The sequence below is a fragment of the Mangifera indica genome, chromosome 16, assembly GCF_011075055.1.
Source record: "Mangifera indica cultivar Alphonso chromosome 16, CATAS_Mindica_2.1, whole genome shotgun sequence".
Taxonomy (NCBI): domain Eukaryota; kingdom Viridiplantae; phylum Streptophyta; class Magnoliopsida; order Sapindales; family Anacardiaceae; genus Mangifera; species Mangifera indica.
Window position 1 is genome coordinate 12,098,058 of NC_058152.1, and position 288,358 is coordinate 12,386,415.

At 32.4% G+C, this 288,358-nt stretch overlaps 22 protein-coding genes, 10 long non-coding RNA genes and 5 pseudogenes across 63 annotated transcripts in view; 6 read left to right on the forward strand and 31 right to left on the reverse strand.

Moving 5' to 3' along the window:
• Positions 1 to 2,292, reverse strand: part of LOC123198973 (disease resistance protein RPV1-like) — a 3,781-nt gene extending 1,489 nt beyond the window's left edge. Inside the window, exons 1-2 of the mRNA XM_044613775.1 lie at positions 1,612 to 2,292; positions 1 to 1,040 (exon numbers count right to left, since the gene is read on the reverse strand). The exon at positions 1 to 1,040 is cut by the window's left edge and continues 41 nt beyond it. Of these exons, the coding sequence (XP_044469710.1) occupies positions 1 to 1,040; positions 1,612 to 2,129 (1,558 nt within the window). The 5' untranslated portion in view covers positions 2,130 to 2,292. The remainder of the gene's footprint in view (positions 1,041 to 1,611) is intronic.
• Positions 2,293 to 18,232: 15,940 nt separating this feature from the next.
• LOC123198974 lies at positions 18,233 to 25,214 on the reverse strand (annotated as a pseudogene).
• Positions 25,215 to 30,877: 5,663 nt separating this feature from the next.
• Positions 30,878 to 37,187, forward strand: LOC123199235. 27 transcript variants are annotated; one of them, XR_006498245.1, is made up of 11 exons: positions 30,881 to 31,444; positions 31,564 to 31,666; positions 31,855 to 31,920; positions 32,003 to 33,051; positions 33,157 to 33,246; positions 33,641 to 35,178; positions 35,253 to 35,332; positions 35,437 to 35,527; positions 35,628 to 36,235; positions 36,312 to 36,403; positions 36,805 to 37,183. XR_006498245.1 is itself a non-coding variant. In XM_044614165.1 (9 exons), the coding sequence occupies exons 4-9, from the start codon at positions 32,813 to 32,815 to the stop codon at positions 35,647 to 35,649; spliced, it is 351 nt and encodes a 116-aa protein (XP_044470100.1). In that variant the 5' UTR covers positions 30,955 to 31,444; positions 31,564 to 31,666; positions 31,855 to 31,920; positions 32,003 to 32,812; the 3' UTR covers positions 35,650 to 35,999. The 27 variants fall into 27 exon arrangements, 2 of the variants coding, with proteins under 2 accessions (XP_044470100.1, XP_044470101.1); XR_006498241.1 differs by having other exon boundaries at positions 30,882 to 31,444; positions 33,149 to 33,246; XR_006498246.1 differs by having other exon boundaries at positions 30,882 to 31,444; positions 32,003 to 32,962; positions 33,149 to 33,246.
• Positions 37,188 to 38,436: 1,249 nt separating this feature from the next.
• LOC123199237 lies at positions 38,437 to 41,169 on the reverse strand. Its single transcript, XM_044614168.1, has 3 exons — positions 40,613 to 41,169; positions 40,160 to 40,322; positions 38,437 to 38,545 (listed from the first exon to the last, which is right to left on the reverse strand). Exons 1-3 carry the CDS (start codon positions 40,678 to 40,680, stop codon positions 38,444 to 38,446), a joined length of 333 nt encoding a protein of 110 aa, XP_044470103.1. The 5' UTR covers positions 40,681 to 41,169; the 3' UTR covers positions 38,437 to 38,443.
• Positions 41,170 to 48,425: 7,256 nt separating this feature from the next.
• On the reverse strand, positions 48,426 to 52,664 carry LOC123198976 (disease resistance protein RPV1-like). The gene is made up of 7 exons (XM_044613776.1): positions 52,180 to 52,664; positions 52,007 to 52,068; positions 50,449 to 51,473; positions 50,085 to 50,197; positions 49,826 to 50,006; positions 48,679 to 49,701; positions 48,426 to 48,458 (listed from the first exon to the last, which is right to left on the reverse strand). The coding sequence occupies exons 1-7, from the start codon at positions 52,662 to 52,664 to the stop codon at positions 48,426 to 48,428; spliced, it is 2,922 nt and encodes a 973-aa protein (XP_044469711.1).
• A 9,839-nt stretch (positions 52,665 to 62,503) lies between these two features.
• On the reverse strand, positions 62,504 to 63,051 carry LOC123199252. Its single transcript, XR_006498291.1, has 3 exons — positions 62,984 to 63,051; positions 62,718 to 62,866; positions 62,504 to 62,630 (listed from the first exon to the last, which is right to left on the reverse strand). It is a non-coding gene; the product is annotated as an uncharacterized LOC123199252 (long non-coding RNA).
• A 558-nt stretch (positions 63,052 to 63,609) lies between these two features.
• LOC123198977 (disease resistance-like protein DSC1) lies at positions 63,610 to 69,070 on the reverse strand. Its single transcript, XM_044613777.1, has 4 exons — positions 68,204 to 69,070; positions 67,648 to 67,941; positions 66,516 to 67,547; positions 63,610 to 64,137 (listed from the first exon to the last, which is right to left on the reverse strand). Exons 1-4 carry the CDS (start codon positions 69,068 to 69,070, stop codon positions 63,610 to 63,612), a joined length of 2,721 nt encoding a protein of 906 aa, XP_044469712.1.
• Positions 69,071 to 69,747: 677 nt separating this feature from the next.
• On the reverse strand, positions 69,748 to 70,453 carry LOC123199233 (TMV resistance protein N-like). The gene has a single exon (XM_044614163.1). The coding sequence runs from the start codon at positions 70,426 to 70,428 to the stop codon at positions 69,931 to 69,933; it is 498 nt and encodes a 165-aa protein (XP_044470098.1). The 5' UTR covers positions 70,429 to 70,453; the 3' UTR covers positions 69,748 to 69,930.
• Positions 70,454 to 71,013: 560 nt separating this feature from the next.
• Positions 71,014 to 72,867, reverse strand: LOC123199269. Its single transcript, XR_006498309.1, has 2 exons — positions 72,492 to 72,867; positions 71,014 to 72,326 (listed from the first exon to the last, which is right to left on the reverse strand). It is a non-coding gene; the product is annotated as an uncharacterized LOC123199269 (long non-coding RNA).
• A 1,313-nt stretch (positions 72,868 to 74,180) lies between these two features.
• LOC123199267 lies at positions 74,181 to 96,917 on the reverse strand. Of its 2 annotated transcripts, none has more exons than XR_006498306.1 (3): positions 96,829 to 96,917; positions 74,983 to 75,173; positions 74,181 to 74,365 (listed from the first exon to the last, which is right to left on the reverse strand). It is a non-coding gene; the product is annotated as an uncharacterized LOC123199267 (long non-coding RNA). The 2 variants fall into 2 exon arrangements; XR_006498307.1 differs by lacking the exon at positions 96,829 to 96,917 and adding an exon at positions 75,789 to 75,840.
• On the forward strand, positions 77,470 to 78,026 carry LOC123199262. 2 transcript variants are annotated; one of them, XR_006498301.1, is made up of 2 exons: positions 77,470 to 77,659; positions 77,745 to 78,026. It is a non-coding gene; the product is annotated as an uncharacterized LOC123199262 (long non-coding RNA). The 2 variants fall into 2 exon arrangements; XR_006498300.1 differs by having other exon boundaries at positions 77,628 to 77,659; positions 77,757 to 78,026.
• On the reverse strand, positions 83,780 to 91,083 carry LOC123199225 (disease resistance-like protein DSC1). The gene is made up of 5 exons (XM_044614158.1): positions 91,057 to 91,083; positions 88,784 to 90,420; positions 87,635 to 88,669; positions 84,335 to 84,579; positions 83,780 to 84,243 (listed from the first exon to the last, which is right to left on the reverse strand). The coding sequence occupies exons 2-4, from the start codon at positions 88,994 to 88,996 to the stop codon at positions 84,547 to 84,549; spliced, it is 1,281 nt and encodes a 426-aa protein (XP_044470093.1). The 5' UTR covers positions 88,997 to 90,420; positions 91,057 to 91,083; the 3' UTR covers positions 83,780 to 84,243; positions 84,335 to 84,546.
• Positions 96,918 to 101,935: 5,018 nt separating the features above from the next.
• Positions 101,936 to 106,226, reverse strand: LOC123198978 (TMV resistance protein N-like). Its single transcript, XM_044613778.1, has 2 exons — positions 105,526 to 106,226; positions 101,936 to 102,875 (listed from the first exon to the last, which is right to left on the reverse strand). Exons 1-2 carry the CDS (start codon positions 106,224 to 106,226, stop codon positions 102,866 to 102,868), a joined length of 711 nt encoding a protein of 236 aa, XP_044469713.1. The 3' UTR covers positions 101,936 to 102,865.
• Positions 106,227 to 109,347: 3,121 nt separating this feature from the next.
• On the reverse strand, positions 109,348 to 111,008 carry LOC123199266. The gene is made up of 2 exons (XR_006498305.1): positions 110,945 to 111,008; positions 109,348 to 109,449 (listed from the first exon to the last, which is right to left on the reverse strand). It is a non-coding gene; the product is annotated as an uncharacterized LOC123199266 (long non-coding RNA).
• Positions 111,009 to 112,098: 1,090 nt separating this feature from the next.
• On the forward strand, positions 112,099 to 112,520 carry LOC123199271. Its single transcript, XR_006498311.1, has 2 exons — positions 112,099 to 112,206; positions 112,281 to 112,520. It is a non-coding gene; the product is annotated as an uncharacterized LOC123199271 (long non-coding RNA).
• A 3,901-nt stretch (positions 112,521 to 116,421) lies between these two features.
• Positions 116,422 to 117,112, reverse strand: LOC123199249. Its single transcript, XR_006498288.1, has 3 exons — positions 117,041 to 117,112; positions 116,775 to 116,923; positions 116,422 to 116,687 (listed from the first exon to the last, which is right to left on the reverse strand). It is a non-coding gene; the product is annotated as an uncharacterized LOC123199249 (long non-coding RNA).
• A 3,582-nt stretch (positions 117,113 to 120,694) lies between these two features.
• LOC123198979 (disease resistance protein RPV1-like) lies at positions 120,695 to 123,971 on the reverse strand. Its single transcript, XM_044613780.1, has 4 exons — positions 123,490 to 123,971; positions 121,727 to 122,807; positions 121,333 to 121,464; positions 120,695 to 121,075 (listed from the first exon to the last, which is right to left on the reverse strand). The coding sequence occupies exons 1-4, from the start codon at positions 123,969 to 123,971 to the stop codon at positions 120,695 to 120,697; spliced, it is 2,076 nt and encodes a 691-aa protein (XP_044469715.1).
• Positions 123,972 to 136,208: 12,237 nt separating this feature from the next.
• LOC123198980 (TMV resistance protein N-like) lies at positions 136,209 to 136,752 on the reverse strand. Its single transcript, XM_044613781.1, has one exon. It carries the CDS (start codon positions 136,731 to 136,733, stop codon positions 136,209 to 136,211), a length of 525 nt encoding a protein of 174 aa, XP_044469716.1. The 5' UTR covers positions 136,734 to 136,752.
• Positions 136,753 to 142,562: 5,810 nt separating this feature from the next.
• On the reverse strand, positions 142,563 to 148,062 carry LOC123198981 (disease resistance protein RPV1-like). The gene is made up of 6 exons (XM_044613782.1): positions 147,578 to 148,062; positions 146,223 to 147,303; positions 145,601 to 145,972; positions 145,095 to 145,486; positions 142,748 to 142,820; positions 142,563 to 142,604 (listed from the first exon to the last, which is right to left on the reverse strand). Exons 1-6 carry the CDS (start codon positions 148,060 to 148,062, stop codon positions 142,563 to 142,565), a joined length of 2,445 nt encoding a protein of 814 aa, XP_044469717.1.
• An 8,587-nt stretch (positions 148,063 to 156,649) lies between these two features.
• LOC123199220 (lupeol synthase-like) lies at positions 156,650 to 161,620 on the reverse strand. Of its 3 annotated transcripts, none has more exons than XM_044614148.1 (16): positions 161,562 to 161,620; positions 160,857 to 161,061; positions 160,466 to 160,648; positions 160,076 to 160,165; positions 159,688 to 159,970; positions 159,430 to 159,596; positions 159,158 to 159,346; positions 158,953 to 159,066; positions 158,731 to 158,850; positions 158,412 to 158,633; positions 158,084 to 158,140; positions 157,908 to 157,954; positions 157,674 to 157,817; positions 157,410 to 157,587; positions 157,241 to 157,321; positions 156,650 to 157,135 (listed from the first exon to the last, which is right to left on the reverse strand). In XM_044614148.1, the coding sequence occupies exons 2-16, from the start codon at positions 161,049 to 161,051 to the stop codon at positions 156,941 to 156,943; spliced, it is 2,265 nt and encodes a 754-aa protein (XP_044470083.1). In that variant the 5' UTR covers positions 161,052 to 161,061; positions 161,562 to 161,620; the 3' UTR covers positions 156,650 to 156,940. The 3 variants fall into 3 exon arrangements, with proteins under 3 accessions (XP_044470083.1, XP_044470084.1, XP_044470082.1); XM_044614149.1 differs by having other exon boundaries at positions 160,857 to 161,075; positions 161,562 to 161,615; XM_044614147.1 differs by lacking the exon at positions 161,562 to 161,620 and having other exon boundaries at positions 160,857 to 161,175.
• Positions 161,621 to 163,006: 1,386 nt separating this feature from the next.
• On the reverse strand, positions 163,007 to 164,592 carry LOC123198982 (annotated as a pseudogene).
• An 8,589-nt stretch (positions 164,593 to 173,181) lies between these two features.
• Positions 173,182 to 189,297, forward strand: LOC123199214 (disease resistance protein RPP2B-like). Its single transcript, XM_044614130.1, has 7 exons — positions 173,182 to 173,857; positions 174,248 to 175,331; positions 175,571 to 175,942; positions 176,060 to 177,091; positions 179,404 to 180,062; positions 188,539 to 188,615; positions 188,744 to 189,297. Exons 1-6 carry the CDS (start codon positions 173,373 to 173,375, stop codon positions 188,576 to 188,578), a joined length of 3,672 nt encoding a protein of 1,223 aa, XP_044470065.1. The 5' UTR covers positions 173,182 to 173,372; the 3' UTR covers positions 188,579 to 188,615; positions 188,744 to 189,297.
• Positions 189,298 to 193,098: 3,801 nt separating this feature from the next.
• Positions 193,099 to 194,202, reverse strand: LOC123199258. The gene is made up of 2 exons (XR_006498297.1): positions 193,681 to 194,202; positions 193,099 to 193,600 (listed from the first exon to the last, which is right to left on the reverse strand). It is a non-coding gene; the product is annotated as an uncharacterized LOC123199258 (long non-coding RNA).
• An 11-nt stretch (positions 194,203 to 194,213) lies between these two features.
• LOC123198983 lies at positions 194,214 to 195,189 on the reverse strand (annotated as a pseudogene).
• Positions 195,190 to 202,703: 7,514 nt separating this feature from the next.
• LOC123198984 (TMV resistance protein N-like) lies at positions 202,704 to 205,928 on the reverse strand. Its single transcript, XM_044613783.1, has 2 exons — positions 205,444 to 205,928; positions 202,704 to 202,849 (listed from the first exon to the last, which is right to left on the reverse strand). Exons 1-2 carry the CDS (start codon positions 205,926 to 205,928, stop codon positions 202,804 to 202,806), a joined length of 531 nt encoding a protein of 176 aa, XP_044469718.1. The 3' UTR covers positions 202,704 to 202,803.
• Positions 205,929 to 210,046: 4,118 nt separating this feature from the next.
• Positions 210,047 to 210,702, forward strand: LOC123199273. Its single transcript, XR_006498313.1, has 2 exons — positions 210,047 to 210,151; positions 210,271 to 210,702. It is a non-coding gene; the product is annotated as an uncharacterized LOC123199273 (long non-coding RNA).
• Positions 210,703 to 215,526: 4,824 nt separating this feature from the next.
• On the reverse strand, positions 215,527 to 216,511 carry LOC123199255. Its single transcript, XR_006498294.1, has 3 exons — positions 216,300 to 216,511; positions 216,033 to 216,182; positions 215,527 to 215,945 (listed from the first exon to the last, which is right to left on the reverse strand). It is a non-coding gene; the product is annotated as an uncharacterized LOC123199255 (long non-coding RNA).
• A 4,645-nt stretch (positions 216,512 to 221,156) lies between these two features.
• On the reverse strand, positions 221,157 to 223,813 carry LOC123199231 (TMV resistance protein N-like). Of its 2 annotated transcripts, none has more exons than XR_006498234.1 (2): positions 221,556 to 221,605; positions 221,157 to 221,293 (listed from the first exon to the last, which is right to left on the reverse strand). XR_006498234.1 is itself a non-coding variant. In XM_044614161.1 (2 exons), the coding sequence occupies exons 1-2, from the start codon at positions 223,796 to 223,798 to the stop codon at positions 221,248 to 221,250; spliced, it is 537 nt and encodes a 178-aa protein (XP_044470096.1). In that variant the 5' UTR covers positions 223,799 to 223,813; the 3' UTR covers positions 221,159 to 221,247. The 2 variants fall into 2 exon arrangements, 1 of the variants encoding a protein (XP_044470096.1); XM_044614161.1 differs by lacking the exon at positions 221,556 to 221,605 and adding an exon at positions 223,308 to 223,813 and having other exon boundaries at positions 221,159 to 221,293.
• An 8,589-nt stretch (positions 223,814 to 232,402) lies between these two features.
• On the reverse strand, positions 232,403 to 235,125 carry LOC123198985 (FRIGIDA-like protein 3). Its single transcript, XM_044613784.1, has 4 exons — positions 235,000 to 235,125; positions 233,115 to 233,185; positions 232,616 to 232,791; positions 232,403 to 232,528 (listed from the first exon to the last, which is right to left on the reverse strand). The coding sequence occupies exons 2-4, from the start codon at positions 233,119 to 233,121 to the stop codon at positions 232,403 to 232,405; spliced, it is 309 nt and encodes a 102-aa protein (XP_044469719.1). The 5' UTR covers positions 233,122 to 233,185; positions 235,000 to 235,125.
• Positions 235,126 to 237,205: 2,080 nt separating this feature from the next.
• On the reverse strand, positions 237,206 to 241,078 carry LOC123198986 (disease resistance protein RPP2B-like). The gene is made up of 4 exons (XM_044613786.1): positions 240,855 to 241,078; positions 240,211 to 240,603; positions 239,071 to 240,111; positions 237,206 to 237,670 (listed from the first exon to the last, which is right to left on the reverse strand). The coding sequence occupies exons 1-4, from the start codon at positions 240,975 to 240,977 to the stop codon at positions 237,206 to 237,208; spliced, it is 2,022 nt and encodes a 673-aa protein (XP_044469721.1). The 5' UTR covers positions 240,978 to 241,078.
• A 3-nt stretch (positions 241,079 to 241,081) lies between these two features.
• On the reverse strand, positions 241,082 to 243,194 carry LOC123198987 (disease resistance protein RPV1-like; the record flags this gene model as incomplete). The annotated part of the gene is made up of 2 exons (XM_044613787.1): positions 242,511 to 243,194; positions 241,082 to 241,934 (listed from the first exon to the last, which is right to left on the reverse strand). Coding segments are annotated over exons 1-2 (1,377 nt in total), but the record flags the coding sequence as incomplete, so codon positions are not given.
• Positions 243,195 to 249,201: 6,007 nt separating this feature from the next.
• LOC123198988 (TMV resistance protein N-like) lies at positions 249,202 to 249,761 on the reverse strand. The gene has a single exon (XM_044613788.1). It carries the CDS (start codon positions 249,759 to 249,761, stop codon positions 249,237 to 249,239), a length of 525 nt encoding a protein of 174 aa, XP_044469723.1. The 3' UTR covers positions 249,202 to 249,236.
• Positions 249,762 to 251,326: 1,565 nt separating this feature from the next.
• Positions 251,327 to 254,176, reverse strand: LOC123199229 (annotated as a pseudogene).
• Positions 254,177 to 255,027: 851 nt separating this feature from the next.
• On the reverse strand, positions 255,028 to 260,561 carry LOC123198989 (disease resistance protein RPV1-like). Its single transcript, XM_044613789.1, has 6 exons — positions 260,077 to 260,561; positions 258,724 to 259,804; positions 258,102 to 258,473; positions 257,599 to 257,990; positions 255,249 to 255,321; positions 255,028 to 255,105 (listed from the first exon to the last, which is right to left on the reverse strand). Exons 1-6 carry the CDS (start codon positions 260,559 to 260,561, stop codon positions 255,028 to 255,030), a joined length of 2,481 nt encoding a protein of 826 aa, XP_044469724.1.
• Positions 260,562 to 268,863: 8,302 nt separating this feature from the next.
• On the reverse strand, positions 268,864 to 272,534 carry LOC123199240 (annotated as a pseudogene).
• Positions 272,535 to 274,006: 1,472 nt separating this feature from the next.
• LOC123198990 (transcription factor TGA4-like) lies at positions 274,007 to 274,856 on the reverse strand. Its single transcript, XM_044613790.1, has 2 exons — positions 274,740 to 274,856; positions 274,007 to 274,300 (listed from the first exon to the last, which is right to left on the reverse strand). Exons 1-2 carry the CDS (start codon positions 274,854 to 274,856, stop codon positions 274,007 to 274,009), a joined length of 411 nt encoding a protein of 136 aa, XP_044469725.1.
• Positions 274,857 to 284,240: 9,384 nt separating this feature from the next.
• Positions 284,241 to 288,198, forward strand: LOC123198991 (disease resistance protein RUN1-like). Its single transcript, XM_044613791.1, has 4 exons — positions 284,241 to 284,847; positions 285,230 to 286,415; positions 286,625 to 287,026; positions 287,140 to 288,198. The coding sequence occupies exons 1-4, from the start codon at positions 284,360 to 284,362 to the stop codon at positions 288,196 to 288,198; spliced, it is 3,135 nt and encodes a 1,044-aa protein (XP_044469726.1). The 5' UTR covers positions 284,241 to 284,359.
• The last annotated feature ends 160 nt before the right edge of the window (positions 288,199 to 288,358 follow it).

Genomic DNA, 288,358 nt, shown 5'->3' on the forward strand with positions numbered 1-288,358 from the left:
ACAACCGACTACGTTTGCCAGGATTATAAATTGATTCTTGCTGAACAATTTCTCTACCCATTTCTTTAAGTAAATCATGCATTGTTATGGTGTCATATGAAGTAGTTATGAGACACCTTTCAATGAGAACATTTATATAAATATGAGCGTCTAAGTCACGAGTATTCAAGATTGCTTCTACAATATCTCTTTTATACCCTTTAAAGTAACATACAATATCCAAAAATACACACTTCTGTTTATCATCTAGTCCTTCGTAACTTATTTTTAATACCTTTTGGACATCCCCATGAGGACTTGTTTTCAAGTTTTCTAGTGTACTTTTCCATTCTCTCTCCGTCCTCTCGAATAGAAAGGAACCTAAGACTTCAAGAGCTAATGGAAGACCTTTAGCATAATCTACTACTTTAGATGATAGCTCGATATAATATTCTGTTGGAGAGTTTCCTTTAAGGGCATATAGGTCAAAAAGTTGAAAAGCATCATCAGGAGATAACTTTATCATCTCATGAATGTGATCCACTTCACAATTTCTTAGCACATGTTTATCCCTTGACGTTATAATGATTCGACTGTATGAATCCAACTCACCAAAAATTGCCATTAAACATTGCATTTGATTTAAATTCGTTACATCATCAAATACAATAAGAACTTTTTTTCTGCTAATAAGACTTCTTCTTGTGAAGGTGAATCTATGATTGGGATGTTCATCCCCTAAAACTGTAGAACTCAGTTTTTGGCATAAGTCATTTAATCCCCCACTTTTTTCTGATTCTTCTCTAATATTTGAAATGAAGTAAGATTCTTCAAATTGTTTAGAGATTTTTTTAAATATAGCATCAGCAAGAGTAGTTTTTCCTATGCCCCCGATGCCCCAAATTCCTAGCTTGCAAACACCCTTTGAACATAATAAATTTTCAATCTCTTCGATTGATGACTCTAGTCCAACTAGGTATTTGGAAGGAATAATTGAAGAGTTGTAAACCAATTTCTTCCATACATCGTTGACAAGATCTTTTATCAGCGTTGCCTCATTCCTAAAAGTAAAAAATAAATAATTAAATGATATGATACTAAAATTAAATGACTAAAAACGAAATAAAGAAATATAACATAATCATTGAATAAAAATTTTTAAAATGTAAGATTGGCATGACAAAGAACTGCATCATGACATGAACTCAAGTTCATTTCTCAGTGGCACAAAATTTTTGATTCAAATATAATTTGATCATCACTTTCTAAATCCTAAAAACCTATAAAACTTATCAATGCTAAAATTCAATTCAATTCTCGGAAAAAATGAAATAATCAGTAAGAATGTATTCAATAATATATCATATTTAGATAGTAATTAGCTGTCATTCAAAAAGGTAAAACTGACCGTTCGTCTCAATTGATAGTGTTTGTGTTAAGTCTTTCTGTGTTTCGGGTCAAAAGACACACAACAAGAACCCAACCAAAATTAGCATAGTATAAAATATAATATCAAACTTCTAATTGATTATTATTTTGACCATCTGACTCTGTTTCCAGTAAATCTGGAAAAGATAATAAAAATAGAAAACAGATGGAACTGCTGTGTGTAAGATTATTCCATTAAATTACCTAGAGTTCTTTGAATCATAACCAGAAATGCTGGCTGCATCCCCCAAAGCAGTCCTCCATCTCTGCAACATTTCTGAATCATCCATAAAACGCTTTTCAAGCTCAGCAAATGCTTTCCCAAAATCCCCAGTTTGATTCCTGACATCAGATGGATCTACTTGATAGAAGATTGGTATTACGATCTGATCATACGTGTTCTTACATTTAACAATCTCTTCAAGTTCTTTGAGACACCATCTGGAGGAAGCGTAACCTTTAGAGAAAATGATAACCGAGATCTTTGAATGTTCAATTGCCCTCAAAAGAGAGGGAGAAATTTCTTCTCCTCTATTAAGCTTATCATCAATGAAAGTTTTAATCTTTTTCTGACAAAAGGCTTCATACAGATGGCTGGTAATGTTTGTTCGGGTGTCCACACCATGGAAACTAAGGAAAACCTCATACTCTAGTTTAGGAGTAATGGAAGAAGAAGAAGAGGAAGCCATTAACTGCTGCAAGTGATGAGAGGTACTTCGCATAAACAAGGAAGGCTAAACTAAAACATCAGCTAATTGAGTAATTGAACTATATTCCAATATATCTAAGTCTTTTTCATCTCTTTTCCGGGAAGATGGTCTGCCTTTTTCTTCTTTGCTTTATCTGGTTTCCAGGAACATGCCCTGTCTTTCGTCCTTTTGACTTGGACTTTTAGACCTGTGAACATTACGCTACCCTTTGATTTCAAGCAAGTTGCCTTGCCTTTTTGCTTTTTACTGTTTTTCGGGCCCACCTAAGTTTTAAAGAAATGATACATTTTTATCCATAAGTTTTAAAAAGCATAAATTTTCACTCATCACCCATTTTTATTAATAATCTGTTAAGTTTTTTTTTTAAATGGTTATTTTATTTTTTTATTAAAATTACAAAATTACTATAATTTATTAATAATCTTAATAAATTACAATGTATCCCATAAACTTATGAAAAAGGAAAATAAAAAAAATAAGAGAGAAAGTTAAAAATAAAGAGAATAGGAGGAAAAATTTTATCAGTATTTTGAAATAAATTTACATACAATATATAGTCATTCTCCAATCAATCATAATGACTAAATCGTTATTAACATTTATTGGTATTTCACGATCAAATATCTTTTTATACTCTAAAAACAGAAAATTTTGTAAAACATATAATTTTACATAACAACATATGGAGTATAAAGACAGATGTGACAATATTATATGAATACCTCAAAAACATAAACTCTAAATATATACTTTTAAAGACTAAGTCCTTATCAACATACACCAATACAGTGACTAAAACATAACCTAATTGAGTAATTGAACTACATTCCATAATATTTGAATCTTTTTCATTTCTTTTCCAGGAAGATGGCCTGCCTTTCTCTTTTTTGTTTTATCTGCTTTCCCGGAAGATGCTCTGTCTTTCGTCTTTTTCACATGGACTTTTTGACCCGTGAGCATTACGCTGCTTTTTGATTCCCACATGCATTATATTTCCGAGCAAGTTACCTTGCCTTTTTCTTTTTTCGCTAAATGCCCAAGTTTTAAAGAAATACTCTTTTAGTCCTTTAAGTTTTAAAAAACTAAAGTCTCATCTGTCATTCATTTCTGATAGTAATCTGCTAAGTTTTCTTTGAAATAATTGTTTTACATTCTCATTAAAATTACAAAATTATTATCAACACTTAATATAGAAGTCAAACTACTAATATATTATTAACAATTTAAAAATTTACCTCTTAGACTCTTATAAAATATTAAAACTTTAACTAATTTTAAAATATTATATTTTCATTTTTAAAACTATTAAAGAACATAATAATGATTTTATTGCTCCTTCACTTGAGGTAATTCTCTAGCAGAAATAGATGTCGAATGAAAATTCATTTTTTTGTAATATACAATGTGAAAATATAGTTTCAACCAACCTTGGGTGGAAATTTATTGTCTGTATACGTATACTTGTAGCTCATCATGTTTTTAAAATCTTTCTTAGAAAATTAATAAAGATAACAAAGCTTAGATAGATTCAATTATCACTTTATTTTTTTGATAGATCAAAAGGTTTTTATTAAAATAATTAAAGTTGTTATCCCAAAAATAATATTAGAAAAATTATATTTAAGTTAATAATTAGAAATTTTGAATAATCAAAATTTTCTTTTGAAGGACTTCTTAAAAAGAATAATTTACGTTATTGAGGTATCTATGAAATTAGTAAATACTTATCCTTTGTATATTAAATAAAATATCTCTATCACACTCAATTTCAAAAGAAACTTATTTGATCAATTGACATAAAATATGCAGTCATTTTCCCATTAATTACAATGACTAAATTTTTGTTAACATACATCAGTATTCTTTAAATGCCATTTATTGCCTTCCCATCACAATTTGACACGTGTCCCTTTTTAAATGCCAGATATTGACGTTGCATATTTTTAGCAAGTCTACTTTCGTGCACCCCTTAATTTCAAAAATTACATTAAAGTCCTGTAATTTTGAAAATACTGAGTACCCCTTTACTCTCATCTAAATTAACTAAAGTTTACTATTTTTTATGCATATAATTTTTTCTTTTTTAGACTATATAAATTAAGTAGAACACAATTATACGGACAAATCTTTGGTTACCAAAAAAAAAAACTCAATTTAATACAAAACTTATTATTATCTCTTATCTTAATAACCTTAGATTTACAAATATTTTTTAATCCAACATTTCATTTAAAATTCAATCAACAAGAAATATGATTATTAATTGACAAAAATTATTTATTTTGTAAAAAATAATAGATTTTGTATAGATAAAAAATTTAGATATAAAGAATTTTATAAATACAACCACGTAAATATTCATCATAAATTTTAGAGTTGAATTTTTTTTTTATAAAACGTATATTTGTTGATTGTATGTGTATAATTCCTAAACTATTTATTAATATAGATTAACTTTAATAAAAATATAAAATTTATTAAATTATTATTATTAATACTTTTAGAATTTGGATTATAAAAGCATAAACCATGAGGAAAAAGTTGAGGGGTTTCAATTAAATTTTTAAAACATAGGTGAATAAAAGAAAATATGATGATGAGGTGGCGGTGATGTCATTCATTTCTAGCCAAAGACTTTTGATCCGCCGCAGGATTTTTTGTATTAACTAACTTGACCACCCCATCAAATAGATGCATTACAACTCTATTCAAGTTTCATTACAACTCTTAATGATAAATTTAGTTAGGAGTATGATTTAAACCTCGATGACTTAAACATGTTTAAGTTATCGAGCTGAATAAATTCAAAATTAAATTAAATTAATCATATTAAGCTGCAATTTATTTACCAGGGCAAATAGATTTGATTATTATGTTGATGTTACAATAACATCAACATAAATAAAATCCTTTTAAAAATTTTTATTATATTATATTAAGGGAAATTTTAGAAAATGGCCAAAATGCCCTCCGATTAAGCAAAAAATACCCAAAATTACTATTTTCAAGTCAAAATGCCCAAAATTACTGTTCCAAAAAAAAATGACTATGAATTTTTTTAATACCAAAACTACCCTTCTCCTCATATTTATATAACTCTCCCACTTACTATGGGGTTTTAATGTAATTTTAGATAACTATGAGGAGTTTTTGGATATTTTACATTATAAAGGCATTTTGATATTTATTTATTTATTTCAAACTTTTTATAAAATATCAAAATTACCCTTCCCTTCATTTATATAACTCCCCTCACTCATTATGGGGGTGAAAATAATTTTAGATAAATATGGGGGGTTTTTGGATATTTTACATTGTAAAGGCATTTTTATATTTATTTATTTATTTCAAACTTTTTCTAAAATATCAAAATTACCCTTCCCCTCATCTATATAAACCCTCCTCACTCATTTTATTTACACACACTTCTCATATCACTCAAACACTCACTCTCACTTTCATTTTTTTTCAACATCAATTAGTAGGGATTCGTTCGGATGGAAGAAGTTCGTATTTTTATATTCGACTCGAAAAAATACTATTCATCAAAAAAGGTATTTATGTCAATCTTAGTCTAAAACTTAATTTCATTTGTTAAGTTTAGTTTTTATGTCATAATATAGGGGTTAAATATAATACTTCACAAGTATAGGGGGTTAAATGTAATTTAAGATAAATATGGGGGGTTTTTAGATATTTTACATTATAAAGACATTTTCATATTTATTTATTTAATTACTTTTTCTAAAATGTCAAAATTACCCTTCCTCTCATCTATATAAACCCTTTTCATTCCCTTTATTTACACACACTTCTCATATCACTCAAACACTCACTCTTACTTTCATTTTTTTTCAACATCAATTAGTAGGGATTCGTTCGGACGGAAGAAGTTCGTATTTTTGTATTCGACTCGAAAAAACACTATTCATCAAAAAAAGTATTTATGTCAATCTTAGTCTAAAATTTAATTTCATTTGTTAAGTTTAGTTTTTATGTCATAATATAGGGGTTAAATGTAATACTTCACAAGTATAGGGGGTTAAATGTAATTTAAGATAAATATGGGGGGTTTTTAGATATTTTACATTATAAAGACATTTTCATATTTATTTATTTAATTACTTTTTCTAAAATGTCAAAATTACCCTTCCTCTTATCTATATAAACCCTTTTCATTCCCTTTATTTACACACACTTCTTATATCACTCAAACACTCACTTTCACTTTCATTTTTTTTCAACATCAATTAGTAGGGATTCGTTCGGACGGAAGAAGTTCGTATTTTTGTATTCGACTCGAAAAAACACTATTCATCAAAAAAAGTATTTATGTCAATCTTAGTCTAAAACTTAATTTCATTTGTTAAGTTTAGTTTTTATGCTATAATATGGGGGTTAAATACAATGCTTCACAAGTATAGGGGGTTAAATGTAATTTAGGATAAATATGGGGGGTTTTTAGATATTTTACATTATAAAGACATTTTCATATTTATTTATTTAATTACTTTTTCTAAAATGTCAAAATTACCCTTCCTCTTATCTATATAAACCCTCTTCATTCCCTTTATTTACACACACTTCTCATATCACTCAAACACTCACTCTCACTTTCATTTTTTTTTCAACATCAATTAGTAGGGATTCATTCGGACGAAAGAAGTTCGTATTTCTGTATTCAATTCGAAAAAACACTATTCATCAAAAAAGGTATTTATGTCAATCTTAGTCTAAAACTTAATTTCATTTGTTAAGTTTAGTTTTTATGTCATAATATGGGGGTTAAATGCAATGCTTCACAAGTGTAGGGGTTAAATGTAATTTAGGATAAATATGTGGGGTTTTTAGATATTTGACATTATAAAGACATTTTCATATTTATTTATTTAATTACTTTTTCTAAAATGTCAAATGAAATGTTATTAAAATTAGGGCGTATTTTCATATTAAACATGGTAGGCGCATTATAATTGAAATTATAGGTTTTTTCGAGTTTCACTCCTTTAGGATATATCAATTCACATTTTTCAGATATTTACAGAATTTTTCGATTGTTGCCATACTAGGGTATTTCAACTTTTAGATTCTGAATTTTAGTTCCGTTTTTTCGAATTTCATCCCTTTAGGATATATCGATTCGTATTTTTAAGATTTCTGAAGAATTTTTCGATTGATGTTATTCTAAGGTATTTCAACTTTTAGAATTCAAATTTCAATTCTTTTTTTTTTAATTTCACCGTTTTAGGATATATCAACTTGTATTTTTCAGATTTTTAAAGAATTGTTCGATTATTACCATTCTAGGGTATTTCAACTTTTAGAATTTGAATTTTAGTTCTGTTTTTTTGAATTTTATCGTTTTAAGATATATCCACTAGTATTTTTCAGATTTTTGAAGAAATTTTTTATTATTGACATTTTAAAGCATTTCAAAGTATAGAATTTGAATATCTATTTCAAAGTATAGATATTATAAAAACGTTTTAAATAGAACATTACAAACAGATAGATGCATTTTGAGGGGTAAAATAACATACGAAAGTGTTATATAAATTGTTATATAAATTGTCAAATAATTATAGGGGGATAAATAAATTATTAGAAAAATATTAGGATTTTTTTTTAATTATTAATAATTGTACGATTGTTTTTCATAGTTATTATTGATTTTTTTATTATAAATGAATAATTATCTTCAAAAACTGGTCATTGCAGGATTCATAATTAAAATGGATGGTTATGCATTAGTTCGTTATCAGGGAGAATGGATTCAAGGTCGTAATAACACAATGAAATATGTTGGAGGAGCCAAACAATTGATTAAAATCCCTTATGGAACAACATTCGAGGGATTTATTGAGCTTTTGACGGAGTCTTGCAGTATTGATCCAATGAAAAACTACATTCAAGTATCAATGAAGCCAAGAAAAATTGAGCTCGACGGCCCTATCCAGATCCAAAATGATGAAGATGTTCAGGGTCTTCTTGATATGTCCCAGTACTTTCAGGAATGTATTCCTGTATTTGTTACATGTACCCCAATTGAAGGGCAAGAGGATGAAGATGAAGATGAAGATGAAAACGAAAGTAGTTGGGTCAAAAAAGAATATGATTTGGAAAAGTTGATTGATTTTAGTAATGACCCGTTGTATATTGCAAACTCATAGGCTCATGGAGAAAAAGATATAGTTCCCTATTGGAGTGACTTTGATGGAAATGATATGCCCGACATTCCTTCAGAAGATGTAGAGCCTGAGTATATAACATCAGTTACCGAGGGTATGGATAGTTTACAGCTTGAAGATCCTATTTCAGGTGGTGGAAATTATTCTGGGCCATTTTTTGACAATGTCCCCACTGATCCATTTAGGTGGCTTCCTGATTTTCCTCCACAACCATCAACATCATCAGGTAGTTCCAGATCGATCCGAGAGGAGCATGGTGTCAAGATAGGGGATATTTTTCATAATAAAGTCCAATTGAAAGACGCTATGAAGCAATTCGCCTTACTGAAAGGATTTCAATTTGATGTCAAAAAGTCTGACAAGAAACGGTGGGAAATTAAGTGCACGGTCGAAAATTGTAAGTGGTATATACATGCAACCAAGTCCACTGTTGGTGATGTGTGGGGTATCAACTCTATGAATCCTACCCACACATGTTTAGTTGATCAAATCTTGCCACATCACAAACAAGCTGGTGCCCGAGCTTTAGGTCAATTAATGAGATCAAAGTTTGTGATGATTGATCGAATTTATCGGCCTAAAGAAATAATTGTTGACATCGCCGACCGATATAAAATTGATATTTCCTACTCACAGGCTTGGCGGGCAAGAAATTGGGCTATCAATTCATTGAGGGGTTCACCGGAGGAATCTTTTATGTTGTTACCAGATTATTGTTACAATTTACAACGTACTAATCCGGGCACCGTTACTGCTATTGAAACAGATGATGAGCATCGATTTACAAATTTTTTCATGGCGTTAGGATGTTCCGTTCGTGCGTTTAGTCAATATCTTCGCCCCGTTATTTGCATTGACGCTGCTTTCCTTAAAGGTCGATATCTGGGGCATTTATTTATTGCAGTGGCTCTTGATGGTAATAATCAAATATACCCTATTGGTTTTGGTGTCGGCAAAAAAGAAGATCACGACACGTGGTGTTGGTTTCTTATAAGAATTAAAGAATGCATCCCTGACCTCTCTGAGCTTGCAATAATCTCCGATCGACATCATGCTATCTACTCGGCAATGGCTGAAGTATTTCCAGATGTCCACCATGGATGTTGTTGTCATCACCTTTTGTGTAACATGCGGGCAAAGTATAAACGAGACTCAAAGGTATATTGTAAACAAGTAATTAAATTTATAACAGTTTATCATTTTCAAACATTTTGCTTACAATGAGTTTTCATATTTTTTACCATCTTACAGGTCGCGGGGGCATATTGGAAAGCCGCTAAATCATACACAGAGTCTGAATTTGGTTCGATGATGCAATCCATTGACTCAATGAACCCTCAAGCTGGAGCTTATCTACGGGATGTCGGCTTTCACCGTTGGAGTAGAGCGTACTTTCCAGGATATCGATACAATATCATGACCACAAATATTGCCGAGTCATTTAATGCCCTTGTCAGACACGCTCGGGGCCTACCTATAACCATGCTTTTAGAGTTTATTCGTGGTATCATGCAACGATGGTTTTACGAGAGGAGAACCCTGCAAGTAAGTATCAAATTGATCTTAATTAAAAGTTGTCTCATATACTTTTTTCAACTTTGTTAATCATATTACCAAATGTATTCTTAATATTTTTTCTGAATTATAGGTGAATGTCATAACTTCCTCACCCCTTGGGCAGAAGAGAAGATCAGCAATCACCTTTCAAAGTCTGCAAGTCTGGAAGTTCGACCGATTACACCTACTCGGTATCAGGTTGTTGGATTTGGTGGATTCATGGGTATTGTGGACTTTGGTGACATGTCTTGCACGTGTAGAAAGTTTCAGCTTTCACGTATTCCGTGCAAGCATGCCATTGCCGTTGCATGACATATGAGACTCACGAATGTGCACGTCTGGGTTCATCCATTCTTCCGCACCGATATTTACCGTGCAATATATCAGGAACCGATCAATCCTCTTGGAAATCAATCTGATTGGTTACACTCACCAGAGGAAAGAGTTATATTGCCCCCCGTCCTTGATAGTCATCGTGCAGGTCGTCCATCAAACAGAAATCGACGTCCCTCTCAAGGAGAAATAGTTACACCGAGGATTTGTAGTCGTTGCCATGAACCGGGGCACACACGAAACCACTGTAAATCCCCAGCACCGGTCCCAAGCTTCGCCCCACAGCATTCCTCTACAAAAGGCAAAGGAACGAGATCTTGACATGTTTATACTCAATTCTGTTTGTTATATGATTCTTCATTGTGGAACTGATATGTAACCGATGTACTTTTATTATTGTTTCAAACGTGTAATTGTATTGTCATTTGATGTAATAAATTTAGTGTTTCTTATGAGTTATTTCAGTATTACTGGATTTCTTCTATTTGTTTTTTTTATGTTTTTACATGTTTGAGTAATCATACGTTTTTATTATTTTTTCATGTCAAGATGATTTAAAAAATTGAAATCAAATACAAAACATATCCATATATAACCACAGATAAAGTATATCATACACATAGAGGTAGACGACTAGACAATGAATATATACATATAAACATAGGAAGAACGATAAATATACATCCATGTGCTACTCGATACAGTGAAAGTACAACTGCGTCGCTAATCGTCGACGCATAGAGGTAGACGACTCTCGGGGGAAAACGTAGCTCTGTGACAACGCCAAACACTCAAAAAATCGTAACATAAACACGCCACAGTCACCGGAGCCTACCCCCTGCTGAGGGACATCCGACGCTCGATGCAAAGTGAAAGGATCACGTCGTGGAGTCATCCTCGAAGCAGTCCAAAAACTCGTCGCCTCTAATAATGCGGGAATAAAGGTCATGTATGGTCGCATGCGCTGCTCCAGAGTCCCTATATTCCCTGAAAATGAAACCTCTGAATCGTACACCGTAATTGACCACTCACGGAAATCTATAACTCCGGTGACCCAATGTGCGTTCCCGAAGTTTATAGGGATGAAAACCTATAAACAATGAGACATTTTAGTTACTTATCGTTGTCGTTATGTTCTTGAATGTAATAGAAATATATATAAACTATACCTGATTGACTAGCCCCCATGGTTTGTATAACAATCCCGGGGTGTACGCTGCATCAACCATCCTCGTGAAGAGCCCCGAAAACTCAAACTCGCCAATCGGGGTGGTCTGCCAACTCTGCCAGGCCATCTCAATATGGCCTCCGAAGAATGTGTGGGCAGTCGTCCAACGCTGTGAGATAGTCGACTGGTGATCGTCCTGCTGCCGACGTAATAAAGCCAAAAAGGAATCCACATGCTAAAATGGTATAAATAAGTTCACGTGTTAGTTATTAATAAATATATCTAGCTTTTTACCAAATTAAATAGTATGAACAACTCACATCGTCGGTCAACCACTCGCGTAACTCTACAACAAGCCTCCAGAAGCTGTCTTTCGTCTTTGATCCTATGAAGTACACATCATGTGTGTCAGAAGGCGCAGCTCTGGTATACCATGTGAGGAAAGATTCCTCACGGTCTGCCGCAGAGGATGGAATCGTGGGGAGTTACCGTTTCGCCCTCCCTCTGAGTGGATTTGTATACCGGGTGCGAACCAGTGGACCCTTCCGGATAATTCGACCATGTGCGGTACGAACCAACTGCATGTTACAAAAAACTATTAATTCATTATTTCATTCAACAAAAACATACACATTATTCGATTTATGTTACCTTCTGTACGTATGCGGGAGGAGGTTTAACCGGAGAATGCTGACTGACGGTAAAGTCAATATCGCGTGCTCCATCGACAGACTGCATAATTATATATTCAAACATCTTAGTGACATATATTTAACAATTATATTTATTTAGTAATTATAATTGACAAACCTCAATATGAACGGTCTCATAAACATCCTCCTGGACGTCCTCCTCCTGTGAACTGATATCCACAAGCTTTTTGGTCGAGCTCGGGATATCAGCAAGTAACCAGAGTCGCTCATCCTGAAAAAGAGACAAAACATCATTTAAAAAAATATATAATATTAAAGACAAAATGATCAATGATATTTCTTAAATCCCCATAACCTGAACTTCCGAGGAAGGTGTCCGGAGATAACCCTCGATCGATGATATGTCAATGTGGAGTCCCTATATATATGAAAAAGAAAAAACGGTTAATGATATTTAATATAAAATATCATATGAACAATAATTTTCATACCTCCAGTGGATGATCTAAAACGATAGGAGATCCGATCGGTAAACCCTCCTCATGACGAAGACCCTATACAAATATATATCATGAATTAATCGATAACAAAATAGTATTAAAAATTAAGTTATAATGATAAGTGACATACCTCAGATCGGATCGGTGAAGTCACCGAAGGGTCAACCGGTGCCCCATCCTGTCAATGACCCTAAGATAATAGTAATATTAAATCTATTTAGTGACATTTTATATATAACGATATTATAATATAATAACAACATTGGACATTGGACATTAAATATAAATTTGAATTATATTCGTACCTCATGTGACTGATGGGATGGTATTGCGGTATCAATGGGGGAGGTCATCCCAATAACGTCGTCCCTCTCCTGTACGAATGGTTCGAATAGTTGTCAGAATAATAACACTAAACGCATTTTATATAAGTAATAAATTAGAAGTAGTTTTACAACCTCAACGACTGGGGCTGGATATGTACGCGTGACGATATCCTCTAAACGAGTCATACGATCCTCTAATCGAGTCATCTGGGAATAGATATCGTCACGTAATCGAGTCATCTACGAAGAGATATCGTCGCGAAAACTCAATATCTCACGTAAAATCGTAGCACCCCAGTGCGCTAATGTAGTATCTGATGTAGAAATACTGGGTGATACGAAATGGGGACACTGCTCGGTGGCGTGATAGGTAGTGCAGTCCTCCACACTAGGATGCTCGTCCACGCTAGGGTGCTCCTCCACTCTAGGATGGTCTGTCGTCCGTGGGCTCTGAACAACAGGGGAACATACATGCTGCTCGATAACAGGAGGCTGAATAGGCTCCTCATGTGCCTCAGAAGTCTCTACGGGTACATCAGAATGTCTCGAGGATGGAGGAGCCCCGTCTGCAGTCGCGGTCGGGGTCGAAGAAGATAAGGAGGAATCAGCATCTAGTAAACCGGTGTACTCACGAATCTCAGCGTACCACGGTAAACCCTCCTCGATGACTGATGGACGAAGAGGGAATGTGACATCCTCCTAATGATGAAGATATATAAGTCAAAATAATTGTAATATATAATGAATTAATCGACTTATTAATTTACTAGTACATACCGGATCACCAGTGAAAATACGACCGATATGAGTCCAAACAGGGACGTCTCGCGTACGCCACCTCAACATCCGTGGGGACACATAAAGATCGACAAGGTCAATCCACTTGTGTAACGTCTCTAGAGTCTCATATATCCAATACTGCAATATAATCATTTACGATGTAAATAAATCAATTTATATTTTTGTCAATTAATATATATAAATAATAATATAAAACTTACCTGAAATGCGAAAGAAAATCCATAAAGGTCGTATTTACGGATTTCCTGCATACGTCCGGAACAGACTCTCTCACTCGCCTGTGACATAGAATCGTATGTCATCTGCCAAACAACGACGCCCCAAGGGTAGGAATTAAACCCGTCCAAATGATCAACTAACTGTAAGTACTCCGTGGACACCTTCTTTCGTCGATCATTCCCCAACAAAACCATGTGTAGAATATACAACAAGGCGAGCTTGACAGCGTCAATATCGTCATCCCCCCATGGCCTCGACAAGAAAACACGCTCAATGTCGTGATACTGCACCTTCGGACAACCGCGAAAGTACGTAGATCTGATCCTATGTCCGGAGGAGCGAGGAATATATGAAGAAACATCAGTCCGACGGCTAAACGAAAGCCCTGTCACCAACGCAAACTCAAACGGGCTAAACCTCACATCGCCCCGCTAATCCTAAACCAAAACTCATCTCTGGCAAAGGGTGGATGTAACTGTCGTAGTAGAAATGCATGAACTAATATCCCGCAAAATTTTGTTTTGGGTAAACGAAGGAATGACCCGAAACATGTCCTCTCAAATAGTCGCAGCTGACGCGGGGTCAATGTAGAAGAAATCCGAGATAATGCAGTACGCTGTGCATGAGATATCGCATCTGCCCGGAAGTGTCTGGACTTGTCGGGAATGCGTAGCTCGCTGTCAACTCGTCTTCTTTTGCGAGAAATATCCTGTAACAATCACGTAAAAATTGTTAGACTTTCATATAAATAAATATGTAAACAAATGTAGTAATGAAAAAAATATAAAAAGATGAGAAATATCAAATAATTAAAATGAAAATAACAAAACTTAAGTAATAAGAATAGAAATTCGAATTCTATACAATGAAATACCTTAAAGTGACGATAATCGAAAAATGGTTCGAAAATCTTGAAAAGACGAATCAATATACCCTAAAATGATGAAATTCGAAAAAACGGAACTAAAATTCAAATTCTATATGTTGAAATACCTTAAAGTGACGATAATAAGAAAATGATTCGGAAATCTTGAAAATACGAATCGATATATCCTAAAATGGTGAAATTCAAAAAAACAGAACTGAAATTCGAATTCTATACGTTGAAAAACCTTAAAATGACGATACTCGAAAAATCTTTCAAAAATCTTGATAATACGAATCGATATATCCTAAAATGGTGAAATTCAGAAAAATAGAATTGAAATTCGAATTATATACGTTGAAATACCTTAAAGTGAAGATACTCAGAAAATCGTTCGGAGATCTTGAAAATATGAATCGATATATCCTAAAATGGTGAAATTGGGAAAAACGGAACTAAAATTCAAATTCTATACGTTGAAATACCTTAGAGTGAAGATACTCAGAAAATCGTTCGGAGATCTTGAAAATACGAATCGATATATCCTAAAATGGTGAAATTCAGAAAAACGGAACTAAAATTCAAATTCTATACGTTGAAATACCTTAGAGTGACAATACTAAGAAAATCGATCGGAGATTTTGAAAATACGAATCGATATATCCTAAAATGGTTAAATTTGAAAAAACGGAACTGAAATTTGAATTATATACGTTGAAATACCTTAAAGTGACGATACTCAGAAAATCGTTCAGAAATCTTGAAAATACGAATCGATATATCCTAAAATGGTGAAATTTGAAAAAACGGAACTGAGATTCGAATTCTATATGTTGAAATACCTAAAAGTGACGATATTCGAAAAATCATTCGGAGATCTTGAAAATACGAATCGATATAACCTAAAATGCTGAAATTCAAAAAAACGAAACTGAATTTCGAATTCTATACGTTGAAATACCTTAAAGTGAGGATACTCAGAAAATGGTTCGAAAATCTTGAAAATACGAATCGATATATCCTAAAATGGTGAAATTCGAAAAAACAGAACTGAAATTCGAATTCTATATGTTGAAATACCTTAAAGTGACGATATTCAGAAAATAGTTCGCAGATCTTGAAAATACGAATTGATATACCCTAAAATGGTGAAATTCGAAAAAACGGAACTGAAATTCGAATTCTATACGTTGAAATACCTAAAAGTGACGATATTCGGAAAATCATTCGGAGATCTTGAAAATACGAATTGATATACCCTAAAATGGTGAAATTCGAAAAAACGAAACTGAAATTCGAATTCTATACGTTGAAATACCTAAAAGTGACGATACTCAGAAAATGGTTCGGGAATCGTGAAAATATGAATTGATATATCCTAAAATGGTGAAATTCGAAAAACGGAAATGAAATTCGAAAAACGGAAATGAAATTCGAATTCTATACGTTGAAATACCTAAAAGTGACGATACTCGGGAAATCGTTCGGAGATCGTGAAAATACGAATCGATATATCCTAAAATGGTGAAATTCGAAAAAACGGAACTGAAATTCGAATTCTATACGTTGAAATACCTAAAAGTGACGATACTCGGGAAATCGTTCGGAGATCGTGAAAATACGATTCGATATATCCTAAAATAGTGAAATTCGAAAAAACGGGACTAAAATTCGAATTCTATACGTTGAAATACCTATGAATGTCGCTAACTGAAAAATCATTTGAAAAATTGAAAAAAACGAATTGATATATCCTATAAACGAAAAAATCAAAATATTAAGTTTAAATTACGTCGTTACATCGTAAGTTGTGTCAAAAAGCACCAAAATTCGAAAACTCGAATTTGAAATTTGAAAAATAGATATAGAAAAACCTAAAACAGAAAAAACGGATATAAAATTCGAAAACTACACGATCAGAAACCGTAGATAAGAAAATTCTCAATTTAACCCCTCATGAAAATTCTTTAATCAAAAAGTCCACTGTTATATGACAAATTTCCTAAAACCCCCTGTGTTGTAACGAAACTAATCCGGCTCCCCAAGGTTTTAAAAAACCAACTTCAGCCCCAACTAAACAAGGAAAATTCGCTGCCGTGGGAAAACTCGTGCTGCCGTGGGAAATGCCGTTCCCACGGCAGACTGCCGATTCATTTGGCAGCGATTTTCGACCCAATTTTGGTTGTTTTGACCTCCAATTTTCACATACATCAAAGGTAAACATTGTATAACATCAAAGCCCTCAATCAATTCAACCAAAACAACCAAAAATCGAAAGATTTTAACCATTATTCAAACGTAAACCCTAACATTTCAAAACCAAAATTCTCAATCAAATCTCAATTATTTCAGCAATAACTTGATCCAAACAAGATTACGGGAGATATACTAACCTTCTTTGCCATTTGCGGTTGCCGGGAAGCTTCAAAATCGACGGAAATGAGATTGTCGTAGGAGGTGGAATGCTTTTGGAATTTTCGTGGAAATGTACGCAACTTGCCGTGGGAGGAAATGAAATTTTGCTGTGCTTATAAGGGGGGCAGTTTCGTAATTGCGCTTTTCCCACACCAACTTGTGAAATATCATAAAAACCCGACGTGGGATAAATATTTCCCCGAAAACCCAATGTTTTAAAAAAGCCATTTCACACCCCCAAAAACCCATTGTCCATTTAGCTGCCGTGGGAGAATTCTCTTGCCGTGGGAAACTTCGTTCCCACGGCAAGACGGCCAATCCATTCGGCAGCATTTTCTGCCAATTTTTGGTCGTTTCGACCTCCGATTTTCACATAAATCAAATCTACACATTTTATAACATAAAACCCCTCAATCAATTCAACGAAAACAACCAAAAATCGAAACATTTTAAGCATTATTCAACCCGTAAACCCTAAAATTTCAAACCTAAAATTCTCAGTTAAATCTCAATAATATCAGCAATAACTTGATCCAAAGAAGATTACGGGAGATATACTAACCTTATTTGCCATTTTCGGTTGCCGGAACGAAAGAAAATCGACGGAAATGACGTTCACCGTGGGATTGCCGTGGGAGGTGGGAAACTTTGGAATATTCTCGCCGTTGTACAGTGATAATTTGTTAACTTTATATATGGGGGTATTTTTGTCATTTCACAAAACATGGGCATTTTTGCTTAAACCTAAATTTTTTGGGCAATTTCGCTTTGACCCCTTTAATTTTGTCTATTTTTAATAATTTCCCTTATATTAATGTTATCAATTCACTCATTCGATACCAATCTATCTACATTGGAGAAAGTACCTAAATAATTATTGATTTATTTTTATTCTTATTTATTAACAACATAAATACGCAATCAAGTATCTATTAATACTCCAAGAATGCAAGATCTTGTAAAATAACAACATATGGCATACAAAGACTGTTCTCTTGTAAAAATTTACATGACAACATTGCAGCGGCACCCTAAAAACATAAGCCTTAAATATGTTCTTTAAAAGATGATAAAAATGAACATCATGCATCAGAAATTGATTTAATTTCAAACATAACTTTGTCCAGGTAAAAAGACTATTTATATTTACAATTTCTCCAGACGCTTGCAGCTGCTTCAAAAATGTCGGCAGTTTAAAGCATGCAGATTATGTTTATAATAGCAATGTCCAGAGGTACCTCTGATCGGGAAACAAAGTTCCGACAATGATGATCTTCCAGAGATTTTGAGCTTGTTGATTTTTTCGGGTATAAGATTACGCAGGCTCACGAGGACGGGTTGCCCAAATTGAACTCAAAGCTCTAAGACGTTGGAAGTACTCTCCTACCGCAAGCAAGCCTCAAGCTGCCTGGCGAGTCGTTAGGATACGAGACATCTGCTGTAATGTTTCTTGGCGAAGATGATCAGCCTGTTCAGGCCAGAGCTTATGAAGTTGGTAACTTGTCAAGATGTTCCTGGTAAAAACTAACATAGACCAGATTGTATGAACCCAAAATTGAAAGAACCATGCTATGCTAAGATCCATATTAGACTCTGTAACCCCACTTAAGTTTTGCAGAAATATGAAGCACTCAAGGAAAAATCAACTATGCTTTTTTAGAATATCACGAAAATGATATTTCCTATGAATCATGACTGCAAAAAATAACCTAAATAATGAATTCAATGCCAAGAAGGTGGTTTAAAATTGGTGTGATTTGTCTGGCATCACGGGCTTGCAGAATTTCAGCCAAAATAATAACTCAATCATTACCTAGTTATTTCCCATAACAGCTGCATGGTGCTTTTAATGAGCAGTTGGAAGTAGAAGAAAACTTCAATTTCACAGATGAATGCAAATTTAACTCGCTATAAAGTTTCTCAATTTAAATCAGATGTGCCGATAAAGAACTAATTGATAGGTCCGAAAATGGATTACAGAAAGATATCGCAAGTTAAGATAGCATGCAAATAGAAACATCAGCTCTGCTTTGGAAGAATCCAGAATAAAGCCATACTTGATCAGGCAATGATGTGGATTCTTACCTGGTTCACAAAGCAAACTAGAGCTTCCAACTTCTCCATTGCAGCAGGTATCCTTGGGATGTAACCTCCTTCTACCAGTTGACCAGCAGCCACAGTTTCAGAAAGAGTCGACTGCAATTTCTCCATGCCTTGAGTCAGAGCATCTTCCGCTTGCTGACATGAATGTCTTAGATTATTGACTTCCATATTTTGTGACTCAGTCAAGGTGTCAGGATGAGGACCGAGAACCTATTATCAATGTCAGCTTATGAATCAGCGTTATTCTACCTGTGGTGAAAGACCTTTTATAACAATTCAGTTAAGAAGAATGTGAGCAAGCAACATTTAAGTGTGTGTCCAAAGCTACGGTTTCTCCTTTTATTATCCATTCTACCTTTAATGCAGCAAATTATTTCACTTTATTAAATAAATTGAAATATGAATCACCTTAAGAAGCTAAGAAGGGCGAAATCCTCCTACCCAAAAGAAAAAACGTTCGGCTGCTGTCTTCCACATGCCAGACATTATATAGAAAACATCGGCTTTTGCAGCAGTGGATTTCATGCGGAAAAGTTCAAAATAGTGGCTCAAGCCACCCTCCACTAGTATGTGAAGCTCCAAATCACTAATATGGGCCTGCAAAGCAGACCTCAGTTCAACCCAGTGTCCATACTCCATCTCAAATGCAGCAACAAATGCAGCAATTCCTGCACAAATCTCAGTGAGGACTTTTTGTTGAATGCAAGAAGATGAAATCAACAAAAAGTCGTGGTTTATAAGCAACGTGAACTACAGGAAATCAAATTTCAAAGAACAGATTCAAGACATCAGAGATTATATACATAGCTTCATAACACAACATCATTTTTTATGGAGGTGTGAAGTTTGCAAAGTTCTGGAAACTTGAGCTTATGGATGGCTGGAATCTATTGCCAGGAAGATTTTTGAGACATTGATTTATAGACACCTTTGAAAGGACTTCAGTGCGGATGAAGAAGTTATGGAGTCTTTCTTATGTACTTTTTGCAAGCACTTGAAATGTGAGATCTAAGTCTCATATCTTACACTTAAGATCTGAACATATCATCATGCTCTACAACTTTGGTGCATTACCACCCAAGTCACAAAATTGCAACTGAGAGACATGATAATTACTTTGATACCAAATAACATAAACTTTAGGAGAGTCACCCCTCAAACACTAGCTATTGAAATCGGAAAGCCCAAAGTTATACAAATCTCACACTAGAAGCCTACACTTTCCAATGTAAGATTCAAGTCTCATATTTTACATTTTGGATCCTAACACAAAACTATGCAAATATTGAGGAATCATACTTTAAAGGGAACACGATTAAACAATAAATAGCAGGAGCATACCATCGGTGGTGTTAGTGGTGGTATGCTAGTAGTAACAAAATTCCACAAACACTCTTATTATCATGCATAAACTCCTAGCCTGAGATTTAGATACCAAAACAAGCAAATAGAGACATGCAATTTCAAGAAATAGCAATGTTTGTGAGCAAGGACGTCAAAACAAGTTATTCAACAATACTTTGACAAACCTGGGTTTACAGGTCCACAGAACCCCATGTGAGAACCTTCTACTCCACCCTTATATACAAACCCTGCAGTGTAGCATCCGTTGTTTTGAATATTTGAATGTAAGTAGGAAATAGGTGGGAAAGGGTTTCTAGTGTCATAATACCAGCTAAGTGAGAAATAAAAATAGTAAATCTTCTTTATGTCTGTTGTCTCGCTCGCTCAAGCTCTTGTTCCAATTTAACCAACTTTAATATACTAGATTCTAGCTGTTGAACATAGGCCTGCAAAAAAAAAAAAAAAAATTCAATTTAAAATCCCAAACCACTTGTTGCATGTTTGGGTATGTGTTTCAAATCAGGCCTCATAATACCTTTTTCTGCAACTGGCTTTTACGAACAACCTCACGGTTTTGTGCTGAGATGCCTTTGTGTCTGTAAAAGTTTGTAACAAAAAACAAAAAGAAAAAAACTCACTTCATGTTAGGGGAATATCATTAAATCTACTTTAAAACCATCTACAAAATTAGCAATAAACTATGGTTAAAATTGGTCAATTATGAGGCTGCAAGCACAAAATACACTAAAGTCACAGGTAGTACATAGTACATTAAGTAATTTATGTGCCAATCCTTGGCTTTGTGTAGATATAGACTATTTGAGTAATTTCTAAGTCAAGGATGGAAAAGAGGATCAATTTGAAAATAGTTGTTATAAAAGAAAGCCGGAGAAAACAATAGAATAGTATATGCTAGCATTAGCAAAATACAAATATACTAGAACACAGAGCTATGACCAAAAGTCCTCACAAACTAATGCAAAAACTACCTAAATAGATGCTTTAAAAGACTAAATCTTTATTAACATACATCAGCACAATAACTAAAACATCACCGAATTCAGTAACTGAACTATATTCCACAATATCTAAGCCTTTCTTTTTCTTTTCCAGGAAGATGGCCTCCCTTTTTCTTTTTTGCACTATCTGTTTTCCCGGAAGACGCTCTGCTTTCGTCTTTTTCACACGGACCTTTTGACCCGTGAACATTACGCTTACCTTTTGATTTCCACATGCATTTTATTTTCAAGCAAGTTGCCTTTCCTTTTCCCTTTTTACTGTTTTTGGCCAAATCACTGTCTCCCACTAAAGTTTTAAAGAAACGCCAAGTTTCCATCTTTTTAATTTTAAAAAGCTAAATTCCCACTTGTCATCCATTCTGTCAATGAATTTGTCAAGTTTTCTTTAAAATAGTTATTTTATCCTTTTATTAAATTACAAAATTGTTATTTAACACTTAATATAAATATCAAACAACTATTATATTGTTATCTATTTAAAAATTTACACTTAAAATCCTAAACTATTTAAGGCATATTAAATTTTTTCAATTTCAAAAACATTTTGAACTTTTTTAAAATTAAAAAAAACTTAAAATTTTTATTAACACCTCTAACATTTTAAAAATTACAATATATTCCATAAACTTATAACGGGGGAAAATAAAAAAAAATAAATAAAAAAGAATAAGAGGGGAACAAATTATTTCATTTATCAATTAAATTGAAATATGATTCGCCTGAGAAGCTCATAAGGGCGAAATCCTCTTATCCAAAAGAAAAACCATTCACCTGCTGTCTTCCACATGTCAGACATTACAAGAAAAACATCCGCTTTTGCAACAGTAGATTTCATGCGGATAAGTTCAAAATAGCATGCTCCACTAGTACGTGAAGCTCTGTATCACTAATGTAGTCCTGCAAAGTAGACCTCAGTTCACAAACCTCAGTAAGGACTTTTTGTTGAATGCAAGAAGATGAAATGGCAATAAGTAGTGTTCTATGAGCAACAGAAACTACTGGAAATCAAATCTCAACGAACAGATTAAGCACATCAGAGCTCATAAATATAGCTGCATAACACTACATCACTTTTCATGGAGGTGTAAAGTTTGCAAAGCGTTGGAAACTTGTGATTCTGGACGGCTGGAATCTATTGCCAGGAATATTTTTGAGACATTGATATATGGACAGCATCGAAATGACTTCAGTGCGGATGAAGAAGGGATATATTTTTTCTTATGTACTTAAAATGATGGTGGAAAAAACAAAACTATGAAAATATCAAGGGAATAATGCTTTGAAGGGAACACGATTGTACAGTAAATATCAGGAGCATACCATGAGTGGTGGTGGTGGTAAGCTGGTAGTAACAAAATTCCACAAACAGTTATATTATCATGCATACACTCTTGGCTCCGAGATTTAGATACCAAAATATGCAATTTCAAGAAACAGCAATGTTTGAGTGCTAGAACTTATGTATGACTCCTACAGAAAGAATAACCAAAGGAATAAAATGTTCCCAAGACACATGGCAGCAAGGTAAAGGGGGCAGATGGCAAACTCTCAGTCGCATACACCACCAAAAATAGGGAGAACATGTGGCAAGCAAGAAGAGAGCTTGGCTGTTAGGAGACATAAAAGCAGTGGAGAGGAGGGAGAAAATCATCAATGATTTTACAACAAAAATTGGGAAAATTAGGGAACAGTTGCAGGCCTCTCGAAAGCCTTGCGAATTTGTTATCTTTTAGGTTATGAATTGGGTATTTGACAGACATTTTCAATTTCCAAAAAATGAGATCCAGTTTGTATTGAACTAATATTGTTTGTCTCCATAGTATCTCAACGCAAGTTTACAATTCCAGTATTTCTTCTCACTCACGACATCATTTTGTTGACTTGAGATTGGTTTGATTGTTGATTTGTGCTGCTGTGTTAATTGCTTCACTGGAGACTGTGGTGTTGTTGCTGGAGTGTGAGAACTGCAGGAGGAGAAAGCTTGTGTTCAGCAGAAGAAGCTGCTAGAAATTGCTGAGGAAAGCACTTGTGACAGAAGGCTGTGGAACTGCAGAGGAAGGTGAGGAAAGTTGCTGTGAAGAAGAAAACCCAGGTCCCTATGAGGACATCAAAACTAGAAGTTATTCAAGAATAATTTGACAAACCTGAGTTTAGGTCCAGAAAACCCCGTCTGAGAACCTTCTACTCCACCACCTATATACAAGCCCTGCAGTGTAGCATTCGTTGTTTAAAAAATTTTAAGAGTAATGTTACATACACAAACAAATTGTATAAATTTATTCATACAATTTAATGGGTTAGCATTTTATTGAGTGATTTTAAAGTAATAAAAAAAGTAAACAATCACATTATCCAATTACAAACTATCATCTCAATTTGTACAAATAAATTTATATAATTTGTTTGTACACATAGTTTTATTCATGTAAATCTTCTTTATACCTGTTGTTTAGCTCGCTCAAGCATATGCTCCAACTAAACCAACTTTAATATACTAGATTCTAGTTGCTGAAAATGCACCTGCAAAACAACCACAAATTAAATTTAAAATCCCAAACCACTTGTTGCATGTTTGCGAATCTGTTTCAAAGCAGGCCTCTTGTACCTTTTTCTGTAATTGGCTTTTACGAGCAGCCTCACCGTTTCATGAGAGACGTTTTTGTACCTGCAGGAGTTTGTAACCAAAAATTAAAAAAAAAAAAGAACAAAGACTCACTTCATGTTGAAGGGAATATCATTTGACCTATCTAAAAACCATATACAAAATTAGCAACAACCTATGGATTAAATTGGCCAATTGTGAGACTACAAGTACTGAATGCACTAAGTCAAAGGTAGTGCATAGTACATTAAATAATCTATGTGCCAATTCTTGGCTTTGTGCAAATATAGACTATTTGAGTAACTTTTATGTCGAGGATGGAGAAATGGATCGATTTGAAAATAGTTATTATTCTAGAAAGCTAGAGAAAACAGCGGAATACTATATGCTAACATTAGCAAAATACAAATATACCAGATCACAGAGCTATGACCAAAAGTCCTCATGAACTACTTTTGAAAAGTGTAATATTTCAAAGTTTCAGCCAACTAGGCAAACATAAAGCAACAATAATTTCAAAGAAACTAGGATCAAAGACTAAGTCAGCCATAAACAGAAGATGCAGATAAACATGTGCAATAGCAAACCTGAACTAGAAAAATACAGCAGGGAAAACTGGCGGAAGAGAACATGGAGGAGAAAAACAGTTTGGATTGTCCTAGTTTTCAATGGGAATCTTTTAACAGATATGCACCCAATACAAATAATAATCATATATATTATAATCAGAGTTAACAAAACACAATCAAACTCACCTTATCCAAAAGTTTTGCTTGCTACTTGTTCATACTTGTTAGGAGGGAGGAATGTTCCATGTGATGTATTTTCTGTTGAAAAGTTGAACAGAGGAATGATTTGGACTGGGAATGCAAATAATGTGTCTTCTACTATCAGACCGAGTAAATGTCAATAGTTTGCACCTGAGTGTCTTGTTTTGTATCCACCTCCATGATCATAGGCATTGATGTATTTGGATTGCCATTACTTTTAAAGTTTTCCCCCATGTGCCAAGTTAATGAATCATCTCATAAATTCCAAATCTACTTGGGGTCACAAACTAGTGGATGGAGAATTCATGCCCTTCGAACTTATGATGGGATGCAGCTCCATTAGCTTTACACATAAACACAGTTACAACATATAAGCATGAAAACACGAAGATGCAAAATTGATATAAAGGGTATCAGAGTTTGGGGTTTAAATTAGAACTAAAACAAAATCAGGCTAACAGGATATCAAATTGACTGAGCTCCAGTGCATAACAACCAAAGTCACGGAAACCTTAGAAACTTGCTCTACTTACACAATAGCAACAGAGTCTAATAGTTCAGTTCTGACATAATTTGATGCAGATGAAATCAACAGAAGACGAATCTTTAAGAAGGATGCAAAAGTAGAAAAGCAGATGCGGTATGTAGCAGTCTAATTATACAAATCCAGCGATGAAAGTCCAATATCACAAGTAGAGAATGAAAAAGACTTTAATTTAAATGCAAAAGCAACAAGAACAAGATATTGGTTTTCCATATCTTGGTCTTCATGCTCATGATTAGAATCAGGCAGCCACTAACATCTAAAATCAAAACAGAGGAATTCTAAGACTAATTTTCTTTCATGATAACTAACATGCACATCACCAGTTACTTCAAGTAACAACTCGATAACGGGTGCTTCTTTTTCCATTAATGAGCAGTTGATGCCAAACGGCAGGATAACAACTTCTGTTAAACTACCTCCCACCGCAAGCTTGAACCAGATACTAAATCAGATACAGTCTTCTCCATTCGATCTTTCATGCTTCACATATAAATCATATATTAGAAACCAAAGGGAAAAAATTTAGAGAAAACCAAAGGCAACAATTAAATGAATATGAGAAGTCACTGAAAATAGATCAATGAGTTAAAATATCTATGTAGAAGAAAGATGCTTACAATCGTAGGCCTATCCATAGCTTGTATATTCCTAAATGAGGAGACCATCTATCTAAAATTTCATAGGATTTCGTAAAATTCCCCCGTTGCTCAAGCTCATCGCAGCAGTTTAGACAGCACTTCAAACAATAATCAGCAGAGCAATTTACAATATTCAATCTCTTGTCTCTGTCCACTCTTGCTTCTCTTCTCAAATCATCACCATTGGCATACAACAAAGTCACTCCACATGTTTGATCAAAATATTATGATTTGACATTCATTAACTAAGTAACAATTAAACCTTCTCAAATAATAGAAGATTTTCACAAGATTTTTTCATCAAGTCAATTGTTAAATTCGTCATGAATTATTTAATAGTAAATTTTTAAAGACCTTATTAACACATTAATACATATCATCAAATCCAGACTACAACTTGATTAAAAAGGTAAATGGCATTGTTGCTTCTATTTTTATTTTGTCCTATATTCCCTTCTTTTTCTAAATATCCAAGAGGGAAGGGAATATTTGCATCTACATTCCCACCCCAATACACATACAAGTGAGAGTTCACCATGTCTTGACCATAGTAGTGGACCCAAAGATAAAATTTAGCAGGATCAAAGTTGAATAAAAACAAAATATAAGGGGTCAATAAAAAAATAATGAAATCTAATAAATGTTAGATAAAATTTTAGGAGCTATATTGATATCCCCTCTCTCTATATATATATTAACAAATGCTAACATAATGTATGAAGTACATGTGATAATAAATTGTAGTTTGAATCTAGGACCTTTTAAATGGTTTAAAAACTCACTATAGCATAATTAAGTATCAAAAGTAAACAGAATATAGTAAATATCTTATAAAATCTTAAAGCCTAAACTACATGACACCACCATTTGATCACCGAATTGGATTAACACTTGATCGATTGCACCTTCTTTGTAGTATGCAAACTCCACGCTGCCATCATTGTGCATGCTCTCTCCCACGAGACTGCAGCGAGAACTCAACCAGAAAACAGCGCACTGAATAGCATCAAGGTGTGCTTCAACATCTACATAGCATAGACAGAAAGTTAGCCAGTAATTCAGAAGGCAAGTTAGAGAGTAATTCAGAAGGCGACATTGACTAAATGCATCAGCCATCGTTTTACCATATAAAAGAGGGACATGGGGACATAAAGGGAATCTTATCAACCAGTTCTGACCTAATATAATGAACTCATGGACTTTGTACTTCCATCAGATTTTCTTTGAGAAGACAGTCTTCAGGTTTCAATGGTGCAGCAATTTGTGAATCACATAAAGTAGTCTGTAAAATACAATGAATAATTCCATCAATAATAACGACAATACCAATAACAACACAACCTTATGCTATTTCTACATGTGACAAATTGAAAGACAAAAGATCATTTTCAATAGATTATGAGTTGGGATCACTGGATAACCATTGTCTTTAAAAAAAAATAAAAAATAAAAATCCTAATCATGTGAAGTTTATTAATATGTGGAGTTATGTACAAAATCCTGAAAAACCAATTGAAACATATAAGACATCTTTCATGCTTAAAAACTGAATGGGTTGTTAATAGCATCAAACCTCAGTCTCCATGTGCCTTATTGACCGGGCCTATTGGGCTTACTGTTGGAGAAGCTTCTTACTTCTCCCCATTGTTTGTGCCTCGGTTGTGTGAGATTCTCCTTCTTTGTTGGAAGTCTGTTCCGGCCTGTCTGCTCCGTCAGTGTGATTGCTCTGTATTCCAACCGATGTTGCAGGTGGTTTTGTCATGTTCTGCTTGTTGTATTCCTCTGGTTGTGCTAGTAAAGTATCCATAGAAATTGATATAGTTGGGAGGGTTGTACATGAATGTGATTCTTTCTTTTCTTTATACATATCCTTACTTAAAAAAAAGTGAGAAATTGACTTTTTCAAATTTAAAAGAGTAGAAATCTGTTAACCTTGAGTGGGAAAACAAAATTTTTGTTTTAGAAAACTTGACTTCTTATATTTCCATTACATATGAATTGGCATTTTAGTAGTCTTTTCAGCTTTTAATTCATACTTTTGTAGATATGGAACCTGTTTTTAGATTCTAATTTAAAGGTCAAACTAATTAACTACTGCAACATCATGCTCTGATCTAAGTCCATCAAGTGTGTGATTGATAAGCTCCTTCTCATAATTCTTCACTTTAATTGCATATGCTCACTAACACAAAGATTATCTTTCTTAGTACTCTAAATCATATTCCTAATAAGCAACATTTGCAGTCTAGGCTCAACCATAAACTCACTTTCTAAATTATTCCATGTTTTAAAAGCAAATTTACAACTGAAAATTACACTAAACATATTTTTTGAAATTCAACTCAAAACCCACATAACTATCAATTTATCAACATGTTTCCATATACTATACTCAAGATTTGACTTCTCAATCAAAGATGAATTTGAACCTGAATTATTATCCCTAACTTGGGTAAATTGTGTTGGATATGAAATTAGTCCAGTGAGATGCTAGCTTCTTAAGATCATGCACATCTACTACAAACATCACTTGTAGAGGTCTTGACTAGCTTCAACTTTTTTGAGGGGTGTTTGGTTGGGGTTCATAAAGATTACTCTGGTAGTCTTTTATTACTCATGATAATGTGTTAGTTAATATAAAAAATAATCTGATTACCACCTCCACCTTAGATTTTAAAAGATTATCAAAATAATCTTGATTTTATAATAACTATATTTTTATTTATTAAATTTTTTAGGATAAAAATAATCTCATTATTAATTAATATAACAAATAACATGAAAAATATTTTAAAATAATTATATCCAAGGGTATTCAAGTAAAATAATATACTAGTATTATTTTATTATCTCTAATCAAACATAATAATTATTCATAGTTATCTATTTTTACTAAATTTTATCAAACATAATAATAATTTATATCTCATAATCTTTAAGATAATTTATCTTTAAAATAAATTTTTAATTTTGATAATAAAACATTACTCAAATCAAATGCTCCTTTAAAGTTAAGTTAAAATAGTTAGCTCGCAATGACGACTGAAGATATAAATTTGATCTTACAGGTTGATAAACTAGCAAAATCTAGTGATAATAGATCAACTGAATAAAAGAATTTCTATATTGAGTATGATAAAATCCAGCAGACTAAGTTTACATGCAGTAAAGAAATTCGTTGTTGATTGTCTTAAGAAAGGTGCCTTAGACAACAAGAAGTGCCAAGGAGTTGTTTACTTATGTTAGATGTGTCAAATATATGTCAAAATTGTAGTTGCTCATTTGATGAGTGATATGATTGGGATAAAAGATTCTTCTCTTTATCATCTCCAAATTGCCATTATAAGCAGCACTATTTATGCGAAGATAAAATAACATCATTTTGTTAAAAAAAATTTTAAAACAAATCAATTTGGTTTCATTCCCACCTAAATCGGATTATAAGTTGTAAATTATTTATTTTAAATCAAACCATTCTTCAACCCAAATCTAATCAAACTTTAATTTTTGAACGATTCGGTTTAAACCATTTTTTATACACTCCTAAGACCAATCACTACAAGCTTGTAAGATTTTTAGTGAAAATTTTAAAAGGTATGTCATTAAAAGTATAAATATGTTTAATTTTAATGAGAATATAAATAATTGATTGTTAAAATCATAAAAATAGTACTTAGAACAATTAAATATTTATTTTCTCATCATTTTTTTCATTATCAAAATATTTTGATTGAATCATTAAACAAAATAATATTTATAATTGTCATTATCCTTTCATAGTATCATTAAACATAACGATACTTACAACTATTAATATCTTTCGGGAGCATCATTAAATATAATGATAATTTATTCATATTATTACTACCCTTGGGTGTGATAATACTATGGGTATGAATATTTCTAAAATGAGCATTATTAAAAATAATGATACTCAGATTATCATAATAAAGTTATATTTGATTCTTTTGTTATGATTCTATAATTCCAAAGATATTTACCTTAGACATTAATCAATTTATACAAACAAATTAAAAAATGTTATTTATAAATGAATCATTGCACAAATATCATTTATACAACAAAACGGTCGTTGAACGCCTATTCAAAATGGGCCTATGGGACTAAAAGCCCCGGGCCTTGACCACACATAAAGAAAATTGCTGCCATTTCCATAACATATAATTCTGAAATTTGTTAAGAATATATTTATTTTCGGTGTAGCCCATCACCTGCCTGCTCTATTACTTTAAAACATGAAAGTATATAATATGTATTATATGATATAATACAATATAACTAAAAAATAATATTTATAATAAGGTATATTAAATTCATACGATACAATAAACATATTATATGATATGATATATATTACAAATACAAAGTGATATACATTTTTTAAGAAAATAATGATATAATAAAATTATATATAAAAATTTTTAAATTTTAAAGATGTTTTAAAAAATAATAACATGTTAATTATAATTTATTATATATTTTTTTAAAAAGATATTACACGACATAATACACTCCAAAAGCAAAACACAATGCCAAAGATTCTTCAAAGAAATTAAATTAATTTTTTTTTTATAGTGGTGAAAAGGAAAGAAATTAATTAACTTAAATTACTCAAAATTGAAGTGCTCAAAATTTATCATTGACTTAATTTTCAATTCACAACACATCATAACTTAATTCTTTATTTATTATGCTTTTTTGATTTGTTTTTTGTTCTTGAAAATCTTGATTCCTAACTCTATAATTCCAAATTATTTAGTACATAAATTTAGTACATAACTCTATAATTCTTTCTCTCCTTTTCGCATCTCTTTCTTCCCTTCCGTTCTGTACTCTCATCCGTTTCGTTTCTTTTCAGCTTAAAACCGACCTTTGTTATGGAGATCTCAGGTACACGCTTTACTGCTCAAAAAAGGTAAGCACTTAACCAATGATTACGTTATTGAGAGAAGAAGATCATAACCAAATCAACATCTTGATATAGATGTTGAAGAAATAAGGAAACAAGCACAACTCCGATGGTTTAAAGCAGCTGAAATTCTTGAAATATTTGTCAACTATAAAAGCCTCAGATCTACTTATCTCCGATGGTTCAAAGGCACATGTATCGGATGATTGAAGAGTGAGAGTTATTTTTGGTTATTTGGAAGTAAATTTTGAAGGAAACTGCATTTTTTTCTGTTTTTACTACTACCTGATTGAACACTTGCTCCAGAGGCCCTTAAGACATAGCTCTTTTTCACTACCGAGAAGACAAGGTTAGCTCATATCTTTCTACTTTTGTGCTTCGTCAGTTCGTCTGTTGTCATCTAGATCTGCTTCTTTATTTCATGCCCTTCTTCAATTGTAATTGTCACATTATTTCTGAAAATATCAGGAAGCTAGAAAATATTGCAAAGGCTCCAAGGAGAGAAGACGAACAAAGTAACAGCTCGATCTTCCCACGAAACTGGAAAAAATATACCCATTCTGGGTTTCAGGTTCGGTTTCTTACAACTCTATTTTATTTACAAGTAATCAGTTGATTAGTTTGCTTTGATTTGTTAAAGTCTGTGCTTTCTGGAGATGGAATGCCAGGTTACAAATCTGAGTTTAAATCGGTTGATTAGTTTGCTTTTATTATTAAAAATGTGCAAGTTAATACATCTTTTGCTTTTTTCTGTTGAAGAAAATGGCTTGCTGGATTATCATAACGACTGTGAAGATGAGTCTTGTTGCAGTGTATTCTTTACAGGTATTCAATTGAACAGCTTTCTCTAATTTGTTAAGATGTGTGCTCGTCAATATTAATGTTGCTTCTTCTCTTCTTGTTCTAGGAGATGGCATGCAAGATTATAATAATGACTTTGAAATCAGCCTTTTCCCCATGTATTTGGGAATGATTTCCTCCTAAACCTAAGGACACCTAGTAGCCCTTGTGAATTGCCGGAGTTTATAAGTATCATTGCTAACAAATGTTTATTAACAGATAAAATTAATTGAGCATGCTAGAGAAATTAATTTTACAAGTTTGCATTTGAATTTTTCTGGGCGCACTTGAAAAATGACTCCAAATAAAACTCTGTACCAACGAAGTGATCGGTACCCCCCTGGATTTGCTCTTCGACCATCTCGATGTAAACTTCTCTCATTTAATTTCGTTTCATCACAATTCTCCTTTCATTTATGACACTTTTTGCCTCTCATCTTTCCCTTTTTGGTGCTTTGGCTCAACCGTGTCAGGGAGGCACAAGCCTTTCAGAAAACTAACGGTTAGTTAACGACTCATTTAGTAAAATCCAACGGCTTAGAATCGATGTTAGTGTGCTTTCTCTATAAAAGATAAATGGTGGTTATTGCGTTTCACCAGGATTGCCACATCAGAGTCAAAGGAGTATAAATTCAAATGTAATCGAAACTTAGGACCTTTTTGCCATTCTATCAATAAAATAAGAGGTTATACAGTATTTCAGTTCATTCTTTTTCTCTCTATACACTTAGGGTTCCTATTTTTCTCTTCAATTTTTTTTTTTTCAATCAGTCTACACTGTTTTCATTTTTTCACCAAATTTTAGTATAATTACACTTTCCAATAAACAGAATACTCTGTTTTTGCAAGCATTTGTTTCATCTTTAACACCTTTCTTATGGCACTTTCAGGTAGATGCTTTCTGGTTGAACAGAGAAAGTACTTATGAATGAGTTCACAATTTGAATTGTTTTACTGATATGAATGATGTTGCAGATTGTTTGAATGACGCGGGTGTTGAAGAAATCGTGAAAGAAGCGCAACACAGGTGATTGAGTGTAGTTGAAATGTGCAAAATATTTGAAAACCATGAAAAGCTTCAAATACTTGCCTCTCAACCACAACGAAGGCCTCCAAGTATTGTTTCATTTGAGATTTTATTTTTCTAACCTTTTTATGGATGTAATTTGGCTAAGTTACATTAATTGCAAGTGGCTCCTTTTTTGTCATTAAGCTGCGAAGGCTTTGGGAGTTTAGGAAGGATGACCATGTGTGGAGTAAAAAGAAAAAGAAAGATGCAAAGACGGTACATGAGTTTATTAAAATTTCAAGGTTCGTGCAATAATTTGATGTGGATTTTATATTCAATGTTGTCTATCAGTTTCATCAATTAACAAGAGTGAAATTTTACAAGTTAACATGGTTGAGATGTTGAGTTGCTTGTATGTTTATTTAGAAATAAATGAAAATTTGCGAAGGCGTATTTATCTAATGATTGAAAAGTAAGAAACCATTGTCTCTTCCTCAAAGATTCTTGGGGTTTATTCAGATGATATGAGTCTTATGACAACTTCTCAAAAGATATTGTTTTTTAATTTTTAATTTTTGGATCTTTTGTTAAATAAATTTGTTTAAGTGCAAGTGCCCACTTTGTTAACTAATGTCTTCAAATAAACAATTCATAAAAATATGTATGCTTATTGTTGCGGCAATTTGATTTGTCCAGGGTTTTTTGGCTTTTTCTTTGGTTCATTTGGAAGTGCATGCTTAAGGTTGATATAATTTCATTTTTCCACTTTTATTTCGAAGGGTTGACTTTTGTTATTGATTTCCTACCAAGTTAATTGAACACCACCGATGCAGGAAACATGAAGGCATAGTACTTCTTCACTAAAGGGAAGACAAGAGGACAACATTAGATCACATCATATCCTTTAATTATTGTGTATAAAGTCATATTTTGAGTCTTACTTTTTTATATATATTTTTTCTAATACAAACAAGAAAATCCAAAAAATCATAAATACGACAAGAATACAACCAAAGTAATCATTTAATCTTTCCAAGAAGTTAGAAAAGTTGTACCTCTTAATTGTAAGTGTGATATAATTTTAATGAGTATTTTAATATTTATTTAATTTTGTGTTGTTTCATTTTTATTATGGATCCTACAGATAATTTTGGTAACGCTATAATTAAAAGTTTTCATAAAAGATATAAAAACTTGTTGTCTTAGAGTTGTCTTAACAATTATATAACTGAAATTTCATTGGAAGAGGTAACAAAAAATCTGTTTTTATAAAGGTTTCTTTTCCACACAAGTTCTTGTATTGATTCCAGAGGTTTTTTTTTTTTTTTCGAATTGAAAAAATGCATTGCTATCCTAAAGGTGGTTATCCCTAAACCCTAAACAAAAAATCTATTTTTTATAGGTTTCTTTCCAACACAAGTCTTGCATTGATTCTAGAGTTTTTTTTTCTTTTTTTGAATTGAAACAATCTATTGCTATCCTAAAGGTGTTTATTCAAAATTTCATTGCATAATTTTGCAGAAGCTTCAATTATGACTCAAGAAACTTGATACAGGTGAAGGTGAGCTTATAGTTTTAGCTGTAGAAGTGATACATTTTGCAGTTGCATTTGGTTATACTCTAACAAAAATAGATTTAAATTTAAGTAATGAGAATGAATTTTCAACTTTTTATTGGGCAGCAAAGTATGAGAGGTAAAACTCTTCAAGTTACTTTACTTTTGTGGGTGGCACCAATTATGTCCCCAATGAAGGGTTGTAAATTCATTCTCATCATTTGAGTTTATATCTATTTTTGGTGCACTAATTATAATCTGTAAGGCTAGAGTATGTATCACTTTTACATTTAACACCGTAAGTCTACCTTCATCTTCACCAAGTTTCTTGAGCCACAAATGAAACTTTTAAAATTTAATCAATTTTAGATAAACACTTTTAGGGTAACAGTGGATTGTTTTAATAAAAAAAAAATATATTTAATCAATACAAGAACTTATGTTGGGGAGAAACTTACGTAAACTGTTATACTTGAGGGGTATAACTTTTCTAGCTTCTTGGGAAGATTGAGAGATTACTTTGGTGGTCTTCTTGTCGTGTTTATGATTTATCTAGTTCCTATTTTTTTTTTTTAAAAAATAATAAATCAAAGAGTAAGACTCAAATATGGCCTTGTACACAACAATTGAAAGATGCAATGTGATCTAAAATACACATTGATGAAACATGTTTAAAATGGTAAAATACGACAAACATGTATTATACACATAAAAAATGCATATTTACTAACTAGCTCAAATTTGATGGTTTAGTGCAGCTGAAATAGGCGAAATATTTACCAACTATAGAAGCCTCGATATAATTATCTCTCAACAACCAGAAACACCTACAAGTATTGTTTCATTTAGAACCTTGTTTCTTCCAACTTTTTGACCCATGCAATTAATTGTTGCATTGATTTCTAATTCCGGGTGGCTTATTTTTTATGATACCTAGTCAAACTCTTAGAAAGTTTAAGAAGGACGGACACGTGTGGAGCAAAAAGAAGGATGGAAAGACTATTCAGGAGTCTCATGTCAACCTCAAGGTTATTGCATAATTTGATTGAAAGAGATTTCAAAATGCATAGAAGTTCTTCTCTGTAAATTTATTGATGTGGTACTAATTGCTAAAGTTTGTTCATGCAGGCCCACAGAAGAAAGACCCTGAAGAAATCCAGATGCAGCCAGGGGAGAAAGTGGACCTGGGATGTATATGTCAGCAGCTTTAAATAATGACACACGACCTAAGACTGGGATGGAAATAGAGGCGGTTATGAGAATTAAAATGGGAGTGGGAGAGCATTGCTGTGTAGAAAGAATCATGTAGACAAATTTGTATTGAGAGTTTATTTTTGTGGGGAGTACTGGCCTCTTAGCCAGCTTAGTATTTTCATCTTCATATTGGAGAGTGTTTTTTCTTAAGCAGTTTCCAGTTTATTCCTATTGACAGCATTGTAATGAAATGAATTGAGGAGTGATTGAATATTACATTGATAAATGAAAAACATTTTCTGATAACATTCTGTGCTGCCCCCTATTTTTTTACTATTACATTGCTTCATTTTGGTAGGTTGATGCTGTGAAATTGAAATTTGCTTGCTGGAGTAGTGATTCTGTTGTGCACTTTTTGATTGTGCTCTTGGGTGGTGGAGGAGAAAGGGTCTGAAGTGTTGGAACAAGGCTGAGTAGAGAGACTTAAGATCAATTTAAGTTGGAGAGAGACTGTAGAAATTGCAGCAGCTGCCTTTTCACTGGTAAAACAATCAACGTTCGCATCATTTGTATTCAATAGTTTCAGTTTTGCTGATCGATAATTTTGAGTACTTTCAGGTGTGCAGCGTTTAGATGTTGGAGTGCTTGTATTGTATGTCCACAGACAAGAAATGAAAATTTTCAGACACCCGTCTATTGGTGATTAACAGGTGAGAATATATGCTCTCACAGATTCTTTGGGTTTATCCAGATTTTGTTCAGAAGTGCTTCTTTCACTGAATATTTCTTTTTTTCAAATCTTTTCTCTAATAATAGATTTGCTTAGGTGCCCCATTGAATTAAAAAAAAAGAGTAAGTTTTTTAAAATTCATTTTTCAGGCTTTGACTGGCATTAGAGATCACTCTTCGCAGTCACCACTTTCTGAGAACGTGGTTGTATGCTCTGTAAATGCTGATTGCTCTGACAGTCTGATTTGTTCCTTATGCTTTTCAGCTATTTTTGTTGATTTGGAAGTAAATGCTTGAGCATAATATGATATCCATTTCCCCTTTCATTTTGAGGAAACTGCATTTTTTCTGTTTTTGACTGTAACTTAATTGAATACTACAGCTGCTGAGGGCCTTCAGACATAGCTCTTTTTCACCGCTGAGAAGACGAGGTTAGCTCATGTCTTTCTATTTTTGTGCTTCGTCTGTTCTCATCTAAATCTGCTTCTTTATTTCATGCCCTTCAATTCTAATTGTCACATTGTTTCTGAGAATGTGAGGAAGCCAGGAAATATTGCAAACATGGTAAGAAGTCCACCAGAGTGATAACTCAATCTTTCCAAGAAACTGGAAAAACAATACCCATTTAGAGGGTTTTAGGTTCTTGTTCTTATAACTTTGTTTACAAGTAATAAGTTGATTAGCTTGCTTGGACTAGTTAAAATCTGTGCTTTCTGTTCCAGGAGATGGAACAGAAAGCATAAAATAATTGGCCTCTTATCAACCACTAAACATAAATAACTCCAAATTAACAACATAATTTGTAAAAAATAATTAGCACGTGTGATCTAGTCATGAAACCGAGCCATAAGAATGGGACAACATTAATTTTTATTTGTAAAAAATATATATATATATATATATATATATTAATCATAAGATTTTGTGATTTTTGTTTCATCAGGGAATTTTTAACTAATTAATTAGCTGAGTGAGATGGGCGTTTGTCACAGGAGTGAGGAAACCATTTAGTTTCGCTGTGATTAGAACATTAATTAAGTTTGTACTATATTAGTTAACCCATTATTAGCAAGGTGATTGGTAGATAATCAATTCAATTAGGAGTAGTTGTTTTCGGTAATAATGTTATATTTGCTTCATAATTTTAATTAAAAATTAACTATTAGGTCATATACAAGACGGAAGGCATATATGTAGTCAATTTTGTTAAACGGTGCAGAGCGATTCAGGTGAGAGTAAAATGGTGCAGATCAAGATGTAGAGAAAAACATTTAGAGTCAACTGTGAGACTCTTGAGAATATTTAAAAAAAAATAAAATTTATCTTTGACAATGACAAAGACACATTTTATAAGAAGAGAGGAATAAGGAATAAATTCTCTGCATATGTACTAAAAGTTGCATTCAAATCTTGCATTTGATAACTACATATATGGCTGGTTTTGAGACTGCACCGTAAGAAGTTACATTAACTCTATCATCTTGGGGATAAAACATATTCTTCCATCATTTGGTTGCTGAGCAAAAACAGGCTGGCCAGGAACTTGATAATCATGAGCGTTTGAACCAGCCTGAGGATACCCTGTCAGAGGAAAAGTTACATTTCGCTCGAGTCGTTAAGTAAATTATAAACACATCAGAAAACAGGCAGAACATTCCTACCGAGAGCTGCCTTGCCACTGTGAGAACGAAATCCACAGTATCCTCAGTTTGCTCTTTGTTTCTTGCACTTCTTATCAGATAACTCTCCAGTTGTTCAACCCTTTTCTGAAGTGGATCAAGAGGATAGTCAGCTTCAAGCCCGTACTCTTTGACACCACTAACTACAGCTTTCAAAGCAGCAAGTTCCTGAGCATTTACATCAATCTGTATTGAAAAGAAAATTCTCATTCAGCATTTAGTTACAAAGATATTTCCAAGCATCACTCATTATGCTTAAGTATGAAAATTAACCTGTGCACTAGTAGCTCCACCCGAACTCACGCCCTTTCCCTGTGAGTTTCTCCTTGAATTCTTATGTCTTCAAGTGGGGAAAAGGGGGAAAGCTTTCAGTAAGCTGCAAGGCATCAATGAAATGTACGGCATTGATTTGTTTCCCACTGTTAACCAAGGACTCAACAACCCCTGCACAGAGAGTAACGCTAGATGATTAGCAAATTTCAAATCAAATTATTTCTCCAAGCTATGCCAAGCACCAAGGGATATAATACCTATCTGTAATAACACCAAATTAATTACAAGCTTACACCAAATTAATTACTAGTTAATTTCTGTCTACATAGCATAGACAGAAAGTTAGCGAGTAGTTCAGAAGGCAACATTGACTAAACGCATTAGCCATTGTTTTATCATATGAAAGAGGGACGTGGGGACATAAAGGGAATCTTATCAATCAGTTCAGACCTAATATAATGAGCTCATGGACTTTGTACTTCCATCAGAGTTTCTCTAAGAAGACAATCTTCAGGTTTCAATGGTGCAGCAATTTGTGAATCACATAAAGTAGTCTGTAAAATACAATGAATACTTCCATCAATAATAACGATAATACCAATAACAGCATAGCCTTATGCTATTTCAACATGTGACAAATTGAAAGACAAAAGATCATTTTCAATAGGTTATGAGTTGGGATCACTGTATAACCATTCTCTTTGAAAAATAAAATAAAATAAAAATCCTAATCATGTGAAGTTTATTAATATGTGGAGTTATATACAAAATCTTGATAAACCAATTGAAACATATAGGACATCTTTCATGCTTAAAATATAAATTATATATTTGAAACAAAAGGGAAATAATTTAGAAATAACCATAGGCAACAATTAAAAGATACCTTACAACAATATTTAGCATGTAAAACATGAAAAAAAATATATTATAGATAAAAGAGTTAAATAAATATGAGAAGTCATTGAAAAGAGTTGAAAGAAGTTTTGCAAGTTAAAATCTCACTAAATAAATAAATTAAATTCAATGTTTGAGTCCAGTTACCATGTAGCAGAAATATTTAGGCTGCCACATTTTTTGAGGGCATAACCGTGAGAAAGATGTTTATGAGTTACTAGTATGTGTTAAGGCCATAAAACCATAGAAAACAAGGCTTCTGATCTGATTGAATAACCTCAGCCTCAAACGCTTTTGATTCAAATAAACAACCAAAGGAAATGACCTCTCCTTAACAGTCAGATAAATCCAACTCGGAAAATTTTAAGTTTTTAATAGTCTTGTAATGATACAACAACTCACAAGCCTTCTAAAAACTCTACAAAAGATTCATTACTTTTAAAGCCAAACCATTTTGGAATTTTATAAGCCAAACCATTATAAAAAATTATGATGTTTTTCATTTGCCTTACTTTAGGTTATATTTTAACTTAAAACTAGTGATTCCTATAATTGTTCCTTGCCAGGCATTGATTTTACTAGGCCTATTCATATAGCTACCAAATTCATTCATTCACTTATCCTCAAGGCTTTAAAAATGGGTCAGATTCAGCAAATTTATGTACTAAAAATTTGGAATTTTGCAGAACGGAATCAAGACTAACAAGAACCAAAAACCAGTCAAAACTACAAAATAAATAAATAATTAATAAGGCAATATAGAGTTTTATATATATATGTATATCACATGCATTAATATGATGTGTTTATGAAAAGGAAATCAGTTGTGAATTGAATTTAACTCAATGATAAATTAATCTATGAAAAAAAAAAAATTTTAAGACATACCTGCGCAGAGGGTCTGGATGAGCAAAGACCATGTTTGCTATGGATATCTGTCATCAAGAACCATAGCATCCCCGCCAATATCCATCCCACCATTTCATAATGAGAATGAACACCACTGCTTGAACTCCTCTCAGCAACCTGTCTCTTGTAAAAATATTGTACCCTGTCATGGTAACAATTGCAGTCCAGATTGCATTTTACAGGTGGATACATGCTTTATAAGTCAAGCTCGAATTTGGGATCCTTGTGAAAATAAACATCAACTCCAAGTTCCAGTCAATTACATAACCAAAAATTTCTAATATATTTTTACTCATTTACCTTGAAAGCTACACATTAGGTATTCAGTATATAGCATGAATTAGACACCTAATTATGTCAATAAATACCAAAGAGTCTTTTGCTCCCCTTCACATGAAGATGGCAAAATGATAAAATTAAATTAAAAATAACCTGATGTCTGCTGTACTGCTCACAAGTAGCACAGGGGACATAGGTAATAGTACTCCTAGTTTCAACATTAATAGCAAATTGTTGAGGTGGTGTAACGAACCAGAGGCGCGTAGTATAATACCTTCAACACCAAATCACCACAAATGCAAACAAAAATTCACTTTGAAACAAGAGATTAAGGACAAATCTACATAAAGAGACAAAAAAATTCAAACCTGTTGAGAAGTAAATCGTCGTAGAGTTGCATACGAGAGCTAGCGTGCGACCTGGATGTGAATCTCTGAAGGTGACGACAACAATTCAAAAAGCTGCTCCTCAAAATATTAGGAGGGAATTGGTAGAGCAACAATACCATGGCAAGATGGGTGACACCGACTAGGAGATTGACAGTCGGAGTGACAGGAGTTGGTTGGAGGAGATATAAGAAGAGAAAAATGGTGGCGGCAATGTGAGTGTGAGTAGATGCCCAAGCCATTTTCTAGGAGGGTCAGGGCGATTCAAGTGAGAGTAAAACGGTACGGATAAAGATGTAGAGAAAAGAATTTGGAGAGTGAGCTCTGAGAATATTCTCTCATCATTCCTTTAAGAGAGTGAGAGATGTCAAGTGTTAGTTTGAAGGGAATGGTGAAATGTTCAAGCAATAGATTATAAGGTTAAAAATTTAATATACCTAAGGTTTAGTTGATTGCCCATTTTTACCCACTAATTGTGAAAAATCTAAATCCACATGGTAAATTATTTATTATTCCTTTTTAATATAAAAACAAAAATATCTCATTAATTCCTATAATTTAAATTAAAAATTCATGCTATGTAATTATGAAATTAAATGTACAAAAGTACCCCTTATGTAAAAATTGTAATTTAAACATAATTAAAAATAATTTACCAATGTAATTTTTCTATTTAGTATTATAGTTTCTTAAATATATTACAAATATTTTTAGTGGTTGAACCCATTTCAGTTTCACCGTTTGAAACTGGAACCAATATAAATTCCTTTAGTGGTTGAACTTTGCCTTGATAATTGAACAAAGAAATCCTTGGTTAAGAAGTACTTTTGTGATCTAATTTAGATGTGCTTTCAGTTCTAACATAAATTACATACTGAACACTCAAACAAAATGAAAAACACAGTGAAACAACTGCAATCTCCCTAAAACAACACTTATAAACTTAAAATTCTCATCATAATTCAATACTCCCTCAATCTCGTCAACTCAAAAGAATGGTTCGCTTTGAGGTTGCAGTTGTTGATATGGCATAAAGTTTGATCCCTTCTGCAAGCTTTTCATCTTAGTCACCAATAGGGCTGGACCTTGAGTTTGATTCAAATTTATTTACTTCGAATATGAACCGAGTTTGAGTTAAGAGGTTTAACTTGTTTTAAAATCGAGCCGAACTTGAACTATAGATAGTTAAGTTCAGTTTGGCTCACGAGCTGGATAGATGGTTCGATTCGATTCGAACTTGACTTATGGCTTGATTCTAACTACGTTAAATAATTGTTAAACGACGTCGTTTTATCAATAAGCCACGAATTCAAACCATGAATTTGAGTCACATATCCAAGCCATAAATTCATGTCAAACTCAAATCAAACTATTTTCATTTGAACTGAACTCAAACCGCCCTTAATATTGGTTCGACGAATTTGAGCCGAACTATTTTTCACTCTAATTGAACTCGAGCCAAAGAGTGTTCGGGTTCAGCTCGGTTCGTATCCACCCCTAGTCACCAACATGGAGGAAAAGGAAAGGAATACTAAAACAACTGATAGCTCACTTTCTACCAATATATAACATTCTATATATGACATGAAATAGGATACCAGGACAGATAGAAGACTGTATGTAAAATGAAAGAATCACGGTAGAGCCAGAATGTTGGAGGTCAATCATCACAAGGATGGTTATGGAAGGGAATGCAACAGACTTCGGACAAGTATTAGAACAGACAAATCTATGCAGAATGCTCGTTTCAAAATGCTCAGAAACATGACAAATAATTTGCAGAATTGCATGTTATTAACTGTTAAAAATTCCCTTTTTTGGAAACTATCAAGCTCTGGCTTTTAGACAATTGAAATTTATACATCACTAGCTGCCAAATTTGTATGAAAGCAACGCAAGAATGAAAGAAGATGGTACTGCAAAAGAATTTGAGATCTTGAGTGATGAAAAACTGAGAATTTTAATTCCTGCATTATTTTAAAAAGGATGATCTACTAAGGACATGAAACACAGAAAACTATTGACAGTAACAACATCCAAAGCTACTAAAGCTATCTCCACAACTAACAACTTAAGGAAAATCAATTCTTCTGTAATTGATGATATTCGTACCAGAAAACATTTGTAGCACCTTGAACGAGAGCAGACAAATATCGCAGGAGTACTTCATTGTTAATTTGAACTCAAATAGTGCAGAAAAGATACAGCTCAACACATAGGAGCATCAAGGGAATGGAACAAGTTGCAATCATCCGTGAAAATCTTAATTGACCAAATAGGTAATTAGTATTTTTAACAGGACAATATACTACCCACTCTTTTGTTTATGCAAAGAATCCATAGAACTAATAAACGATAACAAAACCTCGTATGGACATTTATCTAAACCACTAGGCAAATAAAATTCGTGATACAACAAATAAGCCCCTGCAATAAATTTAGCACTATAACAACCATATTATGTATTGTTAAATATACAAATAAACAAGACAAAACCCAACAGGGTCATAATCATAAGTATATGAAATAAATGTAGAACAGGTCCAAACATTATAATGAATGACTGCACACTAGAAGTGCAAATCCAAAAAAGTAAAGGAAAGAAAAGGAAGAGAACTAAAAAGATGATCTTTCAACCAATTTGTCTGTCAATTGAAAGGCTACTAAATCATATATAAATAAAAAGAATATTCATTATAGCCATTCACTGAGGAGCAATGGAGATCGTACCAAAACAAAATCATTGAAAAGGTAATAACTTAGCACATCAACGGGAGAGTTCATCTCAATCAAGGTAAAAAAAGTCATACCAAAGTCTGATGAAGACAAACAGTTTGATGCACTAACGATTTGAAGACAAGTTATGGAGAGTTCACTAAGATTTCAAGTGTCAGAGAGGAGACGAGTTGAGACGTTAGAGAGGAAACGAGTAGTGATGCCGGAGAGGAGACAAGTTTGAATGTCGGAGAGCCGACGACTTTGGAGTGCAAAGGAGATGATATATGTATTTTAGGGTTTTTGACATGGGAATGTATTTAAAATTTTCAAAATTAACTGGTGGGAACTAATAATTGACTAACACTTGGGTAGTATAAAGTCTTTTGGCAAAAAATTTATTAAGGGCATATAAAAATTTACGCCAAAGGACTATTTACCACTCAAGTTTTAATGTAAAGGCAAATATATATTTATAAGATTTTGAAAAACTCAAATATTCTCCTATTGGCTAACTTCTATAATAATATTATGTTGGAGGTAGAGGTAAAATCATTATTTTACTAATAATATTAAAAAAAATATAAAATTTCACTAAATTTTACAAACTAACAACTTCACTCTTGCTTAAAGTTTTCTAATTTTCAAAAGTAACAGTCACCCTCCCAACCTAGGGTTTATTTTCTTCCTCTCTCTGGCCACCAACAAAGAAGCTTTCAACCCATGAAATGCTAGCCACCAGATCTTCATCTTTTTGACGAGAAGAAGACTTGATGAATCATTGATTCATTCAAAATTGACGAAGATGCATCTTTGTTGACTCTTCTTCACACCGAAGAGATGAAGATCTAGTGGCCGACATTTTGTAGGTTGAAAGCGTTGTTGCTAGTGGTAGGAGATGGTGGTCGAAGAGGGAAATAAAATAAACCCTAGGTTAGGGAGGGGGGGGGGGGGGGAGAATATTGCTTTTAAAAGTTAGAAAACTTTAGACAAGGTAAAGTTGTTAGTTTTTAAAATTTAAGGGAAAATATAATGAACTTTACATTTTTTTAATAATATTGATAAAATTATCATTTTACCCTTATTTTTAATAGAAAATTTTAACAGAAGTTACTCCATGGGTGGGTATTTGGATTTTTCAAACCCCGCATGTGTATTTGGCTTTGTGTTAAAACTGAGGTGGGAAATAGTCCTTTGGCCAAAAATTTATTTACATCTTTTTTTCTGTAAATAAAATTATTTATACTTATTTTGACTACATAAATAAATACATTTATATGTATCATCATGTGATAGAGTGATTTTGAATTAAAGATAAAATAATATCTTTAATTAAAGATTATATACATAAATTTATACCCATTTGAGTATTTTATGAGTACCCATAATATTGCGTAAATAACATTTTACCACCAAGGGTTTGTTGTATAGACACTTTTTTACTCTTAATTAGCATAAAAAACACTTGTCCTAAAATAACAGTATTCTATCATACTCAAATGTTTTAGACATAACAATTTAAACTTTAAAAAAGTTTAAAAACTTATAAATTAATTTTTGAATTATATTCTGCTCAATTTTTTGAGATTGGAACATTATTTTTGAAATTATTGGGACATAATGTATTTTAAAATTTTCCAAAAAACTCAAAACTTTTTATCAATTTCTAATAACCCTCAAAAAATTAAAGAACCCTTTATATTTTTAGAAATCACAATTTATCTTATAATATATAATTATTCGGTGAAGACACTTTTATCATAAAAAGAGAGAAATGAGAATTGAGGGTGAAAATACGGAAAAATAATATGTTTCTTATATAATTTAAATATTTTGGTTGCTGGGCAAAAACAGGCTGGCTAGGAACTTGATGATCATAGGAGTTTGGACCAGCCAGAGGATATCTCTCAGGCATTCCTCCATATGTTGCCCTGTCAAATTGCTCGCAAGTGCACGACACATCAGAAAACAGGCAGAACAAGCTTATGAGGAGCTGTCTTGCCACTTTGAGAAAGAAATCCACGGTATCCTCAGTTTGCTCATTGTTTCTTGGAGTGTTGACCCCTTTTCTTGTCAGACTTCGACCTCTCCAGTTGTTCAATCCTTTTCTGAAGTGGATCAAGAGGATAGTCAGGTTCAACCTTGTACTCTTGGACACAACTAACTACAGTTTTCAAAGTTGCGAGTTCCTGTGCATTTACATCAATCTGTATTGAAAAGAAAATTCTCATTTAGCATTTAGCTACAAAGGAATTTCCAAGCATCACTCACTTATTATGCTTTAGTATGAAAATTAACCTGTGCACTAGTATCTCCACCCGAACTCACACCTTTTCCTTGTGAGTTTCTCTTTCAATTCTTTAAGTATGTCTTCAAGAGGGGAACAGGGGCAAAGCTTTCAGTAAGCTGGAAGGCATGAATGAAATGTACGGCATCAATTTGTTTTCCGCTGTTAACCGAGGACTCAACAAACCCTGTACAGAGAGTGAGGCTAGATGATTAGCAAATTTCACATCAAATTATTTCTCCAAGTTATGCCAAGTAGCAATGGATATAACACCTAACTAATTACTCGTTAATAGCAAGCTTACGGTAGTATCGAAGAGCAACCAATACCCTTTCATAGCCTAGAGAACCAAATAGCAGCAAACCATATCTGTAACCATATAACACCTAATTAATTAGTAGTTAGTAACATAATCCAATTCCAGGCAAGAAAATCCAGAGAATATTAAAATGACAGTCTAGGGAATTTGTGTCCACAAGCCTAGTTGCCAGCCTGAGATAAACCCAACCTGAAAACACACTGAATAACATTTAAAAAAAGAGGCACTTCAACATTGTGTAATAGAGAACTACAGAGCATAGACCATGACCGTAAATTGCAGAAAGTTAGCCAAATAGTTCAGAAGGTACCATGAAGTTTTTCCTTGAAACTATTAAACTACTATAAAGAACACCATAGGAAAAAAGTTCCAAGATTAGGCATATCGTGAAGATTAGGCAAACAAGAAGCCCTAGAAATGGAGTAAATTTCCTCTGGAAGCTTTATTAAATTTGCACAACCATCACTCATCCCTTTACCATATGAGAAAGGGACATGGGGACATAAAGGGTATCTCATCAACATGTTCTGACCTAATATTACAAGCTCGGGGATTTTGTACTTACATTACCTTTTCTGCAACAACATTTCAACCTTCAACTTTCAATCGCTTATGAGGTCTTTCATCATTTTTGTCCACTCTTGCATCTTTTCTCCAATCATCATTTTTGTGATACAATAAAGTTACTCCACATTTTTTCACTGGGCTTCGAACCATACTATTCTTAGTTGTCTGTTCAACGAAGAACTCTACACCACCCTGGCTATTCAAATTGAGTGGAGGAAATTTCCCAGGCATCTCAGTGCAATTATAAGTTATGAATATATGATTTGATTCAATAACGTTCTCACCTTCGGGAGACCCAGGCCAAAATTTTAATGAGTCCACTAACGTATCATGGGAAATAATCTCTCCATTAATAATCAGGTGAAATCCAACTTGGAAATATCTAGGTTTTTGATAGTCTTGTAATGATACAACAGCACACAAAACGAAACCAAATAAGTTATCATTAACCCAATCTTCTGGAAACTTTATAAAAGATCTATCACTTTTTATGTCAAACCACTCCGAAATTTCGCATCCAGGGTAATAAATGTTCATCGGATGCCAAAAACCAATGATATTCTGCATGTACAATAGTAGTCCATTCAATACTATATGTTTTAATAATATATCGTAAGAAACTTCATATTCATAAATTAGCAGTCCGAGTAAGATTTTCAGATAGAAAATATTTTGATTAAAGAATTATCAACTTTGTCTTAGATTAAGACAATATAGTATTTCATTATATCAAATAAAAATAATTAAATATATTAATTATTTAGTTAACAATAGTAAATTTATATGTATAAGAATGTTATATAATAAGAAAGCTATATTTTAAATGTAATTCTGTATAATATAATTTAAAGTTAAGATATGATGAAAATATAAATTTAATAGCATGTTGAGAATAAAAGTGTGAGAACTACAAATTGATGGATCTGTTTATAATTGTGAATAATATTGCAGTGTTAGAATAGTTTTCATAAATTGATGGACATGTCTATGTTTCTCAAAACAAATGGTGGTTTTTGGTTAATAATGTAAAATGGTGAGTTTCAAACAAAACATATTGTTCCATAATAAAGAATAGCGAGTTATAAAAAAGGTAGAAGTTTTACTTAGACTTTCAATTCTCTTTTTTATTCTTTATTTTTTGTTTTCTCTTTCGTCAAAACCTGCATTCTTCTTTCATCAAATTTCTTCAATGTTTGTTTTGGATAGTTTAATTCAATATAATCTTTAATTAAACTTAATTCAAAATCACTCTATCACAAGATGATAGATTATGTATGTGTCCAATACTATACTCAATATTGAGTATATATATTTTTATTGTTTTGTAATTACTCTTACAAATACTTCTCCCTTAAAATTTTTATATACACAAGAAGTCAATTAATTTTTTTTTGAGATTATATTGAATTAAATTATCCATTAGTTTCATAACTCAGTATCATTAGGTGTGTGTTATCTGAAAAATTCTATCAAAATGATGAAAACAAAGGGAGTTATGTTTAAGGGGAGATGTTTAGAATGAAGGTGACTCAACTAATGAAGTTATGTTTAAAGGGAGATGCTGAAGATAAAGGGAGTTACAAATTCCCTTTAAATTATTAAGTATATTATTATGAAATTCGAGTTTAATTATTATACATTATAAATAATAATCCTACCTTATCGTATTCAATCTAATATAATTTTAAACACTTATTGCAATCCAATACATCGTTCCAAATGCTCCTAAAAAATCACAAATAGGCAAGACACTATAAGGGTAGGGTTATTTGTTAAGTTTATATAAATTAAAATTTTAATCCACACGTCTTTTACTTTTAAAATGAAATATGTATACTCAAATTTTGAATGGGATATTAAAAGTTATAAAGTTTGAAGATTCAGAATTTATAAAGAATGAATTGGCATCATAAGAAAACAGAAAAAGTGAGAGAGATAGACTTACTTGACGGTGATTGTATGCTGCACTTCTCTCAATATTCAACAAGAAAGCATCTGTCATCTCTAATTTTAATTTGAAACAATTAGCGAAGTCGATTATGTCAATAAAAGAATCCGTACATAGGAATAAACTTGATATTGATTCAAGAGATACGCAATTCTCTGCAATAATTTTTTGTAGACTTCTTGGAAGCTCTGGTAAGTATTTAAGCCTTTGGCAATTGCTTAAAATAAGCGTTGCCAGCTTAGGCAGGTCTTTGATGCTCTCTGGTAGCGTCTCCAAATTGTTTTGGGCTATATCTAAATGTTGCAGTGAGAGTAATTGGTCAATACTGCTGGGTAACACTTCGATGCAACAATTAATCAGGCATAGCTCTGCCATTCTTTGGAAGACAGATAAATCGACGAGTGGGATACCCGATCGCTTCCGCATCTTACAGCTTCTCAAATATAATATCTCAAGGTTGATCAAACTTGTCATACATGTCGGTATTTCTGCAAAAGAAATTTTCCCCAGTTCCAGTTCCTCTAGAGTTTGTAAATTTCCCATTTCATTAGGCAATCTGTCAAGTTTGGAACAACCCAAGAGACAAACATATTTAAGGGATTTCAACTCACAAATACTATCTGGTAATCTCTCAAGCTTTGAACATTTTCTAAGACTCAATCTTACTAGTCTAAATAAATGCCCTATTGATGGGAATTCTTTAATGGCAGTTCCATCTAGATATAACCCTTCAATTGTATCAGGGAGATGTTGAACTGTTTCGAGATTTGAGCAATTGGAGAGATAAACTTCCCGAAGAGATTGGCAATTATCACTAATTGAAAGATTTGTCAAGCTTTTGCATCCTTCTAGATATAGGAAAACAAGTTTACGGAGATTATGGATAGATGAAAAACTCTCAAGCAAACTTGTACAATCATTAAGATTCAAGCTCTCAAGATTTGGCATAAGTGACAAATCTGGTATTCTGCGTAGATGTTTTGAGTAACTGAGGTTAACATATTTCAAATTAACAAGATCCTGTCAAAAAAAGAAAAAATAATAAAATTAAATGAAGTAAAACTAGAAACATAACTAACTTACAAAAAAATTACAATTTAAAGCATACAAAAAAAAAAAAAGCAATATAAAAGTTAACAAATACCTGGTTACCAGTCCAAAGTTTTTCAACTGTGCTATTAGGCATGTAAAGTGCAACAAGGTTCTCTGGATTAAACTTTGGCGGCAATGATTTGCTAGGATATCCATGAAAGCAAAAATACCTTAGCTCAGAGAAATCAGACTTAAGATTCTCAAAACCATGCACTTTCTTTCCATCCTTGGAGCTATTTCTTTTAAAGAATCTCAAGATACGGTGCAACGCAGAGGAACCAGATTCAGGCACCTTCTTTCCATGTTCAGACCCAGAAATTTTCAAGAATCGTAGGTTTGGCATTTTGTTAAAAGCTTCAGGATTTAAATGCAGCTCTTCTACTTCAGACATATCCAAGCATATGCTTCGAATTGCTCTAGTTCCCTGGTAATCACAAGCATATTGGTGAAAAGTCAATTTGAAATTGCTTAATTACATAAATTCTTAGGTAATTTACTCTCAAATATATTTCTTTTCAGAAAATGTAAATAAAAAAAATAATAGATGTGTCATTACTACCCTATACCAAATAATTTAATTCCCAATTATAACTGAAAATAAATATTCTGCTAGCAAATATTTTATTATAATTTATGTATAAAATAGAAATATAAAATTAGTGTTTTGACTCTTACCGTATTATTCTTCAATACTGAAAATATATCCTCACGATCCCACAAATGACAACGTCCACCAGGATTATTAATTGATTCTTGCCGAACAATTTCTCTACCCATTTCTTCAAGTAAATCATGCATTGTTATAGTGTCATACGAAGTAGTTATGAGAGACCTTTCAATGAGAACATTTATATGAATATGAGCGTCTACGTTACGAGCATTCAAGATTGCTTCTACAAGATCTCTTTTATACCCTTTAAAAAAACATGCAATATCCAAAAATACACACTTCTTTTTATCATCTAATCCTTCGTAACTTATTTTTAACACTTTTTGGACATCCACAGGAGGACTTGTTTTCAAGTTTTCTAGGGCACTTTCCCATTCTCTCTTCGTCCTAGTAAATAGAAAGGAACCTAAAACTTCAAGAGGTAATGGAAGACCTTCAGTATAATCTACTACTTCAAATGATAGCTTGATATAATCTTTTGTTGGAGGGTTTCCTCTAAAGGCATGTAGGACAAAAAGTTTAAAAGAATCAACAAGAGATAACTTTGTCATCTCATGAATGTGATCCACTTCACAATTTCTCAGCACATGTTTGTCCCTTGACGTTATAATGATTCGACTGTATGAATCCAACTCACCAAAAACTGCCATTAAACATTGTATTTGATTTAAATTCGTTATATCATCAAATACAATAAGAACTTTTTTTCTGCTAATAAGACTTCTTCTTGTGAAGGTGAATCTATGATTGGGATGTTCATCCCCTAAAACTGCAGAACTCAGTTTTTGGCATAAGTCATTTAATCCCCCGCTTTTTTCTGATTCTTCTCTAATATTTGGAATGAAGTAAGATTCTTCAAACTGTTTAGAAATTTTTTTAAATATAGCATCAGCAAGAGTAGTTTTTCCTATGCCCCCGATGCCCCAAATTCCTAACTTGCAAACACCCTTTGAACATAATAAATTTTCAATCTCTTCGATTGATGACTCTAATCCAACTAGGTACTTGGAAGTAATAACTGAGTTATAATCTAATTTTTTCAATACATCATTGACAAGATCTTTTACCAGCGTTGCCTCATTCCCAAAAATAAAAAATAAATAATTAAATAATATGATTCTAAAATTAAATGATTAAAAACGAAATAAAGAAATATAACATAATCATTGAATAAAAATTTTTAAAATGTAAGATTGGCATGATGAAGAACTGCGTCGTGACATGAACTCAAGTTCATTTCTCAATGGCACAAAATTTGAGATTCAAATATAATTTGATCATCACTTTCCATATCCTAAAAACTGGTAAAACTTATCAATGCTAAAATTCAATTCAGTTCTCGGAAAAAATAAAATAATCAGTAATTATGTATTCAATGATATATCATATTTATATAGTAACTAGCTGTCATCCAAAAAAGTAAAATTGACCATTCATATTAATGAATAGTGTTTGTATTAAGTCTTTATGTGCTTTGGGCCAGAAGACACACAACATGAACCCAACCCAAATTAGCATAATATAAAATATAATGTCAAACTTCCAATTGATTATTTTTTTGACCATCTGAATCTGTCCTCAGTAAATCTGGAAAAGATAATAAAAATAGAAAACATATGGAACTGCTGTATGTAAGATTATTACATAAAAATTGGTAAGTTGTAGCTTTAAAGTACTTACCAAAAAAATAAAAAAGATTATTACATAAAAAACTTGATAAAAAAATTTACAGTTACCTAGAGTTCTTTGAATGATAACCAGATATGTTGGCTGCATCCCTCAAAGCAGTCCTCCATCTCTGCAACATCTCTGAATCATCCATAAAACGCTTTTCAAGCTCAGCAAATGCTTTCCCAAAATCCCCAGTTTGATTCCTGACATCAGATGGATCTACGTCATAGAAGACTGGTATTACGATCTGATCATACGTGTTCTTACATTTAACAATCTCCTCAAGTTCTTTGAGACACCATCTGGAGGGAGCGTAGCCTTTAGAGAAAATGATAACCGAGATCTTTGAATGTTTAATTGCCTTCAAAAGAGATGGAGAAATTTCTTCTCCCCTGACAAGGCTATCATCAATGAAAGTTTTAATCTTTTTCTGACAAAAGGCTTCATATAGATGGCTGGTTATGTTTACTCGGGTGTCCGCACCACGGAAACTAAGGAAAACCTCATATTCTAGTTTAGGAGAAATGGAAGAAGAAGAAGAGGAAGCCATTAACATCAATTGATAAGAGGCACTTTGCATTAACAGAGAGGGTTAAACTAAATCATCAAATAATTAAGTAATTGACTTTATATTCCACCATCACTAAGTCTTTTAGCATTAAAAAAAATTGGCCGGCCGAAAATTTATAAACAATCAGTGATATAAGCCTATTCATTTAGGTGAGGGTCCTTAAAAATTCAATTTGTCAGTCCCTTCTCCACCCACCGGGTAACCATCTTCCGCCGCTACCGGCCTGTAAATATTCATATTTAAAAATTAAGTCATATATGGGTTTGTGCATATTTGAGATTAAATTTTCAAACATTTTAACTTAAAACTGTTGATCCCTATAATTGTTCCTTGCCAGGCATGGATTTTACTATGCCTATTCATATAGCTACCAAATTCATTCATCGGCTTATCCTCTAGGCCAAGGCTTCAAAAAATGGGTTAATTGGGACTGTTTATCTGTTAAGGATTTGTTTTGTTTTGTTGTTCTGTTAATTAAATTGGCATCACTTATCGGGAAGATGCCATACCATTTCATTTTCTTCCTTTCATCTCTTTTTCCCAGAAAGTGACCTGCCTTTTCCCTATCTGACGTTCCTTACTTGGCCATACACGTTAGGTTTGATTGTCAACACTAATTACAATATTCTGATCATCAACTTTACTTCCAGCCAATATCTCAATCATATATGGGTTAGTTGAGATTATATTTTAAAGTATTAGGTATGACTGTACATTAATTTAATATTAGGATCTTTATCTTCATATAAAAAAAAAAACTGTAGAATTTTAAAACTTTCTCTCAATGATATATGGGTTAAGTGAGAGTAAATTATTAAGAATGATTAGGACAATCTGAAAGTTGACGATGGAAATTAGAGCTATTATTAAGTAAAAAGCTTAGATATTTGATGGTATCTTGAATAATTTGGAATGATGAATAGAAGAATCTATCTGTAGACATGTTGAATACAATTTCTCAGCAACATCATATTGATCCATGGCCAAAAACATATCACTTTGTTAGTTTTTTTTTTTTATTGACAAAGAAATTTCTTTTGAAAAACCTATGTTTGTACACAACATAAATATTACACAATAAAACAAGATGCAGAAACAAAGACCTCAATATATCTAAGCTACCAACAGTAGCAAAACCCGTGTAAAAACTGTACCTGACGAGCAATCCCTCGAAATCACCCTTCTCAAACTCACTCTCTGCTCCCTTCCTCAACGCAAGTGCCTCCAAGCTCTTATCACCAAACCCACTAATTCCATACAGCTCCATCATCACCTGAGTAGCTTTTGTTGTTGATCACAGTGTCCGACCATAACTCCACCGGGCAAAGCCATGAGGTTGGGCCTAGACCCAAACCCTGAGAGTCTCGAAGTTGGTGCAAACTCTGACTCTTTTCACTTCACTTTGACTTTGATTATATAAATAAATGGTCTTTCATACAAACCGTGTAAAAACATGTTAAAGAAAGAAGGCGAAGAAGAAGACAATAAAATTACATTAACAACAAAAACCAGAGGAAGACGGAAGAATCGGGAAAGTAATCGAGAAATGAGACTTGAAGGTGACCGGAAAATGAAATTTGGGGGTGCTAATACCTGGAAACTATGCTGTATTGTCTCTTATTATTTAAAAAAAAAAGGGTTACCTTATGTTGCCTTCCTAACTACTCGGCTAACTTCCTGAAATTTACATTCATGCTCTATGCTCTGTAGTTTTCTCAAAGAAAGATTGGTACTTTCATTGATGATGAAAACATCAAAGGAGATCCAATTTTTCTTCTCTTTTGAGCGAAAATGAAGAGTCAAAGATCTAGGTTATTGTTTTCTTAAAAGGGTCTGCTTCTTCAAGATGGTTTCTCGAATAACTTGTAAAGATTCTTGAATGCAAGAAGAATCCATCGGATGTAATTGGCGACATTGGTAGTGATTGCGTAGGATCAACAGATAGCATGTAGAGAACTTTTAACTATGCATTTACATTGGGTTCATAAATATTCTCATGAGCATCTAACAAAGAAAAAAGTGCAGCACAATCATCCGCGGAAGCAGCAGCAGCTGCAAATACAACAAATCAACAATTGTATTAGTAGTTCAACAATTGTATTAAATTCTTATCCAATAATTAGTTTTTCATATCATTAACCAAAAGCAATATTAATGTCTAATATTTCTGTGCATATAAACAAAGATAAACATCTCAAGAAATGCCGAAATTTGAATTTTTTGGAAAACAGCTGTACTGGAAAATAATCTGTTTTCTTTTTAGGCAATATTATACGTACATATTTTTTATATACAATTTAGATAGATAAATAATATGTTATCATATGATTTTGTTTTAATTAAAAATCATCAAATCACATAATGACACATCATTTATATATAAAAATTCTATATACATAATTAAATAACTATCAACCCTCTTTTCTTTCCTTTTCAATATATGTACTTGAAGTTAACAATTGCAACCCTCAAGTTTCACTTTAACCAACCTTTTTGTTTCTTTAAGTGTTATTAAATTGACAGTTGAATCCCTGAGTGAATTATCTTGACACTAATGTAGGGACCAAAATGTCATTAAAAATTTTCATGACTGAAAGAAAAATCCAAACCTAACCTTAGGGATGAAATTGTCATTTTCACTGCAAAGGGCTGCGTTAGGAACTGTGGCCTTAGCCTCTTCCTCTTCGACAACTTGTAATTATTTTTTCTTGTGTTAAAATCCAGAAAACACAGATGTGTTTTTGCATTTTTGAAATATGTCAAATATGAGACGGTATTGATAATTTAAAAGAAATATGAAACGTATTTATGAAAGAAAAAACACATTTCATATGTTAAAAAAAGAGAACATAAATCGTTCCCAATTTACATGGTCACAATTACTCTCCGTTTCTGGCATCTCAACTCCTCACTGTCTTTGGCATCTTAACTCGTCACAGTCTCCAACATCTAACTTCTAACTGTCTCCAGTGTCTTGAAGTCTTGACGAACTCCTCTTCGACTCATTAGTTCTTTAATGATATATTTGGCTTGATCAATGCATCAACAACGTGAACTCCCCTCCTTTCTGGCGTCTCAAAATCTCGGCAAAGTCTAAAACAACTGTCTTTATTAGTGTAACTAATTTGGTGCACTATTCTTCATATTTGATTTAGAATCTAAGTAATATCTGGATAAGTAAAGAGAAATTCTTTAAAACAGTCTTGTTCTTAGGTTTGTATGCATATACATATACATACATACATACATACATACATATATATATATATATATATATATATATATATATATATATATATATTTAAAATAAAGCTTAAAATATTTTATTATAATAAATTGGTATTTATAAGAAAAAAGACTTTATATTTTTAATATATAGAAAATTTTCACATTTCTGTTCCTATTTTTTTTTAGAAAACATGCTTCTCCATTTGCGCTTTTGTTTGTACTACATGGGTTAAAATTGAAACTCCACCTTTCCTCTTTTTTTTTTCTGATTTTTTTTTTCGGACGAGTAAAACTCCACCTTTCTTCTTTCAAGCGCATCCTCCTTATTTTAACAGTGCAACCTCCATTGATCCTTCAAAACACAAAAAATATTTTTATGTGATTAATTAATAAGTTAAATATGCTTCATTTATATTTAGTGCACATTTGACACAGCAGAAGAATGAGCAACAACCTATAATAAGGGTTAGACACATTTTCGCATGTCTTTCTTGCTTTCCACAACCCATTCACTATATGCACATGACCCCAGTTTTGTACTCTCATCCGTTTCATTTCTTTTCAGCTTTAAACCAACCTTTGTTATGGAGATTTCAGGTACATACTTTACTACTCAACAAAGTAAGCACTTAACCAATGAGTTACATTATTGAGAAGAAGATCATCACCAAATCAACATCTTGATATAGATGTTGAAGAAATACAGAAACAAGCACAATTCCGATAGATATAAATATAGATATCGAAACTCATATTATACAAAACTACAAAACCCATATTACACATTAAGGACCAATCTCCCAAACACCATAGACAATTTTGATACCATATCGTAATATATATTATTGACCTATAAATATGAAGATTGAAACTCATATTATATAAAACTAATTAGCTTGTGTTAAAATTCAATCTTTCACACTTATATACCATTTACTTATACTGTATTTGTTAGATATGAGACTTTAGTCTCCAACAATTCAGGTAGTTTTCTTTATGATATATAACCCATCAAACTCTCATAAAGTACATAAAGGATGGACATGCATGCGTGGAGCAAAAAGAAGGATGGAAAGACAATTCAGGAATCTCATATCAACTTGACTGAAGTTCTTTCAATATGCATAAAAGTTCATCTCTGGAAATTTATAGTAACAATTCTGAATTCTTTCAGGTGGGCAGCGCTAAGATATTGAAGTGCTGTATGTCCATGGTTCAAAGTCGCATCTAACAAATGATTGAAGGGTGAGAATTATAGTCTCCAAGATTCTGAGAATGCTATGTATGATTTAATTTGTAGTGTCCTTTATTAGAATTTTACCAAGTCTTATTTGTAAAAGACAAATCAAGTGAGGGTCCTTTTTATTTCTTTTAAAGTTGAACGGAAGCGTTAAGTGGGTGTTAAATAGAGCAGCAAAATATCTTGTCACTACCATTGTTATTCACTCAATGAAAACAATTCTCTCTGGATTTTTCTGTAACCTCTCTCTCTCTCCTCTTCCTTTTCTTGTTCTGTAGATCTAGGGCTTCTGCTAAGTATTCTTGTTTTTCATTCAAGTTTCGTTTCTTGAGTTGATTCTTGACACTTATCAGCTATTTTTGTTGATTTGGAAGTACATTTTGAAGGAAACTACTTTTTTCGTTTCTGTTTTGACTACTACCTAATTGAGCACTTGCTCCAGAGGCCCTTAAGACATAGCTCTTTTTCACTACCGAGAAGAAAAGGTTAGCTCATATCTTTCTACTTTTGTGCTTCGTCAGTTCGTCTGTTGTCATCTAAATCTGCTTCTTTATTCCATGCCCTTCTTCAATTCTCATTGACACATTATTTCTGAAAATATCAGAAATATTGCAAAGGCAGCAAGAAGACTAACAGCTCAATCTTCCCAAGAAACTGGAAAAACTATACCATTTTGGTTATCAGGTACGGTTTCTTATAACTCTATTTTATTTACAAGTAATCGGTTGATTAGTTTGCTTTTATTTGTTAAAATCTGTGCTTTCTGGAGATGGAATGCCAGGCTGCAAATCTGAGTTAAAAATCAGCCTTTCTCCCAAGAGACTAAGAATGATTTCCTCCCTAATCCTCGCACACCTGGTTGCTATTATGAATTGCAGGATTTGAAGAAGTCTATGGAACAGTCTTTAGAGGTGAAGCATGATGATTTTTAGCTATTAAATGTTTCCTATCATCAGAAACTGTACTTTTCTTTGTATTTCTATAGGAAACTGCCCTTTAAATCAATCTCATTCTTTGTATACTTATTATCTTCAATCATCTTCTTCCAACTTTTGCATTTCGCACCATATACTAATACGATGAGATAATAATTTTTTATTTTTTTGAAATTATTAGAGATAATAAAAATCTTAAATGAGGGAGTGAAAATTCGAGGGAGCTTCTTGCCAGTTGCTTTGATAAATATCAAGATCGCATGATTTCTCAAAAAATCCAGATTGGTAGATAAAGAATTATTAATGAAGCTTGTTCCACCAGCCATTTTTATTGGTATCTGTTAAATAATGTGGCTTACATTCGAAGGGTTTGTATAATTTACAGTATTGTATTGTTATTTTTGTAATTTTCACTATGAAAGGAGGACATTATTGTATTTTGGATAACTCTGGTGATCAAAAACCCTTGACAACGTATAGATTTTACTAGAATTCCGTGGACGCAAGAACATTGACAAACCACGTAAATTTGTGTCAGATGTGAAAAATGACTCCACATAAAACTCTATACCAACTTTCATATATTTCTTCCGGAAATCTCTCAACGAAGTGATCAATACCCACTTGGATTTGCTCTTCGACCAACTCGATGTAAACTTCTCTCATTTCATTTCGTTTCATCACAATTCTACTTTCATTTATCGTGTCTCTTCTTTCCTTTTTTTTATCTTCTGAGAATGTAGTAAAACAAGTAAGAAGGTTGGTGCTTTGGCTAGACGGCGTTAGAGGAGGCACAAGCTTCGCAGCGGCAAACTAACAGTTAGTTAACGACTCATTTAGTAAAATCCAACGGCTTAGAGTCAATTGTAGTGGGTTTTCTCTTTTAAAGATCAATGGTGGTTATTGCATTTCACCAGGATTGCTACAGCAGACACAAAGGAGTATAAATTCAAATGTAATTCTAGCAATGTACAGTATTTCAGTTCATTCCTTTTCTCTCTATAAAGTTAGATTCCTTTTTTGCTCTTCAATTTTCCTCAATTGACCTACACTGTTTTCATTTTTACACCAAATTTTAGTGTCATTACACTTTGTAATAAACAGAGTACTCTGTTTCTGCAACCATTTGTTTCATCTTTAACACCTTTCTTATGGCACTTTCAGCTAGACGCTTTCTGGTTGAACAGAGCAAGTACTTAAGAATAAGTTCACAATTTGAATTGTCTTACTGATATGAATGACGTTGCAGATTGTTTGAATAACGCGGATGTTGAAGAAATCGTGAAAGAAAGGCAAAACAGGTGGTTGAATGCAGTTGAAATATGCAAAATATTTGAAAACCATGAAAAGCTTCAAATACTTGCTTCTCAACCACAACGAAGGTCTCCAAAAGTATTGTTTCATCTGGGATTTTATTTTTCTAACCTTTTTATGGATGGAATTTGGCTAAGTTACATTAATTACAGGTGGCTCCTTTTTCGTCATTAAGCTGCAGAGGCTTTGAGAGTTTAGGAAGGATGACCACGCGTGGAGTGAAAAGAAAAAAAAAAAGATGCAAAGTCGGTCCTGGAATTTATTAAAATTTCAAGGTTGGTGGAATAATTTGTATTTACAACGAGTGAAATTTTACAGGTTAACACAGATGAGATGTTGAATTGTTTGTATGTTTATTGAGAAGATAAAACATGTGGATATAAGAAGTTACTGGAATCATAGTGGCATTTCTGGTATAGTATGTCAATGACACATTACTTATCGAAAACGATATACTGAATTTGCAAATGATAAAGACTTAATCAACCAAGCGTATTTCTATGAATTAACGAGTGAAATTTTACAGGTTGATATGTGCTTGATAAGTCAGGTTCGAATTTAGGATCCTCGTGAAAATAAACGTCAACCTTCAGTTCCAGTCAAGCTCTGGCTTTTAGACAATTGAATTTTATACATCACTAGCTGCCTAATTCGTATGAAAGCAATGCGAGAATGAAAGAAGATGGTACCGAAAAAGAATTTGAGATTTGAGTGATGAAAAACTGAGAATTTTAGTTTCTGCATTATTTTAAAAACCATGATCTACTAAAGACATGAAACACAGAAAACTATTGACAGTAACAACATGCAAAGCTACTAAAGCCATCTCCACAACTAACAACTTAAGGAAAATCTATTCTTCTGTAATTGATGATATTCGTACCAGAAAACATTTGCAGGACCTTGAACAAGAGCAGATGAGTATCGCAGGGCTAATTCATTGTTAATTTGAACTTCAAATAGTGCAGCAAAGATACAACAATACAGCTCAACAAATAGGAGCATCAAGGCAAGGAAACAAGATGCAATCATCTGTGAAAATCTTTTGTTTATGCAAAGAATCCATAGAACTAATAAACGATAACAAAACCTCATATGGACAACAAAGAAGCCCCAGCAATAAACTTTAACACTGTAACAACCATATAATGTATTGTTAAATATACAAAAAAACAAGACAGAACCCAACAGAGTCATAATCATAAAAATATTAAATAAATGTAGAACAAGTCTAGACATTACAATGAATGACTGCACACTAGAAGCGTAGATCCAAAAAAGTAAAGGAAAGAAAAGGAAGAGAACAGAAAAGATGATCTTTCAACCAATTTGTTTGTCAATTGAAAGGCTGCTAAATCATATATCAATAAAAAGAATATTCGTTACAGCCATTCACTAAGGAGCAATGGAGATTGCACCAAAACAAAAGCATTGAAAAGGTAACAACTTAGCACATCAACGGGGAGAGTTCATCTCAATCAGGGAAAAAAAAATCATACCAAAGTCTGATGAAGATAAACAGTTCGATGCACTAACGATTTGAAGACAAGTTATAGACAGTTCGTCGAGATTTTGAGTGCCAAAGAGGAGACAAGTTTGAATGGCATAGAGCCCACCACTTTCTGACGCCAAACTGCAGAGGAGATGATACATACACATATACATATATATATGTATATATATATACATATACATATATATGTATATATATATATACATATATTTATATATATAAGTTCGAGTGACGTAGAGCCCACGACTTTCTGACACCAGACTGCGAAGGAGTTGACACACACACATACACACACATATATATATATTAGGGTTTTTGACTTGGGATTATATTTGAATTTTTCAAAATTAATGGACGAAAACTAATAATTGAATAAACCTTTTTGGCAAAAAATTGATTTAAAGTAGTACTATATACATAATTTTATACACAAATAATGATATGTCATTATATGATTAAACAGTTCAAAATTAAAAATAAAAAACACTTAATCATATAGTGACATATCATTATTTGTGCATAAAAATTATATATATATAGTATTATTAATTTATTAATGACATATAAAAATTTATTAACTACACATTTTCACATCAATAAAACCATTTGTACTTATTTTAATTACATAAATAGATACATTTATTATTATCATATAATTAAGTATTTAAATGAGTACCTATAATATTGTGTTCACAAATTAATCTTTGAATTGCATTCTGTTCAATTCTTTGGTGTTGTAACATTATTTTTGAAGCTATTGGAGCATATCGTATTTATAAAATTTTCAAAAGACTCAAAACTTTTTATGAATTTCAAATAACCCTCTAAAAATTAGAAAAACCCTTTATATTTTAAAAAATTACAATTTATTCTATAATATACAATTATACGACAAAGATAATTTTATTATAAAAAAGGGAAATAAGGAATGAGAGCGAAAATACGGAGAAATATTATGTTTTCTTATATAATTTAAATATTTAAAGTGTTATTTTTAATTTTTTGTTAATATAGTGTTATGTGATATTTTGAAAAATAAAATAATAGAGATAAAAGAACAATTTCACTTTTTAATTATGTTATTTCAATAAAGAAGTTTAATTTTGGACAAGAAAATATTGTTTATATATGATTTTGGATGAAGAAATGTTATTTATGTCAGTTAGGGCTGAAGAAGTGTTTTACAGCCAAACATGGGTGGGAAATGTAATTCACTCACAAACAATTTCTCTGCACATTCACTAACGTTGCACACAAATCTTAGATTTGATAACTACATCTTGAGGATAAAAGCATATTCTTTGACCGTTTGGTTGCTGAACAAAAACAGGGTGGCTAGGAACTTGATAATCATAAGAGTTTGGACCAGCCAGAGGATATCTCTCAGGCATTCCTCCATATGCTGCCCTGTCAAAGAAAATGTTGCGCTTTGCTCGCAAGTGCACAACACATCAGAAAACAGGCAGAACAAGCCTACGAGGAACTGCCTTGCCACTGTGAGAAAGAAATCCACGGTATTCTCCTTTTGCTCTTTGTTTCTTGAAGTTTTGACTTCTACCAAAATCTCCACCCCTTTTCTTATCAGATTTCGACCTCTCCAGTTGTTCAATCCTTCTCTGAAATGGATCAAGAGGATAGTCAGGTTCAAGCCTGTACTCTTGGACACAACTAACTACAGCTTTCAAAGCCGCAGGTTCCTGTGCATTTACATCAATCTGTATTGAAAAGAAAATTCTCATTGAGCATTTAGTTACAAAGGAATTTCCAAGCATCACTCATTATGCTTTAGTATGAAAATTAACCTGTCACTAGTATCTCTACCCGAACTCACACCCTTTCCCTGTGAGTTTCTCCTTCAATTCTTTAAGTATGTCTTCAGGAGGGGAACAGGGGGAAAGCTTTCAGTAAGCTGGAAGGCATGAATGAAATGTACGGCATCAATTTGTTTCCCCTGTACAGAGAGTGAGGCTGGATGATTAGCAAATTTCACATCAAATTATTTCTCCAAGTTATGCCAAGCAGCAATGGATATAACACCTAATTAATTACTAGTTAATAGCAAGCTTACAGCAGTACCGAAGAGCAACCAATACCCTTTCATAGCCTAGAGAACCAAATAGCAGCAAAACATATCTATAACCATACAACGCCTAATTAAGTAGTAGTTAGTAACATAATCCAATTTCAGGCAAGAAAATCCAGAGAATATTAAAATGACAGTCAAGGGAATTTGTGTCCACACGCTTAGTTGCCAATCTGAGATAAAGCCAACCTGACAACACACTGAATAACATTTAAAAAAAGAGGCACTTCAACATTCTGTAATAGAGAACTATAAAGCATAGACCACGAATGTAAATTGCAGAAAGTTAGCCAAATAGTTCAAAGGCAACATGAAGTAAAGTTTACCCTGAAACTATTAAACTACTATGCAGTAAGCCACATCATCTGTAAAGAATACCATAGGAAAAAGTTCCAAGATTAGGCATATCGTGAAGATTAGGTAAACAAGAAGCCCTAGAAATGGAGTAAATTTCCTCTGGAAGCTTTATTAAATTTTCACAACCATCAGTCATCCCTTTACCATATGAGAAAGGGACATGGGGACATAATAGGGATCTTATCGACATGTTCTGACCTAATATTATAAGCTCAGGGATTTTGTACTTACATTACCTTTTTTGTAACAACATTTCAACCTTCAAGTTTCAATCGCTTATGAGATCTTTCATCATTTTTGTCCACTTTTACATCTCTTCTCAAATCATCATTTTTGGCATATAACAAAGTCACTCCACATTTTTTCACCTGGCTTTGAACCTCACCATTCTTAGTTGCATGTTCAACAAAGAACTCAACACCACCTTGGCTATCCAAATTGAGTGTAGGAAATTGCTCGAACATCTGAAGGTACTGATAACCTATGAGTACATGATCTGATTCAATAATGTCCTCTTCTTCAAGAAACTTAAGCCAAAAATGGAATGAGTGAACCAAATAACTAGAAAAAATCATCTCTCCATTAACAATCAGGTTAAATCCAACATTTTGTTGATAGTCTTGTAATGATACAACAACATATAAAACGAAACCAGTTAAGTTATCATTGACCCAACCTTCTGAAAACTTTATAAAAGATTCATTACTTTTTAAGTCAAACCACTTTGGAATTCCGCCTCTAGGGTAAACAATGTTCCCCACTTGCTCAGCCCAAATGATATCCTGCATGTACATTAGTGGTATATTTAATACTATATATTTTAATATTATGTCATAAGAAACTCTATATTCATAAATCAATAGTCCAAGTAAGATTTTCAGATAGAAAATATTTTGATTAAAGAATTATAACTTTGTCTTAGATTAAGACTGCATAGTATTTCATTTTACCAAATAAAACTAATTAAATATATTAACTATTTAGTTAACAATAGTAAATTTATATGGATATAAATATTATACAATAAGAAAGGTATATTTTAAATGTAATTATGTATAATATAATTTAAAGTTAAGATATGATGAGAATAGTAAATTTAATAGTATGGTGAGAATAAAAGTGTGAGAACTACAAATTAGTGGATTTACTTATAATTGTGAAGAATATTGTGGTGTTAGAATAGTTTTCATAAATTGATGGACATGTGTGTTTCTAAAAAAAATGGTGGTTTTTGGTTAATAATGTAAAATAGTGAGTTTCAACCAAAACAGATCTTTTCATAATAAAAGATAGAGAGTTATGAAAAAAGTAGAAGTTTCACTTACGCTTTCAATTCCCTTTCCTATTCTTGATTTTTTTGTTTTCTCTTTCATCAAAACCTGCATTCTTCTTTCATCAAATTTGTTCAATGTTTGTTATGGATAGTTTAATTCAATATAATCTTTAATCCAAAATTACTCTATCACAATATAACAAATTTGTGAGCTGTTGACTTAAACTTATTGGGTTTTTAGTAATTTAGCAGAGTTTTGGGGAGATTTTAGACATTATACATGAGAAGGGCAGTAGAGTCATTTTTTGGAAATCTGTTTTAATTAAAACAGATTATAAAACCATTTTTTTTGGCTTTAGACGTATCTGGAAGCTCTCTTCTCTTTTTCCTTTGTTCTCTCTGCTAGGGTTATAGGAAATGCATCAATCCACTATATTTTCATAGATCTAGCTGTCTAAACACTTGAGTTAGTGTACAAGGTTGCTGTGGTGCTCGAGTTTAGGAAGGATTCGAGTTGGCAAGGCTAGATTCGTTTCCGTTTGTGTTTGTAATACTAGATTGGCTTCTGAATTTGTAAGTTGTACTATTTTTCTTGCTAATTAGTGGATTTGCTAGAGGATTCTTGTGCCTTGGATGTAGGGTTCTAATCTTTTGAACCCGAACCAAGTAAATATTGGTGTGTTGATTTGTGTATGGTTTATTATATGATTCTTGTGTAATTCTAGACTGAAATTGATCCGAAACTCTTATTAATATTCAAACTCGATAAAATAAAACATTAACAAAATTATTTATATGTCAAATAGTAAACTCATTATTGAGTATATATACTTTTTTGGTCATTGCCCTTACAAATACTTCTCCCTTAAAATTTTTATATGCACGAGAAGTCAATTAATCTTTTTTTGAGATTATATTGGATTAAATTGTCCACTAGTTTCATAACTCAGTATCATTAGATGTGTGTTGACTAAAAAATTCCATCAAGATGATGAAAATAAAGAGAGTTATGTTTAAGGGGAGATGCTGAAGAGAAAGAAAGTTATGTTCAAGGAGAGATGTTGACAATAAAAGTATGAGAAGTGCAAAGTGATGAATTAGTTTGTAATAGTACTTAAGTGTTTGAATTGCAAAGCGGTGAATTTGTTTGTAATGGTACTTAAGTGTTAGAATTACAAAGTGGTGTATTTAATTGTGATTAAATCAAATCGGTGAGTTTTATTCAAAACTCATTGTTTCATTATAGCACAAACAAGAAGAAGAAAACCTAGCCACGGTATTCAAGCATCAATCTATCTTCATTCTAAATAATCTCTAGTTTCTTTTCCAGGTTTCAATTAAAAAAATCAAAAAGAGATGGATTGCCAACATGTCAATCAAATCTTCTATATAAATCCTAGTTGTTGTATGCTTAGATGTTGATGATCAATTAGAAAAACAAAAATTCTCTTTTTTTATCTTTTCTCACTTAGCCTACTTGATTTTGCACAGTAAATATTATAAATTCCCTTTAAATAATTTAGTATATTATTATGAAATTTGAATTTAATTATTATATATTATATATAAATATAATAGTTTTAGCCAAATCATTTTCAATTTAATACAACTTTAAAAACTTAGTGCAATCCAATACAAAGTACCAAATGCACCCAAAAAATCTCAAGTAGGCAAGACACTACAAGGATAGGGCTATTTGTTAAGTTTATATAAATTAAAATTTTAATCCACACATCTTTTATTTTTACAATGAAATATGTATACTGGTATTTAATTTTTAACTCTTTTGAATAGGACATTAAAAGTTATAAAGTTTGAAGATTCAAAATTTATAGAAAATGAATTGACATCATAAGAAAACAGAAAAAGTAAGCAAGATAGACTTACTTCATGGTGATGCCACACATCTGCATTTCTCTCAATATTCACGAGAGCATCTGTCATATCTAATTTTAGTTTGAAACAATTGTGGAACCAAACATCCGCATTACAAGTCGAAATACCTAGGAATGAAGCTGGTAAACTTGATATTGATTCAAGATATACGCAATTCATTGCCATCATTGTCTCTAACCTGCTTGGAAGCTCTGGTAAGTATTTAAGCCTTTGGCAATTGCTTAAATAAAGAAATTTCAGGTTAGAGAGGTCTTTGATGCTCTCTGGTAGCGTCTCCAAATTGTTTTGGCCAAGAATTAAATATTTAAGTGAGAGTAATTGGCCAATATTGCTGGGTAACACTTCGATGCAACAATCAACCAGGTTTAGCCTTATCGTTCTTTCGAAGACAGATAAATCAAAGAGTGGGAAATTCGATTGCTTTTGCATCTTACATCTTGTCAAAGACAATGCCCACAGGTTGATCAAACTTGTCATAAATGTTGGTATTTCTGCAAAAGAAATTTCATCCAGTTCCAGTTCCCTCAGAGTTTGTAAATTTCTCATGTCATTAGGCAATCCGTCAAGTTTGGAACAACCCGAGAGATAAAAAGATTTAAGACATTTCAACTTATGAATACTATCTAGTAATCTCTCAAGCCTTGAACATTTTCTAAGACTCAATGTTACTAGTCTAAATAAATGCCCTATTGATGGGAATTCTTTAATAGTAGTTCCATCTAGATATAATTCTTCAACTGTATTAGGGAAATATGAAACTTCTTTGAGATTTGAGCAATTAGAGAGATTAACTACTCGAAGAGATTGGCAATTAGAACTAATTTGAAGATTATCAAAGCTTTTGCATCCTTGTAGATTCAGGATAACAAGTTTATGGAGATTACGGATAGATGAGAAACTCTCAAGCAAATTTATATAATATTCAAGCTTCAAGCTCTCAAGATTTGACATAAGTGATAAATCTGGTATACTGCATAGACGTTTAGAGTGACCGACGTCAATATGTTTCAAATTAACAAGTTTCTGTCACAAAAAAAAAAATAAATAAATGAATTGAAACAACATAAATAGCATACATATATTTACAATTTAAAGCAAAATATATATAGAAGTTAACATATACCTGGTTGCTAGTCCAAAGTTGTTTAAGTTCACTATTACGTAAGGAAAGTGCAACAAGGTTCTTTGGATTAAAATTTGGTGGCAAAGATTTGTCAGAATATCCATGCCAGCGAAAGTACCTTAGCTCAGAGAAATCAGACTCAAGTTTCTCAAAACCATGCACCTTCTTTCCATGTTCGAACTCATAAATTTTCAAGAATCTTAGGTTTTGCATGTTGTTGAAAGCTTTAGGATTTAAATGCAACTCTTCTACTTCAAACATATCCAAGCATATACTTCGAATTGTTCTAGTTCCCTGGAAATCACAAGCATATTGGTGAAAAGTCAATTTGAAATTGCTTAATTACATCAATTCTTAAGTAATTTACTCTCAAATATATTTCTTTCTCAAATTTCCTTTCAGAATTTGTAAATAAAATAATAATAGTTGTGTCATTGCTACCCTATACCAAATAATTTAGTTCCCAATGATAACTGGAAATGAATATTTAGCTAACTAATATTTTATTATATGTATGTACAAAATAGAAATAAAACATAAGTGTTCTAGCTCTTACCATATTATACTTCAATACTAAAAAGATTGCATCAGGATCCCACAACCGACCATGTTTATCAAGATCATCAATTGATTCTTGCCGAACAATTTCCTTACCCATTTTTTCAAGTAAATCATGCATTATTATGGTGTCAAATGATGTAGTTATGGGACACCTTTCAATGAGAAGATGTATAGAAATATGAGAGTCAAAGTCACGAGCATTTAGGATTGCTTCTATGAGATCTCTTTTATATCCTTTAAAGAAACATGCAATATCTAAAAATACAACCTTCTCTTTATCATTTAATCTGTCATAACTTATTTTTAACACCTTATGGACATCCACATGTAGACTTGTTCTTAAGTTTTTTAGTGCGCTTTCCCATTCTCTCTTCGTTCTCTTGAACAGAAAAGAACCAAGAACTTTAAGAGCTAGTGGAACACCTTTAGTATAAGCTACTACTATAGATGATAACTCGTTATAATCTTCTGTTGGAGGGTTTCCTTTAAAGGCATGTAAAGCAAAAAGTTGAAGAGCATTATGAGAAGATAACCCTATCATCTCATGAATGTGATCCACTTCATAATTCCTTAGCACATGTTTATCCCTTGTCGTTATAATGATTCGACTATCTGAATTGAAGTTGCCAAAAACTCTCATTAAACATTTTATTTGTTCTAACTTCGTTACATCATCAAACACAATGAAAACTTTTTTTCTGTTAAAGAAACTTTTTCTTCTGAAGGTGAATCCATGATTGAGATGTTCATCCCCTAAAATTGCAGAACTCAATTTTTGGCATAAGTCATTTAATCCTTTGCTTTTCTCTGATTCTTTTCTAACATTCAAAATGAAGTAAGACGCTTCAAACTGTTTAGACATTTTTTCAAATATAGCACCAGCAAGAGTAGTTTTTCCTATGCCCCCGATACCTCAAATTCCTAACTTGCAAACACTTTTTAAACATAATAAATTTTCAATCTCTTTAATTGATGACTCTAGTCCAACTAGCTCCTTGGAAAGAACAACTGAGGAGTTGTAATCCAATTTCTTCTATACATCATTGACAACATCTTTTACCATTGTTGCCTCATTCCTAAAAATAAAAAATAAACAATTAAATAATATGATACTAAAATTAAATGACTAAAAATGAAATAAATAAATATAACATAATTTTAATTCTTTTCTGTTTATTTTCACTGTTCATTAAATAAAAATTTTTAAAATGTAAGATTGGCATAATGAAGAACTGCATCATGACATGAATTCAAGTTCATTTCTCAGTGGCACAGAATTTTAGATTCAAATATAATTTGATCATCACTTTCCATGTCCTAAAAACTTGTAAAACTTATCAAAGCTAAAATTCAATTCTCAGAAAAAATGAAATAATCATTAAGTATGTATTTAATGACATATCATATTTAGGTAGTAATTAGCTGTCATTCAAAAAAGTAAAACTGATAATTCGTATTAATGGAAAGTGTTTGTGTTAAGTCTTTTTGTGTTTTGGGCTAGAAGACACACAACAAGAACCCAACCCAAATTAGCATAGTATAAAATATAAGGTCAAACTTCCAATTGATTATTATTTTGACCAGTAAATCTGTCTCCAGTAAAATATAAGGAACTGTTGTATGTAAGATTATTACATAAAAATTGGTAATTTGTAGCTTCAAATTACTTACCAAAAAAAAAAAAAGATTATTACATAAAAACATTGACAAAAAAATTTACAGTTACCTAGAGTTCGTTGAATCATAACCAGATAGGTTGGCCGCATCCCTCAAAGCAGTCCTCCATCTCTGCAACATCTCTGAATCATCCTTAAAACGCTTTTCAAGCTCAGCAAATGCTTTCCCAAAATCCCCAGTTTGATTCCTCACATCAGATGGATCTACTTCATAGAAGACTGGTATTACGATCTGATCATACGTGTTCTTGCATTTAACTATCTCTTCAAGTTCTCTGAGACACCATCTTGAGGAAGCATACCCTTTAGAAAAAATGATAACTGAAATATTTGAATGTTCAATTGCCTTCAAAAGAGATATAGAAATTTCTTCTCCTCTAACAAGGCTATCATCAATGAAAGTTTTAATCTTTTTTTGACAAAAGGCTTCATAAAGATGGCTGGTAATGTTTTGTCGGGTGTCCACACCACGGAAACTAAGGAAAACCTCATACTCTATTTTAGGAGTAATGGAAGAAGAAGAAGAAGAAGAAGAGGAAGCCATTAAGTGCAAGTGAAGAGAGACACTTCGCATAAACAAAGAAGGGTAAACTAAAACATCACCAAATTGAGCAGTTGAACTATATTCCACAATATCTAAGTCTTTTCAATTAAAAATTTTGATACAACTTGAACGAACCTGAAATAAGCCAACCCTATATGAACTCGGTCAAGCTACTCGTCAAGTTTTTCAATTAAAAATTTTGATACAAAACAACATCGTTTTGACCAATATGTATTAAAACAACGTCGTTTTAATAATGAAAAAAGAGCCGAGCCAAGCCAAGCCAAATTCAAGCTCGAACTCGAGATCAACTATATGTAAACATAGCCGAGCTTGAGCTTGATTCGGTTCAAATCCAACCCTAAAATTAATACTAATTTTCAATCCAAAAAGTGAAAAAAAAATCCTAGAGCTAAACAAAAACAAAAACAAGGATATTGAAATGGTAGTTTCGTGCCCTCAAAAAGCTAGTTTGAGTTAAAAAAAAAAATAAAATTTCAAGTATGAAAATAAAGATTTAAATCTTTTGAATGATATTTTAAATTAAACTTTTTATTTAAAATATAGTAATTATAAGATCGGTCATTGACTCGAAATTTTACCTTTTTTTTATGGTTAAATATTTTATGTTACAAATTCTTCCAAAAACAGTCCCAATACGTCCTGAACTCATCCCCAAGGAGGATAGCCAATAATACACTGCCAAAACATAATAAAAGCCCAGCCAACAAGGAAGAGTCCAATCAAGACTCAAAGAGAAGATGAAACATATGCCAAGGAATTACTACACATTATAGCATTCAAACAAACATGCACCAAGGCTATAGAAACGTTGCATCCCAAAGAAACTCACGGAGCCCATCAACTCAACAAATTAATCCAAGGCCCAGGAGCCACGCTGTTGGAAAATTGAGGCTGAGGCCGAATGACTTGGACAGCTTCCACTAACTAAGACAACAAATAAATAGCTGCCACAGAAACAAGCAAAAGAGATGCCAAGGCAGATCCTCAGGCAGCAGGGAAATGCATAACACCTGGAAAGAAATCCATACCACAGCGGCAACCAAGGAGGCAGAGAGCTCAGATGCATATCCGCACTCCAGCAGCACCAGACAAGAAACCAGCATCAGCCTGCAAAAGAAACAGTATAGCAGCAGAGAGCGGACTACTGGCTCCAAACTCGAATGTAGCACTCCAGGCGAACAACTGAGAACAACCAGCACAGCAATGAACACTACAAAGCACATCAGGAGGAAATGCGGGTGCCAACACTGGGAAGCAGACGTAATGGACAAAAGCAAAATAAGGAAATGACAAAAGCACCGGCCGAATCAATTGACAATCCAAACTCAATGAATTCTGACGCTCTACGAGAGACAAAACTCAGCTTGCTTGATCATACAACAAACCAGTATCCAAAGATCCTCATAGACTGAAGGAAAAGCCTGCAGGAAGAATTCAAGCCAACCAGACCAGCAAAGACTGAAGGTCCATGAGCACCAGAAGCATGCGTCAACTGCAAGGAAACCAAGCAGCAGACCAGGAGAAATTTTTGAGGGCACCAAACCAAGCCACAGCTGGGGAAAAGGGAGGCCAGGAGAACAACAGCAGAAGGAGCAGGGGAATGAACGGCAAAAACAGGGGAAGCAGAGAAAACTGATGCAAAAGCTTCTGATCAGAATTTAGAAGCAAACACAAGCACCAGGAAACAGGAGATTCAAGCTCCAGAATACAGTAGCGAAAAGGCAGCTTTCGAAAGCCACCAGGAAAGAGCAGAAGAGAAAATCCCAGCAGCAGAGTTGAGGCAATGGAGAGGGGAAAAGCTATCAATATTGGCCACTGCAACCAGCACCAAAGCCTACATAATAGGACTCAACTAAAGATCAAAAAGAGGGAACCTACAAAAGAAAACACTGTTAGCAAAAAGGGCTGCCACCTCCAAAGAGGAGAAGCCTTAGCATTTGAAGGTGAAAGATGCAGTTAAGGAGGTTCCAACTCCTAGCAATGGCTTTATTGACATTAGTAGGCGAAAAATTTGAGAGGTCAGGCCCTTTGCCTCTTACCAGTCTTTTGAGCCTTTCCACAATTCTATCTTTGGGCTGCAGAAGATTAGAGAAAATCCTGTTGTTTCTTTCCTTCCAAATGGCATAAATAGTAGGCCCAGGCTTAACTTGCCCATCAAGAATTTTAACTGACTTCCTTCCAATCCAAAGAAATTTCATCAATAAAGGAGTTCTAGTTTTGCCCATTGTAACTCAAGAAACTTTTCCTCAAAATGGTCTTCTAGATATAGTTGTTGTATTCACATCCGAAGAAAATGTGGTTTATATCCTCATCATAATGATTACATAACATGCATTTAGCATTATTTGTGAGTCCAAGTTTGACAAGTTTGTCTCTAGTCGTGAGTCTTTGCATAATTGCCAACCAGAGGATAATGGCTTGTCTAGGAATGTGCTTTTTGTGACATACAAGGTCAGCCCACTTAACCTCTCTTTTCTTACTCCTGAACTCATTCCAAACCGACTTCATAGAAAACTGACCATTGGACGATGGCAACCATGCAATAGAATCTAAGCCATCTCTAGGATTATTCATCAATGCCCCTTGATCTCTGAAAGTGCATTAGAGTCCGCAGCCGACCATTTCCAAGAGTTAATAGTCAACCATTTCCAAGAGTTGTCATTCACAATCTCCATAACTCTCACCTCCCTATTAGTACCAAAGTCATCAGTGCCCCTTGATTGGTCTTTCTCTATACTTCTCCAAGAGTCATATGGGTGCTAATTGTCTATCCAAAAGAAGGTATTCTTCCCTTTTCCAATTTTATATTTGATTTTGTCTTTCAGCTCCTTTTTTATTTTGATTAACTTCCACCGCCACAGGCTATCATTGGTTGGAGTGATCAATTTGGTCTCAAAAAAAAAAAGTGCAATTTAAACAAGATTTTCTTATTAAAAAAACTGGTTATTTTGAAATGATTTAACTCGAAATTTTAAAATTACAAAATTTTAAAATTTCAAAAACCACTTTGAACCTTTTTTAAGGTTAAAAGAAACCCAAAAATTTTTATTAACACCTCTAGTATTTTTAAAATTACAATTACTGTCAAAACTTTAGAAAAGGGAAAATAGAAAAAATAAGAGGAAAAGAAAAATAAAAAGAATAAGAGGGAAAGGAGAAAACAGAAAAAAATAGAAAAATCTATATAAAATGATTTTCATTTATTTAATCTAACGAAATTCACTAACGAAAGTAGATGGCAAATGAAAATTGACTTTTTTAAAATTAAAGGGTCAGAACTATCATTCAACAAACCTTGGGGGGAAAATAGTCTTTTGACCTTGTCTTTCATTCTTTACGGCCGGACAAAAGATAGACAGGCCTAAATTTTATGAACTCTCAGGCAACAATCTTCAAGGGTTAGATGGGATTAACTTTAATTGAATAATTCATAAGACTATTGCCTTATAAAAATTTACATGACAACATTGCAAAGGTATCTCGAAAACATAAACCCTAAATATATGCTTTAAAATATCATAAAAATGAATATCATGCATCAAAAATTGATTTAATTATAAACTTAACTTCGTCCCGGTTAAAAGACTATATTTACAATTTCCCTTGATGCTTGTGGCTGCTTCAAAAATGTCAGCAATTTAAAGTATGCAAATTATGTGTATAACAACAATGTCCAGAGGTACCTCTAATCAGGAAATGAAATTTGAGCAGTGATGATCTTCCAAAGAGTTTGAGCTTGTTGATTTTTTCTGGTATACGATTAGGCAGTGTCACGAGGATGGGTGGCCCAAATTGAACTAAAAGCTCCAAGGCGTTAGAAGTACTCTCCTAGTGCAAGCAAGCCTCGAGCAACCTGGCAAGTTGTTAGGATACAAGACATCTGCTGTAGTGTTTCTTGTCCAAAATAATCAGCCTGTTCGGGCAAGAGCTTATAAATTTGGTAACATGTCAAGACGTTCCAAGCAAAAACTAACATGTATCAAATCGTATGAACCCGAAATTTAAAGAACCATTTTATGCTAAGATCAGTATATTACTTTCTACCAATCATATCACTTTTGCTAACAGAAACCAATCAGTGGTCTGGTTGCCGATCATGAAATCTTATTCAGAGAATATCCATATTTGACTATGTAGCCATACTTAACTTTGCTGAAAAGCAAAGCACCGAAGGAAAAATCAACTACAGTTTTTTAGTACATCACGAAATGATATTTCCTACAAATCATGACTGCAATAAATCACAGAAATAATGAATTCAACGCCAAGAAGATGGTCTAAAGGGAAAGGGATGAGAAAATAGGTGTGATTTGTTGGGCATCACAGGCATGCATTCGAGCTGCATAGTGCTTAAATAAATGTTAGAAGCAGAAGAAAACTTCAATTTCACAGATGAACGCAAATTCAACTAGCTAGAAAGTTTCTCAACTTAAATCAGATGTGCTGATAAAGAACTAATTGACTGGTCAGAAAACGCATTACAGAAAGATATTGAAAGTTAAGATCAGCAGCAAGACCTCAGATTCTTACCTGGTTCAAAAAGCTGACTAGAGCTTCCAACTTCTCCATTGCAGTAGGTATCTTTGGGATGCAACCTCCTTATACCAGTTGACCTGCAGCAACAGTTTCAGCAAGAGTCGACTGCAATTTCTCCATGCCTTGAGTCAGAGCATCTTCCGCTTGCTGACATGACTGTCTTAGATTATTAACTTCTATATTTTCTGAATCGATCAAGATGTCAAGATCAGGAACGAAAACCAATTATCAATGACAGCTTATGAATCAACGTTATTCTACCTGTGGTGAAAGACCTAGAGGGTGAGGTTATTGAATCAGATCATATATTCGTAGGTTATGATTACAGTAACATGTTATTCAAATTGCTTACACTCAATTTGAATAGCCAGGGTGAAATAGTTTTCTTTGTTGAACATGCAACTGAGAATGGAAGGATTCTAGGCCAAGTGAAAAAATGTGAAGTGACTTTGTTGTACCCTAAAGATGATGATTTGAGAAGAGATGCAAGAATGGACAGAGACAAGAGATTGAATACTATAAATTGCTCTATTGATGACTGTTTGAGTTGTTGTATAAATTGCTGCTGGAAACATGACAAAATGGACAATTTTCTGCCATCATTCAAAATTTTAGATAGATGGTCCCCTCATTCAAAAATATATAAGCAATGGATGAGAGAAGAACAGTAAGTTGGATTGAATTAAATGTCCAAAAGTTAAAAAATATATGTATATATATTTTATCAAGCTTATGTTTTTCATGGTTCTTATGACCTCAACACATATACTACTACCTACTAAGCATCTTTGACTTCTCACCTGTGCACAGTAACCTTAGCAGAGGAAGCATACCGAGAGCAAGAGAGGGTTGTGCACAGTAAACTGTTAGGGATTGAGCTAGCGAAAATTACTTATCTGCCCCTCATGCTTAAATGACAAAAACACCCTTACTAACTTTGCCAAATTACCATTATGCCCTTAGTTCAACTTTAAGCCACCAATACAAAATAACAGTTTGTATATATAGTATCACTCTAAAAGAATAAGCCCACTGAATAATCAATTTTAATACAAAACTGAAATTGGTTGGCGAATCAAAGGTTAAAAACTCTAGAGTTGAAACTAAAGACTTGTGTAAGGGTTGTTGTGTTGGGAAACATTTACATAGTAAAGAAAACTATAACACAATGAAATAGTAAACAAATTTTAACATTAACAATATTCACCTGTAAACATAAACCAAGATCAAAAAATTGGGCTACAATATGTTTTCAAAGGTAAAAAAGGTGTGTGGAATAAACTTACTCACATTTGACAGCTCTTTCTCTTTGAAGTGAATTTAAGAAGTCTTTTGTTATTTGACCAAGAGTAAGATAGAACCAAGTTATCTGCACGGAGCAGTCAGACTAGTTAGAAGGAAAAAGAGGACTCGTGTTTTTAGAACACATTGGATAAGTAAGTATTTTGACCGAGTTTCGATATATGTTAATAATTCACCAAAAACTTAGTCCATGCGGGATAAAGATGTCTATATAAACACAATAAAAGGGTCATTTTAAATGATAGAATAACTATTCCAGTAATAATATAGTTGTACTAGTTATATATCAATTGGATAACAAACAGTCACTTCTGATGGTGTAATGTATATTCCAGTAACACAAGTTGTTCACATTTAGGGGCGTTTGATTAAAGTATTAAAAAATTTACTTAATAATCTATATTTTATTATTTATACTATTTTATTTGGTTTGTCAAGTAATAAAAAATTTTGATAATTTTCTATTATCAATGATAATATAGTATATAATATAAGGAGTAATCTGATTATCATCGTCATTTTACGTATTAAAAGATTATTGAAGTAATCTTAATTTTATTATAATTATATCCTTACTTATTAATTTTTTAATATAAAAATATCTTCATTTTCAATTAATATAACAACAAATATAAAAAATATTTTAGATTAATTATACCAAAAGTCAATAAAATAATCTTTTATTATTCTTTTAGGGTACACTCCCAGGGCTTTTTATTAGTGTACTGGGAGTGCTCTGCAGGATTTAATTGTTGTGTCCTATATTGAAATTTTACCAAGTCTTATTTGTAAGAAACAAATCATGTTAGGGTCCTTTAGAATTCTTTAAAATTTGGAACGGGCTATTGAAACTAACACCTACCGGAGCAAAATATCTTGTAGTGTTATTATTAATTCAATAAAAGCATCTCTCTGGATTTCTCTGGAACCTCTCTCTCTCCTTTTCCCTTTCTTGGTGTGTAGATTTAGGGTTTCCGCCAAGTTTTCTTGTTTTTCCTTGAAGTTTCGTTTCTTGAGCTGAGTCTTGGCACTTTTCAGCTATTTTTGTTGATTTGGAAGTGCTTTTTGAAGGAAACTACTTTTTTTAATCTGTTTTGACTACTATCTAATTGAACACTTGCTCCGGAGGCCTTTAAGACATAGCTCTTTTTCACAACCGAGAAGGCAAGGTTAGCTCATATCTTTCTACTTTTGTGCTTCGTCAGTTCGTCTGTTGTCATCTAAATCTCCTTCTTTATTCTATGCCCTTCTTCAATTCTCATTGTCACATTATTTCTGAAAATATCAGAAATATTGCAAAGGCAGCAGGAAGACTAACAGCTCAATCTTCCCAAGATACTGGAAAAACTATACCCATTTTTGATATCAGGTACGGTTTCTTATAACTCTATTTTATTTACAAGTAATCAGTTGATTGGTTTGCTTTGATTTTTTAAAATCTGTGCTTTCTGGAGATGGAATGCCAGGTTACAAATCTGAGTTTAAAAATCAGCCTTTCTCCCAAGAGACTAAGAATGATTTCCTCCCTAATCCTGGCACACCTGGTTGCTATTATGAATTGCAGGAGTTGAAGAAATCTATGGAACAGTTTTCAGAGTTAAAGCATGATAATTTTTAGCTATTAAATGTTCTCTATCATCAGAAACTGTACCTGTTAACCTAAAACTTTTCTCTGTATTACTATAGGAAACTGCCCTTTAAATCAATCTCATTTTTTGTATACTTATTATCTTCAATCATCTTCTTCCTACTTTTGCATTTCGCACCATATACTAATACAATGTCAATCTTAAATTTTTTCTTTTTTGAAATTATTAGAGGTAATAAAAATCTTAAATGAGGGAGTGAAACTTCGAGGGAGCTTCTTGCCAGTTGCTTTGATAAATATCAAGATCGCATAATTTCTCAAAAAAAGATAAAGAATTATTAATGAAGCTTGATTCGCCAGCCATTTTTATTAGTATCTGTTAAATAATGTGGTTTATATTCAACGGGTTTGTATAATTCACAGTATTGTATTGTCATCTTTGTAATTTTTATTATGGAATGAGGACATTATTGTATTTTGGATGACTTTGGTGATCAAAAACCCTATATAATGAATAGATTTTACTACAATTCCGAGGACGTGTGCTCGTCCTCGAAATTTTTATTGTATTGTCATTTTTGTAATTTTTATTATGGAATGAGGACAGTGAGTCTTGTTGCAATATATTGTTCACAGGTATTCAATTGAACAATTTTCAGAGGTGAGGCATGATAAGTATCATTGCTAACAAATGTTTTTTAACAGATGAAATTAATTGAGCATGCTAGAGAAATTAATTTTACAAGTTGGCGTTTGAATTTTTCTGGGTGTACTTGAAAAATGACTCCACATAAAACTCTGTACCAACTTTCATATCTTTCTTCTGGAAATCTCTGAACGAAGTGATCGGTACCCCCTTGGATTTGCTCTTCGACCATCTCAATGTAAACGTCTCTCATTTCATTTCATCACAATTCTCTTATCATTTATGACACTTTCCGCTTGTCTTCTTTCCTTTTTTCTCTTTTCATTTATGACACTTTTTGCCTTTCTTCTTTCCTTTTATGTTGAGAATGTAGTCAAACTAGTAGGTTGTTGCTTTGGCTTAACTGTGTTAGAGGAGGCACGAGCCTTTCAACAGAAAACTAACGGTTAGTTAACGACTCATTTAGTAAATTCCAACGGCTTAGAATCAATGTTAGTGTGTTTTCTCTATAAAAGATAAATGGTGGTTATTGCATTTCACCAGGATTGCCACATCAGACACAAAGGAGCATAAATTCAAATGTAATTCAAGAAACGAAACATTTTGCCATTCTTATAATAAACTTAGGGTTCCTTTTGTGCTCTTCAATTTTTTTCAATCAATCTACACTGTTTTCGTTTTTTCAACAAATTTTAGTATCATTACACTTTGTAATAAACAGAGTATTCTGCTTCTGCAACCATTTGTTTCATCTTGAACACCTTTCTTATGGCACTTTCAGCTAGACGCTTTCTGGTTGAACAGAGCAAGTACTTATGAATGAGTTCACAATTTGAATTGTCTTACTGATATGAATGACCTTGCAGATTGTTTTATTAAAAAGAAAAAGAAAGATGCAAAGTTGGTCCAGGAATTTATTAAAATTTTAAAGGTTCCTGCAATAATTTGAATTAACAACGAGTGAAATTTTTCAGGTTAACATAGATGAGATGTTGAATTGTTTTTATGTTTATTTAGAAGATAAAACATGTGGATACAAGAAGTTACTGGAATCATAATGACATTTCTGGTATAGTATGTCAATGACACATTACTTATCAAAAAAGATATACTAAATTTGCAAATGATAAAGACTTAATCATCCTTGTATTAAGATTTATCATGACCAAAAGTTTCTAGCATATTTTAACTCATTTACCTTGAATGCTGCACATTAGGCATTCAATATATAGCATGAATTAGACACCTAATTATGTCAATAAATACCAAAGACTCTTTTCCTCCTCTTTTCACATGAAGATGGCAAATGATAAAATTGAATTAAAAATAACCTGATGCCCGCCACATTGCTCACAAGTAACACAGGGGCTTAGGTAATAGCACTCCTAGTTTCAACAACAAGAGCAAATTGTTGAGGTGGTGTACTGATCCAGAGGCCCTTAGTATAATACCAAATCACCACAAATTCAAACAAAAATTCACTTTGAAACAAGAGATCAAGGACAAATCTATATATAGGGACAAAAAAAATTCAAACCTGATGAGAAGTAGATCATCATAGGAACGTTGGGATGCGAACTGGATGTGAATCTCTAAAGACGACGATGACAATTTGAAAAGCTGCTTCTCAAGATATTTAGGAGCGAATTGGTAGGGTGACAATACCACGACAGGATGGGTGACACGACAAGAGTTGGTTGGAGGAGATATAAGAAGAGAAAAGTGTTGCCAGCAATGTGAGTGTGAGTAGGTGCCCAAGCCATTTGCTAGGAGAGCTAGGGCAATTCAAGCGAGAGCAAAACAGTGTGGATCAAGATATAGAGAAAAAGATTTGGAGAGTGAGCTCTGAGACTCTTTGAAGATATTCACTCATTATTCCTTTAGGAGAGTGTCAGCTGTCAAGTGTTAGTTTGAAGGGAATGGTGAAATGTTCAATCAATAGATTAAGGGATTAAAAATTTAGGCCAAAACACCTGATCAAAAGAGCGGTTCGCTTGGAGTTGCAGTTGTTGATATAGCATCAAGTTTGATCCCTTCTGCAAGCTTTTCATCTTAGTTTCCAACATGTATGAAAAGGGAAGGAATACTAAAACAACTGATAGCTCTGTTTCTACCAATATATAACATTCTATATATGACATGAAATAGGATACCAAAACAGATAGAAGACTGTATGTAAAATGAAAGAATCACCGTAGAGCCAGAATGTTGGAGGTCAATCATCACAAGGATGGTTATGGAAGGGAATGCAACAGACTTCAGACAAGTACAAGAACAGACAAAGCTATCCAGCATGCTCATTTCAAAATTCTCAGAAACATGACAAATAATTTTCAGAATTGCAAGTTATTAACTGTTAAAAATTCCGTTTTTTGGAAACTGTCAAGCTCTGGCTTTTAGACAATTGAATTTTATACATCACTAGCTGCCTAATTCGTATGAAAGCAATGTGAGAATGAAAGAAGATGGTACTGAAAAAGAATTTGTGATCTTGAGTGATGAAAAACTGAGAATTTTAATTTCTGCATTATTTTAAAAAGCATGATCTACTAAAGACATGAAACACAGAAAACTATTGACAGTAACAACATCCAAAGCTACTAAAGCCATCTCCACAACTAACAACTTAAGGAAAATCAATTCTTCTGTGATTGATGATATTCGAACCAGAAAACATTTGTAGCACCTTGAACAAGAGCAGATATAAAGCTCAACAAATATGAGCATCCAGGGAGTGGAACAAGTTGCAATCATCCGTGAAAATCTTAATTGACCAAATAGGTAATTAGTATTTTTAACAGGACAATATACTACCCACTTTTTGTTTATGCAAAGAATCCATAGTACTAATAAATGATAACAAAACCTCATATGGACATTCATCTAAACCACTTGGCAAATAAAAATCATGATACAACAAAGAAGCCCCAGCAATAAACTTTAACACTATAACAACCATATTATGCATTGTTAAATATATAAATAAACAAGACAGAACCCAACCGAATCATAATCATAAGTATATGAAATAAATGTAGAACAAGTCTAGACATTACAATGAATGACTGCACACTAGAAGCGCAAATCCAAATAAGTAAAGGAAAGAAAAGGAAGAGAACAGAAAAGATGATCTTTCAACTAATTTCTCTGTCAATTGAAAGGCTGCTAAATCATATATCAATAAAAAGAATATTCATTACAGCCATTCACTAAGGAGCAACGAAGATGGCACCAAAACACAAGCATTGAAAAGGTAATAACTTAGCACATCAATGGGAGAGTTCGTCTCAGTCAGGGAAGAAAAAATCATACCAAAGTCTGATGAAAACAAACAATTCGATGCACTAACGATATGGAGACAAGCAATAGAGAGTTCGCCAAGATTTCGAGTGCCAAAGAGGAGATGAGTTGAGAAGCTAGAGAGGAGACAAATAGAGACGCCCGAGAGGATATGAGTTTGAATGCTGGAAAGTCGACGACTGTCTGATGCGGGACTGCAGAGGAGATGATATACATATTAGAATTTTTGACTTGAACATATATTTGGATTTTTCAAAATTAACTGCGGGAATTCAATATTCGACTAAACATTGGGTAGTATTAAGTCTTTAGGCAAAAAATTTATTAAGGACATATAAAAATTTAGGCCAAAGCATTATTTCCCACATAAGTTTTAATACAAAGGCAAATATACATTTGCAGAAATTGGAAAACTCAAATACTCATCCATTGGTTAACTTTTGTCAAAATTTTCTATTAGAGTTAAGAGAAATCATTATTTTACTAATAATATTAAAAAAATATATAAAATTGAATATATTTTCCCCGACAGGTTTTAAAAACTAACCACTTTACTCTTTTAAAACTTTTCTAATTTTTAAAAGTAACGTCCCCCACCCCCCCCTCCCCACAACGTAGGTTTATTTTCTTCCCCTCTTTGGCATTGACGATCAACCCACGAAACGTTAGCCACTAGATCTTCATCTTTTTTATGAGAAGAAGACCCGATGAATCATTAATTCCTTTGGAATCGACGAAGATGCACCTTCATTGACTCTTCTTCACATCGAAGAGATGAAGATCTAGTGGCTAACATTTCATAGGTTGAAAGCCTTGTCGCTAGTGTTCAGAGATGGTAGCCAGAGTGAGAAAGAAAATAAACCCTAGGTTTGGAGGAGGGGAGAATGTTACTTTTGAAAGTTAGAAAACTTTAGATATAAGGTGAAGTTGTTAGTTTTTAAAACTTAGGGGAAAAATATAATGAATCTTATATTTTTTTAATATTATTGTTAAAATAATAATTTTATCTTTGTTTTTAATAAAAAAATTTAACAGAAGTTAGCCTATGGATGAGTATTTAGGTTTTTCAAACTCCGTAGGTGTGTATTTGCCTTTATGTTAAAACTTGGGTGGGAAATAATCATTTGGCCAAAAATTTATTAACTAAACCATTTTCACGTCAATAAAATTATTTGTACTCATTATAACTACATAAATAAATGCATTTATAAGTGTTATCATATGATTGAATAATTTTAAATCAAAAATAAAATAATGTCTAATGATGTAATTACATATATAAATTTATATCCATTTGAGGATTTAAAATGATTACTTATAATATTGCGAAAACAACATTTTATCACCCGACATTTGTTGTACGACACTTTTTTACCCCTAATTAGCTTAAAAAACACTTTTCCTAAAGCAACAATATTTGATTAGACTCAAATATTTTAAATATGACAATTTAAACTTCAAAAAAGTTTAAAAACTCAAAATTAATCCCTGAATTGTATTCTTTTCAATTCTTTGAGATTATAACATTATTTTTGAAACTATTGGGACATAATGTATTTTAAAATTTTCCAAAAGACTCAAAACTTTTTATGAATTTCTAATAACACTCAAAAAATTGAAAACCCTTTATATTTTCAGAAATTACAGTTTATCTTATAATATACAATTATCCAATAAAGACACTTTTGTTATAAAAAGAGAGAAAAAAAAGGAATGAGAGTGAAAAAACAGAGAAATAATATGTTTTTTATATAATTTAAATATTTAGAGTGTTGTTTTTAATTTTTTGTTAATATAGTGCTGTATGACCTTTTGATAAATAAAACAGTAGAAATAAAATGACAATTTCACATTTTAATTATGTTGTTTCAATAAAAGAGTTTAATTTTGGGTTAAAAAATAAGATTTTGGATGATGAAATCTTATTTATGTCAATTAGGGGTGAGAAAATGTCATTCATTCACAAATAAATTCTCTGCACATTCACTAAGGCTGCACAGAAATCTTGCATTTGATAACAACATCCTGGGGATAAAAGCATAGCTGAGCAAAAACAGCCTGGCTAGGAACCACCCAGAGGATATCTCCAAGGCATTCCTCCATATGCTGCCCTGTCAAAGAAAATGTTGAGTTTTGCTCGCAAGTGCACGAAACATCAGAAAACAGGCAGAACAAGCCTATGAGGAGCTGCCTTGCCACTGTGAGAAAGAAATCCACGGTATCCTCAGTTTGCTCTTTGTTTCCTGGAGTGTTGACGTCTGCCAAAATGCATACCCCTTTTCTGATCAGATTTCGACCTCTCCAGTTGTTCAATCCTTTTCTGAAGCGGATCAAGAGGATAGTCAGGTTCAAGCCTGTACTCTTGGACACAACTAACTACAGCTTTCAAAGCAGCAAGTTCCTGTGCATTTACATCAATCTGTATTGAAAAGAAATTTCTCATTTAGCATTTAGCTACAAAGGAATTTCCAAGCATCTCTCACTCATTATGCTTTAGTATGAAAATTAACCTGTGCACTAGTATCCCCACCCGAACTCACACCATTTCCCCGTGAGTTTCTCCTTCAATTCTTCAAGTATGTCTTCAAGAGGGGAACAGAGGGAAAGCTTTCAGCAAGCTGGAAGGCATGAATGAAATGTACGGCATCAATTTGTTTCCCGCTGTTAGCTGAGGACTCAACAACCCCCTGTACAGAGAGTGAGGCTAGATGACTAGCAAATTTCACATCAAACCATTTCTCCAAGTTATGCCAAGCTGCAATGGATATAACACCTAATTAATTACTAGTTAATAGCAAGCTTTCAGCGGTTTCGAAGAGCAATCAATACCCTTTCATAGCCTAGAGAACCAAATAGCAGCAAAACATATCTGTAACCATATAACACCTAATTAAATAGTAGTTAGTAACACAACCCAATTCCAGGCAAGAAAATACAAAGAATATTAAAATGACAGTCAAGGGAATTTGTGTCCACACGCCTAGTTGGCAGCCTGTGATAAAGCCAACCTGACAACACACTGAATAACATTTTAAAAAAGAGGCACTTCAACATTCTGTAATAGAGAACTATAAAGCATAGACCACGAATGTAAATTGCAGAAAGTTAACCAAATATTTCAGAAGGCAACATGAAGTAAAGTTTACTTGAAACTATTAAACTACCATGCAGTAAGCCACATCTTCTGCAAAGAATACCATTGGAAAAAGTTCCAAGATTAGGCATATCGTGAAGATTAGGTAAACAAGAAGCCCTAGAAATGGAGTAAATTTCCTCTGGAAGCTTTATTAAATTTGCACAACCATCAGTCATCCCTTTACCATATGAGAAAGGGACATGGGGACATAATGGGGATCTTATTAGCATGCTCTGACTTAATATTATAAGCTCAGGGATTATGTACTTACATTACCTTTACTGTAACAACATTTCAATCTTCAAGTTTCAATCGCTTATGAGATCTTTCATCATTTTGGTCCACTCTTGCATCCCTTCTCAAATCATCATTTTTGGCATACAACAAAGTCATTCCACATTTTTTCACTTGGCTTCGAACCTTACCAGTCTCAGTTGCTTGTTCAATGAAGAACTCAACACCAACTTGGTTATTCAAATTGAATTTTTGAAATTTTATGAACATTCCAATGTACACATAACCTATGACTACATGATCTGATTTAATAACGTTCTCTCCTTCAAGAAACTTAAGCCAAGAATGGAATAACTGAATCAAATATTTAGAATAAGTCTCCTTTCCATTAACAATCAAGTGAAATCCAATATTTTGTTTATAGTCTTGTGATGGTACAACAACACAAAAAACGAAACCAATTAAGTTATCATTGACCCAACCTTCTGGAAACTTTATAAAAGATTCATTATTTTTTAAGTCAAACCACTTTGGAATTTCACCTCCAGGGTAAACAATGTTCCCCACTCGCTCATACCATAAGTTATCCTGCATATACATTTGCAGTCCATTTAATACTGTATATTTTAATATTATGTCGTAAGAAACTTTATATTCATAAATCAATAGTCCAAGTAAGATTTTCAGATAGAAAATATTTTGATTAAGGAATTATCAACTTCGTCTTAGTTAAGACTACCTAGTATTTCATTTTATCAAATAAAAATAATTAAATATATTAATTATTTAGTTAACAATAGTAAATTTATATGTATAAAAATATTATACAATAAGAAAGCTATATTTTAAATGTAATTCTGTATAATATAATTTAAAGTTAAGATATAATGAGAATAGTAAATTTAATAGCATGTTGAGAATAAAAGTATGAGAACTACAAATTGGTGGATCTGTTTATAATTGTGAAGAATATTGTGGTGTTAGAATAGTTTTCATAAATTGATGGACATGTCTTATGTTTCTAAAAAAAAAAATTGCAGTTTTTGGTTAGTAATGTAAAATAGTGAGTTTCGACCAAAATAGACCGTTCCATAATAAAAAATAGAGAGTTATAAAAAAAGTAGAAATTTCATTTATGCTTTCAATTCCCTTTCCTAGTCTTGACTTTTTGTTTTCTCTTTCATCAAAACTTGCATTCTTCTTTCATCAAATTTGTTCAATGTCTATTTTGAATAGTTTAATTTAATATAATCTTTAATTCAAAATCACTCTATCATAAGATAATAGAGTATCTATATGTCTAATAGTATACTCATTATTGGGCATATATAATTTTATTGTTTTGTCATTACCCTTGCAAATACTTCTCCCTTAAAATTTTTATATACACAAGAAGCCAATTAATCTTTTCTTGAGATTATATTGAATTAAACTTTCCACTAATTTCATAACTAAGTATCATTAGGTGTGTATTGTCTAAAAAATTCCATCAAGATGATGAAAATAAAGAGAGTTATGTTTAAGGAGAGATGTTGAGAATAAAGGTGAGTCAACTATTGAAGTTATGTTTAAGGGGAGATGCTAAAGAGAAAGAGAGTTATGTTCAAGGAGAGATGTTGACAATAAAAGTATGAGAAGTGCAAAGTGATGAATTAGTTTGTAATAGTACTTAAGTGTTTGAATTGCAAAGTGGTGAATTTGTTTGTAATGGTACTTAAGTGTCAGAATTACAAAGTGGTGTATTTAATTGCAATTAAATCAAATCGGTGAGTTTTATTCAAAACTCATTGTTTCATTACAGCATAAACAGGAAGAAGAAAACCTAGTCATGTTGTTCAAGCATCGACCTATCTTCATTCCAAATAATTTCTAGTTTCTTTTCTAGGTTTCAATCAAAAAAATCAAAGAGAGATGGATTGCCAACATGTCAATCAAATCTTCTATATAAATCCTAGTTGTTGTATGCTTAGATGTTGATGATCAATTTAAAAAAAAAAAATTCTCTCATTTTGTCTTTTCTCACTTAGCCTACTTGATTTTGCATAGTAAATATTATAAATTCCCTTTAAATAATTTAGTATATTATTATGAAATTTGAACATAATTATTATATATTATATATAAATTTAATAGTTTCACCCAAATCATTTTCAATTTAATAAAACTTTAAAAACTTAGTGCAATCCAATACAACGTACCAAATACATCCAAAAAATCTCAAGTAGGCAAGACACCACAAGAATAGGGCTATTTGTTAAGTTTATATAAATTAAAATTTTAATTCACATGTTTTTATTTTTACAATGAAATATGTATACTAATATTTAATTTTTAACTCTTTTGAATGGGACATTAAAAGTTATAAATTTGAAGATTCAAAATTTATAGAAAATGAATTGACATCATAAGAAAACAGAAAAAATGAGAGAGATAGACTTACTTCATGGTGATACCACACATTTGCATTTCTCTCAATATTCAGGAGAGCATCTTTCATATCTAATTTTAGTTTGAAACAATTGTGGAGCCAGGCATTCCCATAACAAATTGAATAATTACCTAGGAATGAAGCTGGTAAACTTGATATTGATTCAAGATTTATGCAATTCACCGCAATCAGTTCGATTAACCTGCTTGGAAGCTCTGGTAAGTATTTAAGCCTCTGGCAATTGCTTAAATCAAGAAAGATCAGGTTAGAGAGGTCTTTGATGCTCTCTGGTAGTGTCTCCAAATTGTTTTGGCCAAGATTTAAATATTTAAGTGAGAATAATTGGCCAATATTGTTGGGTAACACTTCAATGCAACAATCAACCAAGATTAGGTCACTCATTCTTTGGAAGACAGATAAATCCATGAGTGGGATACCCGATCGCTTTTGCGTCTTACATCTTGTTAAAGATAATGTCTCCAGGTTGATCAAACTTGTCATAAATGTTGATATTTCTGCAAAAGAAATTTCTTCCAGTTCTAGTACCTCCAGAGTTTGTAAATTTCCCATGTCATTAGGCAATCTGTCAAGTTTGGAACAACCCGAGAGATAAAGAGATTTAAGAGATTTCAACTCACGAATACTATCTGGTAATCTCTCAAGCTTTGAACATTTTCTAAGACTCAATGTTACTAGTCTAAATAAATGCCCTATTGATGAGAATTCTTTAATAGCAGTTCCATCTAAATATAACACTTCAACTGTACTAGGGAGATATGAAACTTCTTTGAGATTTGAGCAATTAGAGAGAATAACTACTTGAAGAGATTGGCAATTAGAACTAATTGGAAGATTATCAAAGCCTTTGCATCCTTGTAGACATAGGATAACAAGTTTATGGAGATTATCGATAGATGAGAAACTCTCAAGCAAATTTGTACAATCTCCAAGCTCTAAGCACTCAAGATTTGGCATAAGTGATAAATCTGGTATACTATATAGATACTTAGAGTGATTGAGATCAATATGTTTCAAATTAACAAGAACCTGCCAGAAAAAGAAAAAATAATAAAATTAAATGAAGTAAAGCTAGAAACACATCTAACAAAAAATTATAATTTAAAGTGTACAAAAAAGAGCAATATAAAAGTTAATAAATACCTGGTCACCAGTCCAAAGTTGTCTAACATTGCTATCAGGTATGTAAAGTGCAACAAGGTTCTTTGGATTAAAATTTGGTGGCAATGATTTGTCAGAATATCCATGCCAGCAAAAGTACCTTAGCTCAGAGAAATCAGACTCAAGTTTCTCAAAACCATGCACCTTCTTTTCATGTTCGAACTCATAAATTTCCAAGAATCTTAGGTTTTGCATCTTGTTGAAAGCTTTAGGATTTAAATGCAACGCTTTTACTTTGAACGTATGAAAGCATATACTTCGAATTGCTCTAGTTCCCTGGAAATCACAAGCATATTGGTGAAAAGTCAATTTGAAATTGCTTAATTACATCAATTCTTAAGTAATTTACTCTCAAATATATTTCTTTCTCAAATTTCTTTTCAGAATATGTAAATAAAATAATAATAGTTGTGTCATTGCTACCCTATACCAAATAATTTAGTTCCCAATGATAACTGGAAATGAATATTCTGCTAACTAATATTTTATTATATGTATGTATAAAATAGAAATAAAAAATAAGTGTTCTGGCTTTTACCATATTATACTTCAACACTGAAAAGATTGCATCGGGATCCCACAATCGACTACGTTTGCCAGGATCATCAATTGATTCTTGCTGAACAATTTTTCTACCCATTTCTTCAAGTAAATCATGCATTATTATGGTGTTAGATGATGTAGTTATGAGACACCTTTCAATGAGAACATTTATACAAATATGAGAGTCAAAGTCACAAGCATTCAAGATTGCTTCTATGAGATCTCTTTTAAATCCTTTAAAGAAACATGCAATATCTAAAAATACAACCTTGTCTTTATCATTTAATCCATCATAACTTATTTTTAACACCTTGTGGACATCTACATGAAGACTTGTTCTTAAGTTTTTCAGTACACTTTCCCATTCTCTCTTCGTCCTCTTGAATAAAAAGGAACCTAGAACTTTAAGAGCTAGTGGAACACCCTTAACATAAGCTACTACTATAGATGATAGCTCGTTATAATCTTCAATTGGAGTGTTTTGTCGAAAGGCATTTAGGGCAAAAAGTTGAAGAGCATTATCAAAACATAACCCTTTCATTTCATGAATGTGATCCACTTCACAATTTCTTAGCACATGTTTATCCCTTGTTGTTAAAATGATTTGACTATTTGAATCCAAGTCGTCAAAAACTCCCATTAAACATTCTATTTGTACTAACTTTGTTACATCATCAAACACAATAAGAACTTTTTTTCTGCTAATAAGACTTTTTCTTCTAAAGGTGAATCCATGATTGAGATGTTCATCCTCTAAAATTGCAGAACTCAATTTTTGGCATAAGTCATTTAATCCCCCGTTTTTCTCTAATTCTTCTCTAATATTCAAAATGAAGTAAGATGCTTCAAACTGTTTAGAGATTTTTTCAAATATAGCACTAGCAAGAGTAGTTTTTCCTATGCCCCCGATGCCCCAAATTCCTAGCTTCCAAACACCCTTTGAACATAATAAATTTTCAATCTTCTCAATTGATGACTCTAGTCCAATTAGGTTCTTGGTAAGAATAAATGAGGAGTTGTAATCCAATTTCCTCCATATATCATTGACAATATCCTTTACCAACACTGCCTCATTCCTAAAAATAAAAAATAAATAATTAAATAATATGATACTAAACTTAAATGACTGAAAACCAAATAAAGAAATATAACATAATTTTAGTTCTTTTCTGTTTCTTTTGACTGTTCATTGAATAAAAATTTTTAAAACGCAAGATTGGCATGATGAAGAACTGCGTCATGACATGAACTAAACTTCATTTCTCAGTGGCACAATATTTTGGATTCCAATATAATTTGATCATCACTTTCCATGTCCTAAAAACTTGTAAAACTTATCAGTAAGTATATATTCAATGATATATCATATTTAGATAGTAATTAGCTGTCATCCAAAAAAGTAAAACTGACGGTTCATATTAATGGATTGTGTTTGTATTAAGTTTTTCTGTGTTTTGGGCAAGAAGACACACAACAAGAACCCAACCCAAATTAGCATACTATAAAAAACAATGTCAAACTTCCAATTGATTATTATTTTGACCATCTAATCTGTCTCCAGCAAATCTGGAAAAGATAATAAAAACAGAAAATATAAGGAACTGCCGTATGTAAGATTATTACATAAAAATTGGTAATTTGTAGCTTACAAAATGCTTACCAAAAACAAAAGATTATTACATAAAAACATTGACAAAAAAATTTACAGTTACCTAGAGTTCTTTGAATCATAACCAGATAATTGGCCGCATCCCTCAAAGCAGTCCTCCATCTCTGCAACATCTCTGAATCATCCATAAAACGCTTTTCAAGCTCAGCAAATGCTTTCCCAAAATCCCCAGTTTGATTCCTCACATCAGATGGATCTACTTCATAGAAGACCGGTATTATGATCTGATCATAAGTGTTCTTACATTTAACAATCTCTTCAAGTTCTCTGAGACACCATCTTGAGGAAGCATACCCTTTAGAAAAAATGATAACCGAGATCTTTGAATGTTCAATTGCCTTCAAAAGAGATATAGAAATTTCTTCTCCTCTAACTAGGCTATCATCAATGAAAGTTCTAATCTTTTTTTGACAAAAGGCTTCATACAGATGGCTGGTAATGTTTTGTCGGGTGTCCACACCACGGAAACTAAGAAAAACCTCATACTCTAGTTTAGGAGTAATGGATGAAGAAGACGAAGAAGAAGAGGAAGCCATAAAGTGCAAGTGAAGAGAGGCACTTCGCATAAACAAACAAGGGTAAACTAAAACATCACCTAATTGAGCAATTGAACTATATTCCACAATATCTACGTCTTTTTCATCTCTTTTCCCAGGAAGATGGCCTGCCTTTTTATTCGTTTAATTATATGGTAATATATTATTGTTTGAACATAAGTTTGCGTTTACTTTTTATACACATAATTTTATTAATATTAAATATTAAAATATTTAACTATTTTCGCCAATGAAAATTTAGACCATTTGTTAAGCTCAATAGTCTCCCTCCATTGAAGTTAAGACTATTAGTTAAGACTATTAGTTTAGAGTAGCATGTTAACAGGACCATCAAAATCTCCATTGCGGTCAAGTCATGGCATCAAAATCTCTTTGTATTTTTTCTTCCGAAGAAATTGGAAAATTAAATATGAAAATGACAACATTAAATTCCCTCCATTTCTAATTTTGCTGCTCTCAGCAGTTGAAAATTTGATTTCGTTTTAATATTTTTTGTGGGAATTAGTCTGCATGAATTAATTTTATTTTTTTACTTTATCTGGATTTGGAAAAAAATTTTCTTGATATCCTTTTTAAGATCGTTAAAGCATTTCAGGAATTTCCCTGCAATTCTTTGTGTATTTGGCAAATTTTGATTTTAGTTTTTCAATATTTGAATCGTGAATTCAGTTGTGGAAATCCAGACCACAAACTATCGAATTGTGCCTTTTGTTTCTAATTAATTAATTAATTTTGTTTCTAATTAACAATTCTTTATTTACAATATAATGATTATAGAATCGAGTATTGACTCAAAATTTTATTTTATTTTTTTTACAGGTAAATATTTTATATTACAAAATCTTCCAAAAACAGTCCCAATACATCCTGAACTCATCCCCAAGGAGGATAGCCAATAATACACTGCCAAAACATAATAAAAGCCCAGACAACAAGGAAGAGTCCTATCAAGACTCAAAGAGAACATGAAGCATATGCTAAGGAATTACAACACATTATAGCATCCAAACAACCATGCACCAAGGCTATACAAACATTGCATCCCAAAGAAACTCACGGAGCCCATCAACTCAATAAATTAATCCAAGGCCCGGGAACCACACTGTTGGAAAATTGGGGCTGAGGCCGAATGACTTGGACAGCTTCCACAAACTAAGACAACAAATAAATAGCTGCCACAGAAACAAGCAAAAGAGATGCCAAGGCAGATCCTCGGGCACCAGGGAAATGCATTACACCTGGAAAGAAATCCATACCACAGCAGCAAGCAAGGACGCAGAGAGTTCGGATGCATTTCCGGACTCCAGCAGCACCAGACAAGAAACCAGCATCAGCCTGCAAAAGAAACGGTATAGCAGCAGAGAGCGGACTACTGGCTCCAAACTCGAATGTAGCACTGCAGGCCAACAACTGAGAACAACCAGCACAGCAACCGGAGCACTACAAAGCACATCAGGAGGAAATGCAGGTGCCAACACTGGGAAGCAGACGTAATAGACAAAAGCAAAATCAGGAGATGACAGGAGCACCGGCTGAATCAATTGACAATCCGAACTCAATGAATTCGGACGCTCTACTCGGAGAGACAAAACTCAGCTTGCTTGATCATACAACAAACCAGCATCCAAAGATCCTCATAGAAGGACTACAGCTCAGGAATTTCAGACCAGAACCCATCAACGGAGGATAATTAAGCCCAAACCGGAGGACCATATCATCATGTAGCAATCCAGGAGCAAAAATTTGAAGATGCAAGAAAAGCCAGCGGGAAGAATTCAAGCCAACCAGACCAGCAAAGACCGAAGGTCCATGATGACCAGAAGCATGCCTCAACTGCATGGAAACCAAGTAGCAGACCACGAGAAATTTTTGAGGGCGCGAAACCAAGCCACAGCCGGGGAAAAGGGAGGCCAGGAGAACAACAGCAGGAGAAGCAGGGGAATGAACGGCAAAAACAGGGGAAGCACAGAAAACTGATGCAAAAGCTTCTGATCAGAATTTAGAAGCAAACACAAGCACCAGGAAACAGGAGATTCAAGCTCCAGAAGACAGTAGCGAAAAGGCAGGTTTCAAAAGCCACCAGGAAAGAGCAGAAGAGAAAATCCCAGCAGCAGAGTTGAGGCAATGGAGAGGGGAAAAGCTATCAATATTTACCACTGCAACCAGCACCAAAGCCTACAGAATAGGACTCGACTAAAGATCAGAAAGAGGGAACCTACAAAAGAACATACTGTTTGCAAAAAGGGCTGCCACCTCCAAAGAGGAGAAGCCTTAGCATTTGAAGGTTAAAGATGCAGTTGAGGAGGTTCCAATTCCTAGCAATGGCTTTATTGACATTAGTAGGCGAAAAATTTGAGAGGTCAGCCCCTTTGCCTCTTACCAGTCTTCTGAGCCTTTCCACAATTCTATCTTTGAGCTGCAGAAGATTGGAGAAAATCCTGTTGTTTCTTTCCTTCCAAATGGCATAAATAGTAGCCCCAGGCTTAACTTGCCCATGAAGAATTTTAACTGACCTCCTTCCAATCCAAAGAAATTTCGTCAATAAAGGAGTTCTAGTTTTGCCCATTATAACTCAAGAAACTTTTCCTCAAAATGGTCTTCCAAATATAGTTGTTGTATTCACATCTGAAGAAAATGTGGTTTATATCCTCATCATAATGATTACATAACACGCATTTAGCATTATTTGTGAGTCCAAGTTTGACAAATTTGTCTCTAGTCATGAGTCTTTGCTTAATTGCCAACAAGAGGATAATAGCTTGTCTAGGAATGTGTTTTTTGTGACATACAAGGTCAGCCCACTTAACCTCTCTTTTCTTACTCCTGAACTCATTCCAAATCGACTTCATAGAAAACTGACCATTGGATGACGGCAACCATGCGATAGAATCTAAGCCATCTCTAGGATTATTCATCAATGCCCCTTGATCTCTGAAAGTGCATTAGAGTCCGCAGCTGACCATTTCCAAGAGTTGTCATTCACAATCTCCATAACTTTCACCTCCCTACTAATACCCGAGTCATCAATGCCCCTTGATTGGTCTTTCTCTATACTTCTCCAAGAGAGGGTCATATGGGTGCTAATTGTTTATCCAAAAAAAAGTATTCTTCCCTTTTCCAATTTTATATTTGATTTTGTCTCAACTTATATTTTATTTTGATTAAATTCAACCACCACAGACTATCATTGGTTGGAGTGGTCAGTTTGGTCTCAAAAAAAAAAAAAGTTCAATTTAAATAAGATTTTCTTATTAAAAAAACTGGTTATTTTGAAATGATTCAACTTGAAATTTTAAAATTTCAAAAACCACTTTGAACTTTTTTTAAGGTTAAAAGAAACCTAAAAATTTTTATTAACACCTCTAGTATTTTTAAAATTACAATTACTCTCAAAACTTTTGGAAAGGGAAAATAGAAAAAATAAGAGGAAAAGAAAAATAAAAAGAATAAGAGGGAAAGGAGAAAATAGAAAAAAAAGAAAAATGTATATAAAATGATTTTCATTTATTTCACCTAATGAAATTCACTAACAGAAGTAGATGGCAAGTGAACATTGGCTCTTTTAAATTTAAAAGATCAGAACATCATTTTGACAAACCTTGGGGGGAAAATAGTCTATTAACCTTGTCTTTCATTCTTTATGGCCATGACAAAAGATAGACGGCCTAAATTTTATGAACTCTCAATAATAATAAACAAGGGTTAGATGAGATTAACTTTAATTGAATAATTCATAAGACTGTTGCCTTGTAAAAATTTACATGACAACATTGCAAAGGTACCTTGAAAACATAAACCTTAAATATATGCTTTAAAAGATCATAAAAATGAACATCATGCATCAAAAATTGATTTAACTACAAACTTAACTTCGTCCCGGTTAAAAGACTATATTCACAATTTCCCTAATGCTTGTGGCTGCTTCAAAAATGTCAGCAATTTAAAGTTTGCAAATTATGTTTATAACAACAATGTCCAGAGGTACCTCTAATCAGGAAACGAAGTTTGAGCAGTGATGATCTTCCAAAGAGTTTGAGCTTGTTAATATTTTCTGGTATAAGATTAGGCAGTGTCACGAGGATGGGTGGCCCAAATTGAACTAAAAGCTCCAAGGCCTTGGAAGTACTCTCCTAGTGCAAGCAAGCCTCGAGCAACCTGGCAAGTTGTTAGGATACAAGACATCTGCTGTAGTGTTTCTTGTCCAAAATAATCAGCCTGTTCGGACAAGAGCTTATAAATTTGATAACATGTCAAGACGTTCCAAGTACAAACTAACATGTATCAAATCGTATGAATCCGAAATTTAAAGAACCATGTTATGCTAAGATCAGTATATTACTTTCTGCCAATCATATCATTTTTGCTAACAGAAACCGATTAGTGGTCTGGTTGCCGGTCATGAAATCTTATTCAGAGAAACTATCAACAGTAGAGAATGTCCATATTTGACTATGTAGCCATACTTAAGTTTGCAGAAAAGCAAAGCACTGAAGGAAAAATCAACTACGGTTTTTTAGCTCATCACGAAATGATATTTCCTACAAATCATGACTGCAATAAATCGCCAAAATAATGAATTCAAAGCGAAGAAGATGGTCTAAAAGGAAAGGGATGAGAAAATAGGTGTGATTTGTCTGGCATCACAGGTATGCATTCGATCTGCATAGTGCTTAAACAAATGTTAGAAGCAGAAGAAAACTTCAATTTCACAGATAAATGGAAATTCAACTCGCTAGAAAGTTTCTCAACTTAAATTAGATGTGCTGATAAAGAACTAATTAACTGGTCAGAAAACGCATTACAGAAAGATATTGAAAGTTAAGATCGGCAGCAATACCCGGATTCTTACCTAGTTCAAAAAGCTGACCAGAGCTTCCAACTTCTCCATTGCAGTAGGTATCTTTGGGATGCAACCTCCTTATACCAACAGTTTCAGCAAGAGTCGACTGCAATTTCTCCTTGCCTTGAGTCAGAGCATCTTCCACTTGCTGAGATGACTGTCTTAGATTATTAACTTCTATCTTTCCTGAATCGATCAAGGTGTCAAGATCAGGAACGAAAGCCAATTATCAATGTCAGCTTATGAATCGACGTTATTCTACCTGTGGTGAAAGACCTAAAGCGTGAGGTTATTGAATCAGATCATGTATTCGTAGGTTATGATTACAGTAACATGTTATTCAAATTGCTTGCACTCAATTTGAATAGCCAGGGTGGAATAGTTTTCTTTGTTGAACATGCAACTAAGAATTGAATACTATAAATTGCTCTGTTGATGACTGTTTGAGGTGTTGTATAAATTGCTGCTGGAAACATGACAAAATGGACAATTTTCTGCCAACATTCAAAATTTTAGATAGACGGGCCCCTCATTTAGAAATATACAAGCAATGGATGAGAGAAGAACAGTAAGTTGGATTGAATTAAATGTCCCAAAAGTTTAAAAAAAAAACATATATATTTTATCAAGCTCAAGTTTTTCATGGTTCGTATGACCTCAACACATATACTACTACCTACTAAGCATCTTTGACTTCTCACCTGTGCACAGTAACCTTAGCAGAGGAAGCAGACCGAGAGCAAGAGAAAAAGGGTTGGGTAATTTGTTTCTGCAATATGCAATGCTGGGAAGAAGAATAGCAAATGTATTGAGGGATTAAGCTAGCAAAAATTACTTATCTGCCCCTCATGCTTAAATGACAAAAAACCCTTACTAACTTTGCCAAATTACCATTATACCCTCGGTTCAAGTTTAAGCCACAAGTACAAAATAACAGTTTGTATATGTAGTATCACTCTAAAAGAATTAACCCACTGAAAAATCAATTTTAATACAAAACAGAAATTGGTTGGCGAATCAAAGATTAAAAACTCTAGAGTTGAAACTAAAGACTTGTGTAAGGGTTGTTGTGTTGGGAAGCATTTACGTGATAAAAAAAACTATAACACAATGAAACAGTAAACAAAATTTTAACATTAACGATATTCACCCGTAAACATAAACCAAGATCAAAAAATTGGGTTACAATATGTATTGAAAGGTAAAGAAGGTGTGTCTTCTCGGTATAGATCTTTTTTACTACCGAGAAGACAAGGTTAGCTCATATCTTTCTACTTTTGTGCATCGTCAGTTCATCTGTTGTCATCTAAATCTGCTTCTTTATTCCATGCTCTTCTTCAATTCTCATTGTCACATTATTTCTGAAAATATCAGAAATATTGCAAAGGCAGCAAGAAGACTAACAGCTCAATCTTCCCAAGAAACTGGAAAAACTATACCCATTTTGGATATCAGGTACGGTTTCTTATAACTCTATTTGATTTACAAGTAATCAATTGATTAGTTTGCTTTGTTTTGTTAAAATCTGTGCTTTCTGGAGATGGAATGCCAGGTTACAAATCTGAGTTTAAAAATCAGCCTTCTTCCAAGAGACTAAGAATGATTTCCTCCCTCATCCTGGCACACCTAGTAGCCCTTGTGAATTGCTGTAGTTGATGAAGTCTATGGAACAATTTTCAGAGTTGAGGCATGATAAGTATCATTGCTACCAAATGTTTATTAACAGATGAAATTAATTGAGCATGCTAGAGAAATTAATTTTACAAGTTTGCATTTGAATTTTTCTGGGTGTACTTGAAAAATGACTCCACATAAAATTCTGTACCAACTTTCGTATCTTTCTTCCGGAAATCTCTCAACGAAGTGATCGGTACCCCGCTGGATTTGCTCTTCGACCACCTCAATGTAAACTTCTCTCATTTCATTTCATCACAGTCCTCTTATCATATATGACACTTTTTGCCTCTCTCATTAGAATCAATGTTAGTGTGCTTTCTCTATAAAAGATAAATGGTGGTTATTGCATTTCGCCAGGATTGTGACATCAGACACAAAGGAGTATAAATTCAAATGTAATTCAAGCAATGTAACTTTTTGCCATTCTATTAATAAAATAAGAGGTTATATAGTATTTCAGTTCTCTTTATAAACTTAGGGTTCCTTTTTTGCTCTTCCATTTTTTTTTTTTTCAATCAATCAACCCTGTTTTCATTTTTTCACCAAATTTTAGTATCATAACACTTTCCGATAAACAGAGTACTCTGTTTTTGCAACCATTTGTTTCATCTTTAACACCTTTCTTATGGCACTTTCAAGTAGATGCTTTCTGATTGAACGGAGAAAGTACTAATGAATGAGTTCACAATTTAAATTGTTTTACTGATATGAATGACGTTGCAGATTGTTTGAATGACGCGGGTGTTGAAGAAATTGTGAAAGAAGCGCAACATAGGTGATTGAATGTAATTGAAATATGTAAAATATTTGAAAACCATGAAAAGCTTCAAATACTTGCCTCTCAACCACAACGAAGGCCTCCAAGTATTGTTTCATTTGGGATTTTATTTTTCTAACCTTTTTATGGATGTAATTTGGCTAAGTTGCATTAATTGCAAGTGGCTTCTTTTTTGTCATTAAGCTGCAAAGGCTTTGAGAGTTTAGGAAGGATGACCACGTGTGGTGTAAAAAGAAAAAGAAAGATGCAAAGATGGTACATGAGTTTATTAAAATTTCAAGGTTCGTGCAATAATTTGATTTAGATTTTATATTCAATGTTGTCTATCTGTTTCATCAATTAACAAGAGTGAAATTTTACAACATAGTTGAGATGTTGAATTGCTTGTATGTTTATTTAGAAACAAATGAAAATTTGCAAAGGCGTATGTATCTAATGATTGAAAAGTAAGAAACAATTGTCTCCTCCTCAAAGATTCTTGGGGTTTATTCAGATGATATGAGTCTTATGACAACTTCTCAGAAGATATTGTTTTTTAATTTTTAATTTTTGTATCTTTTGTTAAATAAATTTGTTTAAGTGCAAGTGCCTGCTTTGTTAACTAATGTCTTCAAATAAAAAATTCATAAAAATAAGTATGCTTACTGTTGCTGCAATTTGATTTGTCCATGGTTTTTTGGCTTTTTCTTTGGTTCTTTTGGAAGTGCATGCTTAAGGTTGATATAATTTCATTTTTCCACTTTTATTTTGAAGGGTTGATTTTTGTTATTGATTTCCTACCAAGTTAATTGAATACCATTGATGCAGGGAACATGTAGGCATAGTACTTCTTCACTAAAGGGAAGACAAGAGGACAACTTTAGATCACATCATATCTTTTAATTATTGCGTATAGAGTCATGTTTTGAGTCTTACTCTTTTATATATATTTTTTCTAATATAAACAAGAAAACCCAAAAAATCATAAACATGACAAGAAAACAACCAAAGTAACCACTTAATCTTCCCAATGAAGTTAGAAATTTCATTGGAAGAGGTAACAAAAAATCTGTTTTTATATAGGTTTCTTTCCCACATAAGTTCTTGTATTGATTCCAGAGGTTTTTTTTTTCTTTTGAATTGAAACAATCCATTGCTACCCTAAAGGTGCTTATCCCTTAGCCCTAAACAAAAAATCTGTTTTTTATAGGTTTCTTTTCAACACAAGTTTTTGTATTGTTCTTAGAGTTTTTTTTTTCTTTTTTTGAATTGAAACAATCCATTGCTACCCTAAAGGTGTTTATCCAAAATTTCGTTGCATAATTTTGCAGAAGCTTCAATTATGATTCAAGAAACTTTTGGTATAGGTGAAGGTTGGTTTACAATTTTAGATGTAGAAGTGATACACTTTGCAGTTGCACTTGGTTATATTTTGATTTTTTAAGACATATTTGGTGCAGCAAAAATATATATAAATTTAAGTAATGAGAATGAATTTTCAACTTTTTATTGGGCTACAAAATATAAGAGGTAAAACTCTTCAGGTTACTTTACCTTTGTGGGTGGCGCCAAATATGTGGTAAGAGTTTTACCTTCAATATTTTCCTGCCCGATGAAGGGCTGTAAATCCATTTTCATCATTTGAGTTTATATCTATTTTTGATGCATCAATTATGACTTGTAAGGCTAGAGTTACCCAAGAGTAACTGTAACATGTATCATTTCTCCATTTAACACCATAAGTCTACCTCCATTTTCACCAAGTTTTTTGAGTCATAAATGAAACTTCTAAAATTATGCAGCAGAATTTTGGATAAACACTTTTAGAGTAACAGGAGTAACAATGGATTGTTTTAATTCCAAAAATAAAAAAAACTTTTAATCAATACAAGAACTTATGTTAAAGAGAAACTTATGTAAACTTTTATACTTGAGGGGTCTAACTTTTCTAGCTTCTTGAGAAGATTGAGGGGTTACTTTGGTAACCCTCTTGTTGTGTTTATGATTTATCTACTTCCTGATTTTTTTTCAAAAAAATAAATAAATAAAAGAGTAAGACTTAAATATAGTCTTGTACACAACAATTGAAAGATACGATGTGATCTAAAATACACATTGATGAAACATGTTTAAAATGGTAAAATACGACAAACATGTATTATACACATAAAATGCATATTTACTAACCAGCTCAAATTTGATGGTTTAGTGCAGCTGAAATAGGTGAAATATTTGCCAACTATAAAAGCCTCGATATACTTATCTCTCAACAACCAGAAACACCTACAAGTATTGTTTCATTTAGAACCTTGTTTCTTCCAACTTTTTGACCCATGCAATTCATTGTTGCATTGATTTCTAATTCCCAGTGGTTTATTTTTTTATGATACCTCGTCAAACTCTTAGAAGGTTTAAGAAGGATGGACACGTGTGGAGCAAAAAGAAGGATGGAAAGACCATTCAGGAATCTCATGTCAACCTCAAGGTTATTGCATAATTTGATTGAAAGAGATTTCAAAATGCATAGAAGTTCATCTCTGTAAATTTGTTGATATGGTACTAATTGCTAAAGTTTATTCATGCAGGCCCAAAGAAGAGAAACCCTGAAGAAATCCAGATGCAGCAAAGGGAGAAAATGGACCTGGGATGTACATGTCAGCAGCTCTAAATAATGACACAATACCTAAGACTGGGATGGAAATAGGGGCGGTTATGAGAATTAAAATGGGAGTGGGAGAGCATTGCTGTGTAGAAAGAATCATGTAGAAAAATTTGTATTGAGAGTTTATTTTTCGGGGGAGTACTGGCCTCTCATATTAGCTAGCTTAGTATTTTCATCTTCGTATTGGAGTGTGTTTTTTCTGAAGTAGTTTCCAGTTTATTCCTATTGACAGCATTGTAATGAAATGAATTGAGGAGTGATTGAATATTACATTGATAAATGAAAGAAACATTTTCTGATAGCATTCTGTACTGCCCCCTATTTTTCTGCTATTACATTGCTTCATTTTGGTAGGTTGATGCTGTGAAATTGAAATTTGCTTGCTGGAGTAGTGGTTCTGTTGTGCACTTGTTGATTGTGCTCTTGGGTGGTGGAGGAGAAATGGTCTGAAGTGTTGGAACAAGGCTGAGTAGAGAGACTTAAGATTAACTTAAGTTGGAGAGAGACTGTAGAAATTGCAGCAGCTGCCTTTTCACTGGTAAAACAACCAACGTTAGCATCATTTGTATTCAATAGTTTCAGTTTTGCTGATCAATAATTTTGAGTTCTTTCAGGTGTGCAGCGTTGAGATGTTGGAGTGCTTGTATTGTATGTCCACGGACAAAGAAATGAAAATTTTCAGACACCTGTCTGTTGGTGATTAACAGGTGAGAATATATGCTCTCACAGATTCTCTGGGTTTATCCAGATTTTGTTCAGAAGTGCTTCTTTCACTGAATTTAAAAATAAAAAAAATCTCTTCTCTAATAATAGATTCGCATAGGTGCCCCATTGAATTAAAAAATAAAAGAAAAAAAGAGTAAGTTTTTTAAAATTCATTTTTCAGGTTTTGACCGGCATTAGAGATCGCTCTTCTCAGTCACCAGTTTCTGAGAATGTGGTTGTATGCTCTGTAAATGCTGATTGCTTTGACAGTCTGATTTGTTCCTTATGCTTTTCAGCTATTTTTGTTGATTTGGAAGTAAATGCTTGAGCTTAATATGATATCCATTTCCCCTTCATTTTGAAGGAAACTGCATTTTTTCTGTTTTTGACTGTAACCTAATTGAATACTCCAGCTGCAGAGGGCCTTCAGACATAGCTCTTTTTCACCACTGAGAAGACAAGGTTAGCTCATATCTTTCTATTTTTGTGCTTCGTCTGTTCTCATCTAAATCTGCTTCTTTATTTCATGCCCTTCTTCAATTCTAATTGTCACATTATTTCTGAGAATGTGAGGAAGCCAGGAAATATTGCAAACACGGTAAGGCATCAATGAAATGTACGGCATTGATTTGTTTCCCACTGTTAACCAAGGACTCAACAACCCCTGTACAGAGAGTGCGGCTAGATGATTAGCAAATTTCACATCAAATTATTTCTCCAAGCTATGCCAAGCAGCAAGGGATATAATACCTATCTGTAATAACACCAAATTAATTACTAGTTAATTGCAAGCTTACACCAATTTAATTACTAGTTAATTTCTATCAACATAGCATAGACAGAAAGTTAGCGAGTAGTTCAGGAGGCAACATTAACTAAATGCATTAGCCATCGTTTTACCATATGAAAGAGGGACATAAAGGGAATCTTATCAACCAGTTCGGACCTAATATAATGAGCTCATGGACTTTGTACTTACATCAGATTTTCTCTAAATAGACAATCTTCAGGTCTCAATGGTGCAGCAATTTGTGAATCACATAAAGTAGTCTGTAAAATACAATGCATACTACCATCAACAATAACGATAATACCAATAACAGCATAGCCTTACGCTATTTCTACATGTGACAAATTGAAAGACAAAGATCATTTTCTATAGGTTATGAGTTGGGATCACTGTATAACTATTCTGTTAAAAAAAATGAAAAATAAAAATCCTAATCATGTGAAGTTTATTAATATGTGGAGTTATATACAAAATCTTGATAAACCAATTGAAACATATAGGACATCTTTCATGCTTAAAATATAAATTATATATTTGAAACAAAAGGGAAATAATTTAGAAATAACCATAGGCAACAATTAAAAGATACCTTACAAACAATGTTTAGCATGTAAAACATAAAAAAATATATATATATTATTATAGATAAAAGAGTTAAATAAACATGAGAAGTCATTGAAAAGAGTTGAAAGAAGGTTTGCAAGTTAAAATCTCACTAAATAAATAAATTAAATTCAATGTTTGAGTCCAGTTACCATGTAGCAGAAATATTTAGGCAGCCACCATTTTTGAGGGCATAACCTTGAGAAAGATGTTTACGAGTTATTAGTATGTGTTAAGGCTATAAAAACCATAGAAAACAGGGCTTCTAATCTGATTGAATAATCTTAGCCTCAAACCCTTTTGATTCAAATAAACGGCCAAAGGAAATGACCTCTCCTTAACAGTCAGATAAATCCAATTTGGAAAATTTGAAGTTCTTAATAATCTTCCAATGATACAACAACATACAAAATGAAACCAATTAAGTTACCATTGAACTAGCCTTCTAGAAACTCTACAATTCATCACTCAACCTTCTCTTTATCATTTAATCCATCATAACTTAGTTTTAACATCTTGTGGACATCCACATGAAGACTTGTTCTTAAGTTTTTTAGTGCACTTTCCCATTCTCTCTTCGTCCTCTTGAATAGAAAGGAACCAAGAACTTTAAGAGCTAGTGGAACACCGTCAGCGTAAGCTACTATACTAGATGATAACTCGACATAATCCTCTATTATAGTGTTTCCTCTAAAGGCATATAGTGCAAAAAGTTGAAGAGCATTATCAAAACATAACCCTTTCATTTCATGAATGTGATCTACTTCACAACTTCTTAGCACATGTTTATCCCTTGTTGTTATAATGATACGACTATTTGAATCCAAGTCATCAAAAACTCTCATTAAACATTCTATTTGTTCTAACTTCGTTACATCATCAAACACAATAAGAACTTTTTTTCTGCTCATCAGACTTTTTCTTCTAAAGGTGAATCCATGATTGAGATGTTCATCCCCTAAAATTGCAGAGCTCAATTTTTGGCATAAGTCATTTAATCCCCCGCTTTTCTCTGATTCTTCTCTAATATTCAGAATGAAGTAAGATGCTTCAAAACTGTTTAGAGATTTTTTCAAATATAGCACTAGCAAAAGTAGTTTTTCCTATGCCCCCAATGCCCCAAATTCCTAGTTTGCAAACACCGTTTGAACATAATAAATTTTCAATCTCTTCAATTGATGACTCTAGTCCAACTAGCTTCTTGGTAAGAATAAATGAGGAGTTGTAATCCAGTTTCCTCCATATATCATTGACAATGTCTTTTACCAACGCTGCCTCATTCCTAAAAATAAAAAATAAAAAATTAAATAATATGATACTAAAATTAAATGATTGAATAAAGAAATATAACGTAATTTTAGTTCTTTTATGTTTCTTTTGACTGTTCATTGAATAAAAATTTTTAAAACGTAAGATTGGCATGATGAAGAACTGCATCATGACATGAACTAAACTTCATTTCTCAGTGGCACAAAATTTTGGATTCAAATATAATTTGATCATCACTTTCCATGTCCTAAAAACTTGTAAAACTTTTCAATGCTGAAATTCAATTCAATTCAATTCTCCAAAAAAAATAAATAATCAGTAAGTATATATTCAATGATATATCATATTTAGATAGTAATTAGCTGTCATCCAAAAAAGTAAAGCTGACGGTTCATATTAACGGATTGTGTTTGTATTAAGTTTTTCTGTGTTTTGGGCAAGAAGACACACAACAAGAACCCAATCGATTATTATTTTGACCATCTGATTCTGTTCCCAGTAAATCTGGAAAAGATAATAAAAATAGAAAATACATGGAACTGCTGTATGTAAGATTATTACATAAAAATTGGTAATTTGTAGCTTCAAAGTACTTACCAAAAAAAAGAAAAGATTATTACGTAAAAACATTGATAAAAAAATTTACAGTTACCTGGAGTTCTTTGAATGAAAACCAGAAAGGTTGGCTGCATCCCTCAAAGCAGTCCTCCATCTCTGCAACATCTCTGAATCATCCATAAAACGCTTTTCAAGCTCAGCAAATGCTTTCCCCAAATCCCCAGTTTGATTCCTGACATCAGATGGATCTACTTGATAGAAGACTGGTATTACGATCTGATCATATGTGGTCTTACATTTAACAATCTCTTCAAGTTCTCTGAGACACCATCTTGAGGAAGCATACCCTTTAGAAAAAATGATAACCGAGATCTTTGAATGTTCAATTGCCTTTAAAAGAGATATAGAAATTTCTTCTCCTCTAACTAGGCTATCATCAATGAAAGTTCTAATCTTTTTTTGACAAAAGGCTTCATAAAGATGGCTGGTAATGTTTTGTCGGGTGTCCACACCATGGAAACTAAGGAAAACCTCATACTCTATTTTAGGAGTAATGGATGAAGAAGAAGAGGAAGCCATTAAGTGCAAGTGAAGAGAGGCACTTCGCATAAACAAAGAAGGGTAAACTAAAACATCACCTAATTGAGCAGTTGAACTATATTCCACAATCTCTAAGTCTTTTTCATCTCTTTTTCTAGGAAGATGGCCTGCCTTTTTCTTCTTTGCCTCATCTGTTTTCTCAGAAGATGCCCTGTCTTTCGTCTTTTGGACTTGGACTTTTTGCCCCGTGAACATTAGGATGCCTTGTGATTTCTACTTGTATTTTATTTTCAAGCAAGCTGTCTTAACATTTTCTATTTTATTATTTATCTGCCAAATGATTATTTTAAAATATTAACATGTAATTGTGTATTATTTTATTTTTAATTTAAAATTATTTAATTATATAATAATATATTATTATTTAAAACATAATTTTGTACTTATCATTTATATATATATAATTATATTAATATTAAATATTAAAATATTTTACTATTTTCACAAATAAAGTTTAGACTACTAGTTTAGACTAGCAGTTTAACAGGACCATCAAAATCTCCATCGCAGTCAAGTCATGGCCACTGTGGGAACTTCCCCAATACCTAACAAGGGACACCCCACGATTTTGGCAACAGCTACAGGATTTCTTGTGGGCTTCTCTTTGTATTTTTTTTCTTCCGAGTAAATTAGAAAATTAAATATGAAAATGACAACATTAAATTCCCTCCATTTCTAATTTTGCCACTCTTACCAGTTGAAAGAAATTTTAATATTCAACACCGGAACACTACAAAGCACATCAGGAGAAAATGCAGGTGCCAACACTGGGAAGCAGACGAAATGGACAAAAGCAAAATCAGTAAATGACAGAAGCACCGGCCGAATCAATTGACAATCCGAACTCAATGAATTCTGACGCTCTACTCGGAGAGACAAAACTCAGCTTGCTTGATCATACAACAAACCAGCATCCAAAGATCCTCATAGAAGGACTACAGCTCAGAAATTTCAGACCAGACCCCATCAACAGAGGATAATTAAGCCCAAACCAGAGGACCATATCATCATGTAGCGATCCAGGAGCAAAAATTTGAAGATGCAAGAAAAGCATGCAGGAAGAATTCAAGCCAACCAGACCAGCAAAGACTGAAGGTCCATGAGGACCAGAAGCATGCCTCAACCGCAAGGAAACCAAGCAGCAGACCAGGAGAAATTTTTGAGGGCGCCAAACCAAGCCACAGCTGGGGAAAAGGGAGGCCAGGAGAACAACAGCAGGAGAAGCAGGGGAATGAACGGCCAAAACAGGGGAAGCACAGAAAACTGCTGCGAAAGCTTCTGATCAGAATTTAGAAGCAAATACAAGCACCAGGAAACAGGAGATTCAAGCTCCAGAAGACAGAAGCGAAAAGGCAGGTTTCGAGAGCCACCAGGAAAGAGCAGAAAAGAAAATCCCAGCAGCAGAGTTGAGGCAATGGAGAGGGGAAAAGCTATCAATATTGACCACTGCAGCCGGCACCAAACCAACAGAATAGGACTCGACTAAAGATCAGGAAGAGGGAACCTACAAAAGAACACACTGTTAGCAAAAAGGGCTGCCACCTCCAAAGAGGAGAAGCCTAAGCATTTGAAGGTGAAAGATGCAGTTGAGGAGGTTCCAATTCCTAGCAATGGCTTTATTGACATTAGTAGGCGAAAAATTTAAGAGGTCAGCCCCTTTGCCTCTTACCAGTCTTCTGAGCCTTTCCTTGGGCTGCAGAAGATTAGAGAAAATCCTGTTGTTTCTTTCCTTCCAAATGGCATAAATACTAGCCCCAGGCTTAACTTGCCCATCAAGAATTTTAACTGACTTCCTTCCAATCCGAAGAAATTTCATCAATAAAGGAGTTCTAGTTTTGCCCATTATAAATCAAGAAACTTTTCCTCAAAATGGTCTTCCAGATATAGTTGTTGTATTCACATCCGAAGAAAATGTGGTTTATATCCTCTTCATAATGACTACATAACACGCATTTAGCATTATTTGTGAGTCCAAGTTTGACAAGTTTGTCTCTAGTCATGAGTCTTTGCTTAATTGCCAACCAGAGGATAATAGCTTGTCTAGGAATTTGTTTTTTGTGATATACAAGGTCAGCCCAGTTAGCCTCTCTTTTCTTACTCCTGAACTCATTCTAAACCGACTACGTAGAAAACTGACCATTGGACGACGGCAACCATGTGATAGAATCTAAGCCATCTCTAGGATTATTCATCAATGCCCCTTGATCTCTGCAAGTGCATTAGAGTCCACAGCTGACCATTTCCAAGAGTTGTCATTTACAATCTCCATAACTTTCACCTCCCTACTAATACCCGAGTCATCAATGCCCCTTGATTGGTCTTTCTCTATACTTCTCCAAGAGAGGGTCATACGGGTGCTAATTGTCTATCTAAAAGAAGGTATTCTTTGCATTTCCAATTTTATATTTGATTTTGTCTCTCAGCTCATTTTTTATTTTGATTAACTTCCACCACGACAAACTGTCATTGGTTGGATTGGTCAATTTGGTCTCAAAAAAAAAAGTCCAATTTAAATAAGATTTCCTTATTAAAAAATTTAGTTATTTTGAATTGATTGAACTAAAAATTTTAAAATTTTAAAATTTAAAAAACCACTTTGAACTTTTTTTAAGGTTAAAAGAAACCCAAAAATTTTTATTAACACCTCTAGTATTTTTAAAATTACAATTACTCTCAAAACTTTTGAAAAGGGAAAACAAAAAAAATAAGAGGAAAAGAAAAATAAAAAGAATAAGAGGGAAAGGAGAAAATTGGAAAAATATATAAAATGATTTTCATTTATTTCACTTAACAAAATCCACTAACAGAAGTAGATGGTGGATGAAAATTGACTTTTCTAAATTTAAAGGGTCAAAACATTATTTTGACAAACCTTGGGGGGGGGGGGGGGGTGGGAGGAATAGTCTTTTGACCTTGTCCTTCATTCTTTATGGCCATAACAAAAGATAGGTGGCCTAGATTTTATGAACTCTCAATAATAATCTTCAAAGGTTAGATGAGATTAACTTTAAATTGAATAATTCATACAACAGTTGCCGTGTAAAAATTTGCATGACAACATTGCAAAGGTACCTCAAAAACATAAACCCTAAATATATGTTTTAAAAGATCATAAAAATAAACATCATGCATCAAAAATTGATTTAATTACAAACTTAACTTCGTCTAGGTTAAAAGACTATATTTACAATTTCCCTATATGCTTGTGGCTGCTTCAAAAATGTCAGCAATTTAAAGTATGCAAATTATGTTTATAACAACAATGTCCAGAGGTACCTCTAATCAGGAAAGGAGTTTGAGCTTGTTGATTTTTTCCGGTATAAGATTAGGCAGTGTCATGAGGATGGGTGGCCCAAATTGAACTAAAAGCTCCAAGGCGTTGGAAGTACTCTCCTAGTGCAAGCAAGCCTCGAGCAACCTGGCAAGTTATTAGGATACAAGACATCTGCTGTAATGTTTCTTGTCCAAAAGAATCAGCCTGTTCGGGCAAGAGCTTATAAATTTGGTAACATGTCAATACGTTCCAAGTAAAAACTAACATGTATCAAATCGTATGAACCCGGAATTTAAAGAACCATGTTATGCTAAGATCAGTATATTACTTTCTACCAATCATATCATTTTTGCTAACAGAAACCGATTAGTGGTCTGGTTGCCGATCATGAAATCTTATTCAGAGAAACTATCAGCAGTAGAGAATATATATATTTGACTTTGTAGCCATACTTAAGTTTGCAGAAAAGCAAAGCACTGAAGGAAAAATCAACTACGGTTTTTTAGTACATCACGAAAATGATATTTCCTACAAATCATGACTGCAATAAATCACCAAAATAATGAATTCAACGCCAAGAAGATGGTCTAAAAGGAAAGGGATGAGAAAATAGGTGTGATTTGTCGGGCATCACAGGCATGCATTCGAGCAGCATAGTGCTTAAATAAATCTTAGAAGCAGAAGAAAACTTCAATTTCACAGATGAATGCAAATTCAACTCGCTAGAAAGTTTCTCAACTTAAATCAGATGTGCTGATAAAAAACTAATTAACTGGTCAGAAAAACCATTACAGAAAGATATTGAAAGTTAAGATCGGCAGTAATACCCCGATTCTTACCTAGTTCAAAAAGCTGACTAGAGCTTCCAACTTCTCCATTGCAGTAGGTATCTTTGGGATGCAACCTCCTTCTACCAGTTGACCTGCAGCAACAGTTTCAGCAAGAGTCGACTGCAATTTCTCCATGCCTTGAGTCAGAGCATCTTCCGCTTGCTGACATGACTGTCTTAGATTATTAACTTCTATATTTTCTGAATCGATCAAGGTGTCAAGATCAGGAACGAAATCCAATTATCAATGACAGCTTATGAATCAACGTTATTCTACCTGTGGTGAAAGACCTAGAGGGTGAGGTTATTGAATCAGATCATATATTCGTAGGTTATGATTACAATAACATGTTATTCAAATTGCTTACACTCAATTTGAATAGCCAGGGTGAAATAGTTTTCTTTGTTGAACATGCAACTAAGAATGGAAGGATCCTAAGCCAAGTGAAAAAATGTGGAGTGACTTTGTTGTACCCTAAAGATGATGATTTGAGAAGAGATGCAAGAATGGACAGAGACAAGAGATTGAATACTATAAATTGCTCTGTTGATGACTGTTTGAGTTGTTGTATAAATTGCTGCTGAAAACATGACAAAATGGACAATTTTCTGCCATCATTCAAAATTTTAGATAGATGGTCCCCTCATTCAGAAATATACAAGCAATGGATGAGAGAAGAACAGTAAGTTGGATTGAATTAAACGTCCAAAAGTGAAGAACAGAAATATATTTTATGACCTCATGTTTTTCATGGTTCTTATGACCTCAACACATACACTACTACCAACTAGGCATCTTTGACTTCTCACCTGTACACAGTAACCTTAGCAGAGGAAGCAGACCGAGAGCAAGAGAGGATTGGCTAATTTGTTTCTGTAATATGCATTGCCGGGAAGAAGAGTAGCCAATATATTTAGGGATTGAGCTAGGAAAAATTATTTATCTGCCCTCATGCTTAAATGACAAAAACACCCTTACGAACTTTGCCAAATTACCGTTATACCCTTAATTCATGTTTAACCCACAAATACAAAATAACAATTTGTATTTGTAGTATCACTCTAAAAGAATAAATCCACTGAGTAATCAATTTAAATACAAAACAGAAATTGGTCGACAAATCAAAGATTAAAAACTCTAGAGTTGAAACATTCACATAGTAAAAAAAACTATAACACAATGAAATAATAAACAAAATTTTAACATTAACGATATTCACCCGTGAACATAAACCAATGAAACTCTGGATTTCCTCTTTGACCATCTCAATGTAAACTTCTCTCATTTCATTTCATCACAATTCCCTTATCATTTATGACACTTTTCGCTTCTCTTCTTTCCTTTTTTCTATTAAGAATGTAGTAAAACAAGTAAGAAGGTTGGTGCTTTGGCTTAACGGTGTTAGAGGAGGTACAAGCCTTTCAGCAGCAAACTAACGGTTAGTTAACGACTCATTCAGTAAAATCCAACGGCTTAGAATCAATGTTTATGTGCTTTCTCTATAGAAGATAAATGGTGGTTATTGCATTTCACCAGGATTGTTACATCAGGCACAAAGGAGTATAAATTCAAATGTAATTCAAGCAATGTAAGTTTTCGCCATTCTATTAATAAAATAAGAGGTTATACAGTATTTCAGTTCATTCCTTTTCTCTCTATAAACTTAGGTTCCTTTTTTGCTCTACAATTTTCTTCAATTGACCAACACTGTTTTCATTTGTTCACCAAATTTTAGTGTCATTATACTTTGTAATAAAGTGTCATTATACTTTGTAATAAACAGAGTACTCTGTTTTTGCAACCATTTGTTTCATCTTTAACACCTTTCTTATGGCACTTTCAGCTAGGTGCTTTCTGGTTGAACGGAGCAAGCACTTATGAATGAGTTCACAATTTGAATTGTTTTCCTGATATGAATGTTGTTGCAGATTGTTTGAATGACGCAGATGTTGAAGAAATCGTGAAAGAAGGGCAAAACAAGTGGTTGAATACAGTTGAAATATGCAAAATATTTGAAAACCATGAAAAGCTTCAAATACTTGCTTCTCAACCACAATCAAGGTCTCCAAAAGTATTGTTTCATCTGGGATTTTATTTTTCTAACCTTTTTATGGATGGAATTTGGGTAAGTTACATTAATTACAGGTGGCTCCTTTTTCGTCATTAAGCTGCAGAGGCTTTGAGAGTTTAGGAAGGATGACCACACGTGGAGTAAAAAGGAAAAAAAAATAGATGCAAAGTCGATCCGGGAATTTATTAAAATTTCAAGGTTCTTGCAATAATTTGAATTAACAACGAGTGAAATTTTACAGGTTAACATAGATGAGATGTTGAATTGTTTGTATGTTTATTTAGAAGATAAAACATGTGGATATAAGAAGTTACCGGAATCATAGTGGCATTTCTGGTATAGTATGTCAATGACACATTACTTATCGAAAATGATATACTGAATTTGCAAATGATAAAGACTTAATCATCCAAGCATATTTTTATGAATGACTTGGGAAAAGTAGCATATCTGTATCCTTGTATTAAGATTTATTATGATAGATTGCATAAGTTGCTTGGCCAAAGTAATGCACACGTGGACATGGTGCTAAAGATATTCAACATTCAAGAATCCAAGAAAATTGTTTTTTTCTATTTCTAGCATATTTTAACTCATTTACCTTGAATGCTGCACATTAGGTATTCAGTATATAGCATGAATTAGACACCTAATTATGTCAATAAATACCAAAGATTTTTCAGTATATAGCATGAATCCAGGCGCGTGTAGTATAATACCTTCAACACCAAATCACCACAAATTCAAACAGAAATTCACTTTGAAACAAGAGATTAAGGACAAATCTATATAAAGAGACAAATAAAAATTCAAACCTGTTGAGAAGTAGATCGTTGTAAAGTTGCATATGAGTGATAGGGTGTGAATTGGATGTGAATCTCTAAAGATGACGATGACAATTCGAAAAGTTGCTTCTCAAGATATTAGGAGGGAATTGGTAGAGTGACAATACCATGGGGAGATGGGTGACACTGTGCATGAGATTGGCAGTTGGAGTGCAAGAGTTGGTTGGAGGGGATGTAAGAAGAGAAAAATGGTGCCAGCAATGTGAGTGTAAGTAGGTGCCCAAGCCATTTGTTAGGAGGGCTAAGGCGATTCAAGCAAGAGTAAAACGGTGCAGGTCAAGATGTAGAGAAAATGATTTTGGGAGTAAGCTGTGAGACTCTTGAGGATTTTCTCTCATCATTCCTTTAATAGAGTGACAAATGTCAAGTCTTAATTTGAAAGGAATGGTCAAATGTTCAAACAATAGATTATGGGGTTAAAAATTTAGGCCAAAACACCTAATCCCACCAAAGGTTTAGTTAATTTCCAATTTTTACCCACTAATTTTGAAAAATCTAAATCCACATGGTAAATTATTTATTATTCCTTTTTAATATAATAACAAAAATATCTCATAAATTGCTATAATTTAAATTAAGAATTCATGCTATGTAATTATGAAATTAAATATACAAAAACACCCTTTATATAAAATTGTAATTAATTAAAAATAATTTACCAATATAATTTTTTGATTTACCAAATATAAGATGGAAGATTGAATGTAAAATGAAAGAATCACAGTTGAGCCAGAATGTTGGAAGTCAATCATCACAAGGATAGTTATGGAAGGGAATGCAACAGACTTCAGACAAGTATAAGAACAGACAAAAGCTATGCAAAATATTCTTTCAAAAAGCTCAGAAACATGACAAATAATTTTCAGAGTTGCATGTTATTAACTGTTAAAAATTCCGTTTTTTGGAAACTGTCAAACTCTGGCTTTTAGACAATTGAAATTTATGCATCAATAGCTGCCTATTCCTATGAAAGCAATGCGAGAATGAAAGAAGATGGCACTGAAAAAGAATTTGAGATCTTGAGTGATGAAAAACTGAGAATTTTAATTTCTGCATTATTTAAAAAGCATGATCTACTAAAGACATGAAACACAGAAAACTATTGACAGTAACAACATGCAAAGCTACTAAAGCCATCTCCACAACTAACAACTTAAGGAAAATCTATTCTTCTGTAATTGATGATATTCGTACCAGAAAACATTTGCAGGACCTTGAACAAGAGCAGATGAGTATCGCAGGGCTAATTCATTGTTAATTTGAACTTCAAATAGTTCAGCAAAGATACAACAATACAGCTCAACAAATAGGAGCATCAAGGCAAGGGAACAAGATGCAATCATCCGTAAAAATCTTAATTGACCAAATAGGTAATTAGTATTTTTAACAGGACAGTATACCACCCACTCTTTTGTTTATACAAAGAATCCATAGAATTAATAAACGATAACAAAACCTTATATGGACAACAAAGAAGCCCCAACAATAAACTTTAACACTATAACAATCATATAATGTATTGTTAAGTATACAAAAAAACAAGATAGAACCCAACAGAGTTATAATCATAAGAATATTAAATAAATGTAGAACAAGTCCAGACATTACAATGAATGACTGCACTCTAGAAGCGCAGATCCAAAAAAGTAAAGGAAAGAAAAGAAAGTGAACAGAAAAGATGATCTTTCAACCAATTTGTCTGTCAATTGAAAGACTGCTAAATCATATATCAATAAAAAGAATATTCGTTACAACCATTCACTAAGGAGCAATGGAGATTGCACCAAAAAATAAGCATTGAAAAGGTAATAACTTAGCACATCAACGGGAGAGTTTGTCTCAATCAGGGAAAAAAAATTCATATCATAGTCTGATGAAGACAAACAGTTCGATGAACTAACGATTTGAAGACAAGTTATGGAGAGTTCGCCGAGATTTTGAGTGCCAGAGAGGAGACAAGTTTGAATGACATAAAGCCCAGAACTTTCTGACGCCAGACTGTGGAGAAGATGATATATATATATATATATGTTAGGGTTTTTGACTTGGAAATATATTTGAATTTTTCAAAATTAACGGACGGAAACTATTAATTGAATAAACCTTTTTGGCAAAAAATTGATTTAAAGTAGTATTATATACATAATTTTATACATAAATAATGATATGTCATTATATGATGAGACAGATCAAAATTAAAGATAAAAAATACTCAATCATATAGTAACACAACATTATTTGTGCATAAAAGTTATATATATAATATTATTAATTTATTAACGACATATAAAAATTTATTAACTACACATTTTCAAATCAATAAAACTATTTGTACTCATTTTAATTACATAAATATATACATCTATTGTTATCATATAATTAAATAATTTTAAATTAATAATAAAATAATATCTAATTATATGATTACACATAAAAATTTGTTCTCATTTGAGTATTTAAATGAGTATTTATAATTTTGTGTAAATAACATTTTACGACCTAAAGTTTGTTGTACAACACTTTTCTACTCCCAACTAACATAAAAAACGTTTTTCCTAAAATAACGGTATTCTATCATATTTAAATATTTTAAATATAACAATTTAACTCTTAAAAAAAGTTTTAAAACCCACAAATTAATCTCTGAATTGTATTCTGTTCAATTCTTTGGGATTGTAACACTATTTTTGAAGCTATTGGGGCGTATCAAATTTAAAAAATTTCCAAAAGACTCAAAACTTTTTATTAATTTTAAATAACCCCCTAAAAAATTAAAAAACCCTTTATATTTTCAAAAATTACAATTTATTCTATAATATACAATTATACGACAAAGACAATTTCATTATAAAAAAGAGAAATAAGGAATGAGGATGAAAATACAGAGAAATATTATGTTTTCTTATATAATTTAAATATTTAAAGTGCTATTTTTAATTTTTTGTTAATATAGTGTTGTATGATATTTTGAAAAATAAAATAATAGGGATAAAAGAACAATTTCACTTTTTAATTATGTTGTTTCAATAAGGAAGCTTAATTTTGGATAAGAAAATATTATTTATATATGATTTTGGATGAAGAAATGTTATTTATGTCTGTTAGGGGTGAAAAAATGTTTTACAGCCAAACATGGGTGGGAAAATGTCATTCACTCACAAATAAAGGTTGCACACAAATCTTACATTTGATAACTACATCTTGGGGATAAATGCATATTCTTTGATCATTTGGTTGCTGAACCAAAACAGGGTGGCTAGGAACTTGATAATCATAAGTGTTTGGACCAGCCAGAGGATATCACTCAGGCATTCTTCCATATGCTGCCCTGTCAAAGAAAATGTTGCGTTTTGCTCGCAAGCTTACAACACATCAGAAAACAGGCAGAACAAGCCTACGAGGAGCTGCCTTGCCACTGTGAGAAAGAAATCCACGGTATCCTCAGTTTGCTCTTTGTTTCTTGAAGTTTTGACTTCTACCAAAATCTCCACCCCTTTTCTTATCAGATTTCGACCTCTCCATTTGTTCAATCCTTCTCTGAAGTGGATCAAGAGGATAGTCAGGTTCAAGCCTGTACTCTTGGACACAACTAACTACAGCTTTCAAAGCAGCAGGTTCCTGTGCATTTACATCAATCTGTATTGAAAAGAAAATTCTCATTGAGCATTTAGTTACAAAGGAATTTCCAAGCATCATTCATTATGCTTTAGTATGAAAATTAACCTGTCACTAGTATCTCTACCCGAACTCACACCCTTTCCCTGAGAGTTTCTCCTTCAATTCTTGAAGTATGTCTTCAAGAGGGGAACAGGGGGAAAGCTTTCAGTAAGCTGGAAGGCATGAATGAAATGTACGGCATCAATTTGTTTCCCCTGTACAGAGAGTGAGGCTAGATGATTAGCAAACTTCACATCAAATTATTTCTCCAAGTTATGCCAAGCAGCAATGGATATAACACCTAATTACTTACTAGTTAATAGCAAGCTTACAGCAGTATCGAAGAGCAACCAATACCCTTTCATAGCCTAGAGAACCAAATAGCAGCAAAACATATCTGTAACCATACAACACCTAATTAAATAGTACTTAGTAACACAATCCAATTCCAGGCAAGAAAATACAAAGAATATTAAAATGACAGTCAAGGGAATTTGTGTCCACACGCCTAGTTGGCAGCCTGTGATAAAGCCAACCTGACAACACACTGAATAACATTTTAAAAAAGAGGCACTTCAACATTCTGTAATAGAGAACTACAGAGCATAGACCACGAATGTAAATTGCAGAGAGTCAGCCAAATAGTTCAGAAGGCAACATGAAGTAAGCTTTACCTTGAAACTATTAAACTACTATGCAGTAAGCCACATCTTCTGCAAAGAATATCATAGGAAAAAGTTCCAAGATTAGGCATATTGTGAAGATTAGGTAAACAAGAAGCCCTAGAAATGGAGTAAATTTCCTCTGGAAGCTTTATTAAATTTTCACAACCATCAGTCATCCTTTTACCATATGAGAAAGGGATATGGGGACATAATGGGGATCTTATTGACATGTTCTGACCTAATATTATAAGCTCAGGGATTTTGTACTTACATTACCTTTTCTGTAACAACATTTCAACTTTCAAGTTTCAATCGCTTATGAGATCTTTCATCATTTTTGTCCACTTTGGCATCTCTTCTCAAATCATTATTTTTGGCATATAACAAAGTCACTCCACATTTTTTCACCTGGCTTCGAACCTCACCATTGTTAGTTGCATGTTCAACAAAGAACTCAACACCACCTTGGCTATTCAAACTGAGTGTAGGAAATTGCTCGAACATCTGAAGGTACTGATAACCTATGACTACATGATTTGATTCAATAACGTCCTCTTCTTCAAGAAACTTAAGCCAAAAATGGAATGAGTGAATCAAATAACAAGAAAAAATCATCTCTCCATTAACAATCAGGTTAAATCCAACATTTTGTTGATAGTCTTGTAATGATACAACAACACATAAAACGAAACCAATTAAGTTATCATTGACCCAACCTTCTGGAAACTTTATAAAAGATTCATTACTTTTTAAATCAAACCACTTTGGAATTTTGCCTCCAGGGTAAACAATGTTCCCCACTTGCTCAGCCCAAATGATATCCTGCATGTACATTAGTGGTCTATTTAATATTATATATTTTAATATTATGTCGTAAGAAACTCTATATTCATAAATCAACAATCCAAGTAAGATTTTCAAATAGAAAATATTTTGATTAAAGAATTATCAACTTTGTCTTAGATTAAGACGACATAGTATTTCATTTTATCAAATAAAACAAATTAAATATATTAACTATTTAGTTAACAATAGTAAATTTATATGTATAAAAATATTATACAATTAGAAAGGTATATTTTAAATGTAATTCTGTATAATATAATTTAAAGTTAAGATATGATGAAAATAGTAAATTTAATAGTATGGTGAGAATAAAAGTATGAGAACTACAAATTAGTGGATTTACTTATAATTGTGAAGAATATTGTGGTGTTAGAATAGTTTTCATAAATTGATGAACATGTTTTATGTTTCTAAAAAAAATGGTGGTTTTTGGTTAATAATGTAAAATAGTGAGTTTCAACCAAAACAGATCATTCCATAATAAAAGATAGAGAGTTATGAAAAAATAGAAGTTTCACTTACGCTTTCAATTCCCTTTCCTATTCTTGATTTTGTTTTCACTTTCATCAAAACCTGCATTCTTCTTTCATCAAATTTATTCAATGTTTGTTATGGATAGTTTAATTCAATATAGTCTTTAATTCAAAATTACTCTATCACAATATAACAAATTATTTATATGTCAAATAGTAAACTCATTATTGAGTATATATACTTTTATTGTTTTGTCATTACCCTTACAAATACTTCTCCGTTAAAATATTTATATGCACGAGAAGCCAATTAATCTTTTTTTGAGATTATATTGAATTAAACTGTCTACTAGTTTCATAACTCAGTATCATTAGGTGTGTATTGACTGAACAATTCCATTAAGATGATGAAAATAAAGAGAGTTATGTTTAAGGGGAGATGTTGAGAATAAAGGTGAGTCAACTATTGAAGTTATGTTTAAGGGGAGATGCTGAAGAGAAAGAGAGTTATGTTCAAGGAGAGATGTTGACAATAAAAGTATGAGAAGTGCAAAGTGATGGATTAGTTTGTAATAGTACATAAGTGTTTGAATTGCAAAGTGGTGAATTTGTTAGTAATAGTACTTAAGTGTTAGAATTACAAAGTGGTGTATTTAATTGTGATTAAATCAAATCGGTGAGTTTTATTCAAAACTCATTGTTTCATTAGAGCACAAACAGGAAGAAGAAAACCTAGCCATGTTATTCAAGCATCGATCAATCTTCATTCCAAATAATCTCTAGTTTCTTTTCTAGGTTTCAATTAAAAAAATCAAAGAGAGATGGATTGCCAACATGTCAGTCAAATCTTCTATATAAATCCTAGTTGTTGTATGCTTAGATGTTGATGATCAATTAAAAAAAAAAAATTCTCTCTTTTTATCTTTTCTCACTTAGCCTACTTGATTTTGCATAGTAAATATTATAAATTCCCTTTAAATAATTTAGTATATTATTATGAAATTTGAATTTAATTATTATATATTATATATAAATATAATAGTTTTAGCCAAATCATTTTCAATTTAATACAACTTTAAAAACTTAGTGCAATCCAATACAACGTACCAAATGCACCCAAAAAACCTCCAGTAGGCAAGACACTACAGGGATAGGGCTATTTGTTAAGTTTATATAAATTAAAATTTTAATCCACACATCTTTTATTCTTACAATGAAATATGTATACTGATATTTAATTTTTAACTCTTTTGAATAGGACATTAAAAGTTATAAAGTTTGAAGATTCAAAATTTATAGAAAATGAATTGACATCATAAGAAAATAGAAAAAGTGAGCAAGATAGACTTACTTTATGGTGATGCCACACATCTGCATTTCTCTCAATATTCAGGAGAGCATCTGTCATATTTAATTTTAGTTTGAAACAATTGTGGAACCAGACATCTGCATTACAAGTCGAAATACCTAAGAATGAAGCTGGTAAACTTGATATTGATTCAAGATATACGCAACTCATTGCCATCATTGTCTCTAACCTACTTGGAAGCTCTGGTAAGTATTTAAGCCTCTGGCAATTGCTTAAATTAAGAAATTTCAGGTTAGAGAGGTCTTTGATGCTCTCTGGTAGCGTCTCCAAATTGTTTTGGCCAAGAATTAAATATTCAAGTGAGAGTAATTGGCCAATATTGTTGGGTAACACTTCGATGCAACAATCAACCAGGTTTAGCTTTGTCATTCTTTGAAAGACAGATAAATCAAAGAGTGGGAAATTTGATTGCTTCTGCATCTTACATCTTGTCAAAGACAATGCCCACAAGTTGATCAAACTTGTCATAAATGTTGGTATTTCTGCAAAAGAAATTTCATCCAGTTCCAATTCCCTCAGAGTTTGTAAATTTCTCATGTCACTAGGCAATCCGTCAAGTTTGGAACAACCCGAGAGATAAAAAGATTTAAGGGATTTCAACACACGAATACTATCCAGTAATCTCTCAAGCCTTTAACATTTTCTAAGACTCAATGTTACTAGTCTAAATAAATGCCCTATTGATGGAAATTCTTTAATGACAGTTCCATCTAGATATAATTCATCAACTGTATTAGGGAGATATAAAACTTCTTTGAGATTTGAGCAATTAGAGAGATTAACAACTCGAAGAGATTGACAATTAGAACTAATTGGAAGATTATCAAAGCTTTTGCATCCTTGTAGATTCAGGATAACAAGTTTATGGAGATTACAGATAGATGAGAAACTCTCAAGCAAATTTGTATAATCTTCAAGCTTCAAGCTCTCAAGATTTGGCATAAGTGATAAATCTGGTATACTACATAGACGTTTAGAGTGACTGATGTCAATATGTTTCAAATTAACAAATTTCTGTCACAAAAAAAAAAAAAAAGAATTGAAACAACATAAATAGCATACTTATATTTACAATTTAAAGCAAAATATATATAGAAGTTAACATATACTTGGTTGCTAGTCTAAAGTTGTTTAAGTTCGCTATTACGCAAAGAAAGTGCAACAAGGTTCTTTGGATTAAAATTTGGTGGCAATGATTTGTCAGAATATCCATGCCAGCAAAAGTACCTTAGCTAAGAGAAATCAGACTCAAGTTTCTCAAAACCATGCACCTTCTTTCCATGTTTGAACTCATAAATTTTCAAGAATCTTAGGTTTTGCATGTTGTTGAAAGCTTTAGGATTTAAATGCAACTCTTCTACTTCAAACATATCCAAGCATATACTTCGAATTGCTCTAGCTCTCTAGAAATCACAAGCATATTGGTGAAAAGTCAATTTGAAATTACTTAATTACATAAATTCTTAAGTAATTTACTCTCAAATATATTTCTTTCTCAAATTTCTTTTTAGAATTTGTAAATAAAATAATAATAGTTGTGTCATTGCTGCCCTATACCAAATAATTTAGTTTCCAATGATAACTGGAAATGAATATTTAGCTAACTAATATTTTATTATATGTATGTATAAAATAGAAATAAAAAATAAGTGTTCTAGCTCTTACCATATTATACTTCAATACTAAAAAGATTGCATTAGGATCCCACAACCGACTATGTTTACCAGGATCATCAATTGATTCTTGCCGAACAATTTCCCTACCCATTTCTACAAGTAAATCATGCATTGTTATGGTGTCAAATGATGTAGTTATGAGACACCTTTCAATGAGAAGATGTATAGAAATATGAGAGTCAAAGTCACGAGCATTTAGGATTGCTTCTATGAGATCTCTTTTATATCCTTTAAAGAAACATGCAATATCTAAAAATGCAGCCTTCTCTTTATCATTTAATCTGTCATAACTTATTTTTAACACCTTGTGGACATCCACATAAAGACTTGTTCTTAAGTTTTTTAGTGCACTTTCCCATTCTCTCTTCGTCCTCTTGAATAGAAAGGAACCAAGAACTTTAAGAGCTAGTGGAACACATTTAGTATAAGCTACTACTATAGATGATAACTCGTTATAATCTTCTGTTGGAGGGTTTCCTTTAAAGGCATGTAAGGCAAAAAGTTGAAGAGCATTATGAGAAGATAACCTTGTCATCTCATGAATGTGATCCACTTCATAATTCCTTAGCACATGTTTATCCTTTGTCGTTATAATGATTCGACTATCTGAATCGAAGTTGCCAAAAACTCCCATTAAACATTTTATTTGTTCTAACTTCTTTACATCATCAAACACAATGAGAACTTTTCTTCTGCTAATGAAACTTTTTCTTCTAAAGGTGAATCCATGATTGAGATGTTCATCCCCTAAAATTGCAGAACTCAATTTTTGGCATAAGTCATTTAATCCTTTGTTTTTCTTTGATTCTTCTCTAATATTCAAAATGAAGTAAGACGCTTTAAACTGTTGAAAGATTTTTCCAAATATAGCACCAGCAAGAGTAGTTTTTTCTATGCCCCCGATACCCCAAATTCCTAGCTTGCAAACACTTTTTGAACATAATAAATTTTCAATCTCTTTAATTGATGACTCTAGTCCAACTAGGTCCTTGGAAGGAACAACTGAGGAGTTGTAATCCAATTTCCTCCATACATCATTGACAACATCTTTTACCAGCGTTGCCTCATTCCTGAAAATAAAAAATAAACAATTAAATAATATGATACTAAAATAAAATGACTAAAAATGAAATAAATAAATATAACATAATTTTAATTCTTTTCTATTTCTTTTGACTTTCATTGAATAAAAATTTTTAAAATGTAAGGTTAGCATGATGAAGAACTGCGTCATGACATGAACTCAAGTTCATTTCTCAGTGGCACACAATTTTAGATTCAAATATAATTATCATCACTTTCCATGTCCTAAAAACTTGTAAAACTTATCAATGCTAAAATTCAATTCAATTCTCGGAAAAAATGAAATAATCAGTAAGTATGTATTCAATGATATATCATATTTATATAGTAATTAGTTGTTATCCAAAAAAGTAAAACTGACAGTTTGTATTAATAGATAGTGTTTGTGTTAAGTCTTTCTGTGTTTTGGGGGTAGAAAGCACACAACAAGAACCTAACCCAAATTAACATAGTATAAAATATAAGGTCAAACTTCCAATTGATTATTATATTGACCATCTAAATCTGTCTCCAGTAAATCTGGAAAAGATAATAAAAACAGAAAAAATAAGGAACTGCTGCATGTAAGATTATTACATGAAAATTGGTAATTTGTAGCTTCAAAGTACTTACCAAAAAAAAAAAAAAAGATTATTACATAAAAACATTAACAAAAAAATTTACAGTTACCTAGAGTTCTTTGAATCATAACCAGATAGGTTGGCTGCATCCCTCAAAGCAGTCCTCCATCTCTGCAACATCTCTGAATCACTCATAAAACGCTTTTCAAGCTCAGCAAATGCTTTCCCAAAATCCCCAATTTGATTCCTGACATCAGATGGATCTACGTCATAGAAGACTGGTATTACGATCTGATCATGCGTGTTCTTACATTTAATAATCTCCTCAAGTTCTTTGGGACACCAACTGGAGGAAGCGTAGCCTTTAGAGAAAATGATAACCGAGATCTTCGAATGTTCAATTGCCTTCAGAAGAGAGGGAGAAATTTCTTCTCCTCTATTAAGCTTATCATCAATGAAAGTTTTGATATTTTTCTGACGAAAGGCTTCATCTAGATGGCTGGTAAAGTTTCGTGGGGTGTCCTCACAGCGGAAACTAAGGAAAACCTCATGCTCTAGTTCAGGAGTAATGGAAGAAGAAGAGGAAGCCATTAACTTCAAGTGATGAGAGGCACTTTGCTTTAACAAAGAGAGTTAAACAAAATCATCAAGACATTAAAAAAAGATTGGCCGGCTAAGTCTGAGTATTAACAAAGACATTAAAAAAAGATTGGCCGGCGAAAATTAACTGGGTAAAACAGACCTCATCAGCATATAATAGCAACGACACTTTCGTCTCTTATCGGGAAGATGCCCTACCTTATAATTTTCTTTCTTTCATCTCTTTTCCCTATCTGACATTACTTATTTGGCCATATGCACTAGTTTTGATTGTCAACACTAATTACAATATTCTGATCTTCATCACCAACTTTGCTTCTATCGAAATAAAAAAGCCCTATCTTAGGTTTTGTTTTAACTTAGAACCATTGATCGCTATCATTGTTTTTGTCAGGCGTTGATTTTACTAGACCTATTCATATATATACCAGATTCATTCTGAAACAAATGCAGATATACACTTCTGCACTAAAATGCCACAGATAAACTCACAATATTAAACTTTTCTCTGAGTAGATTAAATCTACTAGCTCATATAGGTCTTGCAAAGATGTCAGTTTCTGATATTATGTTGGTAATTACTGGACTGACAACATTTGTGCTGCAACTTGTCTTACATAAAGAACATCCAACTCAATATGTTTAGTCCTGTTATGAAATTCATGAGTGCAATTTTTTTTTTTCCCGTTAAGTAAAATGAGTGCCTTTTCGATTTGGCTATCACACAACATTTTGCTTTCTCAAATTTTCCATATTCACCTCTGAAAATAAGCCTTTAAACCATGTCAGTTCAGTGTCTACTACTAGGCTTAATGCCCATACTCTGATTCTGTAGAGGACAATGCTATTACCTTCTGTTTCTTGAAACTCCAAGACAACAAATTATTCATATTATTTACAAGATATGTGCGGTAGCCACTAGTCGATTTCCTATCATCAGCATTCCCTGCCCAAACCAAGGTATCCGTGTATGCCTTTTTGGCAATCAAAATGTATGCTTTAAACCAATGATTTTAAAACTGAACCAGACTGGCCGGTTCAACTAATTGAACTAGAAACCGGCCCCAAGTCCAATTCGGTTAACTTGAAAAAGCTGTTTATTCATTGACTTGGTCAAATCCAATCAAAACTAGGTTTGATCAGATAAACCAGTCAAAATCAGGTTTGACTACAATTTAGAGTATTTTTTTAAATTTTAATTATTTTTAAGTAATTTGATTATTTTTTATTAGACTGGATGAATTTCTAAAGGTTTATAAGGAAAAATAAATTTAAAAATAAAATAAAAAAGAAAAAAAAGTATCATATATCTATTGAAATGTCGTCTATAGGCAATAATTTGTAAAATTATTTTTTTCTATATAATGAGATTGAGACTTTTTTTATTTTAATTGTTTCATTGAAATCAAATGAATAATTGTTATTCTTTAAAAAAGATATGTTCTAATATCCATATGTGTAAATATTATGATTGATTTTATTTTTTACAAATTTTTAAACAAAATCTATTCATTATAATTTAATAATAAGTCGAACCATGAACTAGTAAGACAACCAATTCGATTATCGATTTGGTTTTAAAAACATCGCTTTAAACATTAAGCCAAATTGAGGAGTTCCCTTTATATACCTAAAAAGCTTTTTAGCTGACTGCCATTTATGTCCGGAGCTTTTAATGTGTCCTTGTCACCTTGTGAACATTATGCCTAGAGCCTTGAATGTTAATCAAATATTCGATTATTTATTTACTCGTTTCTTCGATAAAAACATATTACAGTTCGTAAAATTTCAGTCATTCTAATGACGAGTTTACACCAACGGAAATGACGAGTTATATTATGACAAGAATATAAAAAGATACAGCAAAAACAGACAAGTTTTTAAAGTGGTTCAATTAGAAATACGAAAAACTTATATTCACGATCACCATTGTAACATTATGAGTAATGTACATAAAAAATTGTATTACAAGTTTACAATGCAAAAATACTAATTGAGTACTTGAAGTGTTTTTTATTTCATCTTTCTATGACTAAGAATTTATACGAATAGAGTTTGTGGCTTGAGAAATGATTCAATTGTGATTATTGAAACTGCAAGAAATGATTCTAATATAATTAGGAAGAAATTTGAAAGAGCTTTAGATTTTGTAAAATGGGATTTAATTCTGACTGGGTATCAGAAATAATAAAATATATTTTTAAATTTTCAAAGATAAAAGGAGATGTATTATAATAATGAATATTAAAAGTTAGGTTTTTATTATGGTATAAATTATTTGTTTTACCCTTATATCTAATAAAAAACATCAACTAATATAATTTATAAATAAGTATTTAAATTTTCAAAATTTAATTAACCAAGTTTTAACAATTCACCTTGGGCGGGAAAAAGTCTGATGGCCTATTTTAGTATAAAAACTAGGCCAAACGACTATTTCCCCAAACGACTATTTCCCACCCAAGGTTTGATGTTTTTTTAAGTTTCCACTCTTTAACTATGGAAACACCAAGCACCCACCCATGACTGGTTAAATTTAACGAAACCCTAACTCCTGAAAATTTAGTCTCATTTTCCCCCTTAAAAGTTTAAAAAGTAACATTTTTTCCCTAAGCTAAGTTTGAAAAGATCACATTTCCCCCCCTAGGGTTTATTTCCAAACCCTTTCACTTTCTCCGACGCCATCGCCGGCCGTCTTCCCCTTCCGACTGTTTCTCTTCCACCGACGACCCCCCTCAACTCCACCCCAACCCATTCAACGCAGAGAGAAGTCGTTTGGAAAGAGAAATCGTCTGGGAAGACGATCGTCTTCCCAGACGACGATGACGACTGGGATTCGTCTTCCCCGACAAAGTTCTTCATCTTCCACGGCTTCTCCGACTCCGATCGGGCATCCAAATGGGAGGAAAAAGATCGCTGGAAGGAGAGGATGCTTCGAGAGGGAGAGGCCGTCGGCAATGGAGCCAGAGATATCGTCGAAGATTTCAAAACGAAACCCTAGGGTGAAACTACGATTTTTTAAAACTTAGGTTGGGGGAAAATTTTAGTTTTTAAAGTTTAGGGGGGCAAAATTAGATTCTATTTTAGTTTATTTTTAATATTATAGAGAAAATGATGATTTTACCCTTACCACCATTAGGGTTTTGTTTAATTTAACCGGTCATAGGTGGGTATTTAGTGTTTCCATAGTTAAAGGATGGAAACTTGAGAAAACATCAAACCTTGGGTGGGAAATAGTCGTTTGGCCTAAAAACTAGATGGGTTGTTAATAGCATCTAACCTCAGTTTCCACGTACCATATTGACTAGGCCTATCAGGCTTATTGTTGGCCCACCCAACTCCTTCACCATACTATATATATTTTAATCACACAACAAAACTAGTCTTCACTCTTTATTGTTTTTCAACTTTGGTGGTTGTTTCTTCTTCCCCGCCTTCTCCTTCAAGTCCCTTTCATTTCTTTCTGAATAATTTTTTTATTTTTCAGTTTATTTTTAATTTCATCAAATTATTAATTGCTTTATAATCATGGATCCATGACTTCTTTTGATTTCTTCAATTTTTTATTCACTATCAATGTTTGGTATAGCGCTTACGTTATAGTTGTCATTCTTGCTTCGTTTCATATTTTACATTCTCTCTATTTTTAAATATTGCAAACCTATTACTTCAGTAGCTTCCACAGTAAAAAGTTGGTTTTTGTTGATTTGTTTTTTCATCAAAAAGTAGAATTTAGGGGTTTTTTGTTGTTGATTAAACCTGAGGGGATGTAAATGAAATTTACTAAGTTCTTAATATTTGTTTTATTTGGTGTCAATGTACTTAGAAAATTTTATGATGATTTTGTCTTTATCAACGACAAGATTGAAAAGGAGATAGTCGTTAGAGACAAGGAGAAAAAAATCCTAAAACAGAAATGGTCACTTCTCAAACCTTTGATGAGAGAAAATTGTTAGATTTTTAAACATAGGAGAGAAATGTGATAAATTTTTAGTTTTTTAAATATTTTTTAATTAAATAACATTTTTATCCTTAACCACAACAGTAAATTTTAATATAATAGTAAATATTTGAGTTTTTAAAAGTTAACAGATAAAAGTTTAAGGTTTCACCAAATCTTGGGTGGGAAGAAGTCTTTTGGTCTTTTGTAAATAATTCACATTTTGAATAAAGTATAATATATATTTTTGTCCTTTTCGTATTGGCCAAATGTTTGTCCCACCCAACATTTGATGAAATGACATTATCACTCTTTAAATTTGAAAAAATCAAATTTTCATCCATTTGTAAAAATCACTAGTAAAAAAATATTTATTTCATTTTATTCAAATATTATAATTAATAACATTTTGTCTTTAAGGTTTGAAATATTACAATAACACCTTACCGAATTGAAGTGAAAAGTCTTGTGGAGGTGCAAATTTTTTTTTTTAACTTACTTTAGGTAAATGAATATTTTCCTTATTTTGTTTTAAAATTATCGTATTAACCCCTTATTTAAAAACAATACTAAAATCTCAATAATTTGTAATATAATATTGAAATCTCTAAGTTATTGTATTATATTCAGTCCCTTTGAATTATAATTATTATTTTAAACTATTGAAAGATATATTAAAATTTTTAAAATTTCAAAAATACTCTAAACTTTTTTCATATTTTAAAAGCTGTTCTTAAAAAAATTTTAACATCCCTAAAATTTTTCAAAAATTATAGTTTGTCATCAAACATATGATTACATGTCATTAACATTCATATTTATATTTGCATTAAATTTTTTTTTTTATTTTTACTTGCAATTAATAAAAATTAGCACACCAAATTTTTTAATAAAACTTTAGGGACAAAATGTTGTTTAGCTTGAGAGAAATTTTGTCGTTTCAACAGCTTTACAAAATATATATATATATATATATATAACAGTTTTGTCCCCATGAGAGCTTGGGCAAGCTTGATGTTTTATTGGCGTTGATGGTGGAAGAGCAGTCCACAACAGAAGCTTTGAAGGAGGTTCAAGTTTGTTTTGGGCAGTAATCCTTGTACCTCCTTGGTTGTCTTGTAGCGTTTGTCAGAGTTGCTTTGGTTGTGAAGCTTCTTACTTCTCTCTATTGTTTTGTGCCTCGGTTGTGTGAGATTCTCCTTCTTTCTTGGAAGTCTGTTCTTGCCTGTCTGCTCCGTCAGTGTGGTTGCTCTGTGTTCCAACCAATGTTGCAAGTTGTTTTGTTGTGTTCTGCTTGCTGTATTCCCTGGTTCTGCTAGTAAAGTATCTATAGAAATTGATATAATTGGGAGGGTTGTACATGAATGTGATTCTTTCTTTTCTTGTACATATTCTTTCTTAAAAAGTGAGAAATTGACTTTTTCAAATTTAAAGAGTAGAAATCGGTTAAATCATCTAACCTATCATATTTGGGATTTAGATTTTAACACAAAATTGCATATGGAAATCAACCATTAACATATTTGGTTATTTTTGGTTCAAAGGCACATGCATCGGATGATTAAAGGGTGAGAGTTATTTTTGGTTATTTGGAAGTACATTTTGAAGGAAACTACATTTTTTTCTGTTTTTACAACTACCTGATTGAACACTTGCTCCAGAGGCCCTTAAGACATAGCTCTTTTTCACTACCGAGAAGACAAGGTTAGCTCATATCTTTCTCCTTTTGTGCTTCGTCAGTTCGTCTGTTGTCATCTAAACCTGCTTCTTTATTTCATGCCCTTCTTCAGTTCTCATTGTCACATTATTTCTGAAAATATCAGGAAGCTAGGAAATATTGCAAAGGCAGCGAGAAGAGAAGACGAACAAAGTAACAGCTCAGTCTTCCCACGAAACTGGAAAAAACTATACCCATTCTGGGTTTCAGGTTCGGTTTCTTACAACTCTATTTTATTTACAAGCAATTAGTTGATTAGTTTGCTTTGATTTGTTAAAATCTGTGCTTTCTGAGATGGAATGCCAGGTTACAAATCTGAGTTTAAATCGGTTGATTAGTTTGCTTTCATTATTAAAAATGTGCAAGTTAATAAATCTTTTGCTTTTTTTCTGTTGAAGAAAATGGCTTGTTAGATTATCATAACGACTGTGAAGATGAGTCTTGTTGCAGTATACTCTTTGCAGGTATTCAATTGAACCACTTTCTCTAATTTGTTAAGATGTGTGCTCGTCAATATTAATGTTGCTTCTTCTCTTCTTGTTCTAGGAGATGGCATGCAAGATTATAATAATGACTTTGAAATCAGCCTTTTCCCCATGTATTTGGGAATGATTTCCTCTCAAACCTGTGTACATAATAAACAATTTTCAGATGATTTCCTCCCCATGTATTTGAAATCAGCCCTCGTGAATTGCTGGAGTTGATGAAGCCTATGGAACAATTTTCAGAGGTGAGGCATGGTAAGTATCATTTGCTAACAAATGTTTATTATCAGATGAAATCAATTGAGCATGCTAGAGAAATTAATTTTACAAGTGTGCATTTGAATTTTTCTGGGCACACTTGAAAATTATTCCACATAAAACCCTATACCAACTTTCATATCTTTCTTGCGGAAATCTGTCAACGAAGTGATCAATACCCACTTGGATTTGCTCTTCGACCAACTCGATATAAACTTCTCTCATATAAACTTTGACCAACGGGCAATATACACTACACTTTAATCAGTTATTAATAGAGCAATTTGTAGAACTCAATCTCATATCTTTGTCCACTCTTGCATCTCTTCTCAAATCATCATTTTTGGCATACAACAAAGTCACTCCACATTTTTTCACTTGGCTTCGAACCATACCATTCTTAGTTGCTTGTATAACAAAGAACTCAACACTACCTTGGCTATTCAAATTGAGTTTAGGAAATTTTGTGGCCGTCTTAAAGTCGTTATAATTTATGAATACATGATTTGTTTCAATAACATCCACACCTTCAAGAAACTCAAGCCAAAAGCTTAATGAGCCAGGTAAACAATTAGAGAAAATCATCTTTCCATCAACAATCATTTCAAATCCAACATGGAAAATTCCAAGTGGTTGATAGTCTTGTAATGATACAATAGCATAGAAAGCCAAACCAGTTAAATTATCGTTAGCCCAACCTTTTGGAAACTTTATAAAAGATCCATTACATTTTAAGTCAAAACACTTTGGAACTTCGCATCCAGGGTAAAAAGTGTGCCCAAAAGAAAAGATATCTTGCATGTACATCAGTAGTCCATTTAATATTATATATTTTAATATTATGTCATAAAAAACTCTATATTCATAAATCAATAGTTCAAGTAAGATTTTCAGATAGAAAATATTTTGATTAAAGAATTATCAACTTAGTCTTAGATTAAGACTACATAGTATTTAATTATATCAAATAAAAATAATTAAATATATTAATTATTTAGTTAACAATAGTAAATTTATATGTATAAGAATATTATATAATAAGAAAGCTATATTTTAAACGTGATTCTGTATAATATAATTTAAAGTTAAGATATGATGAGAATAGTAAGTTTAATAGTATGTTGAGAATAAAAGTGTGAGAACCACAAATAGGTAGATTTGTTTATAATTGTGAAGAATATTATGGTGTTAGAATAGTTTTCATAAATTGATGGACATGTCTTATGTCTCTCAAAACACATGGTGGTTTTTGGTTAATAATGTAAAATGGTGAATTTCAACCAAAATAGACCGTTCCATAATAAATGATAGAAAGTAATGAAAAAAGTAAAAGTTTCACTTAGGCTTTCAATTCCCTTTCCTATTCTTGATTTTTTGTTTTCTCTTTCATCAAAACCTGCATTCTTCTTTCATCAAATTTGTTCAATATTTGTTCTAGATAGTTTAATTCAATATAATTTTTTATTCAAAACCACTTTATCACAATATGACAAATTATCTATGTGTCTAATAGTATACTCAATATTGAGAAAATATAGTTTTATTGTTTTGTAATTACCCTCACAAATATTTCTCCCTTAAAATTTCTATATACACAAGAAGCCAATTAATCTCTTCTTAAGATTATATTGAATTAAATTGTCTACTAGTTTCATAACTTAGTATCATTAGGTGTGTGTTGCTTGAAAAATTCCATCAAGATGACGAAAATAAAGGGAGTTATGTTTAAAGGGAGATGTTGAGAATCAAAGTGTGAGCAGTGCAAAGTGATGGATTAGCTTGTAATGTACTTAAGTGTTAGAATTGCAAAGTGGTGTATCTAATTGTAATTAAATCAAAACTGTGAGTTTTATTCAAAACTCATTATTTCATTATAGCAATCAAATCTTGTATATAAATTCTAGTTGTTGTATACTTAGATGTTGATGATAAATTTAAAAAAAAATCTCTCTTTTTATCTTTTCTCACTTAGCCTACTTGATTTTACATAGTAAATATTATAGATTCCCTTTAAATTATTAAATATTATTAATATGAAATTTGAATAATATATATATGTATACATATATAATAGTCCAGCCTTATCCTTTTCAATTTAATACAACTTTAAAAACTTAATGCAATCCAATACAACATACCAAATGCACCCAAAAAATCTCAAATAGGCAAGACACTACAAGGGTAGGGCTATTTGTTAAGTTCATATTTAATTTTTAAGTCTTTCCAATGGGATATTAGAAGTTATAAAGTTTGAAGATTCAAAATTTATAAAAAATGAATTGATATCATAAGAAAACAGAAAAAGTGAGAGAGACAGACTTACTTTGCGGCGGCGATACAATAGATGAGAGAGATAGTCTGTCATCTCTAATTTTAATTTGAAACAATTGAAGAAGTTGATTCCCTCAATAGAAGAATCCATACATAGGAAATTTGATACTGATTCAAGAGATACGCAATTCATTGCACTTATTGACTGTAAACTGCTTGGAAGCTCCTGTAAGTATTTAAGTCTTTGGCAATTACTTAAAGAAAGTTGTCTTTCTTCCGGTTAGACAGATTTTCGATGCTCTCTGGTAGCGTCTCCAACCCTATACCAACTTTCATATCTTTCTTCCGGAAATCTCTCAACGAAGTGATCAATACCCACTTGGATTTTCTCTTCGACCAACTCGATATAAACTTCTCTCATTTATGACACTTTTCGCCTCTCTTCTTTTCTTTTTTCTGTTGAGAATGTAGTAAAACAAGTAAGAAGGTTGGTGCTTCGGCTTAACGGTGTAAACTAACGGTTAGTTAATGACTCATTTTGTAAAATCCAATGGCTTAAAATCAATTGCAGTGGGTGTTCTTTTTTAAAGATCAACGGTGGTTATTGCATTTTACCAGGATTGCCACATCAGGCACAAAGGACTATAAATTCAAATGTAATTCTAGCAATGTAACTATTTGCCATTCTTTTAATAATATAAGAGGTTATACAGTATTTCAGTTCATTCCTTTTCTCTCTATAAACTTAGGTCCCTTTTTTGCTCTTCAATTTTCTTCAATTGACCTACACTGTTTTCATTTTTTCACCAAATTTTAGTGTCATTACACTTTGTAATAAACAGATTACTCTGTTTCTGCAACCATTTGTTTCATCTTTAACACCTTTCTTATGGCACTTTCAGCTAGACGCTTTCTGGTTGAACAAAGCAAGTACTTATGAATAAGTTCACAATTTGAATTGTTGTACTGATTTGAATGACGTTGCAGATTGTTTGAATGACGCGGATGTTGAAGAAATCGTGAAAGAAGGGCAAAACAAGCGGTTGAATGCAGTTGAAATATGCAAAATATTTGAAAACCATGAAAAGCTTCAAACACTTGCTTCTCAACCAGAACCAAGGTCTCCAAGTATTGTTTCATCTGGGATTTTATTTTTCTAACCTTTTTATGGATGGAATTTGGCTAAGTTACATTAACTACAGGTGGCTCTTTTTTTGTCATTAAGCTGCAGAGGCTTTGAGAGTTTAGGAAGGATTATCACATGAAAGTTGCTTGGCCAAGTGAGATTGAACACGTGGACATGGTGCTAAAGATATTCAACATTCAAGAATCCAAGAAATTTTTTTTTTCTATTCCACAAGGCTTAGATCTCTCTATAGATTTGTGTCCTCGGGCACACGAAGAGAGAAATGAGAACAGTAGGATTCTATGTGCATCAACTATTAGATCCATCATGTATGTCATGTTGTATAATATTTCATATGCCTTGAGTATATGTAGTAGGTATATTTTTTTTCAAGCAAGTGATCAATTGTTAATTGAAATAAAACCTTTTTAAAGGCAGAGGGTTGAATGAGCGCAGACCATGTTTGCTGATGGAGATAAATCACCAAGAACCACAGCACGCCCCGCCGTAACATAATGAGAGTGAACACCACTGCTTAAACTCATCAGAGTATACTGTCCCTTGTAAAAACTTGTGCCCTGTCACGGTATCAATTGCAATCTAATTTCTTCCATATATCATTGATAATATCCTTTACCAGGGCTGCCTCATTCCTTAAAAAAATTAAATAAAAAAATTAAATAATATGATAATAAAATTAAATGACTAAAAACCAAATAAAGAAATATAACATAATTTTAATTCTTTTCTGTTTCTTTTGATTGTTCATTGAATAAAAATTTTTAAAATGTAAGATTGGCATTATGAAGAACTGCGTCATGACATGAACTCGAGTTCATTTCTCAGTGGCACAAAATTTTAGATTCAAATATAATTTGATCATCACTTTCCATGTCCTAAAAACTTGTAAAACTTATCAATGCTAAAATTCAATTCAATTCTCCAAAAAACATGAAATAATTAGTAACTATGCATTCAATGATGTAATCATCTTTAGATAATAATTAGTTGTCATCCAAAATTGACAGTTTGTATTAGAGGATAGTGTTTGTATTAAGTCTTTTTGTGTTTTGGGCCATATGACACACAACAAGAACTCAACCCAAATTAGCATACCATAAAATATAATGTCAAATTTCCAATCGATTATTATTTTGACCGTCTGAATCTGTCTCCGGTAAATCTGGAAAAGATAATAAAAATAGAAAATATATGGAACTGCAGTGTGTAAGATTATTACATAAAGGGATATTAATTAAAATAGGCACCAATTTTTACGCCTAAACTTTTTTTATGCAAACTTATAGTGATTTTACTTTTTTAAGCAAATTTAAATTTATGTCCAATAATACCCTTATTGGCTAATTATGTCACTCTCTCGGTTAATTACATCAGAAAAATTTTTTTGATAATCTATGAGCATTCTATATTTGTTAGGTTATGATTTGAAGATTCAAAAACTTATTTAAAATGATTAACTTTTGTTATAATATAGATTAGAATGAAAAGATTAACATAAATGCGAAGAAGGATGCGTGAGGGTGTGCGTAAGGATGCATATGGGTGCGTAAGGATGCATATGGGTGCGTAGGGTGCACAGAGTGTGTATAGGTGTATAAGGGTGAGTATGGGTGCATATGGGTACGTAGGGTGCGTATGGGCGCATATGGGTGCATAAAGTGCATAAGAGTACGTATGGGTGTGTAAGGGTGCGCACATCCGCACACATTCATTTTTTATATATATATACACACACACATATATGCACTCTGCTCGCACCTCTGTTTTATATATAAATATAAAAAATATAATATTTAAAAAATATAATATATATATATAATATTATTATTATTTATATATATTATATTAAATATTATAATATAATATTATATGACTTGTGCACCTTACGCACTCACGGGCACCCAACGCACTTTTTATACACCCTACGCACTTTTTACATATTCTATGCACTCTTTACTCACCCTACGCACTTTTACATACTTTACATATCCCACACACCCTTTATGCATCACCCGTTCGCACTCACCATTCTCCACACTTATGTTTATCTTTTGGTTCCTATTTGTATTTGAACAAAAATTTATCAATTTTTAAATATATTTTGAATCCTTAAAACATGAGTTACTGAATCTTCGAATAAGAACTTATCAAATCTTCAAAAAAAATTACACCAAATTCAACGTAATTAGCCGAGAGTAACGTACTTAGCTGAGAGAGTATTCTTGAAATTAAAATTAAATTTACTTATAAAAGTAAAACCACAATACATTTGCCTAAAAATGTTTAGACGGAAAAATTATTGCCGATTTTAATTAATATCTCTTACATAAAAATTGGTAATTTATAGCTTAAAAGCACTTACCAAAAAAAAATGATTATTACATAAAAACATTGATATAAAAATTTACAGTTACCTAGAGTTCTTTGAATCATAACCAGACAGGTTGGCTGCATCCATCAAAGCAGTCCTCCATCTCTGCAACATCTCTGAATCATCCATAAAACGCTTTTCAAGCTCAGCAAATGCTTTTCCAAAATCCCCACTTTGATTCCTAACATCAGATGGATCTACGTCATAGAAGACTGGTATTACGATCTGATCATATGTGTTCTTACATTTAACAATCTCTTCAAGTTCTTTGAGACACCATCTGGAGGAAGCGTAGCCTTTAGAGAAAATGATAACCGAGATCTTTGAATGTTCAATTGCCTTTAAAGGAAAGGCAAAAATTTCTTCTCCTCTGTTAAGCTTATCATCAATGAAAGTTTTAATCTTTTTCTGACAAAAGGCTTCATACAGATGGCTGGTAATGTTTGTTCGGGTGTCGACACCATGGAAACTAAGGAAAACCTCATACTCTAATTTAGGAGTAATAGAGGAAGAAGAAGAAGAAGAGGAAGCCATTAACTGCAAGTGATGAAAGGCACTTCGCATTAACAAAGAAGGCGAAACTAAATGTCACATAATTGAGTAATTGCATTATATTCCACAATATCTAAGTATTTTCTCGCTGTACATTTCCACTTGCATCTCTTTCCCCGAAAATATGCCGTGTCTTTCGTCTTTTTCACTTCGGCTTTTTGACCCGTGAACATTGGGCTGCCTTTTTCTTTTTTATTGTTTTTCTTTAAGTTTCAAAATTTTAAATTCCCATCCATGGTCCAGTTATTGAATCTGTTAATTTTTTTTTTAAATGACTATTATTTATCCAAATTTTTATAAATATTAAATTATTAATATATCTTTATTTAGTTTAAAATTTTTATTATTTATTAAAACTTTAATCAATTTAAAAATGTTATATTGTCATTTTTTTAAATTAATTGAAAGGAATATAAAAATTTTAAATTTCAAAAAAATCTTTGAATTTTTTTTTTTCAAATTTAAAAAAAAAAACCAAATTTTTTTTTTTAATACCTTTAATATCTTTAAAAATTATAGTTTATCCTATAAACTTTTGAAAAGGGAAAATGAAAAAAATAAGGGGAAAAGAAAAATTAAAAAAGTAAGAGTGAAAGGAGAAAATAAAGTGCAAAAGAAAAAATATTGAAAAATTGATATAAAATAATCTTTCTAACCTTTCATTTAATTAAATTCACTAACAGAAGTGAATATAGGCTTTTTGAAATTTAAAACGTGAGATTTTACCATTTCAACAAACCTTAAGTGGGAAATAGTCTTCTGATGTTGTTTCTCGGTAATAATTCATGAGGGTTAGGTGAGATTAACTTTAATTTAATAATTCATAAGGGTTAGGTGAGATTCATTAACTTTAATATTTTAATTAAGGTCTCTAAGCTCTTGTTTTTATGCAATACACGTAGAGAATAAAACTTTATATACAAATAAATCTTATTAATTTATCTAAACAAATCAATGAAACTGTATATGATTATATGATATGATTATTTTTTTTCACTTTAAAATATATCACTCAATCACAAATTATCATAAATGAGTAATATTTGTTTACACATATAGTATCACTTTAAAAAATAATCCCATTGAAAAATCAATTTTAATACAAAACAGATTTTGGTTGGCCAAATAGACTTGAAACTAAAGGGTTGTTGTGTTGGGAAGCGTTTACATAGAAGAATAAACTATAATGCAATGAAATAGTAAACAAAATTTTAACAATAATGATATTTACCAAGATCAAAATATTTTATTTCACTTTCGGCCAAATTACGACAACCGAATTTTTCAGCTATTATATTAAAATCACACAACCGAATTTTTCGGCCAAAATATTTTATATAAATGTTAAGTTATTAATATGTATTTACCATTTAAAAAGACTTATCACTTCAACTTTTAAAAAAAATTACGAGATTTTAAAATGTTGCATACTCAGAGTCATCATGCTTTTAGAATCTCTTGCAAATTCACAACAAAACTCCTTGTCATAAACTCAGCAATTTCTCATTTGGTACCAATAACCATATTTGATAGAGAAGAAAATTGACAAAATCACAAAAATAAGATAGATCAAACTATCACTTTTTTTTTAAATTATTAAAGAGATGAAAATTAATTTTTGTTATTAAATAATTAAACTTGTTATCCCAAAATTGATATTAAAAAAGTTAAATTTAAGTGAATAATTAGAAAAATTGGATATTTTACTTTTTTTTTATTGAAGAACTCTTTGTAAAAGTATGATTCATGTTAATGGGGTAAGATAAAATCTACAGAGACAGTAAAGAAGCAGCAAATAAAATAACTAGTTTATTCTTCTTCTCTTGTCTTCATGAAAATACTACTCCCTCATCTATGGAGTAGAATATCTCTATCACTATAAGTGATTGTGTTTCCTCCTATCAAAAGATACGTATTTAAAGAATTTATAAATCCATGGATATCAAAATAAATTTACATGCAAATATATACTCACTCTCCCAATAATCATAGTGACTAAATCTTTATTAACATACATTGGTATTTCATGGTGAACTATCTTTCCATACTCCAAGAACATAAGATCTTGTAAAATATACAATTTACTTAGCAACAAATAAAGTACGAAGATTGTTGCCTTGTAAAAATTTACATGACAACATTGCAATGGTACCCCAAAAATATAAACCCTAAATATATGCTTTAAAAGCTGATAAAAATGAACATCATGCATCAAAAAATGATTTAATTACAAACTTAACTTTGTCCGGGTAATAAGACTATTTATATTCACAATTTCTCAGGACGCTTGTGGCTGCCTCAAAAATGATAGCAATTTAAAGTATGCAGATTATGTTTGTAACAACAATGTCCAGAGGTAACTTTGATTGGGAATCGAAGTTCAAGCAATGATGATCTTCCAGAGAGATTAAGCTTGTCGATTTTTTCTGGTATAAGATTAGGCAAGCCTCGAGCAGCCTGGCGAGTTGTTTGGATACAAGACATCAGCTGCAATGTTTCTTGGCGAAGATGATCAACCTGTTCGGGCTGTAAAGTTGGTGAGATGTCAAGATGTTCCAAGTAAAAACTAACATAGATCAGATCATACAAACGTGAAATTTAAAGAACCATGTTAAGCTAAGATCCATATTAGACTTTGTAACCGCACTTAAGTTAGCAGAAAAGCGAAGCACTCAAGGAAAAAAAAACTACAGTTTTTTAGAGCATAACAAAAATGATATTTGCTGCGAATCATGAATGCAAAAAAAAAAAAAATCACCAAAATGGTGAATTCAATGCCAAGAAGATGGTTTAAAATAGGTGCGATTTGTCTGGCGTCTTGGGCTTGCAGAATTTCGGCCAGAATAATAACTCAGTCATCAGCTAGTTATTTTCCGTACAAGCTGCATACTGCTTTAATAAACAGTTAAAAGTAGAACAAAACTTCAATTTTGCAGATGAATGCAAATTCAACTCATTGGAATGTTTCTCAATATAAATCAGATGTGCTGATAAAGAACTAATTGACGGGTCAGAAAACAGGTTACAGAAAGCTATCGAAAGTTAAGATCAGCAATACTTTAGAAGAATCCAGAATAAAGCCATACCTGATTGAGCAATGATGCGGAATCTTACCTGGTTCACGAAGCTGACTAGAGCTTCCAACTTCCAACTTCTCGATTGCAGAAGGTATCCTTGGGATGTAACCTCCTTCTACCAGTTGACCGGCAGCGACAGTTTCAGCAAGAGTTTATTGCGATAATTCCATGCTTAGAGTCAGAGCATCTTCGGCTTGCTGGCATGACTGTATTAGATTATTAAATTCCATATATTGTGAATCAGTCAAGGTGTCAAGATGAGGAATGAGAACCTGTTATCAACGTCAGCCTATTAATCAGCGTTATTCTACCTATGATGAAAGACCTTAGAAAAGAATTCAATTAAGATATGAGTAAAAGTTCAAAATAGGCAGACATTATATAGATCGGCTTTTGCAGCAGTAGATTTCATGCGGAAAAGTTCAAAATAGGGGCTCAAGCCATCCTCTAGTATGTGAAGCTCTATATCACTAATATGGGCCTGCAAAGCAGACCTCAGTTCACAAATTTGCCTTGTTTGCTCTTCAACCCATTGTCCATACTCCATCTCACATGCTGCAATTCCAGCACAAACCTCGGTGAAGACTTTTTGTTTAATGCAAGGAGATGAAATGACAAAAAGTGTGTTTTATAAGCAACAGGAACTACTGGAAATCAAATTTCAAAGAACAGATTCAGCACATCAGAGATTATATGCATAGCTTCATAACACAACATCATTTTTCATGGAGGTATCAAGTTTTCAAAGTGCTGGACGCTTGTGCTTATGGATGGCTGGAATCTATTGCCAGGAACATTTTTGAGGCATTGATTTATGGACAGCAACAACTTCAGTGCGGATAAAGAAGTGATATGAATTTTCTTATGTACTTGTTACAAGCAATTGAAATGATATAGGAAACAAAACTATGAAAAACTTGCAGGAATCATGCTTTGAAGGGATCACGATTAAACAATAAATAGCAGGAGCATACCATGAGTGGTGTTGGTAAGCTAGTAGTAACAAAATTTCACAAATTGTCTTAATATTATGTGTACACTCTTGGTTCCGAGATTCAGATACCAAAAAAATGCAATTAGAGTCATGCAATTCAGCAATACTTTGACAAACCTGGGTTTATAGGTCCAGAGAACCCCATCTGAGAAACTTCTACTCCACCGCCTATATACAAACCCTGCAGTGTAGCATTCGTTGTTCAAACATTTGAATGTAAATGAAAAATGATGGGAAAGGGTTTCTAGTGTCATAATACCGAGTAAGCAAGAAATAGAAATAGTAAATCTTCTTAATGCCTCTTGTCTAGCTCACTCAAGCTCCTGCTCCAACTGAACCAACTTTAATCTACTAGATTCTAGCTGTTGAACATAGGCCTGTAAAACAAACACAAACTAAAAAATTCTGAATCACTTGTTGCATGTTAAATCTGATTCAAAGTAGGCCTCAACATACCTTTTTCCGCAACCGGCTTTTACATGCAGCCTCACGGTTTTATGCAAAACGTCTTTGTATCTACGGGATTTTGTAACAAAGAAAAAGACTCACTTCATTTTGAAGGGAATATTATTTAATCTATTTAAAAACCATATACAGAATTAGAGACAACCTATGGGTAAAATTGGTCGATTGAGAGACTACAAGAACTGAATACACTGAAGTCAAACATAGTGAATGGGCTCATAAATTCCAAATCTACTTGGGGTCACAAACTGGGTGGACGGAGAGTTCATGCCCTTCGAACTTATGATGGGATGCAGCTCCATTAGCTTTAGACATAAACACACACAACATATAAGCATAAAGACAACAAGATGCAAAATTGATATAAAGGGTATCTGAGTTTGAGGTCTAAATTTGAACTGAAACAAAATCAGCCTAGCAGGATATCAAATTGAGTTCCAGAGCATAACAACCCAAGTCATGGAAACCTTAGAAATTTGCTTACACAATAACAACAGAGTCTAGAGTTAAGTACTGACGTAATTTGATTCAGCTCTAAGAAGACTTCAATTTAACAATAAGCTGTATCTATTGTAAATGAAATCAACAAAAGATGCATTGTTTATAAGGATGCAGAAGAAGAAAAGCAGATGCAGTATGTAGCAATCTAATTATACAAATCCAGTGATGAAAGTCAAATATCATAAGTAGAGAAAGAAAAAGGCTTTAATTTAAATGCAAAGGCAACACAAACAAGATACTGGTTTCCCATTTCTCGGTCTTCATGCTCATGATTAGAATCAGGCAGCCACTAACATCTGAAATCAAAACAGAGGAATTCTAAGAATAATTTTCTTTCATGATAACTAATCCGTGCAGCACCTGTTACTCGAAGTAAGACTCCATAACAGGTGCCTCCGTTAAAAGGCACTGGACGCCTAACAGTAGGATAACGGCTTCCGTTTAACTACCTCCCATCGCAAGCTTGAACCAGATACTAAATCAGATAAAGTCTTCTCCTTGCAATCTTTCATGCTTCACGGATAAATCATATATCAAAAAGCAAAGGGAAATAATATTGACAAAACCAAAGGCAACAAGTATATGAATATGAGAATTCACTGAAAATAGATTAACGAGTTAAAATTTCTATGTAGAAGAAAGATGCTTACAGTTGTAGGCCTATCCATCACTTGTATATTGCTGAATAAGGAGACCATCTATCTAAAATTTCATATGTTTTCAAAAAATACCCCCATTGGTCATGTTCCTCGCAAGAGCTTAGACAACGCTTCAAACAGTCATTAAAAGAGCAATTTATAGCATTCAATCTCTGGTCTCTGGTCTCTGTCCACTGATCTTGCTTATCTTCATTGTGCATGCTCAGAAAGCAGCATTAACTAAATGCATCAGCCATCGTTTTACCATATGAAAGAGAGGCATGGGGACACAAAGGAATCTTATCAACCAGTTCTGACCTAATATAATGAGCTCATGGACTTTGTACTTACTTCAGACTTTCTATAGGAAGAGGATCTTTCAAGTGTCAATGGTACAGCACATTTGCTAACCGCATAAAGTAGTCTGTCAAATACAATATATACAGCATAGCCTTATGTTATTTCTACATGTGACAAATTGAACGACAATAGATCATTTTTTATAGATAATGAGTTGAGATCACTGTATAACCTTTTTTTTAAATTAAAAAAATCACCGTAACCATGTGAAGTTTATTAATAGGTGGAGTTATATACAAAATCTTGATAAACCATTTGAAACATACATCTTTGAAACAAAAGGGAAATAATTTAGAAATAACCATAGGCAACAATTAAAGGATGCCTTACAACATTGTTTAGCATGTAAAACATATCAAAATAATAATAATAATAATAATAATAATAAATATAGATAAAGAGTTAAATGAACATGAGAAGTCACCGAAAAGAGTGAAATATATATACATGTGTGTATGTATCTTTTTTTACATTTAATTTAATCCAACTTACAGTTTGTAATACATCCATCGCTTGCATATTTTTGAACAAGTAGACTATCTATCCAAAACTTCATATGATCTCGCCAAACCATATATTTTGCCATGCATCAAGTAGCAGTTTAGACAACACTTCATATAGTCGTTTGTAGAGCAATTTATAGAATTCAATCTCTTGTCTCAGTCCGCTCTTACATCTCTTCTCAAATCATCATCTTTGACATACAACAAGTCACTCCACATTTTTTCACCGGGCTTTGAACCCTACCATTCTTAGTTGAATGATCAACAAAGAACTTAATGACACCCTGGCTATTCAAATCGAGTGTAAGTAATTTCGAGGACATGACATGGTTGTTATATCCTATGAATACATGATCTAATTCAATAACCTTACCTTCAAACCCTAATGAATCAAAAAGAATGCCAGAGGAAATGATCTCCCCATTAACAAACAAATCATATTCAACATTGAAACTTCTAAGTTGTTGATGTTTTTTTAATGATATAACAACACATAAAATGAAACAAATTAAGTTATCATTGAACCAACTTACTGGGAACTCTATATAAGTATTATTACTTTTAAATTCAAACCATTTGGGAATTTCGCTTCCAGGGTAAAATATGGAGGTGTATGGCCAAGAACGCATTGCCCAGGGATTGTTATCCTGCATGTACATCACTTCTTTAAGGATATATGTTAAATTGAAGGGCATTTTTGTCAGAAGGTATATTTGACTTTCACTCAATATTTAAAATTTTAGAAATATAGAAAACAACTATTTATATTTAAAATATAATTGAACAAATAAACGAAAATTAATAAAATGATTAAGATCTCTTACTATTTATTGATTTTTTTTAGAAAGAATATGTCACCCAAAAAAAAGTCTCTTGTGAAATTGTTAATCTTTGAAGATTTTGAAATAAAAATAACAAAAAGAAATTAACACAATAAAATCTATTAACAAAAGGAAAGAGAAAAAAAAAGGAAAACAAATATTAAAATAGAAAGATGAAAAAAATATTCAGTTAAATTATTCTCCAATCACGTAATCAATTCTACAATATTTACTGGGGTGAATAATGAAAAGAATAAAAAAAAATTAACCATCTGCCCTAAAATAGGAAAAATAGCAATATATTTCACAATCTTCAATTCAAACTCGAGAATTTAAAAAGAAAAAAAAAGCATCGTAGGAAACCGGAGAAAATGAGAAGATATACTTACTTCAAAGCAATCCCCCAAATTTGTATATCTGTCAATATTCATCACAGCGTCTAATTTTAGTTTGAAACAATTGATGAAGCTGAAATACACCCCACCATCCCCCCGAAGTAGGCTTAAAGCTGGTAATATCGATTCTAGTGATTTGCAATTATTTGCTTCTATATATTCTAACTCGGGTGGAAGCTCAGCTATGGATCTAAGCCTTTGGCAATTGCTAAAATTAAGCAGTAGCAAGTTAGAGAGGTCTTTGATGCTCACAGGTAGGCTCTCAAAATTGTTTTGGTCAAGATATAAATGTCTTAGTGAGAGTAATTGGCCAATACTGTTGGGTAACACTTCGATACAACAATCAACCAGGTTTAGCTTTGTCATTTTTTGTAGGATAGATAAATGGACGAGTGGGATACTCAATCGATTCTGCATCTTACATCTTGCAAAAGATAATGTCTTTAAGTTGATCAAACTTGTTATAAACGTTGGTGTTTCAGCAAAAGCCATGTCCTCTAGTTCAAGTTCCTTTAGAGTCGTTAAATTTCCTAGGTTATTTGGCAATCTGTCAATTTTGGAACAACTCGAGAGATAAAGACATTTTAGAGATTTTAACTCATGAATACTCTCCGGTAACCTTTCAAGCCTTGAACATTTTCTAAGACTCAATTTCTCTAGTTTGTATAGATGCTCTATTGATCGCAATTCTTTTATGGCTATTCCATCTAGATATAACTCTTCAACTGTGCATGGGAGATATGGAACTGTTCTAAGATTTGAGCAATTAGAGAGATTAATTTCTCGAAGAGATTGCCAATGAACACTAATTGGAAGATTATCAAAGCTTTTGCATCCACATAGATTAAGGATAACAAGTTTATGGAGATTATGGATAGATGAGAAACTATCGAGTAAATTTGTGCAATCTTCAAAAATCAGGCTCTCAAGATTTGGCATAAGTGAAAAATCCGGTACTCTGCATAAATGCTTAGAGTGACTGAGGTTAATATGTTTCAAATTAACCAGTTTCTGTCATAAAAAAAAAATTAATTGAATTAAAACAACATAAATAACATACATATATTTACAATTTAAAGCCAAAAAAAAAAAAGAAAGAAAGGTAGTATATAAGTTAACATTTACCTGGTTACCAGTCCAAAGTTGTTTAACTTTGCTATTATGCATATGAAGTGCAACAAGGTTCTTTGGATTAAAATTTGGTGGCAATGATTTGGCAGAATATCCATGCCAGCAAAAGTACCTTAACTCAGAGAAATCAGATTTAAGTTTCTCAAAACCATGCACCTTCTTTCCTTCCTTGGAGCTATTTTTTTTTAAGAATCTTAAGTTATGGCGCCCTGTAGAGGAATCAGATTCAGTCACCTTATTTTTAGGTTCGGAAACATAAAATTCCAAGAATCTTAAGTTCTGCATTTTGTTGAAAGTTTTGGGATTTAAATGCAACTCTTCTACTTTAGACATATCCAAGCGTATGCTCCGAATTGCTCTAGTTCCCTGGTAATCACAAGCATATTGATGAAAAGTCAATTTGAAATTGCTTAATTACATCAGTTCTTAAGTAATTTACTCTCAAATATATTTCTTTTCAGAATATGTAAATAAAAAAAATAATAGATACGTCATTACTACCCTATACCAAATAATTTAATTCCCAATGATAACTAGAAATGAATATTCTTCTAACTAATATTTTTATTATATTTATGTATAAAATATAAATAAAAAATTAGTGTTTGGCTCTTACCGTATTGTGCTTCAATACTGAAAATATATCCTTATGATCCCACAACCGACTACGTTTACCAGGATCATCAACTGATTCTTGCTGAACAATTTCTCTACCCATTTCTTCAAGTAAATCATGCATTGTTATGGTGTCAAATGATATAGTTATGAGACACTTTTCAATGAGAAGATTTATATAAATATGAGAGTCAAAGTCACGAACATTCAAGATCGCTTCTATGAGATCTCTTTTATATCCTTTAAAGAAACATGCAATATCTAAAAATAAATTTTTCTCTTTATCATTTAATCCATCATAACTTGTTTTTAACACCTTATGGATATCCCCATGACTATTAATTTTCAAGTTTTTTAGTGCACTTTCCCATTCTCTCTTTGTCCTCTTGAACAGAAAGGAACCTAAAACTTTAAGAGCTAGTGGAAGACGTTTAGCACATGCTACTACACTTGATGATAGCCCAATATAATCTCTTGTTGGGTTGTTTTCTCCAAAGGCATACAATGTAAAAAGTTGAATGGCTTTATCAAAAGGTAATTCTTTCATCTTGTGTATGTGATGCACTCCACAATTTGTTAGGACATGCTTATCCCTTGTAGTTATGATTATTCGACTCTCGAAATCCAAGTTGTCAGAAACTTCCCTTAAAAATTCCATTTGTTTGAAATTTGTAGTCACATCATCAAACACAATGAGAACTTTCTTACAACTAAGCCTTTCTATTGGGAAAATGAATCCGATATTGGGATTTATATCCCCTAAGAGTGCATGATTGATTTTTTGGCGGATGTCATTTAATCCTCCGATTTTCTCTGATTCTTCTCTAATATTTTTAATGAAGAAAGAAACTTCAAACTGTTTAAAGATTTTGTTGAAAACAGCGTTAGCAAGAGTAGTCTTACCTATGCCCCCAATACCCCAAATTCCAAGCTTGCGAACACCTTTTGTACATAATAAATCTTCAATCTCCTCGATTGATGAATCTAGTCCAACAAGGTTCTTGGTGTGAATTGTTGAGAAGTGATAATCCAATCTTTTCAAGATATGATCGGTAATATTCTTTACAAGTGATGCCTCATTCCTATAAAGTAAAATAAATGCATAAATAAAATGATACTAAATTAGATGACTAAGAACAATTCAAAGAAATAAAACATAATTTAAATTATTTTCTTTTTTTTTTGGTTGTTCATTAAATACAAATTTTTAAATGCGAGATCAGCATTATAATGAACTGTGTCATGACATGAACTCATATTCTGATTTAAAACAGAAAATCAAAATCAAAAAAAAAAAAAAAAACTGCTATTAGTCGTTACTGCAAGAAAGTTATTGATAAATAAATTTACAGTTACCGATAGTTCTTTGAATGAAAACCAGAAAGGTTGGCTGCATTCCTCAAAGCTGTCCTCCATTCCTGCAACATCTTTGAATCATTCATAAAACGATTTTCAAGCTTAGCAAACGAATTCCCAAAATCCCCAGTTTGATTCCTGACATCAGATGGATCTACGTCATAAAAGACCGGTATTACAACTTGATCATACTTGTTTTTACATTTAATTATCTCTTCAAGTTCTTTGAGACACCATTTGGAAGAAGCGTAGCCTTTAGAGAAAATGATTACTGAGATCTTTGAATGCTCAATTGCCTTCAAAAGAGATGGAAAAATTTCTTCTCCTCTGATAAGGTTATCATCAATGAAAGTTCTAATCTTTTTCTGACAAAAAGCTTCATAAAGATGGCTGGTAATGTTTGCTCGGGTGTCCACACCACGGAAACTAAGGAAAACGTCATATTCTTGTTTAGGAGTAATGGAAGAAGAAGAAGAGGAAGCCATTAACTTCAAGTGATGAGAGGCACTTTGCATTAACAGAGAGGGTTAAACTAAATCATGAAATAATTAAGTAATTTACTTTATATTCCACCATCACTAAGTCTCTGCATTAACAAATTGGCCGGCCGAAAATTTATAAACTCTCAGTGATATAAGCGTTAGGTGAGGGTCCTTAAATTTTCACTATAAATCAAATAATATTACACCAAATAAATAAATGAAAAATACTTGGGAAATATTAGGTGCTGAAGGGATGCAAAATTTGGGCCCCCGAGGAACGCGTAGTTGGGGAAATTAGCAAATTCAACCCTCAAGTTTCATTTAACCACCGTTTTGGTTTCCTTCGGTGTTATTAAATTGACATTTGAATCCCTCAAAGTCAAATCTGCTGATGATATGGAGCTATGGACTATCTTAATACCAACATAGGGACCAATATAGGAACCAAAATGTAATTAAAAATTTTCATGACTTAAATATAATATCCGAACCTAACCTTAGGATGAATTGTAATTTTCACCACAAAGGGCTGCCCAAGGAACTGTTGCCTTAGCCTCTTCCTCTTGGGCAACTTTTAATTTTATCTTTTCTTGTGCTAAAATCTAGGAAGCACCTATGCATTTTTGTGTTTTCGAATATATGGTTCGAATTTATGACTCATTGATAAATTGACATTATTTAATAATTACTTAACATAATTCAAATAAAATCACAAATCAAATTTGAATTGAATCAAGTCATCTATTTGACCTATAAGTAAAACTAACTCAAACTCTTGCTAGCTAAAATTTAGCTTAGTTTTAAGACAAATTAAATCATTTAACTTAAACTTAGTTTAAATTAGAAATAAAGAATTCGAATTAAACTAAATTAACTTTTGAACTGAAAACAACTCAGTTTGAATCCAACACTAATAAAAAAAGCAAAGGAACGTGCAGTTGGGAAGATTGACAATGTCAACCCGCAAGTTTCACTTTAACCAACGTTTTGGTTTCTTTCAATGTTATTAAATAGACATTTGAATCCCTCGGAGTCAAATTTGCTGGTTATACATTGATATGGAGTTATGGACTATCCTGATACTAATATAGGGACCAAAATGATAGTAAAAGTTTTCATGACCAAAATACAAAAGTCAAACCTGACCTTAGGGATGAAATTGTTATTTTCACCACAAAGGGCTATGTTAGAAACTGTAGCCCTAGCCTCTTCCTCTTGGACAACTTTTAATTTTATTTTTTGTGTTAAAATCTAGGAAGCACGGATGCATCTCTGTGCTTTTGAAATATTTCAAAAATCAAAATGACCCAAAAACCAATATGAATTATTTCGGGCCGCATTGATAATTTAAAAGAAATATGAAAAGCTTTATAGAAAAGAAACACATTTCATATGTTAAAAATAAAAGAGAACTTAGATCGTTTCCAATTTACTTTGCAATTTGCATATTAACCTAACCATCTCCTCTTCGTCCCAACCATCAATAATTATTCTCCATCTCTGGCATCTTAACTCCTCATTGTCTACAACATTTCAACTCTTCACAATCTCCAGTGTCTAACTCCTGATCATCTCCCTCGTCTTGAAATCTCGACAAACTCATCTTTAACCCATTAGTTCTTTAATAACCTATTCGGTTTGATCAGTGTATTGACAACGTGAACTCCCCTTCTCTTTGGCGTCTCAAAATCTCGATAAAGTCTAAAACAACTGTCTTCACTAATGTGACTAATATAGTATGCTATTCTTCATATTTGATTTAGAATCTAAGAAATATTTGGATAATTAAAGCAAAATTCTTCATAGCAGTCTTGTTCTTAGATTTGTATGGGGGGCGCATAGACACATACACATATGTATGTGTATTTTAATTTTAACACAGTTTATTCTACACATGTAATTACCGACCACCATCAAAATATTACACAATTTTATTATGAGTTTACAGCTGACTTAATTTCAGTCATGAGTAATTATTGAGTTCCTACACAATTTAGCCATTAATTTAGATTACTGTCTCTTGTTTAAGCATAGTTGGCCTTCAAGTTCAAACGGAGAAGCAGCAACGACATTATAACTCAAGGATTCACCAATATAAGTGGAAAAAGCGTGCAATCTGATAACCCATTTATTATAATCACAGGACCCCCTTTCAATTTCCCAAACCAGATCCCACCCCACTAAACTACCCATACTCAAACCACCCAAACATGATGTCTCCAAGCTCAAGATTAGACCCAAAACCCCATTGGCTCACACCAAATCTACTACTATGTACCACTAAACTGAAACCCTCTCTTTCAACCTATTAACCTAAATAAAACTTAACCCGCCACTGCCACTTGTATTTAGCCCGACTACACACCAAACAGTTAAAACTTATGCTCTATTAATCAAGCCCAGCCCATTTACACAAGCATGTAGGCTTTCTCTCATATATAATATATAGTTTTCAAATTCAGGGCTCAAAGATGAACTATGCCTCCATTTGCCATTGAGTTAGTTTTAGGTTAGAAAGTTGATTATATATAAAATTTGTTACCGAATCAATGGTTATAATCTTCTCATTTCTACAATTCTTTTGTAAATAAAAGTAGATTTGAATCGAACCAAAATAAATTAGCTTGAACAAAGACCAATTTAATATAGTTCGGCTTCAATTCGAAACGTTTAACTCAGTGATTCAAATGGAAGACAATATTGAAGAAGAAGACTTGTTAAAAAGTTAAATTTATCAAAAACTAAGAAAAATTATCAAATAAAAAAAATTAAGAGTTTTGATAGGATAAACCACCAAGCTTCAGTTGAACTATTAAATTAGAATTCCAATTTAATTTCACATATTTTAAGCCAAACTAAATCTGATTCGACCCTAGATTGTAAACCTCACATAAACTCTCTCATTTTTTTTTTTTTTAACAACAATGTTTTAAAGAAGTGACAGGCCTGAAGGAATAGATTTTGACGTGGGTTGAGTGACCAACGCAAGCCAATTGAGTAGGAGAAGTGAGCTAAGCCACGTCATGAATAAATCAACGTTAGTTATGACTTGTAATAGTTGGAAAAAAAAATACCAATTTAAAAATAGGGTTAGATCCGAATTAAATTAATTTGAGTTTAAAAGTCCATTTGATTTGGTGTAACTTGATTCGAATTCTTTTAGCTTGAATTTAAACATAATTTGAATCAAGAGGTTCAGTTGGTTTTGAATCCAAACTGAATTTAAGCTAGAGAGTTTCACTCCCAAGTTGGATAGATGATAGATGACTTGATTAGGTTCAAACTTATTCACTGTTGAATTCGAAACTTATGACACACGACCTAAGACTGGGATGGAAATAGAGGCGGTTATGAGAATTAAAATGGGAGTGGGATAGCATTGCTGTGTAGAAAGAATCACGTAGAAAAATTTGTATTGAGAGTTTTTTTTTGTGGGGAGTCCTGGCCTCTCATATCAGCTTAGTATTTTCATCTTCGAATTGGAGTGTGTTTTTTCTTTAGCGGTTTCCAGTTTATTCCTATTGACAGCATTGTAATGAAATGAATTGAGGAGTGATTGAATATTACATTGATAAATGAAAGAAACATTTTCTGATAACATTCTGTGCTGCCCCCTATTTAAGTTGCAGAGAGGCTGTAGAAATTGCAGCAGCTTCCTTTTCACCGGAAAAACAACCAAGGTTTGCATCATTTTTATTCAATAGTTTCAGCTTTGCTGATCAAAAATCCTGGTACACCTAGTCGCCATTATGATTTGCAGGAGTCAAACAAGTCTATGGAACAATTTTCAGATATTAAATGTTTACTAACAGAAAAAACTGTACCTGTTGCTGAAACTTTTCTTTGTATTACTATAGAAAGCTGCCTTTTATGTCAATCTCATTCTCTTCAATTTTTTTGAAGAACCTAAATTTGTTGTTTCAGCCACAAAAAAGTATACTTTCTGAAAATCATTCAAGTAGGTGTGTTTGATTCTTTGTAATACTGATTTTTCATTCGTTGATTCTTTGTGATCTATTTGTGTGCGTGTGTGTGTGTGTGTATTTATATATATATATATATATATATATATATCACAATGAGATTTTTGATAAAAATGAGAATCTTTGAATTTGTTCATCACAATAAGAAGAAAATTTACAAAAAAAAAAAACAAACTCTGAATTGTTCAGTATATTAATGGCAGATTGCTCCTAAGTTAAGCATAAATGGCCTCTTATCAACCACTAAACATAAATAACTCCAAATTAACAACATAATTAATTATGTTAAACACTGATTTGTTCAATGCTTGATTTAACTATTTCAAAAATGGAATCCTGAAGAAGTTTCGATTCTGCCCTAAATCAATTAACAACATTAATTTTTATTTGTATAAAAAAAATATTAATCATATGATTTCGTGATTTTTGTTTCATTAGGGAATTATTGACTAATTAATTAGCTGAGAGTGAGATGGGCATTTGTCACATAAGAGTGAGGAAACCACTTAGTTTTGGTGTGATTAGAACACTAATTAAGTTTGTACTATATTAGTTAACCCATTATTAGCAAGGTCAAACCACTTTGGAATTTCACATCCAAGGCAAAAAATGCACCCCTCTAGCCAAGAAAAAAAGATATCTTGCATGTACATTAGTAGTCTATTTATTACTATATATTTTAATATTATGTAGTAAGAAACTGTATTCATCAATCAATAGTCCGAGTAAGATTTTCAAATAGAAAATATTTTGATCAAAGAATTATCAATTTTGTCTTAGATTAAGACTACATAGTATTTCATTATTCAAATAAAAATAATTAAATATATTAATTATTTAGTTAATAATAGTAAATTTATATGTATAACAATATTATATAATAAAAAAGTTATATTTTAAATGTAATTCTGTATAATATAATTTAAAGTTAAGATATGATGAGAATAGTAAATTTAATAGTGTCTTGAGAATAAAATGTGAGAACTACAAATTGGTGGATCTATTTATAATTGTGAATAATATTGTGGTGTTAGAATGGTTTTCATAAATTGGTGGATATGTCTTATATTTCTCAAAACAAATGGTAGTTTTTGGCTAATAATGTAAAATGGTGAGTTTCAACTAAAACAAACCATTCCATAATGAAGGATAAAGAGTTACGAAAAAAATAGAAGTTTCATGTAGGCTTTCAATTCCCTTTCCTATTCTTTATTTTTTTGTTTTTTCTTCATCAAATTTGTTCAATGTTTGTTCTGTATAGTTTAATTCAATATAATATTTAATTAACTATTAATTCAAAATCACTCTATCACAAGATGACAGATTATCTATGTCTAATAGTTTATTTTATATTAAGTATATATAGTTTTATTTTTTTGTAATTATCCTTGCAAATACTTCTTCCTTAAAATTTTTATATACACAAGAAACTAATTAATCTTTTCTTAGAGATGTTGAGAATAAAAGTGTTAGAAGTGCAAAGTGATGGATTAGTTTGTAATAGTACATAAGTGTTAAAATTGCAAAGTGGTGAATTTGTTTGTAATGGTACTTAAGTGTTAGAATTACAAAGTGGTGTATTTAATTATAATTAAATCAAATCGGTGAGTTTTATTCAAAACTCATTGTTTCATTATAGCACAAACACGAAGAAGAAAACCTAGCCACAGTGTTCAAGCATCGATCCATCTTCATTCCAAATAATCTCTAGTTTATTTTCCAAGTTTCAATAAAAAAAAATCAAAGAGAGATGGATTGCCAACATGGCAATCGAATCTTCTATATAAATCCTAGTTGTTGTATGCTTAGATGTTGATGATCAATTAATAAAAAAAATTCTCTCTTTTTGTATTTTGGTCAGCCCTGTTATAGTATTTTGTATGGCCTCAACACATATACTAGTTACTAGTAACTAGTAAGCATCTTTCTCATAGTTATTCCCTAAAAAATGTGGCCGCTTTGTTCTATACACTACACGGTAAGTGGACTCAGATATTGAATTTAACTTGTCAATTCTTTTTTCAACTCTTTTCATTAACTTCTCATGATCATGTAACTTTTGTCTATAATAATAATTATTTACATTTTGTAAGGTATCCTTTAATTGTTGCCTATGGTTATTTCTAAATTCTTTCTCTTTTGTTTCTAATAAATAATTTGTAATAAATTTGTTTGTTAGGATTTCGTATAATAAACTTCACGTGATTTGAACTTTCTTCTTAATAAATTTATAAAAGATGGTTATATAGTGATCTTAACTCATAATACATAAAAAAATAATTATAAAAAAGTCATGGATTCATGATTATAAAAAGATTAATAATTTAATTAAATTAAAAATAAATTGAAAAATAAAGAAATTATTGAGAAATGAAAGGGACTTGAAGGAGAAGGCGAGGAAGAAGAAACAACCACCAAAGTTGAAAAGAAGCAATAAAGAGTGAAGACTAGTTTTGTTGTGTGTTTAAGATATGGGAAATTATTAATTTTGGCCAAATTATCCATACATTAAGCAAAAATATCCAATTTTTCTATTCATAAATAAAAATGTTCAATTTTCTTATTCTTAAAATATAAATACTAAAGGAGTTGGGTGGGCCAACAGTAAGCCCGATTGGCCCGGTCAATATCCACGTGGAAACTGAAGTTTGATCCTATTAACAACAACCCATTTAGTTTTTATACTAAAATAGGCTGAGGGACTTTTGCCCACCAAGGTTTGATGCATTGTCAAAGTCTCACCCATTAAATTTTGAAAATTTAAATACCTACCCATAACCTATATTAATTAATATTTTTCATTAGATACATCGGTAAAATAGACAATTTATACCCTAACAAAAATCTAACTCTTAATATTTATTATTATGATACATCTCCTTTTACCTTTTAATAAACCATAGAAATGGTAGGTTTATATCTTTAGCATTTATTGTGCAGTTGTTTTTTCTGTTTTCTCTTAGCTATTTTTCTCAAATTGTATTTTTTTTGAAAATTATATGTATATGTTATGAATATAAAAGTCGGGTTTTAATGTAATTTGATTTTTGCTTTTTTTTTTTAATAAGAGAAATTATACTAAATCGTACTATTTACTGATAAAAATTAAGAATTAATATTAAATAATATCAAATGATACTTCTTCATTTTTAATATTTTTATGTTAAAAAAATCCTTAAATTTTCACATTTTATTTATTTTTCCATATTCTTACCTCTCCACCTTCACTAAATCTCAAGTTATTGGATCTCAAATCTTCACCGTTTCCTTTCATATTCTTTGTGTTTCCTAATTCAAAGTAACTTTTTTTCTATTGTCGATTGAGTCATGAAAGTTGACAAAAACCTTTGGGTTAATAGTTTGAATGGCACTAGTAATTTGATAGTAGGAGCATTCCCTTTCTTAACCAGATTTTGATCAAGGTTAGTTTGTGGGTTGAGTTTGTGAGTTTGGAATTGGTAAGGTAGTCAAGGAGAAGCTTGCACCTATGCATGAACATGCCTAAGAAAAAGCACATGAAACACGTCATGAATTTTTGCCTTAGCTCGTAACTTTTAGTTTTTATGCCACCTTGTGAATCACTTCTTAAACCTGCAATGGTCCAAAGAGTTTAGGTTATAGTTTTTGGTTTCCCTTATGCATGTCACTTGTTTGTATGATTATAATTTCATATAAGCCCAATCTCTTATTTGGAATTGTTGATCAGTTTTTCTCCAATCAACCATTATGTTTATTCTATGTTGGGTCCTTTCTAGATTGTGCTTGAGAGTATGTTAAGTACTTGTTCTCATTCTTAGCATGATGCCCATTGACTTTATCTTAGAATCCTTAGGAAAGTATGATATGTGGAGTGATTAAAGGTAGAGATGGTAATTTAGGGGTTCCGACCCTAACGAGAAAGAGATTCTCTAATAAAAATAAGGAATAAGACAAAGATAAAAAAAAAGTCTCTGTAATTGGAGACAAGTCAAGGACAGAGATACATGTGTCTCTTCCACACCTTGCTCTCATCTCCATCATTTTATATTAACATATTTACTTAAAATACTAATATATATTTTATAGTTTTAGATTATTTATGTTTTTCAAATTTATATAAGTTTTTGTTGTGCATATTAAAATAATTAATATATAATATTTGTGACATTTAAAATAGTGTATTGGTTTTAATTTTACTCAGTTTTGCTATTTAATATATTTATATTGTGTTTAGAAAGTATGAAGAGGAGTTTTTCCCCATAAGTATGGGAAAAGGATTTTTTTTACAAGGACAGGGAGGGGATGAAGATAAGATTTTTCTTTACAGGGAGAAAATGAAGAATCTTTGCCATCTCTATAATAGAAACGGGGATTGATATTCCTTATAGAGACAGGGATGAGGATTGAGATCCTCTCCCCACCCCTCCATGTTGTTATCTCTATATAGGCTTCAAAAGAAGACAAGTTGATATTGGTGTGGCTGTTGCAATTGTACTCAAATTCAACCAATGAAAGCCAATGGAGCTAGGACAAGGGAAGATCGCTAATCACGCATTTTAAATCCCACTCTTTCAATCATCAATTAATCACTTCAACTTGACCATCAATTTGGGGATGTAACCCAACCCTTTGTAATTGAAATGATTCCTGCCAAAATCTATTGATGAACATCATACATGTCTCACAGGTTGTGGTATTAGACAGTACATGTAGTTTGTAGACAAAGTGCGACATTTCTTATTATTTTTGCATCACAGTACTACCACTCTGACATTTCTTATTATTTTTGCACACTATCTTCACTGATATTTTACATCTTCTAACAAACTGGTATATTGTGGTTTCTATATTCATTCTTTCTTCACCGGGTGTGAATGTTGTGACCATTAGTTTCATCTCAAACTTTTATTTTATAGTATTTACACAAATTTAACACGACTTCGATATTCTCCAAGGGCCCATATAGGAAAGATGTTTCGATATGATGAGTAATTTAGTGTACAGTTCTTCATATAAGCTCCTGTAATTTCCTGTTGGGGGAAGTCTCCATCTTCCATCTGTGAATTGATCAACAACCTTATTCCGCGATGGATGGGCGTTGGATCTACTTCAGCCTAAATTAAATAAAACATTTCCCATCAAGTTATAGCCATTGTCAAAGACAACATCATGATCAGTATCATTACGTGATGTTTGTGTAAGATTAGTATAATACTAACCTGTCCTGCACCAATTAGAGCCAACAAAGCCCACGCTGTTTGCACTAAATTTGCTCGGTTACCTTCTAGATTTGTATAAACCTACATATAGGAAAAAGTATTGCTACACTTACACAACACGATCGTAGCTTCTGTTGTAAGTTACGGAATTGATGGATTTTGATGTTACCTCATTTTGGCTGGAAAGATAACTCTCGCCCCATCCACCACAAGGTAATTGCTTTGATAATAAAAATTCACATGCTTTGCGCAACACAGGACTGTTGCTGTAGTTTTTTCCCCAGGCTGCCAGTCCCACTACTGCAAACCAGGTCGCGTAGGTGTAGCAAATTCCCCAGAAACCATACCTAGTTAAGGTTAAACCACAAAATGTAACTATTGTTGGTTGAGTATAAATTTCCAAAAGGTGTAATTGAATTCTAGAAAACCTTACCATGAACCATCAGGCTTTTGTGTGTTTTCGATGTAACGAATTGCATTTAAGATGGACCTATCTATTTCCTTCCTTCGATGCTCAGGATGTAACTTTCTGAAGAGTGTCAAACCTTGAATTGCAGATGAAGTGCACTCTACATACCTAGAGGATTATGTTATTGCAAAATCATCAATAATATTTAAATAAAATGTCACAGAAAAAGGTTAAACTTTGCTGCCAAATAGACATTACTCTGTTTCAACGAAAGCATTTCCAAAGAACTCTGTAGGATTGAACTTCTGCATGAGAACAAGATAAAAAGTAATTAGAAATGTTGATTGAATACTTCCGTTACCTGGTAACAAGTTACAGTCTCTAAGCTGTAATTTGAAACATGTTTACAAAAAGGCAAGTTTTGTCAAATTTACCTCCAACAAACGGTTAGCTCTGCTAGGCTCCCAAGCTGTGAAACCACCATTTCTACTCTGCATTAGACATTATGTAAACATGTATAGTCAGTGAGGCAATACATCTACTAAGACTAGAGAGAAAACATATGCTACTTAGGCAATATAATATTATCTAAAATCTGAACTTAAAACGTTTGTGCTAGGAGTTTGTGAAATCATATCTTTTAGCAGATTTTGTCCATAGAAAAGACTATAAATAGTTTAAGTTCGGATTTGAAGTCTGCATGTCTATAAGTTTTCTCGAGAACATTGACATAAATTGATGATAAGTGGAATTCATGATTACCTGCAAGGAAAGAATAACATTGATGGCATCATATAAGCGCTCTGTTTCCAGTTTTTCACCAACAAGATGTGATGGCATTTGTGAAAATAAGAGTGCAGCCTTTAAACCTTCTGAAGTACAGTCGGAGACTTGCCAACCGTGGTCTTGCGTTGGAAATGGCCATGAACCTTTAGAGATGTGCCTGTACATTGAAGAGAAATTGCCCGAAGGGTTTTCTCTTACCTTTATTTATAGCAACAACTTTTCAGTAAGTTAAAAATTAGATAGTGACAATTAGGGGTATGAAATATTTAATTAGTTGCAATTAAGATTTAATCACCTGCGAAGCTTTTACAAAGTCATGTGCCTTACGAAGTGTTTGTCCATATTCTTCAGCCAGATTACTTGAGATAATTGCTTGGATGGCTAAAGCAGCATCCCACATTTGAGAACCGAGACTCTGCATTATTTTATTGAAATAGAATTCACAAGAGTTTTATCCACGGGCATGTATTAATTGTATAATTTTTTATTTTTTGATAAATCTAAAGCCATCTCTGACCTGAAATTTCAAGCCATCTTCAGCCATCCAATAGTAGTCAGGCAGTCGAGCTAGATGGCGCTTGTATGCCTCTGAATTTGGATCGTCAGCCCAACATGCTACAAGGCATAACACCTGAATGCAATACAATTAATTAATCTGGGAATGTAAAATTTAAAGGATAAGTAACAATAAAGAGGATTTTTGTTGTGTCTAAATTCAGTGCCTTTTCAACAGATCCCATGCAAAGGTATCGGCAATTCTCATGTTCATAATGTAGATGTTGAATTGCAACTTTGAGTGCTTTTTCTCTTGCTATAGAAAAAGGCCAACGAGTCAATAACGGTTCAGCAACGTGGTATAGAAATCCCCATGTTAGATCTTGAATTAAAGGGTGTGGACAGAGGAGATCCTCCTGCAGATTGATCATAAAAAATAAATACATATGCGCTTTGTTAATTAATAAATAAGGAATCCAATTAATCAAGCATTACAGACCTTTGCAACTGTATTTCGGTATTTATTCCAGTTGATAAGATGATAAGGTTCATTGTAAAGCTCTTGTCTTAGTGATCGTATCAATGGTGTGATTTGTCCAACAAACCTCTTTCCATATAGATATGACATTGGCATGTAAACTAACCGACAATAGCATAACATATTTCCTGCATTCACAATTTCAATTAGAAAATTGATGCAGTTGTGGATTTGAATTTAAGTTTGAGGCAAACTACTTGTTTCACAGAAAACATTTACCTGGATGGATGGGGAAGATGTTCGGAAGGAGCCAGACCTCAGGCGGTATAGGGTTGCAGCCAGACCACTCATAGATTCCAAGCACCGAAAGCCAAAACTTTCCCCAAGACGGAATGGCCACAAGACCACCATGATCAAGAATCCACTGGCGGCCTCTGGCCATAGCCATGTCCTCACCATCATCAGCTCCCTCTCCAAGCAATCTCAAGGCTATGTAGCTTAGTGCTGAACCAAACATTGTGCTGTGACCCTCTATGTGTAATCCCCAACCTCCATCTTCATTCTGCCATTATACAATCAGTTTCACATTCAAATAAATAATTTTCAAATATTGAAAAGGATTTGATTACTGTAAATATACAAAATCTTAACTGAAGCAGTATAATACCTGATGATTGTATAGGTAGCGTTTGATTTCCTTATGGTGTTCTGATGACAATACATCATTAAGTCCTCCAGTCACATATAAAGCCATCACCTGCTCATCACATTATTAGATGGTAATCTTCTCAGTAATCAATTAAATATTAAATAATAGGGGAACATATAATTGCTAATTGTAGAAGGGCAATGATATGTGTAAATATTTTTTTATTATTAATTTAAAATCATTCAATTATATTATAATACATCTATGTGTATATATATTTATATACTAAAAATATTCTTTTTAATTATATTATATACACATAGTTTTATAGATCTAATTTCATAAATAAAAACGGGGCAAATATTGTTGTCAAGGAATGATGATAGAAGTGATAAGGAAGGTAATTACCAAAGGCTGAATGTAAAAGAGTGAGCCAGCAGATTCACAAGGCCAGTGGCCATCATGTGCTTGAATGGAAGAGAAAAAGTTTATGGCCCTTCTTAGTGTATTAGTCACTGCTTCCTCTTTTATCTCCTCTTCCTCTTTCACCGTAACTCGTGGAATTTCCCCACAGGGATTTTCCTTTTTAAGCTGTTACATTTCATAACCCACAACCACAAATTAATTCATTAAATTTGAAAGATGTAACTTTTAGCGTCAGTCCAACATCCATAATCAAGGAGGTGTTTATTAATCATTCATGATTATTGAGTAATTACTTAAAAAAATTGCTTGCATCCTTCTTGTTTTATTTTCTACTCTCACAGCATATGAAAGAGATTAATTAAGATTCACACACCTGCATTCTCATCAACAAATCTGCACTTTGTTTAACTCGAAACCGATTCTTCTTAAAATCTCGGCGAACCTTTTCCACTTGGGCAAGTTCTTCAGGGGTTCCGGCCGTCGGATCAAACTCCCAATGCTGCCTTCCGATGTGATTATTAACTGAGCTCAGCCATTCCCCGCCTTGAGCTATTTTCAGCTTCCACATGATCTTTTGTCTATTATGGAAGATCTGTTATTAAAATGGCTAAACATTTATTTTAAAAAAGTAGTATGTATATAGATCAAACAGCAGCATATTTTGGTTTGAGACACAGAGCAATTTGACAAATACTATGGTCTGTTATAATGTATAAAGCGCTTAAGTGTTCTTGTTAATTTTGAGGTATCAATGTCGCAGCGGATAATCCCAGCATGTTGAAAATTGTATGTAAGCAAAAACCAAGAATAAATGAACCACATTCCATCGATAAATCACATTAACAAAATTCTGCTAAAACGGATAACATATGTGTGCATGTGCGTGAGTGAATATTCATTCAACACCACAAGAAAAATCTGTCTACACCGACGCCAGAATCTTACAAAGGTGGCGTCACGATATTATTACAATACTATTAAATATTAAGGTAAAAAGACATAGTTTCTTTCGTGATGAAGATGCATATGGAAAAGGAATCAAATAAAACAAGTAGCAAATGCAGTAGAATTCTCATACTTATTTGAATGGAACAGAAAAACGAAGTTGCCAGAAAAGAGCTTAGAGTTAATTGGTACAAGAGACGCAAAATTTTAGGCATCAGAGTGTCATATTTATAGCTAAGAGAGTGAGATGGAGTCACATGGTGGCCCAAACTGGGAGGCAGGCGACATTTATTTCCCTGAGCGTTTATTTAGAGCGTTCGGTTGGAAGTTGTGAATAGCACCCCTTTGGATTCCCAAGAAATTGTCTAGATATTAATAATGAACGAAGCATATCTACTATTAAATGTATAATTAATATACAATGATATATTTTAATTATCTATTAAAATATATATATATATAAGTATCTAAAAGGCCAAAAGATTTGTTCTCATCCAAGTTTTAATGTATTCCCAACATCACATATATAAAATTTAAAAAACCCAAAATCTCGCTCATAAGTTAATTATTGTTAAAAAATTTTATTAAAGATAAGAATAAAATCGTTATTTTACTAATAATATTAAAAAATAAAATTTATTATGTTTTCTATCGTGTTTATAAGGATTGGATAGACAGAGAGAGAAAGGGTTGTTCGCTGACTGTTTTTTGGTGCTCTTTGTTGTGAGCTGGGGGTCTATCCCAGAAGCAATTTCAGTTTGCTTGATTCCTATTCTAACTTTTCTTGAGCCAGCTTGCTTGTTTTTGGGCCCTTGTGGTTCTTCTGCTTTGTTTATATATAATACAATAAATATATTATTTTATATGATATATATTATTGATACATTTTAATACAATTTTTTTTAAGTGATGACATTGTGAAAGTATTCTCTAAGTGATGATGTTGTGAATAATTAATATTTTTATTATTTAAAAAGTTTATAAAATACAACATGATATCATATGTGATAAGAATTACACAGCCTCACTCAATTTGTCATCATCTCCCAAATGGCAGCCCGTTTTCATCAAATTTATTACAATCGACCTTGGGTGGTTTGGGAAACGGTTGGTGTCGGAATTAATGCAGTTGACTTTTCGTTTTCTTTCAGCTTTTCCTTTTATCATGTTATTAATAAAATTATGTATATAAATAATATATATAATTTTATATATAAATAATAATGTATTATTATATAATTGAATATCATTTTATTTCTAATTTAAAGTTGTTTATGTATAAAATTGTGTAAATAAAAATTATAAGTTTATATCAAATAATATCAAATAATACTTCTTCATTTTTAATTATTTTTCACATTAAAAAATATCCTTGAATTTTCACCTTTTTCCATATTTGTTCCTCTTCGTTTTCCATATTAGAAGTAGAAAAAAACTTCAATTTCACGGGTGAATTCAAATTCAACTCGCTGGAAAGTTTCTCAATTTAAATCAAATGTGCTGATAAAGAACTAATTGATAGGTCAGAAATGGATTACAGAAAGATATCAAAAGTAACGATAGCATGCAGTAGAAACATCACCTACACATTGGAAGAATCCAGAATAAAGCCATTCTTGACTGAGCAATGATGCGGATTCTTACCAGGTTCACAAAGCTGACTAGAGCTTCCAACTTCTCCATTGCCGTTGGTATCCTTGGGATGTAACCTCCTCCTACCAATTGACCAGCAGCCACAGTTTCAGCAAGAGTCGACTGCAATTTCTCAATGCCTTGAGTCAGAGCATCTTCTGCTTGCTGGCATGACTGTCTTAGATTATTAACTTCCATATATTGTGAATCAGTCAGTGTGTCAAGATGCAGCACGAGAACCTATTATCAATGTCAGCTTATGAATCATTGTTATTCTACCTGTGGTGAATGACCTTAGTTAACAGTTCAATTAAGAAGTATGTGAAAGTGGAATAATGTGACACCCTAAGCAAATTTCACACCAGCAAAACATAACAAAGATGTTAAATATCTATGTGCATCCCATATTATTTGAAGATACAAAGATAATACTGGTTAAATAATATGTGATCTTCTGAATTATCGAACATATTTTAGATTACAAAACCCAAAATCAAAACTATCATAAACTGTGTTAAAAATGAATAATGTCCTACCAATGGATAGGACTTTGGGATATTACAAATTTTTACACATATATTAAAGAAAGTGTCCAAAGCTATGGCTTCACCTTTTATTATCCATAACTACTTCAATGGAACAAATTATTTCACTTATCAGATAAATTGAAATATGATTCACCTTGAGAAGCTCAGAAGGGCGAAATCCTCCTCTCCAAACGAAAAACCGTTCAGCTACTGTCTTCCACATGTCAGACATTACATGAAAAACATCTGCTTTTGCAACAGTAGATGTCATGCGGAAAAGTTCAAAATAGCACCCTCCACTAGTATGTGAAGCTCTATATCACTAATATGGTCCTGCAAAGCAGACCTCAGTTCACAAACCTCAGTGAGGACTTTTTGTTGAATGCAAGAAGAAGAAATGACAAAAAGTAGCGTTCTATAAGCAACAGGAACTACAGGAAATCAAATCTCAATGAACAGATTCAGCACATCAGAGCTCATAAACATAGCTGCATAACACAACATCATTTTTCATGGAGGTATAAAGTTTGCAAAGCGTTGGAAACTTATGATTCTGGACGGCTGGAATCTATTGCCAGGAGTATTTTTGAGACATTGATTTATGGACAGCATCGAAATGACTTCAGTGCTGATGAAGAAGGGATGTATTTTTTCTTATGTACTTGAAATGATGGTGGAAAAAACAAAACTATGAAAATATCAAGGGAATAATGCTTTGAAGGGAACACGATTGTACAATAAATATCAGGAGCATACCATGAGTGGTGGTGGTGGTAAGCTGGTAGTAACAAAATTCCACAAACAGTCTTGGCTCCGAGATTTAGATATCAAAATATGCAACTCGAGACATGCAATTTCAAGAAACAGCAATGTTTTATTAGAACTTATGACTCCTGCAGAAAGAATAACCAAAGGAAGAAAATATTCCCAAGACACATGGCAGAAAGGTAAAGGAGCAGATGGCAAACTCTCAGTCGCATAGACCACCAAAAATAGGGAGAACATGTGGCAAGCAAGGAGAGAGCTTGGCTGTTAGGGGACATAAAAGCAGTGGAGAGGAAGGAGAAAATCATGAATGATTTTACAACAAAAATTGGGAAAATTAGGGGAGAGTTGCAGGCCTCTCGAAAGCCTTGCAAATTTGTTATCTTTTAGGTTATGAATTGCGTATTTGAGAGACATTTTCAATTTCCGAAAAATAAGATCCAGTTTGTATTGAACTGATATTGTTTGTCTCCATACTATCTCAACACAAGTTTACAAATCCAGTATTTCTTCTCACTCACTACATTTTGTTGACTTGAGATTGGTTTTATTATTGATTTGTGCTACTGTGTTATTTGCTTCACTGGAGACTGCGGTGTTGGTGCTGAGTGTGAGAACTGCAGGAGGAGAGAGCTTGTGCTCAGCGGAAGAAGCTGCTGGAAATTGCTGAGGAAAGCACTTGTGACAGGAGGCTGTGGAACTGCAGAGGAAGGTGAGGAAAGTTGCTGTAAAGAAGAAAACCTATATACAAGCCCTGCAGTGTAGCATTCGTTGTTTAAAAAATTTTAAGAGTAATGTTACATATACAAATAAACTGTACAAATTTATTTATAGCACCTAATGTGTTAGCATCTTATGGAGTAATTTTGAAATGAGAGAAAAAGTAAACAATTATATCACCCAATTATTAGTTACCACCAGTGTATATAGACAAGTTTGTTCAATTTGTTTGTGTTTATAGTTTTATTCATATTTAATGTAAACAGAAAATAGGTGGGAAATGGGTTCTACTGTCGTAATACTAATTGACTAAGCAAGAAATAGAAATAGAAATACTAAGTCTCCTTTATACCTATTGTCCAGCTCGCTCAAGCCTCTGCTCCAACTAAACCAATTTTTAATCTACTAGATACTAGCTGCTGAACATACGCCTGCAACACAAACACAAATTAATTTTAAAATCCCAAACCACTTGTTGCATGTTTGTAAATCTGTTTCAAAGCAGACCTCTCGTGCCTTTTTCTGCAACTGGCTTTTACGAGCAGCCTCATGGTTTTGTGAAAGACATCTTTGTATCTGCAAGAGTTTCTAACCAAAAATAAAAAATAAAAAAGACTCATTTCATGTTGAAGGGAATATCATTTGACCTATCTAAAAACCATATACAAAATTAGCAACAATCTATGGTTTAAATTGGTCGATTGTGAGACTACAAGTACTAAATACACTTAAGTCAAAGGTAATGCATAGTAAATTAAATAATTTACGTGCCAATTCTTGGCTTTGTGCAAATATAGAGTATTTGAGTAACTTTTATGTCAAGGATGGAGAAGTGGATCGATTTGAAAATAGTTATTATTCCAAAAAGCTGGAGAAAACAATGGAATAATATATGCTAACATTAACAAAATATAAATATACCAGATCACAGAGCTATGACCAAAAGTCTTCATGAACTACTTTTGAAAAGTGTCATATTTCAAAGTTTCAACCAACGAGGCAAACATAAAGCAACAATAATTTCAAAGAAACAAGGATCAAAGACTAAGTCTGCCGAAAACAGAAGACGCAAATAAACATGTACAATAGCAAACCTAAACTAGAAAACTAGGGGTGGATACGAGCCGAACTGAGCCTAAACAAGGTTTAGCTCGTTTTCAGTTAAGCTTAGCTCGGGCTCACTTTGGGCTCACTGAGCTTATCAAAACATACATTTGTGTTAGGCTCGTTTTATAATTTAAGTGTTCATGTTCGGCTTACACTTAACTCGGGTTTGTATCAACTAGCTCGGATTCACTCAGCTCAGCTTCAAGCTTGGGTTTGGGCTTATATTTTATGCTCTAAATTTCCCAGTTTCATTTTTGAAACTGTTGCATGCACTTTAGAAATAAAATGTAAATAAAGGAAAGAAGATACAGAAGGAACCACTACCAAAATGACAAATGACAAATGCATTTTGGCTAAGCATGGACACTTGTCAAGCAAATTTGGTATATATCAGAGAATTAAATTTGCTGGGCACACAGTAAAAAATGGGAAGAATAGTCAATAGTGCAACATTTTTTGTCAAGGAAAGAAGACTATTTTAATATTTGTTTTCTTTCATTTTTCGTTCCAGCTTGCCAACATCTTCTTCAACCCAAGCTTTTACAGGAGACACGACACAATCTGAGCCACTATCTTTCAGATTCTAAATATTTCAAAGTACTTTCAGCAGTGTATTTTCTGATTCAATATTAATCTAAGAACAATAAGTTCCAGATCTGAACACAATGATTCACAAAAATAGTAGTTTGGAAAAGTTACCTCACTTGATGAACAGGACTGAGTAATCTTGCTGTTGGAGTGGAGAACCACCAGAGAAATGACAAAGAAGAAAGGTAAAAAGCTGTTGTGCAGTGGAGAAAACAGAATACAGAGATAAACCTTGTCGGCAGCTGAACGGTGTTGCAGTCATGGTGGCTAAACGGTTTGATCAGTGAATGAAGGAGTCCGAACGGCAGCAACGATTCTGGAGAAATGGCAAGAAGAAGAGCAGAAAATGTTAGTTTTTTTTTTGGGTTTAGTTCAGTTTAATTGGTTCCAAACGGTGGCCTTTTTTCATGCAATAGAAGGCTAGCAAAGTAAACTTTTGAACAACAATCACTGTGGACAATAGAAGGCCCAACTCAACACAATGAAAGCCAGCTTAACTAGCGAGCCTAATTTGGCTCGTCGAGCTGACTGAGCCGAGTATTGCCCTATTCGGGTTCGGGCTCATGTTTGTTTTTTGATTTTTTCCTAAACTCGTGTTCGTGTTCGTGCTCATTTATACCAAGCTCTCGTTTCGAGCCCGTAAAAGCTTACTTCGAATCCAGCCCTATTGAAAACCCAACAGGGAAAAGAGGCGGAAGAGAACATGGAGAACAAAAACAGTTTGGACTCTCCTAGTTTTCAATGGGAATCTTTTAAAAGGTATGTCCACCCAATACAAATAATAATCATATATATTAGAATCAGAGATAAACAAAACACAATCAAAGTTACCTTATCCAAAAGGTTTGCTCGCTCCTTGCTCGTACTTGTTAAAAGGCAGGAATGTTTAGATTAGGAATGAAAATAATGTGTCCTTATGTTGTTGAAAGCTTCCCGCTTTAAATGCAACTTTTCAACCTTAAATATATCTAACCGTATGCTTCGAATTGCTTTAGTTCTCCAGTAATCAGAAGCATATTCATGAAAATTCAGTTTGAAATTGCTTAATTACTTCAATGCTTAAGTAATTTACTCCTAACTATAAATTTTTTTCAAATTTCTTTTTAGAATACGTAGATAAAAAAATAATAGATGTGTCATTATTACCCTATACCAATTAATTAATTCCCAATGATAACTAGAAATGAAAATTCTAATAGCTAGTATTTTATTATATCTTATGTATAAAATAGAAATAAAAGATTAGTGTCTGGGCTCTTATTGTATTATACTTCCATATTGAAAATATATCCTTATGATCTCATAGCCGACTATGTTTGCCAGGGTCATCAATTGATTCTTGCCGAACAATTTCTCTACCTATTTCTTCAAGTAAATCATGCATTATTATGGTGTCAGATAATGTAGTTATGAGAGACCTTTCAATGAGAACATTTAAATAAATATGAGAGTCAAAGTTATGAGCATTCAACATTGCTTCTATGAGATCTTTTTTACAACCTTTAAAGAAATATGCAATATCCAAAAATACATCCTTTGCATTGTCATGTAATCCATAGGGATGGCAATGGGGAGGGGTGGGGAGGGGATATCAATCTCCGTCCCCATCCCCTCCCTATCCTTTCTCCGTCCCTGCGAGAAAAAAATCCTCTCCTCATCCCCTCCCTGTCTCCGTGGGAAAAAATAACCTCCCTATACCCGCAAATATAAATTTTAATTTTTTCCTGTATTTCAATAGATAAAATAAATTATATTTTCTCAAAATATCACTTGATACAAGAGCTATAAAATATTCATTTGTTATTTTAGTTCAAATGCAAAGTTTTCACAAAATCTAACAATATGCAATAATCAATTTCTTTATTAGTAGTTCTTCATGTTGATATATTCATTAATTCTTCATGTGTATAGATAAAGTTTTTAATGAAAAATCATCCATCTGTATATCTGCACACAATTAAAAGATCATGTAATAGCTAGAAGAATCTAAAGAAATAAAATTGTAAAGATAAGACCTCAGGCTTTCCAATTGAAAATGCAATATAAATCAAGGGGGAAGTAGTAGACATCTTAATAACTAAAGCAAGTACATGTAAGACTCCATAAAAAGGGCACTGCAATAGTCATAGATTATTTAAAGTTCTGCAAGTAACTTAAAGTCAATTCCTTCATCAATGCATTTTGTGCTATAATGAATTTTTTATTAAAGCTCATGGCACATGAGAATGCCATACTTTTCCAAGAAACCTCAATATTCCACTTGAATTTAATTAGAATAAAACTCATATAGACTTTAAAGCCCCAAAGAACAAAGTAGGTATTTCCAACATTAATATTTAACATACTTAACAGTTGAATGTCAACAAATACACTAAAAATCTTACCCACGTTTAGTTGTGAAATGCTTTCTATAGGATAAAGAAGCTTTGGCTGGGAGTGTGCAGTTGTGAAGTGAAAAATGGAAGGAAAAGGAGACTTAGCTTTAGAGTTAAAAGATGGGTGGCAATTTTGTAATAAAAATTATTAATGTTATAGTTTTTAGTAAATATATATATGATTTAGGATAATTTTGTAATAACATTAAATTGACACTTTCATTCAGTTCAACATTTTTTTAAAAAGTGCATAAAGGAAGAAGTGGATAAAGGTGTTAAAAAAAATACTTCCACAGGAGAAGATTAAATCACATTAATATATTAGATTTAGAGGGCGAGGCGGGGCAAGGTAGGAGGGGGACAAGGTGGGGACAAATGTATCGCTGTCCCTAATTACGAAATTTTTTTTCATCCTCATCCCTACCCCTTTCCTAGTTTTTATGAAGAAATCCCTTCCCCTTTAGGGTCAAGGAGGGTCAGAGATCCTAAATTCAGATCGAAATTATCATCCCTAGTAATCCATCATAACTTACTTTTAATGCCTTTTGGATATCCTCATGAGTATTAGTGCTTTTCATGTTCTTTAGTGCACTTTCCCATTCTCTCTTTTTCCTCTTGAATATAAAAGAACCTAAAACTTTAAGAGCTAGTGAAACACGTTTGGCAGATGCTACAACACTTGATGATAGCTTGATATAATCTTCTGTTGGGTTGTATTCTCTAAAGGCATGTAGGGTAAAAAGTTGAAAAGCTTTATCAAAAGATAACTCTTTCATCTCGTGTATGTGGTGCACTCCACAATATGTTAGCACGTGCTTATCTCTTGTGGTTATGATTATTTGACTTTATGAATTCAAGTAGTCAAAAACTTCAATTAAAAATTTTATTTGTTTTAAATCGACAGTCACATCATCAAACACAATGAGAACTTTTTTGCAACTAAGCCTTTCTCTTGGGAAAACGTACTTGACATTGGGATGCATATCCCCTAAAAGTGCAAAACTGAGTCTTTGGCACATGTTATTTAGTCCTCCGTATTTTTCTGATTCTTCTCTAATATTTTCAATGAAGTAAGAAGTGTCAAACAATCCAATGATTTTGTTGAATACAACATTAGCAAGAGTAGTTTTACCTATGCCTCCAATACCCCAAGTTCCTACCTTGCAAACACCCTTTGTACATAATAAATTTTCAATCTCATCAGTTGATAACTCTAGTCCAATTGGGTTCTTAGTATGAATTACTGAGGAGTTGTAATCCAGTTTCTTCCATATATCATCGACAATATTCTTTACTAGCACGGCCTCATTCCTAAAAGTAAAAAGTAAATAAATAACTAATATGATACAAAAATTGAATGACTAAAACCTAAATAAAGAAACATAATATAACTTTAATTCTTTTCTGTTTATTTAATTTGACTGTTCCTCAAATGAAAATTTTTTAAATGTAAAATTGGCAGAACAATAACTGTGTCATAACTTTGAACACTAATTCTGATTAAGAAAAGTTCATTTCCCAGTGGCATGAAATTTTGGATTCAAATATAGACGATTTTTAATTCATTTTCAAGTTGAAAAAATTTCCAGAATACATTCTGTTCTCCTTAGGTTTTCTTTGCAGTTTTAATTTCGTTTTTGCTTAATGGAACAAAATTTTGGATTCAAATATATTTGATCATCACTTTCCATATCCTAAACAATTACAAAACTTATCGATTCTCAAATTCAATTCATGGAAAAATGAATTAATCAGTAACTATCTATTAAATATCTTATTCAGATATACATTAGCTATCATCCAATTAAAATGTTTATATCCATGTAAAAGTTGCAGTGAGATAAAGAGTAAGTAATGTCTATAGAAGAAACATATTTTCTGATAGGCCTTAATTTTAAATATCTAGGTTGTTCCAAATGATTATTCTTTGAAATATCTATCCGTAGTAAATTTTGAAAAGGAAAATAATTTTAAATAAAAGAAACTGCTGAAAGTAAGATTACTAAGGAAAAGGAATACTCATAATTTTAAATAATTTTGGAAAGGAAGTCTACACCATGAAGTTATAACAAATAAAAAATTTTGAATGAAAACCACGGAAACTAAGGAAAACCTCATACTCTAGTTTAGGAGTACTAGAGGAACAAGAAGAAGAGGCACTTTGCATTAACAAAGAGGGCTAAACTAAAACATCAAATAATAAGTCATTGACTTTTTATTCCACCATAACTAACAGAGTAATTGACTTTTTCCATTTTATTATTTTTCATTTTTGCTCACATTAACAAAAGATCTGCCGATCAAAAATTTGGAAACTATTGATATTAGGGTTAGGTAGGAGTTAATTGAATTTTTTACTCTCAATCCAATATTTATGTTTCTTAAAAAATTCGATTTGTCACTCCCTTCTCCACCCACCCTATAAAAATCTTCCACCACTACCAGCCTATTAATATTCATATTCAAAATTCAATTATATATGGGTAACGTGAGATTAAATTTTAAAACATTAGGTGCCATTGTCAAAACGTTATGATGTTTATTTGCTTATGGTTATATTTTTACTTAAAACCACTGATTTTACCACAAAATGGTTTTAAATTTAGACCCTGTATCAATTGAGAAACACGAAAAACAAGAAGCAGAAATAAAAACCTCAGTATATCTAAGCTATTAACAGTTAAACCAGACCATGTATCAATGAAATTCAATAGAAAATTAAACTACTGAAATTGCAAGCACATGTAAACATGAAACTTTAAAAATTTTATATCCACTCCCAATAAAAACTGTACCTGTGAGCAATCCCTTAGCCTCCTCGTAATCACCCATCTCAAACTCACTCTCTGCTCTCTTCTTCAACGCAAGTGCCTTCATGCTCTTATCCCCAAACCCACTAATTCCATATACAGCTCCATCATTACTTGAGTAGTTTTAGTTGATCTGACCATAACTCCACTGGGCAAAGCCAGGAAGTTGGGCCTAGTCCCGCATTGGTCGAAGCACCCACAATCTTTGTTCTTCTATCTAGTTATTAGTCACTCAAATGAAATGGAACAAGTTGACCGGTTGATTATATACTAAATAGTCTTTTATGGAACCCGTGTAAGGACATCTTAAAGAAAGAAGGCGAAGAAGAAGATAATAAAAATACATTAATAACAAAAACCAGAGAAAGACGGAAGAATCCTCAAAGTCACTCCACTTGCTTCTCTTTTCATCATCTTTGACATACAACAAAGTCACTCCACATGTTTGATCAAAATATTATGATTTTACATTCAAAAATTATGTAACAATTAAACATTCTCGGATAATAGAGGATGTTTCACATGATTTTCTTTTTTAATCAATGCAATTGCTAAATTCAACATGAATTACTTAATAATAATTTTTTTAAAGACCTTATTAACAAATAATTAATTCATATCATAAAATCTAGACTATAATAGTATAACTTGATTAGGAAGGTACATGGCATTGTTGCTTCTCTTTTTATTTTGTTCTATATTCCCTTCTTTTTCTAATCATCCAAGATGGAAGGGAATATTTGCATCTACTTTCCCACCCCAAAACACATTTAAGTGAGAGTTCATCATCTCTTGCCATATGGTGGACCCGAAGATAAAATTTAATGGGATCAAGGTTGAATGAAAACAATTTATTAGAGATTCAATTGAAAAATAATGAAATATAAGAAATGTCAAATAAAATTGTAGGAGCTATATTGATATACTCTCTCACTCTCTCTCTCTCTCTCTTTATATTTATATTAAATGTTGATATCAATTTTATAATTTTTAATAAAAAGAGTAAAATAGTGATTTAAAAAAACTTGTCAGATTCATTAATAAAAGGGTATGAAGGATGAGAATTTAATTAGTTTTTATAACTTGAAGGATGTAAATTTGTTGTTTCTTTAAAACTTGGGTGGGACATATCATTTGGCCGAGAAACAATTAAAAAAGAAAAGGCAAGGCCACTTGCTCGAAAATAAAATGAAAGTAGAATCAAAAGACAGCTTAATGTTCACGGATGACAAAGACTAAAGACACGGCATATTTTCCGGGAAAACAGATAAAGCAAAAAAGAAAAAGGCAGGGCATCTTCCCAGAAAAGAGATGAGAGTGGAAATGTACAGTAAGAAATACTTAGATATTGTGGAATATAGTTCAATTACTCAATTAGCTTTCTTTGTTTATCCGAGGTGCCTCTCTTCCCTTGCAGGTAATGGCCTCTTCTTCTTCTTCTTCCATCACTCCTAAAATAAAGTATGAGGTTTTCCTTAGTTTCTGCGGTGTGGACACCCGGAAAAAGATTACCAGTCATCTATATGAAGCCTTTTGTCAGAAAAAAATTAAAACTTTCATTGATGATAATCTTATCAGAGGAGAAGAAATTTCCCCATCTCTCTTGAAGGCAATTGAACATTCAAAGATCTCGGTTATCATTTTCTCTAAAGGCTACCCTGCCTCTAGATGGTGTCTCAAAGAACTTGAAGTGATAGTTAAATGTAAGAACAAGTATGATCAGATCGTAATACCGGTCTTCTATGAAGTAGATCCATCTGATGTCAGGAATCAAAGAGGAGATTTTGGGATTGCATTTGGTGAGCTGGAAAAGCGTTTTATGGATGATTTGAAGATGTTGCAGAGATGGAGGACTGCTTTGAGGGATGCAGCCAACCTATCTGGTTTTGATTCAAAGAACTACAGGTAACATTAAATTTATTTCTGCTTGAAAAGCGTAATATATGATATTTCTATTTCTATCCTTAATTTATAATTGAAATCATATATTTGTAACCATAATCTGTTTATAAATTTCTCTTTTGGATTATACTGAGTAATTCATTTTTCCATGAATTGAATTTGACCATTGATAAGTTTTGTAAGTGTTTAGGATATGGATGGTGATGATCTATTATATTTGAATCCAAAATTTTGTGCCACTGAGTATTTAATTTTTTATGTCATGACACATTTTAAAAATTTTATTCAATGAATAGTCACAAGAAACAGAATAGCATTGAAGTTATTCTATATTTCCTTATATCGTTATTTATCGTCTCATTTAGTGTCCTTTTCATCTTTTTTACTTTTTAGGAATGAAGCATCACTTGTAAATAATATTGTTGATGAAATTTTGAGAAGATTGGACTACGACTCCTCAATAATTCACACCAATAACCTAGTTGGATTAGATTCATCAATTGAGGAGATTGAAAATTTACTATGTACAAAGGGTGTTTGCAAAATAGGAATTTGGGGCATTGGGGGCATAGGTAAGACTACTCTTGCTACTACTGTATTCAACAAAATCTTTGGGCAGTTTGAAGCTTCTTATTTCATTGAAAATATTAGAGAAGAATTAGAGAAAAGTAGGGGATTAAATGACATGCGCCAAAAACTCAGTCATGCACTTTTAGGGGATATACATCCCAATATTGGATTCATCTTCCCAAGAGAAAGACTTAGCCGTAAGAAAGTTCTGATTGTGTTTGATGATGTGACTGCAAATTTAAAACAAATGGATTTTTTAATGAAAGTTTTTGACTACTTGAATTCAGAAAGTCGGATAATCATAACGACAAGGGATAAGCAAGTGCTAGCAAATTGTGGAGTGCATCATATACATGAGATGAAAGGATTAGCTTTTGATAAAGCTTTTCAACTTTTTACCCAATATGCCTTTACAGAAAGCAACCCAGCAGAAGATTACATCGGGCTATCAACAAGTGTAGTAGCATGTGTTGAAGGTCTTCCACTAGCTCTTAAAGTTTTAGGTTCCTTTCTATTTAAGCGAACAAAGAGAGAATGGGAAAGTGCGCTAAAAAACTTGAAAAGTATTAATACTTATGGGGATATTCAGAAGGTGCTAAAAGTAAGTTATGAAGGATTACATGATAGAGAAAAGGACATATTTTTGGATATTGCATGTTTCTTTAAAGGTTATAAAAGAGATCTTATAGAAGCAATCTTAAATGCTCGTGACTTGGACTCTCACATTTATATAAATGTTCTCATTGAAAGGTCTCTAATAATTACTTCATTTGACACTATAACAATGCATGATTTACTTGAAGAAATGGGTAGAGCAATTGTTCAGCAAGAATCAATTGATGATCCTGGCAAACGTAGTCGGTTGTGGGATTATGCGGATATTTTTTCAGTATTGAAGTATAATACGGTAAGAGCCAAAACACTAATTTTCTATTTCTACTTTATACATGAGAAATAATAATATATAAATTTAATTGTTCTTGGATAATAATGGCACATCTCTTACATTTCTTATATTTGCACTTTTTGAAAAGGAAAATTGAAAAGATAATATACATGATATTTCGGAGTAAATTACTCAAGAATTGATGTAATTAATCAAATTCAAACTGACTTTTAATCAATATATATTCTCTTGATTATCAGGGAACTAGAGCAATTCGAAGTATACGCTTGGATATGTCTAAAGTAGCAGAGTTGCATTTAAATCACAAAGCTTTCAACAACATGCAAAACCTACGATTCTTGGAATTTTATGGGTCCGAACCTGAAAACAAGGTGTTTGAATCTGATTCCTCTGCATTGTGCCATAACATAAGATTACTGAAAAAACATAGGTCCAAGGATGAAAAGAAGGTGCATGGTTTTGAGGTCCTTAAATTTAATTTCTTTGAGCTAAGGTACTTTTGCTGGGATAAATATCCTGCCAAATCATTGCCACACAATTTTAATCCAAAGAACCTTGTCGCACTTTACATGCGCTATAGCAAAGTTAAAAAACTTTGGACTGGTAATCAGGTATATGTTAGCTTTTATATTGCTACATTTTTCCCCCTTAAATTGTAAATACGTTTACGTTAAATATGTTGCTTTAATACATTTATTTTCATTTTTATTTTTATTTTTTTGTTGCAGAAACTTGTTAATTTGAAACATATTGATCTCAGTCACTCTAAGCGTCTATGCAGAATGCCAGATTTTTCACTTATCCCAAATCTTGAGAGCTTGATTCTGGAAGATTGTACAAATTTGCTTGAAAGTTTCTCATCTATTCATAATCTCCATAAACTTATTATCCTGAATCTACAAGGCTGCAAAGGCTTTGATAATCTTCCAATCAGTGTTTATTGGAAATCTCTTCAAGAAGTTAATCTCTCCAATTGCTCAAATCTCAAGACAGTTCCATATCTCCCTTGTACAGTTGAAAAGTTATATCTGAATGGAACTTCAATAAAAGAATTGCTATCAATAGAGCATCTATATAGACTAGTAAAATTGAGTCTTAGAAAATGCTCAAGACTTGAGAGGTTACCTGAGAGTATTCATGAGTTGAAATCTCTTAAATGTCTTTATCTCTCGGGTTGTACCAAACTCAACAGATTACCGAATGACCTGGGAACTTTAACGACCTTGGAGGAACTTGAACTAGAGGAAATTGCTTTAGCAAATATACCAACATTTGTAACAAGTTTGATCAACCTTAAGACATTGTCTTTTGCAAAATGTAAGATGCAAAACCGATCAAGTATCCCACTCATCCATTTATCAATCTTCCAAAAGATGACAAAGCTAAACCTGGTTGATTGTTGCATCGAAGTTTTACCTAACAATATTGGTGAATTACTCTCATTAGAATATTTATATCTTGATCAAAACAAGTTTGAGAGCTTGCCTGTGAGCATCAAAGACCTTTCTAAGTTGCAAGAGCTTTATATAAGAAATTGTCAGAGGCTTAAATCTTTGTCAGAGCTTCCAAGCAACTTACTACGTATGGAAGCAAAGAATTGCATATCTCTTGAATCAATATCAGGTTTACCAACCATATTCCTAAGTATGCGGGATTCAATGGAAGGAATCGACTTCATCAATTGTTTCAAACTAAAATTTGATGTGACAGATGCTCTCTTAAATATTGAGAGAAATGCAGATGTGTGGTATCGCCTTATAGTAAGTCTATCTCTCTCACTTTCTTAGTTTTCTTATGATGTCAATTCTTATAAAATTTGAATATTCAAAATTTATAATTCAAAAGATTGAATAATTAAATGAGTATACATATATTTCATATTAAAAGTAAAAGACGTGTGGATTAAAATTTTTTATTTTTATAAAATTAACAAATATACCTACCCTTATATTGTCTTGAATAAAGTGGTTCGGTTTTCTTCTTCCTGTTTGTGCTATAAGGAAAGTATGAGTTTTAAACAAAACTCACCGTTTTGATTTAATTACAATCAGATTCACCACTTTGCAACTCTGACACTTAAGTACCATTACAAACAAATCAACCACTTTGCACTTCTCACACTTTTATTCTCAACATCTACCCTTGAACATAACTCTCTCTTTTCTCAACATCTCCCCTTAAACATAGCTTCATTAGTTAACTTACTTTTATTCTCAACATCTCCCCTTAAACATAACTCTCTTTAGTTTTTTCTTTGGCAAAAAGACTTTTTTTCTCTTAACTGACTAGCCAAAAAGACTAGCATACTTACTTTTTCTCTGGCAATCAAACAATTCTTCACATGGTTGTGGTGATTCCAACGATCCTATCCTCCTCCCAAGACTCTTTTGGTCACTCTTTCTTTCTCTTTTCATGGCTATTATTTGACTGTAAAAAATATGAGTGCAAAATAATGCACATCAGGCCTTATGCCTTTTTTTATTTTGCTTGTCAAACATGACACACAGTCATATGTTCTCTACACATGCACGAGTGTGGCATTACTCAATAAAGACAATTTTCAAATTGTTATGAAACTCATCCTTATCTAGAAATTCAAATTTGTTGATTACGTGGGTGTGTGCTTTTTTTACTATCATTTTCATGTGCTTAATGTGAAATGACATTTTTGCCCTTCAAAGCATGGACAAACATCACCCTTATAGTGAACGACCATCCCTATTAGAGAACTTAATTCATAACAAGATAGAGAAAATGATGAAAGTGTCTTTGGGCTTACCTATGGGTGTTGTACTCTAGGTGAAGAGGTGCCACCTTATCCAAGTTTTTTGGAGCTATTCCATCTACCTCAAAGAAATATTCAGCTTGCAAAAGCAAATTGTCAAGGTCCACTTCATTGAACTTAGAAATTCAGGCTTCATGGATCAACCTTAGAATGCCTTTTGGCTTAGTCTTGTCACTACCCTTTCCTCTATAAGATCTATTTACTTTTGGTTGGTGAAAATTTCAAACTAATGCTTGCTAAGGAGAGAATGAAGAAGATAATGAATAGTTAATTTCATTCTATTTTGAAAATTCGTTACACAACATCTTTTAACAATTTGTTTCCAAATTACAACTATTGCAAGTGACGCCATTTAGGGTCCATGTCAATTCAAATTCATAACAAAAACTGCATACAAAACTCACCTACCTCATCAATCATTAAATGCATGAACACTAGATGATTTGAGAGAAACTCAAATCTAATGAATGAAGAATGAAGATTTGGTGAAAGAGATAACAAAAAATCAAGAACAAGAAAGGGATATGAAAACCTAATCAAACCTTCTACATTTTACATAACTTTTTCCCCTTTGTTATGAAATGATTAGTTTTGGTTTAAAGTCATCGTTTTACATTAATAACAAAAACCCATCCTTTGTTTTAATGAGAAGACAAGTTCATCAATTTATGAAAACTTTTATAACACGATAATATTTATCACAATTACAAACAAATCCACCACTTTGCAGTTCTCACACTTTTATTCTCAATGTACTCTAAAATACAACTCCCTTTATTCTCAGTGTCTCCCTTTAAACATAACTTCCTTAGTTGACTCACTTTTATTCTCAATATATCTTAACTTTAAATTATATTATACAAAATTACATTTAATATATGGTTTTTTAATTATATAATATTCTTATACGTAAAATTTTACTATTGTTAATTAAATAATTAATATATTTAATTTTTTTATTTGATATAATGAAATGCTAGGTAGTCTTGATCAGGAACTTTAATTTGTGATAAATTCTAATGCATATAAAATGATAAAACATTACTAGATATTAAAATTATCTAATTAATAATAAAGAATAATCTAAGACAAAGTTGATAATTCAGTAATCAAAATATTTTCTATATGGAATTTTTACTCGGACTGCTGATTTATGAATATAAGAGTTTCATGCGATGTAATATTAAATATCTAGTATTATTCAAATGGGGTTAAATATGTGTGTATATATGTGTGTGTGTGTGTCTCAAAGCAATATAGAAACTAAAAGAAGTGATGGACATGCAGGACAACAAAACACGAGGGACAACTTCTCTTGCAAAAGCCTGCATATGTTACCCTGGAAGTGAAATTCCAAAGTGGTTTGCCTTACAAAGTAATACATCTTTCATAGAGTTTCTAGCTGGTTGGTTGAATGATAACTTAATTGGTTTTGCTTTGTGTGTTGCTGTATCATTACAAGACTATCAACAACTTAGAATTATCCGAGTTGGATTTAGCCTGGCTGTTAATGAAGAGATCATTTCCTCTGGCCGATTATTCATATCAGAAGGATTGAAGGGTGAGGTTATTGAATCAGATCATGTATTTGTAGGTTATGATTATAGTATCATGTCCTTGCAATTGCTTACACTTAATTTGAATAGCGAGGGTAGCATTGTGTTCTTTGTTGAACATGTAACTAAAAATGGCAATGTTATATCCTTCGTTAATAAATGCGGAGTGACTTTATTGCATGCCAAAGATGATGATTTGAGAAGAGATCTAAGAGTGGACAGAGACAAGAGATTGAATACTATAAATTGCTCTATTAATGACTGTTTGAAGTGCTGTCTAAATTGTTGCGAGGAGCATGACCAATGGGGGAGTTTACAAGGATCGTACGAAATTTTAAATAGATGGTCTCCTCATTCAGAAATATACAAGCAATGGATGGTACACGAACTGTAAGTTGAATTAAAAAAAATGTCCAAAACATTAGAAAAAATAAAAAACATTATTTATATATATGTGTGTGTGTGTGTGTGTGTGTGTGTGTATTGTAAATTTTATGTCCTCAACACATACTAGTAAGTAGTAAGCATCTTCCTTATAGTTGTGCCCTAATAAAAAGTGGTTGCTTTGTCATTTCTTCTGTATGGTTAGTGGACTCTGGTACGTGCTGTCGTTGACACCCAAATTAAATCCTAAATTCCTGCAACAAAAATGTAGTAAAGGAAAGTAGGGATCGATCCCTCGAAGAGCTTTGATTAGTATGTCATCACGAATAAATCGGAACAAATAAATAAAAAGGGGGGTTTTGAAGTGAATGCAAATTATAATGAAAAAAACACTAATTAAAAATTCAGTAAAATAATCTAAAAGGAATAAATCGATTTAACAAACCTTGGTCTTCGGTCACATCCACCATTGGAACTACGATCGATCATCGAAACAAAATATCAAATTAATTATTCAAATATTCATTGTGGTATTAAATTAACCTGTCCTTCCTTACGATTAGTTAACCAAAAACATGTATTTCAATTAACCCTTATTGATTAATAATTCGGATACGATCTCGAATTTAATTAAACAATAGCATTACGAATTAGAAAGACCAACGAAGCAAGACAACACAAACGTACGACGTTGCATTTAATCTAGTTGATTATTTTCCTAGGATTATAGCTTCTGACGCAGCAAACGATAAACCTAGTTGCCACTTCGATTAGATGGATTGAACAATTACGGATTCAGCACCTAAACTAGCCGTAGATTATATTAATTGATAAACTAATCGCGCGCCTTAGAAATCAACCAACACAATCATAAACAAATAATTCAGAAAGATAATCAATACTCGAATAAATAAAAAGATGCATTAAAGAACAAAAATAAATCTCACAATCATTGTAGTTCCATGGTTTCAGATCCCTTCAACCAAGATAAATTATTCAGCCACTGTAGACCATGCTTTTCTCTCTAATTCTCTAAGTACAATGGTTGATAATTCTCAAATAAAAATAAGAATATATATATATTATCTTCCTACTAAAAATCTGGAAATTGAAATCAATCCTAATCTCCTAAACCAATCAAGCAAAGTGATACATATCTTCCCAAAAAGAAAGGAAAAGATATGTATTTTTAATATAAATTCTTCTTCCAAAAATATCATTCCTTATTTAGCTCAATTAATCCTCTTTTCCAGCTGGTGATTATCCCTTTCCTTGGAAGCGAATCTTAATATTTTATGGACTCTTGCAACAGATCTGGACGTTCAGATCTGCTTTCCAGATTCTGCTCTCTTCTTTCACGTGCCCACGCCTAGTCTGCATTACGAAATTTCCAGTTTAATATATCTGCTCCAGTTTTTCCTCTTTTTGGCCCTATTTATTCCAAAATTGCTCAAAGCTTCCTAAAAGCAAAAAGATAAGTAATCCTATTAGATTGCATCAGATTTCCACATAACACAAGGGAATTATAAATTAAAATAGTAACAATTAATGGCCTTATCAAATTCCCCCACACTTATCTTTTGCTCGTCCTCGAGTAAAACAAAAAAACAAAACAAAACAAACACAAAAAGGTTCCATCAATCTCTTTTCTCACGATACCAAAAAGTGTGCATACCTTAAAATTCAACCCAACCAAGATTCAAGCATCAACACACATCATTATCAAATTTTACAAAGAAATATGCACAAAGACAAATCAAGATAATTACATTCTAAAGCATGTATAAAGCTTCGGTGAATCATCCTCACGGTTATCACTCATATCACTCATGTGTTTAATGGTTCGGTGTTTCGCTCAAATTCTTCCAAAGCAAACGTTCTACCATAAGCTTGCTTATACACCAAATCTCCACCACTTAGATTATATACATGCATAAATCAAAAGGACTTTATTTTAGGTTGTAATGGGGTTTTGGGGAAAGGTGAGGATTAATGGATACAAAAGGTTAAAACCATGAATATTAACAAAACATTTAAACACCTAAGGGGAACAAAAATATAAAGCTAAAGCCACCACATTCACCATATTTCTTTGCTAATTGCTATTATTTTTCTCTTCTCTATTTTTCAACTTCCTTTTTTTTTTTTTCTGTCTTTTTTTTCTTTTTCTTTTTTTTTTCTTTTCTGTTACAGCATTTTTTTCTTTTCTTTCTTTTTTTTTTTTTTTTTTTGAATAACTAAGAGAATTGGGTAGCAAAAATAACAACATAAGGCAATCTCAATAGCACTATCCATGCCAACTTCTTTTCATCATCTCTTCTTATACAATTAAGTTCCCTTTTCCCCCACATTTAAATTTCTCAAGACAACAAATTCACCAAGCAACAAATTTTTGTTTAAATGCCTTGCTTATTTTCATGGTTGGGTGAGGATTTTTACTTGAAGGCTTGGGTTTGTAATATGGTTTTAGCACAAAGAATCAAGGGTTTTGTAAGGCTCAAGGGGCTAACTAAGGAAATTAAAATAGGTTGGCTTTTTAAGCTAAAGGGTTCGAACAAGAATGCCTTTATCATTTTCATGCATGCATATTTCAATGTGGTCTCGAAACGGTTCAAAGCAAGTTCTAGAGATATATTCACATGGAAGAATAGCACTCATCAAAGAAAATATAGATTGATATGAATGTTTCAATCTTTTTCGGCTCAAAACTCACGAGTTAAATAAATTCACCTCAACTTCAAACAAACTCGAGCACTCAATTATCAAAATTTGTTTAAATGCATACCCCTAATTAATCTAACAAATCAGTGCACAATGCTCTCCTATTGAATCGACTAAATTCCAAGGCATGCATACAAATTAATTCATTCAAAGTGAGATTAATGGACTGTTTAGCTGACTTAAAACAGGGAAGGATATACTAGCTGCCATATTAATGAAAATCAAACTTTATCCAGCAATGAACAGCAACATACACAGAACGCAGTAAAAAAAAAAAAATTTTTTTTTTTTTAGGCATAATAGAATAAGCATAACACAAAGAAGACAGAAAAAAAAACTGACAGAGAAACAAAACAAAATAAAAGCAGAACAAAGAAGAATAGAGCAGAGAAGAATAGAACAAGTAAATAAAACAGAGCAGGAAAAAAAAAAATAAAATAAAACTGAAGGACAGAATAGTACACAACAGAAAAATAAACAGCAGAAAATTAAAACACAAATAAACCCTCCCCCACACTTAAACCAAACATTGTCCTCAATGTTTAAACAAAACAAAATATAATGAGAACTGAAATTTAAAAGAAAAGGGAAAGAAGACTTCTCTGGATTTGGGGAAAAGGAACAGTAGTTCGAATTTTTAGAGAGTTGCAATTGATGGAAGATTCTTCAGATTTTGATAACAGCTCTGGTGTAGGAGGCCTCCGATGAGTGGGTTTTTTGCTGCTCTTTGATGTTGTGAATGGGTTCTGACCATGGTGTTGCAGAATGGAGGAAAGGGGCTGCTAGGTTTTTATTTTAGTTGGAGAGAAATTGTGAGGCGTAGGTTTGGCAAATATGGTCTCTGGAAGCATATAAACCCAGCCTTATAATTACACTAAATCATATGACCCCCTTGAATTTAAGAAAATAGCAAAGCAGAAGCCAGACTTTTGACGGAAGCACATGACCCAGTTCCAGAATACCAAAATGCAGATTTCTCCCCCATGAACATTTACAGACAGCTCACTGGAACCTGCAGGAGGAAGAAGACGATTGAACAGTAACATGAAAATAAATTAAAATAAACCTAAGCGAAAATCATAAAATAATTGCTAATTAAATATCTAAAAATCCTAAAACTAAAATTGGAACACATAAACCGAAATTAAAGCAAATGTCTAGAAAATTAAAATTTAAGCATTAATTAAAATAAGATTGAAAGCTTGGGTTGCCTCCCAAGTAGCGCCTTTGTTTACAGTCGTCGGCTCGACGTAATGCCTTCATTTATTTATCCGGGATCTTTCAACTCCACTTCTCTGATGTTTTCAGCTGGCACTCCTTTGTAAAACAGTTTGAGTCTATGACCATTAACTTGAAATACTTTTGATGTCGCTAAGCTCTGAATCTCTAGCTTCTTCAAAATTTGCACCAGTTTCTCTTCTTGCTGCTCATTTAACTTGCTGGAAATGATCACTGGTAAGGTTTCCCCATCTCCAAGGTACACATATTTAAGGTGATTTGGAAGAGGTTTCAGCTCCAGCTCTGGTACCTGCAAAATAGAAGGTGACAATTTTTCATTAGGCACTGGCAACTCAATATAAAATAAATTACCTGTATTTTTCAGCTCTCTGAATTCATTCATCTTTGTCCCTGCATTCTGCACATCTGAAATTAATTTAAATTCATCTCTTTCTTTCAAAATATTTTTATGGTTAGCCACCTTTAATTCATCATCACCATCAAGTATATCCTGCGCTAGAGAATCAATTAAATCAACTGAATACACAGGAAAATCCACATCAGAATATTTCATAGCATCATAAATATTAAATTGGACAGCTTCACCATCAAACTCCATGGTCAATATGCCTTTGTGAACATCAATTTTCGTTTTAGCTGTTTTTAGAAAGGGTCTTCCTAGTAAAATAGGTGCAGATTGGTCATTATTTTCCATGTCAAGAACATAAAAATCAGCTGGAAAAATTAATTTATCATTAACCTGAATAAGAACATCTTCAATTAACCCCTTGGGATATACATTTGATTTATCGGCCAACTGAATAACTGTGCCAGTTTTTTCTAAAGGTCCAAGATTAAGAGCAGAATAAATAGAATATGACATTACATTAATAGATGCTCCTAAATCTAACATGGCTTTTTCAATTTTTGTGCCTGCTATTGTGCAAGGGATGCAAAACATACCTGGATCTTTGCATTTTTCAGGAAGATTTTTGCGAATTATGGCTGAAACATTTTCTCCTACCTTTATTTTTTCATACCTTTTGAGTTTTTGCTTTTTTTTCAATGTACACAGCTCTTTCAAAAATTTAGCATAGTGAGGCACTTGTTTCATTGCATCAAACAGTGGAATATTGACTTCACACTCTCGAAAGGTCTCATATAAATCCGCATTATGTTCGTACTTCAGTTTTAAAGCTTCAGGAAAAGGAGGAACAGGTTTGTATTCACTGAAAGAAAGATATTTATCTGTCGCTACCTTTTCGGAAGAATTATTTTCTGCTACCAATTTTTCTCTGTTTTCTGCTAGCTGTTTTGGTGCAAGTTGTGCTTTAATTGGCATCTCCAGCTCCTTTCCGCTCCTCAACATTATGGCACTAACATTCTCCTTTGGGTTCATCACAGTTTGTGACGGTAGTTTGCTTGAATTTTGTGCCTCCAGCCTACTGATTGCAGTAGCCATCTGACTCATTTGATTTTCTAGATTTTGAATGCTGATTCTGGTTTCCTGCTGAAATTTCACAGTGTTAGTAGCCAAAGTTTTAACAATATCCTCAAGAGATGTACCTGAACCAGAATTTTGGGTTGGTTGCTATTGTCTAGGAACATAGGGCTGCTGATACGGCTGAAAATTATTTGAAGGCTGACTCGTATTTGCATTCCCATAACGAAAATTAGGATGGTCTCTCCAACCAGAGTTGTAGGTATTTGAATAGGGATTATAATTATGATTTCGCTGCTGCTGTCCTAAAAATTCGTCCACTGCATTAGCATGTTTAGAGCAGTCCTCCTGAAGTGTTGGGCACATATCAGTTGGATGTCCTCCTACCGAGCAGATTCTGTAAACTTTCGCTACCTCTGTTTTTCCTACAGCCATTTGACGTACAAGAGTAGTTAGATCATCAAGTCGGCTTTCAAGAGAAGATACATTTACCTCATTGACGCGTCGAGTCGAATGGTCTAATCTATTTCCAAATTGTTGTGAATTTGACGCCATATTTGCAATTAAATTCCGGGCTGCTTCAGGTGTTTTGTCGGCCAATGCTCCACCACTTGCCGCATCAATCATATTTCTCTCATTCGATAGAAGTCCTTCGTAGAAATATTGAATAAGCAGCTGGTCACTAATTTGGTGATGTGGACAGCTCGCACAAAGTTTTTTAAAGCGTTCCCAGTATTCGTATAAAGACTCTCCACTCTGCTGCCTAATGCCACATATTTCTTTCCTTATGCTGGCTGCTCTTGATGCTGGAAAAATTTTTTGTAGAAACAATCTTTTCATCTCATGCCAAGTAGTGATACTTCCAGCAGGTAGATAATACAACCAATCTTGCGCATCAGCTTTCAAAGAAAACGGAAAAGCCCTCATCTTGATTTGTTCTTCGGTTACTCCATTCGGTTTCATTCCGGTGCACACCACATGAAATTCCTTTAAATGTTTATGAGGATCTTCACCTGCAGAACCACGAAAAATAGGTAAAAGATGAATTAGTCCAGATTTTAATTCGAAGGTGATATTAACATCTAAATTTGGAAAAGTAATGCAATGTGGTTGTTGATTTAAATCTGGAGCAGCAAGCTCTCTTAAAGTCTGATTTTCAGCCATGTTTTCCTCTGTTTCGTAAGCAGATTTGTGTGCTTGCAGTCTCCTTTTCGCTTCTTTTCTCAGCCCTTTTGCAGTCTTTTCAATTTCTGGATCAAACTGTAAACTAGCTTGTTTCAAAGATCGCGTAACGAATATACAAATTAAAAACTCCCCGGCAACGGCGCCAAAATTTGGTACGTGCTGTCGTTGACACCCAAATTAAATCCTAAATTCCTGCAACAAAGATGTAGTAAAGGAAAGTAGGGATCGATCCCTCGAAGAGCTTTGATTAGTATGTCATCACGAATAAATCGGAACAAATAAATAAAAAGGGGGGTTTTGAAGTGAATGCAAATTATAATGAAAAAAACACTAATTAAAAATTCAGTAAAATAATCTAAAAGGAATAAATCGATTTAACAAACCTTGGTCTTCGGTCACATCCACCATTGGAACTACGATCGATCATCGAAACAAAATATCAAATTAATTATTCAAATATTCATTGTGGTATTAAATTAACCTGTCCTTCCTTACGATTAGTTAACCAAAAACATGTATTTCAATTAACCCTTATTGATTAATAATTCGGATACGATCTCGAATTTAATTAAACAATAGCATTACGAATTAGAAAGACCAACGAAGCAAGACAACACAAACGTACGACGTTGCATTTAATCTAGTTGATTATTTTCCTAGGATTATAGCTTCTGACGCAGCAAACGATAAACCTAGTTGCCACTTCGATTAGATGGATTGAACAATTACGGATTCAGCACCTAAACTAGCCGTAGATTATATTAATTGATAAACTAATCGCGCGCCTTAGAAATCAACCAACACAATCATAAACAAATAATTCAGAAAGATAATCAATACTCGAATAAATAAAAAGATGCATTAAAGAACAAAAATAAATCTCACAATCATTGTAGTTCCATGGTTTCAGATCCCTTCAACCAAGATAAATTATTCAGCCACTGTAGACCATGCTTTTCTCTCTAATTCTCTAAGTACAATGGTTGATAATTCTCAAATAAAAATAAGAATATATATATATTATCTTCCTACTAAAAATCTGGAAATTGAAATCAATCCTAATCTCCTAAACCAATCAAGCAAAGTGATACATATCTTCCCAAAAAGAAAGGAAAAGATATGTATTTTTAATATAAATTCTTCTTCCAAAAATATCATTCCTTATTTAGCTCAATTAATCCTCTTTTCCAGCTGGTGATTATCCCTTTCCTTGGAAGCGAATCTTAATATTTTATGGACTCTTGCAACAGATCTGGACGTTCAGATCTGCTTTCCAGATTCTGCTCTCTTCTTTCACGTGCCCACGCCTAGTCTGCATTACGAAATTTCCAGTTTAATATATCTGCTCCAGTTTTTCCTCTTTTTGGCCCTATTTATTCCAAAATTGCTCAAAGCTTCCTAAAAGCAAAAAGATAAGTAATCCTATTAGATTGCATCAGATTTCCACATAACACAAGGGAATTATAAATTAAAATAGTAACAATTAATGGCCTTATCAGACTCAAATATTGAATTTAACCTGTCAAATCTTCTTTCAACTCTTTTCATTGACTTTTGTTCTTCCTTTAACTAATAATAATAAATATTTTGTAAGGCATCCTTTAATTGTTTCCTCTAGTTATTTCCCTTTCATTTGAAATATATGATTTATATGTTTAGCATGAAAAATGTCTTATATGTTTAAATTGGTTTATCAAGATTTTGTTAGAAACTCCATGTGTCAATAAAATTCACATAATCAGGATTTTTATTTTTATTTTTTTATTTTAGAGAGAATGGTTATACAGTGATCTCAACCCATAATCCATGGAAAATGGTCTTGTGTGGTTCAATTTGTCATATGTAGAAATTACATAAGGCTATGTTGTTATTGGTATTATTGTTATTATTGAAGGAAATATTCATTTTATTTTACAGAATATGTTCTGAGCTTAAGAAATATATTGTGTACAATTGAAGCTTGAAGGTTGAAATGTTCATACAGAAAGGATGATGTAACTACAAAATCCCTAAGCTCATAATATTAGGTCAAAACATGTTGATAAGATTCCCTTTATGTTCCCATATCCCTTTGTAACATGGTAAAGGGATAGCTGATGGTTGTGCAAATTTAATACAACAGGTATTGCTTTCAAAGGAAATTTTCTTCATTTCTAGGGCAGCTTGTTTTCCTAAGCTTGTTCTCCAATCTCGGAACCTTTTTTCTATGGTATTCTTTATAGATGTTGTGGCTCCCTACATAACAGTTTAATGGTTTCAAGGTAAAGCTTACTTTATGTTGCCTTATGAACTACTCTGCTAACTTTCTGCAATTTACATTCGTGCTTTATGCTCTGTAGTTCTCTATTCCAAAATGTTGATGTGTCTTCTTTTCAATGCTACTCAATGTGCTTTCAGGTTGGCTTCATCTCAAGTAAGCAAGCTAATGATAGGCTGGCAACTAGGCGTGCAGATACAAATTCCCTTGACTTTAATTTTGATGTTCTTTGGATTTTATTGCTTGGAATTGGGTCATTTTACGCACTACTAATTAATTATGTGTTAATATGGTTATTGCCATGTGTTGCTGCTATTTGATTTTGTAGGCTATGAAATGATATTGGTTGTTGTTTAATTCTGCTGTAAACTTGCTATTATTCTTTGTTGAGAATAATACATTCACTGAAAATTAAGTTTGGTGTGGATGTATAAGTGCAAGAGAAATTCTGACCCCTTAAGTTAGGTTTTGGGGTGGGAAAGACCCAAAACCATATTAGGTTTCGGGGATAAAACCACATAAATATCATGTCTCATTGCGTGGTTTTTGATGTGCTGGAGTGAACTAGCAGTAGTTGGAAGCTGAGTTGGAATTTTAACATTGATGTGGCATAACGACAGCATTTTCCTGGTAACTATGATGTAATGCTTTTGTAATTAACTTGTGCTTTTGTAAAGTTGATAATTTTAGGTGTGTTAGGTAAAGGTTTGACACAAGTTAATATGTGTTAGTTTAAGTCAATGGCTATGCTTAAATCCATTTGAACAGTAACTGATTTTCTAACTTTTTGTAAGCTAAGTCATGTAATATTTATTCAGAAAAAGTAATGAAAAGAAGTAGAACTTTTGCAACAAAAACATTTTTAGCAGCAACATTAGCGTTTTCTCTTTTTTTCATTAAAAACTCATTGCATAAACTAAAACCAATAATCTGGTATCAAAGCTCTTTATTCTTATCAAAGGGCTTGTATAGCAGAGAAGAATGGTTGAAGAAAAACCAAAGTGCTATGAAAAAAACATCGAGTTCAGAGACAAGAAACTGATGGCATCAAGCAACTTCACTGGTGGTGCAGCTCCAGTTTTTTCTATAGAAAATTACCCTATATGGTCAGTTAAAATGAACGCCTACTTGAGAGCTTTTGACCTTTAGGATGCTATTAAGATAAGGAAGGAACCAGTTTCTTTCCCAGATAACCTAACAGTAAACCAAATCAAATACCATTAAAAGAAAGTTGCCAAAAGGTATATAAAACACTTTCTTACATACATTCAGTTGTCATTGATGCGATTTTTGCAAGACTAATGACTTGTGAGACAACAAAAGAAGCTTGGGATAAGCTAAGATTGAAGTTTCATGGTAGTGACAGGTCAAAGCAAATGCAAATATTTAACTTGAAGAGGGAGTTTACATTGTTGAAAATGAAAGAGAGTGAAGCTGTGAAAGAGTATATTAACAGACTTATGAAAGTTGTCAACCAATTAGCATTGCTTGGTGAAGAGATACCTGAAAGCAAGATAGTTGAGCAAGTTCTTGTGATCTTACTTGGGAAATTTAAGGCCAAAATTTCCTCTCTTGAAGACTTTAAGGGCATGACAAAAATGACCATTTAAGAGCTCTCAAACTTATTGAGCAAAGGAAAGCTTTCAAGAGCAGCAACAAAAGGAGCCTTAAAAGCAAATCAAAAAGGAAGGCATCAAGTTGTATCAAGCTCTAATAAACAGCATTTCACAAAGAAAGAAAAGAAATAAGTTTATGACAATAAGCAAAAAGGGAAAAGAGGAAGATTTCCACCATGTCCTCATTACAAAAAACTAACCATGTAGAAAGACACTACTAGTTCAGACCTGGAATACAATGTAGAGTCTGCAAAGAATTTGGCCATATTGAAAAAGTTTGCAAAAATAAGGGAAAGTTTACTTAACAACAAGCTTAAGTGGTGGAAGGGCAATAATGAGAGGAACAACAACTAGAGGAGTAATTGTTCACTATAAGTTGTTATGAAGCTTAAGCATATTCACAAACTTAGTTGCTAAACAGTGGCTGCATAAACCATATGATAGCTAATGAGAGTCTTTTCCTCGATTCGAAGAAAAGCCATGTCTCTGCAGTAAAAATAGGAAATTGAAAGTTTTTTCAAGTGAAGAGCATAAGCACTATTACAATAAACACTCCATCAAGTATTGAAACCATTCATGATTTTTTTTTTAACCTAATATTGCACAAAATTTGTTGAGTATAGGACAAATGCTAGAAAAGAATTACTGTCTACAATTTTAAAATAAAATGTGTGTAATGTATGATCCAAATAGAGTGGAAGTGATGATTCTAGAGATGAAACAGAGAAGCTTTCCACTTGACTTGAATAAAACAAACACACAAGCTCTCACTAACTCAATTGATGAAACCATGTTATGGCACAAAAGGTTGGGGCATTATCATAATGCTAGACTTAGTCACTTACATAAAAGAGATAATGATGCATGAAATTGATGTAGTATGTGAGGCCTGCCAACTTGGCAAACAAACAAGGCTACCATTTCCAAAGAATGAAGCCTAGAGAGCTAAAGAAAAGTTAGTAATATTTGTTTATAGATGTCATATCACTCTAAAAGAATAAACCATAATGCAGTGAAATAGTAAACAAAATTTTAACAATAATGATATTCACCGTAAACATAACCAAGATCAAAATATTGGGCTACAATATGTATTCAAAGGTAAAGAAGGTGTGTGGAATTTAATTACTCATGTTTGGTGGCTCTTTCTCTTTGAAGTGAATTTGAGAAGTCTTTTGCTATTTAACCAAGGGTAAGACAACACCAAGTTATCCACACGGAGCAGTAGGAGTAGTTAGAAAGAAAGAAGAGACTCTTCTTTTTCTAGAATGCATTGGCTAAGTGAGTATTTTGATTGAGTATCGATATGTATTAATAAATCACCAAAGACTTAGTCCATGTTGCATAACAACAAAATTCTATACACAAATAATAAACACAAACATTTGCACATACGCAAACATGCAACCATACGACTGAATGTTTTTAAATTAAAAATAAAATAATATTTAATTACATAATAATATATCATTATTTATGTAAAAGTTCATATTCATTATTTATACATATAGTGCTATTCGTTGTATAAAGATGTGTCTATATAAACAAGATAAAACAACCATTTCAAATGATAGAACAGTCATTCCATCAATAATACACATGCGCCAGTGGTACATCAATTGTATATTCGAGAGACACAATAGTTGTTCACATTAACGAGCATTTTCTTTTTCACCTTCATCTGTTTTCTGGAAAATGCGCTGTCTTTTACCTTTTCCACTTGGACTTTTTGACCCATGAGCGTTAGACTGCCTTTTGATTTCTACTTTGCTTTTTTTTTTTGGGCAAACAAGTTGGCTGTCTTTTTATATTTTATTGATTTCGGCCAAATGACTACAGCCGAATTTTCACCTATTATATTAAAATTACACAATTGATATTAACACTTTATATAAATGTTAAATTATTAATATGTATTCATCATTTAAAAAAATTTATCACTTCAACTCTTAAAAATATCACAATTTTAACCAATTTTAAAATATTGCATACTCATGAGTCATTATGTTTTTAGAATCTCTTGCAAATTCACAACAAAAACTCTTTATCATAAACTCAGCAATTTCTCATTTGGTACCAATAACCATATTTGTTAGAGAAGAAAAATGACAAAATCACAAAAATTAGATAGATCAAATTATCGCTTTTTTTTATTAAAGAGACAAATTAATTTTTGTTATTAAATAATTAAACTTGTTATCCCAAGCTTGATATTAAAAAAGTTAAATTTAAGTGAATAATTAGAAAATTGGCTACTTTACATTTTTAATCGAAGAACTCCTTGTAAAAGTATGATTCGTGCTATCATACTCCTTGTAAAGGTATGATAAACTCTACAAACATAGTAAAGAAGCAGCAAATAAAATACAGAAAACTAGTTTATTCTTCTTTTCTCGTCTTTATGAAAATACTACTCTCTTATATATATTTATTTAAAGAATTTATGAATCTATAGATATCGAAATGAATTTACATACAAAGATGCAATTATTCTTCCACCAAATACAATGACTAAATCTTTATTAACATACATTGGTATTTCATAATCAAATATCTTTTCAAATTCCAAAAACACAAGATCTTGTACAATACACAGTTTACTTGACAACAAATGGAGTACGAAGATTGTTGGCCTGTAAAAATTTACACAAGAACATTGCAACGATACCCCAAAAACATAAACCCTAAATATATGCTTTAAAAGTTGATAAAAATGAACATCATGCATCGAAAATTGGTTCACTTACAAACCTAACTTCGTCCAGGTAATAAGACTATTTATATTTACAATTTCTCAGGACACTTGTGGCTGCTTCAAAAATGTCAGCAATTTAAAGTATGCAGATTATGTTTGTAACAACAATGTCCAGAGTTAACTTTGATTGGGAAACGAAGTTCCAGCAATGATGATCTTCCGGAGAGATTAAGCTTGTTGATTTTTTCTGGTATAAGATTAGGCAGGCTTGCGAGGACAGGTGGCCCAAATTGAACTCTAAACTCTTAAGCATTGGAAGTACTCTCCTAGTGCAAGCAAGTCTCGAGCAGCCTGGCAAGTTGTTAGGATACAAGACATCTGCTGTAATGTTTCTTGGCGAAGACGATCAACCTGTTCGGGCAAGAGCTTATAAAGTTGGTAAGATGTCAAGATGTTCCAAGTAAAACTAACATAGATCAGATCATACAAACCTGAAATTTAAAGAACCATGTTAAGCTAAGATCCATATTAGATTCTGTAACCACACTTAAGTTAGCAGAAAAGCGAAGCACTCAAGAAAAAAAAAACTACAGTTTTTCAGAGCATAACAAAAATGATATTTGATGCGAATCATGAATGCAAAAAAATAAAAATAAAAAATCACCAAAATAATGAATTCAACGCCAAGAAGATGTTTAAAATAGGTGTGATTTGTCTGGCATCTTGGGCTTGCAGAATTTTGGCCAGAATAATAACTCAGTCATCAGCTAGTTATTTTCCATGCAAGCAGCATAGTGCTTTAATAAACAGTTAGAAGTAGAAGAAAACTTCGATTTTCCAGAGGAATGCAAATTCAACTCATTAGAAAGTTTCTCAATATAAATCAGATGTGCTGACAAAGAACTAAGTGATGGGTCAGAAAACGGGTTACAGGAAACTATTGAAAGTTAAGATCAGCAATACTTCAGAAGAATCCAGAATAAAGCCATACTTGATTGAGCAATGATGCAGAATCTTACCTGGTTCACAAAGCTGACTTGAGCTTCCAACTTCCAACTTCCAACTTCCAACTTCCAACTTCCAACTTCTCCGTTGCAGTAGGTATCCTTGGGATGTAACCTCCTTCTACCAGTTGACCGGCAGTGACAGTTTCAGCAAGAGTTGATTGCAATAACTCCATGCCTAGAGTCACAGCATCTTCGGTCTGCTGCCATGACTGTCTTAGATTATTAACTTCCATATATTGTGAATCGGTCAAGGTGTCAAGATGAGGAATGAGAACCTGTTATCAATGTCAGCCTATTAATCAGCGTTATTCTACCTTTGATGAAAGACTTAGAAAAGAATTCAATTAAGATGTGTGTGAAAGAGCAATATTGTGACACTCCTAAGCAAATCTCATATCGATAAAACACTAGAGATGTTGCGTATCTTTATGTGCATATAAAATTGATTAAATAGTCTGTGAGCTCTTAAACCGTCAAGACACATTTTGGATTACAAAACCCAAACCTATGGCTTCTCTTCTTATTATCCATAACCACCTTCAACGGAGCAAATTATTTCACTTATTAAATAAATTGAAACATGAATCACCTTGAGAAGCTCAGAAGGACGAAATCCTCCTATCCAAAAGGAACAACGTTCAGCTGCTGTCTTCCACATGTCAGACATTATATAAATCCGCTTTTGCAGCAGTACATTTCATGCGGAAAAGTTCAAAATAGTGGCTCAAGCCACCCTCCTCTGGTATGTGAAGCTCTATATCACTAATATGGGCCTGCAAAGCAGATCTCAGTTCACAAATTTGCCTTGTTTGCTCTTCAACCCATTGTCCATACTCCATCTCAAATGCTGCAATTCCAGCACAAACCTCGGTGAAGACTTTTTGTTTAATGCAAGAAAATGAAATGACAAAAAGTAGTATTCTATAAGCAACAGGAACTACTGGAAGTCAAATTTCAAAGAACAGATTCAGCACATCAGAGATTATATACATAGCATCATTTTTCATGGAGGTGTCAAGTTTGCGAAGTGCTGGACGCTTGTGCTTATGGATGGCTGGAATCTATTGCCAGGAACATTTTTGAGAAATTGATTTATGGACAGCAACGACTTCAGTGCGGATGAAGAGGTGATATAAATTTTCTTAAGTACTTGTTGCAAGCACTTGAAATGATATAGGAAACAAAACTATGAAAAACTCGCAGGAGTCATGCTTTGAAGGGATCACGATTAAACAATAAATAGCAGGAGCATAGCATGACTGGTGGTGGTAAGCTAGTAGTAACAAAATTTCACAAACTGTCTTAACATTATTTGCACACTCTTGGTTCCGAGATTCAGATACCGAAAAAATGCAATTAGAGTCATGCAATTCAGCAATACTTTGACAAAACTGGGTTTACAGGTCCAGAGAACCCCATCTGAGAACCTTCTATTCCACCACCTAAATAAAACCCTTGCAGTGTAGCATTCGCTGTACAAACATTTGAATGTAAATAAAAAATGATGGGAAAGGGTTTCTAGTGTCATAATACCGAGTAAGCAAGAAATAGAAATAGTAAATCTTCTCAATACCTGATGTCTAGCTCACTCAAGCTCCTGCTCCAACTGAACCAACTGTAATCTACTAGATTCTAGCTGTTGAACGCAGGTCTGTTAAAAAACACAAACTAAAAAATTCTAAAGCACTTGTTGCATGCTAAATCTGTTTCAAAGTAGGCCTCATCATACCTTTTTCCGCAACCGGCTTTTACGAGCAGCACCACGGTTTTGTTCAAGACGTCTTTGTATCTGCAGGAGTTTGTAACAAAGAAAAAGACTCACTTCATTTTGAAGGGAATATCATTTAATCTATTTAAAAACCATGTACAGAATTACCGACAACCTATGGGTAAAATTGATCGATTGATAGACTGCAACAACCGAAAACACAAATATACAAGATCACAGAGCTATGACCAAAAGTCCCCGTGAACTAATGCACTAACTACCTTAATTGCATTAATACATGAACCATTTTACAAAAGTGTTATATATCAGAAGTTTCAGCCAACTAGGCAAACATAAAGCAACAATAATTTCAAAGAAACAAGGATCAAAGACTAAGAAGCCGAACAAGTGTTTGTGAGTCTGCTGAAAACAGAAGATGCAAATAAACATGTACAATAGCTAAAATGAACTAGAAAAATATGGCAGGGAAAAGAGGGGAAGATAACATGGAGGAGAAAAATAGTGTGTACCCTTCTAATTTTCAATGGAAATCTTTCATCCAACTAACAAATACATCCACCCAACACAAATAAAATTCATATAAAAAAGAACCAGAGGTAAACAAATGACCAGAAACACAATCGAACTTACCTTATCCAAAGGTTTACTTGCTTCTTGTTCGTACTTGTCGGAAGGCAGGAATGTTCCACCTCCCTCCTATCAGAAGAAGTAGAGTAAATGTCAATAGTTTGCACCTGAGTGTCTAGTTTTGTATCCACCTCCACGATCATAGGTGTTGATGTGTTTGGATTGCCATTACTTTTAAATTTTTCCCGCCATCTGCCAATTTGATGGATGGGCTCATAAATTCCAAATCTACTTGGGGTGACAAATTGGGTGAACGGAGAGTTCATGCCCTTCGAACTTAAGATGGGATGCAGCTCCATTAGCTTTTGATATAAAAAAGCATGCAAGATAAAACCATAAAGACAAATAGGTGCAAAATTGATATAAATGATATCTGAGTTTGAGGTCTAAATTTGAACTGGAGCAAAATCAGCCTAGCAGGATATCAGATTGACTTGAGTTCCAAAGCATAACAGCCCGAGTCATGGAAACCTTTGAAACTTGCTCTACTTACACAGTAGCAACAGACTCTAATAGTTAAGTTCTGACTTAATTTGATTCAGATCTGAGAAGACTTCAATTTAACAATAAGCTGTATCTATTGTAAATGAAATCAACAGAAGATGAATTGTTTATAAGTGTGCAAAAGGAGAAAAGCAGATGCAGTATGTAGCAATCTAAGCGATGAAAGTCAAATATCATAAGTTGAGAAAGAAAAAGGCTTTAATTTAAATGCAACAGCAACAAGAACAAGATACTGGTTTTCCATTTCTTGGTCTTCATACTTATGATTAGAATCCGGCAGTCACTAACATCTAAAATCAAAACAGAGGAATTCTAAGACTAATTTTCTTTCATGATAACTAACATGCACATCACCAGTTACTTCGAGTAACGACTGTATAACAGGTGCCTCTTCTTCCGTTAATGAGCATTGGACGCCTAACAGTAGGATAACAGGTTCCGTTTAACTACCTCCCAGAGCAAGCTTGAACCGGATACTAAATTAGATACAGTCTTCTCCTTACAATCTTTCATGCTTCACAGATAAATCATATATCAAACGCCAAAGGGAAATAACATCGAGAAAACCAAAGGCAACAAGTATATTCCTGAATAAGGTGACCATCTATCTAAAATTTCATATGATCTCAGAAAATTCTCCCACTGATCATGTTCCTTACAGCAATTTATATAGCACTTCAAACAGTCATTAAAAAAGCAACTTACAGTATTCAACTTCTGGTCTCTATCCACTGATCTTGCTTATCTTTTCAAATCATCATCTTTGACATACAAATAAAATCACTCCACATATTTGCTCAAAATATTACGATTTTATGTACAATAATTAAGTAACAATTAAACCTTCTCCAATAACAGAGGATGTTTCACATGATTTTTTTCATCAAGTCAATTGTTAAATTCGATATGAATTACTTAATGGTGATTTTTCAAAGACCTTATTCCCTTCTATTTTTATTTCTTGATAAAAAAAGTAAATAGCAGTGTCGCTTCTATTTTTATTTCATCCTATATTCCCTTCTTTTTCTAAACATCCAAGAGGGAAGGGAATATTTGCGTCTACATTCCCAACCCAATACACATATAAGTAAGAGTTCATCATCACTTGACGATAGTAGCAGACCCAAAGATAAAATTTAGTGGGATCAACGTTGAATAAAAACAAAATATAAAAGGGTCAATTAAGAAATAATAAAATCTAAGAAATTTCAGATAAAATTTTAGGAGATATATCAATATCCTCTCTCTCTCTATATAAAAAAACAAATGCTAACATAATGTGTAAAGTACATATAATAATAAATTTTAGTTCAAATCCAGGACCTTTAAAATGGTTTAAAAACTCACTATAGCATAATTAAGTATAAAAAGTAAACAGAATATAGTAAATGTCTTAGAAAATCTTAAAGCCTAAACTATATGACACCACCATCTGATTACTGAAATGGATTAACACTTGATCGATTGCACCTTCTTTGTAGTATGCAAACTCTACGCTGCCATCATTGTGCATGCTCTCTCCCACAAAACTGCCATGAGAACTCAACTAGAAACCAGCACACTGAATAGCATCAGGGAACTACATAGCGTAGACAGAAAGTTAGCGAGTAGTTCAGAAGTCAACATTAACTAAATGCATCAGCCATCGTTTTACCATATGAAAGAGGACATGTGAACATAAAGGGAATCTTATCAACCGGTTCTGACCTAATATAATGAGCTCATGGACCTTGTACTTACTTCTGATTTTCTGTAAAAAGAGGATCTTCAGGTTTCAATGGTACAACATATTTGTCAATCGCATAAAATAGTCTGTAAAATACAATGAATATTTCCATCAATAATAATTATAATACCAAAACAGCATAGACTTATTTTATTTCTACATGTGACAAATTGAACAACAATAGATCAGTTTTAGTAGATTATGAGTTGAGATCACTGTATAACCCTTTTTTTTTTTTAAATAAAAAGATAAAAACCGTAATCATGTGAAGTTCATTAACAGGTGGAGTTATATACAAAATCTTGATAAACCAATTGAAACATACAAGACATCTTTGAAACAAAAGGGAAATAATTTAGAAAAAACCATAGGCCACAATTAAAGGATGCCTTATAACAATGTTTAACATGTAAAACATAAAAAAAATATATATATATATATAAAATAATTATTATTTTAGATAAAGAGTTAAATGAACATGAGAAGTCAATGAAAAGAGTTGAAAGAAGATTTGCAAGTTAAAATTTGACTAAATAAATAAATTAAATTCATTGTTTGAGTCCACTTACCATGTAGTAGAAATGCCTAGGCATTGTCACATATTTTGAGGGCATAAATATGAGAAAGACGTTTACTAGTTACCAGTATGTATTGAGGCCATTAAAAACTATACAAAACAAGGCTTCATAATATATATATATATATATATATATATATATATATATATATATATATATATATGTGTGTGTGTGTGTGTGTGTGTGTGTGTGTGTGTATCTTTTTTGACATTTAATTTAATCCAACTTACAGTTCATAATACGTCCATCGCTTGTATATTTCTGAATGAGGAGACTATCTGTCTAAAATTTCATATGATCTCGCCAAACCATCTATTTTGTCATGTTTCTAGCAGCAATTTAGACAACACTTCAAACAGTTATTAACAGAGCAATTTATAGAATTCAATCTCATATCTCGTCCACTCTTGCATCTCTTCTTAAATTGTCATCTTTGGCATACAACAAAGTCACTCCACATTTTTTCACCGGGCTTTGAACCCTACCATTCTTAGTTGAATGATCAACAAAGAACCCAATGTCACTCTGGCTATTCAAATTAAGTTTGCGCAATTCCATGGATGTGGTAACATAATTAAAACTTATGAATACATTATCTGACTCAATAACTTTCTCAACTTCAAGAAACTCAGCCTCAAATGTTATCGATCCAACAAAATGGCCAAAGAAAATGCTCTCTCCATTAACAATCAATTGAAATCCAACATTAACAGTTCCAACTTGTTGATAGTCTTGTAATGATACAACAACACACAAGGCAAAACCGATTAAGTTATCATTGACCCAACCTTCTGGACACTTTATAAAAGATTCATTACTTTTTAAATCAAACCACTTTGGAATTTCACATCCAGGGTAACAAATGCGCACATCTAGCCGACGATATATAGAATCCTGCATGTACATCACTTCTTTAAGTTATTCTATTGCTTTGAGATGCACAGACACATATATAACCCAATTTAATAATATATATTTTAATATTATGTCATATGAAACTCTATATTCATAAATCAGTAGTTCAAGTAAGATTTTAAAATAGAAAATATTTTGATTAAAGAATTATCAACTTTGTCTTAGATTAAGATTACATAGTATTTCATTATATCAAATAAAAATAATTAAATATATTAATTATTTAGTTAACAATAGCAAATTTATATGTATAAGAATATTATACAATAAAAAACTTTATTTTAAATGTAATTGTATGATAAGATTTAAATTTAAGATATGATGAGAATGAAAAGTGAGTCAGCTAAGTAAGTTATGTTTAAAGGGATATGTTAAGGATAAAAGAAGTTATATTTAAAAGTATATTGAGAACAAAAGTGTGAAAACTATAAATTGGTGGATCTGTATATAATTGTGAAGACTATTGTGGTGTTAGAATAGTTTTCATAAATTGATGGACTTAAAACAAATAGCGGTTTTTGGCTAATAACATAAAACGATGAGTTTCAACCAAAACAAATCATTCCATAATAAAGGATAGAGAGTTATGAAAAAAGTAGAAGTTTCACATAAGCTTTCAATTTTCCTTTCCTATTCTTGATTTTTTGTTTTTTATTTCATCAAAACTTACATTCTTCTTTCATCAAATTTGTTCAATGCTTGTTTGGATAGTTTAATTCAATATAATATTTATATATAATAGCCCTACCTTTCTTATTCAGTCTAATATAATTTTAAAGACTTAGAGCAATCCAATACAGTGCACCAAAAAATGCACCCAAAAAATCTCAAATAGGCAAGACACTATAAGGGTAGGGCTATTTGTTAAGTTTATATAAATTAAAATTTTAATCCACACGTCTTTTACTTTTAAAATGAAATATGTATACTCATATTTAATTTTTAAGCCTTTTGAATGGGATATTAAAAGTTATAAAGTTTGAAGATTCAAAATTTATAGAAAATGAATTGACATCATAAGAAAACAGAAAAAGAGAGCAAGATAGACTTACATGACGGCCATACCACACATCTGCGTTTCTCTCAATATTCAGGAGAGCATCTGTCATATCTAATTTCAGTTTGAAACAATTGAGGAACCAGGCTGCCACATTAGAAGTTTGAATACCTAGGAATGAAGCTGGAAAACTTGATATTAATTCAAGAGATATGCAATTATTTGCTTCTATATGTCTTAACCTGCTTGGAAGCTCTGGTAAGTATTTAAGCTTCTGGCAATTGCGTAAATAAAGAATGTGCAGGTTAGAGAGGTCTTTGATGCTCTCTGGTAGTGTCTCCAAATTGTTTTGGTCAAGACATAAATAATTCAGTGAGAGTAATTTGCCAATATTGTTGGGTAACACTTCGATGCAACAATCAACCAAGCTCAACATTGCCAGTTTTTGGAAGACAGAAAAATTGATGAGTGGGATTCTTGATCGCTTTGGCATCTTACATCTTGTCAAAGATAATGTCTTCAAGTTGATCAAACTTGTTATAAATGTTGGTATTTCTGCAAAAGAAATTTCCTCCAGTTCTAGTACCTCTAGACTTTGTAAATTTCCCATGTCATTAGGCAATCTATCAAGTTTGGAACAACCCGTGAGATAAAAAAATTGAAGAGAATTTTAACTCATAGATACTCTCCGGTAACCTTTCAAGCCTTTAACATTTTCTAAGACTCAATATCTTTAGTCTAAATAGATGCTCTATTGACAGCAATTCTTTTATTGCAGTTCCATCTAGATACAACTCTTCAACTGTACAAGGGAGATATGAAACTGTTTTGAGATTTGAGCAATAGGAGAGATTAACTTTTCTAACAGACTGCCAATCAAAACTAATTGAAAGATTATCAAAGCTTTTGCATCCTTGTAGATTCAAGATAACAAGTTTATGGAGATTAAGGATGGATGAGAGACTCTCAAGCAAATTTGTACAATCTTTCAGAATCAAACTCTCAAGATTTGGGATAAGTGAAAAATCTGGCATTCTGTATAGATGTTTAGAGTGTCTAAGGTTAATATGTTTCAAATTAATAAGAACCTGTCCAAAAAAGAAAAAAACTAAAATCAAATGACATAAAGCTAGAAACATAACTAACTTTAAAAAAATTACAATTTAAAGCATACAAAAAAAAGCAATATAAAAGTTAACAAATACCTGGTTACCAGTCCAGAGTTTTTTAACTTTGCTATTAGGCATGTAAAGTGCAACAAGGTTTTTTGGATTAAAATGTGACGGCAATGATTTGGCAGGATATCCATGAAAGCAAAAGTGCCTTATCTCATAGAAATCAAACTTAAGTTTCTTAAAACCATGCAACTTCTTTCCATCATTGGAGTTTTTTCTTTTTAGGCATCTTAAGTTGTGGCACAATGTAGAGGAATCAGAGTCAGATACCTTCATTCCATGTTCAGACCCATAAAATTTCAGGAATCTTAGGTTTTGCATGTTGTTGAAAGCTTTAGGATTTAAATGCAACTCTTCTACTTTAGACATATCCAAGCATATGCTTCGAATTGCTCTAGTTCCCTCGTAATCACAAGCATATTGGTAAAAAGTCAATTTGAAATTGCTTAATTACATAAATTCTTAAGTGATTTACTTTCAAATATATTTCTTTTCAAAATATGTAAAAATATAACAATAATAGATGTGTCATTACTACCCTATACCAAATAATTTAATAATATTCTGCTACATAATATTTTATTATATTTTACGTGTAAAATAGAAATAAAAAACAAGTGTTTTGGCTCTTACCATATTATACTTCAATACTGAAACGATTTCATCGTGATTCCACAACTGACTACGTTTACCAGGATCATCAATTGATTCTTGCCGAACAATTTCTTTACCCATTTCTTCAAGTAAATCATGCATTGTTATAGTGTCAGATGATATAGTTATGAGACACCTTTCGATGAGAAGATGTATAGAAATATGAGAGTCAAAGTCACGAGTATTCAAAATTGCTTCTATGAGATCTCTTTTATATCCTTTAAAGAAACATGCAATATCTAAAAATACAACCTTCTCTTTATCATTTAATCCATCATAACTTATTTTTAACACCTTGTGGACATCCACATGAATACTTGTTCTTAAGTTTTTTAGTGCACTTTCCCATTCTCTCTTCTTTCTCTTGAATAAAAAGGAACCTAGAACTTTAAGAGCTAGTGGAATACCTTTAGCATAAGCTAGTACTATAGATAATAGCTCGTTATAATCTTCTGTTGGAGGGTTTCCTTTAAAGGCATGTAGGGCAAAAAGTTGAAGAGCATTATGAGAAGATAATCCCTTCATCTCATGAATGTGATCCACTTTACAATTTGTTAGCACATGTTTATCCCTTGTCGTTATGATGATTCGACTTTCTGAATCCAAGTTGTCAAAAACTCCCATTAAACATTCTATTTGTTCTAACTTTGTTATGTCATCAAACACAATGAGAACTTTTTTTCTGCTAATGAGACTTTTTCTTGTAAACATGAATCTATGATTGGGATGTTCATCCCCTAGAACTGCAGAACTCAGTTTTTGGTATAAGTCATTTAATCCCCCACTTTTCTCTGATTCTTCTCTAATATTCAGAATGAAGTAAGAAGCTTCAAATTGGTTGGAGATTTTTTCAAATATAGCACCAGCAAGAGTAGTTTTTCCTATGCCCCCGATGCCCCAAATTCCTAGCTTACAAACACCCTTTGAACATAATAAATTTTCAATATCTTCAATTGATGACTCTAGTCCAAGTAGGTTCTTGGTAAGAATAACTGAGGAGTTGTAATCCAGTTTCCTCCATATATCATTGACAATATCCTTTACCAATGCTGCCTCATTCCTAAAAATAAAAAAATAAATAATTAAATAATATGATACAAAAATTAAATGACTGAAAACCAATTAAAGAAATATAACGTAATTTTAATTCTTTTCGGTTTCTTTTGACTGTTCATTGAATAAAAATTTTTAAAATATAAGATTGGCATAATGAAGAACTGCATCATGACATGAACTCAAGTTCATTTCTTAGTGGCACAAAATTTTAGATTCAAATATAATTTGATCATCACTTTCCATATCCTAAAAACTTGTAAAACTTATCAAAGCTAAAATTCAATTCAATTCTTGGAAAAAATGAAGTAATCAGTAAGTACGTATTTGTAAAGCTGTGACTTAAAAAAACCAGAGTGGAAGTCTTGTAATTAGGAGAATAAGTTGGGCAGAGTTTGGTTGTTAGATAATAATCAGGGGTAGTTTAGTCATTCCCTGGCTAAGTTGTTATCTAATAATGGGTATAAACCATTAATTGGTTTATTAAAATAAAAAAGACAGAAGAAAGGCATGCGTTGATTTCAAAAAAAGAAAAGAAAATCGCAAGAAGCTTTAGGCTTGAATTTCTCTCTGGCTCTTTATATTCTCTGTGTTAGGGTTTTCAATCCTAAGAGAAATCTGCTTGTTTTTTTCTACCGATTTGGCCTTCTCATCGTCGAGTCAGCATCGTGCTTGCTGTGATTCTCTGTTTCGAGTGGAGTTGAGGTCTGTTTGGTTGAGTTGAAGTAAGTCAAGTTCTGTAAGTGTACTCTTTCGATTCATAATGAATCTTGTTAAAGAATTCCTCTGTCTTGGATGTAGGGTTCTAACATTTGAACCCGAACCAAGTATATTACTGTTTTGATTCATTGTGCATTGTTTTTATTATAGTATTCTTGTGTGATTCTTAGGTGATAAATAATCTGGATCTTGCATTATATTCAAACTCGGTAACTATAAAACATCAATAATATTCAATGATATATCATATTTAGATAGTAAAACTGACACTTCGTATTAATGGATAGTGTTTGTGTTAAGTCTTGTTGTGTTTTTGGGCCAGAAGACACACAAGAAGAACCCAACCCAAATTAGCATAGTATAAAATATATTGTCAAACTTCCGATTGATTATTATTTTGACCATCTGAATCGGTCTCCTGTAAATCTGGAAAAGATAATAAAAATAGAAAATATAAGGAACTGCTGTATGTAAGATTATTACATAAAAATTGGTAATTTGTAGCTTCAAAGTACTTACCAAAAAAAAGATTGTTACATAAAAACATTGATAAAAAAAATTGCAGTTACCTAGAGTTCTTTGAATCATAACCAGCAATGTTGGCTGCATCCCTCAAAGCAGTCCTCCATCTCTGCAACATCTCTGAATCATCCATAAAACGCTTTTCAAGCTCAGCAAATGCTTTCCCAAAATCCCCAGTTTGATTCCTGACATCAGATGGATCTACTTGATAGAAGACTGGTATTACGATCTGATTATACGTGTTCTTACATTTAACAATCTCTTCAAGTTCTTTGAGACACCATCTGGAGGAAGCATAGCCTTTAGAGAAAATGATAACCGAGATCTTTGAATGTTCAATTGCCTTCAAAAGAGATGGAGAAATTTCTTCTCCCCTGACAAGGCTATCATCAATGAAAGTTTTAATCTTTTTCTGACAAAAGGCTTCATATAGATGGCTGGTAATGTTTACTCGGGTGTCCACACCATGGAAACTAAGGAAAACCTCATATTCCAGTTTAGGAGAAACGGAAGAAGAAGAAGAGGAAGCCATTAACATCAAGTGATAAGAGGCACTTTGCATTAACAGAGAGGGTTAAACTAAATCATCAAATAATTTAGTAATTGACTTTATATTCCACCATCACTAAGTCTTTTAGCATTAAAAAAAATTGGCCGGCCGAAAATTTATAAACTATCAGTGACATAAGCGTTAGGTGAGGGTCCTTAAAAATTCAATTTGTCAGTCCCTTCTCCACCCACCGCGTAACCATCCTCCGCCACTGCCGGCCTGTAAATATTCGTACTTAAAAATTAAGTCATATATGGGTTTGTGCATATTTGGGATTAAATTTTCAAACATTTTAACTTAAAACTATTGATCCCTATAATTGTTCCTTGCCAGGCATGGATTTTACTATGCCTATTCATATAGCTACCAAATTCATTCATCGGCTTATCCTCAAGGCCAAGGCTTCAAAAAATGGATTAATTAGGTCTGTTTATCTGTTAAGGATTTGTTTTGTTTTGTTGTTCTGTTAATTAAATTGGCATCACTTATCGGTAAGATGCCATACCATTTCATTTTCTCCCTTTCATCTCTTTTTCCCAGAAAGTGACCTGCCTTTTCCCTGTCTGACGTTCCTTACTTGGCCACACACGTTAGGTTTGATTGTCAACACTAATTACAATATTCTGATCATCAACTTCACTTCCAAGCCAATATCTCAATCATATATGGGTTAGTTGAGATTAAATTTTAAAGTACTAGGTATGATTGTCACATTAATTTGATATTAGGATCTTTATCTTCATTAAAAAAAAAAAACTGTAAACTTCTAAAACTTTCTCTCAATGATAGATGGGTTAAGTGAGAGTAAATTATTAAGAATGACTAGGTTAATCTGAAAGTTGACAATGGAAATTAGAGCTATTATTAAGTAAAAAGCTTAGATATTTGATGGTATCTTGAATAATTTGGAATGATGAATAGAAGAATCTATCTGTAGACGTGTTGAATACAATTTCTCAGCAACATCATATTGATCCATGGCCAAAAACATATCACTTTGTTAGTTTTTTTTTATTGACCTATGTTTGTAAAACCTATGTTTGTCCAGAACATAAATATTGCACAATAAAACAAGATGCAGAAATAAAGACCTCAATATATCTAAGCTACCAACAGTAACCAAACCAATAGAAAATTAAACTACTGATATTGCAAACACATGTAAACATGAGACTTTAAAAAAATTTTATCTCCACCCCCAGTAAAAACTGTACCTGACGAGCAATCCCTCGAAATCACCCTTCTCAAACTCACTCTCTGCTTCCTTCCTCAACGCAAGTGCCTCCAAGCTCTTATCCCCAAACCCACTAATTCCATTCAGCTCCATCATCACCTGAGTAGCTTTTGTTGTCGTTCACAGTGTCCGACCATAACTCCACTGGGCAAAGCCATGAGGTTGGGCCTAGACCCAAACCCTGAGAGTCTCGAAGTTGGTGCAAACTCTGACTCTTTTCACTTCACTTTGACTTTGATTACATAACTAAATGGTCTTTCATACAACCCGTGCAAAAACATGTTAAAGAAAGAAGGCGAAGAAGAAGACAATAAAATTACATTAACAACAAAAACCAGAGGAAGACCGAAGAATCGCGAAAGTGATCGAGAAATGAGACTTGAAGGTGACCGGAAAATGAAATTTGGGGGTGCTAATTCCTGGAAATTATGTCGTATTGTCTCTTATTATGTTGCCTTCCTAACTACTCGGCTAACTTTCTGAAATTTACATTCATGCTCTATGCTCTGTAGTTTTCTCGAAAAAAGATTGGTACTTTCATTGGTGATGAACATCAGACGAGATCAAATTTTTCTTCTCTTTTGAGCGCAAATGAGGAGTCAAAGATCTAGGTTTTTGTTTTCTTAAAAGGGGTCTGCTTCTTCAAGCTGGTTTCTCGAATAACTTGTAAAGATTCTGGAATGCAGGAAGAATCCGTCGGATGTAATTGGCGACATTGGTAGTGATTGCGTAGGATCAACAGATAGCATGTAGAGAGCTTTTAACTATACATTCACATTGGGTTCATAAACATTCTCATGAGCATCTAACAAAGAAAAAAGTGTAGCACAATCATCCACGGAAGCAGCAGCTTCAAACAGCATCTAACAAAGAAAATTGTATAAATACATAAAAAGGAGAAGCAGAACAGATTGCGGAAAGCTAAACGGCTTCAAACGAAAAGATTGCAAAAATATCAGAGGGTGGAAGATTAGGGCTTGAAGTTCTTTAACATCTTCACTTGTTTTTATCTATTACAGTGCGACGGGAACATATTAATAAAGAAAATTGAAAAAAAAAACAGTTTACGATTTGTTTTGGTTTGAAGCAACATTAATCATAAATCAAATTGTAAACCATTATTTTAATTTTTCTCAGTTCAAACTAAACTGTTTTGAAAATTAAATTAAATCAAACCATATTTTTTATAGAGTTTGATTCGATTATATTCTGCCATCCTAAGAGAAGTGATGATGAAAAAATTCACATTAGAAGAACTTTTTATTTTTTGGAAAAGGAATAATTATGACTTGAAACTGCTTTTTAAGCAGTTATATATCTTTCAACACAAAATTAAACCCATCAGGGCCCCACAGGAACGCGTAGTTGGGAAAGTTAACAATTGCAACCCTCAAGTTTCACTTTAACCAACCTTTTTGTTTCTTTCAGTGTTATTACATTGACAGTTGAATCCCTCAAAGTCAAGTTTGCTGATGACATGGAGTGAAGTATCTTGACACTAATATAGGGACCAAAATGTCATTAAAAATTTTCATGACTGAAATACAAAATCCAAACCTAACCTTAGGGATGAAATTGTCATTTTCACTGCAAAGGGCTGCGTTAGGAATTGTGGCCTTAGCCTCTTCCTCTTCGACAACTTGTAATTTTTTTTCTTGTGTTAAAATCCAGAAAACACAGATGTGTTTTTGCATTTTTGAAATATGTCAAATATCAAAACCGCCCAAAACCAGTACAAAATATTTTGAGACGGTATTGATAATTTAACAGAAATATGAAATGTATTTATGAAAGAAAAAACACATTTCATATGTTAAAAAAAGAGAACATAAATCGTTCCCAATTTACATACATACATACATATATACATATATATATATATATATATATATATATATATATATATATATATATATATATTTTAAAGAGTAAAGCTTAAAATATTTTATTATGATAAATTGGTATTTATACGAAAAAAACTTTATATTTTTAATATATAGAAAATTTTCACATTTCTGTTCCTATATTTTTTAGAAAACGCGCTTCTGCATTTGCACTTTCGTTTGTACTGCATGGGCTAAAATTGAAACTCCACCTTTCCACTTTTTTCTTTTTTTTTTCTGTCGAGTAAAACTCCACCTTTCTTCTTTCAAGCGCATCCACCTTATTTTAACAGTGCAACCTCCATTGATCCTTCAAAACAAAAAAAATATTTTTACGTGATTAACTAATAAGTTAAATATGCTTCATTTATATTTAGTGCACATTTGACACAGCAGAAGAAGGAGCAACAACCTATACTAAGGGTTAAACACATTTTCGCATGTCTTTCTTGCTTTCCACAACCCATTCACTATATGCACATGACCCCAGTTTTGTACTCTCATCCGTTTCATTTCTTTTAAGCTTTAAACCAACCTTTGTTATGGAGATTTCAGGTACATACTTTACTGCTCAACAAAGTAAGCACTTAACCAATGAGTTACATTATTGAGAAGAAGATCATCACCAAATCAACATCTGAGTATAGATGTTGAAGAAATACGGAAACAAGCACAATTCCAATAGATATAAGTATAAATATCGAAACTCATATTAAACAAAACAACAAAACCCATATTACACATTAAGGACCAATCTCCCAAACACCATAGATGGTTTTGATACCATATCGTAATATATATTATTGGCCTATAAACATAAAGATCGAAACTCATATTACATCAAATTAATTGGCTTGTATTAAAGTTCAATCTCCCACACTTACATACCACTCACTTATATTGTATTTGTTAGATGTAAGACTTTAGTCTCCAACAATTCAGGTGGTTTTTATCAGCTATTTTTGTTGATTTGTAAGTACATTTTGAAGGAAACTACTTTTTTCGTTTCTGTTTTGACTACTACCAAATTGAACACTTGCTCCAGAGGCCCTTAAGACATAGCTCTTTTTCACTACCGAGAAGAAAAGGTTAGCTCATATCTTTCTACTTTTGTGCTTCGTCAGTTCGTCTGTTGTCATCTAAATCTGCTTCTTTATTCCATGCCCTTCTTCAATTCTCAATGTCACATTATTTCTGAAAATATCAGAAATATTGCAAAGGCAGCAAGAAGACTAACAGCTCAATCTTCCCAAGAAACTGGAAAAACTATACCATTTTGGTTATCAGGTATGGTTTCTTATAACTCTATTTTATTTACAAGTAATCGGTTGATTAGTTTGCTTTTATCTGTTAAAATCTGTGCTTTCTGGAGATGGAATGCCAGGTTACAAATCTGAGTTAAAAATCAGCCTTTCTCCCAAGAGACTAAGAATGATTTCCTTCCTAATCCTCGCACACCTAGTTGCTATTATGAATTGCAGGATTTGAAGAAGTCTATGGAACAGTTTTTAGAGGTGAAGCATGATGATTTTTAGCTAATAAATGTTTCCTATCATCAGAAACTGTACTTGTTGACCTAAAACTTTTCTTTGTATTTCTATAGGAAACTGCCCTTTAAATCAATCTCATTCTTTGTATACTTATAATCTTCAATCATCTTCTTCCTACTTTTGCATTTCACACCATATACTAATACAATGTCAATCTTAAATTTTATTTTTTTTTTGAAATTATTTGCGATAATAAAAATCTTAAATGAGGGATTGAAAATTCGAGGGAGCTTCTTGCCAATTGCTTTGATAAATATCGAGATCGCATGATTTCTCAAAAAATCCAGATTGGCAGATAAAGAATTATTAATGAAGCTTGTTCCTACTTTTCATTTATGACACTTTTCGCCTCTCTTCTTTCCTTTTTTCTGTTGAGAATGTAGTAAAACAAGTAAGAAGGTTGGTGCTTTGGCTTAACGGTGTTAGAGGAGGCACAAGCCTTTCAGCGGCAAACTAACGATTAGTTAACGACTCATTTAGTAAAATCCAAAGGCTTAGAATCAATTGTAGTGGGTGTTCTCTTTTAAAGATCAACGGTGGTCATTGCATTTCATCAGGATTGCCACATCAGACACAAAGGAGTATAAATTCAAATGTAATTCTAGCAATGTAACTATTTGCCATTCTTTTAATAATATAAGAGGTTATACAGTATTTCGGTTCATGCCTTTTCTCTCTGTAAACTTAGGTTCCTTTTTTGCTCTTCAATTTTCTTCAATTGACCTACACTGTTTTCATTTTTTCACCAAATTTTACTGTCATTACACTTTCTAATAAACAGAGTACTCTGTTTCTGCAACCATTTGTTTCATCTTTAACACCTTTCTTATGGCACTTTCAGCTAGACGCTTTCTGGTCGAACAGAGCAAGTACTTATGAATAAGTTCACAATTTAAATTGTCTTACCGATATGAATGACGTTGCAGATTGTTTGAATGACGCGGATGTTGAAGAAATCGTGAAAGAAGGGCAAAACAAGTGGTTGAATGCAGTTGAAATATGCAAAATATTTGAAAACCATGAAAAGCTTCAAATACTTGCTTCTCAACCACAACCAAGGTCTCCAAGTATTGTTTCATCTGGGATTTTATTTTTCTAACCTTTTTATGGATGGAATTTGGGTAAGTTACATTAATTACAGGTGGCTCCTTTTTCGTCATTAACCTGCAGAGGCTTTGAGAGTTTAGGAAGGATGACCACACGTGGAGTAAAAAGGAAAAAAAAATAGATGCAAAGTCGATCCGGGAATTTATTAAAATTTCAAGGTTCTTGCAATAATTGGAAATTTGAATTAACAACGAGTGAAATTTTACAGGTTAACATAGATGAGATGTTGAATTGTTTGTATGTTTATTGAGAAGATAAAACATGTGGATATAAGAAGTTACTGGAATCATAGTGGCATTTCTGGCATAGTATGTCAATGACACATTACTTATCGAAAACGATATACTGAATTTGCAAATGCTAAAGACTTAATCATCCAAGCATATTTTTATGAATGACTTGGGAAAAGTAGCATATCTGAATCCTTGTATTAAGATTTATTATGATAGATTGCATAAGTTGCTTGGCCAAAGTAATGCACACGTGGACATGGTGCTAAAGATATTCAACATTCAAGAATCCAAGAAAATTGTTTTTTTCTATTTCTAGCATATTTTAACTCATTTACCTTGAATGCTGCACATTAGGTATTCAGTATATAGCATGAATTAGACACCTAATTATGTCAATAAATACCAAAGAGTTTTCAGTATATAGCATGAATCCAGGCGCGTGTAGTATAATACCTTCAATACCAAATCACCACAAATTCAAACAGAAATTCACTTTGAAACAAGAGATTAAGGACAAATCTATATAAAGAGACAAATAAAAATTCAAACCTGTTGAGAAGTAGATCGTTGTAAAGTTGCATATGAGTGATAGGGTGTGAATTGGATGTGAATCTCTAAAGATGACGATGACAATTCAAAAAGTTGCTTCTCAAGATATTAGGAGGGAATTGGTAGAGCGACAATACCATAGGGAGATGGGTGACACTGTGCATGAGATTGGCAGTTGGAGTGCAAGAGTTGGTGGGTGGAGGGGATGTAAGAAGAGAAAAATGGTGCCAGCAATGTGAGTGTAAGTAGGTGGCCAAGCCATTTGTTAGGAGGGCTAAGGCGATTCAAGCAAGAGTAAAACGGTGCAGGTCAAGATGTAGAGAGAATGATTTTGGGGGTAAGCTGTGAGACTCTTGAGGATTTTCTCTCATCATTCCTTTAATAGAGTGACAAATGTCATGTCTTAATTTGAAAGGAATAGTCAAATGTTCAAACAATAGATTATGGGGTTAAAAATTTAGGCCAAAACGTCTAATCCCACCAAAGGTTTAGTTAATTTCCAATTTTTACCCACTAATTTTGAAAAATCTAAATCCACATGGTAAATTATTTATTATTCCTTTTTAATATAATAACAAAAATATCTCATAAATTGCTATAATTTAAATTAAGAATTCATGCTATGTAATTATGAAATTAAATATACAAAAACACCCTTTATATAAAATTGTAATTAATTAAAAATAATTTACCAATATAATTTTTTGATTTACCAAATATAAGATGGAAGATTGAATGTAAAATGAAAGAATCACAGTTGAGCCAGAATGTTGGAAGTCAATCATCACAAGGATAGTTATGGAAGGGAATGCAACAGACTTCAGACAAGTATAAGAACAGACAAAAGCTATGCAAAATATTCTTTCAAAAAGCTCAGAAACATGACAAATAATTTTCAGAGTTGCATGTTATTAACTGTTAAAAATTCCGTTTTTTGGAAACTGTCAAACTCTGGCTTTTAGACAATTGAAATTTATGCATCACTAGCTGCCTAATTCGTATGAAAGCAATGCGAGAATGAAAGAAGATGGTACTGAAAAAGAATTTGAGAACTTGAGTGATGAAAAACTGAAAATTTTAATTTCTGCATTATTTAAGAAGCATGATCTACTAAAGACATGAAACACAGAAAACTATTGACAGTAACAACATGCAAAGCTACTAAAGCCATCTCCGCAACTAACAACTTAAGGAAAATCAATTCTTCTGTAATTGATGATATTCGTACCAGAAAACATTTGCAGGACCTTGAACAAGAGCAGATGAGTATCGCAGGGCTAATTCATTGTCAATTTGAACTTCAAATAGTGCAGCAAAGATACAAAAATACAGCTCAACAAATAGGAGCATCAAGGCAAGGGAACAAGATGCAATCATCCGTGAAAATCTTAATTGACCAAATTGGTAATTAGCATTTTTAACAAGACAGTATACCACCCACTCTTTTGTTTATGCAAAGAATCCATAGAACTAATAAACAATAACAAAACCTCATAAGGACAACAAAGAAGCCCCAGCAATAAACTTTAACACTATAACAATCATTTAATGTATTGTTAAGTATACAAAAAAACAAGATAGAACCCAACAGAGTTATAATCATAAGAATATTAAATAAATGTAGAACAAGTCCACACATTACAATGAATGACTGCACACTAGAAGCGCAGATCCAAAAAAGCAAAGGAAAGAAAAGAAAGTGAACAGAAAAGATAATCTTTCAACCAATTTGTCTGTCAACTGAAAGACTGCTAAATCATATATCAATAAAAATAATATTCGTTACAACCATTCACTAAGGAGCAATGGAGATTGCACCAAAAAAAAAGCATTGAAAAGGTAATAACTTAGCACATCAACGGGAGAGTTCATCTCAATAAGGGAAAAAAATTCATACCATAGTCTGATGAAGACAACCGGTTCGATGAACTAACGATTTGAAGACAAGTTATGGAGAGTTCGCCGAGATTTTGAGTGCCAGAGAGGAGACAAGTTTGAATGACATAGAGCCCACAACTTTTTGACGCCAGACTGTAGAGGAGATGATACATACATACATACATACATACATACATACATACATACATACATACATATATATATATATATATATATATATATATATATATACATATATATATATATATATATATATATATATATATATATATATTAGGGTTTTTGACTTGGGAATATATTTGAATTTTTCAAAATTAACAGATGGAAACTAATAATTGAATAAACCTTTTTGGCAAAAAATTGATTTAAAGTAGTACTATATACATAATTTTATACACAAATAATGATATGTCATTATATGATTAAACAGTTCAAAATTAAAGATAAAAAACACTTAATCATATAGTAAAGCATCATTATCTGTGCATAAAAGTTTTATATATATAGTATTATTAATTTATTAACAACATATAAAAATTTATTAACTACTCATTTTCATATTAATAAAACTATTTGTACTTATTTTAATTATATAAATAGATACATTTATTGTTATCATATAATTGAGTAATTTTAAATTAATAGTAAAATAATATCAAAACTTTTTATGAATTTTAAATAACCCTCTAAAAATTTAAAAAACCCTTTATATTTTCAAAAATTACAATTTATTCTATAATATACAAATATACTACAAAGACAATTTTATTATAAAAAAAAGAAATAAGGAATGAGAGTGAAAATACGGAGAAATATTATGTTTTCTTATATAATTTAAATATTTAAAGTGTCATTTTTAATTTTTTGTTAATATAGTGTTATATGATATTTTGAAAAATAAAATAATAGAGATAAAAGAACAATTTCACTTTTTAATTATGTTATTTCAATAAAGAAGTTTAATTTTGGACAAGAAAATATTATTTATATATGATTTTGGATGAAGAAATGTTATTTATGTCAGTTAGGGGTGAAGAAGTGTTTTACAGCCAAACATGGGTGGGAAAATGTCATTCACTCACAAATAAAGGTTGCACACAAATCTTACATTTGATAACTAAGCATATTCTTTGATCATTTGGTTGCTGAACAAAAACAGGATGGCTAGGAACTTGATAATCATAAGAGTTTGGACCAGCCAGAGGATATCTCTCAGGCATTCCTCCATATGCTGCCCTGTCAAAGAAAATGTTGCGTTTTGCTCGCAAGTGCACAAAACATCAGAAAACAGGCAGAACAAGCCTACGAGAAGCTGCCTTGGCACTGTGAGAAAGAAATCCACGGTATCCTCAGTTTGCTCTTTGTTTCTTGAAGTTTTGACTTCTACCAAAATCTCCACCCCTTTTCTTATCAGATTTCGACCTCTCCAGTTGTTCAATCCTTCTCTGAAGTGGATCAAGAGGATAGTCAGGTTCAAGCCTGTACTCTTGGACACAACTAACTACAGCTTTCAAAGCGGCAGGTTCCTGTGCATTTACATCAATCTGTATTGAAAAGAAAATTCTCATTGAGCATTTAGTTACAAAGGAATTTCCAAGCATCACTCATTATGCTTTAGTATGAAAATTAACCTGTCACTAGTATCTCTACCCGAACTCACACCCTTTCCCCTGTGAGTTTCTTCTTCAATTCTTCAAGTACGTCTTCAAGAGGGGAACAGGGGGAAAGCTTTCAATAAGCTGGAAGGCATGAATGAAATGTACGGCATCAATTTGTTTCCCCTGTACAGAGAGTGAGGCTAGATGATTAGCAAATTTCACATCAAATTATTTCTCCAAGTTATGCCAAGCAGCTATGGATATAACAGCTAATTAATTACTAGTTAATAGCAAGCTTACAGCAGTATCGAAGAGCAACCAATACCCTTTCATAGCCTAGAGAACCAAATAGCAGCAAAACATATCTGTAACCATACAACACCTAATTAAGTAGTAGTTAGTAACATAATCCAATTCCAGGCAAGAAAATCCAGAGAATATTAAAATGACAGTCAAGGGAATTTGTGTCCACACGCTTAGTTGCCAGTCTGAGATAAAGCCAACCTGACAACACACTGAATAACATTTAAAAAAAGAGGCAGTTCAACATTCTGTAATATAGAACCATAAAGCATAGACCACGAATGTAAATTGCAGAAAGTTAGCCAAATAGTTCAGAAGGCAACATAAAGTAAAGTTTACCTTGAAACTATTAAACTACTATGCAGTAAGCCGCATCATCTGTAAAGAATACCATAGGAAAAAGTTCCAAGATTAGGCATATCGTGAACATTAGGTAAACAAGAAGCCCTAGAAATGGAGTAAATTTCCTCTGGAAGCTTTATTAAATTTTCACAACCATCAGTCATCCCTTTACCATATGAGAAAGGGACATGGGGACATAATGGGGATCTTATGGACATGTTCTGACCTAATATTATAAGCTCAGGGATTTTGTATTACCTTTTCTGTAACAACATTTCAACCTTCAAGTTTCAATCGCTTATGAGATCTTTCATCATTTTTGTCCGCTTTTGCATCTCTTCTCAAATCATCATTTTTGGCATATAACAAAGTCACTCCACATTTTTTCACCTGGCTTCGAACCTCACCATTCTTAGTTGCATGTTCAACGAAGAACTCAACACCACCTTGGCTATTCAAATTGAGTGTAGGAAATTGCTCGAACATCTGAAGGTACTGATAACCTATGACTACATGATCTGATTCAATAACGTCCTCTTCTTTAAGAAACTTAAGCCAAAAATGGAATGAGTGAATCAAATAACTAGAAAAAATCATCTCTCCATTAACAATCAAGTTAAATCCAACATTTTGGTGATAGTCTTGTAATGATACAACAACACATAAAACGAAACCAATTAAGTTATCATTGACCCAACCTTCTGAAAACTTTATAAAAGATTCATTACTTTTTAAGTCAAACCACTTTGGAATTTTGTCTCCAGGGTAAACAATGTTCCCCACTTGCTCAGCCCAAATGATATCCTGCATGTACATTAGTGGTCTATTTAATACTATATATTTTAATATTATGTCGTAAGAAACTCTATATTCATAAATCAACAATCCAAGTAAGATTTTCATATAGAAAATATTTTAATTAAAGAATTATCAACTTTGTCTTAGATTAAGACTGCATAGTATTTCATTTTACCAAATAAAACTAATTAAATATATTAACTATTTAGTTAACAATAGTAAATTTATATGTATAAAAATATTATACAATAACAAAGGTATATTTTAAATGTAATTTTGTATAATATAATTTAAAGTTAAGAGATGATGAGAATAGTAAATTTAATAGTATGGTGAGAATAAAAATGTGAGAACTACAAATTAGTGGATTTACTTATAATTGTGAAGAATATTGTGGTGTTAGAATAGTTTTCTTAAATTGATGGACATGTTTTATGTTTCTAAAAAAAATGGTGGTTTTTGGTTAATAATGTAAAATAGTGAGTTTCAACCAAAAAATATCGTTCCATAATAAAAGATAGAGTTATGAAAAAAGTAGAAGTTTCACTTCGGTTTTCAATTTCCTTTCCTATTCTTGATTTTTTGTTTTCTCTTTCACCAAAACCTACATTCTTCTTTCATCAAATTTGTTCAATGTTTGTTATGGATAGTTTAATTCAATATAATCTTTAATTCAAAATTACTCTATCACAATATAACAAATTTGTGAGCTGTTGACTAAAACTTATTGGGTTTTTAGTAATTTAACAGAGTTTTGGGGAGATTTTAGACATTATGCATGAGAAGGGCAGTAGAGTCATTTTCTGGAAATCTGTTTTAATTAAAACAGATTATAAAACCATTTTTTTTGGCTGTAGACGAATCTGGAAGCTCTCCTCTTCTCTTTTCCTTTGTTCTCTCTGCTAGGGTTATAGGAAATGCATCAATCCACTATATTTTCATAGATCTAGTTGTCTAAACACTTGAGTCAGTGTATAAGGTCGCTGTGGTGCTCGAGTTTAGAAAGGATTCGAGTTGGCAAGGCTGGATTCGTTTCCGTTTGTGTTTGTAATGCTAGATTGGCTTCTAAATCTGTAAGTTGTACTATTTTTCTTACTAATTAATGGATTTGCTAGAGGATTCATCTGCCTTGGATGTAGGGTTCCAATCTTTTGAACCCGAACCAAGTTAATATTGGTGTGTTGATTTGTGTATGGTTTATTATATGATTCTTGTGCAATTCTTGACTGAAAATCGATCCGAAACTTTGATTAATATTCAAACTCAGTAAAATAAAACATTAACAAAATTATTTATATGTCAAATAGTAAACTCATTATTGAGTATATATAGTTTTGTCATTACCCTTACAAATACTTCCTTAAAATTTTTATATGCATGAGAAGACAATTAATCTTTTTTTGAGATTATATTGAATTAAACTGTCCACTAGTTTCATAACTCAGTATCATTAGGTGTGTATTGACTAAAAAATTCCATCAAGATGATGAAAATAAAGAGAGTTATGTTTAGGGGAGATGTTGAGAATAAAAGTGAGTCAACTATTGAAGTTATGTTTAAGAGGAGATGTTGAAGAGAAAGAGAGTTATGTTCAAGGAGAGATGTTGATAATAAAAGTATGAGAAATGCAAAGTGATGAATCAGTTTGTAATCGTATTTAAGTGTTTGAATTGCAAAGCGGTGAATTTGTTTGTAATGGTATTTAAGTGTTAGAATTACAAAGTGTTGTATTTAATTGTGATTAAATCAAATCGGTGAGTTTTATTCAAAACTCATTGTTTCATTATAGCACAAACAAGAAGAAGAAAACCTAGCCACGGTATTCAAGCATCAATCTATCTTCATTCCAAATAATCTCTAGTTTCTTTTCTAGGTTTCAATTAAAAAAATCAAAAAGAGATGGATTGCCAAAACATGTCAATCAAATCTTCTATATAAATCCTAGTTGTTGTATGCTTAGATGTTGATGATCAATTAAAAAAACAAAAATTCTCTCTTTTTATCTTTTCTCACTTAGCCTACTTGATTTTGCATAGTAAATATTATAAATTCCCTTTAAATAATTAGTATATTATTATGAAATTTGAATTTAATTATTATATATTATATATAAATATAATAGTTTTAGCCAAATCATTTTCAGTTTAATACAACTTTAAAAACTTAGTGCAATCCAATACAGCGTACCAAATGCACCCAAAAAATCTCAAGTAGGCAAGACACTACAAGGATAGGGCTATTTGTTAAGTTTATATAAATTAAAATTTTAATCCACACATCTTTTATTTTTACAATGAAATATGTATACTGATATTTAATTTTTAACTCTTTTGAATAGGACATTAAAAGTTATAAAGTTTGAAGATTCAAAATTTATAGAAATTGAATTGACATTATAAGAAAACAAAAAAAGTGAGCAAGATAGACTTACTTCACAGTGATGCCACACATCTGCATTTCTCTCAATATTCAGGAGAGCGTCTGTCATATCTAATTTTAGTTTGAAACAATTGTGGAACCAGACATCCGCATTACAAGTCGAAATACCTAGGAATGAAGCTGGTAAACTTGATATCGATTCAAGATATACGCAATTCATTGCCATCATTGTCTCTAACCTGCTTGGAAGCTCTGGTAAGTATTTAAGCCTCTGGCAATTGCTTAAATAAAGAAATTTCAGGTTAGAGAGGTCTTTGACGCTCTCTGGTAGCGTTTCCAAATTGTTTTGGCCAAGAATTAAATATTTAAGTGAGAGTAATTGGCCAATATTGCTGGGTAACACTTCGATGCAACAATTAACCAGGTTTAACCTCATCATTCTTTGGAAGACAGATAAATCAAAGAGTGGGAAATTCGATTGCTTTTGCATCTTACATCTTGTCAAAGACAATGCCCACAGGTTGATCAAACTTGTCATAAATGTTGGTATTTCTGCAAAAGAAATTTCATCCAGTTCCAGGTCCCTCAGAGTTTGTAAATTTCTCATGTCATTAGGCAATCCGTCAAGTTTGGAACAACCCGAGAGATAAAAAGATTTAAGAGATTTCAACTCACGAATACTATCTGGTAATCTCTCAAGCCTTGAACATTTTCTAAGACTCAATGTTACTAGTCTAAATAAATGCCCTATTGATGGGAATTCTTTAATAGCAGTTCCATCTAGATATAATTCTTCAATTGTATTAGGGAGATATGGAACTTCTTTGAGATTTGAGCAATTAGAGAGATTAACTACTCGAAGAGATTGGCAATTAGAACTAATTGGAAGATTATCAAAACTTTTGCATCCTTGTAGATTCAGGATAACAAGTTTATGAAGATTACGAATAGATGAGAAACTCTCAAGCAAATTTGTGTAATCTTCAAGCTTCAAGCTCTCAAGATTTGGCATAAGTGATAAATCTGGTATACTACATAGACGTTTAGAGTGACTGATGTCAATATGTTTCAAATTAACAAGTTTCTGTCACAAAAAAAAAAAAAGGAATTGAAACAACATAACTAGCATACATATATTTACAATTTAAAGCAAAATATATATAGAAGTTAACATATACCTGGTTGCCAGTCCAAAGTTGTTTAAGTTCGCTTTTACGCAAGGAAAGTGCAACAAGGTTCTTTGGATTAAAATTTGGTGGCAATGATTTGTCAGAATATCCATGCCAGCAAAAGTACCTTAGCTCAGAGAAATCAGACTCAAGTTTCTCAAAACCATGCACCTTCTTTCCATGTTTGAACTCATAAATTTTCAAGAATCTTAGGTTTTGCATGTTGTTGAAAGCTTTAGGATTTAAATGCAACTCTTCTACTTCAAACATATCCAAGCATATACTTCGAATTGCTCTAGTTCCCTGGAAATCACAAGCATATTGGTGAAAAGCCAATTTGAAATTGCTTAATTACATCAATTCTTAAGTAATTTACTCTCAAATATATTTCTTTCTCAAATTTCTTTTCAGAATTTGTAAATAAAATAATAATAGTTGTGTCATTGCTACCCTATACCAAATAATTTAGTTCCCAATGATAACTGGAAATGAATATTTAGCTAACTAATATTTTATTATATGTATGTATAAAATAGAAATAAAAAATAAGTGTTCTAGCTCTTACCATATTATACTTCAATACTAAAAAGATTGCATCAGGATCCCACAACCGACTATGTTTACCAGGATCATCAATTGATTCTTGCCGAACAATTTCCTTACCCATTTTTTCAAGTAAATCATGCATTGTTATGGTGTCAAATGATGTAGTTATGAGACACCTTTCATTGAGAAGATGTATAGAAATATGAGAGTCAAAGTCACGAGCATTCAGGATTGCTTCTATGAGATCTCTTTTATATCCTTTAAAGAAACATGCAATATCTAAAAATACAACCTTCTCTTTATCATTTAATCCGTCATAACTTATTTTTAACACCTTGTGGACATCCACATGAAGACTTGTTCTTAAGTTTTTTAGTGCACTTTCCCATTCTCTCTTCGTTCTCTTGAATAGAAAGGAACCAAGAACTTTAAGAGCTAGTGGAACACCTTTAGTATAAGCTACTACTACAGATGATAACTCGTTATAATCTTCTGTTGGAGCATTTCCTTTAAAGGCATATAAGGCAAAAAGTTGAAGGGCATTATGAGAAGATAACCCTGTCATCTCATGAATGTGATCCACTTCATAATTCCTTAGCACATGTTTATCCCTTGTCGTTATAATGATTCGACTATCTGAATCGAAGTTGCCAAAAACTCTCATTAAACATTTTATTTGTTCTAACTTCGTTACATCATCAAACACAATGAGAACTTTTTTTTGACTAATGAAACTTTTTCTTCTGAAGGTGAATCCATGATTGAGATGTTCATCCCCTAAAATTGCAGAACTCAATTTTTGGCATAAGTCATTTAATCCTTTGCTTTTCTCTGATTCTTCTCTAATATTCAAAATGAAGTAAGACGCTTCAAACTGTTTAGAGATTTTTTCAAATATAGCACCAGCAAGAGTAGTTTTTCCTATGCCCCCGATACCCCAAATTCCTAGCTTGCAAACACTTTTTGAACATAATAAATTTTCAATCTCTTCAATTGATGACTCTAGTCCAACTAGGTCCTTGGAAGGAACAACTGAGGAGTTGTAATCCAATTTCTTCCATACATCATTGACAACATCTTTTACCAGCATTGCCTCATTCCTAAAAATAAAAAATAAACAATTAAATAATATGATACTAAAATTAAATGAAATAAATAAATATAACATAATTTTAATTCTTTTCTGTTTATTTTGACTGTTCATTAAATAAAAAATTTTAAAATGTAAGATTGGCATAATGAAGAACTGCATCATGATATGAATTCAAGTTCATTTCTCAGTGGCACAAAATTTTAGATTCAAATATAATTTGATCATCACTTTCCATGTCCTAAAAACTTGTAAAACTTATCAAAGCTAAAATTCAATTCTCAGAAAAAATGTAATAATCGTTAAGTATGTATTTAATGATATATCATATTTAGATAGTAATTAGCTGTCATTCAAAAAAGTAAAACTGATAATTCGTATTAATGGAAAGTGTTTGTGTTAAGTCTTTCTGTGTTTTGGGCTAGAAGACACACAACAAGAACCCAACCCAAATTAGCATAGTATAAAATATAAGGTCAAACTTCCAATTGATTATTATTTTGACCATCTGAATCTGTCTCCAGTAAATCTGGAAAAGATAATAAAAACACAATATATAAGGAACTGCTGTATGTAAGATTATTACATAAAAATTGGTAATTTGTAGCTTCAAAGTACTTACCAAAAAAAAAAAAAAGATTATTAGTACATAAAAACATTGACAAAAAAATTTACAGTTACCTAGAGTTCTTTGAATCATAGCCAGATAGGTTGGCTGCATCCCTCAAAGCAGCCCTCCATGTCTGCAACATCTCTGAATCATCCATAAAACGCTTTTCAAGCTCAGCAAATGCTTTCCCAAAATCCCCAGTTTGATTCCTGACATCAGATGGATCTACTTTATAGAAGACTGGTATTACGATCTGATCATACGTGTTCTTGCATTTAACTATCTCTTCAAGTTCTCTGAGACACCATCTTGAGGAAGCATACCCTTTAGAAAAAATGATAACCGAGATCTTTGAATGTTCAATTGCCTTCAAAAGAGATACAGAAATTTCTTCTCCTCTAACAAGGCTATCATCAATGAAAGTTTTAATATTTTTTTGACAAAAGGCTTCATAAAGATGGCTGGTAATGTTTTGTCGGGTGTCCACACCACGGAAACTAAGGAAAACCTCATACTCTATTTTAGGAGTAATGGATGAAGAAGAAGAAGAAGAGGAAGCCATTAAGTGCAAGTGAAGAGAGGCGGTTTGCATAAACAAAGAAGGGTAAACTAAAACATCACCCAATTGAGCAGTTGAACTAAAATATCGCCTTATAAGGCCGTTTGGTTTCAGTTTTTGAAGATTATCTTGATAATCTATCTTTTATTTTCTTGTTTGGTTTGTCAATAATAAGAGATTACAATAATCTTCTATTACCAATACTGACGTAGCAGATAATATAGGTGGTAATCTGATTACCACCTTCATCTTTGTATTTAAAGATTGTCAAGGTAATCTTGATTTTATTATAATTATATTATTATTTATTAATTTTTTGAGACAAAAATAAATTTATTTTTAATTAATATGACAAATAATATAAAAAATATTTAAAAATAATTATATTAAAGGGTATTTAAGTAAAATAATTTATTAATAATATTTTATTACCTTTAACCAAACACAATAATTATTTATACCTATCAAATTTTATCAAACATAGTAATCATTTAACCCAGTAATCTTTTAAATAATCTATCTTCAAGGTAATCTTTCTATTTTGGTAATAAAACATTACTCAAACCAAACGCCCCTTATCTGTTTTCTCAGAAGATGCCCTACCTTTCGTCTTTTTGACTTGGACTTTTTGCCCCATGAACATTGGGCTGCCTTGTGATTTCTACTCGTATTTTATTTTCAAGCAAGCTGTCTTCCCTTTTTCTAATTTATTGTTTATCGGCCAAATGATTATTTTAAAATATTAATATATAATTATGTATTATTTTAAAATATTAATATATTATTTAATTATATAATAATATATTATTATTTGGACATAATTTTATACTTATTGCAAAATATTAATGGACAAAAGCAACGTCTGCGTCAGAATTCACATTAATGTTGCATTTTGCTGACTGCAATCTGACACCATCGATGGCCTTAAACATCCAGCCTCGTGGTTCCCAAGCCATGGTAGCTAGCTATAGTTTATACATTGCGCATGCCTCCAGAATTGAACTTGGAAATTTTGGTACTTGTAATTTGAAATTTCAGTTGAATAATTGTAGCTAGCTGACTTTTTTGTTTGATTTGAAAGTTCGTAAAAGGGTTGGTGTGTGATTGTGTGTTTCCAAATTTGGCGAATTTGAGTGCAATTTCTACTCATGTAACGTTTAAGTCAAATTTCACATGCTTAATTTTCGGTGGAATCTCAACATAGATCCTAAATGTTCCCCGTGCTTAACGCTTATTACATTATTACATGATGATTATGTAATCATCTCGCTCTCCATTCATCATGGTCTTTGTTACACTAACACCGAGTTGAAATACAGGAGCAAGTTGTGGAATCTCAAGCATTGAGGAGACATAATATTATGTTTAGCTCCACACTTTCGCAAATAGAGTCAAATGTAAACACTAATACCTTTTAACATATCATATTGAAGTGAGAGACTTTGATGATGGATCGTTAGACTTATTATCCTGAAAAAATAAAAAAGATCAATTAATTGATTGTTTAGTTGTAACCTAATTATGTCTCTTAGATTCATAGTTTATGTTACAAAAACATCCTAATTTTATCTTATTTCTACAACATATTATAATATCAATAAAATTATGCATATCCAGATTTAAATAATTAATTAAGTACTTAAATGATATATCATGTGGTTTGTTAATATTGAATTAAAGATAAGAGTAAAACTATGTGTATACATTTTTTAGTATATAAATAGGTATACTAATAATGTGTTATCATATGATTATATATTATTTTATCATTATTTCAAAATTACTCAAATAACACTCAATTACATGATAACATATCATGTGTATACCTATTTGTGTACTTAAAATTATGTATGTATAGTTTTATTGTAATGATAAAATAACATATAATCATATGATGATATATCATCTGTATACCCATTTGTGTATTCAAAATTGTGTACGTATAGTTTTTATTATAATGATAAAATAACATATAATTATATAATAACATATCATTTAGGTAAATAATTAAATAATCACAATGAGTGCAAATAATATTACTCTTATGGTTTAAAATTTATATTGATTCTTTTAAAACAGAGATTAGGAATTTTTGTTATTACAATTGGAGGGTGAATTTTTCTTTTTTTAAGAAAAAGAAGGTAATTGTATACATAAATTATTAATTCTCACCAATTAAGGTGACATAAAAAGTCTAATATTTGCCTCAAATTTAGTTTATTCTATTCAAATTTAAGTAATTTAGATTGAATTCAACTCTAATCTTACACAGACGTATATACATGTCTTGAAAGTATTAACCTACAAACTCAGCATGAACAACTCTATGATGAGCTACCGATTAATGCCTTCACCTTATCCTTATTGATTGAACACTAAAAACTTTGAATGTCCATATAGCATTGTCTTCAACAGTAAAATCCCTTCTCCACACATCACGGGGCTCCATCTTAACCAAAAAATTGTCTTCCAGTCTTCCTGAATGTATGCGAAAATGGCAGTTCAAAGAGCTGGTTCCCAGTAACAGTTAGAATTGGTTCTCAATAATCGGTGTGTCGGTAGAAAAGGTTGACTAAGCAATGGAAAACAGTTACAACATAGACTTCTTGAGAAAACGGCTAGCTTGGAAAAATTTACATACTGTGCAATTGAGGTTAGTCAAGTGGAGAATTGTTGAAATTGACAACTACTTTGTCTATTAGATTTTTTTTTTTCGTATATAGTGTTTAACTATATGTTACTCACTCCTTATCATGTAGCAGATAGTGTGATTATATATATAAACAAAATATTCTTTAGAATGAGTATATGATAACAGTTCTGCTGCAAATACATTAAACAGCACAGACTTATTGACAAAAGCTATTAGCGACTAAGATTGGTCTTCTTAGTGTGAAATACCTACTCGTCAAGTAGAAAATTGTTAGAATAGACGATCATTTCTCTGATAAGGCACTTTTTTGTATGCATATATTGTTTAATTAATTGTTATCCACCCTCAATCATATAGCAAATAGGGTGCTATCCACTATTAGAGACTATCCGCAATTTGAGTTATCTTACGAAGAGCTATTTTCAGATTTTTCCAAAGAATATGAACTCTATTATTAGTATCCTAATAGGGTTTGATTTCGATATGATAACCTTAGCATATAAAAATAAATTATTGTGTTGAATGTGATAAATAATTATATTGTAAATACATTCATTATAACTAAAGGTGAAAAAATATTGACCATTATACATTCATTAGTTTTCTACTTTACTTAAAAGCTTATGTACTTTCCACATTTGTCAAACTTTTTGCCCATTTTAAATTCTATTTACCTTCTTTATTGACCATGGATTCCCTTCACATCATCAACGATCAGTATAAATTGTCATTATAATTATGAATTAACAGACCCATCTTCTCAGCGAGAAGGACTATTTCCCACCCAACTTTTGATGCGTTCTTAAAATGTCACCCACGGCAGATGGAAAATCAATTTTCTCACCCATCGAATTCACAACAATTCTAGATTAGATCGGATCATTTGTCTCGGTGTGTTAATGAGACAAATGTCTCTTCTATTGAAAAACACTTGATGATCTAACTTCTTTTGTATGTCAAATCACTGTAAGAAAAATAGAGGTAGAAAAGGTTTGTGGAATTTGTTTGGTTGGGGGGCATCCAACTGATATGCTCCCAATGCTTTAAGAGGACTACTTTGAACAAGCAAATGTAGTAGGTGGATTTCCAAGACAATTGCAGCGAAATTATAATCATTATTCGAATACCTACAACCTAGGTTGGAGGGACCTCCTAATCTCCGTCATGGGAATACACATGCAAATCATCCTTCGAACAACTTTCAACCATACTAGCAGCCTTACATTCCTAGGCAACAACAATCAGCTCAAAATTTTGATTCAAGCACTTCTCTTGAAGACATTGTTAAAACTTTCAACCATCATTCGAACAACTTTCAACCATACTAGCAGCCTTACATTCCTAGGCAACAACAATCAGCTCAAAATTTTAATTCAAACACTTCTCTTGAGGACATTGTTAAAACTTTGGCTACTAACAGTGTGTAATTTCAGTAGGAAACGAGAACTAGCATTTAAAGTTTAGAAAATCAAATGAGTCAAATGGTTGTTGCAATCAGTTGGCTAGAGGCATAGAATTCAAGCAAGTTGCCATCCCAAATTGTAGTGAACCCAAAAGAGAATGCTAGTGCAATAGTGTTGAAGAGTGGAAAAGAGTTAGAGATGTTGAGTAAGACACTCCCTGCACCAACGCAACAAGTAGAAAACAGAGGTGAAGTGGCGGTAGAAAATAATTCTCCAGACAGGAATGCAGTGGCAGTTAAATCTCCTTCTCCCAATGAATATAAACTTGTTCCTTGTTTTCCTGAAACTTTAAATCAGAAGTATAAATGCAATGTGGATTTATATGAAATCTTTCAAAAATGCAAAGTCAATATCCTACTTTTTAATGCAATCAAACAAGTGCCTCATTATGCTAAATTTTTTAAGGAGTTGTATACAGTTAAAAGGAAGCAATGGTTAAAAAGGTATGAAAGAATAAGGATAGGAGAGAATGTTTCAGCCAGAATTTAGAAAAGTCTTCCAAAAAAATGTAAAGACCTAGATATGTTTTACATCTCTTGTATAATAGGTGACACTAGAATTAAAAAGGTCATGTTAGATTTAGGAGCATCTATTAAAGTAATGTCATATTCCATATATTTTGCTCTTAATCTTAAACCTTTAGAAAAAGCTGGTATAGTTATTCAGTTCGCTGATAAATCGAATGCATATCCTAAGGGGTTGATTGAAGATGTTCTTGCCTAGATTAATGATAAACTTATTTTTTTTGTTGACTTTATGTTCTTGACATGGAAAATAATGACTAATTGACACCTATTTTGTTAGGAAGACCCTTTTTGAAAACAACCAAAACTAAAATTAATGTTCATAAAGGCACATGACCATGGAGTTTGATGGTGAAGCTGTTCAATTCAATATTTATGATGTGATGAAATATCCTGATGTTGATTTTCCTATTTATTTAGTTGATTTAATTGATTCTCTAGCGCAAGATGTTTTTGAACTTGATGGTGAAGATGAGTTGGAAGTGGCCAACTGAGAGCATCTTTTGAAAGAAAATGATGAGCTTAAATTAAATTATGATCTTCAAAATACAGTGGCAAAAATGAATGAGTTCATGGAGTTGAAAAATTCAAGTAATGTGTCTTATAATGAGCTACCAACACTTAACAAAACACTTGTACCTTTTATATTGTAAGCACCAATGTTGGAACTGAAACCTCTTCCAGATCACCTCAAATACGTATATCTTGGAGATGCAGAGACCTTACCAGTGATCATTTCTAGTAAATTAAATGAGGAGCAAGAAGAAAAATTGGTGCAAATTCTGAAAAGGCATAAAATAGCTATAGGATGGACCATAATTGATATTGAAGGAATCAGCCCTTCTACCTGTATGCATCAAATTCTACTTAAAAAGGACCTAGACCAATTCGGCAGCCATAAAAGAGGTTGAACCTGTCGATGATGAAAGTAGTAAAGAAGGAAATTTTGAAATTGCTTCAAGCCAAAGTAATTTATCCAATTTTTGACAGTGAATGGATCAGCCTTGTTTAAGTTGTATCGAAGAAAACTAGCATCACAGTGGTAAAAAATCAAAATAATGAATTAGTAACCACCCAAGTTCAAAATGGGTGGCGGGTTTGTAAAGATTACAAAAAATAAAATACTGTAACCCGTGAAGATCATTTTCTATTACAATTTATTGATCAGATGTTGGAAAGGCTAGCTGGCTAAGCTTACTACTGTTTTCTAGATGGCTTTTTAGGTTATTTTCAGATTACAATTGCTCTGAAAGATCAAGAAAAGACGACTTTCACATGCCCATTTGGAACCTTTGCATATAGGCGAATATCATTTGGAGCCTGTAACACGCCAGCCACTTTTCAAAGATGTATGATCAATATGTTTTCAAATTACATTGAACACATTATAGAAATTTTCATGGATGATTTTACTATTCATAGAGATTCATTCGATAACTGTTTGCATAATCTAGCACTTATTTTGCAAAGATGCATTGAAGCTAACCCTATTTTAAATTTTGAAAAATGTCATTTTATGGTTGAGCAAGGCATAGTTTTGGGGCATGTAGTTTCAACTAGGGTTATAGAGGTAGATAAGACTAAAATTGATATTATTTAATCTTTGCCTTACCCTACTAGTATATAGGAAGTTCGTTCTTTCCTTGGCTATGTAAGTTTTTATCGATGCTTTATTAAAAATTTTTCACATATTGCATTGCCATTGTGCAAGTTGCTACAAAAAGATATGGCTTTCGAGTTTGATGAAAGGTGTAAGAATGCATTTGACAAGTTAAAGCAGCTACTGATCTCGACACCAATTATCTAGCCACCTGATTGGAGTCTTCCATTTGAGATAATGTATGATGTGAGTGATCATCTTGTGGTTGTATGCTCTGTAAATGCTGATTGCTCTGACAGTCTGATTTGTTCCTTATGCTTTTCAGCTATTTTAGTTGATTTGGAAGTAAATGCTTGAGCTTAATATGATATCCATTTCCCCTTTCATTTTGAAGGAAACTGCATTTTTTCTGTTTTTGACTGTAACCTAATTGAATACTACAGCTGCAGAGGGCCTTCGGACATAGCTCTTTTTCACCACTGAGAAGACAAGGTTAGCTCATATCTTTCTATTTTTGTGCTTCGTCTGTTCTTATCTAAATCTGCTTCTTTATTTCACGCCCTTCTTCAATTCTAATTGTCACATTGTTTCTGAGAATATGAGGAAGCCAGGAAATATTGCAAACACGGTAAGAACTTGAAAAACAATACCCATTTAGGGGGTTTTAGGTTCTTGTTCTTATAACTTTATTTGCAAGTAATAAGTTGATTAGCTTGCTTCGATTAGTTAAAGTCTGTACTTTCTGTTCCAGAAGATGGAATGCGTATTACAATTCTGGGTTTGAAAATAAACCTTTCCCTCAAGAGACAAAGAATGATTTCGTCCCTAATCCTGATACACCTGGTCGCCATTATGATTTGCAGGAGTCAAAGAAGTCTATGGAACAATGTTCAGAGGTAAAGCTTGGTAAGTTTTCAGATATTAAATGTTTACTAACAGAAAAAACTGTTCCTGTTGCTGTAAAACATTCTTTGTATTACTATTGAAAACTGCCCTTTATATCAATCTCATTCTCTTCAATTTTTTTAAAGAGCATAAATTTGCTGTTTCAACCACAAAAAAGTGTACTTTATGAAAATCATTGAAGTTGATGTGTGTGTGTGTGTATACATATATATATATATATAAAGATTTTCGACAAAAATGGGAATCTTTAAATTTGTTTATCACAATGAAAAGAAAATTAAAAAAAAAAACTCTATGAATAATAATTTTTCAGTATATTAATGGCAAATTGCTCGTTAAGTATAAAATAATTGGCCTCTTATCAACCACTAAACATAAATAACTCCAAATTGACAACATAATTAATTATGTTAAACACTGATTTGTCTAAATCGATGCTTGATTTAACTATTTCAAAAATGGAATCCCAAAGAATTTTCGACTCTGCTCTAAATCAATTAAACATTATGTTAACATTGTGATCCAGTCATGACACCGAGCCATAAGAATGTGACAACATTAATTTTTATTTGTAAATATATATATATATATATATATATATATATATATATATATATTAATCATATGATTTTGTGATTTTTGTTTCATTAGGAAATTGTTAACTAATTAATTAGCTGAGAGTGAGATGGGCATTTGTCACAGAAGAGTGAGGAAACCATTTTAGTTTCGCTGTGATTAGAACACTAATTAAGTTTGTACTATATTTGTTAATCCATTATTAGCAAGGTGATTGGTAGATCATCAATTCAATTAGGAGTAGTTTTCGGTAATAAAGTTATATTTGCTTCATAATTTTAATTAAAAATTAACTATTAGGTCATATACAAGACGGAGGGCATATGTGCAGCTAATTTTGTTAAATGGTGCAGAGCGATTCAAGTGAGAGTAAAATGGTGCAGATCAAGACGTAGAGAAAAACATTTGGAGAGTCAGCTGTGAGACTCTTGAGAATATTTAAAAAAAATAAAATTTATCTTATATGACAATGGCACATATTTTATAAGAAGAGAGGAATAAGGAATAAATTCTCTGCATATCTACAGAAGTTGCATTCAAATCTTGCATTTGATAACTACATAAATGGCTGGTGTGAAGACTGCACCGTAAGAAGTTACATTAACTCTATCATCTTGGGGATAAAACATAATCTTCCATCATTTGGTCTTCATAATCATGAGCGTTTGGACCAGTCTGAGGATATCTCTCAGGTATTCCTATATATGCTTCCCGGTCGGAGAAGTTACATTTCGCTGGTAAGTGCAACTTTCATTTCGATGGTAAGTGCACGATTCGTTAAGTAAATTATAAAACACATCAGAAAAGAGGCAGAACATTCCTACCGGGAGCTGCCTTGCCACTGTGAGAACGAAATCCACAGTATCCTCAGTTTGCTCTTTGTTTCTAGCACTTCTTATCAGATACCCTTTGCTGAAGTGGATCAAGAGGATAGTCAGCTTCAAGCCCGTACTCTTTGACACCACTAACTACTGCTTTCAAAGCAGCAAGTTCCTGTGCATTTACATCAATCTGTACTGAAAAGGAAATTCTCATTCAGCATTTAGTTACAAAGGAATTTCCAAGCATCACTCATTATGCTTTAGTATGAAAATTAACCTGTGCACTAGTAGCTCCACCCGAACTCACGCCCTTTCCCTGTGAGTTTCTCCTTGAATTCTTTAAGTATGTCTTCAAGTGGGGAAAAGGAGGAAAGCTTTCAGTAAGCTGCAAGGCATCAATGAAATGTACGGCATTGATTTGTTTCCCACTGTTAACCAACGACTCAACAACCCCTGCACAGAGAGTGAGGCTAGATGATTAGAAAATTTCTCATCAAATTATTTCTCCAAGCTATGCCAAGCAGCAAGGGATATAATACCTATCTGTAATAACACCAAATTAATTACTAGTTAATTGCAAGCTTACACCAAATTAATTACTAGTTAATTTCTTTCTACATAGCATATACAGAAAGTTAGCGAGTAGTTCAGAAGGCAACATTAACTAAATGCATTAGCCATCGTTTTACCATATGAAAGAGGGACATGGGGACATAAAGGGAATCTTATCAACCAGTTCTGACCTAATATAATGAGCTCATGGACTTCGTACTTACAACACATTTTCTCTAAGAAGACAATCTTCAGGTTTCAATGATGCAGCAATTTGTGAATCACATACAGTAGTCTGTAAAATACAATGCATATTTCCATCAATAATAGCATAGCCTCATGCTATTTCTACATGTGACAAATTGAAAGACAAAAGATCATTTTAAATAGATTATGAGTTTGGATCACTGTAAAACCATTCTCTTAAAAAAAAATGAAAAATAAAAATCCTAATCATGTGAAGTTTATTAATATGTGGAGTTATATACAAAATCTTGATAAACCAATTAAAACATACAGGACATCTTTCACGCTTAAAATATAAATTATATATTTGAAACAAAAGGGAAATAATTTAGAAATAACCATAGGCAACAATTAAAAGATACGTTACAACAATGTTTAGCATGTAAAACATCAAAAAAATATATATATTATTATAGATAAAAGAGTTAAATAAACATGAGAAGTCATTGAAAAGAGTTGAAAGAAGGTTTGCAAGTTAAAATCTCACTAAATAAATAAATTAAATTCAATGTTTGAGTCCAGTTACTGTGATACCCTTAGGCAAATCCCACATCGACAAAGCATGGGAGAGATGCTGGGTCTATCTGTACTCTGTCTATGTATCCCACATTGGTTAGTGGTGGGAGAATTTGACTGGTTAAATAGCCTATGAGCTCCTTAAACTGTTAAGACGTGTTTTGAGTTGCAAAGCTCAAAAACAAAACCATGATAGACTGTGTGTCCAAAGTGGACAATATCTTGACAGTGGGCCGGGTTATTGGATCAAGGATATTACAAATGGTATCAGAGCGGCTTCGTGTGTCCTCTTGAACGATGGTGGGGCAAACCTCAGCGTGGACGCTGAGTCCCATAAGGGGGGTGTATGTGATATCCTTAGGCAAATCTCATATCGACAAAGCACGAGAGAGATGCTGGTTCTATCTGTACTCTGTCTATGTATCCCACATTGGTTAGTGGTGGGAGAATTTGACTGGTTAAATAGTCTGTGAGCTTCTTAAACTATTAAGACGTGTTTTGGGTTACAAAGCCCAAAAACAAAACCATGATGGACTGTGTGTCCAAAGTAGACAATATCTTGACAGTGGGCCGGGTTATTGGACCAGGGATGTTACAGTTACCATGTAGCAGAAATATTTAGGCAGCCACATTTTTTGCGGGCATAACTATGAGACAGATGTTTACAAGTTACTAGTATGTGTTAAGGCCATAAAAACCATAGAAAATAGGGTTTCTGATCTGATTGAACAACCTCAGCCTCAAACCCTTTTGATTCAAATAAACAGCCAAAGGAAATGACCTCTCCTTAGCAGTCAGACCAATCTAACTCGGAAAATTTTAAGTTCTTAATAGTCTTGTAATGATACAGCAACTCACAAAACGAAATCAATTAAATTATCATTGAGCCAACCTTCTAGAAACTCTACAAAAGATTCATTACTTTTAAAGCCAAACCATTATAAAAAATTATGATGTTTTTCATTTGCCTTACTTTAGGTTATATTTTAACTTAACACTAGTGATCCCTATAATTGTTCCTTGCCAGGCATTGATTTTACTAGGCCTATTCATATAGCAACCAAATTCATTCATTCACTTATCCTCAAGGCTTTAAAAATGGGTCAGATTGAGCAAATTTATGTACTAAAAATTTGGAATTTTGCAGAACGGAATCAAGACTAACAAGAACCAAAAACCAATCAAAACTACAAAATAAATAAAGAATTAATAAGGCACTATAGAGTTTTATATATATGTATATCACATGCATTAATATGATGTGTTTATGAAAAGGAAATTAGTTCTGAATTGAATTTAACTCAATGATAAATTAATCTATGAAATAAAACCTTTTTTAAGACATACCTGCACAGAGGGTCTGAATGAGCAAAGACCATGTTTGCTATGGATATATATCATCAAGAACCATAGCATCCCCGCCAGTATCCATCCCACCGTCCCACTGCTTGAACTCCTCTCAGCATACTGTCTCTTGTAAAAACATTAACCCCCGGTTCCAGTCAATTAAATTAAAAATAACCTGATGCCTGCCGCACTGCTCAGAAGTAGCACAGGGGACTTAGGCAATAGTACTTCCAGAGAACATACTTTCAACACCAAATCACCACAAATTCAAACAAAAATTCACTTTGAAACAAGAGATAAAGGAAAAATCTACATAAAGAGACAAAAAAAAAATTCAAACCTGTTGAGAAGTAAATCGTCGTAGAGTTGAATATGTGCGCTAGGGTGCGAAATGAATGTGAATCTCTATATATTAGGAGGATTTACTCTTGGACAGGTTCAAGCCTATACTCTTGGACACAACTAACTACAGCTTTCAAAGCAGCAAGTTCCTGTGAATTTATATCATTCTGCATTGAAAAGAAAATTCTCATTTAGCATTTAGTTACAAAGGAATTTCCAAGCATCACTCACTCATTGTGCTTTAGTATGAAAATTAACCTGTGCACTAGTATCTCCACCCGGACTCACACCCTTTCCCTGCGAGTTTCTCCTGCAATTCTTTAAGTATGTCTTGAAGAGGGGAACAGGGGGAAAGCTTTCAGTAAGCTGGAAGGCATGAATGAAATGTACGGCATCAATTTGTTTCCCGCTGTTAACCGAGGACTCAACAACTTCTGCACGAGACTGAGGCTAGATGATTAGCAAATTTCACATCAAATTATTTCTCCAAGTTATACCAAGCAGCAATGGCTATAACACCTAATTAATTACTAGTTAATAGCAAGCTTACAGCAGTATCAAAGAGCAACCAATACTCCTTCATAGCCTAGAGAACCAAATAGCTGCAAAACATATCTGTAACCATATAACACCTAATTAAATAGTAGTTAGTAACATAATCCAATTCCAGGCAAGAAAATCCAGAGAATATTAAAATGACAGTCAAGGGAATTTGTGTCCACACGCCTAGTTGTCAGCCTGAGATAAAGCCAACCTGAAAACACACTGAATAACATTTTGAAAGAGAGGCACTTCAGCATTCTGTAATAGAGAACTACAGAGCATAGACCACGAATGTCAATTGCAGAGAGTTAGCCAAATAGTTCAGGAAGCTTTACCTTGAAACTATTAAACTACTATGCAGTAAGCCACATCATCTATAAAGAATACCATAGGAAAAAGTCCCAAGATTAGGCATATCGTGAAGATTAGGCAAACAAGAAGCCGTAGAAATGGAGTAAATTTCCTCTGGAAGCAGTACCTGCTTTAGTAAATTTGCACAACCATCAGCCATCCCTTTACCACATGAGAAAGGGACATGGGGACATAAAGGGGATCTTATCAACATGTTCTGACCTAATATTATAAGCTCAGGGATTTTGTACTTACATTACCTTTTCTATAACAACATTTCAACCTTCAAGTTTCAATCGCTTAGGAGATCTTTCATCAATCTCATAAATCCGTCTGGAAAATACAATGAATTTTTCCATCAGTAATGACAATAATACCAATAACAACATACTCTTATGTAATTTCTACATATGAAAAATTGAGTGACACAATACCATTTTCCATAGACTATGGGTTGATATCACTGTATAATCATTCTCTCTAAAATAAAAAGAATAAAAATCTTAATCATGTGAAATTTATTGATAGGCGGAGTTATGAACAAAGTCCAAATAAACCAATTTAAAAATGTAAGACGTGTTTCATGCTTAACTTATAAAACGCATATTTGAAATGAAAAGGAAGTAATTTAGAAATAACAAGAGGAAACAATTAAAGGATAGGTTACAAAAAATAAAATAAAGGATACCTTGCAAAATGTTTATTGTTATAAAAACTAAACAAAAAACAGGGTCTGGGAAAAATATATGCGTAATGTTTATATTTTTTCGATATTTTATTTAATTCAACTTACAGTTCTTATAACAACTGTCGCTTGTATATTTTTTATTGGGGAAACCATCTATCTAAAATTTGAAACGTGTGATATTAACCGCAACAATATAGACCACACTTCAATCAGTCATTAATAAAGCAATTTATAGAACTCAATCTCATATCTTCGTCCATTCTTGCATCTTTTCTCCAGTCATCATTTTTCTGATACAATAAAGTCACTCCACATTTTTTCATTGGGCTTCGAACCATACCATTCTTTAGTTGCATGTTCAACGAAGAACTCAACACCACCCTGGCTATTCAAATTAAGTGGAGGAAATTTCCCAGGCATCTTAATGCAATTATAAGTTATGAATATATGATCAGATTCAATAATGTTATCACCTTCAGGAGACCCAAGCCAAAATTTTAATGAGTCTGTTAACGCATTACGGGAAATAATCTCTCCATTAATAATCAGGCGAAATCCAACTCGAAAATTTCTAAATTTTTGATAGTGTAATGATACAACAACACACAAAGCGAAACCAAATAAGTTATCATTAACCCAATCTTCTGGAAACTTTATAAAAGATCCATTACTTTTGATATCAAACCACTTTGGAATTTCGCATCCAGGGTAATAAATGCTCGCCCATTGCCAAAAAGGAGCGATATTCTGCATGTACAACAGTAGTCCATTTAATACTATATATTTTAATAACATGTCATAAGAAACTCTAAATTCCATAAATTAGTAGTCTGAGTAAGATCTTCAGATAGAAAATATTTTAATTAAGGAATTATCAACTTTGTCTTAGATTAAGACAATATAGTATTTCATTATATCAAATAAAAATAATTAAATATATTAATTATTTAGTTAACAATGGTAAATATATATGTATAAGAATATTATATAATAAGAAAGCTATATTTTAAATGTAATTCTGTATAATATAATTTAAAGTTAAGATATGATGAGAATATAAATTTAATAGCATGTTGAGAATAAAAGTATGAGAACTACAAATTGGTAGATCTGTTTAGAATTGTGAGACTATTATGGTGTTAGAATAGTTTTCATAAATTGATGGACATGTTTTATGTTTCTCGAAACAAATGGTGGTTTTTGGTTAATAATGTAAAATGGTGAGTTTCAAACAAAATAGACCGTTCCATAATAAGGGATAGCAAGTTATAAAAAAAGTAGAAGTTTCACTTAGACTTTCAATTCTCTTTCCTATTCTTTATTTTTTGTTTTCTCTTTCATCAAAACCTACATTCTTCTTTCATCAAATTTCTTCAATGTTTGTTCTGGATAGTTTAATTCAATATAATCTTCAATTAATCCTTAATGCAAAATCACTCTATCATAAGATGATAGACTATGTATGTGCCCAATACTATACTCAATATTGAGTATATATATTTTTATTGTTTTGTAATTACCCTTACAAATATTTCTCCCTTAAAATTTTTATATACACAAGAAGTAAATTAATCCCTTCTTGAGATTATATTGAATTAAATTATCCACTAGTTTCATAACTCAGTATTATTAGGTGTGTGTTACCCGAAAAATTCCATCAAGATAATGAAAATAAAGGAAGTTATGTTTAAGGGAAGATGTTTAGAATAAAGGTGACTCAACTAATGAAGTTATGTTTAAGGGAAGATGCTGAAGATAAAGGGAGTTATAAATTCCCTTTAAATTATTAAGTGTATTATTATAAAATTTGAGTTTAATTATTATACATTATATAAAATAGTCCTACCGTATAGTATTCAATCTAATATAATTTTAAAAACTTACTGCAATCCAATACAACGTTCCAAATGCTCCTAAAAAATCACAAATAGGCAAGACACTATAAGGGTAGGGCTATTGTTAAGTTTATAAAAATTAAAATTTTAATCCACACCTCTTTTACTTTTAAAATGAAATATGTATATTCATATTTAATTTTTAAGTCTTTTGAATGGCATATTAAAAGTTATAAAGTTTGAAGATTCAGAATTTATAGAAAATGAATTGGCATCATAGGAAAACAGAAAAAGTGATAGAGATAGACTTACTTTGAGGTGATACAATTGTCGAGAGAGATGGTCTGCTGCACTTCTCTCAATATTCAACAAGAGAGCATCTGTCATCTCTAATTTTAATTTGAGACAATTAGCGAAGTCGATTATGTCAATAAAAGAATCCACACGTAGGAATAAACTTGATATTGATTCAAGAGATACGCAATCCTCTGCACAAATTTGTCGTAGACTGCTTGGAAGCTTCGGTAAGTATTTAAGCCTCTGGCAATTGCTTAAATAAAGCCCTTCCAGTTTAGACAGGTCTTTGATGCTCTCTGGTAGTGTCTCCAAATTGTTTTGGGCTATATCTAAATATTCCAGTGAGAGTAATTGGCCAATATTGCTCGGTAACACTTCGATGCAACAATCAATCAGGCATAGCGCTCTCATTCTTTGGAAGACAGATAAATCGACGAGTGGGATACTTGATTGCTTCTGCATCTTACATCTTGTCAAAGATAATGTCTCCAGGTTGATCAAACTTGTCATAAATGTTGGTATTTCTGCAAAAGAAATTTCCTCCAGTTCCAGTACCTCCAAAGATTGTAAATTTCCCATGTCATTAGGCAATCTATCAAGTTTGGAACAACTTGAGAGATACAGACATTTAAGAGATTTCAACTCACGAATGTTATCTGGTAATCTCTCAAGCCTTGAACATTTTCTAATAATCAAATTTACTAGTCTAAATAAATGCCCTATTGATGGGAATTCTTTAATAGCAATTCTATCTAGGTATAAATTTTCAACTTTATTAGGGAGATATGGAACTTTTTTGAGATTTGAGCAACCAGAGAGATAAACTTCTCGAAGAGATTGGAAACTATCATTAATTGGAAGATTATTAAAGCTTCTGCATCCTCGTAGATTGAGGATAACAAGTTTATGGAGATTATGGATAGATGAGAAACTGTCAAACAAATTTGTACAATCTTCAAGAATCAAACTTTCAAGATTTGGCATAAGTGACAAATCCAGTATTCTGTGTAGATGCTTAGAGTCACTGAGGTCAATATGTTTCAAATTAACAAGAATCTGTCAAAAAAAGAAAAAATAATAAAATTAAACAAAGTAAAGCTAGAAACATAACTAATTTACAAAAAATTACAATTTAGAGGATACGAAAAAAAAAACAATATAAAAGTTAACAAATACCTGGTTACTAGTCCAAAGTTTTTTAACTTTGCTATTAGGCATGTAAAGTGCAACAAGGTTCTTTGGATTAAAATTTGAAGGCAATGATTTGGCAGGATATCCAAGAAAGTAAAAGTGTCTTGTCTCATAGAAATAAAACTTAAGTTTCTCAAAACCATGCACCTTCTTTCCATAATTGGAGTTTTCTCTTTTCAAGAATCTCAAGATATGGCACAATGCAGAGGAATCAGATTCAGGCACCTTCTTTCCATGTTTAGACCCATAAAATTTCAAGAATCGTAGGTTTTGCATGTTGTTAAAAGCTTCAGGATTTAAATGCACCTCTTCTACTTTAGACATATCCAAGCATATGCTTCGAATTGCTCTAGTTCCCTGGTAATCACAAGCATATTGGTGAAAAGTCAATTTGAAATTGCTTAATTACATCAATTCTTAGGTAATTTACTCTCAAATATATTTCTTTTCAGAAAATGTAAATAAAAAATTTAATAGATGTGTCATTACTGCCATATACCAAATAATTTAATTCCCAATGATAACTGAAAATAAATATTTTGCTAGCAAATATTTTATTATAATTTATGTATAAAGTAGAAATAAAAAATTAGTATTTTGACTCTTACCGTATTATTCTTCAATACTGAAAATATATCTTCATGATCCCACAACTGACTACGTTCGCCAGGATTATGAATTGATTCTTGCCGAACAATTTCCCTACCCATTTCTTCAAGTAAATCATGCATTGTTATAGTGTCATATGACGTAGTTATGAGAGACCTTTCAATGAGAACATTTATATAAATATGAGCGTTTAAGTCATGAGTATTCAAGATTGCTTCTAGAAGATCTCTTTTATACCTTTACAGAAACATGCAATATCCAAAAATACACGCTTCTGTTTATCATCTAATCCTTCGTAACTTATTTTTAGTACCTTTTGGACATCCACATGAGGACTTGTTCTCATGTTTTCTAGTGCACTTTCCCATTCTCTCTTCGTCCTAGTGAATAGAAAGGAACCTAAAACTTCAAGAGCTAAAGGAAGACCCTCAACATAATCTAGTACTCTAAATGATAGCTCGATATAATCTTCTGTTGGAGGGTTTCCTTTAAAGGCATGTAAGGCAAAAAGTTGAAAAGCATTATGAGGAGATAACTTTGTCATCTCATGAATGTGATCCACTTCACAATTTCTTAGCACGTGTTTATCCCTCGACGTTATAATGATTTGACTGTACGAATCCAAGCCATCAAAAACTGTCATTAAACATTGCATTTGATTTAAATTCGTTACATCATCAAACACAATAAGAACTTTTTTTCTGCTAATAAGACTTCTTCTTGTGAAGGCAAATCTATGATTGGGATGTTCATCCCCTAAAACTACAGAACTCAGTTTTTGGTATAAGTCATTTAATCCCCTGCTTTTTTCTGATTCTTCTCTAATATTCGAAATGAAGTAAGATTCTTCAAACTGTTTAGAGATTTTTTTAAATATAGCACTAGCAAGAGTAGTTTTTCCTATGCCCCCGATGCCCCAAATTCCTAGCTTGCAAACACCTTTTGAACATAATAAATTTTCAATCTCTTCAATTGATGACTCTAGTCCAACTTGCTTCTTGGTAAGAATAAATGAGGAGTTGTAATCCAATTTCCTCCATATATCATTGACAATATCTTTTACCAATGCTGCCTCATTCCTAAAAATAAAAAATAAATAATTAAATAATATGATACTAAAATTGAATGACTGAATAAAGAAATATAACATAATTTTAGTTCTTGTCTGTTTCTTTTGACTCTTCATTGAATAAAAATTTTTAAAACGTAAGATTGGCATGATGAAGAACTGCGTCATGACATGAACTAAACTTTATTTCTCAGTGGCACAAAATTTTGGATTCAAATATAATTTGATCATCACTTTCCATGTCCTAAAAACTTGTAAAACTTATCAATGCTAAAATTCAATTCAATTCTTGAAATAATCAGTAAGTATGTATTCAATGGTATATCATATTTCTATGAAGACACAACAAGAACCCAACCCAAATTAGCATAGTATAAAATATAATGTCAAACTTCCAATTGATTATTATTTTGACCATCTGAATCTGTCCCCAGTAAATCTGGAAAAGATAATAAAAACAGAAAATATAAGGAACTGCTGCATGTAAGATTATTCCATAAAAATTGATAATTTGTAGCTTCAAAGTTCTAACCAAAAAAAAAAAAGATTATTACATAAAAACATTGACAAAAAAATTTACAGTTACCTAGAGTTCTTTGAATCATAACCAGATAGGTTGGCTGCATCCCTCAAAGCAGTTCTCCATCTCTGCAACATCTCTGAATCATCCATAAAACGCTTTTCTAGCTCAGCAAATGCTTTCCCAAAATCCCCAGTTTGATTCCTGACATCAGATGGATCTACTTGATAGAAGACTGGTATTACGATCTGATCATACGTGTTCTTACATTTAACAATCTCTTCAAGTTCTCTGAGACACCATCTTGAGGAAGCATACCCTTTAGAAAAAATGATAACCGAGATCTTTGAATGTTCAATTGCCTTCAAGAGAGATATAGAAATTTCTTCTCCTCTAACAAGGCTATCATCAATGAAAGTTTTAATCTTTTTTTGACAAAAGGCTTCATAAAGATGGCTGGTAATGTTTTGTCGGGTGTCCACACCACAGAAACTAAGGAAAACTTCATACTCTATTTTAGGAGTAATGGATGATGATGAAGAAGAAGAAGAGGAAGCCATTAAGTGCAAGTGAAGAGAGGCACTTCGCATAGACAAAGAAGGTTAAACTAAAACATCACCTAATTGAGCAATTGAACTATATTCCACAATATCTAAGTCTTTTTCATCTCTTCTTCCAGGAAGATGGCCTGCTTTTTTCTTCTTTGCCTTATCTGTTTTCTCAGAAGATGCCCTGCCTTTCGTCTATTTGACTTGGACTTTTTGCCCCATGAAAATTAGGCTGCCTTGTGATTTCTACTTGTATTTTATTTTCAAGGAAGCTGTCTTCCCTTTTTCTAATTTATTATTTATCGGCCAAAATGATTATTTTAAAATATTAGTATATAATTATATATTATTTTATTTTTAATTTAAAATTATTTAATTATATAATAATATATTATTGTTGGAACATAATTTTGCACTCATTACTTATATATATAATTTTATTAATATTAAATATTAAAATATTTTACTATTTTCACCGATTAAGTTAAGACTATTAGTTTAGACTAGCAGTTTAACAGGTCCATCAAAATCGCCATTGCAGTCAAGTCATGGCCACTGTGGGAACTTCCCCAATACCTAACCAGGGACACCTCCCTTTTGGCCGACAGCCACAGGATTTCTTGTAGGATTCTCTTTGTATTTTTTCTTCCAGAGAAATTAGAAAATTAAATATGAAAATGGCAACATTAAATTCCCTCCATTTCTAATTTTGCTGCTCTCAGCAGTTGAAAATTTGATTTCGTTTTAATATTTTTGGTGGGAATTAGTCTGCATGAATTAATTTTTTCTTTTGCTTTGTCTGGATTTGGAAAATGATTGTTTTAACTTTTCATTAAAATTACAAAATTGTTATCAACACTTAATATAAATGTGAAACTATTAATATATTGTAAACAATTTAAAATTTTATTACTTAAGACTCTTACAAAATATTAAAATTTTAACTAATTTTAAAATATTACATTTTTATTTTTGAAACTATTTAAAAGCATATTAAAATTTTAAATTTTCAAAAACACTCTTGAACTTTTGCTCAAATTAAAAAAAAAAAAAAACCTTACAATTTTTAATAACACCTCTAATATTTTAAAAAATTACAATTTATCTCATAAACTTATGAAAAGGGGAAATAGAAAAAATAACTGAAAAATAAAAATAAAAATGAATAAGAGGGGAAGTTAAAAATAGAAAGATCAGGGGAAAATATATTATATATAATGATATTATTGCTCTTTTATTTAGTAGAATTCTCTAACAAAAATAGATATTGGTGAGAATTTGAATTTTTGTAATTTAAAATATGAAAATATATCATTTTAACAAACCCTGGATGGGAATTTATGGTCTGTATTTATATAGTTATGGCTCATCATGTTCTTAGAATATTTTGCATATTCACACTACAAAAAGTCTTTATCAAGAATTCAACAATTTCATGTTTGATCTAATGAATATGTTTGTTAGATTAGAAAAACATTAAGGATAACAAAACCTAGATAGATCTAACTATCACTTTTTTTTTTTTGAAAGATCAAAAATTTTGTATTAAAATAATTAAACTTGTTATCCCAAAAATAATATTTAAAAAGTTATATTTAACTCAATAATTAGAAATTTTGGATAATCAAAATTTTCTACTGAATGACTCTTTAAAAAAGCATAATTCAGATTATTGGGGTACGATAAAGTTTACAAAATATTGAAGATGCACTGTCTTCCCTCTTTTTCACATTCACATGGACTTTTTGACTCGTGAACATTACGCTACCTTTTGATTTCTGCATGCATCTTATTCACATGGACTGTTGGGCATTGACTATGAATAAGTATGTATGAACAAGAACTCGATAGAAACAAACCACGCTTGCTTTTGTGTTGTGGAATTTTAAAGTAACATTTTCGTTCCCTACGATTTGTTCTTTACAAGGATTAAAATGAAGCTAAAAGGGAATATACTTTTTATCAAAGAAATTTACAAGACTAAAGTATTTGTGTCAAACCTTTATGATGGAATTGCCATTTTCCATCATTATGAGTTATTGGTTTAAAAAACAAAATGTTCTAATTATACCCTTTTCAACTTTTAAAAAGTGATTGAGGCCTTGTCTTGTTTTAAGAGTTCAAGACCCAAATGCTGGATGACACAAGTGTGATGGAAACTGATATAGTTTTAGAAAATAATAAAATTATAAATACTCGTTTTAAATATATAAATAGATATATACTTATTATATATTATTAAATAATTGAATAATTTTAAATTAAAAATAAAATAATATCTAATCATCTGATGATACATTATATATCATATGTATTTATTTATATATACAAAAGTGGACATACATAATATTGCTATTTAAAAAAAATATATTTTGAAAAAAATGATCAATCTCTTTTCATATTAAAAGAACAATCCGTAAAGGTCGGAAGTCGTCAACTGAGTTTTTTTTTTTAGTGGGGATTTAAAATTGAAGCATTTAAGGGAGAAATAACAGTACTTTTCCTAAAACTTAGGGTGAAAATATTTACTCTAAAAACTTTGGGTGAATAAATACTAATATCTTCGATCATGACGTGATTTAGGTAATAGCCAAAAGATTTCTCACCTAAATTCATTGAAATAACAAATTTCCACGATTTAAATTTTAGAAGTAAGATTCCTAACATTTACAAAAATTAAGGGTAGCCATGTTGATGGAGAACTTTAAAATTAATAATTTTATTTTTTAAAAATTGGTTAAAATGTAATATTTTAAAATTAGTTATATTTTAATCTTTTATAAGTTTGAATAGTAAAATACACTAGATAAAAATATAGTAGTAAATTGATATTTATATTAATTATTAATGGTAACATTGTAATTTTAATAAAAAAGTAGAGAATAATGTTATTTATACATATTTTTATACACAATTTTAGTACATAAATTATGTTTTATTATGTTATGTATACATATTTTTAATAAAACTATGAGTCATATATATAATTAATGTGTTATTATGTGATTGGATGATTTTAAATTAAAGATAAAATAACACTCAATTATATCATTCATATACATAAATTATATACTAAAAATATGTACATATAATATTACTATTTTATATTCAAATGTAATTCAAGCAATGCAAAATTTTGCCATTCTTTTAATCAAATAAGAGGTTATACAGTATTTCGGTTCATTCCTTTTCTCTCTATAAACTTAAATTCCTTTTTTGCTCTTCAATTGACCACTGTTTTCATTTTTTCACCAAATTTTAGTGTCATTACCCTTTCTAATAAACAGAGTACTCTGTTTTTACAACCATTTGTTTCATCTTTAACACCTTGCTTTTGGCACTTTCAGCTAGACGCTTTCTGGCTGAACAGAGCAAGCACTTATGAATGAGTTCACAATTTGGATTGTTTTACTGATATGAATGACGTTGCAGATTGTTTGAATGACGCGGATGTTGAAGAAATCGTGAAAGAAGGGCAAAACAGTTGGTTGAATGGAGTTGAAATATGCAAAATATTTGAAAACCATGAAAAGCTTCGAAATACTTGCTTCTCAACCACAACCAAGGTCTCCAAGTATTGTTTCATCTGGGATTTTATTTTTCTAACCTTTTTATGGATGGAATTTGGCTAGGTTACATTAAGTACAGGTGGCTCTTTTTTTGTCATTAAGCTGCAGAGGCTTTGAGAGTTTAGGAAGAATGACCACATGTAAGTTGCTTGGCCAAAGTGAGAGTGCACACGTGGACATGGTGCTAAAGATATTCAACATTCAAGAATCCAAGAAATTTTTTTTTTCTATTCCACAAGGCGTAGATCTCTCTATAGATTTGTGTCCTCGGACACAAGAAGAGAGATATGAGACCAGTAGGATTCTATGTGCATCAACTATTAGATCCATCATGTATGTCATATTGTATAATATTTCATATGCCTTGAGTATATGTAGTAGGTATATTTTTTTACAAGCAAGTGATCAATTGTTAATTGAATTTAACTCAATCATAAATTTATCTATGAAATAAAACTTTTTTAAGGCAGAGGGTTGAATGAGCGAAGACCATGTTTGCTGATGGAGATGTATCACCAAGAACCACAGCACACCCCGCCGTAACATAATGAGAGTAAACACCACCGCTTAAACTCATCAGAGTATACTGTCTCTTGTAAAAACTTGTGGCCTGTCACGGTATCAATTGCAATCTAATTTCTTCCATATATCATTGATAATATCCTTTACCAGGGCTGCCTCATTCCTTTAAAAAAAAAAAAAAAAGAATTAAATAATATGATACTAAAATTAAATGACTAAAAACCAAATAAAGAAATATAACATAATTTTAATTCTTTTCTGTTTCTTTTGATTGTTCATTGAATAAAAATTTTTAAAATGTAAGATTGGCATTATGAAGAACTGCGTCATGACATGAACTCGAGTTCATTTCTCAGTGGCACAAAATTTTAGATTCAAATATAATTTGATCATCACTTTCCATGTCCTAAAAACTTGTAAAACTTATCAATGCTAAAATTCAATTCAATTCTCCGAAAAACATGAAATAATTAGTAACTATGCATTCAATGATGTAATCATCTTTAGATAATAATTAGTTGTCATCCAAAATCGGCAGTTTGTATTAGAGGATAGTGTTTGTATTAAGTCTTTTTGTGTTTTGGGCCAGAAGACACACAGCAAGAACCCAACTCAAATTAGCATACTATAAAATATAATGTCAAATTTCCAATTGATTATTATTTTGACCGTCTGAATCTGTATCCAGTAAATCTGGAAGAGATAATAAAAATAGAAAATATATGGAACTGCAGTGTGTAAGATTATCACTTTAAAAAAACTTATCACTTCAATTTTTGAAAAAATTACAACTTTAATCAATTTTAAAATGTTGCATACTCATAAGTCATCATGTTTTTAGAATCTCTTGCAAATTCACAACAAAAACTCTTATCACAACAAGTGATTGTGTTTCCTCGTATCAAAAAATACTTATTTAAATAATTTATGAATCGTGGATGACAAAATGAATTTACATACAAATATGTAGTCACTCTCCCACCAATCATAATGACTAAATCTTTATTAATAAACATCAGTATTTCATGATCAAATATCTTTCCATAATACCCTTATCGACTAATTACGTCACTCTCTCGGTTGATTGTGTCAGAATATTTTTTTTCGATAATCTATGGGCATTCTATATTTGTTAGGTTATGATTCGAAGATTCAAAAACTTATTTGAAATGATTAATTTTTGTTATAATATAGATCAAAACGAAAAGATTAACATAAGTGCGAAGAAGGATGTGTGAAGGTGCATACAAGTGCATATGGGTGCGTATGGGTGTGTATTGGTGCGTAAAGGCGCATATGGGGGCGTAAGGGTGCATATGGGTGCGTAGGGTGCATAGAGTGTGTATAGGTGCATAAGGGTGAGTATGGGTGCATAGGGTGCATATTGGCGCATATGCATACATAGGGTGCGTACGGGCACATATGGGTGTGTAGAGTGCATAAGAGTACATATGGGTGTGTAAGGGTGTGCACATCTGCACGCATTCATTTTATATCTATATATACACACACACATATACGCACCTTGCTCGCACATCTGTTTATATATATATATTATTACTATTTATATATATATTATATTAAATATTATAATATAATATTATATTATATTATATAACTTGTGCACCCAACGCACTCGTGCACACCCAACGCACTCTTTATACACCTTTTACACACTCTACGCACTTTTTACTCACCCTATGCACCTTTACGTACTCTATGCATCCCATGCACCTTTTATGCACTACCCGTTCGCACTTACCATTCTCTTCGCTTATATTTATTTTTTTGTTCCTATCTGTATTTAAACAAAAATTTATCAATTTTTAAATATGTTGTGAATCCTTGAAACATAACTTACTGAATCTTTGAATCAGAACTTATCAAATTTTAAAAAAAAATTACATCAAATTCAACATAATTAGTTAAGAGTGACATAATTAGCTGAGAGAGTATTCTTGGAATTAAAATTAAATTTGTTGATAAAAATAAAACTACAATACATTTGCCTAAAAATGTTTAGACGGAAAAATTATTGCCGATTTTAATTAATATCTCTTACATAAAAATTGGTAATTTGTAGCTTCAAAGTACTTACCAAAAAAAAAAAAAAAAAGATTATTACATAAAAACATTGATACAAAAATTTACAGTTACCTAGAGTTCTTTGAATCATAACCAGACAAGCTGGCTGCATCCCTCAAAGCAGTCCTCCATCTCTGCAACATCTCTGAATCATCCATAAAACGCTTTTCAAGCTCAGCAAATGCTTTCCCAAAATCCCCAGTTTGATTCCTGACATCAGATGGATCTACGTCATAGAAGACTGGTATTACGATCCGATCATATGTGTTCTTACATTTAACAATCTCTTCAAGTTCTTTGAGACACCATCTGGAGGAAGCGTAGCCTTTAGAGAAAATGATAACCGAGATCTTTGAATGTTCAATTGCCTTTAAAAGAAAGGCAGAAATTTCTTCTCCTCTAGTAAGCTTATCATCAATGAAAGTTTTAATCTTTTTCTGACAAAAGGCTTCATACAGATGGCTGGTAATGTTTGTTCGGGTGTCCACACCATGGAAACTAAGGAAAACCTCATACTCTAATTTAGGAGTAATAGAGGAATAAGAAGAAGAAGAGGAGGCCATTAACTGCAAGTCATGAAAGGCACTTCGCATTAACAAAGAAGGCTAAACTATATGTCACATAATTGAGTAATTGCATTATATTCCACAATATCTAAGTATTTTCTTGCTGTACATTTCCACTTTCATCTCTTTCCCGGAAAATATGCCGTGTCTTTCGTCTTTTTGACTTCGACGTTTTGACCAATTTAGAAATGTTATATTGCCATTTTTTTAAAACTAATTGAAAGGAATATAAAAATTTTAAATTTCAAAAACATCTTTGAACTTTTTTTTCAAATTTCAAAAAAAAAACCAAAAAATTTTTATTAACACCTTTAATATCTTTAAAAATTATAGTTTATCCTTTAAACTTTTGAAAATGGAAAATGAAAAAAACAAGGGGAGAAGAAAAATTTTAAAAATTAAGAGTGAAAGGAAAAAATAGAGTGAAAAAGAAATAAATTGGAAAATTGATATAAAATAATTTTTCTAACCTTTCACTTAATTAAATTCACTAATGGAAGTAGATATAAGCAAAAAATTGGAAATTTAAAACGTGAGAATTTACCATTTCAACAAACCTTAAATGGGAAATAGTCTTTTTGACTTTGTTTCTCATTTTGTATGGCCTAAAATTTTCTAAAATGTCGGTAATAATTCATGAGGGTTAGGTGAGATTGACTTTAATTTAATAATTCAAAAGGGTCAGCTGAGATTCATTAACTTTAATATTTTAATTAAGGCCTCTAAGCTCTTGATGTTATAGATAAATTTAGATAATAAAACTTTATATACAAACAAATCTTTCTAATTTATCTAAACAATATTTTTTCTCTCACTTTAAAATATATTATTCAATCAGAAGTCATCATGTCTGTTGATATAGATAAATTAATAATATTTGTTTATACATATAATATCACTCTACAAAAATAATCACATTGAAATATCAATTTTAATACAAAACAGATTTTGGTTGGCCAATCAGGTATCAAAAACTCTCAACTTGAAACTATACTGCAATGAAATAGTAAACAAAATTTTAACAATAATGATATTCACCTGTAAATATAACCAAGATCAAAATATTTTATTGATTTAAATGACATTTAAAATTACACTTTATATAAACGTTAAGTCATTAATATATTTTTATCAATTTCAATTTTTAAAATCTTATCATTTCAACTTTTAAAAAAATTATGACTTTAATCAATTTCAAAATATTGCATACTCATGAGTCATCAAGTTTTTAGAGTCTCTTGCAAATTCACAACAAAAACTCCTTATCACTACAAGTGATTGTGGTTCCTGGTATCAAAAGATACTTATTTAAAGAATTTATAAATCCATGGATGTCAAAATGAATTTACATACAAATATATAGTCACTTTCCTACCAATCATAATGACTAAATCTTTATTAACATACATTAGCATTTCATGATCAAATATTTTTCATACTCCAAGAACATACGATCTCATAAAATTTACAATTTACTTAACTACAAATGGAGTACGGAGATTGTTGCCTTGTAAAACTTTACATGACAACATTGCAACGGTACCCCAAAAACATAAACCCCTAAATATAGGCTTTAAAAGCTGATAAAAATGAACATCATGCATAGAAAATTGATTTAATTACAAACTTAACTTTGTCCGGGTAATAAGACTATTTATATTTACAATTTCTCAAGACGCTTGTGGTTGCTTCAAAAATGTCAGCAATTTAAAGTATGCAGATTATGTTTGTAACAGCAATGTCCAGAGGTAACTTTGATTGGGAAATGAAGTTCGAGCAATGATGATCTTCTAGAGAGATTAAGCTTGTTGATTTTTTCTGGTATAAGATTAGGTAGGCTCGCGAGGACAGGTGGCCCAAATTGAACTCAAAACTCTTAAGGCATTGGAAGTACTCTCCTAGTGCAAGCAAGCCTCAAGCAGCCTGCCGAGTTGTTAGGATAGAAGACATCAGCTGTAATGTTTCTTGGCGAAGATGATCAACCTGTTCAGGCAAGAGCTTATAAAGTTGGTAAGATGTCAAGATGTTCCAAGTAAAAACTAACATAGATCAGATCATACAAACGTGAAATTTAAAGAACCATGTTAAGCTAAGATCCATATTAGACTCTGTAACCACACTTAAGTTAGCAGAGAAGCGCAGCACTCAAGAAAAAATCAACGACAGTTTTTTAGAGCATAACAAAAAAGATATTTGCTGCGAATCATGAATGCAAAAAAAAAAAAAAAAATCACCAAAATGATGAATTCAATGCCAAGAAGATGGTTTAAAATAGGTTTGATTTGTCTGGCGTCTTGGGCTTGCAGAATTTCGGCCAGAAAAATAACTCAGTCATCAGCGAGTTATTTTCCGTACAAGCTGCATAGTGCTTTAATAAACAGTTAAAAAGTAGAAGAAAACTTCAATTTTGCAGATGAATGCAAATTCAACTCATTAGAAAGTTTCTCAATATAATTCAGATGTGCTGATAAAGAACTAACTGACGGGTCAGAAAACGGGTTACAGAAAGCTATTGAAAGTTAAGGTCAGCAATACTTTAGAAGAATCCAGAATAAAGCCATACTTGATTGAGCAATGATGCGGAATCTTACCTGGTTCACGAAGCTGACTAGAGCTTCCAACTTCCAACTTCTCGATTGCAGAAGGTATCCTTGGGATGTAACCTCCTTCTACCAGTTGACCGGCAGCGACAGTTTCAGCACGAGTTTATTGCGATAACTCCATGCCTAGAGTCAGAGCATCTTCGGCTCGCTGGCATGACTGTATTAGATTATTAACTTCCATATATTGTGAATCAGTCAAGGTGTCAGGATAAGGAATGAGAACCTGTTATCAACGTCAGCCTATTAATCAGCGTTATTCTACCTATGATGAAAGACCTTAGAAAAGAATTCAATTAAGATGTGAGTAAAAGTTCAAAATAGGCAGACATTATATAGATCGGCTTTTGCAGCAGTAGATTTCATGCGGAAAAGTTCAAAATAGGGGCTCAAGCCATCCTCTAGTATGTGAAGCTCTATATCACTAATATGGGCCTGCAAAGCAGACCTCAGTTCACAAATTTGCCTTGTTTGCTCTTCAACCCATTGTCCATACTCCATCTCACATGCTGCAATTCCAGCACAAACCTCGGTGAAGACTTTTTGTTTAATGCAAGGAGATGAAATGACAAAAAGTGTGTTTTATAAGCAACAGGAACTACTGGAAATCAAATTTCAAAGAACAGATTCAGCACATCAGAGATTATATGCATAGCTTCATAACACAACATCATTTTTCATGGAGGTATCAAGTTTTCAAAGTGCTGGACGCTTGTGCTTATGGATGGCTGGAATCTATTGCCAGGAACATTTTTGAGGCATTGATTTATGGACAGCAACAACTTCAGTGCGGATAAAGAAGTGATATAAATTTTCTTATGTACTTGTTACAAGCAATTGAAATGATATAGGAAACAAAACTATGAAAAACTTGCAGGAATCATGCTTTGAAGGGATCACGATTAAACAATAAATAGCAGGAGCATACCTTGAGTGGTGTTGGTAAGCTAGTAGTAACAAAATTTCACAAACTGTCTTAATATTATGTGTACACTCTTGGTTCCGAGATTCAGATACCAAAAAAATGCAATTAGAGTCATGCAATTCAGCAATACTTTGACAAACCTGGGTTTATAGGTCCAAAGAACCCCATCTGAGAAACTTCTACTCCACCACCTATATACAAACCCTGCAGTGTAGCATTTGTTGTTCAAACATTTGAATGTAAATGAAAAATGATGGGAAAGGGTTTCTAGTGTCATAATACCGATTAAGCAAGAAATAGAAATAGTAAATCTTCTTAATGCTTCTTGTCTAGCTCACTCAAGCTCCTGCTCCAACTGAACCAACTTTAATCTACTAGATTCTAGCTGTTGAACATAGGCCTGTAAAACAAACACAAACTAAAAAATTCTAAATCACTTGTTGCATGTTAAATCTGATTCAAAGTAGGCCTCAACATACCTTTTTCCACAACCGGCTTTTACATGCAGCCTCACGGTTTTATGCAAGATGCCTTTGTATCTACAGGATTTTGTAACAAAGAAAAAGACTCACTTCATTTTGAAGGGAATATTGTTTAATCTATTTAAAAACCATATACAGAATTAGCGACAACCTATGGGTAAAATTGGTCGATTGAGAGACTGCAAGAACTGAATACACTGAAGTCAAACATAGTGAATGGGCTTATAAATTCCAAATCTACTTGGGGTCACAAACTGGGTGGATGGAGAGTTCATGCCCTTCGAACTTATGATGGGATGCAGCTCCATTAGCTTTAGACATAAACACACACAACATATAAGCATAAAGACAACAAGATGCAAAATTGATATAAAGGGTATCTGAGTTTGAGGTCTAAATTTGAACTGAAACAAAATCAGCCTAGCAGGATATCAAATTGAGTTCCAGAGCATAACAACCCAAGTCATGGAAACCTTAGAAATTTGCTTACACAATAACAGAGTCTAGAGTTAAGTACTGACATAATTTGATTCAGCTCTAAGAAGACTTCAATTTAACAATAAGCTGTATCTATTGTAAATGAAATCAACAAAAGATGAATTGTTTATAAGGATGCAGAAGAAGAAAAGCAGATGCAGTTTGTATCAATCTAATTATACAAATCCAGTGATGAAAGTCAAATATCATAAGTAGAGAAAGAAAAAGGCTTTAATTTAAATGCAAAGGCAACACAAACAAGATACTGGTTTCCCATTTCTCGGTCTTCATGCTTATGATTAGAATCAGGCAGCCACTAACATCTGAAATCAAAGCAGAGGAATTCTAAGAATAATTTTCTTTCATGATAACTAATCCGTGCAGCACCAGTTACTCGAAGTAAGACTCCATAACAGGTGCCTCCGTTAAAAGGCACTGGACGCCTAACAGTAGGATAACGGCTTCCGTTTAACTACCTCCCATCGCAAGCTTGAACCAGATACTAAATCAGATACAGTCTTCTCCTTGCAATCTTTCATGCTTCACGGATAAATCATATATCAAAAACCAAAGGGAAATAATATTGACAAAACCAAAGGCAACAAGTATATGAATATGAGGATTCACTGAAAATAGATTAACGAGTTAAAATTTCTATGTAGAAGAAAGATGCTTACAGTTGTAGGCCTATCCATCACTTGTATATTGCTGAATAAGGAGACCATCTATCTAAAATTTCATATGTTTTCAAAAAATACCCCCATTGGTCATGTTCCTCGCAAGAGCTTAGACAACGCTTCAAACAGTCATTAAAAGAGCAATTTATAGCATTCAATCTCTGGTCTCTGGTCTCTGGTTTCTGGTCTCTGTCCACTGATCTTGCTTATCTTCATTGTGCATGCTCAGAAAGCAGCATTAACTAAATGCATCAGCCATCGTTTTACCATATGAAAGAGAGGCATGGGGACACAAAGGAATCTTATCAACCAGTTCTGACCTAATATAATGAGCTCATGGACTTTGTACTTACTTCAGACTTTCTATAGGAAGAGGATCTTTCAAGTGTCAATGGTACAGCACATTTGCTAACCGCATAAAGTAGTCTGTCAAATACAATAAATACAGCATAGCCTTATGTTATTTCTACATGTGACAAATTGAACGACAATAGATCATTTTTTATAGATAATGAGTTGAGATCACTGTATAACCTTTTTTTTAAATTAAAAAAATCACCGTAACCATGTGAAGTTTATTAATAGGTGGAGTTATATACAAAATCTTGATAAACCATTTGAAACATACATCTTTGAAACAAAAGGGAAATAATTTAGAAATAACCATAGGCAACAATTAAAGGATGCCTTACAACATTGTTTAGCATGTAAAACATATCAAAATAATAATAATAATAATAATAATAATAATAAATATAGATAAAGAGTTAAATGAACATGAGAAGTCACCGAAAAGAGTGAAATATATATACATGTGTGTATGTATCTTTTTTTACATTTAATTTAATCCAACTTACAGTTTGTAATACATCCATCGCTTGCATATTTTTGAACGAGTAGACTATCTATCCAAAACTTCATATGATCTTGCTAAACCATATATTTTGCCATGCATCAAATAGCAGTTTAGACAACACTTCATATAGTCGTTTGTAGAGCAATTTATAGAATTCAATCTCATGTCTCAGTCCGCTCTTACATCTCTTCTCAAATCATCATTTTTGACATACAACAAGTCACTCCACATTTTTTCACCGGGCTTTGAACCCTACCATTCTTAGTTGAATGATCAACAAAGAACTTAATGACACCCTGGCTATTCAAATCGAGTGTAAGTAATTTCGAGGACATGATATGGTTGTTATATCCTATGAATACATGATCTAATTCAATAACCTCACCTTCAAACGCTAATGAATCAAAAAGAATGCCAGAGGAAATGATCTCCCCATTAACAAACAGATCATATTCAACGCTGAAACTTCTAAGTTGTTGATGTTTTTTTAATGATATAACAACACATAAAATGAAACAAATTAAGTTATCATTGAACCAACTTACTGGGAACTCCATATAAGTATTATTGCTTTTAAATTCAAACCATTTGGGAATTTCGCTTCCAGGGTAAAATATGGAGGTGTATGGCCAAGAACGCATTGCCCAGGGATTGTTATCCTGCATGTACATCACTTCTTTAAGGATATATGTTAAATTGAAGGGCATTTTTGTCAAAAGGTATATTTGACTTTCACTCAATATTTAAAATTTTAGAAATATAGAAAACAACTATTTATATTTAAAATATAATTGAACAAATAAACGAAAATTAATAAAATGATTAAGATCTCTTACTATTTATTGATTTTTTTTAGAAAGAATATGTCACCCAAAAAAAAGTCTCTTGTGAAATTGTTAATCTTTGAAGATTTTGAAATAAAAATAACAAAAAGAAATTAACACAATAAAATCTATTAACAAAAGGAAAGAGAAAAAAAAAGGAAAACAAATATTCAAAGAGAAAGATGAAAAAAATATTCAGTTAAATTATTCTCCAATCACGTAATCAATTCTACAATATTTACTGGGGTGAATAATGAAAAGAATTAAAAAAAAATAACTATCTGCCCTAAAATAGGAAAAATAGCAATATATTTCACAATCTTCAATTCAAACTCGAGAATTTAAAAAGAAAAAAAAAGCATCGTAGGAAACCAGAGAAAATGAGAAGATATACTTACTTCAAAGCAATCCCCCAAATTTGTATATCTGTCAATATTCATCACAGCGTCTAATTTTAGTTTGAAACAATTGATGAAGCTGAAATACACCCCACCATCCCCCCGAAGTAGGCTTAAAGCTGGTAATATCGATTCTAGTGATTTGCAATTATTTGCTTCTATATATTCTAACTCGGGTGGAAGCTCAGCTATGGATCTAAGCCTTTGGCAATTGCTAAAATTAAGCAGTAGCAAGTTAGAGAGGTCTTTGATGCTCACAGGTAGGCTCTCAAAATTGTTTTGGTCAAGATATAAATGTCTTAGTGAGAGTAATTGGCCAATACTGTTGGGTAACACTTCGATACAACAATCAACCAGGTTTAGCTTTGTCATTTTTTGTAGGATAGATAAATGGACGAGTGGGATACTCAATCGATTCTGCATCTTACATCTTGCAAAAGATAATGTCTTTAAGTTGATCAAACTTGTTATAAATGTTGGTGTTTCGGCAAAAGCCATGTCCTCTAGTTCAAGTTCCTTTAGAGTCGTTAAATTTCCTAGGTTATTTGGCAATCTGTCAATTTTGGAACAACTCGAGAGATAAAGACATTTTAGAGATTTTAACTCATGAATACTCTCCGGTAACCTTTCAAGCCTTGAACATTTTCTAAGACTCAATTTCTCTAGTTTGTATAGATGCTCTATTGATCGCAATTCTTTTATGGTTGTTCCATCTAAATATAGCTCTTCAACTGTGCATGGGAGATATGGAACTGTTCTAAGATTTGAGCAATTAGAGAGATTAATTTCTCGAAGAGATTGCCAATGAACACTAATTGGAAGATTATCAAAGCTTTTGCATCCACATAGATTAAGGATAACAAGTTTATGGAGATTATGGATAGATGAGAAACTATCGAGTAAATTTGTGCAATCTTCAAAAATCAGGCTCTCAAGATTTGGTATAAGTGAAAAATCCGGTACTCTGCATAAATGCTTAGAGTGATTGAGGTTAATATGTTTCAAATTAACCAGTTTCTGTCATAAAAAAAAATTAATTGAATTAAAACAACATAAATAACATACATATATTTACAATTTAAAGCCAAAAAAAAAAGAAAGAAAGGTAGTATATAAGTTAACATTTACCTGGTTATCAGTCCAAAGTTGTTTAACTTTGCTATTATGCATATGAAGTGCAACAAGGTTCTTTGGATTAAAATTTGGTGGCAATGATTTGGCAGAATATCCATGCCAGCAAAAGTACCTTAACTCAGAGAAATCAAATTTAAGTTTCTCAAAACCATGCACCTTCTTTCCTTCCTTGAAGCTATTTTTTTTTAAGAATCTTAAGTTATGGCGCCCTGTAGAGGAATCAGATTCAGTCACCTTATTTTTAGGTTCGGAAACATAAAATTCCAAGAATCTTAAGTTCTGCATATTGTTGAAAGTTTTGGGATTTAAATGCAACTCTTCTACTTTAGACATATCCAAGCGTATGCTCCGAATTGCTCTAGTTCCCTGGTAATCACAAGCATATTGATGAAAAGTCAATTTGAAATTGCTTAATTACATAAGTTCTTAAGTAATTTACTCTCAAATATATTTCTTTTCAGAATATGTAAATAAAAAAAATAATAGATATGTCATTACTACCTTATACCAAATAATTTAATTCCCAATGATAACTAGAAATGAATATTCTGCTAACTAATATTTTTATTATATTTGTGTATAAAATAGAAATAAAAAATTAGTGTTTGGCTCTTACCGTATTGTGCTTCAATATTGAAAATATATCCTTATGATCCCACAACCAACTACGTTTACCAGGATCATCAATTGATTCTTGTTGAACAATTTCTCTACCCATTTCTTCAAGTAAATCATGCATTGTTATGGTGTCAAATGATATAGTTATGAGACACTTTTCAATCAGAAGATTTATATAAATATGAGAGTCAAAGTCACGAACATTCAAGATCGGTTCTATGAGATCTCTTTTATATCCTTTAAAGAAACATGCAATATCTAAAAATAAATTTTTCTCTTTATCATTTAATCCATCATAACTTGTTTTTAACACCTTATGGATATCCCCATGACTATTAATTTTCAAGTTTTTTAGTGCACTTTCCCATTCTCTCTTTGTCCTCTTGAACAGAAAGGAACCTAAAACTTTAAGAGCTAGTGGAAGACGTTTAGCACATGCTACTACACTTGATGATAGCCCAATATAATCTCTTGTTGGGTTGTTTTCTCCAAAGGCATACAATGTAAAAAGTTGAATGGCTTTATCAAAAGGTAATTCTTTCATCTTGTGTATGTGATGCACTCCACAATTTGTTAGGACATGCTTATCCCTTGTAGTTATGATTATTCGACTCTCGAAATCCAAGTTGTCAGAAACTTCCCTTAAAAATTCCATTTGTTTGAAATTTGTAGTCACATCATCAAACACAATGAGAACTTTCTTATGACTAAGCCTTTCTATTGGGAAGATGAATCCGATATTGGGATTTATATCCCCTAAGAGTGCATGATTGACTTTTTGGCGGATGTCATTTAATCCTCCGATTTTCTCTGATTCTTCTCTAATATTTTTAATGAAGAAAGAATCTTCAAACTGTTTAAAGATTTTGTTGAAAACAGCATTAGCAAGAGTAGTCTTACCTATGCCCCCAATGCCCCAAATTCCAAGCTTGCGAACACCTTTTGTACATAATAAATCTTCAATCTCCTCGATTGATGAATCTAGTCCAACAAGGTTCTTGGTGTGAATTGTTGAGAAGTGATAATCCAATCTTTTCAAGATATGATCGATAATATTTTTTACAAGTGATGCCTCATTCCTATAAAGTAAAATAAATGCATAAATAAAATGATACTAAATTAGATGACTAAGAACAATTCAAAGAAATAAAACATAATTTAAATTATTTTCTTTTTTTTTTGGTTGTTCATTAAATACAAATTTTTAAATGCGAGATCAGCATTATAATGAACTGTGTCATGACATGAACTCATATTCTGATTTAAAACAGAAAATCAAAATAAAAAAAAAAAAAAAACTGCTATTACTCGTTACTGCAAGAAAGTTATTGATAAATAAATTTACAGTTACCGATAGTTCTTTGAATGAAAACCAGAAAGGTTGGCTGCATTCCTCAAAGCTGTCCTCCATTCCTGCAACATCTTTGAATCATTCATAAAACGATTTTCAAGCTTAGCAAACGAATTCCCAAAATCCCCAGTTTGATTCCTGACATCAGATGGATCTACGTCATAAAAGACCGGTATTACAACTTGATCATACTTGTTTTTACATTTAATTATCTCTTCAAGTTCTTTGAGACACCATTTGGAAGAAGCGTAGCCTTTAGAGAAAATGATTACTGAAATCTTTGAATGCTCAATTGCCTTCAAAAGAGATGGAAAAATTTCTTCTCCTCTGATAAGGTTATCATCAATGAAAGTTCTAATCTTTTTCTGACAAAAAGCTTCATAAAGATGGCTGGTAATGTTTGCTCGGGTGTCCACACCACGGAAACTAAGGAAAACGTCATATTCTTGTTTAGGAGTAATGGAAGAAGAAGAAGAGGAAGCCATTAACTTCAAGTGATGAGAGGCACTTTGCATTAACAGAGAGGGTTAAACTAAATCATGAAATAATTAAGTAATTTACTTTATATTCCACCATCACTAAGTCTCTGCATTAACAAATTGGCCGGCCGAAAATTTTTAAACTCTCAGTGATATAAGCGTTAGGTGAGGGTCCTTAAATTTTCACTATAAATCAAATAATATTACACCAAATAAATAAATGAAAAATACTTGGGAAATATTAGGTGCTGAAGGGATGCAAAATTTGGGCCCCCGAGGAACGCGCAGTTGGGGAAATTAACAAATTCAACCCTCAAGTTTCATTTAACCAACGTTTTGGTTTCCTTCGGTGTTATTAAATTGACATTTGAATCCCTCAAAGTCAAATCTGCTGATGATATGGAGCTATGGACTATCTTAATACCAACATAGGGACCAATATAGGGACCAAAATGTAATTAAAAATTTTCATGACTTAAATATAATATCCGAACCTAACCTTAGGATGAATTGCAATTTTCACCACAAAGGGCTGCCCAAGGAACTGTTGCCTTAGCCTCTTCCTCTTGGGCAACTTTTAATTTTATCTTTTCTTGTGCTAAAATCTAGGAAGCACTTATGCATTTTTGTGTTTTCGAATATATGGTTCGAATTTATGACTCATTGATAAATTGACATCATTTAATAATTACTTAACATAATTCAAATAAAATCACAAATCAAATTTGAATTGAATCAAGTCATCTATTTGGCTTATAAGTAAAACTAACTCAAACTCTTGCTAGCTAAAATTTAGCTTAGTTTTAAGACAAATTAAATCTTTTAACTTAAACTTAGTTTAAATTAGAAATAAAAAATTCAAATTAAACTAAATTAACTTTTGAACTCAAACCAACTCAGTTTGAATCCAACACTAATAAAAAAAGCAAAGGAACGTGCAGTTGGGAAGATTGACAATGTCAACCCTCAAGTTTCACTTTAACCAACGTTTTGGTTTCTTTCAATGTTATTAAATAGACATTTGAATCCCTCGGAGTCAAATTTGCTGGTTATATATTGATATGGAGTTATGGACTATCCTGATACTAATATAGGGACCAAAATGATAGTAAAAGTTTTCATGACCGAAATACAAAAGTCAAACCTGACCTTAGGGATGAAATTGTTATTTTCACCACAAAGGGCTATGTTAGAAACTGTAGCCTTAGCCTCTTCCTCTTGGACAACTTTTAATTTTATTTTTTGTGTTAAAATCTAGGAAGCACGGATGCATCTCTGTGCTTTTGAAATATTTCAAAAATCAAAATGACCCAAAAACCAATATGAATTATTTCGGGCCGTATTGATAATTTAAAAGAAATATGAAAAGCTATATAGAAAAGAAACACATTTCATATGTTAAAAATAAAAGAGAACTTAGATCGTTTCCAATTTACTTTGCAATTTGCATATTAACCTAACCATCTCCTCTTCGTCCCAACCATCAATGATTATTCTCCATCTCTGGCATCTTAACTCCTCACTGTCTACAACATTTCAACTCTTCACAATCTCCAGTGTCTAACTCCTGATCGTCTCCCTCGTCTTGAAATCTCGACAAACTCATCTTTAACCCATTAGTTCTTTAATAACCTATTCGGTTTAATCAGTGTATTGACAACGTGAACTCCCCTTCTCTTTGGCGTCTCAAAATCTCGATAAAGTCTAGAACAACTGTCTTCACTAATGTAACTAATATAGTATGCTATTCTTCATATTTGATTTAGAATCTAAGAAATATTTGGATAATTAAAGCAAAATTCTTCATAGCAGTCTTGTTCTTAGATTTGTATGGGGGGCGCACAGACACATACACATATGTATGTGTATTTTAATTTTAACACAGTTTATTCTACACATGTAATTACCGACCACCATCAAAATTTACACAATTTTATTATGAGTTTACAGCTGACTTAATTTCAGTCATGAGTAATTATTGAGTTCCTACACAATTTAGCCATTAATTTAGATTACTGTCTCTTGTTTAAGCATAGTTGGCCTTCAAGTTCAAACGGAGAAGCAGCAATGACATTATTACTCAAGGATTCACCAATATAAGTAGAAAAAGTGTGCAATCTGATAACCCATTTATTATAATCACAGGACCCCCTTTCAATTTCCCAAACCAGATCCCACCCCACTAAACTACCGATACTCAAACCACCCAAACATGATGTCTCCAAGCTCAAGATTAGACCCAAAACCCCATTGGCTCACACCAAATCTACTACTATGTACGACTAAACTGAAACCCTCTCTTTCAACCTATTAACCTAAATAAACTTAACCCGCCACTGCCACTTGTATTTAGCCCGACTACACACCAAACAGTTAAAACTTATGCTCTATTAATCAAGCCCAGCCCATTTACACAAGCATGTAGGCTTTCTCTCATATATAATATATAGTTTTCAAATTCAGGGCTCAAAGATGAACTATGCCTCCATTTGCCATTGAGTTAGTTTTAGGTTAGAAAGTTGATTATATATAAAATTTGTTACCGAATCAATGGTTATAATCTTCTCATTTCTACAATTCTTTTGTAAATAAAAGTAGATTTGAATCGAACCAAAATAAATTAGCTTGAACAAAGACCAATTTAATATAGTTCGGCTTCAATTCGAAACGTTTAACTCAGTGATTCAAATGGAAGACAATATTGAAGAAGAAGACTTGTTAAAAAGTTAAATTTATCAAAAACTAAGAAAAATTATCAAATAAAAAAAATTAAGAGTTTTGATAGGATAAACCACCAAGCTTCAGTTAAACTATTAAATTAGAATTCCGATTTAATTTCACATATTTTAAGCCAAACTAAATCTGATTCGACCCTAGATTGTAAACCTCACATAAACTCTCTCATTTTTTTTTTTTTAACAACAATGTTTTAAAGAAGTGACAGGCCTGAAGGAATAGATTTTGACCTGGGTTGAGTGACCAACGCAAGCCAATTGAGTAGGAGAAGTGAGCTAAGCCACGTCATGAATAAATCAACGTTAGTTATGACTTGTAATATTTGGAAAAAAAATACCAACTTAAAAATAGGGTTAGATCCGAATTAAATTAATTTGAGTTTAAAAGTCCATTTGATTTGGTGTAACTTGATTCGAATTCTTTTAGCTTGAATTTAAACATAATTTGAATCAAGAGGTTCAGTTGGTTTTGAATCCAAACTGAATTTAAGCTAGAGAGTTTCACTCCCAAGTTGGATAGATGATACATGACTTGATTAGGTTCAAACTTATTCACTGTTGAATTCGAAACTTATGACACACGACCTAAGACTGGGATGGAAATAGAGGCGGTTATGAGAATTAAAATGGGAGTGGGAGAGCATTGCTGTGTAGAAAGAATCACGTAGAAAAATTTGTATTGAGAGTTTTTTTTTGTGGGGAGTCCTGGCCTCTCATATCAGCTTAGTATTTTCATCTTCGAATTGGAGTGTGTTTTTTCTTTAGCGGTTTCCAGTTTATTCCTATTGACAGCATTGTAATGAAATGAATTGAGGAGTGATTGAATATTACATTGATAAATGAAAGAAACATTTTCTGATAACATTCTGTGCTGCCCCCTATTTAAGTTGCAGAGAGGCTGTAGAAATTGCAGCAGCTGCCTTTTCACCGGAAAAACAACCAAGGTTTGCATCATTTTTATTCAATAGTTTCAGCTTTGCTGATAAAAAATCCTGGTACACCTAGTCGCCATTATGATTTGCAGGAGTCAAACAAGTCTATGGAACAATTTTCAGATATTAAATGTTTACTAGCAGAAAAAACTGTACCTGTTGCTGAAACTTTTTTTTGTATTACTATAGAAAACTGCCCTTTATATCAATCTCATTCTCTTCAATTTTTTTGAAGAACCTAAATTTGTTGTTTCAGCCACAAAAAAGTATACTTTCTGAAAATCATTCAAGTAGGTGTGTTTGATTCTTTGTAATACTGATTTTTCATTCGTTGATTCTTTGTGATCTATTTGTGTGCGTGTGTGTGTGTGTGTATTATATATATATATATATATATATATATATATATATATATATATATATATATATATATATCGCAATGAGATTTTTGATAAAAATGAGAATCTTTGAATTTGTTCATCACAATAAGAAGAAAATTTAAAAAAAAAAAAACAAACTCTGAATTGTTCAGTATATTAATGGCAGATTGCTCCTAAGTTAAGCATAAAATAATTGGCCTCTTATCAACCACTAAACATAAATAACTCCAAATTAACAACATAATTAATTATGTTAAACACTGATTTGTTCAATGCTTGATTTAACTATTTCAAAAATGGAATCCTGAAGAAGTTTCGATTCTGCCCTAAATCAATTAACAACATTAATTTTTATTTGTATAAAAAAAATATTAATCATATGATTTCGTGATTTTTGTTTCATTAGGGAATTGTTGACTAATTAATTAGCTGAGAGTGAGATGGGCATTTTTCACATAAGAGTGAGGAAACCACTTAGTTTTGGTGTGATTAGAACACTAATTAAGTTTGTACTATATTAGTTAACCCATTATTAGCAAGGTCAAACCACTTTGGAATTTCGCATCCAAGGTAAAAAATGCACCCCTCTAGCCAAGAAAAAAAGATATCCTGTATGTACGTCAGTAGTCCATTTATTACTATATATTTTAATATTATGTCGTAAGAAACTATATTCATAATTTATTAGTCCGAATAAGATTTTCAAATAGAAAATATTTTGATTAAAGAATTATCAATTCTGTCTTAGATTAAGACTACATAGTATTTCATTATATCAAATAAAAAAATTAAATATATACATTATTTAGTTAATAATAGTAAATTTATGTATAAGAATATTATATAATAAGAAAGTTATATTTTAAATGTAATTCTGTATAATATAATTTAAAGTTAAGATATGATGAGAATAGTAAATTTAATGGTATCTTGAGAATAAAATGTGAGAACTACAAATTGGTGGATCTATTTATAATTGTGAATAATATTGTGGTGTTAGAATGGTTTTCATAAATTGGTGGATATGTCTTATATTTCTCAAAACAAATGGTAGTTTTTGATTAATAATGTAAAATGGTGAGTTTCAATTAAAACAGATCATTCCATAATGAAAGATAAAGAGTTATGAAAAAAGTAGAAGTTTCATTTAGACTTTCAATTCCCTTTCCTATTCTTTATTTTTTTGTTTTCTCTTTCATCAAAACCTGCATTCTTCTTTCATCAAATTTGTTCAATGTTTATTTTGTATAGTTTAATTCAATATAATCTTTAATTAACTATTAATTCAAAATCACTCTATCACAAGATGACAGATTATCTGTGTCTAATAGTTTACTCTATATTAAGTATATATAGTTCTATTTTTTTGTAATTACCCTTACAAATACTTCTCCCTTAAAATTTTTATATACACAAGAAACCAATTAATCTTTTCTTAGAGATGTTGAGAATAAAAGTGTTAGAAGTGCAAAGTGATGGATTAGTTGTAATAGTACTTAAGTGTTAGAATTGCAAAGTGGTGAATTTGTTTGTAATGGTACTTAAGTGTTAGTATTACAAAGTAATGTATTTAATTGTAATTAAATCAAATCGGTGAGTTTTATTCAAAACTCATTGTTTCATTATAGCACAAACACGAAGAAGAAAACCTAGCCACGGTGTTCAAACATCGATCTATCTTCATTCCAAATAATCTCTAGTTTCTTTTCTAGGTTTCAATCAAAAAAAATCAAAGAGAGATGGATTGCCAACATGGCAATCGAATCTTCTATATAAATCCTAGTTGTTGTATGCTTAGATGTTGATGATCAATTAAAAAAAAAATTCTCTCTTTTTGTATTTTGCTCAACCCTGTTATAGTATTTTGTATGGCCTCAACACATATACTAGTTACTAGTAACTAGTAAGCATCTTTCTCATAGTTATTCCCTCAAAAATGTGGCCGCTTTGTTCTATACACTACATGGTAAGTGGACTCAGATATTGAATTTAACTTGTCAATTCTTCTTTCAACTCTTTTCATTAACTTCTCATGATCATGTTACTTTTGTCTATAACAATAATTATTTACATTTTGTAAGGTATCCTTTAATTGTTGCCTATGGTTATTTCTAAATTCTTTCTCTTTTGTTTCTAATAAATGATTTATAATAAATTTGTTTGTCAGGATTTCGTATAATAAACTTCACGTGATTTGAACTTTCTTCATAATAAATTTATAAAAGATGGTTATACAGTGATCTTAACTCATAATACATAAAAAAATAATTATAAAAAAGTCATGGATTCATGATTATAAAACGATTAATAATTTGGTGAAATTAAAAATAAATTGAAAAATAAAGAAATTATTGAGAAATGAAAGGGACTTGAAGGAGAAGGCAAGGAAGAAGAAACAACCACCAAAGTTGAAAAGAAGCAATAAAGAGTGAAGACTAGTTTTGTTGTGTGTTTAAAATATGGGAAATTATTAATTTTGGCCAAATTACCATATTCATAAGCAAAAATGCTCAATTTTCTTATTCTTAAAATATATATACTAAAGGAGTTGGGTGGGCCAACAGTAAGCCCGATTGGCCCGGTCAATATCCACGTGGAAACTGAAGTTTGGTCCTATTAACAACAACCCATTTAGTTTTTTTTATACTAAAATAGGTTGAGAGACTTTTGCCCACCAAGGTTTGATGCATTGTCAAAGTCTCACCCATTAAATTTTGAAAATTTAAATACTTACCCATAACCTATATTTGTTAATATTTTTCATTAGATACATAGGTAAAATAGACAATTTATACCCTAACAAAAATCTAACTCTTAATATTTATTATTATGATACATCTCCTTTTATCTTTTAATAAACCGTAGAAATGGTAAGTTTATATCTTTAGCATTTATTGTGCGGTTGTTTTTTCTGTTTTCTCTTAGCTATTTTTCTCAAATTGTTATTTTTTGAATATTATATATATGTTATGAATATAAAAGTCGCGTTTTAATGTAATTTGATTTTTGCTTTTTTTTTTAATAAGAGAAATTATACTAAATCATACTATTTACTGATAAAAATTAAGAATTAATATTAAATAATATCAAATGATACTTCTTCATTTTTAATATTTTTATGTTAAAAAAATCCTTAAATTTTCACATTTTATTTATTTTTCCATATTCTTATCTCTCCACCTTCACTAAATCTCAAGTTATTGGATCTCAAATCTTCACTGTTTCCTTTCTTATTCTTTGTGTTTCCTAATTCAAAGTAACTTTTTTTCTATTGTTGATTGAGTCATGAAAGTTAACAAAAACCTTTGGGTTAATAGTTTGAATCGCACTAGTAATTTGATAGTAGGAGCATTCCCTTTCTTAACCAAATTTTGATCAAGGTTAGTTTGTGGGTTGAGTTTGTGAGTTTGGAATTGGTAAGGTAGTCAAGGAGAAGCTTGCACCTATGCATGAACATGCCTAAGAAAGAGCACATGAAACATGTCATGAATTTTTGCCTTAGCTCGTAGCTTTTTGTTTTTATGCCACCTTGTGAATCACTTCTTAAACCTGCAATGGTCCAAAGAGTTTAGGTTATAGTTTTTGGTTTCCCTTATGCATGTCACTTGTTTGTATGATTATAATTTCATAAAAGCCCAATCTCTTATTTGGAATTGTCGATTAGTTTTTCTTCAATCAACAATTATGTTTATTCTATGTTGGGTCCTTTTTAGATTGTGCTTGAGAATATGTTAAGTAATTTTTCTCATTCTTAACATGATGCCCATTGACTTTATATTATGTTTAGAAGGTATGTAGAGAAGTTTTTTCCTATGAGTATGGGAAAAGGATTTTTTTTTAAAGGGACAAAGAGGGGATAGGGATAAGATTTTTCTTCACAGAGAGAGAATGAGGAATTTTTGCCATCTCCATAATAGGAACGATGATTGATATTCCTTATAGGGACGGAGATGAGGATTGACATCCCCTCCCCACCCCTCCATGTTATCATCCCTATATAGGCTTCAAAAGAAGACATGTTGATATTGGTGTGGTTGTTGCAATTGTACTCAAATTCAACCAATGAAAGCCAATGGAGTTAGGACAAGGGAAGATCGCTAATCACGCATTTTAAATCCCACTCTTTCAATCATCAATTAATCACTTCAACTTGACCATCAATTTGGGGATTTAACCCAACCCTTTGTAATTGAAATGATTCCTGCCAAATCTATTGATGAACATCATACATGTCTCACGAGTTATGGTATTAGACAGTACATGTAGTTTGTAGACAAAGTGTGACATTTCTTATTATTTTTGCATCACAGTACTACCACTCTGACATTTCTTATTATTTTTGCACACTATCTTCACTGATATTTTACATCTTCTAACAAACTGGTATATTGTGGTTTCTATATTCATTCTTTCTTCACCGGGTGTGAATGTTGCGACCATTAGTTTCATCTCAAACTTTTATTTTATAGTATTTACACAAATTTAACACAACTTCGATATTCTCCAAGGGCCCATATAGGAAAGATGTTTCGATATGATGAGTAATTTAGTGTACAGTTCTTCATATAAGCTCCTGTAATTTCCTGTTGGGGGAAGTCTCCATCTTCCATCTGTGAATTGATCAACAACCTTATTCCGCGGTGGATGGGCGTTGGATCTGCTTCAGCCTAAATTAAATATAACATTTCCCATCAAGTTATAGCCATTGTCAAAGACAACACCATGATCAGTATCATTACGTGATGTTTGTGTAAGATTAGTATAATACTAACCTGTCCTGCACCAATTAGAGCCAACAAAGCCCACGCTGTTTGCACTAAATTTGCTCGGTTACCTTCTAGATTTGTATAAACCTACATATAGGAAAAAGTATTGCTACACTTACACAACACGATCGTAGCTTCTGTTGTAAGTTACGGAATTGATAGATTTTGATGTTACCTCATTTTGGCTGGAAAGATAACTCTCGCCCCATCCACCACAAGGTAATTGCTTTGATAATAAAAATTCACATGCTTTGCGCAACACAGGACTGTTGCTGTAGTTTTTTCCACAGGCTGCCAGTCCCACTACTGCAAACCAGGTCGCGTAGGTGTAGCAATTCCCCAGAAACCATACCTAGTTAAGGTTAAACCACAAAATGTAACTATTGTTGGTTGATTATAAATTTCCAAAGGGTGTAATTGAATTCTAGAAAACCTTACCATGAACCATCAGGCTTTTGTGTGTCTTCGATGTAACGAATTGCATTTAAGATGGACCTATCTATTTCCTTCATCCGATGCTCAGGATGTAACTTTCTGCTAGGAGTTCGTGAAATCATATCTTTTAGCAGATTTTGTCCAGAAAAGACTACAAATAGTTTAAGTTCGGATTTGAAGTCTGCATGTCTATAAGTTTTCTCGAGAACATTGACATCAATGGATGATAAGTGGAATTCATGATTACCTGCAAGGAAAGAATAACATTGATGGCATCATATAAGCGCTCTGTTTCCAGTTTTTCACCAACAAGATGTGATGGCATTTGTGAAAATAAGAGTGCAGCCTTTAAACCTTCTGAAGTACAGTCGGAGACTTGCCAACCGTGGTCTTGCGTTGGAAATGGCCATGAACCTTTAGAGATGTGCCTGTACATTGAAGAGAAATTGCCCGAAGGGTTTTCTCTTACCTTTAATTATAGCAACAACTTTTCAGTGAGTTAAAAATTAGATAGTGACAATTAGGAGTATGAAATATTTAATTAGTTGCAATTAAGATTTAATCACCTGCGAAGCTTTTACAAAGTCATGTGCCTTACGAAGTGTTTGCCCATATTCTCCAGCCAGATTACTTGAGATAATTGCTTCGATGGCTAAAGCAGCATCCCACATTTGAGAACTGAGACTCTGCTTTATGTTATTGAAATAGAATTCACACGAGTTTCATCCACGGGAATGTGTTAATTGTATAATTTTTTATTTTTTGATAAATCTAAAGCCATCTCTGACCTGAAATTTTAAGCCATCTTCAGCCATCCAATAGTAGTCAGGCAGTCGAGCTAGATGGCGCTTGTATGCCTCTGAATTTGGATCGTCAGCATAACATATTTCCTGCATTCACAATTTCAATTAGAAAATTGATGCAGTTGTGGATTTGAATTTAAGTTTGAGGCAAACTACTTGTTTCACAGAAAACATTTACCTGGACGGACGGGGAAGATGTTCGGAAGGAGCCAGACCTCAGGTGGTATAGGATTGCAGCCAGACCACTCATAGATTCCAAGCACCGAAAGCCAAAACTTTCCCCAAGACGGAATGGCCACGAGACCACCATGATCAAGAATCCACTGGCGGCCTCTGGCCATAGCCATGTCCTCACCGTCGTCAGCTCCCTCTCCAAGCAATCTCAAGGCTATGTAGCTTAGTGCTGAACCAAACATTGTGCTGTGACCCTCTATGTGTAATCCCCAACCTCCATCTTCATTCTGCCATTATACAATCAGTTTCACATTCAAATAAATAATTTTCAAATATTGAAAAGGATTTGATTACTGTAAATATACAAAAGCTTAACTGAAGCAGTATAATACCTGCTGATTGTATAGGTAGCGTTTGATTTCCTTATGGTGTTCTGATGACAATACATCATTAAGTCCTCCAGTCACATATAAAGCCATCACCTGCTCATCACATTATTAGATGGTAATCTTCTCAGTAATCAATTAAATATTAAAAAATAGGGGAACATATAATTACTAACTGTTGTCAAGGAATGATGATAGAAGTGATAAGGAAGGTAATTACCAAAGGCTGAATGTAAAAGAGTGAGCCAGCAGATTCACAAGGCCAGTGGCCATCATGTGCTTGAATGGAAGAGAAAAAGTTTATGGCTCTTCTTAGTGTATTAGTCACTGCTTCCTCTGTTATCTCCTCTTCCTCTTTCACCGTAACTCGTGGAATTTCCCCACAAGGATGTTCCTTTTTAAGCTGTTACATTTCATAACCCACAACCACAAATTAATTCATTAAATTTGAAAGATGTAACTTTTAGCGTCAGTCCAACATCCATAATCAAGGAGGTGTTTATTAATCATTCATGATTATTGAGTAATTACTTAAAAAAATTACTTTCATCCTTCTTGTTTTATTTTCTACTCTTACAGCATATGAAAGAGATTAATTAAGATTCACACACCTGCATTCTCATCAACAAATCTGCACTTTGTTTAACTCGAAACCGATTCTTCTTAAAATCTCGGCGAACCTTTTCCACTTGGGCAAGTTCTTCAGGGGTTCCAGCCGTCGGATCAAACTCCCAATGCTGCCTTCCGATGTGATTATTAACTGAGCTCAGCCATTCCCCGCCTTGAGCTATTTTCAGCTTCCACATGATCTTTTGTCTATTATGGAAGATCTGTTATTAAAATGGCTAAATATTTATTTTAAAAAAGTAGTATGTATATAGATCAAACAGCAGCATATTTTGGTTTGATACACAGAGCAATTTGACAAATACTGTGGTCTGTTATAATGTATAAAGCGCTTAAGTGTCCTTGTTAATTTTGAGGTATCAATGTCGCAGCGGATAATCCCAGCATGTTGAAAATTGTATGTAAGCAAAAACCAAGAATAAACGAAGCACATTCCATCGATAAATCACATTAACATCAGCACAAAATTCTGCTAAAACGGACAACATATGTGTGGATGTGCGTGAGTGAATATTCAACACCACAAGAAAAATCTGTCTACACCGGCGCCAGAATCTTACACTGGTGGCGTCATGATATTATTACAATACTATTAAATATTAAGGTAAAAAAACATAGTTTCTTTCGTGATGAAGATGCATATGGAAAAGGAATCAAATAAAACAAGTAGCAAATGCAGTAGAATTCTCATACTTATTTGAATGGAACAGAAAAACGAAGTTGCCAGAAAAGAGCTTAGAGTTGATTGGTACAAGAGACGCAAAATTCTAGGCATCAGAGTATCATATTTATAGCTAAGAGAGTGAGAGGGAGTCACATGATGGCCCAAACTGGGAGGCAGGCGACATTTATTTCCCTGAGCGTTTATTTATAGCGTTCGGTTGGTAGTTGTGAATAGCACCCCTTTGGATTCCCAAGAAATTGTCTAGATATTAATAATGAACGAAGCATATCTACTATTAAATGTATAATTAATATACAATGATATATTTTAATTATCTATTAAAATATATATATATAAGTATCTTAAAGGCCAAAAGATTTGTTCTTATCCAAGTTTTAATGTATTCCCAACATCACATATATAAAATTTAAAAAACCCAAAATCTCGCTCATAAGTTAATTATTGTTAAAATTTTTTGTTAAAGATAATAATAAAATCGTTATTTTACTAATAATATTAAAAAATAAAATTTATTATGTTTTCTATCGTGTTTATAAGGATTGGATAGACAGAGAGAGAAAGGGTTGTTCCCTGACTGTTTTTTGGTGCTCTTTGTTGTGAGCTGGGGGTCTATCCCAGAAGCAATTTCAGTTTGCTTGATTCCTATTCTAACTTTTCTTGAGCCAGCTTGCTTGTTTTTGGGCCCTTGTGGTTCTTCTGCTTTGTTTTTATACAATACAATAAATATATTATTTTATATGATAGATATTATTGATACATTTTAATACAATTTTTTTTAAGTGATGACATTGTGAAAGTATTCTCTAAGTGATGATGTTGTGAATAATTAATATTTTTATTATTTTTTATTATTATTTAAAAAGTTTATAAAATACAACATGATATCACATGTGATAAGAATTACACAGCCTCACTCAATTTGTCATCATCTCCCATATGGCGGCCCGTTTTCATCAAATTTATTACAATCAACCTTGGGTGGTTTGGGAAACGGTTGGTGTCGGAATTAATGCAGTTGACTTTTCGTTTTCTTTCAGCTTTTACTTTTATCAAATTGCATTTTTTTCTTATGGTATGGAAATTATACTAATCATATTATTAAAAAAATTACGTATATAAATAATATATATAATTTTATACATAAATAATGATGTTTATGCATAAACATCTTAGTCACATGTTAATACATTATTGTTTACGCATAAAATTGTGTAAATAACACTGCTCTTATACTATTCGCTAATAAAAATTATGAATTTATATTAAAAAATATCAAATGATACTTCTTCATTTTTAATTATTTTTTACATTAAAAAATATCCTTGAATTTTCACCTTTTTCCATATTTGTTCCTCTTCGTTTTCCATATTAGAAGTAGAAAAAAACTTCAATTTCACAGGTGAATTCAAATTCAACTCGCTGGAAAGTTTCTCAATTTAAATCAAATGTGCTGATAAAGAACTAATTGATAGGTCAGAAATGGATTACAGAAAGATATCAAAAGTAATGATAGCATGCAATAGAAACATCACCTACACATTGGAAGAATCCAGAATAAAGCCATTCTTGACTGAGCAATGATGCGGATTCTTACCTGGTTCACAAAGCTGACTAGAGCTTCCAACATCTCCATTGCCGTTGGTATCCTTGGGATGTAACCTCCTCCTACCAATTGACCAGCAGCCACAGTTTCAGCAAGAGTCGACTGCAATTTCTCAATGCCTTGAGTCAGAGCATCTTCTGCTTGCTGGCATGACTGTCTTAGATTATTAACTTCCATATATTGTGAATCAGTCAGTGTGTCAAGATGCAGCACGAGAACCTATTATCAATGTCAGCTTATGAATCATTGTTATTCTACCTGTGGTGAATGACCTTAGTTAACAATTCGATTAAGAAGTATGTGAAAGTGGAATATTGTGACACCCTAAGCAAATTTCACACCGGCAAAACATAACAAAGATGTTAAATATCTATGTGCATCCCATATTGTTTGAAGATACAAAGATAATACTGGTTAAATAATATGTGATCTTCTGAATTGTCGAACATATTTTAGATTACAGAACCCAAATCAAAACTATCATAAACTGTGTTAAAAATGAATAATGTCCTACCAATGGATAGGACTTTGGGATATTACAAATTTTACACATATATTAAAGAAAGTGTCCAAAGCTATGGCTTCACCTTTTATTATCCATAACTACTTCAATGGAACAAATTATTTCACTTATCAGATAAATTGAAATATGATTCACCTTGAGAAGCTCAGAAGGGCGAAATCCTCCTCTCCAAAAGAAAAACCGTTCAGCTACTGTCTTCCACATGCCAGACATTACATGAAAAACATCTGCTTTTGCAACAGTAGATGTCATGCGGAAAAGTTCAAAATAGCACCCTCCACTAGTATGTGAAGCTCTATATCACTAATATGGTCCTGCAAAGCAGACCTCAGTTCACAAACCTCAGTGAGGACTTTTTGTTGAATGCAAGAAGAAGAAATGACAAAAAGTAGCGTTCTATAAGCAAGAGGAACTACAGGAAATCAAATCTCAATGAACAGATTCAGCACATCAGAGCTCATAAACATAGCTGCATAACACAACATCATTTTTCATGGAGGTATAAAGTTTGCAAAGCGTTGGAAACTTGTGATTGTGGACGGCTTGAATCTATTGTCAGGAGTATTTTTGAGACATTGATTTATGGACAGCATCGAAATGACTTCAGTGCTGATGAAGAAGGGATGTATTTTTTCTTATGTACTTGAAATGATGGTGGAAAAAACAAAACTATGAAAATATCAAGGGAATAATGCTTTGAAGGGAACACGATTGTACAATAAATATCAGGAGCATACCATGAGTGGTGGTGGTGGTAAGCTGGTAGTAACAAAATTCCACAAACAGTCTTGGCTCCGAGATTTAGATATCAAAATATGCAACTCGAGACATGCAATTTCAAGAAACAGCAATGTTTTATTAGAACTTATGACTACTGCAGAAAGAATAACCAAAGGAAGAAAATATTCCCAAGACACATGGCAGCAAGGTAAAGGAGCAGATGGCAAACTCTCAGTCGCATAGACCACCAAAAATAGGGAGAACATGTAGCAAGCAAGGAGAGAGCTTGGCTGTTAGGGGACATAAAAGCAGTGGAGAGGAAAGAGAAAATCATCAATGATTTTACAACAAAAATTGGGAAAATTAGGGGAGAGTTGCAGGCCTCTCGAAAGCCTTGCAAATTTGTTATCTTTTAGGTTATGAATTGCGTATTTGAGAGACATTTTCAATTTCCGAAAAATAAGATCCAGTTTGTATTGGACTGATATTGTTTGTCTCCATACTATCTCAACACAAGTTTACAAATCCAGTATTTCTTCTCACTCACTACATTTTGTTGACTTGAGATTGGTTTGATTATTGATTTGTGCTACTGTGTTATTTGCTTCACTGGAGACTGCGGTGTTGGTGCTGGAGTGTGAGAACTGCTGGAGGAGAGAGCTTGTGCTTAGCGGAAGAAGTTGCTGGAAATTGCTGAGGAAAGCACTTGTGACAGGAGGCTGTGGAACTGCAGAGGTAGGTGAGGAAAGTTGCTGTAAAGAAGAAAACCTATATACAAGCCCTGCAGTGTAGCATTCGATGTTTAAAAAATTTTAAGAGTAATGTTACATATACAAATAAACTGCACAAATTTATTCATAGCACCTAATGTGTTAGCATCTTATGGAGTAATTTTGAAATGAGAGAAAAAGTAAACAATTATATTATCCAATTATTGGTTACCACCAGTGTATATAGACAAGTTTGTTCAATTTGTTTGTGCTCATAGTTTTATTCATATTTAATGTAAACAGAAAATAGGTGGGAAATGGGTTCTACTGTCGTAATACTAATTGACTAAGCAAGAAATAGAAATAGAAATACTAAATCTCCTTTATACCTATTGTCCAGCTCGCTCAAGCTTCTGCTCCAACTAAACCAATTTTTAATCTACTAGATACTAGCTGCTGAACATACGCCTGCAAAACAAACACAAATTAATTTTAAAATCCCAAATCACTTGTTGCATGTTTGTAAATCTGTTTCAAAGCAAACCTCTCGTGCCTTTTTCTGCAACTGGCTTTTACGAGCAACCTCACGGTTTTGTGAAACACATCTTTGTATTTGCAAGAGTTTCTAACCAAAAATTAAAAAAAAAAAAGACTCATTTCATGTTGAAGGGAATATCATTTGACCTATCTAAAAACCATATACAAAATTAGCGACAATCTATGGTTTAAATTGGTCGATTGTGAGACTACAAGTATTGAATACACTTAAGTCAAAGGTAATGCATAGTAAATTAAATAATTTATGTGCCAATTCTTGGCTTTGTGCAAATATAGAGTATTTGAGTAACTTTTATGTTGAGGATGGAGAAGTGGATCAATTTGAAAATAGTTATTATTCCAAAAAGCTGGAGAAAACAATGGAATAGTATATGCTAACATTAACAAAATATAAATATACCAAATCACAGAGCTATGACCAAAAGTCTTCATGAACTACTTTTGAAAAGTGTCATATTTCAAAGTTTCAACCAACGAGGCAAACATAAAGCAACAATAATTTCAAAGAAACAAGGATCAAAGACTAAGTTTGCCGAAAATAGAAGACGCAAATAAACATGTACAATAGCAAACCTGAACTAGAAAACTAGGGGTGGATACGAGCCGAGCCGAGCCTGAACAAGGTTTAGCTCATTTCAATTAAGCTTAGCTCGGGCTCACTTTGGGCTCACTGAGCTCATCAAAACATACATTTGTGTTCGGCTCGTTTTATAATTTAAGTGTTCATGTTCGGCTTACACTTAACTCGGGTTTGTATCAACTAGCTCGGATTCACTCAGCTCAGCTTCAAGCTTGGGTTTGGGCTCATATTTTATGCTCTAAATTTCCCAGTTTCATTTTTGAAACTGTTGCATGCACTTTAGAGATAAAATGTAAATAAAGGAAAGAAGATACAGAAGGAACCACTACCAAAATGACAAATGACAAATGCATTTTGGCTAAGCATGGACACTTGTCAAGCAAATTTGGTATATATCAGAGAATTAAATTTGCTGGACACACAGTAAAAAATGGGAAGAATAGTCAATAGTGCAACATTTTTTGTCAAGGAAAGAAGACTATTTTAATATTTGTTTTCTTTCATTTTTCGTTCCAGCTTGCCAACATCTTCTTCAACCCAAGCTTTTACAGGAGACACGACACAATCTGAGCCGCTATCTTTCAGATTCTAAATATTTCAAAGTACTTTCAGCAGTGTATTTTCTGATTCAATATTAATCTAAGAACAATAAGTTCCAGATCTGAACACAATGATTCACAAAAATAGTAGTTTGGAAAAGTTACCTCACTTGATGAACAGGACTGAGTAATCTTGCTGTTGGAGTGGAGAACCACCAGAGAAATGACAAAGAAGAAAGGTAAAAAGCTGCTGTGCAGTGGAGAAAACAGAATACAGAGATAAACCTTGTCGGCAGCTGAACGGTGTTGCAGTCATGGTGGCTAAACGGTTTGAACTGTCAGTGAATGAAGGAGTCCGAACGGCAGCAACGATTCTGGAGAAATGGCAAGAAGAAGAGCAGAAAATGTTAGTTTTTTTTTTGGGTTTAGTTTAGTTTAATTGGTTCCAAACGGTGGCCTTTTTTCATGCAATAGAAGGCTAGCAAAGTAAACTTTTGAACAACAATCACTGTGGACAATAGAAGGCCCAACTCAACACAATGAAAGCCAGCTTAACTAGCGAGCCTAATTTGGCTCATCGAGCTGACCGAGCCAAGTATTGCCCTATTCGGGTTCGGGCTCATGTTTGTTTTTTGATTTTTTCCTAAGCTCGTGTTTGTGTTCGTGTTCATTTATACCAAGCTCTCGTTTCGAGCCTGTAAAAGCTCACTTCGAATCCAGCCCTATTGAAAACCCAGCAGGGAAAAGAGGCGGAAGAGAACATGGAGAACAAAAACAGTTTGGACTCTCCTAGTTTTCAATGGGAATCTTTTAAAAGATATGTCCACCCAATACAAATAATAATCATATATATTAGAATCAGAGATAAACAAAACACAATCAAAGTTACCTTATCCAAAAGGTTTGGTTGCTCCTTGCTCATACTTGTTAAAAGGCAGGAATGTTTAGATTAGGAATGAAAATAATGTGTCCTTATGTTGTTGAAAGCTTCCCGCTTTAAATGCAACATTTCAACTTTAGATATATCTAAGGGTATGCTTCGAATTGCTTTAGTTCTCTAGTAATCAGAAGCATATTCATGAAAATTCAGTTTGAAATTGCTTAATTACTTCAATGCTTAAGTAATTTACTCCTAACTATAAATTTTTTTCAAATTTCTTTTTAGAATACGTAGATAAAAAAATAATAGATGTGTCATTATTACCCTATACCAATTAATTAATTCCCAATGATAACTAGAAATGAAAATTCTGCTAGCTAGTATTTTATTATATCTTATGTATAAAATAGAAATAAAAGATTAGTGTCTGGGCTCTTATTGTATTATACTTCCATATTGAAAATATATCCTTATGATCTCATAGCCGACTATGTTTGCCAGGGTCATCAATTGATTCTTGCCGAACAATTTCTCTACCTATTTCTTCAAGTAAATCATGCATTATTATGGTGTCAGATAATGTAGTTATAAGAGACCTTTCAATGAGAACATTTAAATAAATATGAGAGTCAAAGTCATGAGCATTCAACATTGCTTCTATGAGATCTTTTTTACAACCTTTAAAGAAATATGCAATATCCAAAAATACATCCTTTGCATTGTCATGTAATCCATAGGGATGGCAATGGGGAGGGGTGGGGAGGGGATATCAATCTCCGTCCCCATCCCCTCCCCGCGAAGGAAAATCCCCTCCCCATCCTTTCTCCGTCCCTGCGAGAAAAAAATCCTCTCCTCATTCCCTCCCTGTCTCCGTGGGAAAAAACACCCTCCCTATACCCACAAATATAAATTTTAATTTTTCCTGTATTTAATTAGATAAAATAAATTATATTTTCTCAAATTATCACTTGATATAAAAGCTATAAAATATTCATTTTTTATTTTAGTTCAAATGCAAAGTTTTCACAAAATCTAACAATATGCAATAATCAATTTCTTTATTAGTAGCTCTTCATGTTGATATCTTCATTAATTCTTCATGTGTATAGATAAAGTTTCTAATGAAAAATCATCCATCTGTATATCTGCACACAATTAAAAGATCATGTAATAGCTAGAAGAATCTAAAGAAATAAAATTGTAAAGATAAGACCTCAGGCTTTCCAATTGAAAATGCAATATAAATCAAGGGGCAAGTAGTAGACATCTTAATAACTAAAGCAAGTACATGTAAGACTCCATAAAAAGGGCACTGCAATAGTCATAGATTATTTAAAGTTCTGCAAGTAACTTAAAGTCAATTCCTTCATCAATGCATTTTGTCCTATAATGAATCTTTTATTAAAGCTCATGGCACATGAGAATGCCATACTTTTCCAAGAAACCTCAATATTCCACTTGAATTTAATTAGAATAAAACTCATATAGACTTTAAAGCCCCAAAGAACAAAGTAGGTATTTCCGACATTAATATTTAACATACTTAATAGTTGAATGTCAACAAATACACTAAAAATCTTACCCACATTTAGTTGTGAAATGCTTTCTATAGGATAAAGAAGCTTTGGCTTGGAGTGTGCAGTTGTGAAGTGAAAAATGGAAGGAAAAGGAGACTTAGCTTTAGAGTTAAAAGATGGGTGGCAATTTTGTAATAAAAATTATTAATGTTATAGTTTTTAGTAAATATATATGTGATTTAAGGTAATTTTGTAATAACATTAAATTGACACTTTCATTCAATTCAACATTTTTTTAAAAAGTGCATAAAGAAAGAAGCGGATAAAGGTGTTAAAAAAATACTTCCATAGGAGAAGATTAAATCACATTAATATATTAGATTTAGAGGGTGGGGCAAGGCAAGGTAAGAGGGGGACAAGGTGGGGACAAATGTATCCCTGTCTCTAATTACGAAGATTTTTTTCATCCTCATCCCCTCCCCTTTAGGGTCAAGGAGGGTCAGAGACCCTAAATTTAGATCGAAGTTATCATCCCTAGTAATCCATCATAACTTACTTTTAATGCCTTCTGGATATCCTCATGAGTATTAGTGCTTTTCATGTTCTTTAGTGCACTTTCCCATTCTCTCTTTTTCCTCTTGAATAGAAAAGAACCTAAAACTTTAAGAGCTAGTGAAACACGTTTGACACATGCTACAACACTTGATGATAGCTTGATATAATCTTCTGTTGGGTTGTATTCTCTAAAGGCATGTAGGGTAAAAAGTTGAAAAGCTTTATCAAAAGATAACTCTTTCATCTCGTGTATGTGGTGCACTCCACAATATGTTAGCACGTGCTTATCTCTTGTGGTTATGATTATTTGACTTTCTGAATTCAAGTAGTCAAAAACTTCAATTAAAAATTTTATTTGTTTTAAATCGATAGTCACACCATCAAACACAATGAGAACTTTTTTGCAACTAAGCCTTTCTCTTGGGAAAATGTACTTGACATTGGGATGCATATCCCCTAAAAGTGCAAAACTGAGTCTTTGGCACATGTTATTTAGTCCTCCGTATTTTTCTGATTCTTCTCTAATATTTTCAATGAAGTAAGAAGTGTCAAACAATCCAATGATTTTGTTGAATACAACATTAGCAAGAGTAGTTTTACCTATGCCTCCAATACCCCAAGTTCCTACCTTGCAAACACCCCTTGTACATAATAAATTTTTGATCTCATCGGTTGATAACTCTAGTCCAATTGGGTTCTTAGTATGAATTACTGAGGAGTTGTAATCCAGTTTCTTCCATATATCATCGACAATATTCTTTACTAGCACGGCCTCATTCCTAAAAGTAAAAAGTAAATAAATAACTAATATGATACAAAAATTGAATGACTAAAACCTAAATAAAGAAACATAATATAACTTTAATTCTTTTCTGTTTATTTAATTTGACTGTTCCTCAAATAGAAATTTTTTAAATGTAAAATTGGCAGAACAATAACTGTGTCATAACTTTGAACACTAATTCTGATTAAGAAAAGTTCATTTCCCAGTGGCATGAAATTTTGGATTCAAATATAGACGATTTTTAATTCATTTTCAAGTTGAAAAAATTTCCAGAATCCATTCTGTTCTCCTTAGGTGTTCTTTGCAGTTTTAATTTCGTTTTTGCTTAATGGAACAAAATTTTGGATTCAAATATATTTGATCATCACTTTCCATATCCTAAACAATTACAAAACTTATCGATTCTCAAATTCAATTCATGGAAAAATGAATTAATCAGTAACTATCTATTAAATATCTTATTCAGATATACATTAGCTATCATCCAATTAAAATGTTTATATCCATGTAAAAGTTGCAGTGAGATAAAGAGTAAGTAATGTCTATAGAAGAAACATATTTTCTGATAGGCCTTATTTTTAAATATCTAGGTTGTTCCAAATGATTATTCTTTGAAATATCTATCCGTAGTAAATTTTGAAAAGGAAAATAATTTTAAATAAAAGAAACTGCTGAAAGTAAGATTACTAAGGAAAAGGAATACTCATAATTTTAAATAATTTTGGAAAGGAAGTCTACACCATGAAGTTATAACAAATAAAAAATTTTGAATGAAAACCACGGAAACTAAGGAAAACCTCATACTCTAGTTTAGGAGTACTGGAGGAACAAGAAGAAGAGGCACTTTGCATTAACAAAGAGGGCTAAACTAAAACATCAAATAATAAGTCATTGACTTTTTATTCCACCATCACTAACAGAGCAATTGACTTTTTCCATTTTATTATTTTTCATTTTTGCTCACATTAACAAAAGATCTGCCGATAAAAAATTTGGAAACAATTGATATTAGGGTTAGGTAGGAGTTACTTGAATTTTTTACTCTCAATCCAATATTTATGTTTCTTAAAAAATTCGATTTGTCACTCCCTTCTCCACCCACCCTATAAAAATCTTCCACCACTACCAGCCTATTAATATTCATATTCAAAATTCAATTATATATGGGTAACGTGAGATTAAATTTTAAAATATTAGGTGCCATTGTCAAAACGTTATGATGTTTATTTGCTTATGGTTATATTTTTACTTAAAACCACTGATTTTACCACAAAATGGTTTTAAATTTAGACCCTGTATCAATTGAGAAACACGAAAAACAAGATGCAGAAATAAAAACCTCAGTATATCTAAGCTATTAACAGTTAAACATGACCATGTATCAATGAAATTCAATAGAAAATTAAACTACTGAAATTGCAAGCACATGTAAACATGAAACTTTAAAAATTTTATATCCACTCCCAATAAAAACTGTACTTGTGAGCAATCCCTCAGCCTCCTCGAAATCACCCATCTCAAACTCACTCTCTGCTCTCTTCTTCAACGCAAGTGCCTCCATGCTCTTATCCCCAAACCCACTAATTCCATACAGCTCCATCATTAATTGAGTAGTTTTAGTTGATCTGACCACAATTCCACTGGGCAAAGCCAGGAAGTTGGGCCTAGTCCCGGATTGGCCGAAGCACCCACAATCTTTGTTCTTCTATCTAGTTATTAGTCACTGAAATGAAATGGAACAAGTTGACCGGTTGATTATATACTAAATAGTCTTTTATGGAACCCGTGTAAGGACATCTTAAAGAAAGAAGGCGAAGAAGAAGATAATAAAAATACATTAATAACAAAAACCAAAGAAAGACGGAAGAATCGTCAAAGTCACTCCACTTGCTTCTCTTTTCATCATCTTTGACATACAATAAAGTCACTCCACATGTTTGATCAAAATATTATGATTTTACATTAAAAAATTAGGTAACAATTAAATATTCTCCAAAAATAGAGGATGTTTCACATGATTTTTTTTTTAATCAATGCAATTGTTAAATTCGACATGAATTACTTAATAATAATTTTTTTTAAGACCTTATTAACAAATAATTAATTCATATCATAAAATCTAGACTATAATAGTATAACTTGATTAGGAAGGTACATGGCATTGTTCCTTCTATTTTTATTTTGTTCTATATTCCCTTCTTTATCTAATCATCCAAGATGGAAGGGAATATTTGCATCTACTTTCCCACTCCAAAACACATTTAAGTGAGAGTTCATCATCTCTTGCCATATGGTGGACCCAAAGATAAAATTTAATGGGATCAAGTTGAATGAAAACAATTTATAAGGGATTCAATTAAAAAATAATGAAATATAAGAAATGTCAAATAAAATTTTAGGAGATATATTGATATCCTTTCTCTCTCTCTCTCTCTCTTTATATTTATATTAAATGTTGATATCAATTTTATAATTTTTAATAAAAAGAGTAAAATAGTAATTTAAAAAAACTTGTCAGATTCATTAATAAAAGGGTATGAAGGATGAGAATTTAATTAGTTTTTATACCTTGAAGGATGTAAATTTGTTGTTTCTTTAAAACTTGGGTGGGACATATCATTTGGCCGAAAAACAATTAAAAAAGAAAAGGCAAGGCCACTTGCTCGAAAATAAAATGAAAGTAGAATCAAAAGACAGCCTAATGTTCACTGATGACAAAGACTAAAGACACGCATATTTTCTGGGAAAAAAGATAAAGCAAAAAAGAAAAAGGCTGGGCATCTTCCCAGAAAAGAGATGAGAGTGGAAATGTACAGTAAGAAAATACTTAGATATTGTGGAATATAGTTCAATTACTCAATTAGCTTTCTTTGTTTTTCCGAGGTGACTCTCTTCCCTTGCAGTTACAGTTAATGGCCTCTTCTTCTTCTTCTTCTTCCATCACTCCTAAAATAGAGTATGAGGTTTTCCTTAGTTTCTGTGGTGTGGACACCCGGAAAAAGATTACCAGCCATCTATATGAAGCCTTTTGTCAGAAAAAAATTAAAACTTTCATTGATGATAATCTTATCAGAGGAGAAGAAATATCCCAATCTCTCTTGAAGGCAATTGAACATTCAAAGATCTCGGTTATCATTTTCTCTAAAGGCTACCCTGCCTCTAGATGGTGTCTCAAAGAACTTGAAGAGATAGTTAAATGTAAGAACAAGTATGATCAGATCATAATACCGGTCTTCTATGAAGTAGATCCATCTAATGTCAGGAATCAAACGGGAGATTTTGGGATTGCATTTGGTGAGCTGGAAAAGCGTTTTATGGATGATTTGGAGATGTTGCAGAGATGGAGGACTGCTTTGAGGGATGCAGCCAACCTATCTGGTTTTGATTCAAAAAACTACAGGTAACATTAAATTTATTTATCTGCTTGAAAAGCGTAATATATGATATTTCTATTTCTATCCTTAATTTATAATTGAAATCATATATTTGTAACCATAATCTATTAATAAATTTCTCTTTTGGATTATACCTAGCTAATTGTTGTCTAAATATGATGTCATTTAACAGATAATTATTGAGTAATTCATTTTCCCATGAATTGAATTTGACCTTTGATAAGTTTTGTAAGTGTTTAGGATATGGAAGGTGATGATCTATTATATTTGAATCCAAAATTTTGTGCCACTGATTTTTCATTTTTTTTTTTTAAATCAGAATTTGAGTTTACCTAATGACACAGTTCTTTATTATGTCATGACACATTTTAAAAATTTTATTCAATGAACAGTCAAAAGAAACAGAACAGCATTGAAGTTATTCCATATTTCCTTATATCGTTATTTATCGTCTCATTCAGTGTCCTTTTTATCTTTTTTACTTTTTAGGAATGAAGCATCACTTGTAAATAATATTGTTGATGAAATTTTGAGAAGATTGGACTATGACTCCTCAATAATTCACACCAAGAACCTAGTTGGATTAGATTCATCAATCGAGGAGATTGAAAATTTATTATGTATGAAGGGTGTTTGCAAAGTAGGAATTTGGGGCATTGGGGGTATAGGTAAAACTACTCTTGCTACTGCAATATTCAACAAAATCTTTGGACAGTTTGAAGCTTCTTATTTCATTGAAAATATTAGAGAAGAATTAGAGAAAAACGGAGGATTAAATGAGATGCGCCAAAAACTCAGTCATGCACTTTTTGGGGATATACATCCTAATATTGGATTCATCTTCCCAAGAGAAAGACTTAGCCGCAAGAAAGTTTTGATTGTGTTTGATGATGTGACTACAAATTTAAAACAAATAGATTTTTTAATGGAAGTTTTTGACTACTTGAATTCAGAAAGTCGGATAATCCTAACGACAAGGGATAAACAAGTGCTGGCAAATTGTGGAGTGCATCATATACATGAGATGAAAGGATTAGCTTTTGATAAAGCTTTTCAACTTTTTACCCAATATGCCTTTAGAGAAAACAACCCAACAGAAGATTATATCGGGCTATCAACAAGTATAGTAGCATGTGTTGAAGGTCTTCCACTAGCTCTTAAAGTTTTAGGTTCCTTTCTATTTAAGCGAACAAAGAGAGAATGGGAAAGTGCGATAAAAAACTTAAAAAGTATTAATACTTATGGGGATATTCAGAAGGTGCTAAGAGTAAGTTATGAAGGATTACATGATAAAGAAAAGGACATATTTTTGGATATTGCCTGTTTTTTTAAAGGTTATAAAAGAGATCTTATAGAAGCAATCTTAAATACTCGTGACTTAGACTCTCACATTTATATAAATGTTCTCATTGAAAGATCTCTAATAATTACTTCATTTGACACTATAACAATGCATGATTTACTTGAAGAAATGGGTAGAGCAATTGTTCAGCAAGAATCAATTGATGATCCTGACAAACGTAGTCGATTGTGGGATTATGAGGATATTTTTTCAGTATTGAAGTATAATACGGTAAGAGCCAAAACACTAATTTTCTATTTCTGCTTTATACATGATATATAATAATATATAAATTTAATTGTTCTTGGGTAATAATGGCACATCTCTTACATTTCTTATATTTGCACTTTTTGAAAAGAAAAATTGAAAAGATAATATACATGATATTTCAGAGTAAATTACTCAAGAATTGATGTAATTAATCAAATTCAAACTGACTTTTAATCAATATATATTCTCTTGATTATCAGGGAACTAGAGCGATTCGAAGTATACGCTTAAATACGTCTAAAGTAGCAGAGTTCCATCTAAATCACAAAGCTTTCAACAACATGCAAAACCTACGATTCTTGGAATTTTATGGGTCCGAACCTGAAAAAAATGTGTTTGAATCTGATTCCTCCGCATTGTGCCATAACATAAGATTATTGAAAAAACATAGATCCAAGGATGAAAAGAAGGTGCATGGTTTTGAGGTCCTTAAATTTAGTTTCTCTGAGCTAAAGTACTTTTGCTGGGATAAATATCCTGCCAAATCATTGCCACCCAATTTTAATCCAAAGAACCTTGTCGCACTTTACATGCGCTATAGCAAAGTTAAAAAACTTTGGACTGGTAATCAGGTATATGTTAGCTTTTATATTGCTACATTTTTTTTCCCCTTAAATTGTAAATACGTGTACGTTAAATATGTTGCTTTAATACATTTATTTTTATTTTTATTTTTTTGTTGCAGAAACTTGTTAATTTGAAACATATTGATCTCAGTCACTCTAAGTGCCTATGCAAAATGCCAGATTTTTCACTTATCCCAAATCTTGAGAGCTTGATTCTGGAAGATTGCACAAATTTGCTTGAGAGTTTCTCATCTATTCATAATCTTCATAAACTTGTTATCCTAAATCTACGAGGCTGCAAAGGCTTTGACAATCTTCCAATTAGTGTTTATTGGAAATCTCTTCAAGAAGTTAATCTCTCCAATTGCTCAAATCTCAAGACAGTTCCATATCTCCCTTGTACAGTTGAAGTGTTATATCTAGGTGGAACTTCAATAAAAGAATTGCTATCAATAGAGCATCTACATAGACTAGTAAAATTGAGTCTTAGACAATGCTCAAGACTTGAGAGGTTACCTGAGAGTATTCATGAGTTGAAATCTCTAAAATGTCTTTATCTCTCGGGTTGTACCAAACTCAACAGATTGCCGAATGACTTGGGAAATTTAACAACTTTGGAGGAACTTGAACTAGAGGAAATTGCTTTAGTGGATATACCAACATTTGTAACAAGTTTGATTAACCTTAAGACATTGTCTTTTGCAAGATGTAAGATGCAAAACCGATCGAGTATCCCACTCATCCATTTATCAGTCTTCCAAAAGATGACAAAGCTAAACTTGGCTGATTGTTGCATCGAAGTTTTACCCAACAATATTGGTGAATTATTCTCATTAGAATATTTATATCTTGATCAAAACAATTTTGAGAGCTTGCCTGTGAGCATCAAAGACCTCTCTAAGTTGGGAGAGCTTTATATAAGAAATTGTCAGGGGCTTAAATCTTTGCCAGAGCTTCCAAGCAACTTACTACGTATGGAAGCAAAGAATTGCATATCTCTTGAATCAATATCAGGTTTACCGACCTTATTCCTAAGTATGCGGGATTTAATTGAGGGAATTGACTTCATCAATTGTTTCAAACTAAAATTAGATATGACAGATGCTCTCTTGAATATTGAGAGAAATGCAGATGTGTGGTATCGCCCTATAGTAAGTCTATCTCTCTCACTTTCTTAGCTTTTTTATGATGTTGATTCTTTTTCTATAAAATTTGAATCTTCAAAATTTATAATTTTTAACCTCCTATTCGAAAGACTAAATAATTAAATGAGTATATATATATTTCATATTAAAAGTAAAAGACGTGTGGATTAAATTTTTAATTGTTATAAAATTA

What these genes read in the sequence shown, in the direction of transcription:
- LOC123199235 (XM_044614165.1), top strand. An exon ending in GAGTTTATTAAAATTTCAAG is followed by an intron (nt 33,247 to 35,257) that starts GTTCGTGCAATA and finishes GGTTTAGTGCAG; the next exon opens with CTGAAATAGGCGAAATATTT. An exon ending in ACAACCAGAAACACCTACAA is followed by an intron (nt 35,333 to 35,436) that starts GTATTGTTTCAT and finishes TATGATACCTAG; the next exon opens with TCAAACTCTTAGAAAGTTTA.
- LOC123199237 (XM_044614168.1), bottom strand. Translation starts at nt 40,680, where the DNA reads ATGTTGAAACTAGGAGTACTATTACCTATGTCCCCTGTGCTACTTGTG. An exon ending in AGCAGTACAGCAGACATCAG is followed by an intron (nt 40,323 to 40,612) that starts GTTATTTTTAAT and finishes TTACCATGACAG; the next exon opens with GGTACAATATTTTTACAAGA. An exon ending in CATCCAGACCCTCTGCGCAG is followed by an intron (nt 38,546 to 40,159) that starts GTATGTCTTAAA and finishes CTCTCTGTGCAG; the next exon opens with GGGTTGTTGAGTCCTTGGTT.
- LOC123198976 (XM_044613776.1), bottom strand. Translation starts at nt 52,664, where the DNA reads ATGGCTTCCTCTTCTTCTTCTTCCATTTCTCCTAAACTAGAATATGAG. An exon ending in CAGTATTGAAGAATAATACG is followed by an intron (nt 50,198 to 50,448) that starts GTAAGAGTCAAA and finishes TGTGATTACCAG; the next exon opens with GGAACTAGAGCAATTCGAAG. An exon ending in CAGCATACAATCACCGTCAA is followed by an intron (nt 48,459 to 48,678) that starts GTAAGTCTATCT and finishes GTGATTTTTTAG; the next exon opens with GAGCATTTGGAACGATGTAT.
- LOC123198977 (XM_044613777.1), bottom strand. Translation starts at nt 69,070, where the DNA reads ATGTCTAAACAGTTTGAAGCGTCTTACTTCATTTTGAATGTTAGAAAA. An exon ending in TAGTATTGAAGTATAATATG is followed by an intron (nt 67,942 to 68,203) that starts GTAAGAGCTAGA and finishes TGTGATTTCCAG; the next exon opens with GGAACTAGAACAATTCGAAG. An exon ending in AACTTTGGACTAGCAACCAG is followed by an intron (nt 67,548 to 67,647) that starts GTATATGTTAAC and finishes TTTTTGTGACAG; the next exon opens with AAACTTGTTAATTTGAAACA.
- LOC123199233 (XM_044614163.1), bottom strand. Translation starts at nt 70,428, where the DNA reads ATGGCTTCCTCTTCTTCTTCTTCTTCTTCTTCCATTACTCCTAAAATA.
- LOC123199225 (XM_044614158.1), bottom strand. Translation starts at nt 88,996, where the DNA reads ATGCAAAACCTAAGATTCTTGGAAATTTATGAGTTCGAACATGAAAAG. An exon ending in AACTTTGGACTGGTGACCAG is followed by an intron (nt 88,670 to 88,783) that starts GTATTTATTAAC and finishes TTTTTCTGGCAG; the next exon opens with GTTCTTGTTAATTTGAAACA. An exon ending in ATGTGTGGTATCACCATGAA is followed by an intron (nt 84,580 to 87,634) that starts GTAAGTCTATCT and finishes TATCCATTGCAG; the next exon opens with CTTGGCATAACTTGGAGAAA.
- LOC123198978 (XM_044613778.1), bottom strand. Translation starts at nt 106,226, where the DNA reads ATGTTCACGGGGCAAAAAGTCCAAGTCCAAAAGACGAAAGACAGGGCA.
- LOC123198979 (XM_044613780.1), bottom strand. Translation starts at nt 123,971, where the DNA reads ATGGCTTCCTCTTCTTCTTCCATTACTCCTGAACTAGAGCATGAGGTT. An exon ending in TAGTATTGAAGTATAATATG is followed by an intron (nt 121,465 to 121,726) that starts GTAAGAGCTAGA and finishes TGTGATTTCTAG; the next exon opens with AGAGCTAGAGCAATTCGAAG. An exon ending in AGTTCAAACATGGAAAGAAG is followed by an intron (nt 121,076 to 121,332) that starts GTGCATGGTTTT and finishes TTTTTGTGACAG; the next exon opens with AAATTTGTTAATTTGAAACA.
- LOC123198980 (XM_044613781.1), bottom strand. Translation starts at nt 136,733, where the DNA reads ATGCGAAGTGCCTTTCATCACTTGCAGTTAATGGCTTCCTCTTCTTCT.
- LOC123198981 (XM_044613782.1), bottom strand. Translation starts at nt 148,062, where the DNA reads ATGGCTTCCTCTTCTTCTTCTTCCATTACTCCTAAACAAGAATATGAC. An exon ending in AACTTTGGACTGGTAACCAG is followed by an intron (nt 145,487 to 145,600) that starts GTAAATGTTAAC and finishes TTTTTATGACAG; the next exon opens with AAACTGGTTAATTTGAAACA. An exon ending in AAATGTTCAAGGCTTGAAAG is followed by an intron (nt 142,821 to 145,094) that starts GTTACCGGAGAG and finishes TGTATTTGACAG; the next exon opens with ACTACTTTATGCGGTTAGCA.
- LOC123199220 (XM_044614148.1), bottom strand. Translation starts at nt 161,051, where the DNA reads ATGTGGAAGCTGAAAATAGCTCAAGGCGGGGAATGGCTGAGCTCAGTT. An exon ending in GCATGGGATCTGTTGAAAAG is followed by an intron (nt 159,067 to 159,157) that starts GCACTGAATTTA and finishes TATTGCATTCAG; the next exon opens with GTGTTATGCCTTGTAGCATG. An exon ending in ATCTTTCCAGCCAAAATGAG is followed by an intron (nt 157,322 to 157,409) that starts GTAACATCAAAA and finishes TCCTATATGTAG; the next exon opens with GTTTATACAAATCTAGAAGG.
- LOC123199214 (XM_044614130.1), top strand. Translation starts at nt 173,373, where the DNA reads ATGGCCTCTTCTTCTTCTTCTTCCATCACTCCTAAAATAAAGTATGAG. An exon ending in ATGTGTGGTATCGCCTTATA is followed by an intron (nt 177,092 to 179,403) that starts GTAAGTCTATCT and finishes ATGGACATGCAG; the next exon opens with GACAACAAAACACGAGGGAC. An exon ending in CAATGGATGGTACACGAACT is followed by an intron (nt 180,063 to 188,538) that starts GTAAGTTGAATT and finishes TTTATTTTACAG; the next exon opens with AATATGTTCTGAGCTTAAGA.
- LOC123198984 (XM_044613783.1), bottom strand. Translation starts at nt 205,928, where the DNA reads ATGGCTTCCTCTTCTTCTTCTTCCGTTTCTCCTAAACTGGAATATGAG. An exon ending in TATGATTCAAAGAACTCTAG is followed by an intron (nt 202,850 to 205,443) that starts GTAACTGCAATT and finishes TGTGATTACGAG; the next exon opens with GGAACTAGAGCAATTCGAAG.
- LOC123199231 (XM_044614161.1), bottom strand. Translation starts at nt 223,798, where the DNA reads ATGGCTTCCTCTTCTTCTTCTTCTTCATCCATTACTCCTAAAATAGAG. An exon ending in TATGATTCAAAGAACTCTAG is followed by an intron (nt 221,294 to 223,307) that starts GTAACTGTAAAT and finishes TGTGATTTCCAG; the next exon opens with GGAACTAGAGCAATTCGAAG.
- LOC123198985 (XM_044613784.1), bottom strand. An exon ending in GTGGAGCTACTAGTGCACAG is followed by an intron (nt 232,529 to 232,615) that starts GTTAATTTTCAT and finishes TTTTCAGTACAG; the next exon opens with ATTGATGTAAATGCACAGGA.
- LOC123198986 (XM_044613786.1), bottom strand. Translation starts at nt 240,977, where the DNA reads ATGCATGATTTACTTGAAGAAATGGGTAGGGAAATTGTTCGGCAAGAA. An exon ending in TATTTGTTAACTTTTATATT is followed by an intron (nt 240,112 to 240,210) that starts GTTTTTTTTTTC and finishes TTTTTTTGACAG; the next exon opens with ATTCTTGTTAATTTGAAACA. An exon ending in GACAATTGTATCACCTCAAA is followed by an intron (nt 237,671 to 239,070) that starts GTAAGTCTATCT and finishes TTGTACATGCAG; the next exon opens with AATATCGCTCCTTTTTGGCA.
- LOC123198988 (XM_044613788.1), bottom strand. Translation starts at nt 249,761, where the DNA reads ATGCGAAGTGCCTTTCATGACTTGCAGTTAATGGCCTCCTCTTCTTCT.
- LOC123198989 (XM_044613789.1), bottom strand. Translation starts at nt 260,561, where the DNA reads ATGGCTTCCTCTTCTTCTTCTTCCATTACTCCTAAACAAGAATATGAC. An exon ending in TTTCATTCAAAGAACTATCG is followed by an intron (nt 259,805 to 260,076) that starts GTAACTGTAAAT and finishes TTTACTTTATAG; the next exon opens with GAATGAGGCATCACTTGTAA. An exon ending in CAATATTGAAGCACAATACG is followed by an intron (nt 258,474 to 258,723) that starts GTAAGAGCCAAA and finishes TGTGATTACCAG; the next exon opens with GGAACTAGAGCAATTCGGAG.
- LOC123198990 (XM_044613790.1), bottom strand. Translation starts at nt 274,856, where the DNA reads ATGACATCTACTGTTGCAAAAGCAGATGTTTTTCATGTAATGTCTGGC. An exon ending in GCCCTTCTGAGCTTCTCAAG is followed by an intron (nt 274,301 to 274,739) that starts GTGAATCATATT and finishes CATTGATAATAG; the next exon opens with GTTCTCGTGCTGCATCTTGA.
- LOC123198991 (XM_044613791.1), top strand. Translation starts at nt 284,360, where the DNA reads ATGGCCTCTTCTTCTTCTTCTTCTTCCATCACTCCTAAAATAGAGTAT. An exon ending in TTTGATTCAAAAAACTACAG is followed by an intron (nt 284,848 to 285,229) that starts GTAACATTAAAT and finishes TTTTATTCAATG; the next exon opens with AACAGTCAAAAGAAACAGAA. An exon ending in CAGTATTGAAGTATAATACG is followed by an intron (nt 286,416 to 286,624) that starts GTAAGAGCCAAA and finishes TCAAACTGACTT; the next exon opens with TTAATCAATATATATTCTCT.